This window comes from Bacillus rossius, chromosome 11 (assembly GCF_032445375.1).
Source record: "Bacillus rossius redtenbacheri isolate Brsri chromosome 11, Brsri_v3, whole genome shotgun sequence".
Lineage (NCBI taxonomy): Eukaryota > Metazoa > Arthropoda > Insecta > Phasmatodea > Bacillidae > Bacillus > Bacillus rossius.
In genome coordinates, this window is record NC_086338.1 from 39,529,883 (window position 1) to 39,775,847 (window position 245,965).

The following is a 245,965-nucleotide window of genomic DNA, read 5'->3' on the forward strand; positions in this document are numbered from 1 at the left end:
ATGAACAACGACCGACACGCTGGCCGCCATCATTACAAACTGGCCTCTATTTACACTGCAGGCCTACCAACCTAACTACCCCACATTTCCTATATAACACTTCCCCCCTTAAGATTTCTACACATAGTCTTGCAGCTTCCCCGGTACCATCCTCGCCCTGGTGGATCTCCTGGGCGGTTGTGCGCGTATCAGCTCCATCTGCAGTCCCTCCCATGGTTCTGGCCCCTGGTCACGATGATGTGCAAACCCTCTGAAAGGGCTGCTGCTGTGGTCCGGTGTTGATGCTCCCACTGGTGATGTCCCCGGCAGCTGTTGCTGTTTACCCTTCCGCTCCTTCCAATTCTCTGCCGGTTGCTCCTGTACGGTCAATGGTACCTGTGCCGGCTCCATCGGAATAGGGTTCCGCTGTATGGTCGCTGGGACCTGCGTTGGCTCTGTCAGAGCCATCCCGTCAGTCGGCATGAGCTGACGCAGGGTGGTACTGCCACGATTGGTCGCAGCACAGCCATCAGTACATGTAACTGACACCGCCTGGCTTGATGGATGTGCCACTTTGTTGCTCAGCAATTGGTCCACGTGACGTCTATACACGTTGCCGTTCTTATCTTGGGTTGTGTATGTCACGGGCCCTTGTTTGGATACAATGGTTCCTGGTATCCACTTACGAGTCCCTCTATAGTCACGAAGAAGCACCTGCTGCCCAACTAAAAAAAACCTGCCCCTGTGGTGGTTTGTGACCTCTTGGGTCTCCTCGCCTTGAAAACTTGGTTTGGGGCGTATCTGGTCCAGCACCGTTCTTAATGGTCTCCCCATTAGGAGTTCTGCCGGTGTCTTATGAGATTCTCCCAGTGGTGTTGAGCGCAACGCCAACAACATTCGAGCGACTCGTGTGTGCCAGTCTCCCGCTCCCATTTTCCGCAGTTTATACTTCACCGTCTGCACCATGCGCTCCGCTTGACCGTTTGTGGCTGGATGGAATGGTGGTGTGCGCATTAGTACAACTCCATTCTTCGTTAGGAATTCTTCCATCTCTCGGGACACAAAAGCTGTCCCGTTGTCTGAGACCAGGTACCGGGGAATCCCATGGCAACTGAAGATCTCTCGTAGCGCCTGGATAACTGCACCTGATGACATGTTATGCATTGCCTTCACTTCTGGCCATTTTGAGTGCGCATCCACCACAATGAGGAAAACCTTCCCCTGGAAAGGACCCAGGAAATCCATGTGTAGCCTAACCCATGGCTCACTCTCCGGTGCCCATTTCACCTCCTTCACTTTGGGCGGGTTGGCTCGCTGCTGCTGGCAGATTGCGCACTGACCTACCATTTGCTCGATGTCCCTGTCCATTCCGGGCCACCACATATAACTCCGGGCAACCATCTTAGACTTGACAATTCCGTCATGTGCGGCATGAAGGACCATCAACAGTTCCCTGCGACGCCCCTCTGGAATAACCACCCTATTGCCCCACAAGAGACAGCCCTTGTGAAGGGATAACGCCTCTCTCCTGTTCCAATATGGCCGCAACTCCTCAGAGTCTGCCTTCCTGCCCTGCCAACCTTGGCTTGTGTGCTGCTTTACTTGACGGAGGACAGGGTCCCTGTCGGTCAACTGCGCCAGTGTCTCAGCATCGATTGGTGGCTCTGGCATGGCTTCAAGCATGAGCACATCACCAACAGTTGGTACCTGTATGTTTCCAGTGGCCATGGGTAGCCGGCTGAGGGCATCGGCATGGGGTATCTTGGTTCCCGGCAAATACACTATCTGGAAGTCGAACATCGATAGCCATAAGCTCCATCGTAAGAGGCGTGGTGACAGAATATCTGGTGTTTGCCGCTTGGGGTCCAGCAGTCGTAACAGGGGTTTGTGATCTGTCACGATAGTAAAATGCCGGGCTGTCACATACTGTCGAAATTTGGTCACACCAAACATCACAGCCAGTGCCTCTTTATCGAGCTGGGAGTAATTCCTCTCATGCCGGGTCAGAGTGCGCGATCCAAAGGCCAAGGGCACGTCTTTGCCATCATCGGTAACGTGCGCCAACACTGCACCTACTCCATAATCTGATGCATCACATGTCAGTGTTAAAGGCTTATTTAAGTCATAATGAGTGAGCACCTGATCAGACTTTAATAGGTTCTTCGCTTTGCAGAACGCCTCAGTATGCTCCGACCTCCATACCCACTTCGCTCCTTTGTCCAAGAGACGATGTAAAGGCTCCAGGACTGATGCCTTATTCGGCAGGAATCTTTCGTAAAAATTCAGAAAGCCTAAAAATGCCTGCAGTTCCTTCTTACATGTAGGTACTGGTGCCTCACGGATGGCTTCCACTTTCGCATCTGTAGGGCGCACTCCTACCCGATCGATTCTGTACCCCAAGAATATGACAGACTCTGCCGCAAATACACACTTTGCCTTCTTGAGTCGCAATCCTGCTTTGTCTATTCTCGCCAACACTCCCTGAACTCTGTCCCAGTGTTCCTCCATGTCCTTCCCAGTGACCAAAATGTCATCCAACATGACCACCACACCTGGAATACCTGCTAGCAGGGTTTCCATAAGCCGCTGAAAGATCGCTGGGCACCCGCTTACTCCAAAAGGTAAGCGCCTAACCCGAAACAACCCTTTCATCGTATTAACTGTTAAAATTGCAGCTGTCGCGTCATCCACCGCCACCTGCAGGTATGCATCTGCTAAATCTAGCTTCGTAAAAACTGTCCCTCCCGCCAAACTTGCAAAAGCCTCATTAATGGTTGGTAATGGATAGACATTTGCTCTGCATACTTTATTCACGGTAATTTTATAGTCACCGCAAAGCCTGACCATCCCATTCGCCTTCCGAATGGGTACAATAGGCGTCGCCCAATCTGAAAATTCCACTGGCTCGTATACACCCTGATCAACCAGTCTGTCAATCTCTGCACTCACCATGTCCCGCAATGCGAATGGTACTCCCCGGCTCCTCCGGAAGATTGGCGTTGCTCCAGGTTCCAGCTCCATTGTCACTGGGGGCCCTACGTATTTGCCCAGCTCTACACTGTCGAACACCCGTGCATGGTGTTGCACTGCAGGGGGTACTTCCTGATGTGATATTTGGTAAATGCCTGCTACTTGTATACCCAGTGGTTCTAACCAATTCCTGCCCACCAGACTAGGCCCCTTCCCTTCCGCCACCAACACTGGTAGTCTACATTCACTAGTCTTTGTCTGTACCAATACTTCTAGAGTCCCCCTAACCCCCAACTTTTCCTGCGACCACGTGTGTAGAACCAGGTTTGCATCTGTTAGGGCTGGTCGATCGGGCCACAGTTTCTTGTATGTCTCAAAACTGATGATCGAGAAACTTGCGCCAGTGTCAATTTCCATAGGAAGTCTCTGACCATTCAGCCACACATCTAAAACAATTGGTGGTTCACTCGTACAATTGCTCGCCGACGTCTGAAATACCTTGTAAACTGCTCCATCCTCTTCGTCACTGTCTGGTTGGTTTGTAAGGTTGTAGGTACCGGCAGTGTCACTGGCACTCTTACTAGGCCTGCCCATCTCCTTTCGGTCTCGGGACCCCCCATTCACTCCTGTATTACCTTTCCTCCTCTTGGTGATACACGCCCTTTCCAGGTGCCCTCTTTTAGCGCAAAAATTGCACACTGTCTGGATGTGTCGGCATTGGGTTGGGCTGTGGTCTCCATTGCACCTCCAACACGCACGCCTGTCAGCTGCAAGTTGTTGGTCCACCTGGACTTGACTCCGCTTCTGGTCGTTCTTAACCACCTTTTTGTCGTACCGTAAAACGGGGTGAATTGCAACAGGAGTGTGAATTGCAACAAAACATCGGAGTGTAATAATATCCTTCATGACGAAAAAACATATATCTTATGTGGTTTCTCGAATTCATTTTCATAATATACATAAAACAGGGTACCTAAAAAAATAATTTCCAATATGGCACCCGAATATTCCTTGGCGTGGCATTAACAGAATAAATAAGTAAAAATATATTACTTTTCAAAGAGGAAATAACTTTATCTAGAAAAATATTTTCCTCGTGTTAAGTTATATATTCAATGGTAAAAAATTATTCTTAGTGGTATCTTGTCATGATATTTAACTTAGGGAAACAACGTTGGAGGCTATTTAAATAGTTGAGAATTTTTTTCTGTAAAGTTAATCAAGCTGTCTAAAAGTGGGGTGAATTGCAACAGCTGTTTGTTGTGTGTGTTTGGCTAGAGGTTATGTCACAGGGTATACAATGTTAGTAATTTGATGTGTATTGACATCATAACAATAGTAAATCAGTGTAACTCGTTTCTCTAGTGTAATTATTGTTAAAATGCCGCGCGTTTATATTCGTGATTCATGCAGCAGACAATATAGAAAACATTCACAGGAAGTGTTGCAATGTGCAATGAGTGACATTGAAAAAGGCCTAGTATGCAGTGTCAGGAAAGCTGCTTTGAAATACAACCTTGACCATACAGTGCTTTCGCGATTCATAAAAAAGAAGAAAAAAGGTGAGACTACGACAGATTGGAGGACAACAGGTTTTACCTCCTGAAGTGGAGACCCTTATTGTCGACAGGTTAGTACAGGTGAGCGAGTGGGGTTATCCAATGGATGGCTATGATTTACGAATGATAGTAAAACATTATTTAGACAAAAGTGGTCGTCGTGTGAGCAAGTTTGCAAACAACATGCCTGGGAAAGAATTTGCTAGGTTATTTTTGAAACGACATAAGGGTAGACTTTCAGAGCGCATGTGTCAGAACATCAAACGCAGCAGGGCAGGCGTTTCCTATGATGAATTGAAGCTGTATTTTTCCCATCTTGATATATCACTATGTGATGTTCCACCATCCCACATCATAAATTATGATGAATCTAACCTACAAGATGACCCTGGTAGAAAGAAAATCATCGCAAAACGAGGAATTAAATATCCAGAACGTGTTGTCAATCACAGCAAATCTGCAACATCTGTCATGTTTGCAGCAGCAGGTAATGGTGATGGCCTACCACCCTATGTTGTTTACAAGGCACAACATTTATATGAGTCTTGGACAGTAGGTGGACCAAAAGGAGCACGTTACAACAGAACCATCTCTGGCTGGTTTGATGCCTCTTGCTTTGAGGATTGGGTGTCGGAAATTGCAATAAAATATTGTAACAAATTAGGACCTGGGAAAAAAGTCCTAATAGGGGACAATTTGTCATCACATCTCTCTCTTGACACCATTCAGAAATGTACCGAACATGATATTTCATTTGTCTTTCTTCCAGCCAATTCAACTCACTTGACACAACCTTTAGATGTGGCATGTTTTAGACCACTGAAGATGGCTTGGCGTACAATACTAACAGAATGGAAAAAAGGTCCAGGTAGGAAGGAATCATCAGTTCCAAAAACCACTTTTCCACATCTGTTGAAAACACTGATGTCCAAGATCGAACCTAACCAGAAGAAGAATGTAGTATCAGGCTTCAGGAAATGTGGAATTATTCCGATAGATGCTGAGGCAGTTCTTTCTCGTTTGCCTAACCACAGTCTACATTCTAGAGAAACCAATGGTGCTGTTGTTGATGACGTTGTAGTAAACATATTGCAGTCAATGCGGTACAATGACCTACCAAAACAACGTCAACAAAGGAAAAAAGTTCAAGTCGTGCCAGGTCGAAGTGTCAAAGGAATGGATTTTTGTGGTGATTCGGAAGAAACTGATGATCCCGAGGAGTGTGTTGTGCGTGATATATCAGAACCAATCACTGATAGAATAGAAGAGTTGATATCGGAGTCACCATCCACATCCCTAGAGACATTGGCACAACCTCACGTGATGCGAAATGGCAAGACATTTAAAAATGTTTCTAGTGTACAGATTGATTGTGTGAAAGAAGGAGACTGGTTGCTAGTACAATTTCTTAGCCAGTTTTATATTGGTGTGGTGCAAAAATCACCAGAACAAAAAGATGGCATGTTTCAGGGGAGTTTTTTGAGAGAGAAAAAAGTTCATTCTAAAGATCTCATTGGTGGTGGTCTTTTTGTGTACCCTCTAGTCTTAGATATTTGTGCATTTTCTTTTTCTCAAATTATAGGCAGAGTGAAACCTCCTTCTGTCTTAAGAAGAGGAGTGTTGAAATTTTCAACATCATCAGAAAAGTGGAATCAATAAGATGTGGCTTGAAATCTGTGTTAATTTAGATCACAAAATTTGCAGCTATATATAAATGTAAACAAGTGCAATGCGCATTTATTTTGAAATAATATGTTAACTTGTGTAAATTAGGCCCTAATGTTTTGCTTTTTTTTTTTAATTCTCTTAAGTTTTAATGATGGTAATGACTTGAAAATAATTTAATAAAAATCTATTCATGAATGTACTGTTGCATTTCACCCTTCCAGATGTCTTACTAGCAACATTCATAACAAAAACACTGTTGTTGCAATTCACCCCATTCGGGAGGTGAATTGCAACAGCAAAAAATTTATTAATTTATAATACTAATAATTTTAATTGCCGCATATACATTATAGATTTAGAAACTACCACCCAAGATAAGACTATAAAAATATATATGTTGGCAACATCATTATATACGAATGAACTTTGAGATTACAAAGTTTAAAATTGTTGCTATTCACCCCGTTTTACGGTACCTGATGCGTCCCACTTTCAGCACTGCCCCAGCGTCTGTGCCCTGCTGCACCTGTAGATCGTGGACATTGCGGCCTGTGGCTTCAGCCGCTGTGGCCAACTCAACCGCTTCCTTAAATGTTAAGTTGTCTTTTGTCAAAAGTGTGTGTTGCACCTTTGTGTCCCGCGCACCACACACCACCCGATCCCGCAACATACGATCCAAATCCGCAAAATTGCAGTGTATGCTGAGCCGTCGTAAGTCCGCCACGAATTCCGCCACCGATTCACCGTCGCGCTGGTTCCTATTATGGAATTTGAACGATTCCACGATCTCACTCGGTTTGGGTTCACAGTGTTGCGTGAGTACCGCCAAAATATCCGGAAATGCCACCTCGGATGTTGACTTTGGGGCCACTAATGAGGTCACAAGGTTATAAAGCTCTGCCCCACAAATGGTGAAAAATATAGCCCGTTTTTCATCACTGTCTTTTATTTTGTTCGCCACAAAGTAGTATTCCAATCGTTCCGAATATGTGTGCCACGTGTCACGCCCTGGAACAAATTCACCGAACGCGGGAAACATCGCCATCGCGGTAGTTGTTTACGTTTCCCACACGCACGCCCGGGAAAGAATAATTTTCCTCGTCGCCACTGTTATGTCCCTCAACACATATTTAGGTTGCAGTCCTCACTCCCGTATACAATCACCATGAACAACGACCGACACGCTGGCCGCCATCATTACAAACTGGCCTCTATTTACACTGCAGGCCTACCAACCTAACTACCCCACATTTCCTATATAACAATTATAATTTAATTAAATATAATATAATTATAATATTATTATAATGTAAAATATTGTGATAAATGTACAACGTGGAATTTTTATAACATTCTGGCTGATACTGTAATCTTGCAGACAAATTGTTGAGTGTGGAAGTTGCCACTGATGTAGGCCTGATTATTAAATGATATTTTTTATTTATTTTGAATATTTTTATCTTTGCACTTCTTTCCTTCCTTTTAGAAAATGCTAATTATATATGCATGAATAAAAAATTATTCTGTTATATAGATATAGTTCTGGATTCTGTTTTCTCTGCTCTACTTTGCTTTTTGGTTGAAATGTGCTAAAAATTATTATTGTTATTTGGCTTTGAATGCAACAAACTGAAACACAATTCTCTTAGTCAATTGGTAATACCACGTACTGCCTTAAAATTTGTAGTGTTGCATCCATGCGACGAAAAGGTTTTCAGAATGTCCTTGTCTGATGTGATTAACAGTGTTGCCATTTTAAAGCTGAAACAATGCTTCCTGTCCTTGCCAGGTAATCTGAACAGTTGATTCCAGAATTTACAGATTATTTGGAATGCACTCTATGCGTTATGCTAACATGTAAGACTAAATTGAATAGCCAATTCCTAGACTGACTTTTTTCAGTGGGTGGACCCAGCTTCAAATTTTGTGGAGAGCAGATGACGAGAATTTGGGTGTGGGGGGAGGGGGTTGTAGTATTCACTTGTTAAATGGTGAATCCAAAATTTTGAGTTGCAATATTATGTCTATATTAACAAATTTATGTCTTGAAAAACTTATCAAAATTGGTTTTATCTGATATTTTAAGAGTACCAAGGCTTTGATGTGTAACATCTTAGCTCTCGGTATACTTCATTTGGTAGGAGTAAATTTGTGAATGGAACAGAAGTCGCATGAAACGAAAATGTGTGACCACGTTGCCGCCATCTGTGGTGGATGGCTTGAACCAAAGTTCACGATGCCAAAGGCAAACTTTGTAGCATTAACTGTTTCGTGAATTTTAACTAGATAGGCAATGTTTTAATAAAATGACATGTCAAAAATCAGGTCCAGAACTGGGGTTTAGTATTTTTTCAAGTCTTTTTCGCTTTTATTAGAGTTTTTTTTTCATTATAAAGTTAACCATTTCTGTCTGCTAATCAAATAATTCAATAGTCAATGTAGCTGCTCCGGCAGCGAATTCTAGCGGCGTTTGCGGAAACCTACTTATTTGCATCATTGAATGACTTTTAAAACACAAATTGTGTATATTGATCACACACTGTATTATTTTAAAGGATTCTACATTTTAATTTTTTGTCGGAGTTTAATATTGTTACGAACGCGAGAGACAGGACCGCAATGCGCGCCAGGTTCGGAGCGGGCTGGCGGCCACGCACGGCCACTGACGTCACGCGCCGTCCATTGACGTGAGACGTGCCACGCGTGGCTGGCTGGATTACAAGGGTCCTCGCTATCCACCCCCTCCGCTCCCCGCGCTCAGTCTATTGTCACCTTTTAGCGGTCTGGGAATTCCGGGCTTACAGAGGCCGCCGCGAGGAGTGGCGTGAATAAGCGTCGCTGTTCTGGGGGTTTCGGGCGCCCGACACGTCACAGCTGCTCTCGTCCCTTCCAGGAGGTTGCCACGGGTATATAAGCGACGACGCCGGCCTCCGCGGAAGTTCGGAGAGTTCTGAGTGTAGAGGAGAGAGATTTTCCCCCCTTACGGGACTGATACTGACGATACCTGTGCGATCAGCGAGAGGTGAAGAGCGATAAGTGGCCCTTGCTGGGCGAACTGGACCTATCGGGAGGCGATACCTGCTATTGAAGGCCTGGCGAGCGATAGTTGAGGACTGTACTGTGGCGCGGTGTGGGTGAGTGTGCGAAGGAAGCGGACAGAGGTGGATAGAAGAGCGAGCCACTGTCGAGCCAAACTTCAGTGGAAAGTGTCAGTGTTTCAATGACCAGTGTAAGACTTATTGTTGTGGACAGAAATCTTGGTTGCAGTAATTAAATTTATAGTGTAGATATTAGTAATAATTAAAACTACTAACAAATTGGGCTATCCCTTACGAACCCATTAGTTCTCCCCACAAATCGTAACAATATTAAAAGTGTATTTGCAATATGAAGAATCATGAATTTGCTTGTTACTAAGGTTAGATGTTAGACATTTCTGGCGAGTACGGAAATACTGTTTTTTTTTTTTTTTAATTAATAAGATACAGTAGTACCAATGAACTTAAAATTTTACCGTAATGTAAAAAAATCGAACCAACTTCAAAGGTCAGCTGGTCTGAAGACTTTTTTTTTCCTTCAGAGATCCAAATTTTTAAGTATTTCTAGGGGGGATATAGGCGGTTGGGGCCAGTGCTCTTTCCTCCCCTCCCATGTGACCGTCAAAGCATGTTAAACATTATGTTAGCTCAGAATAGTGAATCTGGCCATTCAAAGTGCCAGTCAGATTGAACTTAGATTTTTCTTTGTACTTATCTACCTATGTTTATAAAGAAACCTGTACCTATATCTCTTGTGAAGTGCTTGTAATACGTCACTTTCTACTGGGATATTTAATAATGATTATTGTTACAGTAGAAACCTTGATATACGCAGTACTTCTGAAGGACCAATGATTCCGCTGGTCAGGGATGGAAACTTTATGACGGTATAGCGTCCCAATTAACATGAGTTTTTTTTTTTGACGTGACGTCTAATAAATCGATGAACGCTGGCTGCACGCACGAAAAATTGTCCCACTACGGATGATTCAATTTTATTCATAAAAGTATGCAGAGGTAGATTTTATCATACAAAATATAGAAAAATTTTAAAAAAACTTCTTCCTCAAAGAATATAATATTTTTAATGCCTAAAAGGTTTGGTTGCAAAAACCTATTACGGCTCAGTCTCAGGCCGAATATGATATTTAATTTTCTTCTGGATCAATCATTTCATCAATGTTTTGTTATGACGTCGCGTTAAACTATCGTCCGTAAACCGACTTTACAGACAACCATTTTTTTTTTTTTTATCTAGTGAACATTTTAAAGCGTTCCCCCCCCCCCCCCCCCTCCCCTCTTCGCCTCATCTCCGCCAGGCCAGGCGACGCGTTGACGAGCAAAACAAGATGCAGAGACAGACCTTGGGCGAACGCGTCAACATCCCGGACGTTCCATTAAACTGCTCTCCACAACATGGCTGCCTGCCAAGTGTGTGTACCTAGTCGCCCGCCGGCTCCTGTGATAGTCCGGCTCTATAGCAGCCAGCGCCGCGCGTTAGGAAGCAAGCACACATTGCCAGGATTTCATTTCGCGGAGGAAATACTTCTTGGCGTCGTCAGTTGCACTTAACTGTCGCTTCCCGACAATTTTTTTTGTTTATGGCATAAAAACCACTATTTACATAAAAAACTAAATATAGTAGGATAAATCTTGTGAAAATGGAACGGGAGTTGGATGGAAATGTGGGACAAAGATGGTGGATCCATGAGTAGCAACATAAACCTGCATGTAGTCAGTTTCGTAAAAAAAAAAAAAAAAAATTAAGGTACATATCAAACGTATTGGTGTGCCAAATTAAACTAATTGAATTGCAGATGTAAAAATGAACGTAGCACTCCCACAATACCAAAGGGAGAGAGCTACATTGTTGTCATCTTCCTCTTCACTCCCACCCCTTTTTTGTTCCTCTGTGATTAGGCCCCTCCACGTGTTCAGGCCTTCGCCTTGGAAGTAACTTTCACTTAAAATAGAACATTTTAGATAAACTTCAACAGCAGTGATTTAAAAATTGAATATACGGGTACAAAACACGAAAAAACAATTGTACTGTAATTACGTTTGGTGGGCTTTGGATAATTTCAGTAATGCGAAGTAATATAAGAGAAATTATTACAGATAGAGCTAAACCAATGGCAAACACAGAAGTCATAACCCTGGTTTATAGAATCATTAACTGTTTGAACTGATTTTAAAACTTGTGCAATCATTAATATTGTGTTCAACCTAAAAACTGCTGTAGTGCATTTAGTTCTTCGAAATCTCTCTTATTGGAAAGGAACTATACATATTTTAGTAACACATAAAGTTTAATCTCCACAATTTTATGTACTAATGCTAGTGTTTCGTTGATAACACATATTAACGAAAATTTAGTGTCGTGTTTGTTTCCGATTTCTATTCAATATGATCAATAGCAATAAATCCAGTAATAGTGTGCTGATAGTGAATTTCGTTCCAAGTAGGATCAGGCACTCCTGTTGTTCAACAGAATTATAGATTTTTTTTTAAAAAAAAAGAGGGAAGACAATTTTACCGTTTTTTTTTTTTTTTTTTTTTTTTTTTTTTTTTTTTTTTTTTTTATTTATTAAGCGCTGTGTTATTTTTGAATAGTTCTACGTTAAATTTTTGTGTCCCGAGTTTCGTGTTGTAAGTGTATTCGCAACATGAGAAACACGAATTTGCTCGTTACCGAGAAATCTTTGGCAAATACTGAAAGATTCATTCAATTTTTTTTTACCCTTCAAATCTCCTCTTTCCCCTTAAAAAAAAAATCCGCTTTTCACAATAATTTATTACGAGGAAGAAACCGCGGGCGCGGACTAACGAACGTTTTAAATTTTTATTTCGCGGGCAGGGCCGGCGCGTCCATACAGGCGAACTAGGCAACCGCCTAGGGCGCCAAGTAGCTGGGGGCGGCGCAGCACGACACATAACAGCTCATATAGGTAATATGTTTGACGATTATTGGAACTAGAAGAAAATTCACTTTTGTAACAGTTTGGAATGTTTATATTGATATAAGTAATTATTTAAAGTCCACGGTGACCTGCTTATGATTTGTAATAAGTAAAAAAGTAAAAAAACAAAAAAACAAGCCTGTTTACATTTGATTGTTGACAAAATCTTAGGCTTACGTGATGTATTTTGAGACAAGGAATTTTTTTTTTTTTTTGGGTGTCCGGCGGGGAGGCATCAAGGTTTTTCGCCTAGGGCGCCAATTTACCTTGCACCGGCCCTGTTCGCGGGGAAGCTAATAAAAAATTAGGTGCCCCTGATTCGTGGGTTGGGGACCGCCCCCGCGCCCTGTCGGCGGGGCACCCTGTGGCCTGAGGAGTGAGGAGTGAGGAGGATGTTCCCACGGTGGTTGGTTGGCGGGTTATTGGAGCATCCGCCCCGCCGCGGACCCCGCTTGGGGGGGGGGGGGGGAGAGACGGGAGATGAGCTGACGTGACGTACCCTTGCGTGCCGGTGTTCCGTGCTCGTGACGCCCGAAAACAACTCCTCCCCCCCCCCCCCCTCCCACCGGGTCAACGGCGGCCCTGACGCGTTGAAGACTGGCTTTGCCCGGTATCACGAGCGAAATACATCTGGAAACAAGCATTCCTGGCGAGGACGGGGCGGAAGTGGAATGGTTGAGAGAGGAACGAAGGATTAACGGAGAAGACTCAAGGGCGTCGCCAGCCGATGGCCTGGGGGGGGGGGGGGGGGGAGGGGGGAACGTTGTGGGAAAAGTATGTATTTTTTTTTGCATTTGGCTACATTTTTTTGAATCTCTAGAGCTCTAGGGGGGCAACTGCCCCCCCCCCCCTCCCTCCCAGGAGACGCCCTTGGAAGACTTCGGGAATTGGCATGGACGAAGAGTTGGGGGCAGAGTAGCAGAGAGTCTACCATGCGGATGGGGTTTGGGAACTTGGATGCACAAGTCCCCTTTCACATTGTGTATCCATTGCTGGATTTATGACCAAGGGGGCGCTCGCACCCCTGGCAGTGAGTGGCTTAACACTTGACACTCACTCCGCGGCCAGTCGGCGCCTGAACCAGAGAAGACAAACTTTACAAACCAGATGTTGCAACGTCAAAAAATCCTAAGATGCGCGCGGACGTGTGTGTTATCCTTCGGGCGCGTGACTCAGGGGTTGGTGGATCTTATCCTTCCCGCGTAAATACGGCTCGTGCGTAGCGGAGTGCGACTATCGATCTCACCCGGGCGCGGTCGACGTGGCAATTCATCACGGACGCTGCGCGCGCGCGCGTCGATTGTGGTTGATGTTGAGGAGGGGAGACAGCCTTTAGCTTGGCACCGGCCGACGCGTCGTCAGGCGCAACAATGGAAACCACCCGCCCGCGGCGGCGGCTCCGCTATTTGACTGACGATGAGGCAGGCCGTGCGGTTAACGGAAAGAGCCCACAAAAGCATTCAACATCGAACTGTTTTTTTTTTATTATTTTTACGTCGTAAACGCCTTAACAAATATTGTGTTGCGAACTACGCAATCTGGCGATTTCGTTGGTATTAAATGACGGAGTTCAACCATAAAATATATACGAGGAAATGGTTAGAAATACATGGGACAAAGCGATGCCAGCGAACCTGGTGGTGTGAAAAGTACACACGTTTTTTAAGTGCATTTCCCACATTGCCCTATTACGATATTTAATTTAACGTGACAAATCAAGACATTGCTGTTTCTGTTTTTTTTTTTTTTTTTTTTTGCGTTATAACGTCTTATAAATCGATGAACGCCGGCTGCACGCACGAAAAAGCATGACTCATTGTCACGTTCCGTCTGAGCCGAGCGTGCAAGAACCGGCCAACCACCGTGCGAGAAAAATCTTCTATAATATCAAACAGGTTAAGGCGGGCTTTTTAACTAATTGTTCGTGATTGTATTTAAACAAATTATTTAAATTAAATTTGCAAAAACTGTAAATAATATTTGATAATTAAAAAGTATGCAATTTTTCATCAATGTTTTCTTATGACGTTATCACGTAAAGTTATCGTCCGTAAACCGACTTTACAGACAACTACCCTTTTTTTTTTATCAATGCACGTGTCCGTTAGAAATCAAATTTCAAACAAACACACTTGTGATAAGGCATAAGCTGATTTGGTTATAAGCTACTTGGTCTGTTATGCTCAGGGCCGCCCACAGGGGAATGGGGTTGGGGGGTGATTTTAAAGCTCGGAAAAGAAGTATTTATTTTTGCATAGTATTATCAGGCTAAAACTGATATTATTTCAGATAACTTACCATAGTACTTTAATATATTATAAAAATAAACATTTACAATCTAAATTGTAATTCTCATTGTATTTTTGAAACACACATTGCATTCAAGATCATTTTATTTTTATACTTAACTTCGGCATAACTACTGGTTTTCGTTTATATAAAAAAAAACCACTTCGCATTCGAAATTGACGTTGGAACTTGTGTTAATGCATCAATACAGTGTTGTAATTGTGTTCAATGAATCCAACTGAAAATAGAATGCTGTACACTGATCTAATACATAATCCTGGAATGAAGGCAGCAAGCGATCCTTCAACACATTACTCCCTACGTGTCGGACATGAAGGAATGTTAGATGACGACGCATTACAAAATGCTGGAATTGCAACAAAAAAAAAAACGTGGCAGGCGCGACACGAATAAAATAATTTTCTAACTAATCGCGTTAGACAAATCTGTGGCGTCAGTGCGACAAAATTCATGGACGTGACAGATTTTCCGATTAGGAGGTTTTTCTATTTCTATCGAGTCGCGAGCGCGTTTTAGATAACGGAAATGAACATCATAATTTATTTTTTTACCGAATGATAGTTGAATTGGTGCATTGGTAGTTAGTTAATTTTTATTTTATAAACAGTCCCTTATAACTAATTTTAATCCCGTTTCATTTTCCACAAAAGTTTGTAACCGTAAGTTAACGTTTAAAAGAGTGTTTGAAAGAATTGTTTTGGGTTGTTACGGAGTGTTAGTTCGTACTAATGTATTATATGTGCATGTTAACTCAGGATGTCCACATTCTGGAAAGTCAGGGAAAAGTCAAGGAAGTTGTAATTGGTCAGGGAAAGTTGGGAAATTTACTTTAAATCATGGAAATTGTGTGAAAAATATCATGCTCCAGTCTGCGATCACCCAGGCTGAAAGCATTTATGTTCCAGATGGCAGTTCAGTGCATAGACATAGGTACAGTACACACTATAAAATTGCATAAGCAAGGTTCTTTGAAATAAATAAAGTGGAGAGAGAACTGAGCCAGTTGTGAAAGGTGGTGGAAGATGGTTGGTCTCTTTTGATTCTTTCAGAAAGGTACAAAAATAGGTTCTTCAAATGATTCATGCAATGAGGAATTTTGATTTAATCCAATTTCTTGCACATGTTCCATTGCAGTTTTTCACTGTTTGTCATGGAAAAAAAATTCAAGGACGCAAATGAAAATAATTGAAAATGAAAACAAGCAGAGAACAAGAGAACAGAGAACAAGCCTAAATCAGCTTATTGTCAAGCAGATAAACCCATTGATGAAACCTAATCAGGTTAGTGTTGTCATTGTATTGATCATAATATCTATTTATCTGCATCGTTGTGTTCGTATATTTGCTGCGTTTTCCAGGGTTTGTTGTCCAGTGAGGAGTGCGAACTGCGGAACTCGACAGACATCGAGTGACTTGAAAATGAACATTTTTAAGTGCCAGTGATTTGTGAGCGGACATTTTTAAGTTAAATTATTTATTATTAATGTAAATTATAGTAATTGATAAAACTGTAATAAAACTTAATTGGGTTATCCCTAACGAACTCAGTTCTCACCACATAGGTCGTAACATTATGTAACGAATATTGCTCGATGCTGCGATTTTTTTTCAAATGTTCCGAATTGAAAACTTTTTATAGACAGTTACAGATGGCAGCAGCAGTAATTTCTATCAATGCAAAAACCAAAATATATGCACACTGAATTTTACGAAACCAAAATTTCACACAGGTGCGCAACCGAGGTTTCTTGAAATTTGTAATACTTATGATTTCAAGAAACATAGTTTCGTCAGTTTTGTATGGAAATTTCAAGTACTGGTTGGAATAATGGACATTGTTTTCATAAATATTAATATAATTGTTGTGTTTTTAGTTCTTTCTTTATTTGATGACGATGCCGAAAGGAGATGGTGATTTTGGATTGGATAGTAAAAACTTTGTAATTTCTCCTCATTGTCACATCTTACTTTGAATCTGCATAACTACTATGCTATCAGGAATAAATGTATGAACCCAGTATTGTTTTATTTTTTTGTTTCGCAGCCACCAACACATCATGAACACTTCCTCTTTTTTGTAGAACACAATGTGTTCTACACAATGTCATTGTTGAAACCTTTTTTTTAGTTTAATTGGTGTGCGATAAACATGAAACAAATTTCATTAAATTAATTTCATTAAAATTGTTTAATGGAATCAGGTTGTTCTGTGTACTGCCCGCCTAACTGAACAGCGTACGTAGTTTCGCTATAGCAACGGTGGTGCCATCTATGGACTGTAATCTTAATCGTGTTCTCTTTCTTGTTCGTCTCGCGTGCTCGAGGTACCGGTTGTGTCGCGAGTGGTTGTAAAAGAACCCGCCTGTACACAGCGATAGCGGAGACACTTGTAGGTCGCGAAATTTACGATTTGGTGACAAACCGACGTACTAAAACAATCCCCGATGACTAGTTGTGTCACCATCAGCCCATCAAACACTGTTAACTGCAATTTAGCGGTCGATTACCCACGAGCGAAACTTAATTTCACCCAGATTTTCGTAAATCGACAGTGTCTCGAAATTGCTCGAAATTGGTTAGTTATTATGTGTTTTGTAACAGTTTTAGACTGATTGAAGTGATGTTCTACCAGTTTATTCCGGTTTGTACCCCTACTAAAAAAAAAAAAAAATCTAATTAGCGTGTAATAATATAGTCATTTAATGAATGGCTTAAAAGTAGATTTTCATTGCAATGTTAATATACAATGTTAGATAAAGGAAATCACAGAGTCCTGAATGATATTTTACTATATTTGTTAGTACTAAATACTTCTCAGAACTACTAAGCACACCTTTTTTTTTAAAATAAATACATAGATAACGGTAGCACAGGTAAATATAATTCGTTCAAAAACTTTAAAGGCATAATAACGTTATTGCAATTTTTAATAATAATGTGATAATGCATAACGTAAAATTAATATTAAATTTATTTACTCTCCAGCTTTAATTAATTTTCGTTTTTTTTATCCAGAAGGATGTTATGATGTTAAGCTACGTTTATTATAATTGCAAATTCTGATATATTAATAATTTGTGTATTAACTTAATTTCACAGTCACTCACACAGTTTTACATGGCATGTCTTTGTCCTTGCCAACTTGACCATTCAGTTTATTAGCTTAACATTAAATTAATACAATTATTTTAATTGATCGAATGATCAATTAGCTTGTCACGCTCACGAACTTCACCAACAGACTTTAGCTTGTGATTACGAAAAAAAAATTCTTAAAGTATTACATAACTCATTACTAGAGACCTGCAAAATTCGCGGATTCAATGACCTTCAGGATAGACTCTACTACACTCTACACACTCGAGCAAATGCCACCTGTTCATTGGCTGCTGACTTGTGAGTCGTCTCGACTGAGTGTCTGTGATTCGACACTTCTTTGAGCGAGGGTCTCTAATTGGCCCTCAGTCCTCCAGATTAACATTGAACCAATTGCAGAAGCAGCGCTAAGGTATAATTATTTGAATTGTAGCATATCACGAAATGAATCCGCGAATTTTGCAGGTCTCTACTCATTACATAACGTGATTTTCTGTAGATGTTATTCATCCATGAAGGATAATACAAACACATATATTTCAAAACGAAATAACGAAAAATAGTCAGGACTTTGTTGGTTCATGAATGTAATAAGTGTCAACGATCTGTTTTTATTACATGTTATGACAAACGATCTCAATTGATTTTTCCATAACGAATTACTAACCTGCATCTAAAAAAAACTCCGAAAACCGTCTTGTCTTAAGGGGATTATGCCCCGTCATCTTGGTTTTTTTTATATATTTGCTATAATTCTAATTTTAAACTATTTATCCCAATTTTTTTCTTGTCAAGGTATATATATCCCAGACCTTACATATCAGCACGGTAGTTTTATTGCAAGCGGTGTCAACATATTTTACATTGCAAGATGGCGATAACCTAATCACCCTTACTTAACATAATGAACCACGCTGTCGTTAAGGACTGCATGAGTAATTGGAAACACCTAGTTACTCTCTGCCTTAAAAGTAGGCAAGTTGCAATACGCGCGAAATCGTATCTGTCAGGCGAAGAAAACTAAGGGTTTTAAAAACTTACACATGAATTAATATAGTATTATTCAAAAGTGGTCAGTCGAACTTTACCGTAAACAGATTAACAATCAGACACTCAGAAATATAGAGATTAATTACCACGATACCTGTGGTGAATTATTGCTAGAGACCGGAAAAATTCGCGAATTCATTTCGCGATAGGCTAAAATACAAATAGTTATACCTCAGTGCTGCCTCTGCTATTGGCTCACAACTCACCTGGATGACTCTGGGCCAATGAGAAACACCCAACCAACGCTTTATCGAATCACAGGCTGCTACGTTGGGGCGTCTCACAAGACAGCAGCCGATGGGTGGGTGACAATTGACCGAGAGTACGTATAACTATGGAGTTCATCCTACAGGTCATTGAACCCGCAGCTGGTAGCTAACTGGTCACAGTCCAAACAGTAAATTGCAATCCAATCATTAGAGACAGGAAAAAAATCGCGGATTAATGTCGCGAAAGTCTGGAAATATAAACTCGTCCGCCTAAATGCTGATTCAGTGATTGGACCACCGCTTACCTGAAGGACTCTTAAATAATAAGGCCATGTCTTTTTCGCGAAAAGATTTCGAGACAAGCTGAGAGTCAAAACACTGTAGCATCGTCTGTGTTTCGTGATTGGGCGAGTTTCTTTCAGATAAAGGTCTACTGTGAGAACACCAATCACAGTAATTCGGTGCGGAAGCCAAAAGTATCCTGATTGGCCCAGTCAAGTAAGGAAGGGTATATCTTCGTTTGCAGACGGCCGCCAATTGCAAGGAAAAAACTGATGGCGCAGGCATACTGTATTGCAGTCTAATGGGCGTTCAGATCTTTTCGCGGAAATTGCCTGCCCCTACTCTTAACCGACGTAAAATCCTCAATAAAAGAAGTATCGAATCGCAAGTTAAACAGGTGTCACAAGCCAGTAGCCAACGAGAAGAGTTAATTCTCCCGAGTACATAGAGGATCGTGGAATCTATCCAAGAGGTCATTGAAACAGCGAATTTTTCTAGTCTCATCAAAGCAATACTAATGTAACTAATAGGTTTGCATTCTTATTGCGGTGACCTAAAGAATCCGCGAAATTTCCATGTCTTTACTGATAAACCATAAGAAGGGGCATGCAAATTTCGCGAAAATATTCCGAGACTAGCTGAAAGTTAAAACACTGTAGCATCATCTGTGTTTCTTAATTGGGTGAGTTTCTTTCAGGTCAATGTAGATTTCTACAACACCAATCACCGTGAGTCAGTGCGGAAGCAAACAAGTCCTAATTGGCCCGGTCAAATAAGGCATTGACTTACCTCGCAGACGGCCGCCAATCACAAGGAAGAAACCACTGGTACGGGTATGCTTTGTTGAAGTCTAATAGGCGCTCATATTTATTCGCGAAAAATGCCTGCCCCTAACCATAAGCTTAAAGGAAAGGGAAAGGGAGGGTTGGGGGAAATAAAATTCACTTCACCTTGGTACCACCACCTTTTTTTGGCTGCTTTATTTGTAACTGCTTCCCCCCCCCCCCCTCCCTGAACCCTCGGGGGAATCAGCAGGTAGTGTTTGTTGGCCAGTGCTACTAGTTGTAATTGCCAGCGAGGTGTGGAGCGGGGCGGTGCGCTATGGAGGGAGCGAGATGGAGGGAGGGGTCGTTATAGCCGGCACGTGTGCCCCCTACCACCCCCCCCCTCCCCCACTCCTTCGCGCCACGCCAACCCCTGCACGCGGCTGGATCGATCCGGACACGCCCTGTGGTCCGCGGGCTGGCGTCCCCAGCATCCAGCATCCAGCATCCAGCATCCAGCATGCGGACACGCGCACACACGCACTGACGGAATTGTTGTCTTGTTTACGTGCAATACATCCACGTCAACGGCACACACACACACACTGCCTTTTTTTTTTTGAAAATGGAACCTTTATATTCACGTAGAATCACAGATATTTTTTAACTTGTACATTTACATAGAAACAACTTCATCACTGTTCGCAGAAATACAGGGTTCGGATTCTTACCGGGGCATTTGTACTTTGTGCTGCCCCAGTACCTCCAATAGTTGAAGTTATTTTTAAACCGTTCCCTGAATAGCTTTCCAGTATTTGCAGCGAACATTAATAAGCACAATAAAACAAAATAAAGTCTAATTGTGGAATATTCAATTATATTATTAAATTGTTTAATAAATAATTTGTTTGAATGAAGTTGTCAATTAAATTATTAAATTATACTCAGTATTAATTTGAAGAACGTATTTTATGTATGTGAAAATAACCATAGCCATGTGTTGTGCAAAGTTACTTGTAGAATTACAAACTATTTCTTGGCAACTGGTTTCCAAAGGAAACTTTTGCAAAAGCGCAGACATTTTTTTTGTGCACTGGCACGACATGTTGGTAGCCGGATTGGGAAATAATTCGTGGGTTCATTGACCTCTTGGACAGACGCCTGTTCATTGGCTACTGACTAGTGATAGGGATCATCTGGGTAGCACGTGATTCGATACGTCTTCGGTCGGGGATTCCCCATCGGTCCAGAGTCTGTTATCCAAAGTATTTGAATTTCAGCCTACCGCGAAGTGATTAAAACGCGAATTTTTCAGGTTTCTACATATTGGTAGAGGCACGTGAATTAATTTGGTAGCAAAGTTGAACTGAAGCCAAAATATACATTTGCTTCGCTTTGATGATAGTTTTCACGGTTTGCTTCATATGCACACAACTAACCTGGGACAGTAACACATAATGAGAAGAATGGTTGAAACAAACATAAGCACGGTTGAAATATCTTTCTCTTGGTATGGGCCGGTGAGCACTTTCGAGTGGCTGATTACGTGTAGTGCACCTGAGTCTAGCCTGGAGAGAAAATAATTCGCTAAACCATTGTGGCTGTACGTATTGGAACATTTATGACATATCTTTCTATTTATCCTTTTTAATTTCACTATACATATATTCCCCCTCAAAAAAAAGTGAGCTATTCATTCAGTATTCACCAGAGATATGTAACAACTAACCTTATAATTATAAAACGGAACTCGGACGCCAAATTCTTAGAATTCTTTAAAATAATGCGAAATATACCAACTGTGTTTTCAACTACATTTCTGAACGCTAATCACACGTAGTTTCCGCGCCCGCCGCTAGAATTCGCTGCCGGAGCAGCTACGTCGACTATCGAATCATTCATTCTACTTGCAGGCCGAAATTTTAAACTATATAAAGGAACGGCGCTGATAAAAGACTTGAAAACATACTAAACCCTGATTTTGGACCTGATTTTCGACAAGGAATTTTATTAAAACATTGCCAATATCGTTAAAATTCATTGAACAGTTAAAACTACGAAGTTTCCCTATGGCTTTGTAAACTTTGGATCGCGTCATCCGCCACAGATGGCAGCATCGTGGTAACACATTTCGTTCCACGCAACTTCCGTTCCATCCACGATATTACTCCTACTAAATGCCGACTAACTAGAGCTAAGATTTTACACATCAAAAAAAATGGGTTACAATTCACCACAAATTATTTAAATGCTATACTTAATGTTAAAAACAATAAAAAATTGTGCCTTGTTCATGATTGCAGTGTATAAATAATTGCGAAAAGATAGCCTACCATCAACTGCATTTTACTCTTACGCTTAAATAAGTTAGAAACACTTGTATAAGTGTCGTAGTTGTTTTTAGGGTTAATCACGAAGTACTATATTGGCTTATTGTAGTATTTGTTTCCTCACTGGCTGATTTAAGTGTGCCAAGACCAACTTTCACCAATTGAGCCAATAAGAAAATAATCAAATTTTCCTCGCGATGAGTCATCACCTCCAATCATGTCTTGTGAAAGTTTTGAAAAGTAATTTCATGCTCATGGGCAGAACCATAGAGGTAAGAAGTAAGCGGGTTGGTGTGTGCAAAGTCAAAATTAAAACGACCACGCCCGCTCTGAATGGCCTAATATGTCAGGTTATAATGGAGTTTGATGTTAATTCATGGCTCATTTGTTATCATGTTTGTTTAACAATACTCATTACACGACGTTAAACACGCTTCCAGAGTTAGTCATCATGCAGCTAATGGCCCGCCTTGTTTTGTAAGCCAATCGATAACCAGAGTGACCTCGCTAATTACGTCAGACGCCCATTACATACGTTCATGGACTAAACGAATTAAAAAAAATACTGACAACTGTATTCAGAAAACTACTTCTAAACTTTTCATAAACATGCCTGTTTTGCTGTGTATTTACATTGCAGTTGAAAATGGTACTTTAGCGTACCATGGCAACTTCATCATGGTAGATTGTGCATGGTATATGGTAAAAGTGCATGGTATACGGTACATGGTACATAGTACACAAGACTCGATTATAGTACGTCTAACAACCCGGGCCCAGCCCGGAGACAGCCACGCAGCTCTTCGTGCGCAGATGACGAGGAGGGGAAGGGGGGGGAGAAAGAAGTATGGAGGGGGCAACACGCGGCGTGTTTAGCAAATAAAAAGCCTTTTGAAAATAAAAAAATTGCTGCCGCCCTTTAACTTCGCACGACAGCAGAACCCGGGGGTAAAAAATTCTGTATTCAAACATCCTCGTGAGTGCGCTTGTTCTCATCCGAACACTTTTTTATGCCAACCTCTGAAAATAAAAACCTAATACTGGTCGTTACCGTGAATGAAAGGTAGGTATACGTTGCTTGGTACTCATAGAGTCAAGCTCGGGGTGAGGTAATAGAGTTAGTCCTCTGTGTTAAATGGCCTGCTCAAAAGCGAGATTTTAAGAGGTTAACTAACTTAACGTAAATAAGTTCTAAAATCCTGTTTGGCATTCATGCCAGAAACGAGTTTCGGTCCCCAGCTTCTGAGTCAGTTAATTTATTGTGGTCCTTTTTTTTTTAAAAAAATTCAGTCTAGCTTGACTTTATTTTGGCCTTCGACGTCTGATAAAGTTATTTTTATTTTTTTTAACTTATAGCTCCTTTTGCATTACTTGTGGCTAACCGCAACAATGCAAGTAGATATATATATATATATATATATATATATATATATATGTACACAGTATTTTATTGTTCGCTTATATATTTGGCTGCAGGCTTTATAAAATCACAGTAGGATTATTTAAAGGAAATCTGTCAGTACTGAGCTAAGAACCTCATCATAACCAACCAAACACCGCTGAGAATTCAAGAATAATTGTTCGAATAAAACTGTTCACCAAATATCTGCATCAGTGTTTCCAGCTCTTTTTTTTTTTTTTTGCAAGTGCTTTAAACCATACTTCTGATCGAGTGAGATGACGCAGTTACCGATCACATTTATTCGCGCGGGCATTACCAAAATGCCATCTGACTGACTGAAAATTCAACCACGTTGCAACCTTCCCCAGAAAAACTGCTAGCGAACTACAAAATTATATTATGTATAGAACAATAGCAACCCACTCCGGCTTCGCACGGATGCAATCTACTCATGTGGCGTCATTTAGCTATAATAAGTAAGTATTTACAGTGAATGGTACTATAATTATCAAGTTATCGTGAGTGTCCGATGTTTACAAAAATTATACCTACACATACTAACACGTACTGCCCATAGCACCAGGTGTGCTGAAAGCAGAAAACTTAACCTAAAACCTACTTATTTAATTTACAGATGAATAAAAAAGATCGTAGGTGCGCTGACAGAACTAAATTCTACCTCTCTACCTGTTTCAATAAAATATAAACAGACAAAAGGTACCCATTAAATAATATCGCGCTAAATCACGGTTTGATGGATCGCATGTGATATGGTGTAAAGGTAAATTTTGATTTAAATTAACTGCCTAAGGTAACTAACATATTTAATTGAATAAGTGTTAATACTATGTTGGTCTAAATGACTTTGCAAATATCTCATTATTGTTTTTAACCAATTTGAAAGATAAAAATGCTTACTGTGAGTCATCCTTTGAAGATAGAAATATGCTATCATGGACTTTTCTGTAGGTATTTTTAAGACCTACAATTCTGTAGCACATTAATATGATATATGAGTCACATAAAGTCACCGTAAGCTATGAAAGCGCCGAACCCAAATCGCTCTACCGGTGAGCAGGAGTGTGTTAAAGATGGCTACGTCACGGGGTCCGATCTACTCGATATTTAATATATAATTTATTCTTATTCACGTATTCGTTCTTGTGATGATGATGATATTATAATGATGTGATTATGACGATTATGATTTGATCAACTAGAATGATGTTTTGTACTCCCAACAATCGCCATGCCTTTATGACCACGGTGTGACTATACGAGATGATACTGCGGAGGTCGAACATTGCCTTCCACAGTATGGCCATGGCTGGCCAATCCCCACTGAGCACATGATGCATGCTACCGTTTCAGCATGGCTGAAACCCAGCGTGAATAGGGGTCTCAGGCTTCAGCCTGAGACACACTTAGTTTTCCCTAACCAAACCAAGACTCCTCCCAACAAAAAAAAGCATCTACTTTTAGTCATGTGGGGTGCAAAGGGGCATGCATTAGCAGGCAGGTTAATTACACTGTTTTTTTTTTGTAAATAGAACACTGTCATATTGTTGAATGTTAGATTATCTTTTCCACGTTAAAAAAAATTATGCTTGACTGAAAAATCAATTAAAAAAAAAAATAATATGCGCTATTTTTTGGGAGTAATAAATATTTTAGTATTATCTCGAAAAAACGTATTTAATGTATTTAAAAAAATAACCATAGTCATGAGTTGAACAAAGTTACAATATCTTTCTTGTAGTATTACAAACTATTTCTTGACAACTGGTTTCAAAAGGAAAATAAAATGGCGTTTTTTTTTGTTCAGTGTTCGGGGCAAAAGAAGTGCTAACAGCTCGAGGTTTGACATTTGTGGAGTTGGTGTGTGTGTGTGTGTGTGTGTGTTAGGGTCGAAGGAGGAAGAGGTGCGTGGGGGGGGGGGGGGGTTCCCTCTTGGGGATCGTTGAGTGCAACAGCAAGAAGGACCGCGCGGTTAAAAGGGAAATTCGCGGCCCGCCGACGACCCGAGTACTACTTCCTCCGAGTGCCAGTTAGCACCGCGCACACACTCGAGGGGCCTTCTCACACTCACTCTCACACTCGCTCTCACACTATCTCTCTCTCTCGCTCCTCCTTCGTCCGGGACCCGCTGAACCTTCCGACCCCCAGGCACCAGTCGCAGCACCCGTCTCGCAGCCGGCTGCGCTCTGGTGTCTTGAAGCAGAGTTAACTCCTACAGGGGCATGCATTGGGTTAGGCATAATAAAGACCTCAGTGGGGCAGAAACCAATATTAAAAATAATAATAATAATAATAATGGATGCGTGTACTTATATGTACGCGCATTAGAAGTTACACTCACTTGGCGTAATAAAAAAAACTAAGTTTTATTTAGCATGCAAAGAATTAATAGAAATTAAATAATAAAATTACTAGAGTGATATTATAAATACGGTTGGTATTTACACAGCACAAGCTTCTTTGTTTCAACATAACTTTAGCACGCGCGCTTAACAATTGTTTTGGGTTATGGCAGTATGGTTTACCAGGGCACATAGCACCGAAAAGAAGTATAACCTAACCTCACTTATATAAATACACTTGAAAAGTTCTATAAACACAATTTATAACACTAATTGTTCACTATAAATGAATATTTTTAATGATATGGACCAGTATTCAATATCAATCACTATAGTATAAGAATTAAAGGCACATATATAATATTTATTTGTATATAACCTTTTTTTTTTTTTTTCATCTTTTGAAAACTTCGTTGCATGGTGCGCGCGCAACGTAAAAATTCACTCTCATTCTTTCATAACGCGCCTAAAGAAGTATAACTACAAATATAGTTTCTCGGAGTTATAATGAAACTATATTGTTATTATATAACTACACTTCTGGTCATATCCTAAAATTTTACGTAAACAGTGATGAGAAAAGGGGTCAAAATGTGGTCTTTTAACAAACCACCGACCCACTAATATTGCATGCAAAATTAAAGTTAGTGTTTTATTACGCCAAGTAAGTATTACTTCTAACGCACCCAATTGTTTTCTCGGCTACAGTCTATAATGCAAATGATTGTACATTTGTAATTGTATCGTGTTTGTTTGACTCCCGCTGAAGGCCTAAACGCCAATGACTAGAGGCTGGAAAAATTCGCGCCTTCAGTGAGCTCCAGGATGGACTCCATAATCCCCTACATACTCAGGGAAATGCCCCCAACTCATTGGCTTTTTTTTTTGTGGATTGACTCTTGGTTATTTTGTGTAGGTTTGAGATCTCTGTAACTGAATTACTGAATATTTTAAGGAGAAATAAGCTAATAGTCTTAGGGGTTTCCCAGGGCTAGTTTACGTCTTTGAAATTCAGGCTGAGCAACAATTTTACTGTAAACAATAGTGAAAGTATTAAAGATGTAACACTGAGCGTCTGGATTATGTCTAATTGAATGAAGATTTACAACCACCGTGAATTTGGTCGCTGTAGCAAAATTATTTCACTGAAATAATTTTTGGGCAGTAACACGCCACAAAAATATGTGGAAAATAAATTTGCTACTCCCAATCATTACAGCGAAATAATTTTTCTATAGTGACAAAATTCGCGAAGGTTATACAACATCATCTAGTTAGATATTCGTGGATTAAGGCAAAGTGGCTGACATCTGGTGGTTTGATTTTGAATCACCGAAGACGGTATAAACAAAGGGAGCGTATGCTTGGTTTCAAGGAGCGTTAAAGGATGGCAAGAGGGCGCATGTTTTAAGAATAGGCAAACCAGTAACCAACTATATGTATGTATGTCAACATCATTTTACGAAAGAGGATATCTTTTATAGAGGTAGGTAATTGTTGTTTTTCTTCTTACTTACTAGGCTCTTATCAATAGTGGGTACTATAAACAGCAATTTCACCAAAATGGTAAGGAATTCCTTATCTCCGCCTTTTGCAATAAATTCAGAAAGGTTTATATTAATAACTAAAATTTTTACAGAATTTTTTACTTTTGTTTTAAAGAAGAGGGGCAAAACTAAATAATTACCATACTACAGCTCGTAACCTATAATTCATACTCAAATCATAAAAATGAGATATTTAACTTGAATATAGGTACATATATAAAATAGAAAGTAGTTTTTAAATGATAATATCATCTAATCCAGGCCACCATAAAATGGCTATACATTTAAAAACTGTAAGCATTCATGACATTTTAAATATATTTTTTTAAAGACTCGTATAAAAGCGAACTTAAAACACTTAAGAATAATCTATATAGGAAATTTAATACTAAAGATGTTTATTTATTTTTAATTATTTTAATTTTTTGTAGGAACATGTTTTATTCTCAAGTATCTTCTCATTTCTCACAGGATACTAATAATTCTGTATTTTGAACTCCTTTTGCACTACATTGTAACCTGTTTTCCCAGCAAATCATTTTTCACACCAACACCACCTTCTACTGTGCTCTATTAGCACTTATCATAAGTCTTAAGGAAAAATATAAAATATAACCATTTCTGTTAAATCTTAAGTCATCATGTGGTTTGCACACGACCCGTCAAAATTCCTACACAAAAATCATACAACCCCACATTCCATCAAATGTTTTGCTTTTAATATTGCCGAACCTTCAATAAATGGGCGCTTGAAATCCCCCACATAGTTCATGATTTCGTGCATTTCAACTACGGGTTCAAACATTTTATAATTATCACCTACAGACACACGATAACACAAATATCCATTACAAATCAACAATCTCAATGCCGTCTTTGCCCTCCATTTTGTTATATGCAGTGCTGCGCTCTAGAAGTGCTAAATCCGCGAATACAACAGATTCTCAGCGTTCTTTCTTAAATACTTTATTATTTACAATAAAATTGTGGTTGATATCTAAGTTCGAAAGACGTGCACCATCCTTGGGAAGCACTGCAGACCATGGGTCGTGTGTCGTGTGTGGGCTGCCGTTGAAACTATGTACGATCTGGTCGCAGCCGGACCACGCGGGTATTCGAGCACCGAGCGGACGTGTTCCGTTTCCAAGTTTAAGGGATTGGCACGCCAGAGAAGTAGCTGCCGTACTCAACCTCCTGAAGACTCTCATTTATTCATTTTAATTCACTGACTACACTATGGTTGCAGGACGTCTACATGACACGTCTGCCTCTTCAGTCGGACCCAGAACCCGAGTGTGTTCCCCTAGCCTCACCCAGCCTCCTCTCGGCGGCCACTCGCATATATATATATATATATATATATATATATATATATAATACGAGACGGTCGCCTCCAGTCACGAGGCTAACGTCTTCTCGAAGCCCTCACGGTTCCATTGACTCACACGCAGATTAGATTCATGCGTCCATTTGCACAGGGCATCGAGCAAGTACACGTGTTTATTGACACGGCTGCTGATGCGTGGTTCCTTGACGTCAGCACATCAGCACGCTCTGAGCAAAGTTTGTGCAAACATCTTCTGCGCACCAGCCCACCGACTGCGTGTGTTCTTGTCCACGCGAATCACTACAAACTACGTTTTATATCTTAATTTTTTTCGAAATAATAACGTATATGATTTTACGATAAAAAAATATAATAAAATGGTTTCCTGTTCACTAGTACCCGCGCCGGGGATTCGGGCAGCTACTCCCAGATCACAACAATCTTTTTCAACTTTTTTTTTTTCGTGGTGTAGGCTACCTACAGCTGCAGTTTGTCAGTCGAATTCAAACTCAATATCATGGTCGTCCTTCCAGCGAGAATGCTGAATAAATGTATCCATTTAAAAATATGATTTTCGTTCCAGAGAGAAAGCCCCATTAACAATGTAAAAACGCCCTTCAAAATGTTAGGTGGAGCTTACCAATCGACTGTGAGTGAAAGAACATGTTTTGCTCTAAAGGTGCGTCCCCTCTATGATAACCTGAAATTCAAAACATTTTTTATTCGTACTGCTTCTACTATTTGTCGAAAGCTTATTGGTAGGGGCATGTATTTTTAGCGAAAAAAAAAAAATCTGATCGCTCATTGGACTACAATAAGGTATGCTTTCACTAGCGTCAGAGGCCGTGTGAGACGGGAAGCCTTCTTTTCACAGACGAGAGAGCCAAACTCCCGATCGTGCATTTTCGGTTGTTTTTTTTTTGGTTCATTGTAACTCATGATAACTAATGGTCAATTAGCTACAAAATAAATACTTTAAAACATTGTGGACGGTTGATTTGGTTAGGATAGCTACATCAAAGATACTGTGAAATCATGTAAACGGTTTCCTAGCCCAGAGATAGCTACATATTAAAAAGTTATTTGCTAAGGAACCATAAAATGATTTTACAGTATTTTTAATGTAGCTATACTTACCTAATATAACCAACCATCCACAATGTTTTGAAGTATTTATAAAGTAGCTAACCTATCCTAATCGACCGCAAAATTTAATGCCACACCGGTTTATACAATGAGATAGAACGGGAAAAAAAGCGAGCACGAACTTCGGGGAACTTCGGGTGTGGCTCCCTCGTCTGTGAAATGAAGGCTTCCCGTGCGAAACGCACCGGGCGAGACTAACGCTGGAGGCCCGCTCAGGTGTGTGGCGCGCGTCACTGCTCTGCTTCCCAGTTCGTGACACTGTTATATCTGAGTGAAATACCAATACCAGACCTTCTGTTAGGTTCTGTTGTTTCTTATCACATCGTTACTGACATCCTTTGGTTTGCATTGGTGCTGCCATTGCTTTCTTTTTGGCACAAAACTTATAATTTTTTTTTAATTGCTGTACTTATTGAGGTTTCTTGCTGGAAGTAGGGTAATTTTGGTTGTGTTTTTGCAATGACATAATTTGAAACTTAGTATTTCAAATGTTATCATATTGGTTTCTGACTAGTGAAATAGAAATAAAATAATGAAAGGAATGTGGTGATGTTATAAAAAAAACGTTATTAAAGTATAAATTCAAGTAAATAAAAAAAATAAAAAATACTCACTTAATTTAGTAAAATGATCAAGATAATTTTAAACTAACAAAGAAAATAAAAAGAAATATGCTCAATGTTTACTCTAATTAATAGTTTATTAAATAATAATCTAATAATTTATGATGCAAATAAATATAATAGCGAACATAACCTCACTTATATAAATACACTTTGAAAACGTTAATAAACACGATGTGTATTCGCAAAAAAAAAGTTTTTTTTAATGATATGGACGAGTATTTAATATCAATCACTAACTATAAGTTTTAAAAGCACTTACTTACCTAATAGTTATTTTTATGTAGCATTTTTTTTTTCCGTCCTGTGAAAAATTCCGTTGCACGCTGCAACGCGCGCGACGTAAAAAACAAAATCACTTCCATCATATATATTTTTTTCCATGACGCTCTAGTTTGGCAGGCCTGTATGAATGACTCGGGCGGACCCGGGCGCCCGTCACGCCGTCGGGACGGCGAGAGACGCCTCTTTGGAGACGCTTTCTAACCCCGCTTTCCAGCGGTCCGCGGAGAGGCGACGCGACGCTTTCCCGGCCGGGTGTCGCAACTTCGACTCCCGGGACGCTGCCCCCCCCCCCCCCCCCCCCCCTGCACGGCCGGGACACTCGGGCTGCCGCGCAGTTTCGAGAACAACGTATTTCAATCTTCAGCTTATCGCTAGGGACCGGAAAAATTCGCGGGTTCAATGTCCTGTAGTATGAACTCCATAGTTATACGTACACTCGGTCAAATGTCACCCACTCATTGGCTACTGTCTTGTGAGACGTCCCAACGTAGCAGCATGTGATTCGATAAAGCTTTGGTTTGGTGTTTCTAATTGGCCCAGAGTCATCCAAGTGAGTTGCGAGCCAATAGCAGAGGCAGCACTGAGGTATAACTATTTGTATTTTAGCCTATCGCGAAATGAATTCGCGAATTTTTCCGGTCTCTACTTATCGCTAGAGACAGGAAAAATTCGCGGGTTCAATGACCTCCAGGATAAGACTCCAATATACTCTACACACTCGGGAAAATGCCAAATGTTCATTGGCTGCTGACTTGTGAGTCGTCTCGACTGAGTGTCTGTGATTCGACACTTCTATGAGTGAGGGTCTCTAATTGTCCCTCATTGCTCCAGATTAACAGTGAACCAATGACAGAAGCAGCACTAAGGTATAATTATTTGAATTTTAGCATAACACGAAATGAACCTGCGTTTTTTTCAGGTCTCTACTTATCGCGAAATGCATCCGCGAATTTTTTTTTCCAGTCTCTACCCATTTGACCTGATCCACTGATCCAACAGCTTGGGCCAACCATGGGTTAGTTAGGGGCGTGAATTTTTCCAGAAAAATATTTCGACGCTAGCTGTGGGTTAAAACACTGTAGCATCATCTGTGTTTCGTAAGTAGTTGATTTTTTTTTTTTTTTTTCAAAATACATGTCTGCTGTCGTTATTGGAATCACAGCAATTTTGTGCGGAAGGAAAAAAAAAAGGCGTACTGGATGACCCGGCCAAATAAGGCAATGGCTTCGCTTGCAAATGGCTGCTAACTACAAAGAAAAATCCCCTTGCGTGAGAATACCTTATTGCAGTCTAAGGAGAGTAGCCTATAAATTTTTCCTCCGGAAAAACACCGGATATAGATAGGGGATCTGTCGAATTCGCGTTAATGTTTGTCGTGTGTCAAATGTAGGTACATCCTTACAGAATGGTTTTCGAATTGCTCTCAGAATATCGCGGATTCGTGCGATCCCGTATATATTTATTCATTTCAGCACACAAAAATAGACACCTTGAAATTTCGCAGATTATTTTAGTCACCAGCTAGAATACAAAATATACACCTTAGCACTGTTTGAATATTGGATCACAATAGCTTGGACACTCTCCTATAAGGCTGTGGACCAGTCAGCTACCAGTCAGCAGTAGTGAGACCAAATCACTCCGACCCACTCAGAAGAAGGGGAGGTTCTAAGTAAGAAATCAGCCAATAGGGAAGCATATGAGTGTAAAGTATGTACGCATAGGACTGTAAAGTTTGGCCTGACACCAAATGGATCCGCAAAATTTTCATGTCTCTGACAATAAACCACCTAAACTTCTTTATCATTACCATAGTCAGTCTATAATTCCTGCATGTAATAGGCCTACATATAGGTAGTGGGTGGCGATCGTCACCGCTGGCCTACGGTTCGATGCCCGGAACTGGCAGTCTGACCATGAGGTTCACAACTTCACACATAGTTTTAACTTAGGTTAGGAAATAAAAAAACTGCTGTAATCACAATACAATTTGTTGGATGTCAGTTCATATATGCATTGTAGGGGCAGGCATTTTTCGCGAAAAGATATGAACACTTATTAGACTGCAACAAGGTATACCCGCACCTGTGGTTTCTTCCTTGTGATTGGCGGCCGTCTGCGAGAGAAGTCGTTGCCTTATTTGGCAGAGCCACTCAGGACGCGTTTACTTCCGCACTGAATTACTGTGATTGGTGTTGTTACAATCGATATGTACCTGGGAGAAAGTCACCCAATCACGAAATACAGACGATGCTATAGTGTTTTAACTCTCATCTAGTCTCGAAATCTTTTCGCGAAATCTGCATGCCCCTATGCATTGGTATTAGTGGTGGGGGTGAGTTTGCCGGCAGCACTGTGGTGAAAAGATCTGTCACCGTTTTTTTTTGCCCTCACCGGGTTCTAACTGTGGACTTCAAGCTCCGTGACGTAAAATGCTTTTTTTTTCTAAATTTAAATTGTAATTAAATAATTTCTATAAATTTAAAAAATAATAAATTCCGATTTTTTTAAAATATTAATTACGGGTTTTCAATATGGTAGACGTGACGCCCTATTTCAAAAAGGCGGAATGTTCTAGCATCAAAGATGGCGGAAAGTTCTAGAAAACAAAATATGGTTGTGACGTCATAATTAAATATGGCGTGATTAAATATGGCGGCCGTGATCAATACTTTATTAAGAATAATCAAGAATATGTTCTGAGACACTTGGCCGCCGACTAGTTGCTCATGTCAGTCATGCAGGGGAGTGTTTGGGATCGAACTCACGACCCTCAACCGCATTAGCCCTAGCGACCGTGGCCAACGAGGACTCAGCCCTTGACGTCGGGAGATGCGATCTCCAGAGACGCCTGGCTTATCTCTCCGCGGAAGGAAGTGTGGGTTGGAGCGCATCTGCGCCCGACCAGAAGTAACCACAGCGGGCGCCGACCTCTGAAGCGGCTTCAAACCATAGAGCGATGATGATGATAGACCTATTCTTGTCGCCTGCGCACGGGCGCAGAATACTCAAGGCATTCGGCGGCACTAGGGCGCGGTTACACGGGATTGTGAACTGCTTCAGGTAAACATGTTACACGTTTGAGTGCGTTTTACACACGGTATGAACATTTTTTTCGTTCCAGGTCACATCTCATTCAACCCAAAGTAGTTCAGGACGACATCTCTTCTGCAAGCCTCTGATTGGCTGTTGCTTGTCGAGAGTATAAACAGTCCTATGCGAAAAACTCAAGATGGAGAATGTTCCTGGCCCAAATTCGTGTAATATTATTTCCGACTACAAAAAAAAAATCTTAGAAACAACTATAAACGCCATGAATTACGAATTAATGGCCCCAAAACTGTAACTGGAAATGTTATTAACCAATATTTTCTGTTGTTGCAAATTATGCCTGACAAGAAATAATTTTGTTTCGTAGCCTATTTTGTTGACGTCAGCTGTTTCTGTAAAGTGAATAATAATAATTAATAATTTCTGTAAAGTGAATAATAATAATTAAATAGAAACAATGCAGATTCATTGTCCACATTTGCTTATATTACGGTACATCCAATATATACAAAAAAAAATATGATCCACAACACATTCATTCCACTACAGTAGACAATCGGTTTTGGAGTTGAACACAATACCAACTGCCGTGTAACCGTACACTTTCACGTTCGTAAACATATTTACTTAAACCCGTTCACCGGAAGTAGTTCAGCGTTCAGTGTAACCGTGCTCTAAATGAAGTTGCTGCTCTTTTGATGCAGCAGTTCTGGGTCGTCCATTGGCCGCGTTGGTCCAATGATAAGTCGCTCCATGCTCCAAGATCTCGCATTTCCCCCCTTACCCTCACCTAGGGCAATGATTGGTGGATTGTACCTCCCACACATTAACATCCAGTTGAGCCTTTTCGGTGCTGTGCAATATTGGCGTACGCGATAAACAGGGTAGTTTCACTTAGGAACGCAAGTTTACGGACAGATTGTTTTAGAAGAAATAATGTAATCCTTTGTGGGCTAAAATAATGTTTTTCCTTTTCATTATAGCCTGATATGCCTCAAACACAGAAGAGGCAGGAATTGTTTTTCCAAGTAATCTATATTTAATGCTGCTTTACGTATATACTTATGACTTGCTTTTAGCGAAATTATCAAATAATTGACATAAGAACAAAGTATGTAAGACAATTAAATAGAAAACATATATATTAATGCACAGTTTTCTTTTATCAAGCAAAATCATTACTTAATTTTCTATGCATGAACGTTGGAGTACTATTAGTAGGGGCAGGAAATTTTCGCGAAAAAATCTGAACGACTACTAGACTGCAACAAGGTATACACACACCAGCGGTTTCTTCCTTGTGATTGGTGGCCGTCTGCGAGAGAAGTCATTGCCTTGTTTGCACGAGCCACTAAGTACGAGTTTGCTTTCACACTGAATTAGTATGATTGGTTTTTGTTATAATCGACATGCACCTCAAAGTAACTCACCCAATCACGAAACACAGACGATGCTACAGTGTTTTAACTTCCAGCTACTCTCGGGATCTTTTCGCGAAATTTCCATGGCCTTAACTATTAGTCTTCTATTCCCTGAGATATTAGTGAAACAATATTTATTTTGAAATCCAACTCTAGAGGAAACTTGCTCGTAAAGATGATATACAATGCTTATACAAAATCCTGGCTACGGGCTCGCGTGAATGTGATGTAAGCAAGCGGTGAACGGCAGCATCGTCGCTCTCCCTTCCTCCACCTCCGCGCCGGGTCCGCGATACGCGCCCCTCCCCCTCCGTTAAACCCTCCGCGCCGGCTCGGGAGGGGTGGCGAGCCCCGGCCGTGTGGGCGCGGCGGGGACGCTCCACTCCCGCGACAATCTCTGTGGCGGCCGGCGAGCACTTTGCAACGGTCGCCCCCACTCTCGGTTGGTTACGTGCGCGCTCTTGTTTACAATCGACCCCGGCCGGGCGTTTGAAAGGTGTTCGTTCCGCTGCGTTGCGCTCGGTGACGCGTGTTTTCGTGTTTCGTCTACACCCCCCCCCGCACACCCCTTTTTTTTCTCCAACTATTGCTTTCGTTGACAACTGACAGTGGTGCGTGTTCTTTTGGCGGGATTTTAACCGGCGTGGGGTGTCGGGCTGCTGCTGTGAGCCGGAAGTCGCGCTGCCGGTGATGACAGCTGAGACGCGGCCGGCATTCCGCCTGTAGACGCGTAGCAAAGGAGAAGTATTAATAAGAGTTTCTTTTTTTTTTTTTTCCTCTCTCGAGTTCCGGTGTTGTTTTTGTTACTACGCCGTGTGAAACCATGGACAGCAACTCGGTGTCGCCGATGCCGGAGATGGCGCCCATGGCGGAGTTCGACAAGTCGCCGCCCAGCCCGCCCGAGACGCCGCCCATGGGGGGCGGGGCGGACGACCTGCCGCCGCCGCCCGCCCCCGCCTCCACCGCCGCCCCCGGGGACGGCGGCGTCAAGGTCGCCTTCGGGGAGCCCGTGTCGGAGAAGTAAGTGCCTCCTCTTGTCGCCCACTCTTCATTGTTACCAGTGCGATTCGTATTTGTGTGTGTGCGTACTGTAACAATGGCCACACTGGAACCACGAGTTCAATAACCCGCTGGCTAGTCACAGCTCTAGAACAAGGAGCGTAAACAGAATTAAAATCTTTCACGTTCCCACCAACAAATGGAAAGAATTTAGAAGCAAACAGAAAAAGGCAGTGGTTCTATCAATCCTCTCCTCCCCCCTCCAGAAACGAAATCTCGTATACGTTCTTGATTTGGGGGGGGGGGGGGGGGGGGATATTAACCACGTTGTTAGCTATTTGCTTTAAAATTTACTTTGTTGGGGGGGAGGATGATAAATGTTTTAGATTTTCAGCGGGTTAGGGTATATAACCCCCCCCCCCTCCCCAGCGTACGCCACTTGTCTAGAACATTGTTTTAGTTTTCCGTTTAATATCGTTACGTTCAGAGTCCGACTAAAATGATTTTTTTGTAGTTGATTTATTTGTCGACTGCGGAACGAAATGTTTTTATGAAAAAGGACACGAACCTCAGTTCTGTGAGTACGAGCAGTCTTTCCGACTGCCGCGCTTTTTACCCCTACCAACATTGCGTCTGACGTCACATGGAAGGTTATAATCTAGCTTCTCGCTTACTTCGTCGTGAAACCGTACACATCGGTAAAATAAAATCGTCACTGTCAACCAACAAACCAAACTTCACAAAACTTTTAGGTTCTATTTATCAAGGTACACAATCGTAAATGGTTCGGCAGCACAAAAAAAAAATCGCAAAGTTTTTAAGGTCTATGAAAAGTTTTAGTACAATTTTCGTTATCGAATGATTTTGTTTTCCTGATTAGCCAATGTAGGTGATATAATATTACGAAATGTGCATTAATGGTCTATTATAAAATCCAAGTGCACTAAATAGTGATACACAGTTAACTATTTCCTCACAATCGTCTTGCATGTTTTTGGGTTCCGCGCGCTCTCGCATACGCTAAATAGAAACAGCTATCGAAACGATTTGTCTTTAAAAAATGCCCGTTAGTTGTTTCAATTATGAAATTTATCATAATCGGGCATTTATGATTCACTGTTCCAAACACTATGTTTATTTTCAAGCAAACAAGCATTTACAATGTGGTCAGGTGTCAGGAACGTTTGGCAAAGTAGGCGTAGTTAACATAATTGTTACAAAGAATTTGTAAATGCAGGTTAGGATCAAAGATAACTTTTTTTTAATTTCTTTAAAATAATATTGAGAAGTTTATTATTTCTTTGTAAAAAAAATGAACGAAGATTTAAAAACATTGCTATCTCATTGTGTCATTGTTGTTTTCGCATACTATATCAACTAAGCCATTGCACTTAAATGCAGTATGTTATAGCTACAATATTTATTTTTAAACGTTGTAAATTCGAGAATATTATGTATAAATTAATTTACTAACTATGTTACACTACATTTATAGGTTTTGTTTCTGAACATTCAAATCTTTTATAGTGTGAGTGTTATAGGTAACATTACAGTCAGCATTAGCGGTGGAAAAATTATAAAATCATAAAGTTAAGAGTTCTGTCAGATGTTTCAGTATATTTTTGAACAAATAACGAATTTATATGAGTATAATTTCCAATTAAATGTGGTAAAATATTAAAATTACCTAGATTCACTTAAAATTGGCTTGGTGAATTGTGTTACTATGCTAATTAAAAAGAATCAATCCTTAGAATGGATGGTACTGTAAAGAATGAAAAAAAGCATGGGATTTGTTTGTATCATTCTATGCACATTATTGTACTCTTGTACTATTATAATGATTTATTGTGCGCATCAAATTCGTGAATAAATTATATGGGTGCGTGTTTATGCTTGCTTATATTTCTAGTTGACGGAGAAATAGTTCTGTTTGGCTGCAAATATTGACTTTATAAATTATAGTTTAAATCTATAGTTGGATTTAAAAATTCTTCAAATGGTGGTGCGTGGACTTAATGTATCTAAGTAGAGTACATTCAGACCTAACTAAACTCCCTCGTAATCAACCGTTAAAAAAAATATTCCTTCCTTCAAACAAGAAATAAAAGAACGTATTCACACACTGATGTACTCCCAATAGGTTGGCAGCATACCAATACAAGTAGTTCATCGATTTAAAGTCTATAAAAGAGTTCTTTGAAATGGATGGATACTAAAATCAATTATGTACATAAGTATTGGGCGGGTTTAGATTCTCACTCAATTTTCGAACCATGTTAGAGCCACGGTATAGTTACTGTCCATTTAGACTTATCTGGACTCTTTCAAAATCATCCATTAGAAAAAAATAGTTTCCCGCAAACCTGCGATGAAAGAAAAGAACGTGTTCACACTCTGGCATGCATCCTGTCATTATGGCAGCGTGTCAAGAATATAGTTCCTCAAATTAACAATTTGTAAAATCATGTTTGGTTTAAAAATTTTTTTTTAGATGCATTAGAATAAGCGTTGTAGAAATGGAAAATTTAAATACAAAAATAATCTCAAAGTTTCTCCTTGATGAACGCAAGCTTAAAGATCACTAGGCTCGACGATATTTAATGAGTGGTGTGGCGGAATGATTCTGAAAGAACGTTTTAAGCAAGGAAATGAAAATATTCATTTGCACAATGAGCCATTACCTTGATTCCATTAACGCTTTTCGCTCGTCGAAGGCATTGTGGGGAAAAATACATGGGACTAGGTTTCGGCAAAAATGCAAAGGATGATATCCAAGTAATTTTTCCCCGGAGGATTTCAGTGCCTACGTACTTCAGTTCTCCGACAGTAAATTTTGATAGCATCTTCGATATGGCGACAAAGCATTTCGATTAATTCAACTTGACTCCTGTTAAACTCTCCTACTTGTACAAGTCCATTATGCGGATTCAGTCCCGAGTTGATGGTGCTGCTGATAGCACAGCATTTGGTTTGTTCAGAAAATTGTTCGTTACGTTCTTCGTTGCAGACTAATTTGTTTCCCAGGGCTTAGAAACTTTCAGTTATAAAAACCTCTTATGCGAAGACTAGGAGTGCTGCACAGTTAAATCATTTTCTGCTTATTAGCACATTCCCTGCTTCGTCCAAGGCGCTTGAATTCATAGCATACCAGCACTTTTCTAGGTTTTTACACGATAATATTCTTCTCAATAGCTATCAATATGGTTTTTCGTAATTAACACAGCACATGAACTGCACTGATTAATATCAAAGATGATATAAATCTAGTCATGGATGATCTAGTAACAATTATAGTGCTGTTACATTTCAGCAAAGCATTTAACGGTTAATCAAAAACATTCTTTGGATGAAATTAGGCGTTCTTTTATTTTTTTCTGAAAGTTCAACTAAGTGGCTGCGAATCATATCTTAGTGGTCGCCAGCAGTGCGTTGCAATAGACGGCAGTTGTTCCTGGTGGGAACACCACATAACTTAGAAAGTCACAACTTAGAACAGTCATAACTTAGCAAACTTGGAAATGCCCACGTAACTTAGAAACACACAACTTAGAAAGATCATAACTTATAGAAACACGCAACGCAGAACCACACAACTTAGAAACGTCGTAACGTAGAAAGTCACAACTTAGAACTATCACAACTTAGAACTATCATAACTTAGAACTGTCATAACTTAGAAACACGTAACTTAGAAACACTTAACTTAGAAACACGCAGCGTAGAAAGTCATAACTTAGAACTGTCATAACTTAGAAAATTCTAAGTTATGTATTTCTAAGTTGTGTGTTTCTAAGTTGTGTGTTTATAAGTTGTGTGTTTATAAGTTGTGTGTTTCTAAGTTATGACAGCACCCCGTTCCTGGTGGCGGTCCGAGGGCTCTGGAGCGCCGAAGGGCTCTGTCCTGGGGACTCTGCTCTTCGCCTTGTTCATCAGTGACTTGCCCCCACAGTGCTGACCAAGTGCAGACACCACCTATGCGCTGGGCGACCTGCAGACGCAGTTTATCAGTCCCCGCGAACCTGCTCCATGTCGCTGTCGAGGACATAAACTCCGGATATAGAATATTTACATCGATGGTCATCCGGGAACATTTTTGGCTGTTAATCCAGACAGATTTCAAACAACGTATATTCTGGGTAGACTGGATTATGCCTTACTACAAGAAATCGCTTTAACAGGCATTCCTGTAATATTACAAAGACAAGTAAAGAATTTAGGAGTTTTCCTCAACAATGATATGTGTTGGTCTGGTCATGTGAGTTATGTATGCAAAACAAATCATTCTTTGTCACCGATGGAATAGCGATTGATTTTTATAAACGTATTTTAAGTTATACGTAATTTTCCAAATTATTTACTTTACAATGATAATCCAGTTGAAAATATGATACCTACTTAGGCTATGCAGCATTAATCTTTTATAAACAAAATCATGAATAAAATACTTTTTAAAACTTTTTTTTTTTTTAGTTCTCAAATGTTTGAAGCTAAGGCTAACAAAAATTTATACACAATGAAATAGCGACTGTTATAATTTAGTATCTACATGTTATTTTTTTTTCCTCCCGTTAGTTTTGCTGGCCGGAAAACATGAAATACTAAACATAAACATGTGGTTTCCAGTTTTGGTACACGCAGTAGCATCATCACCTGCCTCTCTTGTCAGCGGACTCTACCGATCTGAACACCGCTTCGATTTGAACGGTGAAGGCGTGAGGTTCACCAGTCCGCTCCTGTTCAGTGCAGAGTGTACACACATATATATCGAATCCATGGGTATCGATAGTCGGAGGGCATTGTCATTCTGCGCAAGCTCGGCTCCCCGATATTAATCGAGATATTGGTGTACGGGTCCCTAGGGTATTGGGAAGGGGAGAGACCCGTTCTGTCGGACGCGCGAATAAATAAATCAATAAAGGTCAGATTATTTTAAGCTGCTGATTTATATTCAACCCCTTCCTTCCCAATCGTCGGCATTCTAACCTGACTTTTTTTTTTTTTTTACCATATCATAACTTACTTCCTGCAGAGTTTTCCATTATACGGCTTTCGGGCCCGTGTGCTTTTATTTATGTATTTTTTTTATTATGACTTAATTGAAGGCAGCTTCTCACACTTTATTTTGACGCTTTCATTATATTCTCGCTAAACTACTGTCATGGAACACCGGGAGATTTTTTTTTCTCCCCGTCTGAAATGAAGATTTTTCATTCCTTTGTTTAAGGGGGACTAGTCATCCATTTTGTAATTTCAAATATTTTGATACCTCTTGGAATGAAGTTTCCGTGCTTAATTTTTTTTTTGGTTCGACATGGCATATGACTTAGCTTTGCCTACTAATTGAAGCACAACACTTGTGAACTGGAGTGATTATGATAACAGTTACAGTCGCCCGCGTGAAGAATAATATGTTATTTAATTGTGGCGCTTACAGACTAGAGCCTGTTGTTAGTAAATATGTGGTCGCAACCAAGTGTACATAAGGTCTGGGAGACATGATATATGCCTTGACATGCCAAATTATTGGGATGAGTAACTAACTAAAAATTAGAATTATGGCAAAAAAGAGGAAATATCCAAGATGGCGGGACATAATTCCCTTCAAAGCCTTTTGCGCGCTCAGTTTCAGCTAGAGGGTGTACCAGCCGGGACAAGAGACTTGGGTCGAATGCCTTGCAATTGGAAAAGTTTTCTTGGCTTATGAGGGTAAACTTTTTCCCCTGCCAGGGAAACAAACTTCTCTCTCCCGAATATTAATGCATAAGGATTAAGTGGAATAAAATTTAGATGTTTACGTAAATGTAGGCCTAATATTATTTTTCTCTTTGATTTTTAATTATTCTTTTTTTTTGTTTTCTCGTATATTATTTTAGAGATTTAACAGTGTATTAAAAATAATTAAAAAAAATTAAGATTTATTTATAAAGGATAGTTTTGTATTTTATGTGTTAGTTGCCTTTGTTTAAGCAATTTGAATTGCAAAACTGGTAAGAGTGTGTAGCTTTATTTGATTGTTCATTAGAAATTTTTTATTAGATATTAATTTATGTGTAAGTGACCGCTAGATGGATTTTTGTTTTAAATTTTATATTCAGTTAATTCAAGCCTGTGACCCAGGTTCGTGTTACTTCGTGTTACTTCGTGTTACCCACCATAATCACAAGCGCAAATATTGGAGGATGTCCAGTGTGATTGCGCCGTAGTTTTGTAACACCCGCAAGAGCGAGCGGAATTTTTTTTACTCACGCTGTATCGGTGGTCGGGTGGTCAAGTCACTAGCCTCCAAACAGGGCTATACGGTTTCTATTCCCGACGTTTTTGTACACTGCCCGGGACTCGAACTCTGAACCACTCGCATCGCAGTTGAGGCTGTGAACAATTGCGCAACGGAGGTTGGCTGAGAGAGGAAAGGGGTTTTTCGAATAATTTATTATAGCCTGTCGACCCCATTTGTCGCTTCAGGACGCAATTATTTACAACTTCTTAATCACTGGTTAAAAAAAAATTGGTTGTCTGTAAAGTCTGTTTACGGACGATAGTTTAACGTGACAACGTCATAACAAAACATTGATGAAATGATTGCATACTTTTATGAATAAAATTGAATCATTTTTATTTTAATAATAAAAGAATAAATACTTGAAATTATTCTAGTAATCAGATTTTTAAAATGCAAGAATAATTAACCTTTATTGCCGAAATTGTTGTTGTAATAAGCAATGAAAACCACATTAACTTTTCACTTCACTTTATAAACAGTCGACGAAACAGTTCACGTGTAGATGACTTGTAATTAATTTTAAAAAATGGCGTTTAGCTATAAAGTTTAAATATAATTATGAACAAGTTTTCATATAAATAAACTGTAATCAAATATCTATCATCAATTATATGAATCACCATAATATTTTAGTCAATTGTAACATAACCTATTATTACTGCACTCGCCGACAGCGTAACGGAACAATGAGCGTAACGGGACACAGCGTAACGTAACAATGAGCGTATCGGGACACGTAACGGAACAATGTGCGTAACGGGACACTTTTTCGTGCTTGCAGCCGGCGTTCATCGATTTATTAGACGTTGTCACGTCAATAATAATAATTCTCATAGTTATCATTCGTGAAGCCGAATCTGTTATAATTCTTTCTTATTCCTCCGCACTGGTTGGGGACAGCCCGAAGAGGAACTCTGTTTCGGAACGCAGCCCATGCGCGCGGGCGGGCCTTGCAACCGCAGGGCAGCGCGCGTGGCGGTTTGCGTCACGTGGCGTCGCTCGTCTGGGGTTGGTGGATGGTGGGGGGGGGGGGGGGGGGGGGTGAATTAGCGGAGCAGCAGTCACGCGCGGCGCAAACGCGAGACTGCGACTAGAGCCGCCACGCACCCGGGATCAACCTGCTTCTAGAATCCTGTCTCCGCATGAGCCTTCAAGCCCCCGTACTTTAACAGTGACACGAAAGCGGAGACGGATCTCACGTAACGCATGCGGACACGGACCCCTTTGTGCATTAACCCGTCTCTTCCGATTACCGCGACTCCTTTGCGACCAATCAACGGAAGCCAAGTACATATTACGCCGAGGCAGGTGGCTACGTTTTGTTTACGCGTTAATTATTTTAATCGTTGTTTCAACTACAAGGCCATCTTGTGCGTTATATCATTATTTTGATGTGTAACATCTGAACAATTGGTATGCGGCATTTGGTAGGAGTACTTTCCGTGGGTGGAACTGAAGTTAGAACGAACGGGAATGTGTAATCACAATCACGGTGCTGCCATCTATGAATCTCTAAAAGATGGCGGACACACGTGATTCATCCGTATTATATCGCTTTCGTGGTCATCGCATAATTGACACCGCTCATTGGTATTAAAAAATAAAACTTCATAATTTATAGTCATAAAAATTAATAATGACATCTTAAAAAATACGTTAGTGTCCTGGAATTACATCCCTTAGTTAACATTGAAATGTAGAGATAGCGCAAGTTATACTGTGGAGACACGACAAATTGTTGGCCTAGATATATTCGACGCCATGTTGAATAATAAATTTCATGGTGAAATTTTTACTGTTATATTTAAAATGTTGAATCAGCTCAATAAGGTTAAGGTTTGTTTGAAGGAAGTATTTACAGACTGATTTCGGTCGTTTGAGCAAAACAAATTACAAACATGTACTTCGTGTTATAATACGTGTTTTAAAATTATTCAGGTTAATATTTTACTATTAAGAATTCTATGTGGTCAAAGAAAAACAAAGGGGGATGCTCTTCCAACTGTCACGTCTTCTTTAAGGGACGACACTTTTCCACATTAAGCGGTGCTATTAACTACTTGGCCTAATATGGGTGGGCAATTTAGGTTCCTGTAGGTCAAACTGTGACTACGCAACAGCGAAAGTTTTACTGCGCATGCATTGCAAATAATGTTAGTTTAAGAGCTAAAGCTTGGAAAGTCAAGTTAACTCTTGTAATTCCACTTTACACTGAAAGTAAAAATCTGTTTGTGTGTCACAAACCCGCTGTCAGTTTACTGTACTGCAAAATTCAGGAGTGGGAAGCTGGCGTGTTTGCATTAGTTCATTTGAATAATTGCGCATTTGCGTGCTCGCATGTTACGTGCGAACCAAAAAAAAATATAAACCTGGTTAAATTTAGATAAAGTTTCTTAAATTCACATAACTATTTCCAGGTTCGCAACTACTAACCCAGTTTGATGTGAATATCGACGGAGAATTTTACAAACAATCTCTTTGATTGATTTTTTTTTTGTGGTGTGTGCAGCAACCCTACGAGCAGTGGCAGAGACAGGATATATTTTTTTTTTGTGGAGTGGAATCACAAAAAAAAAAAAATAAAAAAAATGTTTTGTGTGTTCAAAAAAATAATCTTATGGTAACAACAGAGGGTTTGGACAGTTGCCTCATCATTCTCAACATGCATCACTTCCTGTGTGGTTTTGTACAGGTGTTGTAATAAATATCTCACATTGCTTCACCCGAAATAATAATATGTTGCCTTCGCCGAGATCTAGAGTATTTTTTTTAAAAATCATAACTCTAGGAGGAGAAGGAGGTAAAGGGCGATATAAACACCCCCTACGCCCTCCCCTTGCGACTGCGATTGCCGCCCTGTGACGTTGCTTCCTGGTCCGTGCATTTTCAACCGTGTCTGGTTCGGGCGAACGTCTCACTTCTTGTAGCCCCCCCGCATGTGAAAACAACGACGCGACGCTTACTTCCAGGTTGGCTCTTTAAGTCGGCGCGAAGGCGTCAGGGAACTGACGGCAGGCAGCCCCCACCCCCGAGAGCCGGACTGACGCGACTGACTGAGCTGAGCTGAATGTTTCCGCTCCGACGGCCAGGGGGGCGCGCGCCCCAGTAGGTATAGTCGTCGCCGGCAAGCTCCAGCGAGCCGCGGGGCCTAGCGCCGGCCAATTACCACGCCCCGACGTGCTTTGCTGCATGTGCTCGCAAGGCGACCACCGAGGCGTAACACGACTGTTCATATATTTTTTTATTTTGAAGTCATACTTCTTTAGGCGCGTCATGAAAAAAATTGGTTGTCCGTAAAGTCGGTTTACGGACGATTGTTTAACGCGACAACGTCATAACAAAACACTGATGAAATGATTGCATATATTTAGGAATAAAATTGAATCATTTTTATTGAATTATCACTATTTTGTATGGAGACAAAGAAGGAGTGAAATGAAATCTACAATTCAATTTGATAAATTTACTTTTATTTGCACTCATTAATTCAAATGTGTTTATTACTTTAACGAAGAGATTATTTTAACTATAACTTTTATACATGTTTGCTATTTAACTTCTTCCAATCTGTGTTGTTCTGTTAAGGATAGGACGATGATAGGAAAAGTAGGAAACGAATGGGAGTGTTTAAAGTTTAATGTGCCTCGAAAAAGTCAAATCGATGGTTGTTCCAATCGAGTGGAAGAGAGATAGATGCGGCGCAAGCGTACAATGTGCGTAACGGGACACTTTTTCGTGCGTGCCGCCGGCGTTCATCGATTTATTAGACGTTGTCACGTCAAAAATAAATGACGAGAGAGAATTTTTACGACGCGCGCGCACCGTGCAACGAAATTTTCACGGGATGAAAAAAACGCTACGTACAAATAAAAATTATATATGTGCTTTTAAATCGCATAGTTTTAGTGAGTGACATTGCATACTGGTCCACATAATGAAAAAAAAAAACAAAAAAAAACATTTATTCATTGCCAATATTAGTGAAGGAAATTGAGTTAATAAATTTTTTCAAGTGTATTTTTGTAAGTGAGGTTATATCCCGCATGCATAATTTATTCGCTTTAAAAATTATAAAGTCTTAATAAAAATTAATAAACATTTGGCATATTTATTGGTTTTAATTATGTACTAATTAAAATTGATCTCGATTATTGTAAGTAAATTAAATTAATTTTAAACACGTTTTTATATTTAAATTGAATAATAATGATTTATTTCAATTTTTTTTTAAATTTCGTTGAATTTATACTTTACCAACCGTACTTATAATATCACTTCAGTCATTTTGTTATTTTATTTCTATTAATTATTTGCATTCAGATTTAAAGTTAGTTTTTTATTTCTCCAAGTAAGTATAAATTCTAGTGCGCGTGCATAAGTGCATGCACCAATTTTTTTCTACAAATGGAACATAATTATTGAAGTAAAACTACAGATATTTTTATATTTGTAAGTTTATGTCATAATATCTGTATCACTACAAAATAGTGTTCTCATTAATACTGGGTTTTTATTCTTACTCTGGCATTTATGCTTTGTGTGGTCCCAGTAGGTACCTACAATAGCTAAAGTTATTTGTAAACCGTGCCCTGAATAGCTTCCCAGTAATTATTACTTTGCGCACATATTGAGCATAATAAAACCCAACAAAGTAGAATTGTTAATTATTCGATTATTTTTCCCATTGTTTGAAAACAATATGCTTGAATGAAATAACAATTAAAAAATTAAATTATGCGCCAATTTTCGTAAGAAATACTCAGTATTATCTTCCAAAAACGTATGACATATATGCAAAAATAACCATAGCCATATATTGTACAAATTTTCAATTTGTTTTCAAATTATATCTTGGAAATTGGTTTCCAAAAGAATCTTTTGTAATACTACAGAATTTTGGTTGTTTTTTTTTCTGTGCACGAGACGCTCACCATGTTTGGCAACGCTGCACAATAGCGCGCGACGTTGCCAGATAATGCAGAACATGACGCGCGTCATGTTGATTGTCTCCGTTTTCCTGTAGTTGCGCATCAAATGTTGGCCATGTGTAGACAATCCGTAGACGATCCTATGACAATGTTAATAGTGTAGTATAACGAACGTGCACTTCAACTTATTGAATTGTTTCAAAATTGTGAGTTATTGTGGGATAGTGCATACAATAATTATTTTTGAAAAAATGGGTCCGTATACTTATGTACGTGCGCTAGAATTTGTACTTACTTGGCGTAATAAAAAACCAACTTTAATTTCGATTGCAAATAATTAATAGAAATAAAATAATAAAATGACAGAAGTGATATTTGAAGTAGGCCTACGGTTGGTACAGTATAAATTCAATTTTTTTTAAAAAATAAATCATCAGTATTTAATATTAATATAAACATGTGTATAAATTTAATTACTTAATTTTGTTAAATAATTGAAATATTTTAATTGGAAATGAAATCAACACATATGATAAATGTTTATTCTAACTCTTTTTTTAATAATGATTTAAATAGTAATGTAATAATTTATATTGCTAATAAATTATACATACGGGAACATAACCTCACTTAAATAAATACACTTGATTTTTATTTTTATTGTCTTGATGCAGCAATATGCTGTCACTTTTATTCTACTTGTAGTGGTGTTGCGAAACACAATTATCAATGAGGTGTCAAGAAAAATGTATGTAGAGGTACAAATTTTATTTTTACAGCGTGTTCTAAAAGAGGTAAGGGAGAATCTATGCCTGCTTTGTGATTTTATGTTTTGTTTTTGTAAATGGGACAGATATATTCAGGTAAAGTTACAGATATTTTTATACTTGTAAATTTATATAATAACATCTATCACTATAAAATAGTGTTCGCAGTGATACTGGGTTTGTATTCTTACCCAGGAATTTATACTTTGTGTGGTTCCAGTACCTCCAATAGTTAAAATAGTTATTTGTAAACCGTGCTTTGAATAGCTTTTCAGTACTACTTTGCGCATATAATGAGCACAATAAAACCCAAAAAAAGTCAAATTGTTGAATATTCGATTATTTTCCCATTGTAGTATGATTAAATGAAACATCAATTAAAATATAACATTATGTGCTAATTTTCGTAAGAAATACTCAGCATAATCTCTGAAAACGTATTTTATATATGCAAAAATAACTATAGCCATGTGTTGTACAAACGTACAATATATTTCTGTAGTATAACAAACTATTACTCGGTAATTTGTTTTCAAAACAATATTTTGTGAAATTACAGAAAAAACATTTTCAGTGTACTCACAGCGCTGGGCTGGTCACTTTTTTTTTGTCATCTGTGGCATAACAGACTGCTCGTGACATTTATAGCGCGAAAGAACGACTCTTCTCCTCTACACTGTAATTTTTTTTGTACTTTTACAATGATAGTCCTGGTAAACTCAATTGTCAACAAAATCACTTGTAAAATTGCAAGGCAGAGTTTTTACATTTGCAATTTTTATAAAGCTCTGTCTTGCAGTTTTATAGGTGTTATCGTCGGGAACTGAGTTTCCAAAGAAACTTCTTGCAAAAAGTACAAACAAATTTTACAGTGTATTCTGGCCGCGCGCGCAAAAGCTTTTCTGGGATGGCACAAAAAAATTACCATAATCGCACATCTGCTGCGAATATTCCATGTGCGGAAGCACAACATAAATAATTAACCGACCAAGAGAGAGAGAGATAGAGAGAGAAAAAATTCGTTTTATGTGTTTGGAGATCCACTTCTGTGTTTGTGTTCCGTATTCGTGTGCGAGACAGTGTGCCTGGTCAAAAAGGGCAGATAAGCCTACCTACGAAAAGTCGAGTAATGGTCTGGCAACAGAGCACAGAAAATAATTTAGTCAGCAAATATATTTGACAGGACCTAAAAATATTTGAATAAATATACTCTGTCTAGCAATAAACTATTTTTTTTTTAACGTGGATGAGGATTTGAACATTAATCCTCCAAACTGCTATAATGGTTGAAAAAACAGTTCGGGATATATATATATATATAAATAATTATTTATTAGAAGTAGCCTTCAAAGTACCCAGTTTAACGCGAACACAACTATACTGGCGCTGTTTGAAACATTTAAATTCCCGTGAAATAACAGAGAGGTTTTGGTGTAAAAAATATATATATTTATATATTCTTCAAATTTTCCAACAAAACTTTCTTGTTATTATTTGACTTTTTTTTTGTGGTTCAAGAAGTGGATTGCGAGAAAAAATATAATCCTTGTGTTTGGATGGCTTGGTTAGTGCAGTAATGCATCTACATAAAAACATTCATTTAAAACTTTTTTGGAAATGGTTTGGAACTCGGAACGAAAAGCTAGTAGTCCTTCACTGGTGCTAGCATCCTGCGAGTTTGGTGTTGCAAGTTTTTAAGGCTCGATGCCACACACCATGTTGATTTTTTTGACGTGACAACGTCTAATAAATCGATGAACGCCGGCTGCACGCACGAAAAAATGTCCCGTTACGCTGTGTCCCATTACGCTCATTGTACGCTTGCGCCGCATCTATATCTCTTCCACTCGATTGGAACAACCATCGATTTGACTTTTTCAAGGCACATTAAACTTGAAACACTCCCATTCGTTTCCTACTTTTCCTATCATCGTCCTATCCTTAACAGAATAACACAGATTGGAAGAAGTTAAATAGCAAACACGTATAAAAGTTATAGTTAAAATAATCTCTTCGTTAAAGTAATGAACATATTTGAATTAATGAGTGCAAATAAAAGTAAATTTATCAATTAAATTGTAGATTTCATTTCACTCCTTCTTTGTATCCATACAAAATAGTGATAATTCAATAAAAATGATTCAATTTTATTCATAAAAGTATGCAATCATTTCATCAATGTTTTGTTATGACGTTGTCACGTTAAACTATCGTCCGTAAACCGACTTTACAGACAACCAATTTTTTCGTTTGTTTATTCATTACTTTTATTTAAAGGTAATTTCTAAAATTTTAAATAGATTCATCCCTTGGATTTGTTGTGAGGAACATCACAATTAAGGGCGGCATAGAGTTAAAATTTTAGAAATAACCCTTAACTAAAAGTAATTACGAAAAAAAAAAAACATGGTTTGTGAGACCTAGCCTTAACATTAGAAATGACCGTGTGATTTAGTTAGTATTAGCAATTCCGTGTCTTCTGAGAGCTTATAATTAAAGTGTGTCTGTCTATTTATGTTGGTTGGTGCCAAAATGTTCACTCTTAAGAAGTTACGCATTCAAGTCGTGTGAACTTCTCAAATACACAAGCTTCAGTTGTGCACAGTAATAATGCTTTCCGAGTATTTCACGTTATGATTTCTGTAGGACGAATAGCTGATGGCTGGGTCACCGTGGTAATGGTCAGAGGGGCGCAACTGTATAGGCGGAATATGGTCACTAAAAAAAAAATTGTGCGGTTGAGAAATGCCAACATCAAAAATTAAATTTTCGATATGAGGTAAACGTAGAAATTTCTTTAAACATGATAACATAAATAAAGAAGGATATCTACGAACATTCTTAGTTCAGAATTTATGGAATTGTGTATTAAGGGAGTGGCGTGTTGATTATAGGCAAAATATTATACTTAAGAATATTTTTTGGCAATGTTAAAATTATTTTGGTAGAAATGAAATAAGCATGGCTGCAAATCAAAATATTGTGTGAGCTTTGCTTGTGCTCTTTTTTTATTTTGTTTTTGTATTATAAACTGAGTTTGTGATTTTCAGCAATCAAACTGTGCGGCGATCCATTTTTTTTTTAAATTTGAAACCAAATATAAAGCATTTTAACATAGTGTTTTGGGTGTTCTGTATTTAAAAAATTAAATAGTCTTAAACGTAATATGGTAAATATTCCCAACAAAATCAAAATCATCGGTGTCAACATTTTACTTTCGAAACGTTAACCTAACGACTTTCAGGTTGTTAAAGTTGCCACTAAATCCCACACAGTTCTCGGATTTCCAAAGAAAATACAAGCTTTCAGTTGGCAATATTTATCTTCCCTTGCTTCGTGGTACTGGCCAGGGTCGAGACGAAATACGTACCTACGTCACCGGTGATTAAAGATGGTCGCGAGAGAAGGGGGGTAAAAAGCGGCCCGGGGGGGGGGGGGGGTACTTCGGGCCAGGTCGTACCAGGAGAGGAATCCGCGCCACACATGCGACGCTTGCCGGGTGGCCGCCGGCACGAGATTCGCGACCAGCCACACGGAAACACCCGAGATCTCACGACGATACCCTCGACAATTTATGTGTACTATAATTCCAGGGTACCCAATTTATTCAGGAAAATCAGCGGAAATCAGGGAAAAGTCAGGGTATTTGGAATTTGCCAGGGAACAGCCAGGAAAGTTACTGAAATTCCCAAGAGACAGTAATTATTTTTAGGATAAAATACCACGCTACAGTCAGAAGTCACCCAGACCGTGTAAGCATTTTTTCGTTTTCCCAGATCGTGTTTTGGTGCATAGTGCAATACTCACAATAAAATGGCGCACATGCAAGGTTCTGTTTGAAATAGATAAAACGGAGAGAGAACCGGGCCAACATAATATTCATGTAAAATTACAAACATTGTACATTTGAACAAACAACTGTATGGCTACAAAATAGTGTTCACATTAATACTGGGTTCGAATTCTTACCCAGGCATTATGCTTTGTGTTGTCCTAGTACATCCAGAAGTTAAAGATATTTGCGAACCATTTCATGAACAGCTTCGCAGTATTTACTGCGCACATTAATGAGCATTATAAAGAAAAAATAAAGTCCAATTATTAGCTCTAAAAACGCAATAACCATAACCATGTGTTGTACATTATTCACAATACCTTTCTCGTAGTGTTGCATTCTTTTTTCCTTGGCAACTGGTTTCCGAAGAAATCTTTTGTTGGAAGTCCAGATATTTTTTTTTGTGTACCGGTTATCGATTTTCAGATCTCCCCGCTAAGCTCTCGCGGCGGGGCAAAACAGCGTCGAAGGTTTTTGTGGCGCTTCAGTACTCCAGCCATGCGCGCGCACACCACAGCTGGAGGCGTATAAGGCGTAACGCACGCACGTTCCCCACGCTCTATTCCCTTCCCTTACCCCCCCCCCCCCCTCTTTCCTCTTCCCCGGGCGCGCCTCCACGCACGTGCGAGAGACGAGCACAATCGATTCCTCGATGCAGGCAGCAAGGGGGAAGGCCCCCGGGCCGCGGCGAAGGGTCGATCACTCGCCGGCGCCGCCGAATATTAAACAGCGCGCTCGACCCTGAGGCCCGTTCCGCAACCACGCGGAAACAGACACGGTTCTCACGGAACACTGTTTCTCCAACGGCACGCAGACGAGACGGACCCGTACGATTAGCAGAAAGTACATCTACGGCCTGAAACGTATCGTTAATTTTTTAAAGAGCTCTGACTTCGAGATACTTGCACAGAACATAATTTTCTGTTTACGAAAGATTCCTTCGGAAACCAGTTGCCGAGAAATAGTTGGTATAATACTACAAGAAATATATTGTAACTTTTCACAACATATGGCTAAGATTATTTTTGTAAAAATGAAATTACGTTTCTCTTGATAATACTGAGCATTTATTACGAAAATTGGTGAATACTTTTATATTTTAATATATGTTTCATTTAAGCTTTTTTTTCCTTTAAAAAAATGGGAAATTTAATTCAATATTAAATAATTTTACCTTATATTGTAGTATCATGCCTATTAGCATGCGCAATCAATACCAGAAAGCTATTCAGGAAATGGTTTAGCTACTGGAGGCACTGGGACAACACATAGCGTACATTTCCGGGGCAAGAATCCGAACCCAGTATTACTGCGAGCACAATTTTGCAGTGATACAGTTGTTTTCAAGGAAAATGTGCAAAATTTACAAATATCTGTAATTTTGACATGGATATTTCCGTTCCATTTACAATTCCAGTGTTTTAGTTGTAGGCGTCGAGGCAACTGAAGGTCCTTGCCTACAATGCAGCTATCAAGTTTGAAGCCTGGAGTGGCGCCTAACAGGTCCGTGGGGGAATGTGAGATGGTGTGGAGGTACATTATTGAAGGAGTGGGGAGGTTTTGGAGGTAGGGGATGTTGGGAAAAAAAAGGGGGGGGGAGAAGGACGGGCGTAAAAAATAAATGGGAAAGTCCCTCCCCACGACTACCCCTGCTCCAATGCTCATAAATTATGTTAGTGAGTCACAAATCTCCTTTATCGCCCGCTGAGGGTGAGAGAGTGGTAAGATGTGGGCGTAAAGTGCATTAATATCGGGAAGAGTCTCCCTCTTCCTCACCCCTTTTACTACCCTTTTTTTCCAGTTACAAACCCCTGGATAACCCGGTGGCGGGTTCTTTCCATCCATCCATCCATCCATCCATCCATCCATCCATCCATCCATCCATCCATCTATCTATAATTATAAAAGAGAAAGTTTGTCTGGATGTGGATCGCGTAGTTCGAAGACGGTAAGACCTAGAGCCGTGAAAATTAGACACGCGGATTCTCCAGGAGTGTCCGTTTGCACCTTGAAGCAATGTTTTTCAAAATACAAATTTTTTAAGCGTTTATCGACTGCGCTTTCCCGATAATCTCCACGACAAACGGCTATTGCATTATTGATGCTTTATTCATCTCCTGGCATCGGCTATTACACTGTTTACACTGTATTCACTCTCGGATCTTAATTCAGTTGTTGCGATATTTCCCCCCCCCCTCCCCCGCCGCTACGTCTCAACGTTGCGGTGATGAAAACGTAAGCCGCGCATGTCTGAAGCGCCTGAACTAGCCATGAAGCCTGGGAGGTAGACAATCAGCGAAGCGCCTAAAAATGAAGAGAGAAAAAAGTTTTACGGACGGGACTTCCGGTCAGCTTCGGCCAGCGAAGTTTAGAATGTTTTCGACCACGTCAACCGTTGCTGCCGGTGACTATTAAAAAAAAAAAATTGGTTTTCTGTAAAGTCAGTTTACGGACGATAGTTTAACGCGACAACGTCATAACAAAACATTGATGAAATGATTGCATACTTTTATGAATAAAATTGAATCATTTTTATTGAACTATCACTATTTTGTATGGATACAAAGAAGGAGTGAAATTAAATCTACAATTTAATTAACGAATTTACTTTTATTTGCACTCATTATTTCAAATATGTTTATTACTTTAACGAACAGATTATTTTAACTATAACTTTTATACATGTTTGCTTTTTAACTTCTTCCAATCTGTGTTATTCTGTTAAGGATAGGACGATGATAGGAAAAGTAGGAAACGAGTGGGAGTGTTTCAAGTTTAATGTGCCTCGAAAAATTCATACGATGGTTGTTCCAATCGAGTGGAAAAGAGATAGATGCGGCGCAAGCGTACAATGAGCGTAACGGGACACAGCGTAACGGGACAATGTGCATAATGGGTAGAGACCGGAAAAATTTGCGAATTCATTTCGCGAGAGGCTAAAATACAAATAGTTATACCTCAGTGCTGCCTCTGCTATTGGCTCACAACTCACCTGGATGTCTCTGGGCCAATGAGAAACACCCAACCAAATCTTTATCAAATCACAGGCTGCTACGCTGGGACGTCTCACAATGCAGCAGCCAATGAGTGGGTGGCATTTGACCGAGTGTACGCAGAACTATGGAGTTCATCCTGCAGGTAATTGAACCCGCGAATTTTTCCGGTCCCTAATAATGGGACACTTTTTCGTGTGAGCAGCCGGCGTTCATCGATTTATTAGACGTTGTCACGTCAAAAAAACCTTATCTTGAAGCCGAGGGCAAGCAGTCGGTGAGCCGCCTCACCCGCCGCGGGGGACCGTCGCACGACTCCCAGTAGAAGGAAAAACTCGATTCTGCCGCAGCCCATCACCTCCGATGTCGCCACGCTGCTCACGCCACTTAAGTCCTGTAACATACACAGGTATGCTACTGCCTTGCATTTATATATCTGGAATACAGACCCTGGACGGTACGTCGGAACACGTGAGCGGAAATCAAACGTAACTTACGCAAAGGATTACGCGTAACGGCGATAAAATATTTCTGGCATTGATGAGAACGAGTGGTTGTTTCGCTCCAAGTACTGGGAAAAAGGATAGCCGACGTCACGAAGTAGGCTGATGGGGGCAAAGTGTTTGAAGAAATTTGGAACAGACCAGGGCTGTGGTGAAGGTGTACGGGGTTGTCTATGGACGAATATTATATTTCCGGATGAGAAACCTAAACACCGATGTTGACGAACGGCGTAGTTCACAGTCAATACTGGAAATCAATTCATGGAACTTTAACTATCGAAGGTACTGGGAAAACACAAAGCATAAATGCCTGTGTGAGAATCTGAACCCAGTATTACTGCGAACACTATCTTGTAGTGATACTGTTGTTTTCTTATAAATAACTATATATATATATATATATATATATATATATATATATATATATATATATATAGAGAGAGAGAGAGAGAGAGAGAGAGACCTGAACAATTCGCGGGTTCATTTCGTGTTATGCTAAAATTGAAATAATTATACCTTAGTGCTGCTTCTGCCATTGGTCCACTGTTAATATGGAGGACTGAGGGCCAATTAGAGACCCTCATTAATTGAAGTGTCGAATCACAGGCCAACCAGTCGAGATGACTCACAAGTCAGCAGCCAATGAACAGTTGGCATTTACCCGAGTGTTTAAAGGATATTGGAGTCTATCCTGGAGGTCATTGAACCCGCGAATTTTTCCGGTCTCTATATGTATATTTACAATCGTGAAAGCATCTGCCTTGCAGCAGGTGGCGTGGCTGCAGTACTCACCGATCATAGCTGCGGAATGTGCATGTCGGTGGATCACGGAAGTTCGGCGAAGCGGGACCTTTCGGGAGTTACGTCAGCGGACCGGCAGACACGCGAGGTTGCTATTCCGAGACCAGCGAGCTTTGTACTATATTTAGAAACAATATTAATGGCTTCATAGATTTACGGTTATGGTAATATGGTTACTATACACTAAAAAATTTCAGGGTTTCTTATTCAATAAAACTAGAAGAAAAAAAAACACACAAACAGGGACGTTTGATTTTAAAGGGAATTCTTTCAGGTGCCGTCAAATAGATACATCATAATTCTTCGTGTATTCTTGGTGTAATCCAGTCATCACTCATAACTAGGGAGCGGAAAAATTCGCGGGTTCAATGACCTCTAGGATGAACTTTATAGTTCTACGTATACTCGGTGAAATGTCACCCTCTCATTGGCTGCTGTCTTGTGAAGGTGTCCCAATGTAGCGGCCTGTGATTCGACACAGCTTCGGTTGAGTGTTTCTCACTGGCCCAGAGTCATCCAGGTGAGTTGTGAGCTAATAGCAGAGGCAGCAAAGCGTTATAACTATATGAATTTTAGGCTGTCGTGAAATGAATCCGCGAATTTTTCCGGTCTCTACTCATAACTTGATTGTGAAGGATCTCCTGAAATTTCAGTGTCTTATTGTGCTTTGGATGTGCCAATTTCCCTGGAAGCGCCGTAGTTTATACTTACTGTTAAGTATTACATATTCAAAGAAATAAATACCTATACCCATCTTGAATATTAAGGCCCTGTGAACAAAACAAATTTTTAATGTGGAAATACATCTGTGTGTTGTATCAATCAATTTTGTAACTCTTGCATGATGTTTTTTTTTATGAAAGATCACATATAAAAACGGAGCAAATCTTACAAATCTATATATTATTTTGAAATATATACAAGCGCGTTATTAAAAAAATGCTGACAATTTGCGATTGCTTGTTCTTAAAACGAAGTTCAAAATTCAGTACGACTTGTAGGTTTACCTAGCAGTGGTTCCTCAGGGTGTGACTGTTTTCGAAGGTGGAAAGGAAACAAAAGTTAACACAGTAAATAAATTAAAATGAATTCAAAACTAATACAAAACCATTTGGCTATTTCCAAATCATTCACTGAGATTAATATAATTTGTCGGCTTTTTGCCGTATTGAATAAACTCCGTGACGGGAAGCATAATATATTTAACTGACAATGATTATGAAAATGATTATGAATGTCTTGTGGTTTTCTACGTCATGACTGCGAATTTTCTTGGCCTCTATTTCAGTAGCCTTGTCCGAACGCAGGCTGGGATGAATATTAAAACCCATTTTAGAATTTTGTGACCTTGAAATGTTAAATCACGATATCTTGACTGAAATTTGACTCCTCGGGTGAAATATGACACCTCAATTACGTTATTACGTAAAAGAAAATTTAAAATATTTGTAAGAAAACATTAAAAAAAAAAAAAAAAAAAAAAAATTGAAACCACAGATAGGGCCTTGACAAGAGTAAAAATTTGAATTATCTTTAAAAAAAATTATTGATAAAAAGTAATTTAATTAAAAATCATTTACGACATTGATTTAGAATATCCCCGGTTCGATTCCTGGTTTATACACTTATGAATAGGGGCAGGCATTTTTCGTGGAAAAAAATTCTGAATGCCTATTAGACTGCAACAATGTATACCCGCACCAGCGTTTTCTTCCTTGTGATTGGCGACCGTCCGCGATAGAAGTCTGCTTTATATTTGACCGAGCCACTCAGGACGCGTTTGTTTCCGCGCTGGATGGCTGTGATTGGTGTGCTGACTTGTGCTTTAAGTAAACCCGGTCAACCACGAAACACAGACAATGATGCAAAGTTTCAACACTACACTGTAATTGTTTTTGTAAATGGAACGGAAATATTCATCCAAAATTACAGATATTAGTAAACGTGCACATTTACATAAAATACAACTGAATCACTGCAATAATACTGGGTTCGGATTCTCACCCGGTAATTTATGGTTTGTGTTGTCCCAGTCCCTCCAATCGTTAGATTTATTTGTAAACCGTTCCCTGAATATATTTTCAGTATTAACAGCACATATTAACAAGCACAATAAAACTAAATAAAGTTAAATTATTGAATATTCGTTTATCTTTTCCATAGTTTAAAAAATTATGCTTGAATGAAACATCAATAAAAATAAAAATTATGCGCCAATTTTCGTAAGAAATACTTTGTATTCTCTCAACAAAAAAAAAACGTATTCCATATATGCAAAAATTACCTTTAGCCACGTGTTTGACAAAGTTTCAATATTTTTCTTGTAGTGTTACAAACTATTTCTTGGCAACTGGTTTCCAAAGGAATCTTTTGTAAAAGTACTTTTTTTTTTCTGTGCACCTGACCTGGAAAGCTTCTCGTGAAAAATGAATAAAGGACAATAGGCACCAAAAAAAAATAATTAAAGTGAATCTAGCAGGTCTCTTAACTGTGGACAAGTGCTTGTTCTGAAACGATGTAATGCTGGTGTCGCATTGCAGGCACACGTTTCAAACGCGTCCACGGGGGAATCATGCACCTGGAATGCATAATTAATTATTACTCGCGGGTGGTGGGTATTTGTCATCGTGGTTTCCATGCATAAATTGACGGCGACCACAAAAAATTGATCACTAATGCCACTGCCTGAATGCTGGGTATAAAACGTACACGTAAGTAGTAGTATGTGCATATTAATTTGAAAAAAAAGTTAACTAAAGCATAAATTTAACTTCAGCGCAGCGTCGGTCATTTTAAAAATAACAAAACAAAATTTAGTAAATATCGACGTCATGTATGCTCTAACCCAATTTTATTGGCTAATCAATTAGGGACTGCATAAATTCGCGGTCTTACTGAACTCTAGGATATACTCCACAGTAATCCACATACCTGGGAAAATATTCCCTGCTCATTGGCTGCTGACTTGTGAGACGTCTCAACTGGGAAGCGTGTAATTTGATGTACTTTGGCTGAGGGCCTTACGTTGACCCAGAGTACCCTCTCCCCTCCCTGCCAGATAAGCCGTGAACCAATAGCATTAACATCGCAAAGATGTATAAGGGTTTGAATCTTAACCTGTCACGAAATGATGCTGTGAATTTTTTTTTCGGTCTCTAATAAAAAAAAAAGTTGTAAGTAAACCTTCAGAAAACCAATTTGCGGTACTATCTGATTTAGATAGTTGTAAAATATTATATATATGAGCTTAAGCTTTTCAATTTCTTTACAAGGGCAATTTTTTATTCGTTTTGCAACCAAACCACGTGCTACGTTGTATTTATAACTTGCGTTTGAACACAGTTGGACGAAACGCCATGCGCATGGACTTAATCCTCTTGAATTGATTGTGCGCGTTTCGTTTCATAATAAAAATGTCATACCTAAACGCGCCTACACAGAAAAAATAATAATTTCTATACTTTTTTACAATATTCTTTTGGAAAATAGTTTCTAAGATATAGTTTGTAATACAACAAGAAAGATTTGGTAACTTTATAAAACACATGGCTATGGCTGTTTTTGCACATATGAAATACGTTTTTTTAAAAATAATTCTAAGTATTTCATACAAAAATGTTATATATTAATTAATGTTTCATCAAGCATACATTTTTTCAACCATGGGAAAGAAAATCGAGAATTCTATAATTGTCTTTATTTAGTTTTATTATGCTTATTAATGTGCACTGTTAATATTGGAAACGAATTCACGGAACGGTTTACAGATAAATTTAATTATTGGAGGTACTGGGACAACACAAAGCATAAATTCCCGGGTAAGAATCCGAACGCAGTATTGCAGCGAACATTATTTTGTAGTGATGTTGTGTTCATGTAAATGTACACATTTACAAATATCTATAATTTTTATCTATAAAGAAGAACTAAAAAATATATAAAGTGGAAAAGTTAGCTTCTGATTTGATATTAATAGATACCTGCAAAAGTCGTGTCTATATTCGGAGAGCAACTAGAATATTAGAAAGTTTTAAAATAAGTTCTCAATGGACCACAAGTAGTTTATATATAATTCCCGTAGGACAAGAAACCAACAAGAACAGTACAAGATTCGAATGACCCAGTAGCACGCTAGTCGTCCCGAAAGTAAAATGCGGCAGCTGCCAGTGTATAGTAAGTAGATCCACGGTTATTTCGCGGATTAATTCGGTAGCAAAGTATACCTAAAGCACGTATGCTTTTGCTTCAATTTGGTGATTGGTAGAGACCTGCAAAATTCACGGATTCATTCGGCGATAGGCTAGAATTCAAACACATATACCTCTTAGATAATTTTGCTATTGGCTTACTGTTCATCTGGACGAATCTCAACCAGTTATAAACCCTCAACCAAAGAAGGATTGGATCACAGACAAACCAGCTGTGACGACTTACAAGTCGGCAGCCAATGAACTTGCGTTATTTGCCTGAGTGTACAGGGGTATGTGCAGTCTATCCTGAAGGCCATCGAAACCGCGAATTTTACAGGTCTCTACAAATTAATGGTAACGACAAGAAAACGGAACAACCCAACAAGGCTTGTTAAGACCTGCTTGCCCGGCAACACGTACAACGTGCAGAGAGCTTCGGAAGAAACAACGCGATTTGATATAACTGCTCGAGATATCCGAGTGAAGTCTGTTTAAGTAAAAACATCTGAGAACACGCTGAGTAGTGATATCTCTGTATTTCGTTTTTTTAGGAGAGCAAAAATGGGGGGGAAAAAGCGCGTGTTTTCAGTGTAATATTTAGGCATGAAACACCTGGCGCAGATTCTTGAAACTTCTAAGGAGACTTGAAATACACGTAGGGGAGACCGGGGCAAGTTGACGATGTTAAGCTTTGAAATGGCCTTTAACAGATAAATAAGCATATATAATATCTAATTTGGTACCAATACGAAGTACATACTAATTTCTACCTAAATATGTAAAAAGGTTGTATTACTTTGCGTAGTTCCGAAGTTATTGACAAGAAACCAATTAGTTAGCACATTCGTCATCTTGCCCCAGGAGTGGGGTAAGTTGACGAACCTATTGGGGTAAGATGACGAAACCAAAATATATATATTTATGGACAAAGTAAACAATAGTTTTATAGATATCCAACACTAAACAACGTGCAGGATGTAAAGAAGATATATTGTAACATATTTGAACGACTTTGATATAATTCCTTGACTTCATAATTGGAAAAGTTTTCGTGCCACCACTCATAACATGTGGAACACTGAATCCAGTCTTCATTTGGAGGTTCCACGTAAACTTCTTCACATGCAGGGCAAGAAACGCTATTTAGGCTTTATGGTTTTGCTACAGAATGATCAGAGCTTTGTTTTTCAGTTTTCTTAGTTTTTCTTTCATTTTTCTTCTCTTCATTCTGCTTCTTCTATCTATCTATTCGTCACTCCAACGCCTCCTTTCCGTTTTCCGCTTATAATATGCCTAGGCATCTACAATAAAATCAAACAAAATTGTTACGACTATTAACACAGGAACTATTTATAATATTTTATAATTTCATTATTATTTTTATTTTACTTAAATGTTCGTCATATCTGTACATCATTGGTTTAAATAACACATATAATACAAAATAATGCTCACACTGTCATTACCTATGGCAAGTTGACGATTGCAGGGGCAAGATGACGAATTCGTCATCTTGCCCCCGTCAACTTGCCCCAGCAGCCGTATTTTTGCTTTACCAAAATCACGAACAACATTAACAAATTTTCTTCAACAATCTATACACTAAAATACTCCCAAAAGTCAGCATTTCATTTTACATATATAAATATTTAAAACAAATGGACTTTTTTCTCGTAATAGCTTAACATACGTACCTTCAATATTACAACAATGGCTCACGAAACAGACTGCCTCTCAAAACTGCCACATTCAAACTGACTGGAAAATTCCGCTGCACCTGCCTAGTAGGTGCAGATGGTGACACACAAGGTCACAGGTGCGCCAACCGTCTATCTGTGTTTCTGGATTAGTTACATACGATTCGTAATCTTACCCCGTTCGCCAACTTACCCCGGTCTCCCCTATATCTTAAGTCCCCGCCATAAAATGTTATGGTTACTTTTCAAATCACACAGTTGGCCCCATGGCCCCCACAAGGGTGGGCTGGATGGACCCCTGGGTCCCAGCCCTGATTATTTTTAAATGTTTATCTATTATAATTTTTTACAAACTAGAAAAAACATATTGAATATTTTATGAATAAAGCTTAGTTTGGACTTATAAAATAATAACCGTAATTATAGCCTTATTTTCAGGTTAAATAACATTCTAAAAAGAGTGTAGGTAAGAAATAACCATGCAATTATAATGTAGCACGTGACTGTAAAATTTTAGGGGGGGGGGGGAGGGACCTGTCTCTGATCCTGGGTCCAGGACTCGTAGTCGAATGTGGAGCTATGGTTGGCCCTACGCATGACGAGAAGACTGCGCGCCAGTTCGGAGAAGAGACACCGCGCTAGAAGCACCAGCGAGCGTCTCGCTTATCATCCCTCCCATGGGGGAGGAATTATAATTTCCAAGACTTGAGACCTAATTTTTTTTTAGGTAGTTTTGCACCCGCCCGCTAGGTAGCAGCTTTCATATTTTTTTTTTTTTAAACTTAGCTACATTGATTGTGAGAAGTATGTAATGCGTAAGCTATTATCAGGCAAACAAACCAGTGAAAATTAATTCACTCTATTTTTTTGTAAGCCACATATTTTGTTAAATTTTTTCATCTCCTACTCATTTATATTTATAACATGACTTTTCTTATGACAAAACATCATTGTTTTTTTTTCGCAAGTCGAAATCAATTTTTTACTAAACAATTAGTCGTCAAGTAGATATATTAACATTATTAACCTAAAACGTTGTATTACAACCAGGGGCGCAACAACAGGGGGGGGAGGGTATTTTGCCCCCCTCTGAAACCTTGAAGTGGGGGCAAACGGGGGCAAAGAAAGTGCTGTGTAATCAATTTTTGGATAATAAAACTGCTTAAATAGCACCATTTTCCACCTTGAAATACAAATTTTCCCGCTTCAATAGGGGGGATCGGTGATTCTTTATAAAAAGGTATATTGCCCCCCCTTTGGAAATTTAGTTGTTGCGCCCCTGATTACAACCTATATCCCTAGGTTTTTTTTTGCTAGTAGTTATGGGACCACCCAACAGATAGCGTCACATGTCGCGCGAAACATGGCGTCTGTTTCCAATGTAAGAATCGCACTTCTATACCTGCCTCCTTGTTCTGTGATGCCGCCTCACTGACACAGATACACCCCACGACGGCTGGCAAATGGAAGCGGTGGGAGGGGTGTGGATGAGGAAAGGGGGAAAGGTAGAAGGAGAGGGGAAGGAACTTTATCGCGCGACGATCCCCAACGAGCGACCGCAAATCCGCTAACGATCGGCTCGCACGAGAGTGTTCGGCCCCACACTTGGGGAACGGCTTTGCCGCGCGCCGTATACTTTCCCACACGCGAGCATTCTCGATCAGGGAGAACTTGAACGAGGCGGAAACAGGGACGTTTATCGGACCCTGGGGGAAGGGATGAGAGGAAATCTGCCTCCTCAGGCGCTGTGTTAGAGAGGGTGCAGAATGGGCCGGAAAAATTTCTTGTTGACTACAAATGTGTAGAGACCGGAAAAATTCGCGTATTCATTCGCCGATAAGCTAGAAGTCAAATACATATACTTTTTAAATGATTTTGCTATTGGCTTACTGTTCATCTGGACGAATCTCAACCAATATATAAAACTCCAACCAAAGAAGGATCGAATCACAGACAAACCAGCTGAGACGACGACTTACAAGTCAGCAGCCAATGAACTGGCGTTATTTGGCCGAGTGTACAGGGAAATGTGCAGTCTATCCTGAAGGCCATTGAAACCGCGAATTTTTCGGGTCTCTACAAATGTGTGAAATAAAAGGCGAATAGAAAAAAAATTACACAGAAAATAAATTAGCGTGCTCTTAAGAAAGATTCCATTGGGCACCAGTTGCCAAGAGATAGCTTGTTATACTTAAAGAAAAAAAATGTAACTTTGTGTTATTTTTTTGCGTATATGAAATCTTTTTTTCTTTCTTTTCGAGATAATACTGAGGATGTCTTAGAAAAATTGGCGCATATTTTTGTTTTTAAATTGATGTTTTATTCAAGCATAAATGTTTTTAACCATGGTATAGATAAACGAATATTCAAGAATTAATTTTTTTTATCGTGTTTATCAATGTGCGCAGTTAATACTGGAAAGCTAATCAGAAGAAATTGGTTTACGAATTACTTTACCGTACTTTAACTATTGAAGGTACTGGGACAACACAAAGCAAAAATTTCCCGCGTAAGAATCCGAACCCAGTTTTACTGCAAACACTGTTTTGTAGTGATAAAGTTGTTTTCATGTATGTCAATGTACAAATTTCCCTGTTCCATTTACAAAAAAAAAAGAAACTGACACTGAATTAAATATCGACTTATATTTATATTCAACTCATTATCAACAGACATGCTTTCAATGGAGATAATTTTTACTCAGTGTGTAGTTAGTTTGGAATGCATGTTGCGAAGAAGGAAGCAGCTTCCTACGAGATAGGATATGTAGATGCTGGCTCAGGATGGACAGTGTAGTGCTAAAGTTTGCAAAAAAAAAATCATGCCTCGTACGTTTTAGGATTGTGTTGAACCGGGAATGTGGATAGATAAGGGGGGGGGGGGGGGGGCTGTTCCGGGCGAAAGAATACATAGATCTGTCTTGGGCGGAAGTCATCTCTATTGCCACGATAGTAAAAAATAAATAAAGTTATTTTATTTAACAATAGTGTGGCTTTTTGACTGATTTCATTGACGGTGAATGCTTAATGTGGCTGACTCATTTAACACGGATTCAGCAAAAGTGAAAACTTACTTTTTAGAAATGTGGTGTTTATAATTTTTCCGTTCTATTTTTTTTTTCTCTTCGTTAGGGGTGGCAACTACTTCCCACCCTCCAATGTGCCACCCTTCCCCCCCCCCCCCCCAATTGATACGCCTTTTGACTCTGCCATGTAACCTGTAACGATTCCGACGCGTTGCAGTATATGTTGGGATATTTCATGTTTTAGCGCTGCTGTTTCCGTCCGTGTTTTCGGGCAAGTAATCCGATAGCTAAATTATGATGCATACACAGTAATTATTATTTTTTTTTGTATTTTTAAAAGGATAGTCCTTGGAACTTCTGTTGCCAACGATTATCACTTGTAAAATTGCAATTCAGAGCTTTGTACCATTTATAATTTTACAGAGCTCTTCCTTGTAGTTTAACAAGTGTAATCGTTGTCAACTGAGTTTCGCAATGATTTTCCTAAAGAAGTGCAAAATCATTTTACAGTGTATTGCACTTATCGCTACCGTCTGAGCATTGCAATTTTTTTTTCCTTTTTCGTCAAGCTCTGATGACGTCATAACCTCGACTGACCCTACCCTGATGGGAAAGAAGTTTCATTAACAAATTGGTTGTCTGTAAAGTCGGTTTACGGACGATAGTTTAACGTGACAACGTCATAACAAAACATTGATGAAATGATTGCATACTTTTATGAATAAAATTGAATCATTTTATTTTAATAATAAAAGAATAAATACTTGAAATTATACTAGTAATCAGATTTTTAAAATGCAAGAATAATTAACCTTTATTGCCGAAATTGTTGTTGTAATAAGCAATGAAAATCACATTAACTTTTCACTTCACTTTATAAACAGTCGACGGAACAGTTCACGTGTAGATGACTTATAATTAATTTTTAAAAAAAACTGGCGTTTAGCTATAAAGTTTAAATATAATTATGAACAATTTTTCATATAAATAACTGTAATCAAATATCTATCATCAATTATATGAATCACCATAATTTTTTAGTCAATTGTAACATAACCTATTATTACTGCACTCGCCGACAGCGTAACGGAACACAGCGTAACGGAACAATGAGTGTAACGGGACACAGCGTAACGGAACAATGTGCGTAACGGGACACTTTTTCGTGCGTGCAGCCGGCGTTCATCGATTTATTAGAAGTTGTCACGTCAAAAAAAAAAAATTGTAAGAAAACAGCGAGGTAGCAACAAGTAGTGCCGGGGAGTGTACATCAGGGGATTTCCTCGTGTTTGTACATTCCCCCAACCTTCTTCCGGCGACACAGGAAGCTCGAGGTCACCGGACCACCGGGGAGAGTAGAGGGAGAGATAGAGAGAGAGAGAGAGAGAGAGAGAGAGTTCTCAGGAATGAATCTCGTGTCTGTGCTTCTCTTCCCCCCCCCCCCCCCCCCGCATAACACTGAGAGAAAGAGGGTTGAATCAACAAACCGAACCATTCCGACCGCGGAACCTCGGCCGCCGTGATCTGTAATGTCGTCGCGTTCTTGTAGTGAGGGTGTCGTGAACGAAGCTAATACAAGCACCCAAACGATGCATTGTACAAACACTTTTTTTTTTTGCCCAGCCCAGCCCATGTCTCCTCCCGGGTCTTCATTTTATTTTTTTTACGTTTAACACGGTTGCGCTTGTAGACTTTTTTTTAGTGGACGAAATTCAACAAATTGAAAAAAAAAAATATGTATTCCATCCTATTTTTTTTTGCATAATCAGCTGGCAAAGTGCAGTATGGATAAGGATAGCCAATTGGAGTAAAAAAAACACTGCATTTTTAAATTTTATTTTTAAAGGCAATACTGCTTCTGCGTGGTGTTTTTTTTCAAATTCCTTTCAGAAAAATTTATTTAATTTTATTTAACATTTCGAAATTATAAAAAATTCAGAGGATTTGAAAAGGCTAGTTAAAATTAAATATTTTTATCTGCAAGAAATTGAACCACATCACATAGTAGTCAGTGAAAGTGACTTTAAACCTCCTCATTCATACTGCACAAAAACGTTTAAAATGCAATTTCGCCAGATAATTATGCAAAAATTATTATATACATTTCATTTTGTGAAAGTTCAGCCACTCAAAAAGTCGGCAAGTTTAACCGCGTGGAAGATGAATATGAAACAAAGACCTGGAGCGGAACATACACCCTTAACCTGCACTCTTAACGCATGGATTACTGCACTACGCATGGCTGAGCCCAGGGGGGTTTCCCTGTGTATATGCAGATTTTACATGGGCCACCCCCCTTAATCAGTTATAGCCCAGAGTTAAGACTGTGGCATGAATCGCTGTCATGGATTGCCAATCCCCGATCAAAGCAAGGCTGTCCCTCCTGCGTGGTTGAAACCCCGTATGATCAAGGCCTGAGACACTCTAAGTCTTCTCAACCCAGCACACTTAGGATAAGTTAGGTTGGGCTAAAAAAAATAATCATGAAGGTAAACGTAATATTGTGAATCGGGGATTGATAAAAAATTTAACGACCACTCCAAAACTATGTTCTAAGGGCAACTTTTTCGACCGTTGTGAAGTTCCCCGCTTATCACACACCACGTGTATAAGGCCCAGATGGCTCGTTTCGCAAGATTCTGCATCCCTTCCCGCCCTGTGAATCGTACTGGTCTTACGCCCCTTGGTCGCTGGTTCGAGTCTCGGCACGCCGGGGCAGGCCTGCTTCCTGGACCAGGGGTCGGCGAAACCGCGGCTCTGCAACTCACTGCGCTGCCATAGCACATAAAAAAAAATTTCCGAACAAAACCAAACGGCCCAATCACAAGGCATGTCCTCAACCTACGCTCGCACCTACCATCACACGCATCCACCCGGGGTTTCTTGTTTTAATAGTTTTTTTTTTGACGTGACAACGTCTAATAAATCGATGAACGCCGGCTGCACGCACGAAAAAGTGTCCCGTTACGCACATTGTACGCTTGCGCCGCATCTATCTCTCTTCCACTCGATTGGAACAACCATCGATTTGACTTTTTCGAGGCACATTAAACTTGAAACACTCCCATTCGTTTCCTACTTTTCCTATCATCGTCCTATCCTTAACAGAATAACACAGATTGGAAGAAGTTTAATAGCAAACATGTATAAAAGTTATAGTTAAAATAATCTCTTCGTTAAAGTAATAAACATATTTGAATTAAATGAGTGCAAATAAAAGTAAATTTATCAATTAAATTGTAGATTTCATTTCACTCCTTCTTTGCATGCATACAAAATAGTGATAATTCAATAAAAATGATTAATTTTATTCATAAAAGTATGCAATCATTTCATCAATGTTTTGTTATGACGTCGCGTTAAACTATCGTCCGTAAACCGACTTTACAGACAACCATTTTTTTTTTAATTTACGTGTTTTTCCCCCCTAAGTAGTCTTTATTTTTAGACTTTTATGTTGAATTCGTAAATAAAATATTATGATTTTATATAACCCTTTTTTATCTTCTTTAAATTAAGCGTATAGATCCGGGGAAAATACAAGTTGCGTCTCTCTAAAGAACTGGAGAATCTGTTTGCTCTGTATTCGTCTCATCTCAACTCGAAAGTTCTGCCGACCTTTGTCCCGGACGTCATCATGTCGTAACACTCCAGACCTCCGGCTAGCCTAACACGTGAAGAAATTAGTTGGGCGTTAAAAAAAAAAGAAGTTCGGAAAGGTTTTTTTACTGCCGACGAATGACTTCTTAAATAAGGACTCTCGGACATGAACTGAATTTAAAAGTTTTTTTTTTAATTTATCCTTTATGAAAATTCACAAGTCACAGTGACCGCCATCTTCCGACCACACAAATACATGTCGGATATACGAACAGGTCGCACAAAACATCTTCACTGACTCCAAAACACAATTTTACTGCTCGTAGGTACCGAAAATTCAATTTTAAATCATGTACGCAAGTAAATCCTGTGGTTGCTTGCGACTCGTGGTACTAGCCGAAGGACTCAGTCCTCGGAACAAAGACGGAGTTACTCGTTTTTTTTTTTTTTTTTTTTTTTTTGGCTGTGGTCTAACGACCGTGGTCTAACGAATTCTAATTTGAAAGTCCCGAAAAGTTTTTTAAGTTCGGCGTAGCCTGGACCATAACCGAAAAATTCTCACTTCGCCACATTATTATTTTAATCTGAGCCACCGCCCGACACGCAACCTATCGGTACCTCTTACAGACGCTGACTGACGCCTTGGCCACGCCTTTGTCCTCCAAGAGAGAAAAAAAAAAGTGCTCACGTGACGTAATGTCTGACCAATCACAAAATTACACAGAAAAATATCAGCCAATCATGGCACCCACAATTATGAATCTAATAAACACTATCAACTATTTTTTTTATTGTCTTACATTTTACCCCTACGAGGGTGAATTATATAATGGATATGTTTTTTTTTAAAAAAGAAAGTAAAATTTATTACGTGTGGTACAATGTTTTAGATAGAAATTACAAATAATCAAATACCACCAACTTTTATTTATCATTTCATGAAATTCACCCCTACCATTAGTGAAGTTTTTTACCCTTGAGGAATTTAAAATGGGTGAGTGCGGTGTAGAAAGTAATTAGTACCTCACAATTTACTAGATTATTAGGTAACAGATAAGGCATTAATAATATACTTTCAGAGTTACCTATGGAGAGTAGCGTTATTATATCTGGTGCAAGTAATCTTTATTGAAATTAAATAGGCTTGTATTATCACTTTCAAATATAAACTCTGATTTTAAATGTAACCTTGTAAAAACCTCACATTTTATTAAGTATATCACTTAAGTTACGAATGTTTGAAATCTAAAAAAATAACCCGTGTTATTTAAAGTACACTTTAATAAACCATTGAGTAAGGTGACAATTCATCAACAAATATGCGGAAAGGCGAAAGAAGATTTTCATGATGTCACATAGTTAATAAGTTACATGGTTATAAAACCACATTTCCTTTCACTGTCTCTAAAAGCAACCACGCCTTTTTTCATGATTCTTAACTAAGTCGCCAGGCGTTTTTTTAATCTTAAAAAGACTAGTTTCAAAACTTTTTGAAGTAGAATTTTTTTTTAAGATGCATCCGCTTTTATGATAAGATTTTTAAACTATTTCAGATAAGATAAGATTATGTGTGTTGAGAAATCACTGCATTTGTCATCCAGGCGTTAAAAGAAATCACTTCACTAAACTAGCTAAATTATAATTGACGAACTGCTGCAATGTAATATTCTTGTGTTGCCTGTGTAGTGAGACAGGAGTTTGATAAGCTAATTATATATCATTAATATTTTAAAAGAAAAGAAAATAAAAAAATTCAAAATTTTAATTTAGGTTTATTCATTTTTTAAATATTTATTATTTTCTCAATTTAATATTCACTTTTCATTTTCATTAAATTTGTTTATTTATTTTTATAAATATTAATTATTTTTTATATTTAATAATAAATATTAAAATTAATATTTTAATTTGATGTTCGATTTTAATTTTTATCAAATTTTTTTATTAAATGTTTTATTATATTTATTTCTTTATTTTGTAAGTATTAAATAACCAATAATATTATTTTACATTAATAATTTAATAATATTTAGTATTAACTATATTAAATAATAATATTTTAATTTATATATATAAATAATACATACGGATAGTTAACATCAATTATTTTATATTGGAGCACTTGAAAAAGTATAAAGGCACAAAAAAAAAGGGACGAAAAAGATACCGCAACGCACTGCTAAACGGAGCCGACTATACTCTTCATGACATCACGCGCTTGAAAGCAGGTCTGGGCTGCATCCGAATACTAGCCTAATGGAGCCCTTAGCTAAGAGATCCGCTAGAAGTGCATCGTAGTGGACGCGACCATCGCTATGTTGCTTCCGAATTATCACAAGGGATGCAACGGCATTCCTACCTGTGTCCACTAAAATCGAGACTTCTAGGGATGCGATACTTGCATCTACTGATGGGCCCCTACATCATCCATTACCTTAGATTGTTGGCACAAGATTTGTTTAAAACGTTATAAGACATAAGTGAGAACTCAAATAATGAAAATCACAGAAAGGCAAACTTAAACTTACAGAGGTATTTAATTCTCACAAAAAGTATTTTTTTAATATTTTGAGATTCGTAACAAACAATTTTATTTTGATCGCTAACATTTATAACATCCACGATGCATTAATGTTTTTTTTTTAAATTGGTCTTTATTTTTTTTACGTTTTGCTGAATATTCGTAGACATCACGGCTAAAAATTGCTTCGTGCACATTAGTACGACCAACTGTCAACAGGCGGTGCTAGCAGTAAAAGTATTCGGATATCATCCATCCATTAGAAATGCGTCCTCTACATTGTGGCTGCATTCGGTAATGGATGTAGGGATGTGTGTGCTGTGGACACATGCCTATGTTTTAGGATACAGCTCAGGTCTGCAGGAGGTACGCCCTAGCTGTGATTTTGGAGTTGCGCGTAATGACTGGTACCGTTCAGCGGATTACTTATTTCCTACGAAAAACTGTTTCATAAATTACCTTTGAATCATCTTTTTTCCTCCATAATTGGCTTTGAAAGCTAAATTTCTACCATTTCGTAGAATTGCCCATAAATGTAACTAAATTGACACAGTGATGAAATTTAGAGATAATAAAACGACGCAACTGGCTTCCTATTCACACTATTATATCACCACCTATTTTGTCATTTATTTTGAAGAACTGAGACATATTTATTTGTCAAATAATATTGAAGTGAAACTTCTTTGGTAAGGGGACTAAAATTTTCGAGCGTTACGAAAATTTCCATCGCGTGAGGGGAATAGTTGGATACGTGGTGGGAGAACCGGGAAAGGAGTGTAAAAGTTAAGTGCGTGAAGGGGGGGGGGGACCGGTGGAGGAGGTGATGGCAAGAGAGAGGAAGAAATGAAGCAGCATGCTTGCACACTTGCATACGTGTGCAATAGTATAATTTAGCGCTTGTATACATATTTTTGATCTGTGACCTCAGCCAAAGAGAATTATGTTTTCTATACCTAGGGGCAGGCATATTTCGCGAAAAGATCAGAGCACTTATTAGACTGCAACAAGGTACACCCGCAACTGTGGTTCCTTCCTTGCGATTGGCGGCCGTCTGCGAGAGAAGTAGTTGCCTTATTTGACCGGGCCACTCAGGATGCGTTTACTTCCGCACTGAATCACTGTGAGTAGTGTTGTTACAATCGACATAAATAGGAAATAAACTACCCAATCACGAAACACAGATGATGCTACAGTGTTTTAACTTTCAACTGGTCTCGGAATCTTTTCGCGAAATATGCATGCCCCTACCTATACCTAATAATATAATAAGCAAGAAGTTTCACTTCTGTAGCACGTAGACTCCACTCACACATTTTTTATATATATGTCAATAAGATTTATAATAGCGTAAGCGTTTCACATAATTAATTTTGAAAAATTGCAGACGGTAATCGTGCCTAACTGTGTGAAGATATATCTTGTTTGTATTTAATTTAAGTTGTAGATTTTAGGATCGGTAGCGACAGGAAAAATTCGCGAATTCATTTCGCAACATCACTAGACTCCAAATACGGTTACGTCTTTGCTGTTTGGGTGATTTGAGCCGCAGTTTACCTGAATGACTCAGAGCCAACGAAAAAAAAAAAAAAAAAAAAAAAACTCAACAAAATATTTGATCGAATCACAAGCATCTCAGGTAACACGTGTCACTATCCAATGAGCATGCGTAGTTTTCCCGATTTACACAGATGATCGTGGAGTCTATCCTGGAGGTCATTGAAACCGTGATTTTTTTTTCAGTCCCTCAGAATTGCAACTTACATGGGACCGTGGTACTGGTACTGCTTTGTAAAAACTTTATGATACCGAAAGGAAGTTCTTTTTTTTATTATTGGCCCTTTGGCGAATAAACGTCGTGAAGTGTGCATCTGGTGATGGTGCTCGCCCTCCGAATGCGTCCAAAAAAAAAAAAAAAAAGTCCCTCATCTCCTCGCGTGGACGTAAACGCTAGCAGACAGTCGTCGGCAGTTCCTCTCCTTCCCCCGTCTCTCTCTCTCTCTCTCTCTATCTTCTTTCGACGCGCTTCTCTCCTCGCTTTCTTCGGGCCACGTGCGTGACCTCTCCGAGGTCAGCTCCGCCCTTATCACCCCCTGCCCCCCCTCCCCATGTAGCTTTCGCGCCTCTGGGGCCCCGCGGAACCCTTCCGTGCAGCGCGAGACAACCTCCTCCCCCCCCCCCCTCCCCTTCCTAACACCAGCCCCTTCTTATTCGCTGTCGCGGAGATGAACGGCGATCCTGACCATAGAGAAAGGCGAAATCCGCGTTTATTCCCCTGGCACCGCCGGATGGGACACCACGCGATCAAGGCCGTCGGGTAGTTTCTTTCTGTTGGAGGAGGGGGGGGGGGGAGGAAAATAAAAATGCTTACATTTTTTTATGTTCAAGGGCTCCGCCTATCTGGGCACACACACGGTGCGCAGAGTTTCAGGGAAAAAAAACAGCGCGATTTGCAAAACTACTCAAGATATCCGAGTGGGGTCTGTCCACAAAAAAGGCATTTAAGAGTTCGCTGAGGGCCGAAAAGTACTTTTGATTTCGGATTAAGTTCTTAAACTGTATTTTTTAGAAGAGTTAAAATTGCTAAAACGCGTGTTTTTTTAGAGTCATTTTTAGGCGTAAAACAACCAGCACACATTCTTGAAAGCACTTAAGGGACTTGCATTACACCTTTGTCTTCATTTCTCTGCTGTATAATGTAACGGTCGCCGCTCAAATTCCACAGTTATCCTGTGACGAGAAGACTGCGCGCCAGTTCAGAGCCTTGAGCTTAGAGGCTATACCGCGCTAGAAATACCAGCAAGCGTCGCGCTTATCATTCCGTCTCACTAACACACATACATCACTGACGAAGCGGGTCCCTTAACATCTTAGCTCCTAGTATATGTACTGCATTTGTTGGGAGTAATTACCTGAACGGAAGTCGCATGGACGGAAATGTGTAACCACCACGGTGCTGCCATCTGTAACGAATTGCGTGAACCAAAGCTCACAAAGACAAATGTAAACCTTGTATTAACAGTTTAGTGATTTTTTTTTAACCCGATGGGCAGTTTTTAAATAAAGTTCCTTATCGAAAATTAGGCCCAAGCCGGGGTTTGGTTTTTTTTTTTTTCAATTTTTTTTCTCACTTTTATCGGCGTGGTTTAATGATTAAATACTAGTCGACGTAGCTGCTCCTGCAGCGAATTCTAGCGGTGGGTGCGTAAACTACGTGTGATTCGCGTCCAGAAGTGTTTGTGAAAAAGAAAAAAAACAATTTGCGTATATATTTATCACGCTCGGCGTTATTTCAAAGAATTCTACGTTAAATTCCGTTCTCGAGTTTCGTATGTAACTGCAACATGAGAACACACGAATTCGCTCGTTCCCGACATTAAATGTTACACATCCCTGGCGAGTACTGAAAGTCTCGCTCACATTTTTTTTTTACGTCCACCGCCCATCCCGTATTAGGTACTTCGCTCCTCACATAAGAGCTAATTATTACGAGTCTAGTTCGGGGAGCTCATCCATGGCACGTTCCCTCTGGCGGGTGCTTCCGGCCGCCATTTTGTTCCCACGACCGCGAGCGGTAGCTTCGCTCTGCGCTCCCCCTTTTCAACTTCCCGCTTTTTCCTCTTCTTCGCAGAGTACGGGCACACTGTTAGAAATTGCAGTAAATTTACGGACTTTTCAACGAAGTATTCACCTATTTTGAAAGAACAGTTCGTAATTTCTTCGAAGAGATCTTTGGAGAAATTAACACCGTATTTCGACTTCCGTGTTCTGATTTGTTTCTGTATGAACAGGATAAACACATACCTGGAAGGACTAACTGTTAGAGACCGGAAAAATTCGCGGATTCATTTCACGACAGCCTGAAATTCAAATAGTTATACCTAAGTGCTGCCTCTGCTATTGGCTCACAACTCACCTGGACGACTCTGGGCCAGTGAGAAACACTCAACCGAAGCTGTATCGAATCACAGGCCGCTACGTTGGGACACCTCCACAAGACAGCAGCCAATGAGAGGGTGAGATTTGACCGAGTGTAAGTAGAACTATAAAGTTCATCCTAGAGGTCATTGAACCCGCGAATTTTTCCGGTCCCTACTAATTGTTAGAGACCTGCAAAATTCGCGGATTCATTTCGTGATATGCTACAATTCAAATAATTATACCTTAGCGCTGCTTCTGCAATTGGTTCAATGTTAATCTGGAGGACTGAGGGCCAATTAGAGACCCTCGCTCAAAAAAGTGTCGAATCACAGACACTCAGTCGAGACGACTCACAAGTCAGCAGCCAATGAACAGGTGGCATTTGCCCGAGTGTGTAGAGTGTAGTAGAGTCTATCCTGGAGGTCATTGAATCCGCGAATTTTGCAGGTCTCTACTAATTGTGTATTTTGCAATTTTTGAATGTTTTGCTTATACATCAGTATTATTCTTGAGGATTTATGTTTAAAGGGAGTGAACCTAGAACTCGTAAATTTACTAATATGACGGCCAATCCAGCACGAGGATAATTTGTAACTCGCGTACTTCGTAACTTTAACGTGAACATTTTTAACAATGTACGATAAGCCACTGATAGCCAGCAGCGCCACATGTCCAAGAACTGTGATGATATCATTTCGTGCGGCCCGTATGAAGAAATATTATTTTAAACAAAGAAACAATAAGGTTTACTGTCGTGTATTAGCTGTCTTTTGTTTGCATACATGTAGAATAATGTCAGCTGATCGTGTCAACTATTCACACATACTCACACAAACATTGAAAATTATTTTTATATTTTTGTAATAAGTATGTTGTTTCATGGCAGTTCTTTGATTTTTTTTTGTAAATAATATTCAAGAGAATTATTTTTAGTTTTTTTTTCACGACATTTTGCATTTATTGGTTATTCTAAAGTGTAATAGGGCAAACAAAAATTATTGCAAGAAATTAAATGTTAATTCATATATGTTTGTCTCTCGTAATTTCAAATATGACATCTTCCCCTAAAAGCTTGTGTCTTTAAACAATCCACGAATGAAAATCATTGTAACTTTACTTCCTTCACGATATACGTGCAGAGTAGACAAAAAAAAAGACTAATGAAAAAACATTTCGTGTAATGTAGTCATTTAAGACGGCGGCCCAACAGATAAAAACAAGATAGCGGACATGGTGTCAAAATGGGGGGGAAAAAAGTGGCTGAGATATTCAGGGATTGGGGCGCTCGATGACAATGTTGCAGAGTCCGAGATGGCGACTGAGGTCAATATCCATTTCTGAGTTCAAGGTCAAAGTCAAAGGTCAAGGGCATCCTATATGTCAGAGTTAAATATGGCGACAGTAACTAAAAGTGCAACGGCGACGTGAAAAATCCAAGATGGCCGCCGTGACATCATCGGAGATGAAGGTTCCAAGGCAGCAGAAGCCACCGCCGCCGCCACGCACTGGCACCCGTCCCAGTATCCCCTTTACTATATACTTATATACTACTTACGAGCTTCAGAACACGCCCTCTGCAAAGATGAGATAGAGTGAGAGAGAGAGGAGAGAGAGGAGAGAGAGGGAGAGAGAGAGAGAGAGCACTTCCTGTGCGCGCAGCTGTTGTCGATATGTCACATGCGCCGCGCCGCGGGCCCCATTAGACCTCGTTAATCCGAGCCGGTCGGAACAGTCCCACGAGGACAGAGCAGCGAACACCCACGGGTTGACCCCTCCTCCCTTCCCCCCCTCCCCCCCCCCCCGTCACGCCCCATTGGCCCATTAAGTCATCTGCCATGTGTTTGCTGTGCGAATAGCCGGCTCGTCCCGCTTTGCGGGGCGATGGTTTTTACAGCCGTTCCCTTTTCTTCGGGAGCGCTGCTTGCTTGCTTGCTTTTTTTTTTTTTTTTTTAATATTCGTGTCGCACGTACTGTAAACACAGACGATGCTACAGTGTTCCAACTCTCCTCAGCTATCAGATAGTCTTGAAATCTTTTCGCGAGTAATACATATTTGCCGCTACTTACTGCACATTGTTACAAGTACTTTTTTTTTTATTATAACCTTCCTTGACTGAAACAAAACACTTAAAAAAAAAAATTCAAAAGTTTTTTTTAGAATACATGGAATTAGATACTGTAATAATTAGAGACCTGAAAAATTCGCGGGTTCATTTCGTGTTATGCTAAAATTCAAATAATTATACCTTAGTGCTGCTTCTGTCATTGGTTCACTGTTAATTTGGAGGACTGAGGGCCAATTAGAGACCCTCACTTATATAAGTGTCAAATCACAGGCCACCCAGTCGAGACGACTCACAAGTCAACAGCCAATGAACAGTTGGCATTTTCAGAGTGTGTAGAGGATATTGGAGTCTATCCTGGAGGTCATTGAACCCGCGAATTTTTCCGGTCTCTAGTAATAATGGGAAAAAAAGTGGCAGAGATATTCAGGGATTGGGGCGCTCGATGACAATGTTGCAGAGTCCAAGATGGCGACTGAGGTCAATATCCATTTCTAAGTTCAAGGTCAAGGTCAAAGGTCAAGGGCATCCTATATATCAGAGTTAAATATGGCGACAGTAACTAAAAGTGCAACGGTGACGTCAAAATCCAAGATTGCCGCCATGACATCATCGGAGATGTTGGTTCCAAGGCTAAAATTCAAATAATTATACCTTAGATCATCTTCTGTCATTGTCTCACAGATTAACGGTAAGGACCCTGGGAAACGAGTAGCAAACCGGAAACTTCACTGAATCATTTGATGTCAGTATAAAATCCACAGTTATATGTATACGCTATCCACATATGCTTTCCTATTGGCTGATTCATTACTGTATTCCTCCACTTATTTTAAATAGGTCGATGTGATTCAGTCTCTACTAATAGATGTTGGTTGAATGGCTTGAAATAGTACGTAGAGGGGAGTGCCTAAACAAACGTGATACACTTATCAAATGTTTAGAGAGTTCTACAAGTTTGCAATTCACCTTGCTAAAAAAATAATCCAAGAAACTTAAGTGTCTCTAGAAATTAAAAGAGTAACCTCAACCAAATAAGTAGTTACCGAATCCCAAGAAACTCAGTTAAGACGTCTCACAAGTCAGCAGCCAATGAAGAGGTGACATTGAGCCCGAGTATAAATAGGACTGTGGAGTCTATCCTAGAGATACTTGAACAAAACAAAATTTCCAGTCCTTTAGCTGGAATGCACTACCAGCATATACTCTGTGCTATACGTAGGTACTAGTCCCCAATCTGGAAGCGGTGCGTGTTGAGAATGATAGTGAAACTGTTGTCCAAACCCCTTGTTGACGTAGTTTTTTTTAAATAAACAATTATAATTTCTTTTAATACCTCCTGAAAAATTTCCACTTTTCAGGTTTGAACAAAGCATGCCAGCCTAACTAAATCCCCCGCTCCCCCTAGTCTTTCTGAGTTTTTTTTTTTTTTCGTATATGCAGAACTAAGATCATTTAGCGAATTCTTCTAGTTAACAACTGTCCTGTACAGAGTTTTAGAAAATTATTGTTGGACATAAGTTAAAATGGCTGCCAGGAATACAAAAAAAAATCTAATTTTCTTACAGGAATCTATGTCTGGTAGCAACGTAACCCTGAAGATTGGAATTTTGCGGGCATCGGCGCGCCACTGCGCTGGCCGAAAAGACGCGCGATCACACAGCCGTGACGTTTCAACGTTTCAACGTTTCAACGTTTCAACGATCCGCGCGGAACAGGGTTACAGGTCGGGCTCGTATGTCCCGGAATGGCATTTGACCGTTTATTTTATGTTGGCTTTTTTTAAAACTTGATTTTAGAAGTGTAGAAGGCGGTGGTTGAGTTGAAGATGTCGCACACAACATATTCGAGTATTCAGGGTTTAGCTGGTTAATTGAATCCGCGAACTCATGTGGCCAGAGTAGTACTGGAAGAGGTGTCGTTTTAATGCGGTTCATTTGCAAACGTAACAAAAACATATAATAAAAAAAATTACTTATATTTGGAGTTCATCCTGACATCGAATAAATCCCAGATCTTTGTTTGGCATCCAATCACGATTTTGGAGCAGCGAATCGATACCTGAGTGGTCAGTAGTTACTGTAATCTTGAAGGTGACACTTTGATTTTTAAGAAAAATTGCAACATATTCACTGGACGTTTTGCAGACACGGTAGATTAGATAGTGTCTTCGAAATCAGTAATTTATCTTGTTCCCTGATGTTTGGTTGAGTAAGATATCTACTGAAGAGAGGCGATTTTCCCCTCCGCGGAAGATATCATAAGTACACATCCGTAATTGACAGATCAAGAGCTCACTGCATATTCCCATTTCAAAACTGTTAAGATAAGATAGTGTTGTAAAAAAATTAAGTCACAAGTACTTAATAAAGCTATGATTATATCGCGGATTCATCGGGTAGCAAAGTAGATTTTAAGCACATATGCATCTGCTTCACGCTGGTTATTGGAATACAGTGCTCGCGACACGCCCCCTTGACAACAATGAGCCAGTTGTAAACAAGGAGGAGAAGTGGTTACCCAATCACGTGTGACGCGCCGAAGGATGTGACCTTATCGACCAATGTGCATCCTTAAAAGTCTTGATATTTCAAATGCAAGTTGAGTCTAGCCTGGAGTGAAATTAATCCGCTAAATAATCGTGGCCCTAGCAAGTAATCCGTTGACTTTCATTTAATGGATAAAGGCCACGTAGAAAAAAAAAGATCTCTAGCCGAGGTTTTTGAATTTTTGGGGCTCATATCGTCTATCCACCCAAAATAAGGAGTGGTCCTGCAGTTAAGAAAACAGCCGATAGAAAGGCGGAAGTGGGGAGAGAATATATATGAATGCTAATTTTAGCCCGAAACCAAATGAATCAGTGAAATTTCCGGGTCTCTACACATCACATCCGAATTATATCCAATGATTTTGATTCCACCCTGGTGAGAAAATAACATGAATTGCGTAAGCTTTCCAGTCACAGTACCGATAGTGGATAAGCTCCGCTTTTTCGAAACATTGCCTAAAGTCTTACCAGTATTAATTTGATGGTTTGACAGAATCAAAGTTTATGTGCTGCGCATTATTGTTATCTCATACCCATATTTTCAATAAAAATTAAATTGTGCATTTATTTTTTAAAAAAATTGGGGTCATTTTACGAATGGAGCAATGCCTGTTGAGGAAATGTGAATGTTAATGATAATATTTTTTGCAGGATTCCAGATTAAGTGGTTTACGAATTATTGCAACATATCTCCATTTTTTTCTGCTCCATTTAATTGCTTATCTAGTAGTGGGCTTAGATTTTTAATTGTGTGCGTTTTTGGTTCGAAATTCGCAACACTGCACCGTGTTACAACGTTCTCTTCAGAAACACGAGAAGTCGGTGAACAAATTCTGTGTATTCTATGCTACTATGAATAACATATTTGTTCGGAGATTATTTAAAAAGAAATGTTTTTGATGTGACGTGTATTTTTCTCGTCTGCTATGTGATGATCTTTATCGAAGCGGAACATCCGTGGATCGAGAGACGTGCCAACATCCACAAATCCTCGAGTATCTGGGCGGCATCCGGCCTCCGACCTCCTGCGACGCGGTACTCAGTCATGGATACACCGACGAGAAGAGCTCGGAATTCGATTTCCTCCAATTCCAGTCCTCTCCCTTTCCGTCCTCAGATCCCATTCACCCTCCGTCCTTTCTTCCGCTTCCTCGGTTCTCCTCTTTTCTACGCGCACAGCCCGCGCGGTCGCTGCGAGAGATTGGAAGAATGAATCATGGTTAGAGATGGTGATTTATTTGCCGGAGTACCCATTTTTTTCCCCCTGCGGATTCATCCCACTCTTAGCTAGACTTTACTTGCATACGTGCACAGAAAAATTCGCGGATTAATTTCGCGATAGGTAGAGAGACCCGGAAATTTTTCGCGAATTCGCCTGGCCTCAGGGGTCATATAGGTAGGGGCAGGCAATTTTCGCGAAAAAGATCTGAACGCCCATTAGACTGCAATACAGCATGCCTGCGCCATCAGTACTTTCCCTCGCGATTGGAGGCCGTCTGCAAACGAAGATATGCCCTTATTTGACCGGGCCAATCAGGATGCGTGTGCTTCCGCACCGAATTACTGTGATTGGTAGGGGCAGGAATTTTTCGCGAAGAGATCTGAACACTTATTAGACTGCAACAAGGTATACCCGCACCAGCGTTTTCTTCCTTGTGATTGGCGGCCGTCTGCGAGAGAAGTCGTTGTTGCCTTGTTTGACCGAGCCGCTCAGGGCGCGTTTGTTCCGCACTGAATCACTGTGATTGGTGTTGTTACAATCGATATGTACCTGGGAGAAACTCACCCAATCACGAAACACAGACGGTGCTACAGTGTTTTAACTTTCATATAGTCTCGAAATCTTTTCGCGAAATCTGCATGCCCCTAGTGATTGGTGTTCTAACAGTAGACCTGTATCTGAAATAAACTCGCCCGATCACGAAACACGGGCGATGCTACAGTGTTTTGGCTCTCAGCTTGTCTCGAAATCTTTCCGCGAAAATGACATGACTCTAGTCATAGGTGTGCTCAACCCATTTTGTTTTGCTTTCCCGTCGGTTAGTATCTTAGCGGGAACATTTTTATCCTTATGATTGGCACTACCTGATTTGCTTACTTATCTCCTAGCTGGTATTCGTTGGCTCACGGTCGTTGATGGGGCGTGTCAAAATAACTGCCGTCCAATCATGGACAAAATGCGAGAGTATGAAGGGTTTGAATTCTAGCTTGCGACTAAACTAATCCGTAAAGATCTGTAAAATTCGCGATTTCAAATCCCTAAAGGATAGACTCCATGATCCTTTATGCACTCGTGCAAATTACATCTGCTGATTGGTTAACACCTGTTGACTGGAATGATCGTGATTCACTAATTCTTCTGTTAAATATTTTTCATTGGCCCAGAGTCCTTCAGATAAACTGTGGCCCAATCACTGAAGCAAAATAATGTCAAAAGTATTTGGACTCCTATCGCGAAATGAATCCACGAATTTTACAGGTCTCTACTAATACGCGAATTGTTCCGTATCTCTAGCTATAGGCTAGAATCCAAACTCGTTTTACCTTCACACTGCTTCAGTGGTTGGGCCACAGTTTACTTGTAAGACTCTGGTCCAATGAGAAACCCTCAAGAAAAGCAGTGTCGAATCACAAGCATCCCAGTTAACAGGAGCCACGGGTCAGTAGCCAATGAGCAGGTGTAGTTTGCCCGAGTACTCAGAGGATCGTGTAGTCGACCTTAGGGGTCATTGAAACGCGAGTTCTTCCAGTCGCTAACTATATATATATATACACACACACACACACACACACACACACACACACACATATATATATATATATATATATATATATATATATATATATATATATATCTACACACACAATTCTACCGACGCGTTCAAAATTATTTAATTTTTGAATTTTTGACATCTAATCAAAATAAAATATTTTCTTTTACAAAAGAATTTACAATCCTTTTATCTATCTTTATTGTTACTCCCCATTAAAATGTAACTTTGACAGCTATTTGTGCAAAAATGATGTAATATATATAGGCCTAAATCAAAAAGTCTACAAGTTTCACAGTGTTTAACGCAAATATGAGCTAAAGACACGGGAACGGCACGCACCCCCCTTACAGCAGCTCTCAATCACCCGGGTGAGAAGGGGGGGGGGGAAATGTTTGCATAATTGACGAACAGGCAGGTTGTTACGTCACTGTGTGACTCACCCCGGAGCATTGTCCTCGCTACGCCATGGGGAGGGGATATGACGCAGCGGAGGGGGTGTACTGTCATTAGATAGAGTAGATGTGCATTTTTTTTCCTTTCCCCTGACAACAATGATTTATCGTTCTGATTTTACGTCTTTATGTGCTACGTGCGGAATGAGCTATATGTCACTTTAGTTAAACAAATAATTTATTGCTTATTAAAAAAATGTATCATACTCTGGCGCTATCCTTTTCATCGGATGATGTTTTTAAAGTTAAAATTTTCCCTACTTTAGCTGGGTCACCAAACAGCGTGAATAACTCAGTTTGGTTACGCACCATTTACAAACGGCTCAAGATTTATTAATAGGGACAGAAAAAATTCGCGGGTTCAATGACCTCTAGGATGAACTCCATAGTTCTACGTACACTCGGTCAAATGCCACCCACTCATTGGCTGCTGTCTTGTGAGACGTCCCAACGTAGCAGCCTGTGATTCGATAAAGCTTTTGGTCGGGCGTTTCTCATTGGCCCAGAGTCATCCAGGTGAGTTGTGAGTCAATATCAGAGGCAGCACTGAGGTATAACTATTTGTATTTTAGCCTATCGCGAAATGAATTCGCGAATTTTTCCGGTCTCTATTTATTAATAGTGCCTGATCACGAATATCTAGAGACCGGAAAAGAAAATTCTCGGATAGGCTAGAAGCCAAACACGTTTACCTATTTCTGCTTCTTTGAGTGGACCACAATTTGTCAGGAGGGCTTCTGGGCCAATTAAAAACCTTCAATGAAAGAAATAATCAAATCACGAACAACCCTAATTTCAAGTTTCACAAGTCAGCAGCCAATGAGCAGGTCAGAATTGTGGACTCAATCCTGGAGGTCAATGAAACAGCGAAAAATTTCTATGTTTGAATATTCAATTATCTTTTCCACGGTTTAAAAAAAAAATTTGAATAAATATCAATTAAAAGTTAAATTATGCTTCAATTTTCGTAATTCATACTCAGTATTATCTCAAAAAATTGTATTTGATCTATGAAAAAAATAGCCATACCCATGTGTTGTACAAATTTACTATATATTTCGTGTGGTGTATTACAAACTATTTCTTGGCAACTGATTTCCAAAGGAATCTTCTGTAAAGTACAGCATTATTTTCCCTGTCTAGCGCCGTTAGTTTGCCAGTTGCCGCGAGCTTCGCTAAGCCGACGTCGAATGAAGGCAAATTGACAGACCTATCTACATGGCCTTTAGCCAGGGAGCATGGTGGGGAAGGATCCTCTTCCCCTCCATCACCCTCCTCCTTTCCCCTCTTCCACACATTGTTATTACGCACGCAAATAGCAATCGTGGGTTAGCTTGGCGAAGGGGAGGGGTGTAGAGTGTAGCCAGCTCGGCGTACAAGCCCGCAATGCTCGTGTAAAGTCTGTGTCACGTTAACTAGTTTCAGATTCGACGGTTCTCGGTCTCACAAGCAATGTTGATTTTTTTTCCGTTTTTTTTTAAATTTTAATTAAAGACCATTAATTACAAACTTTCAACTCTTAAATCTCAACTGCATTTGTTCCGCCACGAATGGTTTGTTAAAGAGGTCACGCAAGTGATGATAATTTACGAATACTTGCGCGCCCGTTTTTTTTTATACCCGTTATATTCCACTAAGTGAACTATCCGTTGAAAATATTTATGACAGAAACAAAATATAAAAAAAATGCAAGGGAAATATCGTGTTGAATTTGTACAAATATCCCTTTGATAAAAATGATGGTGATAAAACGAAACAACAAAAAAAAATTATCAACATGGTGCTTGAGGACGAGCCTATAAGAACTTTTCAAATCTTAGACAAGTTCCACTTTATACAGACTATACCGCGTGCGTACAACAATGTGTACAACAGCTATGTGTACAACGTAGGTGATAATTTAGATACAATAACGTTAAGCAGTTTTATAACCACAAATATTTAAAAAATGAAAAATAATTATTTGTGGGTTGTCGTAAAACATATATTTTTGCTGGAACACAAAGCGTACATTTAAATCATATGATTTGGTGCATTATTCCGAGGTTGGTAACAGCACAGAGACTAACTTCAGATAAATGTGTCGTAGTCCCTGTATATAGAGCGTCCCACTCTCATATTGCAGCGTGGAAGTAAATGGGCGCATTGTCTCTCTTTCTAACACTCGTCGACTGCCGTTAACTCTGTCCTGATTTCTGCGTGTGTTGTTTCCATATATTATAATAATTTTAAAATGAAGTTTAGGACCAAGCGGTTTTGCCAATTGTATAGCATTGAAATATGCACCAGGCGTTATATATTTTGCACGTTTAATGTGATTTTAAGAAGACCGAAATAATAAAAAAAAAAATTAACTTCTTCACTGGGAACTGTTTTGAAGTATTTTAAAATGCACCACATAAAAAAAATTAATCTACAGGTGTATTAAATTCAGATTATTAATTTTGTTATCAAGTTCATCTTACAATTATCGTATGAATTCGTATCAATGAATGTGTGTGAACGATTTATTTTAAGTTAAAGTTAAACAATTCGATATTTATTAGAAATTTTTAAGCGTGATTATATAAAATATTATTAATTACTATATTAATCCTTAAATTCTTCTTGTGCAATCAGAATTTTAAAGAAAAGCTTCTTCTAAAATTCGTAACGTGTCAGAGATTTGGCAACAGCGCGTGCCATAAGCAGCGAACTGCAATCTAAGAGCGAGGAGGTCTTATAGTAGCGCGAGCCGTCTACCACACAACCTTAGTCAGGCCCGTGCAAGGTAAATTGGCGCCCTAGGTGAAAAACCTTAATGCACCCCGCCCCCCCGCCACCCGAAAAAAAAAATTTCCTTGCCTCAAAATACATCACGTAAGCCTAAGATTTTGTCAACAATCAAATGTAAGCAGGCTTGTGTTTTTTTTTTTTACTTTTTTACTTATTACAAATCATAAACAGGTCACCGTGGACTTTAAATAATTACTTGTATCAATATAAATATTCCAAACTGTTACAAAAATCCATTTTCATCTAGTTTCAATAATCGTTAAACATATTATATGAGCTGTTATGTGTCGTGCTGCGCCGCCCCCAGCTACTTGGCGCCCTAGGCGGTTGCCTGGTTCGCCTGTATGGACGCGCCGGCCCTGCCTTAGTCTATGGAGAGGGCCGGTTGACGATTGTCCTTGGAGCTGCAGTTCGACCGACGCGACGCGTCAGCACGACGCTCGGTTATCGCGCGACGGCGAGGCAGTTATCCATCCGCCCACGGCGGCAGTGCCGCCAACTACAGGAGTTTTTCCATTCCCTTCCTCCCTTCTGCAACCCAGCTCCTGCAGGGTTGCCAACTTACCCGATTTCCCCTCTAGGATTTATTTTTAGCGGATTCAAACTTACTTTACAAGTGAAGGGATATTTCTGTTTAGCAAGCGGGAGGATTGTTCAACTTCATATTTTGCGGCACTTCAGTATAAAAGAAACTAGTACATGAAAGTAGTACCTATTTTTTAATTCGTGGTTATCTGATAAATTACTCTGGAAGAATAACCCTGCCGGCAAGTTGTCTAAACAAAAATGCTTCACAGTGCATCTTTTTTTCTTTCCTATGCTTGGTATGTTTTCGCTAAAGAAAAAAGATTTGATTGGATGCTCAAGTAAACGAGCCCTTCAATTTCGCGAGCACCTATTCGCTTGTGCGCATCTAGGTTGCGCACTCCGTCCTATAACGATTCTCTCTCGCCGCCAGCTGTTCACGTGAGCTGTCGCTGCTGCTGAACCCGGCTACAGCGGCCCTCGCTTCCTCATTAACCGCCACGCTAGGCCGCGCCATAGAGATGTGAATAGCGAAGGAGAAACAAAGAGGATACCCTGGAGCAAGCAATGAGCTAGGGACTAGGAAAATTACCATATATTTTCTGCGTTATAAGAAAATTATAAGAATGACTTTTTACGATGTGCGCGCAGCATGCAACAAACACTGACACACCGAAAAAAGGCTACATAAAAATAACTATGTAAGTGCTTTTAAATAATATATTTTAGTCATTTATATTGAACATTGGTACATACCTATAATTTAAAAAAAAACATTTATTTATTGTGAATATTAGTGATAGAAATCGTATGGAAGCGCGGATGACTACAATATCGGAAGACTACCATAATGAAAGAATTCCGCCTGGCCTCTTCGAAAAAGGCGGAAAAGTACCATAACGGAAATCTGCCATATGTTCAAAGGACGAGGTGGAATTCTACCCTATTTCCTTATACACTCCATGGAATGAGTACAGCTGCTTTGCTCTCGAAGTAGTGTATAGAATACGTTGCTAGGTAGCACTGTTAACCCCCTAGCTGTTTCTTAGGTTAACTTAAAAGGCTACAGATAGCGCTTCTGACGGTTACTTTCTGTAGTTCCAGACATAAATCAACTCAACAGATCGCGCACTAATAGAAACAAATGTTTCAAAAAATGGGTTATAGGAAGCAGCACTGTATACTTATAACCGCGATCTGTAAAAATAAAAATATGGTATTTTTCAATTATGACACTTTTCCTCCTGTTTTGAAGGGGGGCGACGGAAGACTGTCATACTGGAGACTACCATAATGGAATAATTCCGCCTGGGGGCAACGGAAAACTACCATAATACTCGAACGACATGAGTAAATTATGTCTAATATCTTAGAAAGAATTTGTATAAACAAGCAGCATACAAAGTCTTGTGATTCTAATTAATGTTTTAACTCCAGGCTACTAGTTGAAATGAAATGCAATCTAGTGACCGAAAATCACAATTACCTGACAACCGACGGTTAAGTAAGTAAAATATTGCATTATTTATATCATATGTTTAAAATGCCACGACATATTATCACCACCAGGTGTATAGTCATCTATACTACTGAGGTGGCAATTCAATTGAGTTTATTTTATGTAATGTCTATCAAAAGAACTATAAAATAAACTTAAGCATTAATGATTTCACAAAAAAAAATATATTTTTACGTTACTACATCATTAATAATACCCACATTATGTTTCTGATGGGCTAATGGGGTTCACTTTTCGTGGGCTGATTTACTACTACCGTACTTTTTAATGGCTGTGTTGGTGTTTTTGTCATGTTGGGGATGTTATAAGGTATTATGATTCCAGCATTATGTTTTTAGCATGTGATGTGAAAACCATTATAAGAGTATTTTAACATATATGTACAGAAAAAAACAATTGCAATTAAGAATAGATAAAAACAATCACAGGATTTCCAACCTGTGAACTGCGAATACGGAATATTTGTAATACGTTACTTGAGAACGATTTACGTTTGCTGTTTAAGTTTTACTGATTAAGTAGTTGTGAAATTAGACCTATATTTTAACTATCGCAATGACTAAGAAATAATATAGAAATACTATGTAATGAGCTGGTTAAGTGAAAACATTTCAAAATATTAATTTATGAAAGCCTTGAAATCATTTTTATGTATGTTTACCAGGGGAATAGCCTATTTATTCGATATTATTGTTGTTCTTATTCTGAAATACTTGCTTGTCCGTAAACATATTAATAGCGAGGTCAATGCAGACGGCAAAACACAACGCCACAGTAGAGTGACAATGTGAAAGGAATTAGCCATGTCCTACAGTACGGAACCATCCCACCAATTTTCTAGAAAAATCGGTGGGGCTGTATCGAAACTCACGGCTGTTGGTTTCACGTGAAACTTTCATGTCAGCGAGTCACTTTTAGTGTAATGGTTTAAAATTAAAATAATAAAAACGAGAAATTGACTACGTACTAAAATTTTTTAATTAAAACAGACTCTAAATGGTAGCTTACTATTCATTTCAATTAATAATCGACGAAAATTCTGTTTAACATTGGCCTGTGATATGATAAATGAGATACCGAAGGCATGATATAAAAATTAATGTTTTTTGGTGAACGTGCAATCTGTATTGCCCAGTGTTGTCAGTTCTCTAAACACAATCACACTGATCACCGCGCTATCACGTCTGAGTCGTGAGCTACACTGAACATAATTTTTTCCTAATCTAAATTAAAACTAAGTGTACCTATTTGGGAGGTCTAGGTAGGGAAGACTCTTAAAGCGTCTCAGGCCAAGGCCTATATAGTTAGGAAAATGTTAAAGAAAGATGATAAAGACCTTTACGTCTGTTCTGTTACCCATATGTTTCGCTGTGATTTTTAAGACGCTTCACGTCAACACGATATGACTATGGCCAGTCGGGATTTGATCCAGTGTTCTCTGGGATACTAATCTAGTGTCTTACGACTCTGTCCATAAACTTCGATAATGTATCTTTTCTCATCTTCAGATTGCCTTGTAGTGATGCCTCATGCTACAGGCGTGATTGTACGAGCATTGCATAACATTACAAATACATAGTTTCAGACTATAGTACTCCATGTAGGCTATCATCACATGTCTTGAAAAATTATTGACATCTAATATTATAAGTACAACTATCAAAAATTACAGTCACGAAAATTTTAAGTCAAGTCTCTTGACTATATCGTGTAGTAGTGCGTGTAACTACATGTGATTTTGTTTACACATTTACCATGGGTGTAAACAGTATTTGTGGAAGGGGAGGACAGATGTCAGTCACTCCTCCGGAAACTCTTTTACAAAGACAATGCTTGAAAATACATTTTATGGCTATTTGACGATCCCTTAAGTGCTTTTGAAACTCCTGCCACTGTAATTTTTGTAAAATATAATTTTTTGTCTAAACAAATCTGGTCCCCATACTCCCCGCCCCCCTCTTTTTTACTACGTTTTTGACACTTATTGTTACAGAAACAGGTACCTCTTTAGTAAGCTTCTCTGCACTTATACCTGTGCCTTGTTAATAGAAGTGTAAACAAATATACACATAAAACCAAATAAAATACAAATCTGTTTAAAGAAAGTCAGTCTCTAAGTGAATTAAAAACAGTGTATAATTGTGAATAAAATTTCAACCGAGAAACAACATTTTAAATAATAGGTAAAGTAATTCAAGTTGTAGTTTCGGACATACACTATTACTCATTAAACTGTATGTCATGAGAAACCTGTCTGTTTGTGTTATTGATCTCTTTCCCGAAACGCCGCAATTGTTCTCTTAGGAATCATATACTGTGTTATAGTCTGCGCTATCATCGTTGTGGTTTTCAAAATATCTGTTTTGTTGCTCAACTGTTGCTTGCGGTGTTCGTCTGTGCTGTCGACTCTGTTTTGTCACATCGCTGTGCCTATTTAGTCGTTATTTTTTCAATTTAAATCTGTTAAGTTTTATCGTTGGGTTATTCTGTTTGCCGCTGTGCACAGTAATTTGTCTTTGTGAATGGAACAGAAACATTCATGTACACTTACATATTTGTTAATTTGTACATTTACACGAAAATAACTCTATCACTACAAAATAGTGTTACCATTTATGCTTCGTGTTGCCCCAGTACCTCCAATATTTAGTTATTTGCAAACAGTTGTTTGAATAGCTGTCCAGTATTAGCTGCGCAAGTTAAGCACGGTAAAACAAAAGAAAGCCAAAAGTAATATACAAGTTAACTATTCTGTGGCTTTAGAACCGAATAAATTAAATGTTATACTATAACTTCATGCTTGAAAGAACACACATATTTTAACTAAACACACTCTTTTAATATCTAACATTTATTTCAAAATAACTTTACCATCGACAGTGCAAGCTCTTACATATGTTTTTACTAGTCTATATTTCTATATAATTATTGTACAGCGGGACTGTAAGTTTGTTTGCAGGAAATCAACTAAAAATTGCCAGACTAGTTATACAAATTATATTTCACTGTTATGAAATTACATAATTCATGCTGAACGAAGAACATAAGAATACATAAATTTGTTCATTACCGAGGTTAGATGTTACTGCACGTACTGCACGTGTTAATGACACACTCGTGGAATAACATCATTTCAGTGTTAAGAAGACTGCAAGTATTCGCTCTACCACTCTGGTTCTGGGGTAGAGCGCCTGCCTTGTGACTTGTAGAACCCGGGTTCGCGCCCCCGCTCCTCCAAGGCGGATTGACCAGACAAAATGGTGGCATTTTCTCTGGTAGGAATACAATCCCTTGTAACAAGTCAGGCTACCAAAGAAACGGTGGGTGGAACAGAAAAAAACCTTGGCTTCCAAATGGGGAGCCAGTTTCTTTTCTTGGGCTCCCCATGCGGTGGCCATTCCGGGGGTTTCTCCGGGGGAACGGAGTTTTGCAGATATATATTATAAATAAATAAATATATATATATATATATATATATATTAGCGTTTTAGTTTTTAGTAACTGTATCATTATCATTCCATGTTATCAATAAAGCTAAAACAAAAATTTAAAAAAAATTAAAATTTTTTTGCTTTTGTACATTAAATATTTTAATGTGAGTGGTTGTATACCGATGTTATGTGTTAATCGGGATATATTTTCTTGAAGTATTATAGACGGTTAAAATTTATTCAGAAACCTTTGTTTTGTAGTATTTTAGAATTTTATCGGCACATGAATTTCTGTAAAACCACATAGTTTTCAATCAGGAATATCGTCTTTAACACAGGTTTTTTTTAATATATATATGTGAGTGAGTGTAGCTACCAGTATTAGATGTAAATAAAATATTCTATTTATTCCAACATGAGCAAAGCCTTTGATACTTTTCAACATAATCTTATGATTAAAAAATTATCAATGTTAGGCCTTGTCAAACAATGCGTGTTATATATGTTTTAATTATCTTACAAATAGACTCTTTTCAAGTCAAATTTGCAAATGAATTTTCATGTTATTAGGTGTTCCGCAAAGTAGTAGTTTATCTCAACTACAATTAATATTAAATAAATTATATTCCAACTGTAACCAGAATTAATCAACAGAACATGCTGATGAAAAAAAAAATTGGGAAATATGTTTGTGAAACTATTCGGCAAGATATTTCAGCTGTCCGGATATGATTTTCAAGTTAACAAACGTCTCTGAATTTCGATAGCATTTATTGTCTAACTTTAGTCAAAAAAATAATTTAATTAATCAGAATTATCACATAGTAAGTAATGACATTAAATGTGGTGTCATCTTTTAAGACCTTCGAGTACTATTAATGCCAAGCTTTCTTTTCCACCAACATGTAGATAATACTATTAGCAACACATGAAGATCTTTAGGTCTTATTAAATTTTTTCTGTATCAAATGATTTTAATTAGACAAGTATTTTGAATATGCTACATTTGCATTTTCTATTGGTATTGCATGGTATTGGTCGTTGATAACAGTATTTGGTATTACTCTAACGAGATATATTAACTTCACAAGATTGCGATTTGTGACATTTTAAGGTACTATAGCGTTTTTTTCTGATCTTTTGTTAATCTAATTTTGCCCATTAACGAACTCGACTGAGATTTTTCATAGCTGTAATATTTTGAAAGTGATTTGTGAAAATTTATGGCCGTTATCGTGTCTATAAAATTGCTATATAAATAATTATATAATCTTTTGAGTTGGGATGGTTTTGGGGTCTATGAATCATTAAACAAAACCTACGTTAACATTTTCCGGGAAGTCGCACCATGGTTACAGCAACCTGGACACCCGACTCGACGTTCGTATTACATTGTAATTTTTTTTTTGTAATGAGAACTGAAATAATCATGTAAAATTATAAATATATATATATATATATATATATATATATAAATTTGTACATTTACACGAAAGAAACTGGACCGCTAAAAAAATAAAAAAACAAAAGTTCGCAGTATTAACTCGTTCCGGAGAGTCTGGGCTTTGAATTGTCCCAGCGTCTACATTAGTTAAGTTATTTGTAAACCGTTATCTGAATAGCTTTCCAGTATTAACTGCGCACATAAATAGGCACAATAAAACAAAAAAAAATCAACAGTTGAATATTATATTATCCTTTCTATGGTTTAAATAATTTATGCTTGTATTAAAAAAAAAAATCTATATTTAAAATTAGGTATGCATCGGTTTACGTAAGCGCGACAAAAAATATTCAGTATTGTTTCCAAATAACGTTTTTCATTTATGCAACAAGCTAAATGTATCAAGGGCGTATTATTAAATGCATTTTCGCCGTTTCACGTTAAGCAATAAACTTTCGTGGCATGATCCGTCTCCGTTTACACATTGTGCGTGTGTGTTATATATATAAAACACGTTTTTCCCTGCATAAATTTAGCCGTTGTTTCGTTTTAACAAATATTGTAATATTGTAGTAGGACTACTACAATAGTTGGTATTAATATAGCTAAAAATGATCAAAATAATGTTTTTGAATAAAAAAAATAGCGTTTAACAATACATAGGTATTAGCGAAGATTTTACAAAAAATAATTTTTTAATAATTACGTATTATCGTAGAGTTTACAAAAGAGAATTGTTGATAATAACTTTAATTTTTACTACAAGGTAAAAATAACATGGCGGTATTCGGTAATTTGCATTTGGTTTATATGTAAGCTTCGGTGTTGATAAAACGCAAAACTTGAAATACGGAATATGTTATTTAAAAAAAAATATTAGGCCCCGTGACTATTTTATATAAATAAAATAAAATAAGTTAAATCATTTAAAAAACGCGAGTGTAAACCGTTTCAAAAAAAATCAGTCACTACGTAGTGCGATCTGTTGGAAGCTTTCAAACTGATTTCCTACATAGTTCTACGCCTCGCCGCTAGATGGCAGAGCAGTCTGCGGAGCGCCCTTGGGGTACAAAAAAGTGCGCGGTTCCATCAGCATCAACAATCAACTGGTCCCCCACTGTTGCCACTCCCGCTTCGAGAATCAAATAGATCAGAAGTGATTCGGTGGCTGCAGTGTCCAGTGCGTCGTCGTGGCTGTGCAGTTTCCGCGGTTTGGTTCTGAACGAACCGAAGCGGTTCTTTTAGTTTTATTAACGTACACGTCTCGATCGCTGTGAAAAATGGCAAAGGCTAAAATCCACACAACGTGAGTACAATTTCTTCATTTTCTTGCACATGTTAACACTTTCAAACAATCCGGTGTACGTTAACGAATATACATCATTCTCATTTGAATTGAACGGGTCTCTTCGTTCACGTAAGGTAGTTTTTATTTTATTTTAGCGTCTCATTGTTGACAATTGTAGCGGTATGTTTCACTGCAACCGGCACGCAGTTGTGGTGTGACGCGGGCAAGCAACCTTTTTACGTCTTTCTTTTAACTTTGTTTTTGTTGAGCTAGGAAAATATTTATGTGAAATTCACTCGCAGTTGATTTGCTGCTCATGTTTCCGAACATATGCGATGCAGGTGACACCGCATTTGCATGCTAGCCCGCAAGCCTGGGAACCTGTTGATGTGCGCCCGTGTTACAAGAGTGGTGTGCTGACTACAAAGGGGGAGGCTTCAGCCCAAACAGGTCTAGCAGGTAGCAGGTTGCAGATGTGCTAGTCCCCCCCTCTTGGGTCGTCTCTTTTATGTATTTTTTTTTATTCTCGCCGCTTCTCCCTGGAGGGTTCAAAATTCACAACGGGTCAAGCGTATATCCTGCTTCCTTGTGAGCAAGGGCCAGAGAATAACAGTGCCTAAATCTTTTCTTGTATATCATGTTCATTCATTAATTATTTCATTCATTCATCCGTTCAACAATCAAACGAAATTCCTTATTTTTTGCTTTTAGTATTTCCTCTCTTTTCTAGCGAGACTTGTTGGAATAAAGCAACAGTTTTATTGTTTTACTAGCTGACCCGGCAAACGTTGTTTTGCCATATAAATTATTTCTAGTGTAGAAAAAAAAACTAACTTATTGTAAGTGTGTAAGGATGTGGTATATGAGGATGTGGTGAAAGAGGCATGGAGGTATTGACTGTGAAACGGCGTGATTGTCGTTCTAATCTTCTTACTTCATTGCGTTCAGCTCGAGTATCTTCTGATTGTTCTTGACGCAATTGCGCCATGCTCACTCGCGCATCAGTATTTTGTTGCTGGATTTCTTCTTCGGTTCTTTGATCTCTTCTATTTCGCATGCTTCTAGATCTACTTGTATTACGGCTCAAATTAGCCCCTTTGCGTTTTGTTGGCACTGTTCACTGTACAATACACACATAAATAAAACTAACTGAATTACTTAATGATAAACACACATACATATATATATATATATATATATATATATAATTTCAAGTCATTGTTGGTTAATCTTTTTCTTCAAATTTCATAGAAAGTATTACATACAGTATTAAATATGTGAAAACTTAAGGTTTATCCATTTATTCAAATATTAAATGTGACCTATTTGGTCATAATATCATTACGTATTCTTAGTTTTTAACTTTAAATTATTTTCTTCAAAAAAATTGTGGATTTTACGATTTTTATAAGTAAAGTTTGGTGTAAATTATGATTTTGATAGGTTGTTTAAAAAACGTTGGTAGATTATGAAAATGCTGGAAATATCAGTACGAATAGGCGTAGTTTTTCTTTTTTCGTTGGACAGTGGACGTTATAATTAAAATATTGCTCGAACTTAGTTCGTTAGTCAACTAACAGAAACCTAACGTATATACTTTAACATTCAGGAAATATAACCATTTTATATAGCTAATTAACTCTTTGATAAATGAATCTGAGGTCTACCGCAGTCCCAGACAGCAAAACTGGTCAGAAACGATCGTCAGAAGTCAGTTCCAAATGTTCAGATTGGCTGAAGTGGCACTTTTATGAGAAACAACTGATCTTCGAATTGTAACAGGGCCTCATATCTGAAATTTTCTGTTTAGGAACTGTGTATTGCATTACGGCGTTCCACAGGTTTCCCTCGCCTGTCGACATAGAAAATACCTGTCTATAATCAGAAATTACAAAATTTGTGTTCTCAGTGCGCTGAACCCAAGGGCGAATCTAGCTCAAAACGGAAGGGTGATTTTTTTTGGGGGGAAAGGGGGGGGGGGGGCTTTTCATGATGGAGGAGGGTCCGTAGTGCCATGTACTCTTTTAAACAATAACAAAATAAAGAACATTATCAATTGGTAAAATAACAAAAGGAAGAACACGACAAAAGGTTCTCACCTCTCCCCCCTGAATTGCCACTCCACCAGTGGAGTAGCGTAGAGCCGGATGAAACAGGTGAGTTGGTTTTGCGTTGAATGGAACGGGAAAAGGGGGGGGGGGGGCGTCAAGAGAGAAGGGAGTTATGTAGCTATATAGCTGTTGCACCGAATAGAAAAAATTCCCTGCCCATATGAGACGTCTAGATTTCAGTTTTGAGTATAGGGAACAAGAGATTGAATAAATACGATATTCATTTCTAAAATAGGTCAGCCTCTTCTATAATCCAACAAAAGAAAAAAAACTTTCGTTTAATATATATTTGACAAGTTAAGAGTACAAGTATACATCTCTGATACGGAACCATCGGTTTTACGAGTTAATCTCGACCTCGGCCTATGTTGATTTATTACGGCTCTGCAGATTCGTAAAATTCGCCAAACATGACATCGCGTGTCTAGGAATTTTTGCAGTGACTCTATAAAGTACGCGCATAATATATTTGAAAGATTGGCGAATTTCAACTTTTAATTTACAAATATTTATCTTTTTCAATGCTCGGAATTTTGAAAATTTTACGTAGAAAGTACTAACATTGACAAGTATATTTGCTGTCCTTGTTCAAGAATAAATTTTTGCTTTCCGATATATTACATCTAACGTAGTTGAAATGATTAGTACAAGTCTTGCCAGAACTGATTGCAAAATTTTTCCTTAGCGACGCTGCTCCTCTGCGAATATACGTATAAACGTCCAATATTAACAGAAATACATATAATTTTACATAAAATCTTTAAATTAGGTATTGTTACAATTTTTATTTGAGGTTTCACAATACACTAGTACTTGTATGCGTTTAAAGTAGAGCAGTGATATATATATTTTTCTTTTTTGTTTGTGCAGCAATGGCGTGTTGAAGTACTGTTGGCAGTGAATATGTGCTACTCCAGAATCAAAATAGCGCGGCAGACGCGATACGAAAGTCGTGATACGACAGAAAAAATATAGCATTATCGTAAGCATACGATTTTTTTTACTGGGTGACAAACAGAAATAAATAAGTAAAAATAAAATGTTTCGTGCCGTTGCATCGACACTACATATTCATGACAGTCATCGATGTTTACAAGTTTTTTGTTTTAATGTACCTGCTTGAGATAAAATTATTTTATAAAAATATTGTAAATAAACATATTACAATATGTTTCTACGAATGAAGTAAATATCCGCCCTCCCCCCCCCCCCCCCCCCCACACACACACACTAGTACGTACAACCATTTAGCTCCCGCGACGCGATAAAAATAAACCAACCTTTTCTTATGGGAAAGTCTGTCGCGTGTGTAAATTTTGTCGCGCTGACGTCATATATGTGTCTTAACGTTATTGGTTTAGAAAATTATTTTATTTGCGTCGTGTCCATTGAGGTACTGAGATGCCAGCATGACAAAGGTAAATGGAGAGATTATTCCAGTTGAAATGACCTCTTTTTTTTTTTTTTTGAAAGGATCCCAGTGGTAAAGGAATGCATGAATACATGAATGAATGAATTGGGGTCAGACGCCTCGTCCACTTCGAGGTCACGAGAGGCGGAAGGTACGATCTTTGAATATATATATATATATATATATATATATATATATATATATATATATATATATATATACTGTATAGAAGTCGCCAGCCCAGGTCAAAATTTCTAATACGGTTTTGAGGTAGTTGGTTAATTCACCGCCGCAATCGCCACCATCTCTAGGGCATCGACTTGTGGTGGTCCCTAGCGGACAAGTGTCGAACTCTTCAAACACCCCTTCCCTCTCCCGTTGAACGACCTTGAGCTTCAGTGAATGATTGATGGGGGGTGCGGGGAATGACAGCGGGCGACAGTTCTGCGCTCTAACGTGTAAATAACAACTAAGACGATACAGGGCGTTACGGCAGCGCACTGCAGCGGTGAAGTTCCCAAGCTGCTCATCATACGCTCCTGAAAAACGTAGAGTAAATCCTATCCACTCGCGACTTCTATACAGTATATATATTCAAAGGTACGATGGAGAGGTGACGGAAAATGCGTGGGCGAGGACAAACGGGAGCACTAGGAGAAAACCCACCCCGGCCACTTGCGAAACGTCTTGCCGGGAATCGAACTTGGTTCGTCGTGACAGTGGAATACGAGCGATCCGGCCCTTCAATCGCCCCAGCTCTATTATTCCCGATGGACACCTTAGAACTTAGAACCTTAGAATTCATTTTGCTAACTCACATTCGAGTACAGTAAAACCTTTTTCAACCGGCCCTTTTTGATCCGGATCTCCGGATAATCCGTGTCAGATTTGTAGACATTTTATTTATTTAATGTCCACATAACAATTTTTCAACTACGTTAGGAAGAAAGTAACAAATAAGTAGTTTTTAGTTTGATTCAATGTACAGTTCCTGCATAGATGATAGAATCATGGCAATAAAATGCTTTTCGCTGATTTTAAGAAAGCACCAGCTGACAAACTTGGAGCGTCAGAAATGCGCCAAACTCACAGCTTAACTATTAATGATAAAGAGATTGCGTGACCATACGTCATTCAAACGCCATACATGTTTGAAACAGAAGAATGGTAGGGTTTGAATACATAGCAATAGCTTGTAACTTTGCCGCAATTGTCAGTTATTTAAAGTTTTAATTCAACAAAGATACTACTTAACTGATATTTTTTCTTCACTTGTTAGGTCAGTGGCGTGGTGAAATGGTAACATACATGAGCTGATAATCTGCGGGCTCGGATTCGTTATACCTGCTAGGGACTTTTTTTTTCTTTTACATTTTCATTGTAATGTTTCTCGCAAAATTAAACTTTTAATTGCATAAATTAGATTTGTTTAAACAGTTAAATAACGTTATCACGTGAGATTCTGAATAAAATAAACATTTACGAAAATTCTAGCAAGTGATTATCTACTCTGCTTTTTATTTATTATTAGAAGAAAAATTACATGTTTCCATTTTCCAATAAAATAATACGTTTTTAACTTTAATAATACGTTTTTAAATTTAAAATAATACGTTTTTAAATTGGACCCAGATAAAAACTGGCATGGAAGACAGCTTATTTCGCGCACCTGTTCGCTCTCGCTTCACACATGGTATCATGCGATCTCTCCCTTTCCTCCTCTTCGTTGGCGAATGTAATACGTCAACGGCGCTTTTTCGTTGTGATTGTGTGCCACGCCTTCGATCTCTGTGCTCGCAGTTCACCCGTGCAATGGCAGCCTAGTTTATTGCGCGCTGACTATTGGGACGGTTGATTGGTTGGGGTGGGGGGAGGGGGAGAGAACTGCTTGTTGACTTTTCTGGGTTGTTTTGGCCGGGTACGATCAGCGCCAGTAATTATTGCTGTTACCACGACCCCTTCCTACTCTACTCCCCCCTCCCTTTTCTCTTCTACGCCTTCCAGGGATCAGCGAATGCATGTACATTGCCATAAACTTCCCCCCCTCCCCCCGTTTCCGTTCTGTATTTCACACCCGATCAATACCGCCCATAGATATTCGCACATGTTTAACCGACCTCAACACGGCCGAGTTCGTCATTAAACGACCCACGGTATCAATTCAGGACCCTACATATCCTGTCAATCTGCACTGCAATTGTTTTTTTTTTTTGTATACTGAACAGAAATATTCACGTAAAATTGCAGAATTTTGTAAATTTTTGCATTTACATCAAATCAACTGCATCAATACAAAATGGCGTTCGCTGTGCTGTAATACTGGGTTTGGATTCTTACCCGGGCATTTATCTTTTGTGTTCTTACAATTCTTCCAGTAATTTAAAGTTATTTTCGTAAAGCGCTTTCCAGTATTTACTGCACACATTAACTAGCATAATAAAACAAAATAAAGTTCAATTATTGGATATGCTATTATCATTTCCGTGGTTTTAAAAAAAACTATGCGTGAATGAAACATCAATTAAAATATCAAATGTTACGCCGAATTTCATAAGAAGTAGGTACTCAGTATTTCATATGTGCAAAAATAACCAAATTCATGTGTTGTACAAAGTTGCAATATATTTCTTGTAATATTACAAACTATTTCTTGGCAAATGGTTTCCAAAGGAATCTTTTGTAAACGTACAGAATTTTTTTTCTGTATATGGAAAGAATTTACGAAGCCCGAGAAGCCGATTAATAGCTCCGTAAATTTTGTCTGCTGTTGTTTGCTTGGTTTTTTTTAACACGATTTATAGATTTGGATGAAATATTTCAGATATTGCTTAAAACGAGTCCTAAAACCACTGAATGTTACCACGCTAATAAAAAAAACACACATACAAAACAAACGTATTTTTAGAGCGAGTCTGAAGTCGACCGACTAACTTCGTGTGTGGGTACAACACAAGTTGAAAAAATCTTGTGCATTATAAGGAAAACAAAATGGAATAAATAACTGAAATTTTTTTTAGTTAAAAGGAAATGCTAGTGGCTTCTGGATGGCATGGTTTAAAATTCTTTCAGAAAAATTTATTTTGTTTTATTTAGCCTTTTGAAATCATAAAAAATTCGGATGATTTTAAAAGGCCTGGTAAAATAAAATACATGCATGTTTTTTGTGAAATAAATTAAACCACGTCACATAGCTTCCCGTAAAAATTGACTTCAAAACCTAAAAAGTTCCAGTTTTATATTCCATATGATTCTCCTTATCCACACCGCACAAAAACGTGAAAAATCCAATTCATCCAGAAATTTGTGCAAAAGTTATGATATATATATATATAAAAAACTTATAATAAAATCGTCAAGTTTAACCGGGTGGAATGTAAATATAAAACTATGATGAACGTGACACCCTTAAGGGGTCCGCCTCGTCAGGTGTGTATGTGTGTTAGTGAGGCGGGATGATAAGCGCGACGCTCACTGGTATTTTTAGCGTCGAATAGCCTCTAAGCGCAAGGCTCTGAACTGGCGCGCAGTCTTCTCGTCGTCACAGGAAAACTGTGAAATGGAGCGGTGACCGTTCAATTATATGGTGAAGAAATGAAGATAAATGTGTAATGCATGTCCCTTAAGTGCTTTCAAGAATCTGTACCGGTTCATTTACGTCTAAAAATTACTCTGAAAACACACGTTTTTCCCATTTTCACTCTTCTAAAAATACAGTTTAAAAACTTAATCCGAAATCAAAAGTACTTTTCGGCCCTCAGCGAACTCTTAAATGCCTTTTTTGTGGACAGACCCCACTCGGATATCTTGAGTAGTTTTGAAATCGCGTTGTTTTTCCTAAAGTTCTGCGCACCGTCTGTGTGCCCGGGTAGGCGGGGCCCTTAATATGAACTCTTTCGAGGCTCCTGCGAGGAGAGGTTCGGAAACAGCCCCGGAGTCGCTCGTGAAAGCGGGCCCTGCGCGTTGCGTTGTTGGGCTTTGTTTTGAGGCCCACACGGCCCGGCGCGTGTTTTCTGGCGTGGGTCGCGCGTGCAGCGGTGGCCTCCCGTTACCTTCTGCGCCGTGAATGAAAAAACAGGCCTTCGCCGAGGACATTCCGCGCGTCGCTGACCCGGTCGGAGACGACAAGCGTAACTAATCGCACGCTTGGCTTGTTGCAAGGTTTACCATCCAGGAGTTCGCCTGGAGTCATTCATGCACACGGTAAAAAAAATTGGTTGTCTGTAAAGTCGGTTTACGGACGATAGTTTAACGTGACAACGTCATAACAAAACACTGATGAAATGATTGCATACTTTTATGAATAAAATTGAATAATTTTTATTGAATTATCACTATTTTGTAAGGATACAAAGAATGAGTGAAATGAAATCCACAATTTAATTGATAAATTTACTTTTATTTGCACTCATTAATTCGAATATGTTTATTACTTTAACGAAGAGATTATTTTAACTATAACATTTATACATGTTTGCTATTTAACTTCTTCCAATCTGTGTTATTCTGTTAAGGATAGGACGATGATAGGAAAAGTAGGAAACGAATGGGAGTGTTTCAAGTTTAATGTGCCTCGAAAAAGTCAAATCGATGGTTGTTCCAATCGAGTGGTAGAGAGATAGATGCGGCGCAAGTGTACAATGAGCGTAACGGGACAAAGCGTAACGGGACAATGAGTCATCCTTTTTCGTGTTTGCAGCCGGCGTTCATCGATTTATTAGACGTCACGTCAAAAATAAAAAATAAGAAATAACTGGATCGAAATTTGAACTCAATTCCTCTCGAATGAAAGCCTTACCAGTAGAGACTTACTATTTTCTCTCAAATGTTTGGGGATCGTTTCAATGTTTGACAACCATATTGATCTGACGTAATTTTTTTTGATGAATTTAAACGACACAAATTATACCCATGACTACATGACTAGAGACCTGCAAAATTCGCGGATTCATTCGGTGATAGGCTAGAATTCAAACACATATACCTCTTAGATAATTTTGCTATTGGCTTAATGTTCATCTGGACGAATCTCAACCAGATATGAACCCTCAACCAAAGAAGGATCGAATCACAGACAGACCAGCTGAGACGACTTACAAGTCGGCAGCCAATGAACTTGCGTTATTTGCCCAAGTGTACAGGGGTAGGATGTGTAGTCTATCCTGAAGGCCATCGAAACCGCGAATTTTGCAGGTCTCTACCCATGACTTTTCCGTGTCCATTACAGTACATTTACATGTTACGTGTAAGTCAATGTGTTTCCAAATTTTTCATAAACCTGAAAAATGAAGTTTTCTGGTGGTGTGTAATGTGCAATTGGCGTGTCTGCAGCCACGAGGCCTCGTCACACCCACTTGCTCGACTCCGTAGAAGTGCAAGTGGAACAAACATGGCGTCAAATAGCAATGCAGTTAAACCACTCTCCTCCTGATAGTTACACATTCCGTAGCGCTCTGAGCGTCACACTTTTTTTTTCTTCTTCATTACGATACTTTTCGTTACGTACCGTACATGCTCAAAAAAAAAAAAAAAAAAAAAAAAAAAACTATGTTTGTCGCACGTTGGAACTGTTATGGCTGCACGTTGCGAAGCTTCCCGTGGAAGGCGTTTTGTTTCAGTTATGCCCTCTTTAGGGGTCCGCGAGTACTCGAATTTTTTTTCTCGATATTCTTGGATATTTTGATAATCGATATTCGCAAATAGTTTTATATTCGATAGTCGCGAGTCATTTGATATTCTATATTATTGAATAATTTTATATTCGATTCAATATTTCGAATTTTTTTTCCCTTAAAATTATTTGTAACCAATATATAGATAAGCCTACACCATTTCGGATACATTAAAAAAAAAATTAAAAACGTATAATGTATGAGGCCAAGATGATTTATTCAGTAATTTAGATTTGTACTGCAACATTATTCTCACATTGCTTTATATTTAGCAAATAATGATATAATAAATTTCTAATTTATGTATTGTAACTAGATCAACAAAGCAACTTTCAAACTTAAAATTTACTAGTATAAATAAATGCAATGCTAGTTTTTTAATTTTCCTTTATTTTACATCTGTCTTAAATTGTTGAATTTTCAACGTATCTCTCTCTTTTTTTTTTTTTACTTTATTTTGCTATAGTTTTCCTTGAACTCCTGTGAAGCGTGAAAAAAAAATTGAGTAGAAAATTATTCGATATTCGTGAATATAGTGATATTCGATTCTAAATTCAATTCGAAAGAAGAAAGAAAACAGTATTCGTTAGGAACGGAGGAGGGAGAGGGCGAGAAACAATAACCGGAACGAGTACACGGCGTGGGAGGTGAGACAGAAGCCTCGGCTTTCTCAGCGATGACGTAAGATTGAGGAGTGTGCGTGTGTTTGCACGCACCTGGTCCATAAAAGAGAAAAGATTAAAGTAGACTCGAGTCGTTTTGTCTTCCCCGAGCGCGTCCGATTCACCAGACGTAGAGGTGCGAGGATTTCGGGGTTCGTAGCAAAGTAGACTTCAAACACGTTTACATCTTCACTACTTCAGCGATTGGACTATAATCAATAATGCTTTTTGACCAGCCCTGGTTGACTTCGTGCCAGGAATGAAAGAGGAGAAGACGTAGTTTACCCAGTTGCCACTGAACACTTCAGGGAAAAAAAATTCCTGTTTATGAATAGGACAGTTGAGTCTATCCTGGAACGAAATGATCGTGGCTCTAACCAATACAACTCCCAAAATAATTTTACGTGAACTGCGTCATGTGCGTTCGTTTACAGCTTGTACTCTAACAGACTTTTTTTTTCCTTACGCGGTATTTAAACTAATTATGGTACTCGGACAAAATGCTTAACATTATTATTTGCATTAAGAACGGTTATATAATCGCATGATTGCGTTATCGCGTGGCGCGTTAGAAGTAAAATTTAACAGATGGAGGTATAAGGATGTGAGCAAATAAGTGTGATATTATCTTTGAAAGATTTGTGCAATGGGAGTGCATGACTTGATGTAAGCTTTTGGACATACGCCATTGCTAAGCACATGTATGTCTGTAGAAGAAAACTACAAAAAACCAAAAGACAAAAAACACAAATTAAGCAAAAATTGCTGTTGTCAACAGGATATATACACCACATAATATTCCATAACAGGAATATGGTCAACAAACAAAGAAAAACGAAGAAAAATGGACTAAGAGAACGAAAAAACCCCCACAAATGATGATTTGAACCCCAAAAAATTCAGCACGACAGTTGAAACGAGACAAAAACACAATAAAACGAAAAGACGAAACAAACACAATATTTTTCTAAAACAGAAACAAGCGTCGTTTCGGGAACTGTTATCTGCTCCCGTCCTCAGGCAGAGACGCACATGGTACGAAAACACAGGTGCGACTCTAAGTGTGATATAATCCAAAAATGACATCGAGCACACTCGTTCCCCCCACCAACCCCTGACCGTTGCCCATTTAATTGCCCTCCGAGCGTAACACTTTTGCCACGCTCTAATGATGTCACCGCCCCGGCTTACACTACCGACGTTCTCACTTCAGAAATGTCACGCGGTTAATCGATATTGATCGATAGGTCACGACGAACGACTGCGAGTAGTTTTGGGAGACAAGCCGAGCCCTGGGCACCAAACCACAGCGTCACACAACAAGCAGCGAGTTCGAGTCCACTACTGCAGCACCTGCATGGAACTGCCAGAACGCTCGCGGTATTTGGAAATTACTCCTTCGCAAAGTGCCGCGAGATGTTGCAACTTCAACCTTATGTTCCAGCTGCTTCTGACGCGACGCTGGTTCTCTGCAGCTCTGCTGGAAAACGGGCAGTACGGGTACTACTTCGCTGCGAGACTTGACTTCTCCCATAAAGTCGACTCTCTGGCCCCATCATTCGCAAAGCTTACCGTTCGTTCACTGACCCCCGAGCGGTCCCCGAACATACAAGTATGTTCGCTGCACTCTCGTGCAACTTCGCGTTCAGAATAATAATAATAGTAATAATATGTGATCAAGTCGTTCAGTACTCGCCAGTGATGTGTAACAAACATCCAACCTCTGTAGCGAGAAAATTAATGTATTCTCATGTACAAGTACACTTATAATACGAAACTCGGACACGGAATTTAACGTAGAATTCTTTAAAATAATGGCCGAGCGCAAGAAATATAAGCAAACTATTGTGTTTTTTTTAACTACATTTCTGTACACGAATCACACGTATTTTTCCGCACTCGCCGCCGGAATTAATTGCCGGAGCAGCTACTTCGACAGTTGAATCATTTGATTAGCAGACAGAAATTATAAACTATATTCTTGAAACGGCTCCGATAAAAGCGAAAAAAAAAAAGCTTGAAAAAAAAAACCTAACCCCGTGTATGGTCCTGATTTTCGACGAGGAATTTTTATGGAAATACTACCTATCTTGTTAAAATTCATTGAACAGTTAATACTATAAAGTTTCCCTTCGTCTTTGTGAACTTTAGTTCTCGTCATCCGCCACAGATTGCAGCGCTGTTGTTGTTTCACATTTCCGTTCCTTCACTTCCGTCGCCTTCGCAAAATTACTCCCACCAAATTTCGCATACCGAGAACTAAGACGTTACACATAAAAAAAAAATAGTAGAAAATGCATGAACGCGTGATATTCGGGAGTCTGACTCGAGGTCGATGAATCTTGAAGGTTTCTATTGGTCTGCGCTGTCCGGAGTAGAGCCGCATTCCAGCGTGATTGGCGGAGGTCTCAAGCCCCTCCCAGCTCCGCCCCTGCGCCTCGGTGGGGATGTCAGATCCGTGGGGGAGTTGAGCTGCATACAAACTGCCCTGATGTATCGTGTTATCATGTCTTAATATTACTTGTTCTGGAATGTTAAATTGATCTGTAAGCCGACTCCTAATCTACCCTTAAAGGGCGCACATTTGGGAGGACAGGTGGAGGGGTGCCGACCGTATAGGCTGGAACACAGATGTTCCTATGCTCCCTTGTGTCGTCAGACAGTGTGTGGATACTTTGCAAGGGTGCGTCTTTTTTGTGAAACGGTTTGAAATGGCTGAAAGTGTTGTGCTCCTAGAAGAACTTGAAGAGGAAGAATGTTCTGTTAGCTCTTTAGAGAGTTGGGTACATCACACAAATGTAAAACATGCCTTTCTTTCTAATTTCTCTATCGATTTCTTCCCAATCTACGCCCCTCGCCTGCTGGTTCCTGCAGTCTTTGCTTGAAATGTAAGTACGCACTGGCTAAAGTCACTTCATCCCCCGTTGCTAGTAGCGTGTGATGCTCGCCACGTCTGACGAAAACAAGAAAGTCCGGAACTCCGCCTGCGACATAGGCGTGCGCACGTTAGGTGCCACAGGTGCCTTGGCACCACCATTAGGGTTAACGTTATTTTGTTTTTTACAAGCATAAATAATACATACTTACAAAAATCCGTATTATTTCCAAAAAAAATATGTTTTTCAATCGTGTCGAGTTACAGATATGTGCTCATAACACTATCAGTATATCAATTATCAATCTAACCAACTATACACACGAAAACAAGCCATTTGCAATTACTTGTGTTGTACACGCGGGCCGCGGCTACAAAACTTCTGAAATGTAAATACTTCTCATAGTTCTCCTCGAATTACATAGAATGCGCGCTCGGTGTCCACTGTTCACTCCACTCGGCAGGCGCACGGAATAATAGCCGCCGTCCGCCAGGGTTTATTTAAAAAAAGAGAGAGAGTTTAGTTAGTTAAAAGGATAGGCTTACTCGATGACTTATATGCAGTCGCCGACAAAACATTTTTGTTGTATTCCAAAAGTTAAAACTTTTGCCCACTCTTATTTGTGTGTTTTTATTATTTTAATATTTTACATATTTAAGGTATGTTACAAAAACTCCCTTGATTTGTTGATTTTAAAACTTAACATTTGAGAATGTTTTTTTTTTCTAGCATTTATTTGGCATCTTCAGAAAACATTTAAGTACGGTTTTTCAAAGCCACCAGCATGAATTCCGTGCAAACAATTTGTGCAATTTACTTTATGGCTCAACAAAGCTTAAAACTGTAAATAGTTTAGTAGTTTTCCTGGTGATTATAACGTTCAAAGCCATAATTTGTCATACAAAATGTTAATATTTTTACATCTGTGTATTTAATGTTTTTGTTCGGAAACACCTTAAATAGCACCATTTTGCTCTTTCAAATCCAAATTTTTCCGGGGGAGGACCCCTCGACCCCCCGCTTTAGGCTCGGGTCCGTGAATAATAGGGCTGTTGTGTAATCTGGCACCACCAATACTGAAGTCCTGCGCACGCCTATGGCCTGCGACGCGTGATACTTCGCTCTCGGCATCAGTTGACGCAATAACACGCGTTAACACTGCAAGTCGTAACAACGTGAGCACACCCCGCACACAAGCATTGATGTATTTTATCATGTAACACTTGGGCTAACAACGACAAGGCAGTTTCACCGTGTACGTCTGTGATGTTATTTTCTTTCATAACGGAATTCTTGAGCTGTTTATATTTAAAGTTTGACTGTCTTCATCTGTGCTGGCGTCGGTGTGTTGTCCACAATACCTGTTTAGTTTCATCGTTTAGTCCATTTGTTCGCTCTGTTGTCCAAGGTTTCTTATTTTGCATTCTTGAAATTTTTCCATGGCGAACAGTGCGAAACTACAATGGTGTATGTTCAAAGAATTGTTTTAATCCAAACTCGTACCGAAATGATTAAACAGATTCTGCAAGGCAAAAAAATCTGGAATATGCCCTAAAGTAACTAACCGCATGTAAAAGGAAATATTGACTCTAGTATACTTTACGATACTGGAATATAAAAATCATAGTTGAAAAATAAACAACATTTATTAGATCGGCATCGTCAAATATGCTGAACGGGGTGGGGTTGCAGTATATAATACGATTGCGTAGGTAAAATACGGTATTGTGTTCTACGCTAGATACCGGCTGTAGATTATAAACACGATACCCGAAAGTTGGTTTCACAAAGGAAACGTATTTTGCGCAAAACAAGCGCGTGAAGGTTCTCCGCTCATATTCCCGCACTTGTTCCGTCCGACCGTGGGGATGTTAATGACGTCAGCGCCGCCACGCCGGGGTGACGTCATCGATATTGTTGTGGTATTGGGATCTGGACTACTGAGGTTGTTAGTTATGCAGGTTGCGAACACGACAGGGGAGAATAATTGTCCCGTACTCTCAATGGCCACCTTTGTGCGCCGGCCTGTGCCAGTCACAAAGCAAGGAAGATTAAAGAGCCGCATCTCAATGCTATAACTAACGCTCTTATTTTCTCTGGGAATCAGCGAACTGTGCGGTATTTATGTGCAACCTAACAACCTAAAAGTCGTTAACGTTTCGAAAGTAAATGTTGGCAACCTGTATTATTATTATTTTTATTTTTGTGATCGTTCATTGCTGGAAATATTCACCATAAATTTTCAAGATTGTTTTTTTTTTTCAATACAGAACCAACCAAAACACTAATGATTTATCTTTTGTTTCAAAAATTAAAAAAAAAAAAAAAAACCTGGATAGCCGAAAAGTATGAGTGTTGAAAGCCATTACCTCAGTTCAAATTGCAAAACTAAATACACACGGGCTCACATCTGCACACGTGCATGTGACAGCTTTGCTTATTTCATTGCTACCAACCGTAAAAAAAAATATTCCGAAGTATAATATTCTGCCCTTGTACTCAAATACTTCACTCTGTTAATACACCAATCCATATTTTGAACTAAGAATGATTTGTAAAATTACTGTTTTTTTTTTTTAATCTAATTTATTATGTTTAAGAGATTTCTATGTTGTCTTTATATTTGAAACTGAATTTTTGATGTTGGTATTTCGCAACTGCGCGAATTCTTTGGCGGCCATGTTTCGTCTGTTCAGTTGCGCCACTGTGGTGCCCGCGCCACAGCTGTCGGTAGTCTGCCTGACGTGGAATCGCCAGCTCTCGTTGCACGCCTTGCCACGCCGCACGACTGCAGGCTATTTATAGCCAGGAACCTGCTATCCATCGACCCACAGTCGCACGCAGGTTTCAATAATCCACGTCCGTGCATCTTGGGATCCTTTTTTTTTTTTTTTTTGCTGTTATTAAAATTAAATGTATATTAGGAACTGTCTGAAAATTATCGCAAATATTTTTTTTTTTGGAGGTTGATCATAACTATGTTAAGGAACATTTGAAATTCTATAAAATCTTAACAATGAACGATTCTTTCAATATATATATTTTTTTAAATTCCGACCACGAAATTGCACGAGCGAGCTGCGAACTCCCGTATAGGCGTTCGCAACTGTTCGGGTGTCTGTGAATCTATGAGGCTTCCTTCCCCCGTCTCCAGTCGCGATGCAAAAACCGTGTTACCCGCCAAGTCTGGGTCGCTTATCTGGTAGTCTCTATCTATTCTTCACCGGCCCACAGTTCTATCACGCCAGTCTGGACCACGGGGCGTCTGCAGTTCACGAAAGTCCCGAAAGTCCTAAAAGTACGGAAACTGAAGGAATGGTTACGAAGGTCACGGAAAAGTCCCTAAATAAACAGCAACTGGAGCTGGAAGGCACGCAACTTTAATTTGCAGCAGTATTTTGCTATCATGCTTTTTTTTTTTGATGCCTCACCTCAGTTTATAGTTGTATTTGGAAACTATCTCTGAAAATGTTTTAGCTTTTTAAAATTAAAAATAACTGTATGTTCCTGCCAATTGTACACAGAAAAAAATCTGCACTTTCACAAAAGATTCTTTGAAAACCAGTTGCCAAGAAATAGTTTGTGATATTCGAAGAAACTTTTTTCAACACATGGCTATGTTTTAATTTTGCATTTATGAAACACATTTTTCTAGATATCTAATACCAAATATTTTTTTTAAGAAAATTGGGGGGCATAATTTTATATTTCAATTTGCTATTTTATTCCAGTATAATTTTTTAAACTGGAAAATATAGTAGAATATTCAAAATTGGACATGAATGAATGGCATTGAATGACAAATGAATCCGCGAAAAACGCGTCATCAATAAGTTGTGTTTGAGAAACAGAGACCAAAAAAAAAAATTGTTTGTGCTAAAATGAAAAAAAAAAAAAAATAGTCGACTCCATTCCCTACATTTAGAGGTCCGAGACGGAACAGATGAAGGCCCTTCCAGAAATGCTTCCACTCATGGAATCAACATTGGGATAGGTGTGCATCGCTAGCCGAGGAGAGTATCCTTGACGGGAATCAGATCAAAATTTGACGTAAGCTTATCAATTTTGTTCGTTATTCATCGGAATGTTTTTTTTTTTGTTCGCGTCCCGTTATCCATCCCGCTGAAACCGGCATGGTGACGCCATGCGTTCAGAGTGCATGCAGAGCCGGGGTGTGTGTTGCCCGGCGGCGCGCGAAGAAAATTCCTTCGGCCCGACTCGTCGTCGGCACTCGAGTCAATTGTCGGGGATTGGCGTCTTCCGCCCGTGGGCTCCCGCGGGTTCCCGAGCGGCGCGGAACTGTCGTCTGGACGAGCGACGCGCGAGGAACCGACGAGTTCTTGGACCTCGGCGCGCGACCTTTTACCTGCCGCAGCACCTAGAGGGTAGGTTAGTTTAGCGCCAGCGAAATCATGCAGGAGAGCAATGGCGTCGCCAGGGGGGGGGGGGTAGGGGGGGGGGCAGTTGTCCCTCCCTAGAGCCTTAGAGATATAAAATAATGTAGCCAAATGCAAAAAAAAAATTACATACTTTTCCCACAACTTCCTCCTCCCCCCCCCCCCCCTCCAGGCCATCGGCTGGCGACGCCCTTGCAGGAGTGTAGGTACGCAGAATTTCATTTGTTAGGGGAGAGAGGAGGATAGAACCACTTTGTCCGCTGTTCGCTTTCAAATTTTTTAAAAATTTTTTTTGGTTGGGAATAATATATTTTATAGGACTTCGGAAAAGAAGGGGAGGGGGAAAGGGGGGGGGGTGTTCCACATCCCCTACCAATACCCCCGCGTACGCCCCTGGGTGTGTGCAAGCTCTACTATGTTAATTATTTAACGACCTCCCAAAATTCTTTCTCATCTGGATAGAAAAAACTTTTTTTGTTGTTGTAATAACCAAGTTCAATGTTAATTCCTTGTTGATATATCACTTTGTTTTTTACAGCAAAACTTACTTCATTACGGAATTCCATAGCTCCTAGCGAGCTATTAAACATACTTTTAGCTTTAGCCTTTATTATACAGCTACGGATTTTTTGGTTAAACAGTTGGTAACCGGACAGACTCACTCACCACAGAATAAAACCTCCACGGCCAAAATGTTTATTTGAATTGTGTGAAATAAACATTTAGCGTAGATCAAAACAAACATTTACAGTAGAAAAACATTTAGTTGTCCCTGCAAAGTGCGATCTAGTCAACTCAGCTGTATAATAGTTAGGATATAAATATCAATGTTTTTTTGCAAGAATTTATAGTTCCAGTCAGCAAAATAGTTGAAGCAGGTAGATTTTTTGCATCAAAGTAGCCTAGATATTTTTGTATGGAATAAATATTTTATTCCGTGAAGCCTCTTATAGGTATTTTGTAACTTCAGTGAAGTTTATAGAGTTACTTTTTTATTTTTGTAGGAGAAAGTAGTGAAAGTGTGCATAATATATGTAAGAGTATACGTAAATTTTTACGGACCCGATGATTTTGCATTAATTACTTCCAGGCCTGATAGATGCAAGGTACCACTAGGACAACACCAAGCATAAAATTCCGGGCAGGAATCCAAACAGGCGAACACTGTTTTGTAGTGGCTCAGTCGTTTTCATGTATATTTAGACATATACAAATACCTGTAATTTTAACGTGAGTATTTCTGTTCCATTAAAAAAATTGGTTGTCTGTAAAGTCTGTTTACGGACGATAGTTTAACGTGACGTCATGATAAAACATTGATAAAATAATTGCATACTTTTATGAATAAATTTGAATCATTTTTATTGAATTATCACTATTTTGTATGGATACAAAGAAGGAGTGAAATGAAATCTACAATTTAATTGATAAATTTACTTTTATTTGCACTCATTAATTCAAATACTTTAACGAAGAAATTATTTTAACTATAAGTTTTATACATGTTTGCTATTTAACTTCTTCGAATCTATGCTATTCTGTTAAGGATAGGACGATGATAGGAAAAGTAGGAAACGAATGGGAGTGTTTCAAGTTTAATGTGCCTCGAAAAAGTCAAATCGATGGTTGTTCCAATCGAGTGGAAGAGAGATAGACGCGGCGCAAGCGTACAATGAGCGTAACGGGACACAGCGTAAGGGGACAATGTGCGTAACTGGACACTTTTTTCGTGCGTGCAGCCGGCGTTCATCGATTTATTAGACGTTGTCACGTCAAAAAAAAAAAAAAAAAGCAGTTTAGTTTATAAGCCGGGCTACGGTGAACTGCATTTTCGCCGTGCAAATCACCGTCCATGACGATGTCTTACTCGCTCTGGCGGTCCGCTCGGAGGGAACGCCGGAAGGCCAGGCGATAAACGAGCCAGGTTCGCCCGTCGACAGTAGGAAGTGTCACGGGCCGGTGGGCTTTAAGCCCGCCGCTCTACGTCACAGAGTGAACCAGGCATTTGAAAGTTAGACTCCTTCCCCCCTCCCTTCCCCAACCCTCTCACCACTACCACCTTCTCCGCCTCCTCCTGATTACGTCAGTCAGATCATTGTTCGAACCAGCATCGACATGGCAACAGTTTCTCTCTTTGGTGAATTGGGCTCTGCATTATTAGCCGTAGCATAAAGGTTTTTTACAGGCGGCTTCAAAATTCTATCCGAAAAATAACTTCGGCTGCAGATTCATCATGAAAAGAAATTAAGTTAAGAACGTTTCATTACGGCTTGTGGTCTTAAGTTATTTACTAAGCTGGTATAGGCTACGCTTTTGCAGTTAGAGTGGAATTATTTTTTGTTGCAAATAATAGAGAAAGTAAAATAATTACATTTAAATTATTGGGTCCACAATGCATATTCCATATTTTTTTCTGATATGTTGTTAGTTCCATCATTAATTTTTTTTCCGTGAACTTATGTACATCCTTTGGAAGTTATACTTGCTTAGCGTAGTAAAAAAAAACTAACATTAATTTTACATCCAAATTATTAATAGAAATACTTGAGTGGTATTATAAATACGGTAGGTAAAGTATTAATTCAATAACATTTAAAAAATCCAAAAATACTCAGTATTCAATAGTAATATAAACACGCGTATAAAATTAACTATTTAATTTAGTAAAATACTCGAGATTAATTTTATTTAATGATGAAAATGTTTATTCAAATGTATTAAATTTAATTATTTATAATTTATAATGCAAATAATTTATACATACGGGAACATAACCTCACTTTAATAAAAACACTTGAAATTACACTTAAAAAAGTTTATAAACATAACTTATATCACTAATATTCTCAATAAATAAACATTTTTAGATAACTAAAGTATATGTTTTAAAAGCACGTATATAATTTTTATTTGTATTGAACATTTTATCATTGTGCCAATTTTGATTGCTAGTTCCGCACGCGTCGTAAAAATTAATTCTCGTCATTTTCTCATAACGGGCCTAAAGAAGTATAAACTAACCTCACATATAAATACACTAGAAAACGATTATAAACACAGTTTCTTTTACAATTATTAACAATAAATAAATGTTTTTAATTATTTGAACCAATATTCAATATCAGTCACTAAAGTATAAGATTTAAAAGCCCATATATAATTTTTTTTCAAGCTGTGAACATTTTGTTGCATGGTATGCGCGCATCGTAAAGTTCCACTCATAATTTTTTTTTCCTAACGTGCTTTAAAGAAGTATACATTCAAAAATAATAATGATTTTACGACAGCGAAATGTTTTGCGGTGGTTGTAGAACTTGTTTTAATTAATCATAATCAAGTCGCTTAGTGCCCCATATTAAATAATGTAGTCTATTATTTTCAGTAGGTAATGAAAGTGTTCAGCTCCAACTTCAAAGGCATATCCCAGCTTTGGGAAGCTCTTTGGACCATAAGTTGATTATTTTTTTCCACTTTTTTTCGTGATGAAATTGTAGCCGAAGTTTTTCGGTCGCATTCCGACTCATCTAGTATAATAACGTTGTTGTCTTCTGCTCACAGGGTCATCTTTAGCTTAAGATTTACCACCAAACCTGTCTTAAGGAGGTGATATGATATAGTGTAGTTTTCGGTGATGTCGCAACCCTCTAACTTTGTTTGGCACAAACACTTTGGAAGGTGTTGGAAGGGAAGCCTATGATGTACATTCTATATTTCACAGACCCGAATACTCACGTTGGCAAGCCTTCTTTTCACAGACGAGAGAACCAAACCCGAAGTTCCCCGAAGTTCATGCTAGATTTTTTTTTCCGTTCTATCTCGTATAAACCGGTGTGGCATTAAATTTTGCGGTCGATTAGGATAGGTTAGCTACATTATAAATACTTTAAAACATTGTGGAAGGTTGGTTATATTAGGTAAGTATAGCTACATTAAAAATACTGTAAAATCATTTTATGGTTGCTTAGCAAATAACTTTTTAACATGTAGCTATCCAGGGCTAGGAAACCGTTTACACGATTTCACAGTATCTTTAATGTAGCTATCCTAACCAAATCAACCGTCCACAATGTTTTAAAGTATTTATAATGTAGCTAACCTAACCTAAATTGACCATTAGTTATCGCGAGTCGTATATTGATTTACAATGAACAAAAAAAAAAAAAAAAAACCGAAGATGCACGATCGGGCGTTTGGCTCTCTCGTTTGTGAAAAGATGGCTTGCCAACGTGAGTATTCGGGTCTGTGCAATATAGAATGTACATCGTAGGCTTCCCGTGTTGGAAGCGAAGATATGACAGTGTGACAGGGTTTAACCCTGCTTGACTTCAACATGGGCGTCGCAACCGGGGGGGACGGGGGGGACACGCCCCCCCCCCCCAATAATATGTCTTCAATTTCGTCCCCTCCAATAATATATTTAGTTTCGTAGTTATATTAAAAATATGATTTCTGTGATATAACCCATATGTTGCGCATGATGGTTTTAGTACAATCGTGGTATTGTGAGCACTTTTTAATTCGATCTTCGTGTATAATCAAAATCAGGTCTCATACCGAATACAGATAATATGTTAACTGTGTTTTTACAAATTTGTTCTCTGAAAATATTTTTTATAAAAAATAAATTATATATTGCAACCCACTATAATTAGAATATTTAGGAAAGAAAAATGCCTAAAAACCACCTTTTTGCACCTTCATACCCCAAATTTTCCCGGGGGAGGACCCCCAGACCCCCGCTTTTTTCCAGGGGATGGATATTCTTCAACAACTAAATCAATTGAAGTCTCCCCCCCCCCCCCCCCCCCAAAAAAAAAATATATATATATATATCCTTGCGACGCCCATGACTTCAAGACCAGAGATACGCCCACTCCACGGACTGTTGCCGCCATGGTTGCAGTGCGGTGACGTCAGCGCGGGAAACAGACGGGCGCCGGCGGACGGGCCAGCGGCGCCAGACGCTGCTTGCTCGCGGCTCTCCAAGGCCGGGCCCCTCGCAAAATGGAGGCGACCGTTTATTAATCTCCGCCGACTCCCGTTTGATCCCCGGGGATGGAATGGGGGCGACGTTAATTACCTCGTGGACCGAGGCGCGTTCCTCCCGAGCCGGCGCCGGCTGGTTCCAGTTGCGCACGCGGGGTTTCAGTCGCGGAGTCGGGAACTGTCGGGAGACGTCGTGCAGTGACGTGGTTGGAAACCCCCGCCATCTCCACATCGCCACGGCCCGAAACATCGTGTGTGAAATTGGTGTTGATTTGTCAGCGATTTCAAACTCTTGTTCATAACAATGCTTGATGCTTCCACTGTTCCGCAGTGCGTCGCAACTCGGAGGACGCTAAGACGTCATTTCCCCCTTTCATCACCCAGTTCGTCGTTTGTCCTAAAGTCGTTTCTCCTAATTTTTAGGACAAACGAAATTAGGATAAACGCTTTAGGACAAACGATTTTAGGACAAACGACGTGTACCCGTGGATTTTAACCGTCACAAGTCATATCTGGATACGGTGCCCGAATGTTGTACACTACCCATAATTTTGGTCCTATATGCATACAATAAGCAGAAAACTTAAAAATACACAAAAAGTTTAGTATGAAACATAGTTTTTAACGTTTTAACGTTTACGTTTATCAACCCCGTGTCATAGTCACGATCTTGAAAGCGCAAGCAGGTTCCTAAGTGAGAGGCTTCATAATTCCAGGTCCCCTACCCCCTCATCCCCCTGGATGCTTTCGAGTCATTTTTTTCCTCCACTATTAACATAAAAAATACAAATTGGCTGGTTAGATTTTTTTTATATATAAAACCCTTATTATTTGAACGTTGGGCTGTAGACGATACCGTTCTTACGTTGTTAGGTTTTAACAGTCAGTTTCACTTTAAAATTTTCTTTTCCGCACAAGCCCTTCATTACAGTAGTTAGTGTAGTAGTTCTCCCCTCCTCGTTTCTCTCGCCGGCAATTACGGCTATCTCGTCGGAGAACAACAAGCGACCGGGACAATGCAGCGGGGAACGCGGCACACACGTAACGACCGGCGGGTGCAATTAGTCATCACGGAAGCCGTTGGCGCGACGGGCTGTTAGCTGTCCCTTCCCCCCTTGACCCCCTTGCCACCCTTCCCCACAGGGGATCCCCCACATAACAGGAAGTCACAACTTAACACATTCATAGCTTAGAATTCTAAAAAAAAAACACCTCCTCATAACCTTTGAATATATATACTGTATAGAAGTCGCCAGCCCAGGTTAAAATTTCTAATACGGTTTTGAGGTAGTTGGTTAATTCACCGCCGCAATCGCCACCATCTCTAGGGCATCGACTTGTGGTGGTCCCTAGCGGACAAGTGTCGAACTCTTCAAACACCCCTTCCCTCTCCTGTTGAACGACCCTGAGCTGCAGTGAATGATTGATGGGGGGTGCGGGGAATGACAGCGGGCGACAGTTCTGCGCTCTAACGTGTAAATAACAACTAAGATGATACAGGGCGTTACGGCAGCGCACTGCAGCGGTCAAGTTCCCAAGCTGCTCATCATACGCTTCTGAAAAACGTAGAGTAAATCCTATCCACTCGCGACTTCTATACAGTATATATATATTCAAAGTCATAACTTAGAACGGTCGTAAGCAGGGGCGCAACAACAAGGGGGGGGGGGGCAAGGGTATTTTCCCCTCCTCAGAAAGCTTGAAGTGGGGGCAAACAGGGGCAAAGAAAGTGCTGTGTAATCAATTTTTAGATAATAAAACTGCTTAAATAGCACCATTATCCACCTTGAAATACAAATTTTCCCCGGGGGAGGACCCCCGGACCCCCCCCCCCCCCCCCGCTTCAATAGAGGGGATCGATGATTCTTTATAAAAAGTTATATGTGCCCCCCCCCCCCCCTTTGGAAATTTAGTTGTTACACTCCTGGTCGTAAGTTAGAACGATGATAACTTAGAAACACATCGTTGAACCACACGACTTAGGCAATCATAAACTTAGAACTATCGCAAATTAAAAAAAAAGAACATAATATCTCACAACGCCGAGAAAATCGTAACACAGACGCACAGAAGTTGAATGCAAACCAACATTTAGAAGTGGCTCTATTGGAAGATAGCGCACGCACAGCAAAAACAGAACGCGCACGGCGGCGCAAGGAGTGTCGACTAACTTACAACTTCTTATTCTCTGTGCTGGACGCCATATTGACCACCCAGCTTACACTACGTCAGCGGGATAGAGAACTGACGGTTGTTATGTTTGATATGTGTATTCTAAAGGTAAATAGTGACACATATATTGAAATCATTTATTGCCTTTAAATACATACTTGCAAGATTACGCCTGTTTACTGCTATCTTACAACGCCACGGCTAGATAAACGTCAAGGTGTTACCACGCCGAAGAACTGGGGAGAAAATAAACAAGAGTAAAAAACAAATCGGAAACAAGCTGCGGTCAACAATATATAGTCATAGTTTAGAGGAATAGACACACCACACTTTTTTTTGTCTGTGGGTACGTGAATTAAGTTCCTAAACTCTTCAATAGTCCTTTGGGTGTAAAGTCTGTGAAAATGACTTCATGCGAGTAGCACGATAGTCAGACCTGTATTCGGGCGAAAGGTTTTACCCTCGCGAAAAATCCTCTACCAGGCTGAGAACCGAATCCTAAAACCTTCCTTTGTCGCACCGTCAAGGAGTTCAATAGAACTTAATCAGCTTTTAGAAATCAGTGAATATTTTACCCTCCATTGGAACCCGTGAAATTATTAGGCAGGAAGTCGTCTCTTCCCCTACGAGCAGGATGTCCAAAATTAGACTCTTTGTATACATTATGTTTTTGTGGTTCTGGAGGAACTTGCAGCGTGGATTGTTTGTTTTACGGTGCGCGCGCACACACACACGCACCGTGTTAAACATGCGTGCGCGCGCTTTGATGGCGGCGGGCCCGCCCGTTGGATGCACTTTTGAACTCACAACTATGCCCATCCGACGGCTTGGTGAAGAGTCGGTTCAAATCCGTCTTCAGTAGGGCCATGCATATTTCGCGAATAAATCTAAACGCCTATTAGACTTCAACAAAGTGTACCCGCACCACCGGTTTCTTCCTTGTGATTGGCGGCCGTCTGCGAGAGAAGTCGTTGCCTTATTTGACGGAGCCACTCAGGACGCGTTTGCTTCCGCGCTTAATTACTGTGATTGGTGTTTGACAGTCGACACGAACCTGAAAGAAATTCACCTAATCACGAAACACAGACGATGCTACAGTGTTTTAACTTTTAACTAATCTCGGAATCTTTTCGCGTAACATGCATGGCCCTAGTCTTCAGCCATCCAAGGCTTTGATGGAGAGCTCTTTTAGATATGTCTTCAGCCATCCGAGGCTTGGTAGAGAGCTGGTTCAGGAAAGTCCTCAGCCATCCAACGGGTTGCTAGGCGGGTAGACAATGGCTTCTCTTGCAAACAGTGCAAATTACACGGTAGAACATATCTTGATACAGCCTAGTCCGCGGTCAGATTTTTTTTGTTGCGAAATATGGTTGCCCCCAGTAAGACGTCCTGATAAAAGTTTGTTAAATCGCTTAAAAAAAGTTTTATAAGCTTTAAAGTTTAGGCTACTTTCCTAGCTTATTCTCTACTGTCTTTCAGAAATATCTTCCTATTTTATTTGTAAATAAATAATATTTAATCAGATTGTTTAATATTTGCAATTTGCAAAGTTGTTTTTTGTTTAGAATAAGGATTTTCCCTAGTTCCTGGTTACAAAGAGTTTTATTTATTGCTAAAAATTGTCCTCTGGTTATCATGCTGAAATGTTTATTGGTGTTAGTAAATAATTTAATGCGTTATTTGTGATCTTTCTTACGATTTTGGTGGTGCTTTCGGATTTAAGTAATTAGTTAAATATTGTTCGTAATGGTCCTTAACTTGATTCCCGACCTTGCAAAAAGTTGTTTAGTATTATTAACTCTCCATCTGTTGGCCACCGCCTAAGGTGAGGCGATGGCAGTGAAACAATAACAACATTCCAATGCATCTGGCAACACCGCGTCCATGCAGCTGGTTGCTTTCACTTCACTGCTGCAGTGTCCTTCAGGAGACTGCGTCTGCGTCATGTGAAACACGCAGCAGCCTTTGTTCACCTTTCACGGCCTCGACTTCCGCCTTTGCAACTCGCTGCTTGTTGTGTGTGTAACATCTGAGCCCTCGGTGTACGACATTTGGCGGTAGTAGTTTCCTGGATGCGATGGAAGTCGCATGGGACGGAAATGTGTAACCAAGGTGCTGCCATCTGTGGCGGATTGCGCGAACCAGATTTCACTAAGACAAAAGGAAACTTTGTAGTATTAATTGTTTGATGAAATTCAACAAGATTACTTGTCGAACAACAGGTCCAAAGCAGGTTTTTGGTATTTTTTTCTTTCAAGTATTTTTAACTTTTATCGGAGCCGTTTTATTATATTGTTGAAAAATGTCAGCCTGCTAAAAAAAAAATAATAATTCAATAGTCGACGTAACTGCTCTGGCAGCGAATTCTAGCGGCGTGTGCGGAAACTACGTGTGGTTCGCGTCAAGAAATGTAGTTGAAAACACAATTTGAGCATATTTATCATGATCGGCATTATTTTAAAGAATTCGACGTTAATTTTTGTGTCCGAGTTTCGTATAAGATATAACTGTATTTTCAACATGAGAACACGTGAATTGTTTCGTTATCAAGGTTGGATGTTAGGGCCTACTTATCTCTGGCGAGTACTGGAAGATTCGCTCACAGGTATTTTTTTTTACTAAAACTAGTTTCAAGGGAGCCATGCTTAGCGAGCAATAGGCAGGGTCGGTAAAAATTTGCGTTTTCAATCAATTTCAGGATAGAATGCACGATCCTCTATGTACTCGGGCAAATTAAACCTGCCTATTGGCTACTGACTCGTGACGCGCACCTGTTAACTGAAATGCTTGTGATTCATACTTATTTTGTCGAGTGTTTTTCATTGGCTTTGAGTCCTTCAGGTCAAACTCTTAAATAAGCCATCGGTGGAGACTAACCTGTACTGCACTGTTGGAAATTACAGTAAATTTGCGGACTTTTTAAACGAAGAATTTAACTAAGATAAACGAAGAAGTCTTCGTAATTTCAAATAACGCCGTATTTCGACTTCCGAGTTGCGTGTTTCGTTCTGAACCAAGGAAAAACACATGCGTGGACAAAAAAAGAATGTTCTTGCTGTAGACTTGACCAGTTTTTTTTTAATGTTAAGAATGTTCTTTTGGATTCGTGTCCAAATGAGATGACTCGGTGTCCGTAATAAATTTACGAAGATAGTGTAAACATACGAAGATCCCGGGATGATTTGTCACCAGCGTTCTGCGTAAATTGAAGGTGAGAATTTTTATAAGTGCAGGAATCTACGCGAAGTGTGCAGGTCTCTCTGGATGAATGAGAGAAATCCTCGTTGCCTCTAAGGCAGGGTCCTGTTCTTTGGCAAGGGCGTGTTCTTAAACCAGGACCTGTTCTTTGGCAAGGACGTGTTCTTTGAACAGGGGCGGCTCAGTGGCCCCGCGCTGGCAATTTTTATAGTCCCTTTTGCCTAGTTTTTTTCTGTGAAAAATAAGCACGTTATTGGGAACAGGAAAAAAAAATCGTCATGTAGTAACAACCTTCAAAGATTTTATCACCTCATTATTTAACCGGAATTTGATTGTCAGAATTATTAAAGCTAATCCAAGTATAGATGTACATACTAGATAGAACTTCAAAATTTCTTAGTTTCGAAGAGATTATTTTTAAAATTTTCCTGCCTTTTTTTTTTATTCTTTACCTCATAGGCCCTTGGTCATAATATGATTACCTCCCTGAAAACTTAAGTTGCCCAGGGTTTCATAGAGTCCAGTGCCCACCGCTGTCTTTGACCCTAGGTTCGCCTGAACGGCGCCAGACCATGCGTGTTCCTTCCTGTTTCTCGCGAGCTTGTCGTTCGCGCGACCTTTGTTTACTCGGGCGTGGTCGCGACCGCGACTGTGCTGCCCCCCCCGGCGGCGCGCGGCGGAATGTCGCCCCTACCTTTGAATATATATACTGTATAGAAGTCGCCAGCACGGTTATGAGGTAGCTTTGAATATATATACTGTATAGAAGTCGCCAGCCCAGGTTAAAATTTCTAATACGGTTTTGAGGTAGTTGGTTAATTCACCGCCGCAATCGCCACCATCTCTAGGGCATCGACTTGTGGTGGTCCCTAGCGGACAAGTGTCGAACTCTTCAAACACCCCTTCCCCCTCCCGTTGAACGACCTTGAGCTGCAGTGAATGAAAGGTGGGGTTGGTGCGGGTAATGACTAGCGGGCGACAGTGCTGCGCTCTAACGTGTAAATAACAACCTAAGACGATACAGGGCGTTACGGCAGCGCACTGCAGCGGTGAAGTTCCCAAGCTGCTCATCATACGCTTTTGAAAAACGTAGAGTAAATCCTATCCACTCGCGACTTCTATAAAGTATATAATATATTATATTCAAAGCCCCTACGGAGAGGCAGCGTTCCCGTGCTTTCAGACAACCAACACTCACCGCCGATACAGCTACAAGGGTGATTTTTTTTCCTAACCTAACTAAAAACTAAGTGTGTTTGGGAAGGGTCCGGGTTAGGGAGGGACCTAAGTGCGTCTCAGGCCGAAGCCTATCACGCCTTAGTCATGCCGGGATTAGCCATGCAGGGAGAGGGTCGCATGCATCATGTGCTAGGAGGGGATTGGCCAGCCATGGCAGCGATTGGCGCCATGACCAACTCCCCTCACTCTTATCTCTAGTCTAAAACTACTTGTTAAGTTGGGCCCAGGTAAAACCTGCATAGACCCAGGGAAAACCCTGGGCACTTTCATGCGGGATGCAAGTTGGCATGCATTAAATGTAGGAAAGTACAGGAGACAGAGGATGGTCTGGATGAAGATTTGGTCTGAGTAGAAAGAGTCTACCATGCGGGGGTTGGCCACTTGGACTCAAGGTCCGCTTTGTTGTCTTCTCCGGGACTGGAATTTGATGGCCAGGGACGTAAGCGCCCCTGGCGGTACAAGGATGTGTCCACGTTCTGGTAAGTCACAGCAGTGTTCGCGTAAAATTACAGACGTGTACAATCACACGAAAAACAACCAGCTTTATCACTACAAAAAATACTGGGTTCGGATTCTTACCCGGGCATTTGTGCCTTGAGTTGCTCCAGTACCCTACAGTAGTTTTAAGTTGTTTGTAAACCGTTCCCTGAATAGCTTCCCAGTTTTAACTGCGCACATTATAATCACGACACAACAACATACAAAAAAAATACCCCTTTGATTCAAACGTAAATATAAAATTATGCGCTAATTTTCGTAAGAAATACACAGTATTATCTCAGATAAAAGTGTTTCATGTGAGCGAAAAATAACAATAGCCATGTGTGTGTGTTGTAAAAGGTTACAAACTATTTCTTGGCAACTGGTTTCCAAAGGAATTTTCGGTATAAAGTACAGAGAAAATCAAGGACAAGTCGGGTAAGTTGGAATTGGGTCCGGGAAAGTCAGGGAATTAACTTAAAATCCTGGAAAAGTCATGGAAAATCCTCAGTGATAGTAATTTGAGTAGGGTAAATGTTATGCTTCAGTCTACCATCATCCAGACTGTAATATCATTTTTTTTCTGATTATTTTTCCTGTTCGTAGTCACACACCTACTATAAAGTGACGTATGGAAGGTTCTGTGTGATCCGGGCCGGCTATGGGGTTGGTGGAGACTGGAATTTCTTTATTTCTTTCAGAAAATTAATTTTAAATTGAAATAAATGTCCAAAAGAATTAATTCAGTGACAAGACGTGATTTTGGTAATGAAAAGTCGTGAAAAAGTCAGGAAAATTTTAATTACGGACGTCCTGAAAGAACACATACATACATTTTCAAACGGAATCACAGTATGCCTCATATACCTACCTATATTTGAATAGTTCGGATATGGAGCTTGGTGCTAGTGAGGTAACTATCAAACGATTTCTCTTTACCAATATGGCGGGCATTTTTTTAAATTTTAAATTTCTCGTCATTAGCAATAGTTAAGGGTTATTTCTGTAAATTTAAAATGATACCTTTCTTGTATTTGTTTTTCTATCGCAAATATGTCAGTAAAAATATTTCGCGCAAACCAACGTGCTTGGCCTTCTTTCACCCATTACATAACACTAAGTAAATATTTATTGAAAATATTTGTGTGAAAAAAAAATGGCAAGAGAGGTATGAAGTTAATTTTACGGAAATAGTAGTGACGAGAAAATGAAAAGAGGGGGGGGGGGGAATCAACCGCCTTAACGGCTATAAGTAATGACAGGGTCTACGATGAAAACGTCATTGCTTTTCGCGTAGGTCGACGACTAGATTGTCGGACCTTGGAGAAGGTTTTTTTTGAGAAGGGGAAGGGGGGGGGGGGGGGCTAGAAGGAACTAATTGGACGTGACCTCCGACACCGCGCGCGCGCAGCTCCGCGGAATGTTTTGCAATTATTTTAGCGGTGATTCGCACGTGCGTCGCTGGAGGCCGTGTCAGCCAAGCGTCGGTGTGTGCGCTTTGTGGAGAGACTTTTTCTTTTGTCGCAGTGCCGTGTGGGATGGTTCCTGACACAACAGACCATTGGTTGATTCATCTTCATGACATCGTAGATGTTGCAAATAAATATCTCGTCGTTGTCAGTGTTTGTCTTTGCTGTGATATTTTTATTTTTTTCCGGCTTGTTTCTTCCACGGGAATTTCTCTTTGCTGTCTGTGCATTTGATTTCACGTCGGCCGATTTTGCCTTGTTCTCTGTATGTAGTTTTATTAGGTGAAGTTAAGGCGTGCCGCCTTATATTCAACTTAACCAAGTTTCTGTTTTACAAAGTTCAAGGCTCCTCTATGACATTCAGTGCAAACGAGCAATGGCGTATGTACAAAAAAAATTAAATTCAAAATTGCCCATCGCAAAAATAATAATCATAGAACGCATCGCTGATAAGAGTTGTGTGTTTCACTCTCTGAAGATTTTTTTTTCGTGGTGTAGAAAAAAAAATGTGAGCGAGTCTTTAAGTACACGCCAGTGATGTGTGAACATCTAACTTTGATAACGAGCAAATTAATGTGTTCTCATGTTGAAAATTTTTTATAATACGAAACTCGGACACTAACTTTAACGTACGTAGATTTCGTTAAAATAATGCCGAATATGATAAATATACGTGAATTGTGTTTGCAACTACATTTCTGGACGCGAATCTCACTTAGTTTCCGCACCCGCCGCTAGAACCCGCCGCGGGAGCAGCTACGTCGACTATCTAATCATTCGATATGCAGACCGAAATTTTCAACTATAATAATAAAACGGCGCCGATAAAAGCGAAATTACTTTAAAAAAAAATACAGAACCCCTATTTGCTGATTTTCGACAATAAATTTTATTAAAATACTGCCCATCTTGTTGAAATTAATCAAACAGTTAATATCATGAATTTTTTTTTTTGGCTTTGCGAACTTTGGTTCATGCCATCCGCCACAGATGGCAGCACTTTGGTTATACATTTCCATTCCATGTGACGTATCCTTTCACGAGATTACTCCCGCCAAATGCCGTAGGTATACCGAGAGCTAAGATTGTTACGCTTAAAAAATTACCTATAATTATTACAACACCCACATCGATGCATATATTCCGCTTGCCTTAACATCGTTGCCTGGCCAACACCGCACTTCTTTGACAAGGCATGTTTAACATTTTACAACGACTTGTGAATCAGGTACCTACCTACCTTCAGAGTTTTGGGTCAAGTTATTTCCGTATTTCATGAACATGCGCACGTCTCAGCTGTTAAGGGGTCCACACCCAGCCAACGATGCACTTGTTTTTAGCGAAGGCGTTAGTGCGACGCTCGCTGGTGCATCTAGCGCGGTATCGCCTCTGAGCGCAAGGCTGTGTGTGGACTGCCGCGCAGTCTTCTCGTCGTGCATGAAGCAACTGTGGGATTTGAACGGTAACGGTGACATTATTTGCGGAGAAATGAAGACTCATATTTGTAGTGCAAGTTCCTTGAGTGCTTTCTTAAATCTCCACCGGGATTTTCTTGCCTAAAAAAATTGTTGTGTAAACATGCGTTTACTCAATTTTCACTCTCCTAAAAAACAATAGTACAGTTCAAAAACGGAAATCCGGAAATATAACCACGAATATGAGACGTCAGCGTATTCTTCAGTGCTTTTCGTAGACACAACTTGCATATCGTGATAAGTTTTTTAAAATGCCCCCCCCCCCCCCCCCCCGCCCCCCCCCCGAAGCTCTGCACACCGTGTGTGTGCCAAATGGACGAAGGTGCAGTGTTCTTTTCAGTTCTGGTGACTCGTCGCTTCTGATGCGCGCGCATGCTCGCTTGGACGTACTTGGCGCAGTCGTATTCATCACGTGTGGTTGACTTCGATCTGCTTTACCGGACTTCCATGATTAAAGTCACGGAAAAAAAAAAAAAAACATGTTTTTGCAAGACTGCTTGGTTTGTATGAAACAGCGGAAAGTGTATTTTCAACGGTGAAAGTACAGTTTTAAATTTACATCCCATCAAATACACTAACATCCAAAACACAAAATGACTAGACCGTTAAGTAACCGTAAACCGAAATAATTCCATAGTCGATTTTGTCTTAGTTTTCACTTAGAAATAGTCGTGGCAAGGAAATTAGTTCAGTTCCATGTATACAAAATATTCAAAAATACAAACGTCATGATTATTAGAAGAGATTAAAAAAAAGTCTAGACATCAGACAACAAAAATAATACAAAACAAACAGCCGAAGGAAAACAAGGAAAAAGTGGTATTATTTTTAGTCTATGAAATATTAGCTGTTTTCAGTAGACCAGATAGAAGTTAATTGTCTATTGATTATCCCTTTGTGGTTATAGAGCTTCACTTTTGAAATTGATTATAAGTTGAATTTTTTTGGTGGCCTTACGGAAGAATCATTAATTTAAAAACAACAGATCAGTGTCTGTCATGTCATTTCCGAAAGACTTCACAGATGCAGAAGTAAATATGTAGGTACATTGTATATGTTTGTTGTGGTTGCAATGTTTTATATCTTCATGTGTACGCATGCCCTTTGCTACAGGCGTGACTACATAATCATTATTAACACACTTGCTGAAAATCCCAGCTTATGACAGACAACAGACAATTTGTTCCGCGTACTTTGGAAACAGTTTGAAAAAATCGCAAGTAATTTTTTTAATCGCTAGATCTTTTATTATCGCGGAAATTCATATGACATGTTAGACGCTTGTAACTTAAATGCCTGCCAGTCAAGCACAACACCGTGCTTATTTGAACTTTATAAAATGGTTGCCGCCCAGAGATTAGCCTGTTTTCCTTGATTCCGTTCCCGTTACGCCAGTCCTCGTTCTACAGGTTGTCCAACAATCGGGAAATACATGGAAAACTTAAATTGTCAATGAATTTTGATTTCATGGAAACATCAGTAAATATTCAGGTACATTCATGTTAGGTCAGGTAATTTAAATGAAAGGCCCATCTTTTATCGCTACACTGAAAAGCATTTTCTGTACTTTTAACAGATTACTTTGGAGACAAGTTGCCAATAAATAGTTTGTAATACAACAATGTAATTTATACAACATATGACTGGTTGTTTTTGCATATATGAAATACTTTTTTTTTTTTTTTTTTTTTTTTAGATAATACCGAGCATTTCTTACGAAAATTGGTGAATAATTTTATATTTTAATTGATGTTTTATTCAAGCCTATTTTTTTTAAACCATGGAAAAGATAATTCAATATTCAACAATTTGACTTTATTTAGTTGAATCGTGCTTATGTGCGCAGTCAATGCTGGAAAACTATCCAGGGAACGGTTTACAAATAACTTCAACTATTGGAGATAATACACAAAGCATAAATGCCCGGGCAAGAATATGAACCCAGTATTACTGCGAACACTTTTTTGTAGTGGTATGGTTGTTTGCATGTAAATAAAGAAATTTACAAATATATTTAATTTTAGGCCTACATTAATATTTCTGTTCCGTTTACACACACAAAAAAATATTAACAGGGTGACCCATCACTCGTGTCATGCATATTTGTATTTAGCGTGCCAAGTATTTTGTAGCAGAGATTTGAATACCGTCTGTCGCAATGCCTCGTATTGTTATGTAATAAACGTTATCTTGTGTTCACGGTTTACAGGCTTTTGTTACTCTACAAACGGGTCTCATCACGAAATTGAATAATCCGTAAGTAGCGTTGTGACTGCGGCAATGATTAGAAGTGTCGCAAACATTTTTATTGATTGTTTTCTATGGAAATATTGAACGTTTTTGGGTCAGTGAAAAATATTTTAAAGACCGGGAGTAGTCAGGGAAAAGTCAGGGTATTTTTGTTTGTGGGTTTTGCTGAACAACCTTTTCTATACGTTCTTTGAATGATTCTATCGATGGTAAAGATTGATTAATTTTTTTTTTAAATTCATAAACCAATGCTGGTTTCACTGTATGCCATAAGAAATCTCAATAAAGATTTTTGCTTGTTTTCTGTGTGGTTGCTAGTTCACCTTTTTTGTACGTAATTGAGGTTTATTATGACATACAAGTTATTAGGCTCACACCTCATATATACATCAAAACTCCCGCAGACAACTGAACCCGTTAGGGTGTAATCCTGGTTAGGAGAAAAGATGGGTCTTTTACATGCCAGACACTGTTGCCAGTGTCCAACATGGGTTCCAAGAACCGGGAAATAGATTCGCCATTTCGCGGCATGTTACTGGAGAACGCCCGGCTAGGTCGAGAGGTTGAGGAGACCCATCCCAACTTCGGCCCCACCGACCCGCCCCCAGCTCCGCCGTGAACCCCCAGACCTCCTACAGAGCCAGCCCCCTCTGTGGGATCTGAGTAGCACCGTCACGGAACCATACCTCTCACATTTCTGGGTATTATGACATACAGTGTAACCAGCATTGGCGTATATAAAAATAAACATTTTAAATTACCCTTTTCTATATTCCCAACTATTAGAATATGCAAGTTATAGCCTACGTTGGTGTGATAGTTAGGGGCATGCAGATTTCGCGAAAAGATTTCGAGACTAGATGCAAGTTAAAACACTGTAGCACAGTCTGTGTTTCGTGACCGGGTGAGTTTCTCCGAGGTACATATCGATTGTAACATTCCCAATCACAGTGATTCAGTGCGGAAGCAAAGGCGTCCCGTGTGGCTCGGTCAAACAATGGCAACGACATCTCTCGCAGACGGCCGCCAATCACAAGGAAGAAACCCCCCAGGTGCGGGTGTACCTTGTTGCAGTCCAATAAGTGTTCAGATCTTTTCGCGAAAAATGCCTGCCCCTAGTGATAGTTTGACGTATCCGTGCCTCACGTGGTGTTCCCGAAGCTCTTGCCGCGAAGCTTCGTAGATAAGAGACGACGACGGGTGCACACGACCCTGTTTGGACTTCACCACCCGCGCGTGGCGACGGGCTGGTGCCGGTTTATCGAAGTGGAGCACCAAGTGTGCTCTCGTGGCGAAATGGTGACGTGTATTGCGCTGGAAGGAAAAACCTAGACCTTAACTTCCAGACTAGTTCAGTTCAGACTGGCCGGCACTGATGCGTCCCGAGACTAACGAACTTTACCCGTGGTTAAAATTCCAGATCATAAACGGATCATTCGGTCATCCGCCACAAGCTTTATCTCGATGCTCCCAGCTTTTCGAAATAAAATTTAGTATATTAAAAAAAATTGGTTGTCTGTAAAGTCGGTTTACGGACGATAGTTTAACGTGACGTCTTAGCAAAACATTGATGAAATTATTGCATACTTTTATGAATAAAATTGAATCATTACTATTTTGTATGGATACAAAGAAGGAGCGTAATGAAATCTACAATTTAATTGATAAAATTACTTTTATTTGCATTCATTAATTCAAATATGTTTATTACTTTAACGAACAGATTATTTTAACTATAACTATACATGTTTGCTATTTAACTTCTTCCAATCTGTGTTATTCTGTTAAGGATAGGACGATGATAGGAAAAGTAGGAAACGAATGGGAGTGTTTCAAGTTTAATGTGCCTCGAAAAAGTCAAATCGATGGTTGTTCCAATCGAGTGGAAGAGAGATAGATGCGGCGCAAGCGTACAATGAGCTTAACGGGACACAGTGTAACGGGACAATGTGCGTGACGGGACACTTATTCGTGCGTGCAGCCGGCGTTCATCGATTTATTAGCCGTTGTCACGTCAAAAAAAAACGTGAGCGAGTATTTCAGTACTCGCCAGTGATGTGTTAACATCTAACCTCGGTAACGAGACAAATTCATGTGATCTCATTTTGCAAATGCACTTATAATACGAAAATTCTTACACGAAATTTAACGTACAATTCTTTAAAATTATTCCGAGCTTGATTAATGCACACAAATTGTGTTTTCAACTGCATTTCTGGACGCGAATCGCACCTAGTTTTCGCACCCGCCGCTAGAATTCGCTGCCGGAGCAGCTATCGAATCATTCGATCTGCAGAGAGAAATTTCAAGCTATATAATGAAACGGCTCCGATGATGGCCCAACTCTGGGCCTGATTTTTGACAAGGAATTTTATTAAATTACCGCCCATCTAATTAAAATTCACTAAACAGTTAATGCTACACTTCTTTCAGAACTATCTCACCTAATAAGCAATAAGTTTTAACTCTTACCACGTGGACTCCACGCTTATACTTTTTTTTGCTGTCATTTGAATAACTGCAAGGAAGCGCTCAAGGGCGCCCATATGAAAGTTTGTAAGGGGGGGCAGTATTTGTAGGGGGGAGGGGGGCAAACCATCACAAATGACAAAAAAATGGCTAAAAATGGTCTTAAAGGACTCAAAATTTGGCCAAAATGCTCAAGAACACCTTTGCCTGGAAGCTAGGGGGACCCACGGACCCACCCTGCCCATAGGTATGGGCGCCCTTGGAAGCTCTAAGGGCGACTCCAGCACGCGCCAGCAAGCGCCCGGTCACCTCTGTGCTCGAGGGTCTGTTCGCCTCCGGCCGCCGGGGATCTGTGCGAGAGCGTGTGTTTGCGGGCGACCTTGGCCGTCAGCCAGACTCCGTCATCGCCGTCGCCGTGTGCTGGGTGCGTGCGAGGTGGGTCAGGCGGCGCACGACACCGCCGCCGCCCCCCCCCCCCCCTACACCGGACACGTGACATTCCAGCGGCCATCCGGGGCCCCGGACGAGGCGAAGGCCTAGGCCAAAAACATTTACTTCTCACGACTTGCGAAATATTGCTCCTTCGGGTTGTTTCAAATACACGCGCTGTCATCACGAAGAAAACTACCCGCAACGTATTCACAATCCGTTTGCAAAGAAACAATTAAATTTAATAATTAAAACAAGCTTTTATTAAAAAATATACTGAAAGTAAAATAGTGTTATTTAAAATATGTTTGTGTGTGACATGTTAGTGTTGATTTAAGTTTAATTTAGCGGGTGAACGTTGAGTTTTAACATGGTGGTAGTGGAGGCAGGATAGAATTAAAGCCGTGTTATATTGAGAGTAGCCGTTTCCAAATGGTTTGCCATACTGGCCGGTATAGCGACGTGAGTGGGAAAATTTGCCGTGCGAATTTTTTAAAATAATAACAAACGTATACTCACATAATTTAGGATAGGTTGTTAAACATCATAGAATAATTTATTTTCTGCAGATTGGTAGGTACTGATTAAATAAAAAAAATTGTTCTTATCAGTTGGTAGAGGGTAGCATGGTTCCTACCCTACTCTCAAATGTTTAGTGGTAAATAAAACTGGAATGAATGTTTTATTTGTGTCTGTTTGTATAAAAACGTTGATATTTTTTTCTTGTGTCTGTGAAAGTGTAACTAGTGGAAAAATTTCACGGTAAATTAAAGGAAAATTTCCCCAAAAATACCTTTTCCGTAAAACTAACATCTCTACTGGCCAGTAACTTCAGCGCTGTTAGCATAAAAAACGAGTGAGCCTATACAACACGCAATCGGCCGGTCCCAGAAGGATCGATACCTGCCAACTTTGAATATTAAATATTTTGATCCATAACTCCCAGTACAGATGGCCTGACCTGAACTAAACGGCGCAGCTGAAAACGTTTCCAGAAATGAACCTTGTTCGTCTACTGGTGTTAATATTTACCCTTGATGTTCACGGGATGAAGAAATCAGTTTAAACCTCGCTGTTGCAAATCAAAAGCGTTTGGACATGCGTATTTAAACTGAAAAAGCTAGCTTTTACTACGGGTTTAAAACCACGAAAAGAAAGTCCACACAAGGGGGGAAAAAAACGAACATCATAAAGGACAGCAGAACAGAACTCTTAACTGGTTTACGAGGCATGAAATTACGATACATGTACTTAAAGTTCAACGAAGAAGGCACATCAAATAAACGAAGCATTTGTCGTAGTTAAAGATAACTGGCTATTCGTATAAAGTGCTTTTATTGTGTTCCACTTCAAACAGGACGAACAGGTAGTTGCAAGGAAATATATGTATTTTTTGCTGTATATTTAGTAAATTTTGAAGGATTTAGTTATCCTCCTATCTGACGCTTGTGAGACCACCTACAAATTAAGAATCCTTCAGTACTTGAAAACGAATACATACGTACGTTTACGAAGACCAGTTGGATTATTTTTGTGACCAGCGTGCTTCGTAAATTTAAGGTGAAAATTTGTAACAGTGTAACGTTGATGATGACTAGAGACCGGAAAAATTCGCGAATTCATTTCGCGATAGGCTAAAATACAAATAGTTATACCTCATGCTGCCTCTGCTATTGGCTCACAACTCACCTGGATGAATCTGGGCCAATGAGAAACACCTAATCAAAGCTTTATCGAATCACAGGCTGCTACGTTGGGACGTCTCACAAGACAGCAGCCAATGAGTGGGTGGCATTTGACCGAGTGTACGTAGAACTATGGAGTTCATCCTGGAGGTCATTGAACCCGCGAATTTTTCCGGTCCCTAATGACTCGTTTCACCGATTACTGGGTGTGGTTAGCGCAGGCAGTGCTACGATGATCATAGCTGTGACTTCTCCATTATGCTCGTCAGTGTGGTTTGCCATCGCCTTCCGCGGGATGAAAGGTTGAATGGGATGGGGGTTTGACAATTTTTTCAATCAAATAATATTATTTGTGTTTGGCGGGCCGTTAGTGTCTTTGGATGGCCCTGCGAAGATCCGTGTGCAATTCACTTATAATAAGCGTTCTTCGTGAATTTCAAAGTGAAAATTTTTTTTAACAGGGTTGTAGCAGGGCAGGTATCCCCCCTCCCCAAACCCCCGAGAGCGAGTAAGTCTGCTGACCTGGCGATCTGCCCGATTGCAACTCGCCCGCGCTAGTATCTTATCAGTCGTCGCCTCGGCTGCAGATACGCCCTCCCGCACACTGCTGCTTCAACACCCGCTCTCTCTCGTGCCTGTTGCCGGCGCGCGGGGCTGGAGCCACATCAGCGCGATGCGCATTTCTTTGGACCATGCCACTTAAAAAAAAAAAAAACTAGTGACAAACAGACTAAACTACTGGTCATAAAATGTTTATTTTCCATTCCTAAACGGTGGGTGGGGGAGAGAGAGAGAGATAGAGAGAGAGAGAGAGAGAGAGAGAGAGAGAGAGAACCATAATCGATTGTTGACAAGTTAACTGTTTTGAGAAAATATTTTTTTTATTAAAATTATATTTATATTCCGAAATATTGTACACAGAAAAAGAATTTATGTACTTTTAAAAATAAAAACAAAAACATTCCTTTGGCAACCAGTTGCCAATAGTACAGGAAAGCTATTGTAAAATTTTAAAATACGTACGTGGTTCGAGATAATGCTGAGTATTTCTTGCGAAAATTTGCACATAATTTTATATTTTAATATTTAACTATTTGGCTTTATTGTGTTTTATTACGCTTGTGTATGTGCGCAGTTGGTACTGGAAAGCTATTCAGGGAACGGTTTACAATTAGCTTTAACTAGTGGAGGTACTGGGACAACACAGAGCATAAAAGCCTTGGCGAAGAATCCGATCCCAGTATTACTGCGAACAATATTTTGTTGAGATACAGTTACTTATTATATTCATGTAAATGTACAGATTTACAAATATCGTATTTATTTCTGTTCCATTTACAAAAATAATTGGAGTGTAGTGCGTAAATGTATTAAATTTATTTTCCTAGCTATACTTGTAATACTGTTATACACTATGTGTACCAGTTTAAAAAAAAATAAACATTCTACAACCAAATTCTCACGCTGCGTTTAGTAACATCGCAGCCGTGACGCGATGGAAATAATAATAATAATTAAAAAAACTTTCTAATCGCGAAGACAGTCGCGTTTGTCAATATTTTTTGTCGCACTGACGTCACATATGTATTGTACGTTGAATTGTTAGAAAAATATTCGTACCCGTCGCACGGCGCCCGTCGTGATGTAGCGATTTCGGTATGTGTTCCTTTCCCCCCCTCCCCCCCCCCCCCGTATTCCCACACGAGCGCTCTATTAATTACTGCTGTTTTAATTACTCGTTCCTCCGCCCGAGATCCGCAGAGAATTTCACAATGAGCCGGTGGCTGGGAGGGGTGAGGGGTGCAGGCGGGCGTACGGAGTGACGTAACGAGAATGAGTTGAGCTAATTGTCCCGCGACGCAGCGGTTACGTTCGACGGCGCAGACACAGCTCCCAGCGACACCAACACAGGAAAACTTTTGACGTGACAACGTCTAATAAATCGATGAACGTCGGCTGCACGCACGAAAAAGTGTCTTGTTACGCTGTGTCCCGTTACGCTAATTGTACGCTTGCGCCGCATCTATCTCTCTTCCACTCGACTGTTCATAAAGTGAAGTGAAAAGTTAATGTGGTTTTCATTGCTTATTACAACAACAATTTCGGCAATAAAGGTTAATTATTCTTGCATTTTAAAAATCTGATTACTAGTATAATTTCAAGTATTTATTCTTTTATTATTAAAATAAAAAGGATTCAATTTTATTCATAAAGTATGCAATCATTTCATCAATGTTTTGTTATGACGTTGTCACGTTAAACTATCGTCCGTAAACTGACTTTATAGACAACCAATTTTTTTTTCTGTACGTCTACACTTCTACAGTTCTACAAGATTCCTTTGATAACCAATTGCCATATATATATAATATAGTTTGTAATGCTACAAGAAATACATTCAAACGTGTAGAACACATGGCTATGGTTATTTTTGCATATACGAAATCCGTTATTCGAAATAATACTAAGTAGTTCTTACGAAAATAGGGGCATAATTTTATATTGTAAGTGATTTTTCATTCAAACACATATTTTTTTTTTGTAAACCATGAAAAAGATAATCTAATAGGCTATCAATAATTAGACTTTATTTGGTTTTATTATGTTCATTAATGTGCGCAGTTAATACTGGAAAGCTATTCAGGGAACGGTTCACAAATAACTTTAACTATTGTATAGGTACTGGGACAACACACAGCATAAATGCCCGGGTAAGAATCCGGACCCAGTATTACTGCGAACACTATTTCATTCTGATACAGTTGTTTTAGTGTTAATGTACAAATTTACAAATATCTGTAATTTTACATGATTATTTCTGTTCAATTTACACACACACACACATATATATATTTATATATATATATACACACACACACACACACACACACTATCGTAGAGTGTTTGTAAGCCCGGGTGGGTAGGAAGCCTTAACAGTTTGTTCGTTGGCTCGACATTAGACAATTCTTTATGGTCGTGTCACGGCCTGAACGTTGTTCGACTGTTCAGTTGCTGTTTATTTGTTATTGGTTTATAACTACCGTGGGGGCGTGTCGAAATAACTGTGGTCCAATTGAAACGCTGCAAAAAGACGCAAATTTTTCGGAGTTAATCGAGTCGTCGCTTGAATGAATACGAACAGTTCCGGGTCTCTACGCTTTGCATAAAATTTTTAGCGTAGTTTTTTTTTAAATTAAAAATTAGTTTAAATAATACATTTAGAGATCTGCGAATGTAGCGCTGTAACGACACTCGAGTTGGTGGTCCAACTCGAATCTGTAGGATTTGAAAAAAAAAAAAAAGGGGGGGGGGTGAGAATCTGTGTCCCGAGGGTTTTTAGCGTGGAGGTAACTGACAAGCCATCTCACTAGGGGGCGTAGTCCTACATTCGTTTAATGGACAGAACATTTTTGTAATTATAATGGCGATATTATTACGTTTATCATCCCCGTTTCACAGTTACGTTTGCCTCCATGATGAGGGACCTTTTAATTACTTATTTTGATGGGGAGGGGGAAGGTAGGCTGGATCTACGCCCGTGGTTGGGACAATAACTTTCCACGACGTATCAAACCCGGCTGCAACTGTCGCGGCTTCTGGGAAATTTCCCCTGGGAGCGAGCTTTTGTTGGCGACTCCTAAAGTCTGCTTCGACGGATGGCGCTAAAAAAAAATATATCGTGTGAAAACCAGGCGTTAATTAGACCGTATCGCGGAAGAAGTCGGCAAAGCAGTCCCCCTCCCCTCCTCGCTCCTTCTTCATCAGCAGCATGAAACTACGCGACACTGCTCTGGGAGGGGAGAATTACGAAAAGAAAAACTCCCGTCTTGATCGCTGTTGTTTTTGTCTGTTGCGTGCTGTTCTTGTTTTCGCCGGGGCGAGAGAGTCGGTGGAGGTTGAGTGACTATAACGCCGACATCTGGGGTCAAAGGGGACGGAGACACGAGAACAGAGCAATGAAAGAATGAGCGGATAAAGGGCGTATTGTAGTACCCCGTAAAAAAAAAATACACCGTCTAGGAAAACATCTTATTCATTTTCCCACCTAATAGAACTCGTATCGCCTTTTTGTAGGACGCGAATAATATGTCCACTCAACGACCGAAATCTTTCTCTGGAAGGTCTTATCTCGCGCACGTTACACTCGTTACAAGTCTTTCTGAACAGGTAGGAACTAAGAAAAATTCGCTGTTTCAATAACCTGTAGGATAGACTCCAATATCCTCCATTTTCTCGGGAACACATTGGCTACTGACTCGTGACACCTGTTAACAGAGATGCTTGTGATTCGATACTTCTTTTGTTGAGTGTTTTTCATTGGCTCTGTGTCCTTCGGGTAAACTGTGGCCCAATCACTGAAGCAGCAATAAGGTTAACCATATTTAGGTTCTAGTCTGCACCGAAATTGATTTGCGAATTGTTTATGTCCCTCCAATAAGAGGGCAGAAGAAAAAAACATTTTTTTTCTAGATTGGTATTCAAACTCAAAATATTTTTGAAGTGTCTGTAAAATAAATTCAAACTTTTTCTACGTGTTCTGAAATAACGTAATCTTATCCTGCTCCGTCGCGCAGGGAGGTGCCCCGGCACTCGGGGTCTACTCTCGGGGCGGCCAGCCCGCTCCGGGTACTTCGTGATTTTCCGGAACCACCCGAATGCAAACCACTCACCACCAGGGGCGCTTGCGTCCCTGGTCAAATATTCCAGATACAAATAAAATTCAAAAAGGACCACGAGTCCAAGTGCCCAACCCCCGCATGGTAGACTCTTTTCTACTCTGTCCAACACTTCATCCAGACCATCCTCTGTCTCCTGTAAATTCCTACACGTAATGCATGCCAATTTGAATCCCGCATGAATGTGCCCCAGGGTTTTCGCTGTGTCTATGCAGGTTTTACCTGGGCCCAACCTATCTCTAGTTATAGTCTAGATTTAAGAATGAGGGGAGTTAGTTATGGCGCCAATCGTTGCCATGGCTGGCCAATCCCCTCCTAGCACATGATGCATGCGACCCTCTCCCTGAATGGCTAATCCCAGCATGACTAGGCGTATAGGCTTCGGCCTGAGACGCACCTAGGTCCCTCCCTAACCCGGAACCCTCCAAAATACACTTAGTTTTAGTTAGGTTAGGAAAAAAAAATCACGCTCCGGGTGATTCCTTGCCGAAAGGCCTCGGCAGTTTTCTCCAGTTTCTTCTATTTGTATTCCGACTCTCCCAGGAGCGTTCGCAGAATTTCATGCCCGGAGCTGGTGTTGGTGGGGGGGGGGGGGGGGGACCACTTTTCCAGGCGTTTGCTTGCAAACTTTCCTTTTTTTTTTAATGGAGATGATTAGGTACAGATATAAAAGTTCGCGTTTTAGATGACCTCCGGGATAGACGACACAGTCGTCTGTACTCTGAAGCAATTTAACACCGTTTCATTGGGTGCTAACTTGTGAGTCACTTCACCCGGTTTTTCCTACGAGCAGGTGTAGTTTGCCCGAGAACACAGAGGATCGCGGAGTATATCCTGAAGGTTATTGAGATCGCGAATTGTTCCAGTCCCTATCCATAAGTATAGAGACCTGGAAAATTCGCGTATCCATAGGAACCTAGGAAAAATTTAGCAGTTTTGTGTATTCTCTAACCTCATCTGCATTCCATTTGGTTGATTTCTCATCTGCATGACTTCGCTTTATTTTTTTATGGGTCGAAATGTGATTCAATCACTCTTCTGCTAGCTGAGGCTTGCCCGGCACGTAGTGTTTGAGGGTAGTGAAGAAACAACCGTGACCCTTGGAAATCAAAACAACTCAAAAAAGGTAAACATTTTCGCATTCTGCTTTGCGACCAAAAAAATATCCCGTGAATTTTTTTAGGATCTCTACCCGTAAGTAGAAACCGGAAAAAATTCGGGGATTCATTTCGTGGTAGGCTAAAATTCAAATAATTGGGTATACCTTTATGTTGCTTCTTGTATCGGTTCTTTGTTAATCTTGGAGGACTGTGGGCCAATTAGGGACCTTTCAGTCAAAGAAGTATCAAATCACAAGCTATCCAGTTGAGACGCCTCCCAAAATCAGCAGCCAGTGGACAGGGGACGATTGCTCGAGTGTGCAGAGGTTCGGGGAGTCCATCCCGGAGGTCTTTGAACCTACCCATGATTAGAGACCGGAAAAATTCGCAGATACATTTGGCGATAGTCTGAAATTCATACACGCATACCTTTAAGCTGCTCTTGCTATTGGCTCACTGTTCGTCTGGGCGACTCTGGGCCAATGAGAAACCCTCAACCAAAGAAGTAACGAATCTCGGGCAAACCAGTTGAGACGACTCACAAGTCAGCAGCCAACGAACTGGCGTTATTTGCCCGAGTGTACAGAGGACTGTGTAGACTATCCTGAAGGTCATCGAAACCGCGAATTTTTCAGGTCCCTACCCATGATCCACCTTGTCTCGCCGAGTCGCGACGGACAAACCTCACCTCCGGGTGCAAGGAGCAGATAGGGCTCAGCGACAGTCATGATCAGCTTCATCTCGGGGAGAGGGTGGTTCAGGCACGTCAGCAACCGGAGGCAGCTTGCCAGTCCGACGCGGGTTGCCTGGTAGCTACAGCGGCAAGCCCTAGACAAAGCTAGATAACACTTAATGCCTGATGCAGCGAGATTGGAACATAAAGACGCCGTCTTGATTGCAAATACGCGATAAAACACTTCCATCGTTTAATTTTTTAATACTTGATTTCTTTGAAGCATAGTATGTAGTTCAATGGAATCATTGAAGTTAATACTGACACTGACACTATTATTATTTTTTTTTTGTAAACGTAACATAAGTATTCATGTAAACTTATAGATGTTTGTAAACGTGAGGGCTGTGGAGTCTATCCTAGGGGTCACTGAAAGCGCGAATTTCGTCCGGTCCCTGATGATTGGATCACAATTACTTTAGACACGCCCTCTACGGCTGAGGACCAGTCAGCTACCAGCTGGCAATAGAGAGAGACCACGTCACATTGACCCTCTGAGAAGGAAGAGGAGGGTTCTAAATAAGAAATCAGCCAATAGGTAGGGACCGGAAAAATTCGCGGATTCAAAGACCTCTAGGATAGCCTCCATTATCCTCTGCATTTCTCAAGTAAACACGCGTGTTCATTGGGTACTAAATTGTGAGGCGTCTCCACTGGGTAGCTTGTGATTCGACGCTTCTTTGGTCAATAGTCTCTCATTGGCCCAGAGAGCTCCAGTTAAACTGCGAGCCAATAGCAGAACCAGCAGAATTGTACACATGTTTGAATTTCAGCCTATCACGAAATGAATCCGTGAATATTTCCGGTCTCTACCAGTAGGGAATCATATGAAGGTACAGAAATGTGGATTTCATCGTGACACCAAATGAATCCGGGAAATTCCTGGGACTCTTAGTGATAATATGTACGTAATTGCTTAGGCTTACAGCGCAGTCCCGGAGCAACACAGATAGCGAGAGAGAGAGAGAGAGAGAGAGAGAGAGTACTAGACTGTAACAGTCTCCGTGGATGTCGGTGACCCCATTGTGGTAGAGCTGGCTTTGTGCGTGCCTTTCAACCGGCAAACAGGAGGTATTATTACCTGCAACGGTCGGGTAGAAAAGCTGCTGTTTGCTCTAGTCCACAGGCAGCTTGGCTGAATTAGCACCTCGTCGTGCTGTTCGCTCTTTTCGCAGATGAAACTGGCGAATCAATTTCAGTACTCAGCCCCCTGCCAACTTCGGGCTTGACGCCTTTTTAAAAGGGGGGGGGGGGATTGTGGAGATAAGTTTACTTCAAGCAAATTTATATTTGTGATGCTTACACAGATCAGATACCCAACTATTTTGTGACGTATTTTTTCCACCAGCCTGAACTCGAAATTCCTATACACAGTCTAATGGAGAAACAGAAGCGATTGAGGCCTATTAGGGAAGGGCCATGTAATTTTTCGAAAATATTTCCAGGCCACAGCTGTATGCAAAAAAAAAAACAAAATACTGTAGCATCATTAGTGTTTATTTTTTAAAAAAAAAATTTAGGTACACGTCTACTGACAGTACACAGGTCAACCGCAATTTAGTTCGGAAGCAAACGTCCTGAATGGCCCTGCTAAACCAGTGGCCAATAAGTAGTTTGTAATACTACAAGAAAGATATCTGAACTTTGTACAACACATGGCTATGGTTATTTTTGCAAGTATTAAATACATTTTTTTTCGAGATATACTGAGAATTATTTCTTACTAAAATTAGCGCATTATTTTATATTTTAATTGATGTTTCATTCGAGAATATAAATATATTTTAAACCCTGGGAAATATAATCGGATATTCAATAATTGGGCTTTACTTTGTTTTATTATGCTTATTAGTTTGCTCAGTTACGAGAATACTGGAAAGCTAGCGAGGAAACGGTCTACAAATAATTTTAACTATTGGAGGTACTGGGACAACTCAAAGCATACCATTCCCGGGTAAGAATCGGAACCCAGTATTGCTGCGAAAACTTAAGTATTTTGTAGCGATACGGGTTTTTTTTTTTCGTGTAAGTGAACACATTTATAAATATCTGTAATTCTACATAAGTATTTGTGTTCCATTTCCAAACAAAAAAAAAAAAGTTAAAAACCCCGCGTGGACTGTTCGAGATGCGCTTTTCGAAAAATAAAGTTTCCGTAGGGGCTCGGGTGGTTATTATAATCCGTAAATTCTGCCGCGAGCGTTATTCATGCGTTTACATTGCTCGCACCTCCGCAGTTCACTCGGGTCGATGTGCTCTTCCTCCCCCCCCCCCCTTTTTTTTTTTTTTTTTTTTTCATATAAACACATATATGGGGGCAGGTCAGCGGCAACTTGAATTTTTCCAGTGACAGTTTTAGAGCTCGTAAAATTTTACTGCGTTTGCTTTTTTGCTCTACTTCTTCTGGCCCGGAACTGCGTTCCAACTTGATCGAAACACACGTTTAAAAAAAACGAATCTGTGGAACTTATGACTCTTATGTTACGGTTTCCGCGCAAGAAATGTACTTCGGACCATTCTGGAAGACATAAAATTCAGGGCTATATTGGCGACATTGTTTTGGAACACAAAAAAAAAAGTCCGAAACGGCATGTTCATTCTCCTAGATGCTGCGATTTTTTATGGTTATTTATTTTTTACTGTAGGCTACTTTTAACTTAGAGAAAACGAGACCTCCACGATTATAGTGGATTACGAACCACCACTCTAGCCCGGAAATATTCCGCGGTTTCAGTGACCTGTACGATAGACTCTGCAGTCCTCTGCATACTCAGGCAAACGTCGCCTGTTGATTGGTCGCTGACTTGTAATATGCCGGTACTAGGCAGCTTTGTGAGACGATACTTCTTGGTTGATGGTCCCTCGTTGGTTCACAGTCCTCCAGATAAATCTCGAGCCAACAGCAGAAACATTGCAAACCTATTCTGAATTATTTTTTTGGTTGTAAACGGAACAGAAATATTCATGTAAAAATCACATATATTTATATATTTGTACATTTATATGAAGAACAACTGCATCACTGCATGGCTGTAGGTAATATTGTTGTCTAGGGCGAAAATATTTCGAGAACAGCTGGAAATCAAAACACTGTAGCGCCCGTCTGTGTTTCGTGAGTGGGTTAGCTCATTCCAGGAGCACGTCTACCGTCGGCACGCCAATGAAAGTAGTTCATTGCTAGGGACCGGAAAAAATTTCTAGGATTCATTCGGCGATAGGCTAGAATTCATAAAACACATATACCTTTATAATGATTTTGCTATTGGCTTACTGTTCAACAGGACGAATCTCAACCAATTATAAAACCTCAACCAAATAAGGATCGAATCACAGACAAACCAGCTGAGACGACTCACAAGTCGGCAGCCAATGAACTTGCGTTATTTGTCCGAGTGTACAGGGGAATGTGCAGTCTATCCTGAAGGCCATCGAAACCGCGAATTTTTCCGGCCCCTATTCATTGCGGAAGCAAATGCGTCAACAGACGGCCGCCTGTTACAAGGAAGTAACAGGTGGTCTTGTTGGAGTCTTCAATGGGCGTTCCAGAGTTCCTCGCGGAAAAAACTCCTGCCCCCCCTGGTAAACGACCAGAGAATGGAATAAATTGCGTGGCGTGTGAGGCCAGGCTACCCTGCGTGCGTGAAGCTCGTGTGTCTCGCGGTGTTTCAGGCGAGGATGGGAGGGTGTTGACCCCGCTCTCGACTGATGTGTTCAGCAAACGCCCCGTACCCCAGTTTAACCCGCCCAGCCGGGAAGGTGGGCCTGCGCTGTGGACACAGAGAGAGAGAGAGAGAGAGAGAGAGAGAGAGAGAGGTGGAGGGGTGTTTACACACGTGCGTACAGCCGGACCCGCAAGCTGCTGCTAGGGACGATACTTCCTGAACTCGAAGCCACGCCCCCGTTTCCCCCCTCCCCGTCCTTTTTTTTTTTTTTTTTTTTACTGATGAGGTGACATAATTACCTCTCGGTTTTCGGCGTTTGGTAGGAGTAATATTGTTTTCTCACGTCAGCCAGTCGAATATATGTCTATTTAAAATATGTCAATGATATATCAGCATTTAAAAAAAAAAAACTCCAAAAATCATTATGGGCCCAGTACTCGTTTTATTAAACCCCAATCTCGTATTAGATTAAAAAAAAAGATTGCCTCAAATTGAAATTATGACCAGGAATAAAATAATGTCTGAGAAAAACAACATAAATTTAATATTATTTTCAAGAAAAATTCAACTTGTTAATTATTTTTTTAAAATATAAAAGCATATTTACATGTTTAGTACAAAAACAATTATTTTGTGTAAAAAAATTATGGAACGGGAATGTGCCTGGTGCTGCCATCTGTGGTAGTCGGCGCGAGCCAAAGTTCACAAAGCCAAAGGGAAACATTTTAGTATTAACTGTTTAAATAATTTTAAATATATGGGCAGTATCTTAATAAAAATTCCTTGTCGAAGATCAGTTTAAAATCTGGGGTTTAATTTTTTTCCCCCGATTCTTTTTCGCTTTTATTGGAGCCGTTTCATTATATAGTTTAAAATTTTTGTCTGCTAATCAAATGATTAGATAGTTGACGTAGATACTTCGGCAGCGAATTCTAGCGGCTGGTGCCGAAACTACGTGTGATTTGCGTCCATAAATGTTGTTGATAACAGAATTTGCGTTATTTATCACGCTCGGGATTATTAAAAAAAAAAAAAAAAAAAAATTCTACGTTAAATTTCGTGATTGAGTTTAGTATTATAAGAGTATTTTGCAACATGAGAACACATGCATTTTATCCTTACGAAGGTTAGATTTTACACATTCTGGCGAGTACTGAAAGATGCGCTCATATTTTTTCCCCCCCGTAACCCAGGGGTCGGCAGACTTACGAGCGAGATGAGCCAAGTATTAAGTAAACCGATTCTCCAGTTTTTTTTAGAGAGCCACAATATGTATGTTCTATGGATCTACGTGGAATTTTAAGACAAAAAAAAGAGATAAAATCAAAATATTTTATTCACAAATTCAATATAAAGTCTTAAAAGTAAAGCCTTTTTAGGATGAAAACCCGTAAATGTAAAAAATAAATATGGTACTGACTAGTTTTTCACAAAATACTGTAGCTTTTCTCCCGTGGTTATTGGCTGAGGTCGGTGAGAGGTGTCGTCCCGCTCTTGACGGGGCCAATGAGAATGTGGTCACCGTACTGCCGCACACTCACAATTTGCCACGACTTTTAGAAAAAGCTACAGTGATTTGTGAAATACCTTGACATGAAATGAAATCGCCAAATACAGGTGTCCCTACTGATAATACAATAAAACCTAAATTATTTTATTTAATTATTCAAATAAATAAAGCACCTGTGCTTTGTAATATTTATTAATATGTTGGAACGGTGACCTTGCACAGCTTTCGAAATCTCAGCTGTCTGGCAAGTAACTACTTTTTTTTCCTTCTCAATTTTAGGCACGATTGCTAGTTGTCGTCGGTTAATTTACTTCTTAATTTATTTGATTCACGATGAAAATGTTTGTTCGCATGAAAAGGTAGAGCCAAAGACTGATAGAGTAGCCAAATGCTAGTTTTTTTTTTTTTTTTTTTTGTTTTTTTGCTGCGTCATGGGTTTCAGAAAGACTGTTCCATGTATCAAATATGATTAGCTCTATTTTTGGCATTTGTTTTGCATTGCAGCTGTCCACTTATTGTGATATATCAAATTTGATTTCTCTCTTTCGTAGCTACTCTTCCAAGTGGCTGATGAGACTGTTTTATTATTATTATTTTTTACTGTGGCAGCGCAGTGAGTTGTAAAGCCGTAAAACCCTGCCCTAACCTAACGTGACTATAACCAAGTGTATTTTTTTTTTGTCGGAGGGGCCCGGTTTTAGGGAGAGACCTAGGTGCGTCTCAGGCCGAAGCCCATACGTCTGGTCATGACTGACTTCCCCCTATATTAACTCTAGATTAAAGCTATTTTGAGGTTGTGCCCGGTTAAAACTTGCATTGACACAGTATAAAAAAAAATGGGTTCAAACATGCGGGATGCTTTGAGTGTAGAAGAATACGTGATACAGAGGATGGTCTGGATGAAGAGCTAGTCAGAGTATAAAGAGTCTATCTACCCTGCGGTAGTTGGGGGGAGGCACTTGCTTTCATCTTTTAATTGACATCTGGACCCCTCCCTTCCTGCAGACCCTTTCGACCAGGGTACCAGGGTGGGAGTGACCGGGATAGGGGGGGGGGGGGGGGGTTAAGCTTGCCCCGAGAGCTTGGTTAGGGAGAGTGCAGGATGGATTGCGTATTAGAAATAAAATATTTCAAAAATTTAATTCCCTCATTTAATGACGCGATTTCAGCGATGTTTGATCGGTGGCATTTATAAAAAAAATACTAACCCGAGCATAATTTATCGGGAAAGAATATTTAAATTTCTTAAGATAAATTAGCAAAAACCATAATTGAAATGTAAGTTCCGGCTTAGTTTAAAATGGTTGTTTCAAAGAGTTTAATTTTCAAATTTTCCAGGATGGAGCCTCCAAACGTTCTTTTCCTGGGGGGGGGGGGGGGGGAAGAAATTCCTTCTCTGTCACGGGTAAGGCCCCTCCTGGTAAGATAGTATGGCCCCTCAAGGCAGGGCCGTAGCCAGGATTTTGTGAAGGAGTTCCAGTATAAATATTATATAATTTTTTTATAAGAAACTTTTCTTTATAATTTAATTTTAAAAGAAAATTATTACATTAAAATCTCAGGAAGTATAATAGACTTTTAGATCTCCAACGTTTACACATATAAATTTAAATAACGAGTTTGCTTGGGAATGTTAAAATGAACATTTTATGTATAGGTTTTTATTGAATTCCTTTTTAATGCATTGTTCGTAAGTCAATTGTTTGATTAATTTGTTAACACTAGTCATAAGTACATATTTATAATGCTATTAAATACATGAAAGACACATATCAATTTTTTTTTAAAGACATGCCTACAATAACTCGTGTAAAACGCTTCTGTGTATGAGGCATGTAGGATTATAAGTAAGGAGGGTGGGGGGAAAATTACATTGTAGCTAACTAAATATTACAATAATCCCTCTGTAGACGTATTTAGCTAAGTTGTTATTTTCTCTTTCTGTCTTCGCTTGTTTTTTTATTGTTTAAAACCTGAACGGGAGGGGTCGGACCTCCCGAATCCTTCCCTTCCAGGATTTAAAACAGTAAAAAAGGCTAAGCAGAATAACTATGGACCGGAAAAAAATATCACGGTTTCAGTGACCGCTAGGATAGACTCCACAGCCCTCTACATGCTTGAGGAAATATCTCCTGCTCATTGGCTGCTAACTCGAGAGTTGTCTGGACTGGGTTGCCCGTATTTCGACACTTCTTTGTCTGAGGGTATCTCACTGCCCCACAGGGTGCGTCAGATAAAAAACCGCGAGTCAATAGCAGAAAGGATTCAATTTCAGCCTATCGCGAAACATAACCACTAATTAATTATTGTCTCTTAAGAACAACACAACCTTGCTACATAAGGTTACAGCGATATTATTTCGGAAGGATTTCTATCGTAAACACTTGACATGAGTGTTTCATATAATTAGTTACATTAATATATATATATATATATATATATATATATATATATATATATGGGAGACCGGGGCAAGTTGACGATGTTAAGCTTTGAAATGGCCTTTAACAGATAAATAAGCATATATAATATCTAATTTGGTACCAATACGAAGTACATACTAATTTCTACCTAAATATGTAAAAAGGTTGTATTACTTTGCGTAGTTCTGAAGTTATTGACAAGAAACCAATTAGTTAGCACATTCGTCATCTTGCCCCAGGAGTGGGGTAAGTTGACGAACCTATTGGGGTAAGATGACGAAACCAAAAAATATATATTTATGGACAAAGTAAACAATAGTTTTATAGATATCCTACACTAAACAACGTGCAGGATGTAAAGAAGATATATTGTAACATATTTGAACGACTTTGATATAATTCCTTGACTTCATAATTGGAAAAGTTTTCGTGCCACCACTCAGAACATGTGGAACACTGAATCCAGTCTTCATTTGGAGGTTCCACGTAAACTTCTTCACATGCAGGGCAAGAAACGCTATTTAGGCTTTATGGTTTTGCTACAGAATGATCAGAGCTTTGTTTTTCAGTTTTCTTAGTTTTTCTTTCATTTTTCTTCTCTTCATTCTGCTTCTTCTATCTATCTCTTCGTCACTCCAACGCCTCCTTTCCGTTTTCCGCTTATAATATGCCTAGGCATCTACAAAAAAATCAAACAAAATTGTTACGACTATTAACACAGGAACTATTTATAATATTTTATAATTTCATCATTATTTTTATTTTACTTAAATGTTCGTCATATCTGTACATCATTGGTTTAAATAACACATATAATACAAAATAATGCTCACACTGTCATTACCTATGGCAAGTTGACGATTGCAGGGGCAAGATGACGAATTCGTCATCTTGCCCCCGTCAACTTGCCCCAGCAGCCGTATTTTTGCTTTACCAAAATCACGAACAACATTAACAAATGTTCTTCAACAATCTATACACTAAAATACTCCCAAAAGTCAGCATTTCATTTTACATATATAAATATTTAAAACAAATGGACTTTTTTCTCGTAATAGCTTAACATACGTACCTTCAATATTACAACAATGGCTCACGAAACAGACTGCCTCTCAAAACTGCCACATTCAAACTGACTGGAAAATTCCGCTGCACCTGCCTAGTAGGTGCAGATGGTGACACACAAGGTCACAGGTGCGCCAACCGTCTATCTGTGTTTCTGGATTAGTTACATACGATTCGTCATCTTACCCCGTTCGCCAACTTACCCCGGTCTCCCCTATATATTAGTTACATTAATATATATAGGCCTATATATATATATATATGACTTGTTTTGACGAATTTTTCAAATAATCGACTTATGTAGAAAGTATTAAAAAGTTTGAATAGGAACTAATATTATATATATTTAAAAAAAAAAAATCAGTTTTTCTTTAGTCAAGCCGGATCATTGGTTAAATTGCTGTGTGTAAAACGTTGTAGTTCTGAAAGACCACGTTTGTACTCGTAAAGGAAATGACGTAGTGGTTGAACCTTGACAAAAGCCTGGCCACTGCAGGCGAGCGGAGGAGCAGAGCGCTCCGCCCTGGCCTCGGATGCGGCTCGGATGTGTGTCGGCGGGTTGGGCTCCTCTGTCCGCCGGAGGCTGTGCTGGACCGTTAACGGCAGCGAGATCCGAGATACCGTCCTCTCCTCTTTCCTCTCCTCTCCTCTGCATCGCGACACGCAGATGCTCCGTCCACACCGACGACAGAACGCTGAAGATTTATTAAAAAGTAGGTATTTGATACCCCATTCCGCAGGTCATTATTTTTATATCCAAGTAACCACACCGTTAATTAAACTTGCCGACTTTTTGAGGAACTGGAGTTTCACAAAATTATATACTTTTTTTGACATTATTAGCTGGCAAAGTCGCATATTTAATTTATTTTTCCGTGCAGTATGGGTAATAAGTAGAGAACTGCAAAATTCGCGGTTTCGAAGGCCTTCAGGATATACTGCACATACCCCTGTACACTCGGACAAATAACGCAAGTTCATTGGCTGCCGACTTGTAAGTCGGCTCAGCTGGTTTGTCTGTGATTCGATCCTTCTTTGGTTGAGGGTTTTTTAACTGGTTGAGATTCGTCCAGATGAACAGTAAGCCAATAGCAAAATTATCTAAGAGGTATATGTGTTTGAATTCTAGCCTATCACCGAATGAATCCGCGAATTTTGCAGGTCTCTAGTAATAAGTATGAAGTGGAATATGCAACTGGAACTTTTTAAGTTTAAAGTAAATTTCAGTAACTGCTACGTGATATGGTTTAATATCTTTCGAAAAAAAAAATATTTATTTTATACCTAGCCTTTTAAATTGCTCGGAAATGTTATTTTAATATAATATTAATGTGAAATTCAGTGCGGAAGCTAACGCGACCTGAGTGGCTCGGGTCAAACAAGGTAACGACCACCCCACTCAGACGGCGGCCGATCACAAACAAGAACCCGCTTGTGCGGGTTTTACCTTGTTGCATTCTAATAGGCGTTTAGATTTTTTTTTTTTCGCGAAAAAAAAAAAAAGCCTGTCCCGGTTTATTCATGACGCGCGACAGACGCGGTAAACACGACCTCACTCTTCCGGCCTTGGAAGCCGGCAGACAAGTCACAACTTGTCCAAACTTGACACTGACTATCTTACTCCGAATAGATGTAGCGTCAGCAGTAGATGCTGTAAAAATTCATTCGCCGGTACTGTTTGACCACGCCTCGTATATTTCCAGTTAGTTAGCGGGAGTGAGATGCGAGATACGGTTGTATGTCGCCCCTCTCGTCTCGTGTATCTCTCCTCCGTAGCTCTCCCGTCGCCCCGTACAGACCGCCGCAGCATCCTCGCTCTGGAGACGGGTCCAGAGCCCACGCCGACTCCCGGTCTCTCTCGTACGCTCTGCAGGGCACTTCATCTTAATGCACACTAAATAGTAAATAACATCAAGATGGGGAGACAACTAGCGTGTCAGCCAACTCGCCACTGCGTGTAAATAAAAAAAAAAGGTGTGTGGCTATGTCATGGACACGGCCGTGTGTTGTACGTGAATACGTGTACGTAACAGGTAATATTTTCTACACAAAATATAAAATACGGTATTTTTTATTTTAACACAACATATACATATATTCACGGTAACTATTTTACACTAATTTTTTATACATGCAATCGATAGATTTTGACGATAGCTGACGATTGAAACTCAAACGAACGTCGTAGCTTCTCCGAGTCAAAAGTTATACTAAATGGAAATCTCGAATCGCAGCCAAAATGACCTCAAAATGGTGGCGCTTAACCCCTCCACCGCGTTGTGATGCGTCACGGTCACTCACTTAGGTTAACGAATTCTTTGATCCTTTATAGCTATCCAGTGGTGTAATTAAATTTTTTGGGTGGAGATCATAAATATGTTAGCTGCAACACCAAACTGTAGCCCCACGATTTTGTCATCATTCTTTTTGACGTGACAACGTCTAATAAATCGATGAACGCCGGCTGCACGCACGAAAACATGTCCCGTTACGCACATTGACCCGTTACGCCGTGTCCCGTTACGCTCATTGAACGCTTGCGCCGCATCTATCTCTCTTCCACTCGATTGGAACAGCCATCGATTTGACTTTTTCGAGGCACATTGAACTTGAAACACTCCCATTCGTTTCCTACTTTTCCTATCATCGTCATATCCTTAACAGAATAACACAGATTGGAATAAGTTAAATAGCAAACGCATGTATAAAAGTTATAGTTAAAATAATCTGTTCGTTAAAGTAATAAACATATTTGAATTAATGAGTGCAAATAAAAGTAAATTTATCAATAAAATTGTAGATTTAATTTCACTCTTTCTCTGTATCCATACAAAATAGTGATAATTCAATAAGAATGATTCAATTTTATTCATAAAAGTATGCAATCATTTCATCAATGTTTTGTTATGACGTTGTCACGTTAAACTATCGTCCGTTAATCGACTTTACAGACGAGCAGTTTTAAAGACGTGTTCACGCGAGAAGACGACGGAGTGGCGACCGGGCGGCGAAGAAGGCTACCCGCCGGTAGAAAGCCGGCCCCGCCAGCCCCTCAGAGCACGATCGGGTGAAAGGAAGCCCCGCTGCCAGCCCGGCTCGGTCAGTCATGCTCCAGCTGTTCCGTTCCAGCGCGTTCCGGCGCGGAAGGGGTTCGGGAGGAAAGGCAGTACGCTGTTAGAAGTCACAGTGAAAAATTTACGGACTTCTAACAACTAAGTACAATTTTTTCCAGAAAAAAAAAAAGTCGGTGTTCCTTGAGATAAATTAGCAAAACAATAGTTGCAATTTAAGTTACAGGTTGGTTTTAAAAATGTTTTTTTTTTTTCGAAGAAATTACGTTAACATATTTTTTTTTTTTTTCGAAAAGGGCCTCTCAAAACACCAATTTCCTCTGGAAGCTAAATCTAGGCGCCCTCAGACCCTCAGGAAAGACGCTTCTCCGAACAAAAAGGGGGCCCGCAAAGTCTTGGGGCCCATATATGTATCCCCATTGTATCAATCATTTAAAGAATGCTTTTATCTATGTTTTTAAACTAACTTCTTGGCTTTTTTTTCTGGGTTAGGACCACGTCCAATGAGTAGAGTCCGGAAAAATTCGCGAATTCATTTCGCGATAGGCTAAAATACAAATAGTTATACCTCAGTGCTTCCTCTACTTATGGCTCACAACTCACCTGGATGACTATGGGCCAATGAGAAACACCCAACCAAAGCTTTATCGAATCACAGGCTGCTACGTTGGGACGTCTCACAAGACAGCAGTCAATGAGTGGGTGACATTTGACCGAGTGTACGTAGAACTAGGGAGTTGAGTTCATCCTGCAGGTTATTGAACCCACGAATTTTTCCGGTCCCTACCAATGAGGGCACATTTTTTTTTTGTCCACCGGACGTGGTCTTAACAAGAAGCCGAGAAGTAGTTAAAAGGCGTGCGATGAAGGTGGTTGTGCTTGCACGGTCGAGTCTGCTCTGCAGGTCCCAAGAGCGACTCGCATCTGGAGCGGGGCGAGCGCTCTTAAGGGGCCCGCCTCGTGGCCGATTTTTTCACCGCTCGAGCTCAAGAGTTGTAGTTTTTCCTCCAAGCAGGGTGGCGAGTCGGAGAAACACTGAGCAGGGAGGAGGGCAGCTGGGGAGTGGGGGGGACACAGCTCCGGCCACCTTCCTCTTCTCTTCTTCCTTGACGCGACCTTGAACGCAACGCGGGAGGAGGGGAAAAGACAGACGCAGAGAATGAGAGAATGATAGCAGGCCGTGGTGATAAGGAACGTGTAGCTGGCGACCGCTCGCTTCCCTGTCCACAGCAATGCATATTTGTGTCCTGAATAATCCACACGCTAGGCTATCCCGTACAAGACGCACAGTATAAGCCTATATTACGCCAACAGTTTCCCAAATTATAATGCTCTATCTGCTTATTATAGAAACACAAGTCTTGCAATTTTTAAGATCGATATAACATTACCTAAAAGTACAGACCTATTAAATTACTGGTAACTGAATGATAACATTTTCTAGCTCTGCTTGAACCAATAAACATGCCCAGTTTAATACATTTTCCTGTCATTAAACTTTAGCGTAGATTTAACTTATATCGGTTTAAAAAAAACCTTGTTCTAAAGGGGAGTATGTGCAAGTAAAAAAGGTAAACATAATTTCTGATGAAAAAGAATTTTTGGAATTGGTTTTTAAATGACTTTGAAGAAAGCATATTATTTTTTTTTTAATTTAGTTGATAACCTAATCTGGAACATATGTTTCGTACGTTGGCGTTTCAACTTCTTACACTTCAGAATTTAATCCTCCAGTTATTGTTTGTGAAGGTTAGGACCGCATATTCTTCATTTAAATTAAGCCCATTACACAGCTGCCAAATTTATGCTATACCTTCAATTATATCCATGGGGATAAAAATGAGCAAAAGTTTATCTAGCAGAAGAGAAGAAATAATTAGTTACTCCATTCACACGATACCTAGAATACTAACAGAAAACCTAACAACGCATTTGCCGACAAATCATGCTTTTTGGGCTAGGATAGACATGTTATTGTCCATTCAACCAATTACTGAAAATATATAAAAAATCTCACGGTGTATTTAAAAATAATGTAACCTGGTGGATGAACTTGGTATTTAATCTTCCTGACTTCACTTGCAAAAAATAAAACAAATTTGTGCGGTATTAAAAAAAACCGAGCAATTGTAAAATTAATGAAGTTTGCTCAAATGTAGTTTATTTATTATATATTCATAAGATAACATAAATAAGACAGCTCATTCAACTAATTCACAATATTAAATGTGCTATTTGTATTGTACTAATTCCAAATGGTCCCGATTCACATATTTTATACGTACGTACATACTGATTGGTTACTAACTTATTCTACTACTTAAAAGAAATTGTAATTAACAATTTTCGTTAACAAGTGAGACAAATAAACACGCTCAGTTTAATGTAGTAGTTCGCATAGTAAACTGAAATCTGAAGTGAAGGAAAACCATCGCATTTTCGTTTAGACTAACAGGTGTGGGGTTTCTATGATTTGCTAAGTTTATTCAGTAATAATATATGGAGAATAATTTCCTAATAAATTTAGATAATTAATTATTTGTTAAAACTACTTGTATTAAACAATCAAACCAAATGACTAAGCTATAAATTTAATGTTATTATAACAATAGGATAAACAAATAAAATGTTTTAGTAGGTATTTGCTGTAAGCATATTTTTTGAATCAGTAATATTTTATCGAAAAAAAATTATATTCCATTACCTAAGTTGAAAAATAGCGCGCTTTATAGACGCACAACAAAGTCAATGGGAACTTTTGTAGGAGATTATGTATTATCAGTAGAGCAATGCTGTAACTATTTTAGTTTACCAAATATATTTCAGAATACTCCAATACCATAAAATTTAATTTGGGAAACTAATACGTTTCCTAATGTTTGCATAAGTTAATATATACAGGTTTATGTTCTTACACGCGGGTCAATCATCTTGGCAACATTGGCTCGTGGGTAAAGCAGAAAAAATCGAACACGTTCTAGTACGGTTTTAGCTAATATTTTCGGTATGAAAACCTTTATTCCCAGTTACAAACCCCTTGAAAGGTTGCTGAAATGCTACCCACACGGGAGCAGGCGCGCTAACAGAAAATTTTTATGGAAACTGCTAAGGGAATGGGCATCGTAGTGGTCGCAATCATAAATGTATATATATACATTTGATATGTAAATATGTGTATGCATTTACATATATACATATAAAGTGTGTGTGCATATAAAACTAGATTTCTTATTGTTAATTTTTTTTTCACATGTATTGTACAACTGTGGAGTTGGTTAAAAACCAGTGATTTTAAACAAGGGACCTTACAGTACAATAAGTTCAAATTAAATTTAAATCTACCAAATTTAGACCAAAGTATCACTCACTTAGATTTACTACACCTCTAATTTACGTCATAAACAGTAGGAAATCAGTCATGGCATATCTCATTTTTATGATTCATGCTTTGCCCAAATTTATGTTTCATAATGTATGTGGCAGTATTGTTTTGTTGTTTACTACATATTTGACACTCTACAGGTCCCATTTCTGTATGGTTCTAACTGCTACAACGACAAATATAATATGTGGTTACGCTAGATAAATTGTAATTATTTCGTATGCTTTAGCCCGAATCAAAAGGAAAGGAACTTGTGTGTCACTGTCATATTAAAACTTACTTAAGCTTTTCCTATTCAGAATTAAAGTAGTTCAATATTGCTGTATGCAAAGTTACTTGCTTACGCAATCCTCCAACATACACTGACTGAATTTCTTCATGGTACTTACAGGCATAGTTTTTTACTGTAACAATATGTAAAGCAATTTCGGTTGCGGACAATCCATTTATACAGAGAGCCAAGATGTTAAACATCAAAAATTACAACTCGATCACAAAACATACCACTCAGTCACACACTTCTTGATAGAGGTGCCTCACGACAGAGGTGTAAGATAGCATAGTTCGAGATTCTCAGCCTGTACCTAATTATTAAGAGCACATCAAACTCGGCATATAGACAGATTTACTTGGAAACAATAAAATAATAATTCAGAATCTAAATTACAAAACATTTCACAGTATTAACTTACGTGACATAGCGTTAGCCTAATAAACACTCTCCCCGAGCGACTGGCTCGGCTCGCCGGGCGCAGAGATGCACGACACAGGGCAAAGCACTCAAAGTCAAAATATCTAACGCGCATTATCTGTTTTGTAAAATGGCTGGCAGAAGATAAAAACAAAAATAATATACAGAATGAAGCACCCAGTGAAATACATTTTTTTAAATATAAACATTAATGTTTATTTTCTTATGAATAAAGTACGATTTTTACGATTTTTAGAAGTTGAATAAATGCTCTTAAGTTAGATGAAGTCATTATATTATTTTCAGCGAGAGCATTTTGAAACATTAGGCAGCGCAAGGAGCCCCGATATATTTGTATGCAACTTCGTCATATTTTTTGAATAGCCTACTATGTCACAATAAGTGAAAAAAATAATGGAAATAAGAATGCAATTCGACGATATTATAAGGGTTATATATTTACTAGCTGCAGTACCCGGCTTTGCCCGGGCTGAACACCGGGTGATATATTGTCCGCGAGTTACAGCAAAATGGATAGCGATATGTCCAGTGTGTTGGACATTAAGAAATGATACATAATTACTGTTTGTGTATCTGTGACCTATGATTTTCTGTTTACCCATGGCGATCGGTTGAAAGGTTTAGAAGTTGATGCGCTACAGCGCCATCTAGCGGCGAGTTACAAAAAAAATGGATAGCATAAAAACCTTCTTCATGATAAAAACACTTCGATGTGCCAAATTTCATGGCGATCGGTCAAACGGTGTAAGAGTTTATCGACGTCATACATGCCAACATCCAATTATATATATTCTTATATTTCGAAATTTTAGGGCTTTCACTTTTGCGGAAAGTGGATGTTCAGGACCTCGAATGGTTTGGAACACTCCATCTCGAAAGAAATGATATTTGAAATTCCTGCAATTTTCGAAATTTTGGGGCTTTGTCCCCAGAGGGGGAGTGGTGATTTTGAGGACCCTGAATGGCTGAGAAACAATAAAAATCGAAAGAGAATGATATTTGAATTTTTTTAAATTTTGGGGTTTTGACCCCTGAGGGGGGTGGGTGTGTTGTTGAGGACCACGAATGGCTCGTAAACACTCCAAATCGAAAGAGAATAGGCTTTTGGAAATTTTCCGAAATTTTTTAATTATTGGGTCTTTGACTCCTTGTGGGGGGAGGGTAGTTTGAGGACCCCGAATGGCTTGGAAACACTCCAAATAGTAAAAAAGTATTCTTAAATTTAAGAAATATTTCGAAATTTTGGGGTTTTGCATCCCCCCCCCCTCCCTCAAAATTGGGGGGAAGTCGACTTTGGGTAAAAGTTCCACCATGCCCCGGACACTTTAGTTCGTAATGACTTAATTTTAATACAATTTCCTCCAATTTTTCGAAATTTTGTGGCTTTCACTTTTGTGGAAGGGAGAGAGAGGGGGGGGGGGGGGGTGGAGGTTCAAGACCTCGAATGTTTCGAAGCACTCCATCTCGAAAGAATAGATATTTGAAATTCCTAAAATTATCGAAATTTTGGGGCTTTTTCCTAGAGGGGGGGGGGGGGGTGTTCGAGGACCCTGAATGACTCGAAAACACTTAAAATCTAAAAAAAAAAAAAGATTTTTTAAAAAATTTAAACTTTCGAAATTTTGGGGCTTTAACCACCTGGGGGGGGGGGGGGGGGGGGGGTGATGTTGAGGACCCCGAATGGCTCGGGAACACTCCAAAACGAAAGAGATATAAAGGAATATAAGAATGTAGGCATTTACTGTACTCCTATCTACCATAATAACAATATTGACAAATAGAAAAACTTATTACCTACCTATTAATAATTTTCTAAATAAATTAATAAATAACTCTATGTTTAAGAATTTACGTACATACATAATATTAAACTTCAAACTATACAAATATAAATATTAGTAGGCCCTACCAACCTATGAATAAATTTCGAAGAAATTTATAAGTTTACGAATTTATATACCTACTTAATATTAAACTTCAACCTATCCACACAATAAAAACCTAAGAATATTAGTGTAATTATTTTTTTTTATTTGTCATAATACCTAAAATACGTATGTTTCCAAAATAAAACAAAGTATAAATAATGACCAATTTGACAAAAAAAATTGTACAACTCGAATGACATTGAAAACATACACGTGAAATTTAAAAGAATTATGAGTGCCCTAGGTAGGGAGAAAAAATATAGAAGAAATTAAATTTAATAAATGGGTGCGTGTACTTAGGTACGCGCATGAGAAGTTATACTTCTTTGGCATCATTAAAAAATAGTTTTTAATTGCATGCAAAAATATTGCGTGGAGTCCCTCCGCGCGGAAGAAGTGAAACTTCGTAATGTGGAAATGAAAATAGGAAGGGGTAGAAATAGATTTTTAGTGAAATCATATTGTATCAAATCAAAATAAAAAAAATTAAGGAAATAAATGTGTAACGATTCATAGATTGATCTTCAGAGAGAGAGAGAGAGAGAGAGAGAGAGAGAGAGAGAGAGAGAGAGAGAGAGAGAGAGAGAGAGAAAGAGATACATATTGAATGACTATAAAACTTACTTTTTTATGAGAGCAGATTTTCATGAAATAAATCATGAAATCATTCAACGATAAAAGCTGTTTATTTAACTAAGCGGACGGGTTCGCCCGAAGGAGAAAATTGACGCGGCAAGACCTCGTGGACATAGAGAAATGACACACACTCACTATTTATGTGTTTATGAAACATGATTTTTTTCTGCAATTTAAATTGTAATATACAAAAACGGTATTGAAAATTGAAACAAATATGGTGACACTACAAACTGTCAAGATCTTTATTTTTTTCTTACTCTCTACTTAGTTCCTTACAATAGAAAAACGTAACGTAATGGCTTGAAAGCTATTGCACGGCAGGCATAGAGGAATGACACTAACAGTTTGTATATCTATGACACACATTACATAAAATTAAGATATATTTTTTTAACACGTTTAATTTTTTTTTTTTTTTTTAGACAAAATATAGCCTATGTCCATCCCCAGGATATAATCTATCTCCTTGCCAAATTTCATTACGATCCGTTCAGCCGTTCAGCCGGGAAAAGGTAACAAACAAACAGACAGACAGACAGACAGGCAGACAGAGTTACTTTCGCATTTATAATATTAGTATTGATGAGAATATTTTAAGGAAAAAATATTAACTAAATATTTTTGACAAAAATATTTTTTTTTTGTGAAGACGCGTCGTTGTAGATGGAAAAGAAAGGTCCATTTACAGTTCAAAAATTTTCATTACAAAATTTTAAGTTTTCCGTACCATGAAACAACTAGGGTCGGCGTTACATTCTACATCAGCATACAGTGTGTGCGAAAGATTCATCCTTGGATCGTCTTTCATCAGATACACATTCCTAAAATAATTTCATTTCTAATGATGCATTATTTTTTAATTGCACGTTTCTTTTGAATAAGCACAGCAAGTTTAAAAGGAATGTTGCCTCAAATTTACATATATACGTATTACAAAAATTTAACGAACGATTGTTTCGTCAATAGGCCCTACACGTGTTATTATTACATTATAGGAAAGTTTCACAACAAATGCTGATAATCCTTCGATTGTTTAATATTAGTTATATAGAATACGTTATACATAAAACATGTAAAAACGACAGTGTTCATGAATTTCGTAAATAGAAAAAACCTGATATACGACAACGGGCCGGTTTTATTAAAGCTTTAAAATTGTTATTATCATTAATATCGATATTAAAGAAGGTAACATAAAAAAATCAATTTTAAAATTTGAGATATTTGCTAAATATTTTCATTGCAGGGTTTTAGGTGGTAAATGTTTTTTTGTATAATTCCAAAGCAAAATTTAGGATTGCAGTTAGCGTAGCATCGGTAGGCAACACGTAGTTCATAGTCAGCAGTCCGGAGTCGCCAGTCAAAATTACATATCATGACCAAGGGAGTATTTGATTAAACCACATCATCGCGAAAGATTTTCTGATAGGTGAAAATATTTTGGCAGCTGGCGGTCTGGCAAGTTGTTTCGGGCCGAAGCCCGGCCGAGCCTCACCACCTCCACCTCCTAGGACTGAACCCGTGAGGGTATTCCAGGAGCACTAACTTTTCTTCTTTCATCCTGATGTCACCTGGTCTTAATGGCATCAGGATGTTTGGCCTCGGATGTTCATATGCCATGTTTTTGAATGGTTAAACACCATTCGTTTGCCTCAACCAGAAACAACTTATCCATTCTGTTTGAGCCGCCGTGCCTGCAGCCAGAATATAGCTTTGTCAATTTTATAAAATACTTTGTCAGTTGCATCCATGCAGATTTTAAACACGACGGCTGATGTTAAAACTCTTCAGTCATTCCGCGTGGGATCTCTTGTATGCCATTGCTCCGGGACGGTCTGGCAGTCCGAAATGAAGTTAGATGATATCCCACTGCTCGACTGGCGACTGCTGGACTGCTGTCTGTGGAACAGTTTATCTCCGACTGCCGCCTGCCGGTTGCAAGTTGTCAAACTGCGGACTGCGCATTGTGAATAAGGTCCTAGATGCCGAAACGTCCGGCGTCGCCTCTTCGTAAGCAAAAGAAACTAAAAATTGAACATTTATATCCAAATGGTTTTATTCTGCGGGCTATAATGTCAGGCATGCAGTCCGACTGCCGGGCTCGGGTGCTTGATGAGAATGTGACGTGAGACGAGTGGAACGGTATGTGCACAGACGATAACTTTTTTCCGCAATGCGTAACACGCCAGCGCACAGAGAGGTTTAAGTGACACGAGATATTAGTATAAACACAGCGTCGTTTTTTTCTTATTTTAGCGGCGGCTACACATTACACGTCTCTTAGTAACCTGTGGAATTCGTCAAGGTTTTACAATTAGCAGCGGCGATAATGCAATATGATACTTTTTTTGAACCGCTCTCACGGAGTTCCGTTTGTCAACTGTGAGTCTGAGCTTAGCGAGATTGACACGTGTACGTCTCCGAACGCATACACTTCCAACTTCCAGAACCGCACGTATGTTGCTAGACTCCGACGTTTATGGTTTGAATCACCGGGAAAAAACATAGAAGTGTGTACTAATCGTACGGCCATTAATAACATGCAACAAATGCTATTTATGACTTATTATTCTTGTTTTCTGTATAAAAATTTTCAAATGTGTAGAGGTGTTCCCACTACAAACTATCACAGTCAGCCATGGACAGCCGGCAAAATACTATTTGTTTTAATTGTGACTATAATGACAAGCTTCTATGTCCAAATTAAACTTACACTGTCTGAAATACTGCAATATTTATGCATGTTTGCACACACCGAACAGTTTGTAGCTAATTGCTTTGGGCACCAAATTCTGCTTACCAAATAAGAACCCCCACCCCCCTCCAAAAAAAAAGGCTCTTCTTATTCTTACGTTCATTCACAATTGAAGTTAAAAAAAATACTTTTTTAAATGTTACGTGAAATTCTTTATTTCAACTTGGCGTTTTTAAAATGGTTAAATGCATATTTTGGTTAAAAGTGTTGATTGCATATAAATTTATACCATTAAAAATATTAATGGCCACATATAAAATAAAATTAATAAATACGTAACTAACAAAGCCATATAAAATCGATTTGAATATATCACTTGTATAATGAAATATTACTTATGCCCAACGATTTGGCGTTTACTTCCTTTAATGGGTTTGTTCTTCTTCCGAGGTGCATTCTGTCGTAACCTTGCCTTATGACCCCGCCTGCAGTCACGCTGAATTCTAATGTCGTTCGGCCTCAACACAACTAACTGTGGAATACGCGTGTACTCAGCCCGGTCTGGTGTCCACAGGCCCGCCCTAGCCGGGGTGAGTATTCAGTCCGGGCAAGCGAAGCACAACTGAAAGAGGACAGGAAGAAAGGCAGCGCGGAGACCCCCCTTCATCCTGCCTCGTCATCCAAGGTCAAGCGGCCGTGGCGGCGCCACATACCGGGAAGAACATTCGCGCAGCACACGTCGTAGAAATCACGGTTTTTCTCAAAATTTTCCGTTGTGACCTAGTGCAAATTATATACGCAGCGAAAGAGAAAGGATTGGTGCACGATCCAAAAGTGGTTTTACGCAATAGTAATGAAAACTGTGAGCTTGGCGTGCCTCTGAAAATACGCTAATTAGGCTTATTCAGCATGCATTTACTAATCGACTATATGTCTGAGACATCTTAAACAACTTTAGGATCATGCCCGGTACCTTAATCTCTTTTATATCCGAAATCGGTAATCGCATGTCAAATAGTTTCGATAAAAACAACTGATTGTTAAACCTCTGCAGCTCACTTTGCACTGCATGTAGGCGGGCCCCTTAACTCGGCTCGAAGGTCGCGCTGCGCAGGCGGCGGTAATCGCGGCTAAACGGAGGCCGGTGCGCCCTGCGGACTCACCAAGGCGAAGAGGGGAGCGTGTAGGTCCTATATGCGATTGGCATGCAGGGCACCGCAGAGCAGGGTTCCCCCCCCCCCCTTACCATCCCCTCCTAACCCCATCCTCATTACCCGCGGCAATCAGCCAATCAGCGCACCGCGGCCCACGTATCCGTCGCTAATCGCGCGACCACAGAAGCCCGCCGAGGAGAAGGGCGCGCATGGAACAGACATGGTTAAGAGAATGCAGATTTCGCGAAAAGATTTCGAGATTCGATGAAAGTTAAAACACTGTAGCACCTATCTGTGTTTCGTGATTGGGTGAGTTTCTCCCAGGTACACATATCGATTGTAACCAACACCGATCACAGTGATTCAGTGCGGAAGTAAACGCGTCCCGAGTGGCTCGGTCAAACAATGGCAACGACTTCTCTCTGCAGACGGCCGCCAATCACAAGTAAGAAAACCACAGGTGTGGGTATACCTTGTTGCAGTCTAGTAAGTGTTCAGATCTTTTCGCGAAAAGTGCCTGCCCCTAGACATGGTCCTTCGATGAAGTCCGTGTCTTGTTACCGGTAGCATCCCTACATTTTGCTATCTATGCTTGTGGGATCCTAATATTTTTGAGAGGTCTGGGGGTGGGGTGGGGATGAAGATATAGGATAACCACCCAGAGACCCTCATTAGGAAAATTTGAAAAGGGAAGAAAGATCTTTAAAACTGCAATTTTTAAGCAACCTGAAACGTAAATTTCGACGATGATTTCATAATTTATCTTAAAAAAAGTTCGATATCCTTTTCCTGTTTAGTTACACTTGGGTTGATTTAATGGGCGTATATCCCCCCTCCCTTGGGGGGGGGGGGCAGGGCCTCCCTGGAATTAAGCCATTTTTTATGCTTTCCTAGACATCCCGTACGGGATGACGGACCCATTCGTTTCGATCCTAGAATGAAAACTATTTTATTAAGTGAAGTGGTATTGTAAGAATAAACCACTTGTTAGCCTAAGCGAGTATGTCCTCTGAGTTACAGGCGGCCCCCCTCCCCCTCAAATTATGTTAAAGAAAAGTCATTATAGTTTTCAATTTATTGATTTCTAATTGCTTTCTTTTATTCCACTTATTTATTGTATTTGAAATTTTAACCACCACATTACACTGTTAAAACTTTTCACCTTCAATTTACGAATAACGTTGGTTACAAATTATCCAGAGCCCTTCGTAAATTTACGTACCTATATTAAGCACCCTTAACTTAGAACATGAATCCAAAAGAATTTTCTTGGTATGTTAACAAAACACTCAAATATTGGTTAATTCTACAGCAAGACACTCGTCTTTTTTTCACGTGTGTGTTAACCTTTCTTAAGAACGTAACTCGGAAGTCGAAACACAGCGTAGTTTCTATGAAGATTCAGTTATTGGAAATTACGAAGAACTCTTAGTTTATTTCAGTTAAATTTTTTGTTAAAAAGTCAATAAATTTACTGTAAGTTCTAACAAAGTAGCATGTCTGCATGAGTACACAATAACCGGGCGAGGCCCCCTTTTTTTTTTTCAGCTTAAGGTCTGCGCCATGTTGGTTAGACACCCAAAACATTTCACTGAAGTCTAGAGTTCGCATTGTGGAAACAGTTTTAAAATTGTTGTATTTTGTGGAAGATACAGTGTTTGATGACGGATATTCTAATTCAAACATACCAATAATTAGGGAATGGAAAAAAAAAATAGCGAAAAATTCCAAACTTTGCCAGTTCATTGGCCACTGACTCGCGAGGCGTTTCAATTGGGAAACTTGTGGTTCGAGACTTCTTAGATCGAGGGTCTTCAATTGGCCACGAGTCCTCCAGATCAACAGTGAACCAACATCAGAAACAAACAAAGATATAATTATTATTTTCCGGTCTCCGCTAATCGTCTGACGTGGTCAAGCCACCATTATTTACGCAGTGTTTCTGGCGTGACAATACGTGTGAGGTCTTGAGGCAGAGAGAGTTCATCAGTGAAGGAGTTCGGCGACAGAGTTCCGCGAGGAGTGCCAACTGTGTAACTTGACAGGCACCGAGTGACTCGGGAGGGGGGGGGGATAAACATTTTAAAGTGCAAGTAATTGGCGATCAGGCAATTTTTCAAGTAAGATTATTTACCGGCTGCAGTACGGCGAGGTAAGAATGCGACTTGAAAAGTAGGTACGTCACGGCATGCCGTCTCCTGGAAAATTCTTAACTCGGGCGGTTGTTAGCTCGCGCACGCGGTGCTCCGCAGTTAGCGGGCCGACCTAAATGAGTGTAAAGTGGAGCAGCCGGGGGATGACGTCGGCTGGCGATGGATGCCCCACTGCGTCGTCGTCGTCGTCGGCGGCGGCGGCGGCGCGGGGTTTCCGCGCGGCCGCTCGACCCTCGACCTCCCCGCGCCGACCCACTCCGCCCCGGCAGATAAGGGCAGGTCGAGGTCGCAAGGAGGGTCATCACCGACTGCCCTCCCCCACAGACGTGTCCCCCCGAAGCGCGGTTCACATCGCGGCCAGCTGGGCGTACCACGACCTGACCTCGCCTGTGTTGGTGAGGCGAGATGATTAGTTCTGACCCTCGCTGCACTCTTAGGCCGGGTTTATAGAAAACGCAAGAACGCAGAAACTCAAGAAACGCAACTACGGTAAAAGTCCAACCTTAACTCTTCTACCAGCAAGTTTATAAAAAAAACGCAAGACACGCAATAACGCAAGAACGCAACGCAGAAGTTGTTCAACTTTCTACTTCTTGCGTTTTCTCCTTGCGTTTCGGCCTTCTATACTGGTTGCTTTAGTATGTGAAAAACTGAAACTGTCATGTAATGCATATAGAAGGCTCTGCGATTGTAATCGTTACGCTTGTGTTTCTTTATTTATGTTTTGGGCTGGCATTCTTCTAGTGAATAGAGCGCAATGGAGGAAGCTGATGAATTTCTGGTTCAGCTTATCCAAAATTTTCCCTGCCTGTACGATAAGTACAACAAATATTTTAAAAGTAATCATGACTTATTCCTGAAATTTTATTTTTTGACGTTGGCGATGGGCGGCGACCTTGCGTTTTTTATAAACGACTGTGAATATCTTGCGGTTATCGCGTCCTGCGTTCTTACGTTTCTGCTTTCTTGCGTTTTCTATAAACCCGGCCTTAGGGCGCGGGTCACGCGGAACTACTTCCGGCGAACAGGTTCAAGCAGACACGTTTACAGACGGCGAACTTGAACGGTTACACGGGCAGTTTGGAATAAAGTGTGTTCAACTCCAAAATCGATTTTCTACCGTCATCGAATGAATGTATTTGTGGATCCTCTGTTGAAGAATTTCCGTCAGCATCAATTTTTTAAACAATATTTTTTTTTTTTTTGTTGTATTTAGTAAAATATTACACTAACTTGCACCAGAAACATTTTCCATTTTGCAGTTTTTTTCCCCGCAAAGGACTCTTTATACTCTTCAACACTCAACTGCCAATCAGAGGCTTATGTAGAAGAGATGTCGTTCTGAACTACTTTGCCAACCTGTTTAGGTTGAATGATAAATGACCTCGAACGAAGTATGTTCAGACTGTGCGTAACCGCACACAAAAGTTAAACGTATTATACGAAGTAGTTTCAAAATTGACTGAATTCATTACAGTGATGTCTCTTGAAAAAAGCAGGTATACGCCGGTTTCCACCCGAACAATGGAGAGTCGCAGGCAGATGTTTCTCAAGGCCAACCGACTAATGGAATTAGTATAGAGGCGGGTAGTTGACTCATTCAAAATTGTATATTTCCCCCGTATTTGAGTGCGTGAGTCACAAAAACCAATACTCCAATATTTTTTTTTTTCAACGCACAAGCGGGATCGATGGGGATTTTTGACGACACATCATTTGTAATGACGTATTCAAGACCTGTGCAAAAATCTAGCTTGTTGGGAATCAATGCAAACTTAGCATCTTTTTTCGTCTATTTTGTCTGGACCACATCCCTTTTGGAGATTATTTCAGCAAAATACGTTTTAAGTGGATGTTTATATGACATTATGAGCTTACCTGCAGAATTTCAAGTTTTTAGGTCTTATAATTCCGGAAAAATTCGTGATGATTAAAATCATTGAGTGGTTTTTGGCATTTATATCTATACATATATACATACAAGCAGGGGCGCAACAGGGGGGGGGGGGGAAGGGTATTTTGCCCCCCTCTGAAACCTTGAAGTGGGGGCAAACGGGGGCAAAGGAAGTGCTGTGTAATCAATTTTTAGATAATAAAACTGCTTAAATAGCACCATTTTCCAACTTGAAATACAAATTTTCCCGGGGGAGGATCCCCGGACCACCCGCTTCAATAGGGGGGGGGGGGGAACGATGACTCTTTATAAAAAGGTATATTGCCCCCCCCCCCCCCCTCTTGGAAATTTAGTTGTTGCGCCCCTGCATACAAGACTTGTTATTATCCCACGGGAGCAAACTAGAACTAAACAATCGCGCGGCTGGGCCGTGAACGAGCGCACGTCGCAGTTCGCGCGGCGCCTGGACCTTGACGGTGATTGGGGTAAGACGACACCCCCAGTCCGTCATCTCCCCGGGGTCGCGGGTCAACCGCCGGCGATGTTTCCAGGACCTTAACGAGGCACGCACGTGGACACTTGCTCGTGTGGTTTGGAGGGGGCCCGTTGGGGACGGCTCCAAGGCAGGGCAAGTTGGGCATTTTTTAAAATAGTTTTTTCTGTGAAAAAAAAAAAACTATGCTAGTTGGAAAAGAAATAATTTCAGTTTTATTCACATCTTATTTAAAGATTTCAAGGTTTAAATAAACATGTTTACAAACGCGAAATTTAACGGTTAGGTACACGGGCAGTTGGAATAAAGTGTGTTCAACTCCAAAATCGATTTTCTACTGTCATCGAATGGTTGTATTATGGATCCTCTGTTAGAGAATGTCCGTGAGCATTAATTTTAAAACAATAAAATATTTACGTGTTGATTTTTTTTTTTTTTTGCTGCATTCGGTAAAATATTACACTAACTTGTGCCAGAAACATTCTCCGTCTTACGGTTTTTCGCAAAGGATGGTTTTATACACTCCACACTCAACAACCAAACAACAGAAGCTTGTGTAGAATAATGATCATCTTCAAAGAATTTATTGCCTCAAATAAGGACGTGATTCCACTGGAATTTCATGGTTAGCATTGATGAAACTAACCCGAGTATTATGTTTATAGAAACAACATCTACATTTCGTAAGGTAAAACATTGTTTTCAAGAGTTAATTTTTTTTTTTTCGTCTAAACCATCCAGGCCCGCCACTGCTTTCCGTCCTCACGCAAAGAGGGCAGCGCAGTGGTAACACGCTGCACTCGCGATCTGGACGGGCCCGCGCGCAAAGCCCAGGTCGTGGCGTCCCGATATGCGCTTATTGCACTTTGTCCCGGAACTCAAGGCAAACGAAGGGATGGTTCCTTATTCGAGGTTCATACAGGTTACAGTTATTAAATTACCTTCATTAAAAAAAATCACAAATTACAAATATCCATACATAATTATAATTTACACGAACAGTCCTAAATAATAGTATTGGCAAACAATTAAATAACTAGCATAGCGTGCCTTAAATTCTAGGCTTGTTGATTGGCCATCATAAATCGATTTACACGAGGAAAAAAATCACATGCCTCGTTCACGGGGGAAAGAGGTCATTCCTACTGGAATACCAGTTTAAAAAATACAGTGTTAAAATTCTGTGTTTATGTATAATGTTATGTTGATGTTTTGATGTGTGTTGGATTAGTGTGTAATCAAACTAATATTTAAATATTTGTTTTTTCATAGGTATATATTCATAGTCCCATTTATTTTGTCACGAATCAAATGAAAACCAGAAAAAAGGCTTAGATTACCGTCAAAAAATTAATTAATAAGTAAATAACAGGCACAGAAGGGTAGTGGGCGATGCCGGGTAGCAGCCAGTACATCAAAAGTCATTTGCCTGAAAGGTAGAAGAAATGACTCCCGCTCCAATGACATTTCGGTTAAATGACTTTTGTCAGAACGACTTTCCCTCTACTGCCTTTCGGTCAACAGCATTTTCAAAAGTGGGTTTTTTGTTCTTCAGCGAGATATATTTTTTTGATTTTCGGCTAAACGACAATCGGTCACTTTTTTTCTTTTTCCAATGACTTTTGTCAAAATGACTTTCGTGTGACTGCCTTTTTTACAGGAGATGACACAGATTTCCCAGCGACATAAATTATTCTAATTTTCGGTCAAATGACTTTTGTGTTCAATTACTTTCTTCAACGACTTTCCGTCAGTATGCCTGTCAGTCAACTGCCTTTTTACATGTGTCAACACAATTTTTTTTTTCCCCTAGCGAGTTAAATTATTCGGGTATTCGGTCAAATGACTTTTGTGTTCAATTACTTTCGTCAACGACTTTCCGTCAGTATGCCTGTCAGTCAACTGCCTTTTTACATGTGTCAACACAATTTTTTTTTTCCCCCCAGCGAGTTAAATTATTCGGGTATTCGGTCAAATGACTTTTGTGTTCAATTACTTTCGTCAACGACTTTCCTTCAGTATGCCTGTTAGTAAACTGCCATGTTACATGTGTCAAAACAATTTTTTTTTTCCCAGCGAGTTAAATTATTTTGGTTTTCGGTCAAATGACTTTCCTGTTCAGAGAATTTCGTCAGCGACTGTCGGTCTGCGCGCCAGCCTCTGACCGCCGCCTCGCCGCCTGCAGCCGTACCAGAGGAACGCGCGCCTCGGGCGGCGGGGGTTAACGGAACCGCGCACCGCCCCCTGGCGATAAGCCCCGCGAGAGTGGGCCGGGGGAGGGGGCGCGACCGGAAACCCCCGGTAGTCGTGTATGGCCAGCGCTGCCCCTACACTCCCGGCAGACCGAAGGCTAAAGGGACTTTAAAAATTCAGCACACACATATATATATATATATATACATTAAATATTTTTACTAATAAATAATTATTTTAATTTTAAATTACACATAATATACAATCAATTTTTAATAATTAATTTTGTACGTGTATTTTTATTAATATTGAATACTGAGTATTTATTTTAATTTTTAATTTGATTGCGTTCATTCTTTACCAAACTTATTTATAATATCACTCCAGGCATTTCTATATTTTATTTCTAATACTTATTTGCTATTTAAAGTTACTTTTTCAAGTAAGTAAACTCCCTATTATCCGCGCATGCTACGAAAAAAATACAGCAAATATGTAAATCTGCATTTTACTACAAGTGAGCCAATTTGAACTCTACTGACGAGTGCATTGTGTGCAGTATACAGTAAAACGCCACAGGCCTTCTCGGAACTCACACAGTAGGCTGGCATGCGTAATTATTCAGTAAATTACAAAAAAAATATGCATTATTAAAATATTTTTTTACTGTTAATTGTAACGTTTACTGTACATAAATGTTTTAGATTTTTAAGTTGAAATTAATGTTTCCTTTTTTTTTGTTTCCCATTTTCGGCTCTTATGCGGATTATCCGCGATTTTCACTATCCGCGGTGGCCCTGCCACTTAATTTCGCGGATAATCGGGAGTGTACTGTAAATGTAAACTTGTAGCGCGCGCACGTGAGTAGGCTTCTTAAGGGGATTGGTGCAGGACAAAAAACAGTCATTCGTCAGAATTTGTTGGAAATGAGCTTAAGTGTTTTATAAATGCTTGTTTATTACTACTGTACGGCCAGCCAGCACGTATATAAGCTAGCGGGTGAGATTTGGCAAGTTAGTGGCGAGAAAGCTTCTGTGAGGGGAGGTTGTCGAATGTTGCAGCTCTGAGGCCTGCCATCTAGCGGGAATCTTTCGAAGGTCTTCCACAATATCGCCTTTCTCTCTCTCTCTCTCTCTCCAACACGGACACCCAACCAGCTCTTATCTTCGCTTCCCATCTCGCACTATCCTTCTTTCTCGGATCAGGTAGCCGCCCTTCCCCGCGTAGACTTTCGTGTTACTCCAGGAAACCAAGACAACCTGTGAAAAATTTGTCCAAAGCTGAATTTTTGTACTGTGGTAGAGTTGACTATGCTTAATAACATACCGAATGTTTACCGCTGAAGACCTTGTGCGTTATCACCGAAAATTTGCATTTAAGTCCTAGGTGACAGCAACTTGCATCAGTCCATTAAAATGCTACCCATTTATACAGTTTTTAATTTTGACTGTCCGTAAACTTACCAAAATAATCTAGAAACTGTAATACGCCCATTAATGTTAGAAAAATTTAAATTTTTAATATTTAAGATATGTTATAAAGCGATTAATTCACGACATATATTTATTTTATCTTTGCCACCCAGATAAAAATACGATTTACACCGATTTGAAGAGCCCAATAAGAAAAAATGTCTAAATAAATGTTTTTAATTATACTTTTAGCTTTAAGATAGTATATTTATAAAGAGTCTAGCATAATTAGTTGCCTCATTAAAGCTGCCCGAGCGTTGCAGTGTACTGCGGCCGTACTGATCTTTCACGGCCGGCGGGCTTTGAAACACGCTGCGTACTGCGACACTCAATAAACTTGGTCTTATTTAGGAATTACTTAAAATATATTTAATGCATATGATAGGGTGTATTCATGTTACATCTATTGAGATATACATATTCTTTTTTCTTATATGAATGATTTTTGATACAATAAAATTAACAATAAACAATTTCTGCTTGGAACTTGTAAATCAAAATTCTAGAGGACCTCTGGTTTTATATATGTGTGTTCGTATTTTGTTACAAAAATTTTATTATTAAAAAATATTTTAATACCAAAAAATATAATTATTTTTTATTTCTAATACATTATATTATTTTAAATCAGAACTGTGCAAAATTTTAATGTAGCCTATATTATAAAATATATATATTTAATTATATGAAATTAGTTTACTACATAACAATTGAAGAAAACGATACACCGTAAATGTGCTTATTGAGTTTTGTCACTTTTATAACATAATTCGTATGATAATATTTTTTTTTTTCCAGAAAATAAATAAAACATAAGTTGTGTTGTAAAATGTATTGATAGAATTACATATTTAGTATTTTTTTTCTAAGTTAATTCATTGGAGTGCTGCGCCTAGCTTACTTCGTTGAATTGCTAGTGGCAAAGAGCGGTGGTGGATGTTTTTGCAAGAGTTTGACCGTATTTTATGACCCCAGCTGTGAGAGGGTGTTCGTCCCAGAAATCCTAACGGTCAAGGAAAATAGCCTTTCTCTGGCTGTAGTCACGTACGGGTCTGCTACTCGCGTAATATCGTCAGTTTATCACAACTTTCCGGGAAGTTCTATTGTTGTTATTTATTTATAATTTAGAAATTAAAGAGTCGATCATACTAACATTTTTAACTAAGCAAATCGCATCCTGGAAGATTTTTATCTACGTAAGCAGCAAAAATCACTTGCAGTTAGGAAACTTTTATTCTTTCAGAGTAAAATTCAGTCTGGAATTACCATACATTAAAAACCTTAGTTTTCTGGAGCAAAAAACGTCCCAGCACGAGTGACTAACACTGCTGCACACACACTACGCATCTTGAAATACATCAGTGGTCAGACTATTGTACCAGACACTCAAAATATACACATTTAAACCTTTAAAAAAAAACACACAGACAATATTTATGAAGTGATTTTGACGCTACACTCAACATATTTATGTAACATGTAGTCAAATTTCTATAAAAAATATATTTTTCTTACCTTTTATGATTAAAATTACCAATTTAATAATAGGACGTTTAAACATTGAGGTGTTTATCACAGTTTCCATGTAGGACATTATTTTATATTACTTTGGTGCCATAATGAGAACCGGCTTAAAAAAGTATTAAAGTTATTAAATTTACGAAACATTTTTGTGGATCATTGTAGAAATTATCATTAAGGACTCAACTGCTCATTATTGGTGTGATCACCAATGTTACTAAGAAATGTTCATTCTACTACTGTACAAAATTTTTGCTTTGGGATAATTTTCCATGTATTAAAAATTTTTGTTTCTTAACAGCGAAATTCGTCCCGACCCGAGCCTACTTCGACAACCTCGCAGTAGTATACACTACGCCGCTCGGATCGCTTTAATGGTCAAACTAATTGTATGAGACACTTAAAAAATATACCAATTTAAAGATGAATAAATATGCAACAACGTTTAATTCAAGCGATTTCCACGTTGGGCTCTTTAAGTTTATGTAAGATGTATTTATATTTCCTTAAAATTGAATGAAAGTGAATTCGTTAACTTTCATGATTTAAAAGGTATATTCTATAGAAACATGTTAAAACTTTGTGCTTTTTATCACTATCCTCAGATAGGGCAATGTTTCTAGATTATTTTGGGTTCCATACTGACGGTCTACTCCATAAAGTGCATTTGCAATATCCATTATTGTGGATCGTTGCAAAAAATTGTCATTTTGGACTTAACTGCCCGTTTTTGGTGTGACGCACAAGGTTTGCGGCAGTACTTAAACTTTTGACGTGTTACTAAGAAATTTTCATTCTACTACTGTACAAATTTTCGGCTTTGGGATAATTTTTCATGTATTAAAAACCTTTGTTTCTTCACAGCGAAATTTGTCCCGACCCGAGCCTACTTCGGCAACCTCGCAGTAGTATACACTACGCGGCTCGGATCGCTTTAGTGGTCAGACACATTGTACCAGGCTCTCAACAAATAAACTAATTTAAAATTTAAGAACTAAATCGTGATCGTAAAATGGCCGCCATGGTGATTTGCGAATGTATGGAGAAATAAAAATAGTTAAAATCTTATGTAGTTTCCAAGAGACATTATTACATCACCAATCATCTAAAGTAACAGGTTTACAAAATTTCAACATATTCAGTAACTAGTCAGTTTTTTTTTTCAAATGTGTTAGTATTAACAATCTGGACCATATCTAGTCTGTGAGGTCTGTATTGTTACAGACTATCTGTATTCCGGTATTTGGATTTTGAAGCTACTTAATGATTCGCTTTCAATGTCTATTAAAATATACCTAATGCTAATTGCAGGAATATTTCTACTCGATTTCAAAGTTATAATTCCTGAACATTTGTAGCAGACACATTTCAATGTAACACTTACTGATTTTCGAGTTGTGTTGAGGTTTCACATGCGTGGCCCCTGCTCTGGTAACAATGAGTCATCACAACCGGTGCCGTCTGTACGAGCGTCTTCACAAGTTATCCTGAAATATGTTCTTAAATATTAATTCAAGTGAATTCTTAAAATCCTACACACCTTATCTTAAGTGTCGTAAATGAATCGTTATATTTTATAAATCCATATAATATAGGAGCCATAATGGCGCGAAGCAATGGACGCGATACAAATAATATTTTTTTTTTTTTTTACCAACCACTACATCAGTAAATATTTTTGGTTTCCATTCGCTATGAATTCAAGCATGTAACATGTGTACTGCTTCTTCAATTCGGCCACAGTTAAATGGGAGGCTCTGAATCACTGAAAATTCCTCAACAAAATCAACGATGAATCACAGGCATTACAACAAACAGTTGTCACAAGTCAAGTAGCCAATGAGCAGGTGACATTTTTCGAGTTCGTAGAGGATTGTTGAGACTATCCTACAGGTCAATGGCAACGCGCCCTTACGCGCATGGTTAATACCCCGCATGAGTAGAGTGTAAAGGCGTAAGCCTGAGACACATCTAGGTCCTCATCTAACCGCGCACACTTAGATTTAACTCAGGATAGGGTGAAAAATATTTACTAATTTTGCAGTCCTAACAGTCACCAACGAATAGCCAGCATAATAAATAAATAAGCTCACGAATATTGTTCGTGAATGAAGGCGAAGCTGATACTTTGGAAACGTTACCAGCAGATATTAAATAATTTTTAACTATTATTTACGTAGCTTACTTCTTAAAACTGCATTCATGTAAACTGATTTTGTGTGATACTATGTTGAGTGTTTTCTGCTACACGTAGTTTTCTGAAAAAAGTCTATTGTGGCTTAATAAACTTGTTAACATTGGTGCCTGTCATAAAAAAAAACTCAAACGTAATTATACGGATACATGTTGAGTATAGTTAATGAATGGTTCACGCATTGCTGAAAAAACAAAAAAAAAACATGTTTAAAATTTTACACATCTTTTTGTTGTCGCATCGCGTCCATCGCGTTGTACATACGCAACTCTGAAAAATAAATATATGGTAAAAAAAGCTATAATAAAATAATCTCGTATCTTTCTTTATTCTTTTTTCTAAGCGCTCTAATGGCTTTCGATAGCTTTGTTCTTTTGTGTACGCTGCTTGGTGGAGGTTTCTTCTGCATTTTATTCCTGAATAAATCTCACGCTTACAACAAAAAACATCTAGCTAAATCACTGTGCTAAATAATAACAGAGAATAACCATTCAATTATACGCCGAGCTATACCAAACACGTTATCTTATCTACTGAAAATGAGTACGTTGACCTTCATATCAGTTTCCCGCGAAATCCCGTCTCCCCTTCGTAAACAGCAGACAGCTGTGGCTGGGTGGGAACGAGCTGCAAAAAGTTTGGAAAACTGTCGCAAGGTGTCACTACTGTCCAGCGCGCTCCATAATTCCTCGTATCCGAGCTTGCACGCTGCTCAAATTTCTACAGCTACATTTTTACTTTAGGTCCGACTGCAATAAGCTAAAGACTAAAATAAAGTCAATCATTCAGCCGACATATATGTAGGCGTTTGAATTACAAATGAAAACGCGAATGTTATTAAATTCGCAAATGAATATCACGTAATTTCGTAGCAGCTTATTTATTAAAATTCAAATTATAGATACGTTAAATTAATAATGATTACAGATAAAATAATGGTCACAGTCATATCTCCCGTGTCTGAAAATTTATCTGCGAATGTTTTACCACTGAATTCTTTATAGTTTTTTAATAAAGCTCGAATTTAAAACAATTCCCGAAAATCAGCAATAACTTAATTAAAATAAAAAAATAAAAAAATAAATTTTACACCAGAATGGTTCAAATCTTCTCTAGCAGCTGAATCATTAACAAATATATTGTTTTTTTTAATACGATGCTGGTGCACCAATCCCCTTAAAGTCGCGAGGGGAGAGGGGTAATGTTCACATAGCTGCGAGCTGGAGTAGCGGAGTGGGAGAGACGTCCCGGGGCGCGTGAAGAGCGGGGCGACAGGAAGCGCTGCGCCCGCGTGCGTGCGTAGGGGCGACCCACGCCTCGCATTGTGCCGTCAAGTGGCTCCAATTAGCGGCCTGCCCCGTCCCTTTACCCTCCATCCTCCTCCTCCCGCGTCACCGGCACGTCCCTCGCTCAATGTCAGAACCATCGTCGGCCCCCTGGGTCCGGCGGGGAGAGTGGCCGGACCTTCTGCGGTGCGCGGAGCTGCGAGTTGGCGGGCTGTGACGTATGGGCTTCTCTCCCCGCCCCTTTCCCTCTTACACTATTCCCTGCTCGTGCTTGCAAAATAGTGCCTCTGTAAATACAGATCGTCAAAACTGTTTTTTTTGACGTGACAACATCTAATAAATCGATGAACGCCGGCTGCACGCACGCACGAAAAAAGTGTCCCGTTACGCACATCGTCCCGTTACGCTGTGTCCCGTTACGCTCATTGTACGCTTGCGCCGCATCTATTCTCTCTTCCACTCGATTGGAACAACAATCGATTTGACTTTTTCGAGGCACATTCAACATGAAACACTCCCATTCGTTTCTTCCTACTTTTCCTATCATCGTCCTATCCTCAACAGAATAACACAGATTGGAAGAAGTTAAATAGCAAACATGTATAAAAGTTATAGTTAAAATAATCTGTTCGTTAAAGTAATAAACATATTTGAATTAATGAGTGCAAATAAAAGTAAATTTATCAATTAAATTGTAGATTTCATTTCACTCCTTCTTTGTGTCCATACAAAATAGTGATAATTCAATAAAAATGATTCAATTTTATTCATAAAAGTATGCAATCATTTCACCAATGTTTTGTTATGACGTTGTCACGTTAAACTATCGTCCGTAAACCGACTTTACAGACAACCAATTTTTTTTTAATGGAAGACTTTCTGTATATTTTTAATATGTTTCTGCATATAAGCCGGAATATGGACGGTATACAACGTATAAGCACACATCCAGTAATGACTTGCGTCTGTTAAAACCCACGTTGCAAAACTCTTGGCCCTCCCCCACTCCTCCTTCCAGAAAATTTCCACGGGGTCTCCTTGAGAATCCTAAAGATTTGCGCCCCTGCCGTGACGTATGCAGTTCCGCCCAAAAATAGAGGTTTTTTTTTTTTCAGGAACCAATACACGTCCAGATACGTAACTACGGAGTGTTACGTGTTTATTAAGATAGCAGAGAAAAAAAATCAGCGTTTCTTACTATAAGATATCTGCCATGAAGCTCTTGTGATAAAATGTACTCAACATAAATATGGAAACTCTTTGAAGCTTTTTTTAATTATTAAAAAAGTAATTTTTTTAATTACTTGGAAGATGGGTTATCTCGTTACTGTATGGAAGCAGTGTTAATTATTTTTATGTAGAATATAGTTATCTCGCGTAAAACGTTCGTAGTGATTGTTTTTTCGGGTGTTGAATTGCATGCGCGAATTTGATTACTGACAGGTGCCTCTGGGAAGTTGGCAGTGCTGCGTTCGGTTCAAGCCACTTCCTACCTAACCGTCGCCCTATCGCATCGCCCAAGACGGTACGGCAATGGTGCTTGTACCGCTACTGACGCCTACCCGGGCACACACACACACACGCGGTGTGCAGAGCTTCCAGAAGAAACCACTCGATTTGAAAGAGCGCTCTAGATATCCGAGTGGCGTCTGTTCCCGTGTTTCTTTTCCAAGCTGTGTTTCTACAGGAGTGAAACAACTGGCACAGATTCTTCAAAGCACTCAAGGGACTTGCATTACACCTTAAATCTTCATTTCTCCGCCGCATAATGTTACAGTCACCGCTCATACGCACGAAGAGAGAAGACTGCGCGCCAGTTCAGAGGCGACACCAGCGCTAGAAGCACCAGCGAGCGTCGCGCTTATCACTCCGCTTCACTGATAAAAATACACCTCTAATTTCGAACTAGGCGGACCCCTTGATAAGCGACCACGGTCATAGCGGAAGTATTGATTTTGCCGGACTTTCGAACGTCGATGTAATATCAACGGGAATACCAAATAAATTTTTTTACATTGGAATGGTATTTCAAACAGGTTATGTGCATAGTAAACTGGTCAGTATAAGAGCGTTGGTCTTCTTAAAAATAATAATAAAAACTAAAAAATTGGTTGTCTGTAAAGTCGGTTTACGGACGATAGTATAACGTTACAACGTCATAACAAAACATTGATGAAATGATTGATCCAGAAGAAAATGAAATATCATATTCGGTCTGAGACTGAGCCGTAATAGTTTTTTGCAACCAAATCATTTAGGCATTAAAAATATTATATTCTTTGAGGAAGAATTTTTTTTAATTTTTATATATTTTTTATGAAAAAATCTACCTCTGCATACTTTTATGAATAAAATTGAATCATTTTGATTGAATTATCACTATTTTGTATGGATACAAAGAAGGAGTGAAATTAAATCTACAATTTAATTAATAAATTTACTTTTATTTGCATTCATTAATTCAAATATATTTATTACTTTTGAAGTGTCGCGCGCGTCGTATTTATTTTTACAAGTACAAAAAAAAATATTGCAGCAGCCAGGATTCGATGGTAATTAGCGATGCTAACCGCACGGCCACGAGGCCATATTGGAAATAATTGTTTCAGATGTTATATATATATATAAATTTTGTTTTGTGTTGTGGAAGTTTTAAAACGTATTTGAATATTCAACATTACTTTTAAATAACCGTACCGATTGTGCTGAAAATCGGTGGAAGATCGTTAAATTACATATTATTAATAATTCAAACGACGAAAATATGATTGAAAAGTCAAATCGATGGTTGTTCCAATTGAGTGGAAGAGAGATGCCACGCATGCGTACAATGGGCATGAAGAGAAATGCCACGCATGCGTACAATAAGCATAACAGGACACATCCTTAGTGGGACAATGTGCGTTACGGGACACTTTTCCGTGCGTGCAGCCGACGTTCATCGATTTATTAGATGTCACGTCAAAAATAAAAATAAAATAAAATCTCGGAAATGTATATCCCGTGAAATGTGATCCCATAGAAAACAGGAATCACACTGTTAAATATGTACCTACACTTTAAATTTACGAAGAACTCTGGTTACGGCTATTTTCGTAAATTCACGGGTAATTTTTTCACCTGCATTGAGCAAGAATTCATAATAATTAATCTCGGTACACAACAAACAAAAACATTCAAAAACTTGTTAAGCAAAAAAATGAACGCCTTTCTTTGTTACACTTGCCTGTTTACCTTGTTCACAGTAGATCACGGGATTCGTAACTTGGAATACGACGTAGTTTTTTTGACGTGACAACGTCTATTAAATCGATGAACGCCGGCTGCACGCACGAAAAAGGATGACTCATTGTACCGTTACGCACATTTTTCCGTTACGCTTTGTCCCGTTACGCTCATTGTACGCTTGCGCTGCATCTATCTCTCTTCCACTCGATTGGAACAACCATCGATTTGACTTTTTCGAGGCATATTAAACTTGAAACACTCCCATTCGTTTGCTACTTTTCCTATCATCGTCCTATCCTTAACAGAATAACACAGATTGGAAGAAGTTAAATACCAAATATGTATAAAAGTTATAGTTAAAATAATCTCTTCGTTAAAGTAATAAACATATTTGAATTAATGAGTGCAAATAAAAGTAAATTTCTCAATTAAATTGTAGATTTCATTTCACTCCTTCTTTGTATCCATACGAAATAGTGATAATTTAATAAAAATGATTCAATTTTATTCATAAAAGTATGCAATCATTTCATAAATGTTTTGTTATCACGTTGTCACGTTAAACTATCGTCCGTAAACCGACTTTACAGACAACCAATTTTTTTTACGAAGATCACTTCGTTTATTTCAGGCGATTTCTCCGTTAAATAAAATCCGTAAATTTACTGTATTTATCAACAGTGCACTACTGAAATTAAAACCAACAGTAACAATAAACGCTGAGGGAACACAAAATAATTCTAGCAGTGCAGTAACGTGATATGACGGCCAAGGTAAAACAGCTGGAATCCACAAAAAAAAATTATCTGAATGCGAGCGGCTCTATTTGATGCCGAATCACAGAATGCACAGAATAATAGTATGCCGGATTGAATACCTCTAACTTTACTAGAAATTCGTTGCTAAACGCAGTCACTGCCACGAAACACAGTCCTCTAAACTTGTTCCTCAATGCAAAAACCACTCTTCGTCCAGTGTTTCAGGGGTCTGCATGCTGTCCGTTAGACATACAGCGGCTTCACGCAATGGCCGTCTAGTAATGCGGGTATGCCCACCTGCTAACTAAATTAATTTCGTTTATCGTTTATCAATTTTTTAATTAACATTTTTTATTTAACGAAATAAGTTTAAAAAATAAGCCACATTGGTTTTTTACCTTTGTAACTTAAAATATATATATATATATATCTCGCCTGAAAGGGAAGTGTTTTCTGATTGGCTGCAGCTGCGGACCAAAAAAAAAAAAGAACCTCAGACATTAACTGCTACTCTGAAGGATGCCAGGTAACTGGAAAGTCGTTGTAATGTTTGACTTGGGACGCGGCTAGAACCCAGTAGCCCAGCAAATACATACAGACAATGGCCGCGATAAAGCCTGCGATTTTTTATTAACTGAATGAAGAACCGTATACTTATCAAAGAATTTGTTTATAAAATCACGAACGGAAATACGGCATTGCAGAAGGAAAATAGCTTTTCGGGTACTACTGTCTCGCGACCGGAAATAATCCGCGATACTCCTGGGCAGCGGTGTAGCCAGGATTTGTGTATGGGGGGGTGTTAAGAAGCATGGCTTCCCCCCCCCCCCGTATCAAAGCGAGGGGTCCGGGGGTCCTCCCCCGGGGAAAATTTGGATTTTAAGGTGTAAAATAGTGCTATTTTTAGCAGTTTTCGGTACTTAAATTTAAATATTGTAATGGTAAATTTTTTTATTAATTTTAATATGAAATTTGTTTGAGTGATGAATAGGAAATTAATTAAAGATTCGGTGCTAATGGGGGGGGGGGGTTGAACCCCTAAACCCCCCCCCCCCCCCCCCCTGGCTATGCCCCTGCTAGCAACTACAGACAATGGCCGCGATAAAGCCTGCGATCTTTTATTAACTGAATAAAGAACCGTACTTATCAAATAATTTGTTTTAAAATCACGAACAGAAATACGGAAATTGCAGAAGGTAAATAGCTTCGGGTACGTACTACTGTCTCGCGACCGGAAATAATCCGCGATACTCCTGGGTCCGCGGAGGTGAGATCTCCTCAGGACTCGCGCAGTAGGGAGAACAGAGAGGTTGTTGGGGACGTACAGACGATCAGAAGTAGCGGGCAGCGAAGATGACGACGGAGCTTTTCGGCGGGCCACAAACATCGCGGCGCTGGCGGGCCCGCCGTGCGACCTCTCTAGGGGCGAGGGTCAATGACCCCGTGGCCCTGCGGCCTCCTTCCCTCTCTCTCTCTCTCTCTCTTTCTCCCAAGCCTCTTCCTTCTACTCCACCCCTTCCTCGTCTTACCACCTGCCTGGGCCGTGACGGGGGGGCTACGCGGAGACACGTAGTACGTCTTTTACCGCCACGCCCGTTCATACAATGTTTTTTTTTTGTAGTTATCCGTTGTTGCTTCGTCGCCGCAAGCCCGTTACTCGCTTGATGGTAAGAGTGCTTCTACTCCCCCTCTCTGTGTAGCCGCGCGGTTATGCGCCTTCGAGACTACGGCGGGTGCCGAAGAACCACTCGGGGAGACGTGGAGTCGGGGATCTTCAGACGACGGCACGGTGTGACGTAGTTTGGAGTCACTTTTTATGTGTAAGCAACCACGGCGCTGCCATCTGCGGCGGAAGGCGCGAGTCAAATTTGACGGAAAAAAAAGAAGAAAAAAGGAAACTTTTAAAGTATTATCTGATTAGTGAAGTTCAACAAGATGGGAGCATTCGAGTAAAATGCCTCGTTGAAAATCAGTTCCAAAGCCGGGCTTTAGTATTTCATCAATTTTTTGACGTGACAACGTCTAATAAATCGATGAACGCCGGCTGCACGCACGAAAAAGGATGACTCATTTTTGCCGTTACGAACATTTTTCCGTTACGCTTTGTCCCGTTACGCTCATTGTACGCTTGCGCCGCATCTATCTCTCTTCCACTCGATTGGAACAACCATCGATTTGACGTTTCGAGGCACATTAAACTTGAAACACTCCCATTCGTTTGCTACTTTTCCTATCATCGTCATATCCGTAACAGAATAACACAGATTGGAAGAAGTTAAATACCAAATATGTATAAAAGTTATAGTTAAAATAAAAGTAAATTTCTCAATTAAATTGTAGATTTCATTTCACTCCTTCTTTGTATCCATACAAAATAGTGATAATTCAATAAAAATAATTAAATTTATCCATAAAAGTATGCAATCATTTCATCAATGTTTTGTTATGACGTTGTCACGTTAAACTATCGTCCGTAAACCGACTTTACAGACAACCAATTTTTTTTTTGCTTTTATATTTATATATACCGGTGATATTCAGCAGGAACGCCGAATCCAGCAGTTTTATTTGGGAACCCGTGAGTTTTTCGCCGCACACTCTAAATTTTGAAATACTCCAAATAAAATGATTCTGACAGTTCAATGAGTAAAATCATGCTAAATAATGTAATGACTAGATTGTTGACTCTACTAATTTTACTGTTCATACCTACGATTACGCATTACGTTTTGCAGCCTCAACCGACGATTCTCCGATAATTCAACTGTCTTTACAGTCAGCATTAATGTTTTAGCTTAAGGTTTAGTTTAGTTAACGCCTCCCAACATGGCGTTCTGGCAAAGTGGGAAACGAAAGTGACGTCATCCTTCAGCCGACGGGTGTTTTTCTCGGGGTGCTCCCGTTTCCCACGCCCAAACATTCCACCGGTGTTCCATCCACATCACTTCATGCATGGTCGTTGAGGGGGACGCACCACAACGCCGAACGTACAATAACGCCGAATGCCAAATTGACTACAACGCCGCGACAGCCATAAAACTGCTGTGTACTTACCAACAACGCCGAAATACATTAACGCCGAAAAATGTCATTGCAGGACCGCCACAAAGGTTAGGTTAGGTAAGGTAAGGTTAGGTTAGGTTGTGGTATTTCGGCGTTTAGATACATTTAAGAAACACACACAGATTCATTCAAGTTGTTTTTCATTTTGCTCCGGTGCTTCCCACCCCCCCTCCCCCCCCCCTCCCCCGGCAGCAACATTTTTCGGCGTTACTGTATTTCGGCGTTGTGGTACATAGCAGTTTTCTAGCTGTCGGCGTTGCGGTCAATTTGGCATTCGGCGTTATTGTAGGTTCGGCGTTGTGCGGTAACGACCCGTCGTCGAGCACTATAACGGCAGCGCGCGTGACCCTGTCCCCAGGCACCGGCAGTACGACGACGACAGCGAGTGGGCGTGCTCCAACTGGTTCGAGTACATGCTCGTGGTGGTGCTCGCGAGCCTGCTGCTGCTGGGCTCGCTCACGCTCACGCTCTTCTGGGTGCTGTACTACCGCAAGGGCTTCGCGTGGACCGAGAAGCCGGAGCTGCAGTTCAACCTGCACCCGGTGCTCATGGTCGCCGGCTTCGTCACCTTCAGCGGCTTCTGTGAGTGCTGCACCCGCCCCCGGTCCTCCCGCGTGCGCTCTGACCAGTCGGATTTAGGCAGTGGCGTAGCCGGGATGGGGGTGTTGAGAAGCAATTTTCCCCCACCCCCACCCCCCGTATTGAAGCGTGGGGGGTCCGGGGATCGTCCTCCCCCGGGAAAAATTAGGATTTTAAGGTGTAAAATAGTGCTATTTTAGCTAAAATAGTGCTATTTTAGCAGTTTTCGGTACCTACATAAATTTAAATATTGTAATGGTAAAATATTTTTTTATTAATTTTAATATGAAAATTTGTTTGAGTGATGAATAAGTAAATTAATTAAAGATTTGGTGCTAAAGGGGGGGTGGGGGGAGTTTGAACCCTTACCCCCCCCCCTCCCCCTGGTTACGCCTCTGGATTTAGGGAGCACACGCAAGGCAAATCTTAAAATACTTTTAAGACATTAAGAAAGAACGCTTTTTGAGAAAATAATAATATATATATATATATATATATATATATATATATATTAGACAGGAATTACTGGCTCAAATAAATACACTTGTAATTGTGTGTAATTTGTCTTCAATGCATGCGGATACGTCAGCGCCAATTACAAACCAAAGGTTTTCCGTTATTATAGGCGTTACGTAATGGAAAGAGTAGGTAGCTGAAATGAATCAGGGAAGTGCCCAGTAACTATGCAACGTGTACACCGTAGGAGCCTTCCAAGGCTGCTTGCCTCACGTTGTCATATCAACGACATTCACCCAGCTAAACGACATGATTAGAAACCTAAGCTTCACTGACCCCGAGTCAGACGCTCGATATCAGCTTATGTTGGCTTTTTATCCGCTTGTTTATTTGTTAATTTTTGTTGTCGATTATTAATTAAACTTCGTTTCTCCCTACTGATCTCACGAATGAAAAAATAATGTGCGTGTGTCTTTCACTACTCGCCTCAGATGTGTAACATCTAGCCACGGTAACGAGCAAACTCACGTGTTTTCATGTTGCAAGGCTCCATCCCAGCATATGCTTGGAGTGATTTGGAAGAGAAAAAAAATATAGTAAAACCAAATCAGTATCTGGGACTCGAACCCGGGTCCTCTATGAGAGTCCATTGTGCTGGTACGCCGCTAGTAGTGTATTTCAGAGAGCTCCTGGCAATGTGTTTGCCGGATGTGCTGGATCGAAGATTCTCGGGTTCCTCCACCTTGAATGATGGCGAAGCCTTAGTACTGGGTCAGGGTCAAGGTCAAAGGTCACCTGCTACGGCGGTAACGACGTCGGTATGGACCCCCGACCATCTTCAACCCACACTCCGTCGAGCCCATTGCCAGGGACCCCCCAAAAATATAAACACTTATCACCGTATACTGATTTTGTGTCGTGAATGTGCTGACATTTGAATGAATATAAGCCGTGGATTGCTCTTTGAAGCAGTTGTTTCTCTTGGAGCCCCCACGACATGTTTATTTTTATTTTTATTTATTCGTCTTATTTTTTACATGTGGTGAAGTTAAGAGGCGGACACAGCATTGCCTTAACACTTAACCTCAGATTTAAAAAAATAAAAAATAAAAAACTTTTAGAAATAAAAATTAAACATTCAATTTTAAAAAAAAACAACAAAGAAGTGATCACTTAAAAAATGTCTAAACCAATAAAATAGCTCACACTTAAACTACGGAAAAAAAGTATAATTTATCTTTTTTTATCAATATGTGGTCTTACATGTTGTTCTGGCAAGGTTAAACACGATACTTGTATGGGAGTGTATATAAATAATTTATACATTTATTTTATTTATTGCCTTATTTTTAAGTGGCGAAGTCTTACACCTAACCACATACATCTTTACTAAGTAGGTACATGCAAAGTAAACCTGATAAATATTATATAGCTTAGACATACCAAAAATTGTCGCATTACTAGGGGCAGGCATTTTTCGCGAGAAGATCTGAACACTTATTAGAATGCAACAAGGTATACCCGCACCTGTGGTTTCTTCCTTGTGATTGGCGGTCGTCTGCGAGAGAAGTCGTTGCCATTGTTTGACCGAGCCACTCGGGACGCGTTTGCTTACGCATTGAATTACTGTTATTGGTGTTGTTTGCAATCGATATGTACCTGGGAGAAAGTCACCCAATCACGACACACGGACGATGCTGTAGTGTTTTAACTTTAATCTAGTCTCGAAATCTTTTCGCGAAATCTGCATGCCCCTACGACATTACTAGAGACCTGCAAAATTCGCGGATTCAATGACCTCCAGGATAGACTCTACTACACTCTACACACTCGGGAAAACGCCACCTGTTCATTGGCTGCTGACTTGTGATTCGACACTTCTTTGAGCGAGGGTCTCTAATTGGCCGTCATTACTCTATATTTAACAGTGAACCAATTGCAGAAGCAGCGCTAAGGTATGATTATTTGAATTGTAGCATATCACGAAATGAATCCGCGAATTTTGCAGGTCTATGGACATTACTAAAGAAACAAAACAATAAGAACGTACACAGCGGACGGAGGCCCTGAGAGGTGCGGCGGGGGTGACGGGAAGGGGGGTGTGCGTGTCGTCCCGCAGCGCTGCTGCTGTACCGCATCTGCCGCTGCTGCCGGCGGATCTACGTGAAGCTGTTCCACACCATCTTCCACGCGCTGGCCATCCCGTGCGTGGTGGTGGGCTTCATCGCCGTGCTGGACTCGCACAACCTCGCCAACCCGCCCATCGCCAACTTCTACTCGCTGCACAGCTGGATGGGGCTCGTCACCATGGGCCTGTTCGCGCTGCAGGTGAACCAGACCATCTGCTTTGCGATTGCACGAGGGGAAGCCTTCATTTCACTGACGAGAGAGGGAGCCACGCCCGAAGTTCCCCGAAGTTCACGCTCGCTTCCCCCCCCCCCCCCCCCCATCCCCCGGTTCTATCTCATTGGTAATAATTGTTAGGGACCGGAAAAATTCGCGGGTTCAATGACCTCCAGGATGAACTCCATAGTTCTACTTACACTCGGTCGAATCTCACCCTCTCATTGGCTGCTGTCTTGTGAAGGTGTCCCAACGTATCGGCCTGTGATTCGATACAGCCTTCGGTCGGGTGTTTCTCACTGACCCAGAGTCATCCAGGTGAGTTGTGAGCCAATAGCAGAGGCAGCACTGAGGTATAACTATTTGAATTTCAGGCTGTCGTGAAATGAATCCGCGAATTTTTCCGGTCTCTAGTAATTGTATAAACCGGTGTGGCATTAAATTTTGCGGTCGATTAGGATAGGTTAGCTACATTATAAATACATAATTTAAAACCTCGTGGATGGTTGGTTATATTAAGTAAGTATAGCTACGTTAAAAATACTGTACAATCACTTTATGGTTGCTTAGCAAATAACCTTTTAATATGTAGCTATCCAGGGCTAGGAAACCGTTTACATGATTTCACAGTATCTTTAATGTAGCTATCCTAACCAATTCAACCGTCCACAGTGTTCTAAAGTATTTATAATGTAGCTAACCTAACCTAATTGACCATTAGTTATCATGAGTTACAATGAACAAAAAAGAAAAACCCGAAGATGCGCGATCGGACGTTTGGCTTTCTCGTCTGTGAAATAAGGCTTCCCTTACATGAGGGTAGTAACAATAAGTAGTCAGGTGCGTGGTGGGGGAACCGGTAGAGGAGGAGAGTGCGTCAACGGCGACGCCGCTACAACGCATGCGCCAGCGGTCGTATGGGATAGGTACGTAGCGCAGCATGCTATATGCTAGTCAGGGTCGCAACAACTAAATTTCCAAAGGGGGGCAATATACCTTTTTATAAAGAATCATCGATCCCCCCTATTGAAGCAGGGGGTCCTCCCCCGGGAAAATGTGTATTTAAAGGTGGAAAATTGTGCTATTTAAGCAGTTTTATTATCTAAAAATTGATTACACAGCACTTTCATTGCCCCAGTTTGCCCCCACTTCAAGGTTTCAGAGGAGGGGCAAAATTCCCTTGCCCCTCCATCCCTGTTGTTACGCCCCTGATGCTAGTTGTAACGATCAAAAGGGGATACGGCAGAGGAGAGGTAGAAATGACGCTACGGAATTCTCGTAACGCTGCTCGTGTTTGTCTACTCCTCAGTTTTTTTTTTGTTCATTTTAAATCATACTTGCATCCCCACCAATCACAAATTAATATCTGTTGTTGAATATAAAATACTAATAACATTCAAAAACTGGTTCAGTCTAAGAAAAGAACACTTCTTTCTTCCGCGTGTTTACCTTTGTTTAGAACGAAACATACAACTCGGAAGTCGAAATAAGGCGTAGTTTCTATGAAGATTTAGGTAATAAAAAATTACAAAGAACTATTTGTTTATTTGAGTTCAATTCCTCGTTGAAAATTCAGTAAATTGACTGTAAATTTCTAACAGTGCTCAAAGGCGGAAGTTGGTGGAAGTTTGTTCAATAGCTTGAGAGGAATAATCGTAAAAATTCCGTCATAAAGTGAGTGTTTTTAGACGAACATTATAACACATCAGCATCAAATTAGCGTTAAAATCTTGATTCACCCACACAATTTTGTTTTATTCAGAGAAGATGTAATCCTCATTTGTACCTCAAATTGTTAACATGACAGAGATCTCTCCCTTACTCCTTAACTTCACGGAGTAAAGTACAAGAGTCACCAGGACTATACCTGTCCACGGTACAGCTCAGCCTACATTCGTGATAGCACGCTAACAGAATTTAAACAACACAGGTTAACACCCACAGCAAAGGAGCCTACATCCAGGCTACATTAGGGCAACCTTGTCATCAAGATGCACGATGCCAATATTTAATTTTAAAAAAAAATCTGAATTTCGGACTAATTTTTGACTAACTAAACATAATTTACCAACGTGAACTCAAAATAAAGCGCCTGATTTGTAATGATAATTTTTCTGTTATTAAGCACCTAAAATTAAGTACTTGTACAATATTAAAAGTAAAACAATGTTACTTGTATATTTTGAGTGTAATTTTTTTATTTTTTAAACTTTTTTTTGTTTCTTTTTCAATTTTAAGGCCATTTCCACGAACTGAAGAACCTAACATTTGGTTTTTTGTTTGTTATTTTTTTGTTGATAAGCATGACAATGCACATATTTTGGGCCTTATTATAATTGGATACTCAAAAAATTGTTGTTTATTTTTGTCCCACCTTTATGCACAGACAAGAGAATTCATATGAAAGCTAATTGAATTAATGAGAACTCATCTGAGTTATTAATTACATTTAAAATTTTCCCCATTTTTTCTTTAGCTATGCCAGCTTTAACTTTTTTTATTTTAATATTTTTTATTACATAGTGTAATTTGATGGAGTCAAATGTTTTTTGAGACACTGATAATAAGTTAATAAAATGTGTTAACAACCAAACCAGACGACGTATATCATGCCGAATATTCTTAGCCAAGCGCGTATCCAGGGCCCCATTTCATCCTCCTTTCGAAGTGGAGTGTGGTTTTGGGGGGAGGGGAGGGGAAAGAAATTTTTTTAAAAATAAATACTGAAAAAAAAAGTAGTACGTTTGTCTCAACTTTTCGAAAGAAACTAATAACGAAACAGAGACACCAAGTCATCTGCGAGAAGTGTTAAAGTCATTAGCTGAAGAGGGTAATGTAGTCAACATATTGAAAGAGGTTCAGTTGTAAAAAAAAAAATTCTCTACTTGTAGCTAGATACGCCCTTGTTCTCAGCTGCCGAAATGTTCACCCATTTGATATGTAAATTATTGTTTTAGAAAATGAAATAGGTACAATTCCACAATATGGATTTCAAAATGTACAATTTTTTAAATATCTTTAACTTCTAAAACAATTTTATATCAGCTCCATCAAAATACTAGCTGTTTGACGTATTGCTGGTGGTCATTAGACATTAGTTCAATCGAACCTGGTTGCTTTCAACGCCGAAAAACATTGTCTTTACTTTTACAAAAGATGCCTTTGGAAAAGAAATAGTTTGTAATACTACAAGAAATATATAGTAACTTAGTACAACACACAGCTATTGTTATTTCTTGCTAATATGAAATACGTTTTTCGAGATAATGCTGCATATTTCTTAAATAATATTTAATTGATGTTTCATTCAAATGTTTTTTTTTAACTATGGACATGATAATCGAAAATTCAATAATTTGGACTTTATTTTGTTTTATTATGCTTATTAATGTACGCAGTCAATACTGGAAAGCTAAACAGGGAACGGTTTACAAATAAGTTTAACCATCGGAGGTACTGGGACAACATATTATAGCATAAATGCCCCGGTGGGGATCCGAACCCAGTATTACAGCGAACACTTATTTTGTAGTGATGTAGTTGTTATTGTGTACAAATTTACAAATATCTGTAATTTTACATGAATATATCTGTTCCATTTACAAGGCTGCTTGCCTCACGTTGTCGGACATCAAAGACATTCATTCACCAGCCGAATGTTAAGGCCTGCGACATTGTTATAGAAACCTAGGATTCACTGACCCCGAGTCAGACGCTCCATATCAGCTGATGTTGGCTTTTTATCCGCGTGTTTGTGTGTTCATTTCTGTTGTCCATTGTTGATAAAAAAAAAGAAACGACAAGTGTAGGTTCTTGCAGCGCTGCTCGTGGTCGTGGGTGTCGCTCGCCCGAATTCCGGCTCTGGATGGGACGGGGTCCGTGCTCCTTGTTTGCAGTTATCTTTGAAAGATTTGTGCAATGGGAGTGCATGACTTGATGAGTCGCACCTGTGTTTCCGTACCATGTGCATCTCTGCCTGAGGACGGGAGTAGATAGCAGTTCCCGAAACGTCGCTTATTTCTGTTTTGGTAATTTACAACAGCAATTTTTTGCTTACTTTTGTGTTTTTTGTCTTTTTTGGGTTTTATTTATTTATTTCTTTATATTTTCTTTATTTTTTAGTTTTTCTTCAACAGAAAAAGTTCTTAGCAATGGAGTATGTCCAAAAACTTACATCAAGTCCTTGTTCGCAGTTCGTGGTGGGCTTCTTCAGCTTCCTGATCCTGCTGTGCTGCGAGAGCGCCACCGCCGCCTTCAGGGCCGCGCTGGTGCCCATCCACGCGACCTTCGGCATCACCACCTTCATGATGGCCATCGCCACCTGCCTCACGGGCCTCACCGAGAAGGTGTTCTTCACTCTCGGGTGAGCGGGGTGCCGCAGTCCCCGGACGGACTTGCCGTGACGGTGGACTGATCATTAGAGACCCGTGAATTTCGCGGATTCAATGACCTCCAGGATAGACTCCAATATCCTCTACACACTCGGGCAAATGCCAACTGTTCATTGGCGCTTGACTTGTGAGTCGTCTCGACTGGGTGTCTGTGATTCGACACTTCTATGAGTGAGGGTCTCTAATTGGCCCTCAGTCCTCCAGATTAACAGTGAACCAATGACAGAAGCAGCACTAAGGTATAATTATTTGAATTTTAGCATAACACGAAATGAATCCGCGATATTCACTGGTCTCTACTGATCATTCATTAAACTCGTGGATTGTGGCTTCCCATCAGATCGACCTGCGGGCTCGAGAGCCCTCGGTCCGAACAGCTTCTTGCCAGTCAAAAAAAAAAAAGTATCAGTCCATCAGCTGGGTGTCTTAGTTTATACTGTTTGTTTACTGTGCTGCCATTATTCTCCCTTTTCTAACCTAAAGTGCAACTGCAAATCTGCAACATCCAAAGTTTCTACAACATTCTGCAATCAAACGATACACCCAACGGCAACAGCAAACACAAGACTGATAGTGTGTGAGGAGGGCCTCAGTTCAATTCAAACAAAACTGTCAGTTCAGGCTGAGCCTGGTCCGAATTGTGAGCGGGACTGATCGTGTGTGTAGGAGGGTTGGGGGGGGGGGGGGGGCTTTAAGGGCCCCCATCACGCACAGTTCGGCCTCTTCCGATCGGCCTGACAGGCGGAACTGGCGTGTTTGGTAAAGGAGGGGGGGGGGGGGGGTATTGCATTACCTAGGGCTGGGTCTTCATTCAGTTCACGTATACCTACACACGTGCAAAGGAAAAACATTGTCGCAATCTGCTAACTTGTCGCATGCTTCTCGCGGAGCGATTCAAATTTGTAACTTTGCAGGTTTTTTCGTTTCCGGACATAATGTTCCTCAACAAAATTTGCATGTTGTGGCATTTCCTGCCACTTTTTTGTAATATATGCCCCGCGATTTGCAAACACCCTGTTAAAGTGTTCCCATGTGGAATAAGTATTAGCAGGGATGTGTTAAAGATTAATATTGTGTTCTTGTGGCCGTAATTATGGAAAGCGTTCAGAAGTTATTTTGAAACGTTAAGATTAGCTGGGACATACTATAAAAGCTGTGGCCAACATATATTCCAGGTCCAAGTCGTGTGCTACCGTCTAAAATGACTTAGCTGTCGATGAAAAGTCTATGCCTAAATAAAAAAAAAAATATATGTGTCACCCATTGCCAATCCAATGAGAAGTGTTATGCCCGAAGGCATAGTCCCTGGTTCCCATGAAAGGTTATTTTTACATTGGTTTCAAGTTGACTTCCATGGTATAAGGCTGGAAGGACTACAAAATCTCCTATTCTGGATCATGAAATACAATTAAAAGAAAAATATACTCAAAATTCTGTGCACGAAAGAACAAAACCAGGCATTACAAGGGGAAATGGGATGGGTAACCCAAGTTTATGATACACCATTATTTCTTATCTTTTAATAAATATTCTCTTTTCTTTGGCACGCTTCATCATGGTCACTGACCTTTGATTGAGTGATTAGGATTGAAGTCCGACATAATTCCATCACCAACTCTTGAGAGTATCATCATACCATCACACATCTCTCACTATCACTATTTTGATTCGGTTGTAGTGGAAGTTTTAACACTGCATTCATAAACCACCTTCAGAAGTTTTAAATTTAAAATTATTTCTGGAACACTCAAAGAATATATCTTGTGTAGATAGATTTTTGAATTTAAATTGCATTCCTGTGCACGAAATACTAAAGTAAAATGTAAATACCATTCTTAAGTTTAGGTATAGTAATTTTTTGAGTTTAAAAAAATGAGTGTCTCGTATTCATGCACTAATGCAACAAGTTCTTCACTACAGCAACATTGTTATACCTTATTAAAAATTTAGCTTAACATGAAGCATGAATGGTATATGTTGATTCTCGCTTTAGATAGTTGCGGCCAACGTCAGTCGACGGGCCCAGAATCTAATTGTGAAATTAATCTGAGAGTTCCTGCTATTGGAAAACACCTGTGCATGTGATTCTCTGTAGTTGTATGTCAGATAGCACCATGTTTTTTTTTTATGCATACACACAGGTGGGGCTGAAAGTTGGCGAGTCATGTAGCTTATTTTTAATGCTTGGATGTGACAGTGACTGCTTTTAATTGCAAGTTGGTGTTTTTTTTTTACAGCCTGCTTGTTTATGTCTTTGATTTTTAGTGTCAGCAGGCTTAACCTTTCAGTCTGTGTCCACTGAAGTGGACAATTGTATGTCTCAATGATACGTGGAGCTTGTCAAGCCTTGAATTTTTGAGTTAAGGTGCACCTAAATTCCAGTGGACATCATTCTTCATGTCTATGAAATAAGTAAAGTTTTATTTTACTTTAATTTAATAAACTAATTATATGTTAATATTATAACTATAGCATAAGATTATTACCACACAAAAAAAACGGAGTGAGTTGTATCGCTACATTATCTTTTTTTTTTTGCGTGAAAACATTTCTCGTGAACCATCAGGTATAATTTAAGAGTAATGAAATGAAACTAGCCTTTTTTATGAATGTATTTATTTATATATTTTCGGTTAATCTTAAAATTATATATTTACATTTATAAATTGGAAATAAATATATACTTTACTTTTAGATTTAATACATTTAAAACGGGGTAGTGAAGTGAGAAGTACGACACGTATGGTTAGCGAACCAAATGCAAGACAAGCGCGTAGGTAAGATCCAAGACAGGTCCCGGCGAGGGAAGTCTGTTCACGTGGGTCGTTCTTTAAGCTCAGGCCTGAATTGTTTATCAAAATTCTAGAAAATGTTTTGTAAACTGTCACCCGGCACAACTTTCCACTCGACAACTATTTTTTCTTCTGCTTAGCTAACTTTTTTTTTTAGAGCACCTCAACATCCACACGACGACACACAAATAACTGTCGTGTAGCCTTTTTCCATTACGGAGTTATGACCAAGTCTTTGGTCGCGCAGAGTGAATCTTGAGGCTCTTTTTCAATTTTTTCCACCACATTTTTTTTCCCCCTTCTCGATGATGTAGGTGCACAATGGCGTAAGTAAGAGCACTAACAGGTAACGTACAGTGGACTACATTCATGTAATCTATATTTGTCATTTAATCACATCCAACGTGTTTTATTTATTAGTTACTGTAGAAAAAATGACATATTTTTAATTTTTGTAAAAAATAAATTCTGTATTCATTTGTGTGTGTCTGGTCCCTCAGATTATTTGCCAAAATGTTGGACTTGACTCTCAGAAAGAGTCAAGTCGGCCTCACTGCCTTAAGTGAAGCAGTATTCCCCCAATGCGATGATCGTTCGAAGAACTGGGTCCTTGAGTGTTTTGTCGGGCTCCCTTCCCCGGGGCGCGGATTCCAGCAAGGGCTACTCCGCGCTGCCCGACGAGGCGTTCCTGGTGAACTCGCTGGCGATGCTGCTGACGGGCTGCGCCATCGTGGTGGGCTACATCGTGATGCGCGAGGACCTGCGCTACCGCGGCCACGCGCTGGTGCCCGCGCACGGCGACTGACGCGGCTATCCGTGCCGTGCCGTGCCGTGCCGAGTGTGCGAGGAGGGACTGGGAGGCTCGCGCCAGAGAGCGTCCAGTGCTGTTAAGGTCGGGCCCCAATCAACGTGGCATCAACACACACGTGGTGGACAGTTTCACAGCATTTAGGCACTTCCGCAACGCACGTCTGGCACGGCTGGCTACGACGAACGTGAACTCGAACCCCCGTCCCCTTTGGTTCTTTCCTTTGTTCGGTTGTTAATGTTGCTGTAGTCGGCAGCACGTTTTCATAAGGAAAAATAAAAATATATATATTATTAACAGAATATATGGACGGTCCCCGGGTAGAAGGTAACTAGTTGCATTTTGGCGATTTTAGTTGATTTGAGCAATAAACTCTTTAAGTATACTTAGAATATTTAATGCATTTTTAATCATTGGCAACCATGTCGGTAAATAAAAGAATAATGCAAGACAAATTTAAGTTTTTTAAATTCAATTTTTATCTAAGAGTTTTTTTTTGTTTCTCCTGCAAAAAAGTGAATTCTTGACTTGTTACCTATTACCCGGAGACCGTCCATATATTTTAGCACCCAAATTGAAAAAAATTAAAAACAGAAGTAAATTTATCCTCCTAAGGAAATTTGACCGCTGTGTTCGTAGTTTTATCACGTTGGCACGGCAGATTCAAACAATCTAATCAATACACACATTTTCTTATTTATTACTCAATTTTTTTTCAAAATGACAGCGAAGTAGGAACATTCGGAGATCCTAATTGGCCAAAATCATATCACAGTTTCAGTAATAACGTGGTACTAAGCAAGTGTTATAAAACGTTTAGTAAACTCTACTTAGTACTAACACCGGGCTTGTGTAAAGCTTATCGCAATGTACAATTGTAGCCAGTCGGGTTGAATTACATGGAGTTCAACTATTATGTGGAAAGCTTATGTTGATTGTGGCCGGGCCTTTAGCATTTGAATGCGAGTGGCCGCAGTGTGAATATTTTTTTATGGCAGGAAAAATTGTGTGTTTACTTATGAACACATGTCAGAAGTTATACTTCTTTGGCATGATTAAATAAAGATAACATCAAAAGGAACAGTTTGCACAACATTTGTCATATTAAGGAGAACCAACAAAGGGATAAATAGCATTGATGCCATGATGGTTTTAACACTATTTTCTCAAATAATTATAAGTAAACTTGAAAAAAAAACAGTTTTTGCTTGTTTCATCATTTTAAAAAATTATTTGCTAGTTATTGTAGCTATTAGTTAATTATAAAAATGTATATGAGCATGTGCAGTTCAGTTTTTACATAATCTATTTTTTATTCGTTTGAAAATAAAACGCATACCACATTGTACATCTTATGTTTGAATACAGCTGTACAAAATGTACATGTGCATTAGACTTCATCCTGTTACATTTTAATTTAATTTTGCACACACATTTCATTACGCACCAAAATTTCACCTTCAACATGCCTAAAGGAGTTAACTTCGAAAAAACAAGATTTTATGGCTTTTGACATTAATTTTTTAAAAACTGTTTGTTGATATTAGCCTAATATTTAATGGTTTGCAATATGTACACTGATAGGGATCACAAGATGTACAAATTACTAGTTATTGTTATGAAAACATTTATAATACATCTCATCATAAAGAATATATTCGGCCATGTTCCAGTTGGTCTATTTGTATACAAAATGGTCATGTGACCCAGTTTTGTCGCCAAAATCTGTGATACATTTTCATGATTTGAATTTTGCATTCTGTCTACTTCAAAGCTTACAAATTACCAAATAATAAAATACGAATTACTATATCACAGCTATATTAGTTTAAAAACTTACAGTGCTAAATACATAAATAAATAAAGTTAACAGTGTAAAAAAGAATTGTCATCTATCAGCTATTTTATACCTAAGGTATAATAATAATAATAATAATAATAATAATAATAATAATTAAATAATGTAATATTGTTATAAAATTAATTATTGATTTAAATTTAACATTGTTACCTATTTTATTTATTATTAGGGACAAATTATGTGGTGAATTGTGATCAAACCAAAATAACACATAAAAGCAAACACTGCATAACACCAAAATGCAACTTAATCCTCCATATAGCACCGAAATTCATGTGATATCATGGAATTAAATAGCATTGAACTAAAACTTAATTCAAACCATAAAAAAGTAATATTTTAATGTTTGAAATTCAAGTATTGTCCTTTTTTCCAGACAAAAAAAAATACTAAAGTGCATGGCTTAGAAAAATTAATTTAATTTGTTTTACTGTGCATTTCGTCATGAATCACTTTTAAAACACAAATGTTCACTTATTTATTTATTTTTGTTATGAATGTATATGTGTTAGACCAATTAATTACAAATTATTTTATCTTAAAAATGCAGCATATAAATATTACCTCTGTTTTGGTTGAGTAAGTATTACAAAACGGTTATAGTAAAAAATAAAAACATTAACATCGAAATCCTGTGTTTTAAAAACGAATTTGGACTTAAAATAAAAACCATAAAATCTTGCTCTATTTATCAGTAATTATTAGTTTACATTTGTATGGAACATAGGTTGTGCTTTCTGACCACCAATGCCAAATGCAAACAAGTCACAATTACAGTGGTGTACACAATGAAAATTACCATTTAAAATTGCCAAACCAGTCGGAACATGGCCTGTCTTTCGTCGGAACAAAATGAGAGGCTGTTGATGTGATGGTCATGTTTCATATGCAGTTTCTTGAATGATTTTTCTTGGATGTAAGTGTGTACGTGATTGGTGGAAAACCTTTGGGCACGTACCACTGCCGAGTGATCTTTTGTACTAAATATCGCACAAAACTCATCAGGTTGGACTTTGACGTAAAATAACACGGAAACAAAAAAAAAATCCTTGGGTCATAAGATATAGTTTGTAAAAAAATTAACCAAGAGAACTGAACTGAAGGACTCGAGTATGTAAGCATGAAAAAACAACAGAATAAGAGAATATAGCTGACGAACAAGGACAATTTATTGAAAAATCACCAAATATAGCATACAAGGTTTTGCATCTGCAATGACAAAACCGAAATTTGCTCTATATTTTTTGTATGGTTGTTTCTCATTCTATTTTTAATTTGTTTTGTATGTGAAGGTTTTTTTTAAATGTTGTTTGCTCATATCTTTTGATAACAGTGAATCTTTAATTGCTTCCTGTGTTTTGCTATTTTATGTAAAATATTAAATTATTGTGCAGTGACATCTTCCTAGAAATTTTCATCTTGCCCACATTACGAAGCCAAGAGAAATGGGTAGTAGATACTGTACTCATTATGGTGGTAATGAAAAACCCAGCAATGGGTGTGTATAATGAATGCATTGTTTTTAAAGGTGCAACAAGTTTTTGCATGAGTGAATACAGTAGGTAACTTATGTAGCTATAGGTACATACATATCTTAATTGCATATATATATTTTGTTATAAGGTTTTAATATTTATGAAAGTAGCTCGTTCAAACAGTGCTAAATGAACAATGTAATTTTTAAACATGTTTTAAATTATAACTGATTAAATTTTTTTGGTCAGTACAAATGTTATCAGTGAAGTTGGACTAAATGTATTGTTCTAAAGCTATAGATTATACAATATTTTAATATTTTAATCATTAAAGTATGATTTGTATTTTTTGATGATTTTTTTATAAGTTTGGTTTGATACTGGATCATAGTTTATTTTCAGCAATAAAAATTTGTGTGCTACGGATCAGTTTTTTTTTTTTTCCATTATTTATCATTTTATTTTTGTTTTCATGTAGTAACATAATCAATTGATTATTGGACTTAAAAAAATTATGCAACTTGGTTTTAGAACTGAATGAATGAGTGAGCTTAGCACAATTTCTAAATCAAGGTCATTAGAGACAATGAGGGGTGATTAAATGAGAATGAATCATTAGCAGAAGAAACAGACTACCCCAAGAAAATCCACTAGCCCACGATTATGTTAAACTCGTTTCACACTTGTGAAAATTTCGGAGTTGGTCCCCACCTGAAATCAAACCCAGACCACGTTTATCTGAACTCAGAGTAAAAGTAACTTTGTGTGAAATGTGCACTGTATTAATACTGTTTCTGCATAATGCTGCCAACTATAACATAGCTCCAAACCAGGGTGTCTACAAATAGTATGTCTTGAAGCAATTTCAGGACTTTTTCAGGACCTTTTAATAAAATTTTCTTACAACTGTTAGGTATAACAGCAAATAAAGCAAATAAAATGTAGTACAAAATAGATCTAGGCTACTATTTGCAGGAAACGTGCTGATTTTTATGTCATAAAACTAAAACATTTTTAGGGATCATTGCCACATAATTGGATGTTCTCTATCTATTTATACTTAATGTGTAACTATGAAGTAGAACCAAACGTCAAATAATATGTACAAATTATCGAAAGGCTGCTGGAAATTAAAGTTTTGTGGCTTCCAGCACCATTAACATTTATTTCGGCACATTATGTGACTACTCCTTCAGTTTCGTTACTTTTAGTGACTTTTGTGACCTTTAGGCAACCTCCAAGTAGCTTGTTGAGGATAAGATACTTTATATCCACACCTGGACAGACCCATGACAATGCAAGAAGTAATGAATGATTCCAGGAGTGCTGAGAATGAGTGAAAGAAGAAAGAAGCCTGTATTTTTGGAAAGAAGCAAATAATTTTATAACTTATGTCACAGGAGTCGAACTTTTGTAACTTTCCGAATTAATGAATCTTTGACAAAGTTTATTTTTTCAGATTTTGTATCCGAATTGCAGGCTGCCAAAAGCTTAAATGATAGCTTTTCAAGCTTTTTTTTTTTAATCTGCTATATTTATTGTTTTTTATTGTTCATGACTTAAGACAGCCAAGAGAATAATTTACTGACTATTTTATTTAGGTGACTTAAAATCTATTACAGTAGAGTCTCTACTAACCAAGTTAATGTGGACCGAAAAGAGCCTTGGATATGATAAATCTCGGATAGCACGAATGGAATAAGAAAATGGTTGTGGTTTTAAGCTGGCCTAGTGGTATCATTTTTCGGGGTGATGTTTTTTCCCAGCTTTTATCCAGTGTGGATTCTTGCACGTCACACCATGATTCGCCCAACCAGTAAATGGCATCTTTGAGTTAAATTTTCTTTAGGCTTTCAACAGCAGTTGGATCATTTTCTAGGTCAGAGGTTCGCAAAGTGTGCTGCGGCACCCTGGGGCGCTGTGGAGGGTAAACAGAGGTGCCGCGAGGCGCTCCTGTTTTCTCTTCTCCGGAAACTTTACTTATATTCGCAATAAACCATTTAAATCGCGCGCACTGCATGCACCACTTGCTGCGTTTGCCAGTACTCACACTCGAGGTGTATTCGGAAATGAGATCACCAAGCTCACACGTCACATTGATTAACTTTCCATTGAAGTTTTTAGTATTTTCTTTAATAATATATTCTTGTGTGTCAGTTATAATATATGGACCTGTGTGAACCTCAGTTTGTGGTATGTGAGCCTCAGATTGTAGTTGTTTTCAATTCTGTGCTAATGTGTCATAAAAAATAACTTTATTATCTTTTTTTGTCATTGTACACATATTTTGACTAGGTAGGGCGCCGCGACAAAATACTAAACCTGTAAGTGCGTCACAAACTGAAAAAGTTTGGGAACCCCTAGGTACTCAAGCAAACGTTTCTACAGTCTTTGCTGGTAATTGCGTTTCAAATCAGCTAGATAACATGGAACCTCGGTTAATCGAGAGTCTACTGTATTTTATTTCAGTTACACTATAGCCCCTACAGGGTGGCATTCAAGATATGAGTGCTTAAAATGTTTTTATTTTTTAATGTATTGAAAGTGAAGATTTAAGTGGCATGGTTGTTTGCAGGATAGCTTAAGTTGACGGGACCTTCCAATTACCCTGGAGATCCCAAACAACTTGCTTCCCAACTTAGCGATTTTCAAATGTGTAGAAAAGTGTAACTGCGTCTGATTACAACACAGCAGATGCTCCTGAGAATGCAGAGACTTCATCCACAGGCAGGAGGTTAAACATGAGCTGAGCATCCACTGGAAAAAACCAAGATAATGCAAAATTTTGGTTTACTGCTTTTTGAATTACTAAATCAAACATGCATGCTACAGCTCACACAGATAACTCAATATTAACTGAATAATATTCTCTTTTATTTATTTCTATTTTTTTTCACAAACTATAACTTATTATTTTGTGTTATCTATAGGTTTATCATCCAAGCATTCATTTCGTCTTGCTAAACATATTATTTTGAGAGAAACAAAGATAAAGATGCTTTATCTTAGACTACTATTTTACTAAAACCTGCCTGTGTACTTCTGCATTAGTCTGTAGAATGAGGATTAGTGATGCATTGCATGTGATGTACATAGTGCATGTGTTTTAATTTCTTATAGCTGATTTTCATTTCTAATAGTACTGTGTAAATACTTATTACATAATCACTAATCAGTTTGAAATGTTTTCAACCATTAGAAAAGTGAAACCTTCTGTTATCGTTGCTTGTTTCTTTTTTTTTTACCCTTACAGCAAATGTTGTTTTATCTTGAAGTCAAGGAAACCATTAGATTCATTTATTTAAAAAAAAACAAATGTCATTCTTACATAAGCTACCTGTGATATGACGTTTGACTGGAACCTCCAGCTATCCATACTGGAATGCTTATGAATACATAACCCTACACTCATTAGCATACGGAGATTTTCATTTTAGTTTTTTTTTGTTGGAAGGGGGCAGGGGGGATGATACACCCCTGCCTGTATGTACTTGCCTGCTGTAAGGGAAATGTCTGAAGTGATGACCGTACCATCGGGTGGGCAGCAGTAACTCCTGGTTTCACAACAGCACGGTGACCCAAGCGTCCTGACTTCTGGAGAGGTGTGTGACTGTGTGTGGCGAGGGGCGCATCTCAGGCGCGCCACTAACCTTGTCCCCCTGTGTCTTGGTGTGCTTGCAGTGACTACGCCACCATGCCCGAGGAGGGGATAGTTGTGAATGCTCTGGCGATGGTGTTGGTTGCTTTGGGGATTCTGCTCTCGTACGCCGTCAGGCGGGATGCTTTCCGCACGCACGTTAAGAGCTTCGTCACGGAGAGGCTGTAAGCCGGGGCCACCCCTCTCCCCTCCCACCCGCCCCGCACCGTTCACTGGGGTCCAAAAACAAAACATAAAAAAGATTGAGAAAAAAAAAATTAACTTTCATCATATAGCGTAGCTGTTACTATGAAAATCTTCACTGTTCATGCTGCACCTGTCTTCTTGTGCGTGATTGATTCATGATGACCTGCACCACAAAGAAGAAGAAGGAAGGAAGGAAAACGGGAACATCTTTCGATACCTCTCTCGTGAGCAGCAGTTCTGAAGAGGAATAGAGAGATCCCTGTGCTTACGTCTGCAATCTCTATGGGCTGTGCTTGGGGAAAACAGCCGTCATCTTGCTGCCATCACACGCTGATCTCGCCTCGCCCGACAGTGTAAACTTTCGCCTCCTGCCCGGCGCGAGCTCTTGACGCCCGACACAAGGCCCAGCGCTCAAGCGGGTTTGATCCCTGCCACCCGGCACGACTCAACTGTATGTGCATCACGTCGGTGTCCCTGGTGGTTCGAAGCGGCGGTCTTGGGAGGTCCTGTCGCCTTAATCCTCCGTGCATGATGGGCTAATGTTAAACCCTATAAATATTAAACCAATTTTTAAGTGGGCCATAACACTTATGTGTTATGAACATCGTGTATAAATATTTGTTGTGTAAAAAAAAAAATCCCTTGAAGTGAGCATAGCTGTTTCTTCATTAATTTGCAGTTTTTGCTCGTGATGAGCACTATCAGAATTATTAATTTCACTTGGTTCAACACTTATAGTACCCACAAATAGTGCAAACAATCATAAGTTTTATTTGTCTGCATTTTTTTAGAGTTGTTTTTCACTTTCTATAATTTTAAATGCTGTTGTGAACAAGGGAACAAGACTCACGATTGTAGAGGAATGAGGTAGTAATATGTTTTTTTTTTGTTCGAAAATCAAATATTGTTTACACTGTCTGCTCAGGCAAGGAAGCAATTGCAGTCCGTTCTAACCGATCTGGTCTCCAGACTTCCCAAACCAGTGCAATACGTTGTCCTTGTGGAGACTTTCAACGTGCCGTTTGAAAGACACTTGCATATTACTTTACGGTGACTTTTAGACCTTGGTGTTTTGTGGTTGACGTCTGCGGCATGATCACTGGAAATATGGATGTCAATGTGGAGTTTTGCGTTGGGCTTTGGTTGTGTAAATATGTTAGGTGTTATTATATAAATTGCATGATGTTATATATCTTGTTAAGAGGTCAAGCCTTTCACCACACAGTTCGTTTGCACTTGCGTGAACGTGCCGTGTCACGCATCGCCAAACCGGGAAGTCTGAGAGTCCGTGTTCGCTGCGTGTTTCATTCAATCCTAAAAGTGTGTAGTAACTGAATGTGTTCACTTTTGTAAGTGTTTTTTGGCTAGCATAGCTGCTCTCGTGATTCAAAGAATGCAGTTGGTGGACCAATAGCATCTTTGTGTTTCGATGCTACGACTTTTTCCGTCACCGTGGCACCATGATGTGCAGGTGACAAGTACGGTGAGCTTGGAGACTGGTTTGTGGTGACGGAGTTGTTTGCTGCTGTAAATAGTTTACAAATGTGTTTCTAGCATGAAAGCTTCATATACAATGTATGTGCCATGATATTTATTACCAGTTTTTCTATTTTACAAATCTGACTGCGGTGAAGGTCTTCACTCAATAGCAGCGTTGAAAGAAATATGTATGTATGAATATTTAGCAGTGGAAAATATTTGGGGGAGGTTTGAATGGGATTTGCAGCAGAAGCAATTTTCATGGGGTTGGTTTACCCCTCAACATATGAACAGTTTTAATTATCAATACGTATACTTTTCTCACATAACAGTTTCAATTCTTTTGAAGTTCACGGACGCTTACCACCAAGAGAAACAAAATATATTGAAATAAAGTATATAATGTGAAAACAGAAACTATCAGGAAATAATAATTTTGATGAGGCAGAACTCATAAAAAAAATGCTAAGGAACCGTCACAGTTATTATGTTAGACTTGCCATTCAGTTTGCTCAATTTTCTTGCTAGGAACTCATAGTCAATAATGTTGTCACAAAGATGATTCTGTCATACAATAATATCATTGTGAATCTGAAACTGTCTTGTGATAAAAATAAATTAAAAAAAACATCAAATTTGGCATTGAAGTAATTAAATTCGAAAGAAAAAAGTCTGAAAATACAGATCATCCACTGTTGAATTTGGTTGTGTTATAAAAACGTGTACATACATGAAAGTCTGCTTTTGAAAATGTGCATATTGTAAACCAATACAATTTATTAATTTTCTTAATCAAAATGTATGAAGCATGCCTGTTAAATGTGATTTTAAAAAATATATTATGCTTATATAAAGAACTTTTTTGAGAAAAAACAATTTTTGATGGCAAAACATTTTTACAAATCATTCCATGTTTCTGTAGAAGTAATGTAGATGTTGCATATAAACTACATATTGTTTAAACAGTGTTTCTGGTGGACGGAACAGCTGTTTTTGAAGGTTCAATTAGTAGTTAAGTGTTGGAAGAGGAAAAATGTAGCAGTTACTTGGGTAAATTATATGTATCTATTTATTCTTCCCGATAACTGAGATATTGGTCTTTACTTTTGTTTAGTTTCTGTCATCACAAGGAACATTGCGCTTATTTTTATTCACTCGCACTGTATTGTCTATTTTATGTATTACTTGTTTAGCAAAATTTCTTGTATTTAAATATTCCTACTGTTCTAATGATATGTTTAAAAGATATTTTTATATTTTGTCTAATGGTGGTGCGACATGTCAACAATCTGAACAATTTTTTTTCCCCAGTGTAGCTAGCGGATCTTATTGGGTCCAGCAGTCCATTTTCAAACTGTTGCATCCGTGCCGTACCTTCAGAAATGATGGAGACATTGCATTGTTTACTTTTTCAGTTTTTAATGTAAATTTTTTTTTTTTTTTTTTTTCTGGTTTGTGTCTCCATCAACAAGTTGCTCAATTGTAATACAGAGGAAAACATTGTAGGTTATTCAGTTTAGCTGTTTGAAGAAATGTTTGGAAAAAAAATAAAGGTACCTAGTTCAATTTATGAATTTATGGGTGTGATTAACATTTTTTTTGCTATGGGTCAGGAAATATCTTCTTTGCAGAAAATTCAAAGGCTGCTTACACGAAGCAAAATTTGTGACATAATGGTTCAGCTGCTGATTTTCTGAAAAACACTTTGATTTATTGTTTCTATATTTTTTTTAAAGCATATTTTTAATTTAACATAATTCTGTGAAATAGCTGATCTCTGAATCAACTACAAGTGTGTTAATACTTGCAACATTTTGAGTTCTGCGATATTGTTGCAATACATCTTCAGTTACTTTAAGAGAAATATTTAGACTTTTATCATTTCCAAATTATTAATAAAAAATGTTTTATTAGTGCCTACAATCTATTTTACTTAGTGCAGTAAATGTTTAAATTACTTTTTTAATTTGATTTCAAAGCAGCCACCTACTTCAGAAAAACAAATTCTTGTAAAAGTACTTGCTAAAAGATTTTATGGATGCAATATCTGATGCCCGATACCAAGTGTATCTTTGCATTTTGTGGAAGGTGACGAAACAACTTTTATTTTGTGTATGTGAAACATACTTGCAGCTGAATCTAAGCAGAACATTTTTTGCCTCAAATGTGTGATCCCGTGTTTAATTTTAATTTCTGAAAAGCTCAAATGAGACATAAGTTGTTATTGCACGAGAAGATGTCATCCCTTTGGGACCACTCGTGCAAAAAATTGCAAATATTGGATGCCGTGCCACAAGGATCGCGGTGACATCTTGAATACACTAATTAAATGTAATTGATTTTAAAATTAAAGTATTTTATACATCTTGAGAGTCTTTGATTCTGTTTTTTGCCCCCGTGGTACCAATATTGCTGTAGATGACATGAAGTGTCAAGTGTTAATGACCCAGACTTTTGAAGGAGGAAAACGTTAATTGATAATAAGTCACACACACATATATGTCAATCTTAATTTTGTGAAAATGTCATTTAATCACAATAATTTTGGAAAGCAGGCTCCAGGCCTGTAGTTTGAATGTCTACATGGTACAGGATAGAAACCCCTCCCCTTCATCACCCATTCTTCCAGAAACAATATGGAAATACATACTGAAAAGCTCTTTAAAGACATAGCTGGGTGATTACATAATTCTTGCTGTGTATGTTTTAAAGACTCTGCAAATGTTTTGTTTTTGAATTCAAAATTCAAACGTAACAGAAGTTATTTTGCGACAGGCAGTGGTGTAACATGTAGCATGTTTTGTTTTTGAATTCAAAATTCAAACGTAACAGAAGTTATTTTGCGACAGGCAGTGGTGTAACATGTAGCACTATCATCATGGAACCACCTGCCCTGTCTTATTCTCATCCACGACCTTCTCCCCCCAAATAAAATCGTAGTTTCAGCACTGATGATCAGTCATCTAGATCTATTCCAATGGAAACTGTCTCTCTTTATAAACTTTTTTGATAAAAGTTCCATATCATGTAGGTATCCAATCTCTTCATCCTGACGGCATGATACTGAATGCATTGAGCCTATGTCGCCCAGTGTAACTGAGCCTTGGGTAAACTCGTTAAACTTGAACACGTCCAGTGAGCTTGTGTTAGGAATAAACTGCCTAGTTTGCCCCCTTACGAAGTAGTATAATGTGCACAGAAACTATACCACTAGTGGGACTAATGTAAAATAGGTATAGAATAGCATTAGTTTTTACCATATTTATTCTTTGGCATTTGTATGAGTAAATTCTAAGCTCAATTTAAATTTTTTTTCTTGAGTGCAAAAATGATGTAGACAGTTGAGAAACTGCCTCACTTTTAAATATTGTATTTTTTATCAAGCTTTTTGTTCCCGTAACAATAGTACGATTCATATTTAGTGTCTTTAGTAAAGTATTTGTTTTTTGTTCGGTTTAATAAATGATTATATGTAGGGTATTTGGCACGCATGTAATTTGTAACAAAAATTAATTTTTCATAAATGATTTTCGATGTTGGGCTGAGGTATGACATAAGCTCACTGTTATTGTACAGCGATTGTGATGATTTGGCTTAACGATTTCTTTTGGGAGCATAATAAAATGCTTTATAATTTTATGCCTGTATTTATATTTATGGCTGCGATCACCTACTCGCGACATAAAAAAATTTGGAACATAATTTTTCCTTGAGGATTGTTTATATTGTGTATTGCTCACACACTAAGACTCGAAAGTCAGGAGTGGTTAATGTACCCATTTCTTTGTGCATTTTTGACAATCTGTGGCAGTTATATAGGAGAGACGCAACCCTGGCAGTGTGTGGGAACGTGCCCCACGACCCAGTGTAGTGGGTTGTGAGCCACAACATACAGTTAGCTAAATGTAAGGCAAAATGGTATAATCATTTTTATTGTACACATCTGTACATTTTTATGATACATCAAATGTTACACTGTAACAAGACTACAAATGTCTTGCATTTACATTGTACATTGCAGCAGCTGCAGATAGTGGCCATCCAGTTTCAGGTAGTTGAACTAAGGTAGTGTGTGCCCTCCAGTGGCGTAGCCAGGATTTGTGTATGGGGGGTGTTAAGAAGCATGGCCCCCCCGAATTAAAGCGGGGGGTCCTCCCCGGGAAAATTTGGATTTTAAGGTGTAAAATAGTGCTTTTTTTAGCAGTTTTCGGTACTTAAATTTAAATATTGTAATGGTAAAAATTTTATTAATTTTAATATGAAAATTGTTTGAGTGATGAATAAGAAATTAATTAAAGATTTGGTGCTAAGGGGGGGGGGGGGGGTTGAACCCCTGAACCCTCCCCCCCCTGGCTACGCCCCTGGTGCCCTCGAAACGGCAGGGAATGCATTTTAGAAGATTTGAACTTTTTTTTTTTTACGGGTAAGGAGAGAGAGTCCACAATAATAAACAATAACAAAAGGAAATACATCGTTTAACAGAAAAAAAAATTTTTTTGAACAATAGGATGCTAGGATTTGTCACACATTTTCTATCTACAGGTCCAACAGGAGACTCAGTTTGTGTTGTGATATGTTAAACGGAAATTTGTTGCCACAGTGCAACGGAAGTGGCAACTTTTGCACCCGCGAGAAAAAATAATCTCCAGAAGACAAAGCTGTGAATCTGTGGTTGTAAACATTTTTGAGGAATTTTTAAAACAAATAATATTCTGGCCGACGAACGAACACTTATGTCAATCCTGCCCAAACAAATCAACTGTTTGCGAAAGTTAAGCATTAGGAATTCCAAAAATCCAACATGTTTGCAAAAAAAAATCTTGAAGACTTGTGCTTACAAAATTCCGCTGCTGCATTAAAATTAAACCGAACGAGAGACAAAAAGCTGCGTGATTATTTTATGAACTCATACAGTCACTCATTTATAGCTTTGCGTTCTGGATGGTTTTCTTGTGGATCGAAACGTTGCCACTTTCATTGCACTGCGACCACCAATTTCAGTTCAGCCTACTGCAATATAAACTGTTGAGCTTTTTGTGGAATGAACCACGTGTTGCCACGGGCCACCCCACACTAGTCTCACAGCCCATATATGTGTTTTAAACCTCACGGTTACACAAGGTCACTGTCTGTGGCGATACATGAAAAACATTACAGATACTGAGAACATAAATAACATCCAGCACCGTAAAGATAGGGCTGCAACAATTAACACTTTCAACTGTGGACATGATTCAGAATACATGGCAGGCGACTGAATATCATCTAGACTTTTACCATAGCCAAAATTGTGTTGATAACAATGTGTACTCAGCTAATTGTAATACTTTATTCTTTTCTGAACATTTTAACACTGGAATCCCGGCAATCATTCTCGATAACCTGTATATCGAAATTTAAGTTTTTTGAGTGTATTAGCACTGGCCTGTATTGTATGTTAAGGCAGGGCCGGAACTAAGGGGGGGCATGGGGGGCATGTGCCCCGGGCGGCAAATATCAGGGGGCGGCAAAATATTAAAAGTGGTTCACTAAAACAACTTGATTCTAGTCATTAAAAAAAGTTTTGAAAGTGTACATATCGCAACCAATATGTTAGCCAAGGAATTAAGAAATTCTATTTAACTTGATTATGCATAATTTGTAAATATATTCGTACTCCAAATGCGTTACTTCACTCTAAGAAACAAGTATTACCATAATTCGTGGTCTGGAGTGAGTAAAACCACTGCGATGAGAGCTGGTATCTCAAGGACCCGTTTCGCGGGTGATCACTTGGCTGAGCAAGATGTAGCCCTTTCTCTGATAAATACCCTCATTTTACCATCCCCTACTCAGTCGCTACTGTGTTTTCGTACCATGTGCGTCTCTGCCTGAGGACGGGAGCAGATAGCAGTTCCCGAAACGTCGCTTGTTTCTGTTTTGGAAAAACTATTGTGTTTGTTTCGTCTTTTCGTTTTGTCGTGTTTTTGTCTCGTTTCAACCATTGTGCTGAATTTTTTTTGGGTTCAATATTTTTGTGTCATGATGATTTGTGGTTATTTTTTTCGTTCTCTTAGTACATTTTTCTTTGTTTTTCTTTGTTTGTTGACCATATTCCTGTTACGGAATATTTTGTGGTGTTTATATTCTGTTGACAACAGCAATTTTTTTGCTTAATTTGTGCTTTTTGTCTTTTGGTTATTTTTACTTATTTATTTATTTATTTTATTTTTTAGTTTTCTTACAGAAAAAGTGCTTAGCAATGGCGTATGTCCAAATGTAATGTTGAAAGTCATTGACAGATTAATTATGGAACTGAGTAACAGGTTTAAGGCTTTGGAGAACATTAACAATAAGTTTGGATTTTTTAGTGGTGTTCAAATTCATAAAATGGAAGTAGAAGATTTAAAAGTCAAAGCAGCAGAATTAGGAAACACAGGGCCGATCTTAACAAAGAAGAATTCGTATTTGAAATTGAAAGTATTAAGCACCATGCATTAACAGTAGACTATGAATTAAAAGATGCTACAGCATCAACAATGTTGAGCCTTATCTACAAAATTAAATTGGAGGAGGCACATCCTAACATTACTACTGCTCTGAGAATGTTTTTCACCCTTCCAGTTACAATTGCGTCAGGTGAAAGAAGATTTAGTAAACTTAAACTTATTAAAAGCTATTTGAGAAGCACGATGGGCCAGCAGAGATTAACAAATCTAAGTATTATTTATATCTATTGAACACAAACGAGCTGCTTTGATCAATTTTGATGATATTATTAACACTTTTGCAGCTAATCATGCTCGAAAAATTAAATTTTGAACTGAATTTCTTTGTATGGTTATCAATACAATATTATACTTAATTCAGAAGCACATGTTCCTTATGTAATTTGAGTACTTAATAAACTTATTGGTAAGACATTAATTTTCACTGTTGTGCAAACAATAAACAATAGTTTGATAACAGTCTACTTCATTATAATAAAAATGTAATTGTATTAGTTTTCCAATTAGTATACTTGATAAATAAAAGTTCTCAATTATGTATAAGTGAATGGTATCATTTCAACCACCGCTTCTAACGAAAAAGGGTATTTTATAATGTTGGTAAGAAGGGGGCGGCAAATTAAGCTTTGCCCCCCCCTAACGAATCTCCTAGTTACGGCCCTGTGACAGTCTACTATTTTCACTGTTTTACTATGTACACATCATATTATCAGGCAAATCAGACGCTAAAATTCATCCAGCCGACAGTGTCAACGGTAACGTTTACAAATCGGTCCGTTGGACAAGGTCATTTCTCCTCCAAACAATATTTCTCCGGAGAACAAAAAGAAAAGAATTTCTCGGGAGATGTCACAGTCTCAAATGAAAGAAATTTAATGTGGCTAATGCATGTTTGAAGGGGGTAGAAGTGATATATAAATGACCTTATCACAGGGAACATATTAGTCTTCATCACCATTCATACAATAAAGCGAGACAGTAAAGTAAAATGGAGATGTGGTGTTTTCCAACAGGCCTATTCAAATGGCGTGGTAGGTACTGCCCAGAAGCTACGACCCCATCAGTACATTGTTGAAAATTATCACCTCAGTTTGACGAATAATGCTTTGGTTGCAAATTATCCAGGGTTCTTCCGTCAACCTAACTGTCATTTTCTTAAATTAACGGCTAACGATTTCACTCACATTGAACACGAATCCACAAAGAGTGGTCTTGGTATGTCTACCTTCTTCCTTGCGCTTCCTTGTTTACAGTAGTGGAGCGCGGAACTCGGAAGTTTGGAGCACGGGTTGTTCGTTTATCTCAGGGAAGGTCTTGGTTACAAAGTCCGTAAATGTACTGTATTTTCTAACAGTGTGGAGATGAGACAGAGCCTAGTGGGGAAAGGGGGGAGAAGGACCCGTGAACAGCACCGCGGGAAGCACGCCTTCAGAAGGCCCAGCCCTCTCGAGGCGGTCCCGTGCAGGACGCGACGGTGCCGTCGCCCCAGCTCCACTGGTTCCAGCCGCGGCCGCCGGCTGGTTGGCAGCACTGCTGCTGCTGCTGCTGTTGCTGCTGGTAGACCGGCTGGCCGCGGGGGGTCCCAACTGCTCGGCAGTGCGCGCAGACTGTCGCCCTGCAAGTTACGGGACCGACGACCACATTATTGGTACGTTAAGTGAGGAACGTGACGCATCGCGCGCGGTGGAGGGGGAAGCGCCGCCATTTTGAGGTCATTTTGCTGCGTTTCGAGATTTCCATTTAGTATATCTTTTGACTCGGAGAAGCTACGACGTTCTTTTGAGTTTCAATCGTCAACTCTCGTCAAAATCTATCGATTGCAGATATAAAACACTAGTGTAAAATAGTTAAAGTTTGTAAATTATAACTTTGTAAAACATTATGTAAGTTGTCTTAAGTTATTTTTATTTGTCAATTGTTACACATTTTAAAAATAGTCAAAATACCACATGTGGGTTAAAGTGACTAGACGCACTCACACAAAAGCTTTGCTTTTGTGAGTGCTAAATATTCCTGTTTAATTTAGTGAAATGAGGTAATTATTACTATTAAGAGGCACGAGCCTTCAAATAGTATGAATGGCGGGAGAAGAAGGTAAGTGACCCGGGAAACAGCGTCGCTTCACCGCCTGACCTGGCCGCTGGCGAGGAGGTTGGCCGTGGCCTGGCTGAGGCCACGCGATAGCAGCGCCGCCAGGCGGCCGCCGTCCAAGGGCCGGCCCTCCGACAGAGTGAGCGACAGCGCTGCGATGTAGTTGCACGCCAGCCGTAGCGTCTCGATCTTGGAGAGCTTCTGCTGGCCGACGCTGCTGGCGCTGCCGGCGGCGCGTCCCGGCTGCAGCGGGATGCACCTACGGCGACCACAGATATCATCACCAGGGGGGGGGGGGGGGTTATGTATCCAGAGGGGAAGCCTACAACTCACGTAGTTTCGGTTCCCTGCAAGAATTTCCGAAGATTTCCGAAGTTTTGCGTTTTGGTATTAACGACACTTCAGCCGCTAGATCAGAAGTTCAAGCATGTTGTGACTGACCTAACCTAACCTAAGCCTTCGATTTTTTTTTAATTTCAATTTTTGAGAGAAATCCGAAGTTGCACGAACATGGTAAGAACCGAAACTACGTGAGTTGTAGGCTACCGGTATCCAGTGATTAGGAGAGGATACAGATGGAGCATTAGCCGTGAAGCCTATTTTTTTTAATTTTCCCATACAAATATGGCGGACGTTTGTTTATATTTGTATCAGCTTTTCAAGCCTGCTTTTATTAATGACTGTATTTGAGCTGTTCGGGAAAAAAATATTACTGGTTAAAAGTCCAAAACGAATCTTCATAACACAAATATGAGTTGACATTTTTCTCCAATTTAACCTCCAATAAACTAACGGCCGCCATATTGGTATGTGTAGTACACCTAAATCCTCCTCCCCTTTTGGCTTCACACCCCCTCGTTTAGGATCGAACCTTGTGCTCCATCTGTGTGTTTCACGTCTGCATGAGTACACAGTAACCGGGCGAGGCAGTTCATATTCTGCGCCATGTTGGTTATACGTCCAAACCATGGGTTGAAGTGTAGTATTCGCATTGTGGAAATAGTTTTAAAGTGACTTTACTTCATGGATGTGACTGGCTTTAACCACGGAGATTTTAATTCATACTTACTAACCATCACCAGAGGTGGTCAAGCACCAATTCCGCAATGTGTTGTGGAAAATGATATGGCTGTGCCGTTGTTAAAAATAAAAGTGATTTCAATAACGTCACAGCACGCCATCGCCTTACGATTCCTAACTCCAAGTGTGAATTCACAATCAGAAAAACACTGCCAAGTACCCACCTGATACACTGTCAAACTGTCGAAGCGAAACTTACGTACAGCGATAAGTAACTTACTTACAGGATAATGCGAAGCGGTGACTGATCAGACATGACAATAAATAATGCAACGCTTATTTGTGGTGCTCTCGATGGCATAGAGGAGAAAGGGTAAAAAACGAATAAAGTAGAGTCAGGAAACTGTCTGCACAATGTGTGTCCTTTTTTTTTTTTTTGACGAATTTCCTTTATTGTCCCTACTACAGCATTTGGTTACAGTCGCAAATTTGAATTTGGCGGGCTTCAGGGGCCTCGCTCCACTCCGGGGGAAGCAGGGGGGAAGCTGGAAGAAAGATGCTCTGAGTTAGTAACCACTAACCAGCAGTGCACAGCCGCAGTGGGTAGTTGGTAGTGTTACGCTTACACGTATGGCCTTGGGCGATTAGCGCAGTGTTGAAATGTTAGTGGGTAAGATGCAGCGGTTACAGATTTGACAAACACCAACATCACGGCAGACTTACTTGCAAAAATGGTCGATACGTAATGGTGTATGGTCAGGCGAAAACAAATATGTATATATATATATATATATATATAAATGTGTTTAATTATATGCACCAGTATTCAATATCAAACACTCAATTATATACTCAAGTAGTATGATTAAAAAGCACAAATATAATTGTCATTTGTGTGTAGCCTTTTTTTTTTTTGCATCCGGTAAATTTTTGTTGCATGTTGCGCGCGTATCATAAAAATTAATTCTCATTACTTTTTCATAACACGCCTAAAAAAAAGTATAACTTAACCTCACTTATAAAAATATACTTGAAAAAGTTTATAAACACAATATCTATCACTAATATTCATAATAAATAAATGTTTTTTTTAATGATATGAACTAATATGTCAATATCAATCACTAAAGTATAATATTTAAAAGCACATATAATTTTTATTTTTATGTAATCTTTTTTTCATCCTGTGAAAATTTCGCTGCATGCTGCGTGTGCATCGCAAAAACAAAATTCACTCTCGTCATTTTTTTTCGAACCTGCCTATTTAGAAACTTTCCGGAAGTCACACGCGACCGTAGTAAAACAGGTTTTTCTTCGAAATTCACCCAACGACACAGCTGTGACCACCGAAAAGTCAATGCCGGGAAGTCACGTGACCAAAATGGCCCGTCTACAATAGCAATGTCCTAAACTGTGTCCGAAGGACACTCGTCGCTGATTGGTCCACGTGACCCTCTGACGTCATGCGTCAAGTGGGCGAAGGTCCGAACCTACCTGGTCCGAAGACATTCGTCGTCAATTTGAACTTTTTGTCCCAACCTGTGTACTTCGGACACAGAAAAAGAACAGAACACTCACGATATTTGAAATTCCGGTTCCCGTTTGAAAACGTGGTGTTTGTTTTTGTTATTGAAGGAAATTGAAGATGTTGTAAGTCACTTATAACTTACATAACTTTCATAAGTTCAATCTCAAACTACAAAGCATCAAAACAATAAACAAAAACATTTGGTTTGGCACATTTATTGCGCTCTGGTGATAACTTTAGAAATCAATACAATCGGACATCGCAATTGTGGACAGGGCAGTTTTCGGTGAGACGATGTGACGTCACTCGCATTCGGTTAAGGACACGGACCACGCACAGGTTCGGACTATTGTAGACGGGCTCAAAGTTTTGAATCGCGCGGAAGGCTTCTTCCAGCCCCCAGGGACGTCGGAACGTTTTCATGAGTGGGGCGGGGGGGGGGGGGGGGGGGGCGAATGATGTATCACACTTACCTCAGTCCTAGAGCGGGTGGTCCGGGGGCCCTCCCCCGGGAAAAATTTGGAATTTTAGATGCAAAATTGTGCTATTTAATGAGTTTCCGAACCAAAATATTAAATATACCATTCCAAGAATCTGATGACGTAGTATGTACCTATTAAATACTACTCTGACAGTAGATGCAGTACAATTTAAATAATATACCATCTAGGAATTTGCAATCATTTTACAGTATATTGACAATCATAAATTTGATTTTCTAATCAATGTGATCACCAATGCAAAGTTTGTAACTACATGGTTGAGAAAAAATACTACTAGGACCAAACAATTTATTCTGGGAAAAGGAGGGGGGGGGGGCGAAATGCTACTTTCGCCCGCCCCCCCCCCCCCCCCTGTTCCGAAGTCCCTGCCAGCCCCACACTCGTGCCTTACTTCCTGAGTCTGTCCAGCGCTGCGTTGAGCCCGTGCATCCGGTGTCGCTCCCTCGCGTTGGCCTTGTGTCTGCGGTGCCGGCCGTCCTGCGCGCGACTCGCCCTGGACTTCATCTGCGCAGCCGAGCAGAACACAGCCGGTGCAACTGTGCCGGCGGAACAGAACTGCTGGGAAACAGCGCTTTCACGCCAACGAAGGAAAAATACAAATGAGCGCGTGTAACTCAATACACGTGATAGAAGCAAGGGCGAAGCCAGGGGGGGGGGGGGGGGGTTTAAGAGTTTAACCCCCCCCGCCCCTTCCTTAGCACCAAATCTTTTATTAATTTCTTATTCATCACTCAAAGAAATTTCATATTCGAATTAATAAAATTTTTACCATTACAATATTTAAATTTAAGTACAGAAAACTGCTAAAATAGCACTATTATACACCTTAAAATCCAAATTTTCCCGGGGGAGGACCCCCGGACCCCCCCGCTTTAATCCGGGGGGGGGGGGGGGGCATGCTTCTTAACACCCCCCATACACAGATCCTGGCTACGCCACTGGATAGAAGTGAAACTTTTTCGACAATTCGAAACTTGACTCGTAAGTACATATATTGTATAAGGGGTAAAATGGCAGAGAGAGAGAGAGAGAGTGAGAGAGAAAGTGAGGGGGGGGGGGGAGGAGAGAAAGATAAAGAGAGAAGATAAATTTTCTAAAAATAACACATCGTAGAGATTTTTGGCTTTCATTTTTTTTTCTCTCAAGTATTTAAGAATCTTAACTTTTTTTTTGTATTTATTAGAAATTCGATTAAAATTAGAATATAAAACAATTAATATTCCACGCACGGGATTTGTTTAAACTTTTATTTTTAACTAGCATATTCTTAGTTCGACTATTTACACGCTCGTGGGCTTATAATTAAAATACGATGTGAGTTTTTTTTTTAAAATCAAATAATAATTCGTGAAAAATAATTACCCTGTCTGAAGCGTGAAAAATTTTTTTATCAGAAAAAGGAGATAACAAATTAAAAAAAAATATCTCACGAAAAAGTTGCGTCGAAATCCGGCCATGAAATTTTACTCGTGCCTTGTAAAGAACGATCACTATAATAGGCTACGCTATTTCGGATAAGCCTATGATTGCTGATACATCATAATTTTTTTTTTGTAGTTTTCTTCCTGTATTTCAAAGATTTTTGGTCTACATGTCAGCAAAATATCTTAAAGTAATGGTAAAGCATGTCAGTTATTGCCTGTACTACAGGCCTGACAGAAATGTGTAACAGGTATTTTTCGTATGCGTAAAACATGAAGGTAACTTCACACAGCAGGGCCTTCTGCTTTGGGGACTCTCAAACTGTAGGCTTGCCATTGGCTTTTATTTTTGCTTGGGCATATTGCACACTAAGTATTTACAAAGAATACCTCGTGGTTGGGAGACATATGTTTTATAAATATATGGTTTTTGTCGTATATGGTCCTGCAGTATACATAAATATTTGTATTCTTATAACTTCGTTATTGCCCTTTTAGTATGTCATATTGTGTGTAATGCATGCTTTATATTTCTGTAAAGTACGCGCAAAATATATATCGAGCACTGTATCAGTAGATTAGTGAGTACCACAATGAAATAATTTCGCTGAATCCATTCATAGTCTTTTAAAAAGTATATATTGCGTAATTTAGTTGGTAAGAATGTGCGATGTATTTTTTTTATTAGTGACCTCATCTGAAAATGAAGCCAGGATTTTAATCATTTTTTTTGGCTACTTTTGTAAATAATTATTTTATAAAAAATTGATTTAATTTAATTTTCGTTAATATGTATTATGATAACTAAATGCACTCATAAGAAATTTAAAACGAGGACTTAACTCGATCTTGGACGGATTTCAGACAGTTATTTATATACAAAAAAATTAATGCACATTTTAATATAAACAATAGACATTAAATTTTTTTAATAATTCCAACAAAAAAAGGTTAAGATATCATACAATATGGTAGAATTAGAATTTCTAATGCACTTTTGGAATTACGAGTGCCGAAAGATTATTACGTTATACATGTAGCTCTTCAAAGACATAACAATGGATCAGTGAATCTTGGTTACATAAAATTATTCATCGAGTATGAACACTATATATCGAATATCATTAGTGAATATTCATTTTATTGCCCGTAGTTTTGGTGTTGTAATTAGTAGAACTTTTACAGCGTGATTGTGTACATCTTATAGTATTCGCTAAGCTCGTCAGGTTATAACCATACTGCAAACCTAACAGTCCGGAGACACTCGTCCTGAATTCTTGTAGTAAGTTATTTATTTTAGCATCGTAAAACACGTTGAGTAATTTCGAACAGGAAACCTCGTGGTTCGGAGACGCTTGGGCTATCTCGTGTCATTGTATTTTACTTGGACGTATTGCTAAGTATTTACAACGCAGGCCTCGTTGTTCGGAGACGTTTAGCCTAAATACTTGACGTACTATTGAAAAAGAAAGCCGCAATTGCTTGATCTAAAATCTTGTCGTTGGTATTGTATGTAGTTGTCTTTAACTTAAAGCTATGTTATACCTATTCAAAGGTTATACTGCCTCCATGATAGGCGTAATGACACTGAGTAACAAATTTGTTTAGCTGGACAGCTTTTCTGTATAGAGTCCTTGCCCGTATTGCATTTTATTAATACTGTATACTTGTCAAAAACGGAAATATAACGTTTTTATCGTTGTTAGATTTCTACCTCTAGGACTCCGACTTCTTATGCAGGAATTGAAACGAGTACTACGAAGACATATGAAATTAGCACTAGTATACGAGGCAGAATCCAACAGGGTCCCGGAAAGGGTGCATGGATGCGAATATATAGCCTCTCCGCACCAAAGACACTCACCACGTCCACGTGGTACGAAGGGTGTTCACCAGAGTGAGCTCTGCCGGGGATTCCTCGTCCCTCAACATCCTCAATTGTTGGAAAAATTTAACTTTTGAGGAGTAAAATCCTTCTCTGCTGGCAACGGCAGAAGGTTTGGAAACTTTACCTGGGAGATCAGCACTGCTGGGTCCCAAAGACTTGAGTGACTCCTCGTGAAGAACTGATGTCTTAACGGCAAAGGACCAGAAACATGTTATCAGGCAATTTTTGGATGCATGACATATCAGTCCTGTTTCCCAGCACGAGTGCCTTTCGATGGACCTGGGTACCAACCACTCATTCTGACAGACCAGATATTGTTAGAGAGACCGTGAAACGGCATTACTGGTTAGGCACTCGGGTTATCTTCCATAGGCGTCAAAGAGTACCCCCGACGGGGCGTTCTCGTGTGAGAAGGAGCGATCCTTTGGGGAGGAACCTCCAGGCCACGCCCACTCACTGTACTGCAGCCCTTGCACCCTACTCGGGTCGGCTGCACCTTTCCGGACCCCTGTTTCAAGTCTCACGCAGAGTCCTAGATCGGACGTGGGAACTGCAACCAGCAGGTACATTCCTTCCGATCACAGTCGGGGAAAGCCGATAGAACCTCAACTGCGGCGAGAGGCTGAGGCCACCCATCCTAGCATAGTCACCACCGGGCATCCCCTGGCTCGCTCGGCTAGTCAGACAGTTGACTGCGACCTGAACCCCCACAGTCACAGAACTGCTACCACTGCTTACCACCGCCCGGACGCCCAGTTTCGACCTCCTGGTGCCGGCAGCCACGCGGGTCCCACCATGACATCCCCGACCGCCTCCGGACACTGGGGGGCGGAAATAACCGCAGTTGGAGGCCGCGCGACGTTATCTCCGCCCCCTCTGTTTGCCGCCCCACTCTGGGCCCATTTCGCGCTGTTTGCGCCGCGGTTCCTCGGCTATTAATCCGCATTATCGTTGGTGGCGAGCTCGCGGGCCGTGTCACACGATGCGAAACCCCGGGCGTCCCTCCCGTGGCCCGTCCACAACGGTCCGAACACGCGGGCGGTCCGTGTCCTTGTAAAAATGTGTTGTCACGCGGGAAACTGCCCTGTCCACAATTGCGATGTCCGATGTCCGAATCCACTGATTTATAAAGTAGTCGCGGAGCGCAGTATATATAAAACCCCAAAATAAATGTTTTTTTCTTCGGTAGTCTTTGTTTATCGTTTTCATGCACGCAGCCAAGTTTTCAATATCTATTTAACTGTAATCAAAAAGTAAATACTTATAAATGATTTCGTGTGTTCAGCCCATGAAAACGCCGGTTGCAAACAGAGACCACTGATCCATACTTTGTCTCGGTCTTCTTGTTTTCCCACCACAACGTCCGTTATTTTGCGTTTCATCTTTTTTAAAAAGGGAACCAGAAACCGTAAATCTCAAGAGTGTTCTTCTATTCTACCAAAGGGCACATATTGGGACAAAATGTTAAGTTGATCAATGTTTTTGGACCAGAGGAATTCGGACCCTCGCCCGCACCCTCCATGACGTCAAGGTCACGTGGACCAATCAGCGATCAGTGTCTGTCGGACCTGAGCTTTAATGGTGCAGCTCACCATTAGTAAAGGGCGAGTTGGGTAAGGTGTTATTTATTCATAATTAACTTCTCACAAAACTAAATTATTTATATTATTCAGTGAAGGTAGGTTTTCGCACATCTAGGTGGAAGTAACTAAAATTAAAGTTCATAGAAACTAATTGGTTACTTTGGTTTTCACAAAAATCTTAAACAGAAACTAAAATGGTGTACACAAAATAAAAATGTAGATGATGAAAGTTTTAAATAACTTTTTGCTTAAATTTTTGACCAATGGATGTTTCTAGATTATTCAAAAAGAGTTATAATTTTTTACAAATTCCATAATTGCAAGTTGAAATTCTTAATCCAAACCGAAATATTATGTCTGAAGCATCAAAAATGGTAATAAAACGTATATAATAAAATTTGTATCACTGATTGAACGTCTAGTAAATAGAAAATGCAAATTAAATCTACATAGGAATGTAGCATATTTAAAAGGAATTTAAAAGCCTGAAATTATAAAATATTAATTAAAGAATTTTTTTCTGCATACAATTCTAGTACAATCGAAATTAGTTATTTAATTCCAAATAATGACACAATATTCTACTTCATAGCTAATCAAATTGAAGAACAAAGTATACAATCAGGTATTATGCAGAGAAAGTTATAAATTTAATAATACCTAAGATCTTCAAGTGCAACTAATAATATTATCTACATGTTGGTGAAAAATAAAAACTCGAAGGTATTAAAAGTGGACACTACGTTTAATGTCATTTCTTACTAAATTTTATACAATAAATTCTATCGTAATTCAGAGACGTTTGTTAAATTGAAAACCAGATTTGGACAGCTGAAATAACTTGCTGAATAGTTTTACAAACATATTTCACTATTTTCATCAGTATATTTTTTTGATCAATTCTGATAACAGTTGTAATATCGTGTATTAAATATTAAAGAGTAATTTAGATAAACTACTACTTTGCGGAACACCTAATAGGTACCATGAAATTGCATTTGCAAATTTGACTGCAACCGTCTACTGTATTTGTAAGATAATTAAAACAAATATATAACACGCATTGTTTGACAAGGCCTACAATTCATAATTTTTTATAATAAAATTGGGTTGGAAAGTATCCAAGGCTTTGCTCATGTTGAAATAAATATCTGGATGTTATACTGGCGCGCTAGCGCGCACACACAAACACACATATACACATAATACTGTGTGCGTTAAAGACGATCTTCCTGATTGAAAACTATGTGGTTTTTCAGAAATAATAGTTTTAGGAATAAAATTCATGTGCCTATAAATATTTTTTTTCGTCAAAAACGTCTACTACATAACATCACAAATTCCTGACTAAAATTTAATTGTCAATAATACTTCAAGAAAATGTATACCGATAAATGATTGAACACCTCACATATTCAAAGGTGAAGGTCGCCGTCGTCAGCTGCCGGGCCCACCGACCACTGGGACGCCTTCGTCTTCGTCGTCCCGATCGTCACGCGAGTGGTCAGAGCTGAACAGCGGTCGCTCGCGATGTGGGGGGGGGCGTCGGGATCGGTGGGTTGTCACCGCGGCGACACCGTCGGAGAAAATTATTTTATCATTCATTTTATTGTTTGCATTTTCTTGGCTTCTGGGCGTAGGCCGCGTCGGGTAATCATCTCGCGACGATTCGGCAGTCATTGCAGCAGCCATCATCAGGTAGACCAAGGCTGCATCCGAATACTGGCCTAATGGATCCCTTAGCTAAGGGATCCACTGAAAGTGCATCGTAGTGGACGCGGCCATCTTTGTGTTGAATCCGAATCATCACAAGGGATGCCGATGCATCCCTTCATGCATCCACTAATTCGAGATTTCTAGGGATGCGACACTCGCATCCACTAACGCGTCCCTACATCCGTTAGCTTCGGAATCGGGTTTTATTTTGTTTGTGTATAGTATTACTTCAGATTTTCAGCATAAGATTTGTTTAAAACATTATAAGCGAAAGTGATAACTTAAACAGAGACAAATGAAGACGTTAATAAATATAATCAAAATACGAATTTAAACTTAAAGGATAATTCAAAACTCATAAGTATTTTTTAAGTTTACAATTTATAAAATGTATTTTATTTGGATCGCTAACATGAATAACATACACGTTACATTATTTTTTAATTGGTAGGTATTTATTATTTACGTTTTGCTGAATATTCGTAGATATCCCTACACAAAATGACTGCGTGAGCATTAGTACGACTGACAGTCAACAGGTGGTGCTAGCAGTAAAAGTATTCGGATACTATCCATCCATTAGAAATGCGTCCTCTACATTGTGGCTGCATTTGCTAAGGGATGTAGGGATGTGTGTGCTAAGGACGCATCCCTATGTATTCGGATACAGCCTAAGTCTGACTGACTGGTGCAGAGAGGATGCAGGTCCTTTTATACCCTGGTGTCTGGGTGGCTGTTAACTGACACTGCCTACACCCAGAAGCCAAGAAAATGCAGACAATGGCTGTGAAAGCCTGCTATCTTTAACATTTTATTTATTTATTTTATTCTGGTGCGAGCGCGCCTACTCGGCGCCGCTCGTTGGCAGCATTGATTATAAATGGCAGTCAATTTTTTTTCCTAACCTAACTAAAACTAAGTGTGTTTGGGAGGGGTCTGGGTTAGGGAGGGACCTAAGTGCGTCTCAGGCCGAAGCCTATCACGCCTTAGTCATGCTGGGTTTAGCCATGCAGGGAGAGGGTCGCATGCATCATGTGCTAGGAGGGGATTGGCCAGCCATGGCAGCGATTGTTGCCATGACTAACTCCCCTCACTCTTATCTCTAGTCTAAACTACTAGTTAAGTTGGGCCCAGGTAAAACCTGCATAGACACAGGGAAAACCCTGGGCACTTTCATGCGGGATGCAAGTTGGCATGCATTAAGTGTAGGAAAGTACAGGAGACAGAGGATGGTCTGGATGAAGTGTTGGACAGAGTAGAAAAGAGTCTACCATGCGGGGGTTGGGCACTTGGACTCTCAAGGTCCGCTTTGTTGTCTTCTCCGGGACTGGAATTTGATGGCCAGGGATGCAAGTGCCCCTGTCGATGAGTGTAAACACGAACCACTCACATCCGCTCCAGACAGCAGCACCTATAACTAGAAGGAAGAAAATTAAACATCCTACAAACTAAGCTTATTACAATAAATGCATGTTGCGCGGGCGAGGCCGTGCTAACATGCCTTAGAGGTACTTTAAATAATCATAATTAAAACTATGTTTTTTTATTATTTTTTAATATTATTTATTTATTTTTACTATATTATATAGGTTAATGTTAAGGTATTAAGATCTACTCGCTTAATTATAGTGGAAGAACTGTCGGTGTATAGGTTGACAGGCGAATGAAGGAGCATTCGTATTTTATTATTTTTATTAATTGGGGTTTATAGTAGTGCCACTTCCGGAGGACGCCGCTTATTAGCAACAGCATGCCACTCGTATCGTTACTCGATCGGTGTTTATTTGCACTGTATGGCAGTCCAGCTGGCTTGTAACCCAAAAGTGTCCATAGTCAATCTCTCCTGCGATCTCGCGGTTGCTACCCAAACTTACACTGGTTAACAAGGTTTCTTTTTTGGTCGTTAGATAGCAGATTCACAAATACAAGTAAGTGAATATACATGGTTTTTTTAATTTAAGTGTTTGTTTTAAAGTCATTGAGTTAAAATATCTTTGAAATTTTTTTGCATTTTTATAACGTAGTTTAAATTGAACAAGTGCACTAACCAAACAATGACACTATCTATATTGAAATATTATTTGCGGAAGAAAATATTGTGAGATTATATATACATTCGTAGATGATTTAATCTCGTGAGGTATTTATGGAATTGCATCATATTATTTAAACAGGACAATAACCTCTGATAATGAAATAAGTTCAAATAAGAAAAACCGTAGAGAATTTCGTTTCAGGGATTTCACGTGGAGAACTAAACGGTTTATTGATGGAATACTACGCTTTCGCTCGGCTGCCTGTCAGCCTCAATTACACGAACGTTCTACGCAATTTCTTTTACGTCGGGATTTAAATTGGGTTTTAAATCTAGCACGCTATTGCGGGGACAAGCTAGGGAGATATTCTATAATGTAGCAACACATTTCAGTGAACAAAAAAAAAACTTGTTTAAAATGACGTACAATTTCTCAAACCATATTTATTTCAGCAGTTGGACAAATTATAGCAGAGGGTAAGAGGCAATACAAAGTAAGAGTAAGGCCAATTTGAATTTTTTGACACCGACGGGTAAGAAAACAAGAGCAACGGAAAATAATTGAAGTAGACGATTTTACATGTGGTGCTATGCAGCGAAAATTCACGATTGCAAGAAAATCGGTTCCCTCATTAAATAAGTTTGATCACGCTTTGCAAGGAGACGGAGTTTTGAAGTGTAGCAGGGAATACTTGCGAAACTCGTTGAAGAAGCTAGAATTCCGCTGGAAAACTGTCAATCAAAAAGAAAGATTTTGATTGAAAAGCCAGAAATACCTGCTTGGAGAGGGCGCTATCGTGAACAAATACGCGAGTTTCGTAAAGCTGGCAGAACCGTTGTTTGTGTACATGCTACTCACAGTAAGTTGTTGTTACCAGTCAGATACGGAAACGGGCGATATAGAATCTATTGGGAAGGGTCCACGATTAATTAATGTGCATGCGAATGGATAATAAGGCTTTGTTCCTAATGCTTTACTTATTTTAAATTGAAAACAGATATCGGGAGATTACCACGATATTAATTCTGAAAACTTTTCAATGTGGGTGAAAAGTAAATTACTGCAAAATTTACCGGAAAAAATGTGTTGTAATACTGGACAATGCCAGTTTTCATAATGTTACGAACGTGAGCAAGGCCGCGACACGTGCAGGTGCAGAGCTGGCTTGCGATCGCCGCAACATGAGACGCGCCACGCGCACCTGGAAGATTACAAGGATTGTCGCTTCCCCCCCCCCCCCCCCCAATCCCACCGCTCATCCCGCGGCGCTGTTAGCTAAGACACATGACACCTCACAGCTGCGGAGTTACGCGAGCCACCGACACGTGTTTCGAGAGATTTCTGCCGTCGGGTCGGCGCGGAATGACGCGACTGGCCCCGGCCACGCTGGTGAATTCGAGAAGCGGCGCCTGTGATACATAAGCCCGGGACGCCGGCCTCCGAGAGCAATGGAGAGTTCAGGAGAGAGAGAGTTCAGCCGAGAGTTTTCCCGCGGCGGAGTTTCCGGGGCGATAGTGCTGCGGGTGCGGCAGAGTGGCGAAGTCCTTGGACGAAGGTTCCAGGGCCGAGAGTGAGTCAGTTCAGTGGAGTCGGGAGTTTTCCCGCGGCGGACTTTCCGGGCGATAAAGCGACGAAGTCCCTGGACGAAGGTTCCAGGGCAGAGAGTTCAGTTCCGGGCGATAGTGTCGCGGGCGCGGCGGAGTCCTGAGCTAAGTTCCAAGCGAGGCGTCGAGCGGATCCGGTGAAGGCGGCGGAGTGCGGCGGCGGCGGCGGAGTGCGGCGACGGAGTCCCGCGGCGGAGACCCCCGAGTGGTGCTGCGGCGAGAGTTGCGTCATAGGTGCGGCCCAGCGTGGTGTGTGGAACGAGTGACTTGGGAAGCAACATTATTTTTAAGTGCAATTCATTATTTGCCATTATAGAAGATTATTTGTAAGTGACATAAGTAGTGGCCATCAATAAAACTGTGTGTGTTAAAAATCTATAAAAGGGCTATCCTTTACGAACCTGGTAAATCGCAACAATAATATACAGCTAAACAAAAAAAAACCTAGAGCATTAGTCCTGAAACAAGACATCCTTAACTGGGTGACAGACAACTATTTCATTCTCTTCAACAATGACGAAAGCAAGTCTTTTGCTTTTAGTAAAAATGGGCCAGTAACAAAACAGTTTAAAATAGACGCGTCAATCACAGAATTTCTTCATGATGTCATTCACCTGCCTCCATACCATGCTGATTTGAACCCTATTGAGCTGGTATGGGCAGAAATCAAAAACAAAATCCGGGAAGGAATCGCTTCATCGCTAGATGAGAAAAGAAAATCGCGCGAGGCGTTGTTCAGCAGCTATTCTGTGAACAAATGGAAAGGGTGTTGCAAGTACATGAAAAATATTGAAGGGTACAATGTAAAACGTGATGGGATAATTGGCATTGTAGTGATTAAATAATAACAACTTTCGTATGTTCAAGTGACAGGGATACTACAAGTGATACAGACAGTGGGGAAATCAGTCTTTGTGAATCGGAATACGGTGAGTATTTTAATTGTTTGTTACCTCCCCCCCCCCCCCCCCTTTTCCAACTCATCTTGTTTACACAAAGTGGTAATTTTCTATGCCTGTTTCAATGTTTTGAAGCGGGACATTCATGTACAATGGATTCTAAATCACTTCGGTATAATCTCGGCGCAAATATAATTTCTTAGCTATTTAAGCCGTAAATTAGACTCGGGTGCATCCAAGTTTCTTCAGCCATGCATTTGAACGAGCCTTAAAATTAAGATATATATTAAAAACTTAGAATACTTGTGGTTCAAACAACGAATCGATACATAGATTTTCAATCAAAAGACCATCATAATATTAAACAAAATAATTAAAACTAGTCGACCCGTGCGGAATACCGCAGTGCGCACCAAATCGTTTTGTGTGGCATTCCATTCTTTAATTATTATTTTTTGGTTAAGTCGAAGTATACTGAAACCATCTTAAACTGCTAAACAATAACAATAATATTGTAACAGAGATGTTGTTCTCAGTGCAGTAGTATGGACAGGAAGATGTCTACCAACAGACCATACTGAATTATGAATTACGTTTGTAGGTTATATAAAATGGCGAAATTTTGTCAAATAATAAAATTCTGTCAGTAGTATGTAAATGACGGTCCGAGATCAGGCTTCAGGCTGTGGTGCCGGTGCCGGTGTCCGCCATCTTGGATTGTGACGTCACGGCGGCCATCTTGGATGGTTGTGACCTTGACCTTTGACCTTGACCTTGAATTTGATCCTCAAAAATCGCCAAAATCCGCCAAAATTGGGCAAAATTTGCCCAAAATTCCTCAAAAATCGCCATAATTTCCATTTCTGTGGAAAAAAGTTCCGCCAAAAAATCTCAAAAAATTCCACAAATTAAAAATTTCTCATTTCGAGGGAAAAATTTCCCGTTTCGAGGGAAAAATTCCCGTTTTTAGCCCTTAAAAATCCCAGCGGCTGAAAATTCCTAAAACTGGCTTAAGCATCCTTAACTCAAGCCTCAGTTAAGCCATTTCTAGGAATAAGGATACCATGACCGCCATCTTGAATTATGACGTCATCGTTGCAATTTCCGTTACGGCCGCCATCTTTAAATTTATTTTCCGATTTTAATGAAAAAAAATTTAAAATTCATAAAACAAATTAAATAATAAAATTTTTAATAAAATATTTAAAAAACAAACATTTACGACACGGAGCTCGGAGTCCTCGGTTCGAACCCGACGAGTGCAAAAAAAATAAAAATGGCGACCGATCCTTCCCCCGAGGTGGCTGCAGGCATACTGACTCCCACCACTTTTTATCATCATCTAGTATGACGTCATGGCCGCCATCTTGTCTTCGATGCTGGAAGCCATCATCATTGTATCGTCGGCTAGAGTGCGCCGATGACATGTTAGTTTAATTCGTATCCGCAAGAGTGCAGTAATCATTTATTACTGTGACATCCGCCATCTTGTCATTTGGCCGCCATCTTGAAAATCCGTAATTATTTAGCTAGAAATTCGGGAAAAGTTCCAAAATTCATTAAATAAATCACTCATTAATTTACATATTGATTCGATCGATTCCCGTCCTCGGTTCGATACCCGATCGTTGCAATAATGTTTAATCTTATGTAAAAAAAATAATTTAAATAAACCATGTTCAACATTCTTAAAGAGACTTTAAATCCTCTACTACCACCATCCTATCAGACATCAAGACCACCATATTGGAAATGTGTAATTTTAATGCTAGAGATCCGGGAAAAAGTTCAGAAATCATTAAATAAATTTCCGATCAATATACTGATTAATTAGATCGACTAAGATCCTTGGTACGATCTAGGATGATGCAAAAAAAATTAAATATATCATCAATTTAACATAATAGTAACAGGTTCGAGGAATTAAACACCGCAAGTTCTTTTACAAACATAATATTTATTACATAATTTCTATTCTACTACAGGATCACTAACGAAAGCCAACAATCTTATAATCATTTAGTTCCGCAGCGGTGTGAAATGACTAATTCTTAGCTCCAATCAGTTTATACTAGACAGAGTCCAGCCAGAACCTTTACAGACATAGTCCACCTCTTCTTGACAGAGTTTCTGGATACCGTTTTTAACAGTTTGCTTCACATCGTTAGAACTGTAAATTACTGCAGCAGATGTCTTGAATGCACACTTCTTCACTTCGTCATCGAACGGATATGGCTTTCCATATATACAGTCCAACCACAAGTTATATTTCAAAGGTCCGTTTGTTGCTACATCATCAGTAAGCTGATTGATTATCTTCTGTCTGATATCGTCAAGAAAATTACAAATGTCCTTCGACTCACCGAACGTATTTAGATAATAGTAGTCTTTCAAAGTTCCACGAAATGCAGACTGCGCCAAGTAGAAGCCATTATCGTTCACTTGTAATGCTACGAACACAGTCTTAGGTTTAGTTCCATGTTCAGACGTCATAACAATCGGTTGCTGGGCATCTGTTTTTTTGGTTGTACGCTTTCGTGTCTCCAATCTAAAGCGAGGAGTCGAAATGTCGGCAGGTAGTTCAGCAGTAGGAGCACAGACTCCACCTTTACATTTTTTCGCATGATGTCGCAAACTGTCAATTCGAGTAAACCATTTAAGGCACTCATCACATCGAAACTTCATGCGAGAAGGATTCTTCGCGCATTTGCTCCGCTCATGTCTTCGTGCATCATGGTAAAATGCGAACGACGTATCACAGTAGCTGCAAGGATACCGTGGTGATGAAGACGATCCTTTCAGACCCGATCCAGATACAGGCGTTGCAACAGTAGTACCATTTCCAGGCATTCTCTTATGCACATCGATGCATCGTTGTTGCGCCGAAACCTTTACTTTCTGCCGCACAGCAGGACCTTTGCATGCCTTCATGTGCGTTTTCATATTATCTTTTCTGGCAAACTGCTTATGACATTTCTCACAAACAAACATTTTACGATATAGGTTCTTGGCACATTCGCTCCTCTCGTGTCGCCAAGCATTGCTGTTGTTTGAGAAAATCTTGTCACAGTAACAGCACCGATGTTCGCTAGTTGTCAAATCAGCATCCATTGAAGTCTCCATCGAGGTCGTATCGTCGATCGTCGTGGTTTCCTGCACATCCAGCTCAGTAGTCATTAAGCTATCTTCTGCTGGTGGTATCACATCTGTTGAAATCTCCTCCAATGTTGACATCGTCGTCGTTGCCAACGGGATCTGCTCCACCATTGTCGTCGCTGTCGTCAAGGTTCCCGTAGACGATGATACAACGTCCATCGAGTTCGGCGTTAAAGTCGGTAAATATGCCATCGAGTTCTCAAGAACAGGTAATTACGCGACTTATTCACCAGATGAAATAATCTAGGTGATCCTTACACCGTCGACGACAGTAACAAACTGAGCGACCTGCTGTCTAGGACTCGCTTATATACATGCACCGGATGGAATAATACGCAAGTCAAATCAAGAACCACTTACTATAATACCAGAGTCAAAACAACATTAAAAATAGAAGGACCATCAACGAAAAGGCAGCACATTTGGAAGCACCGACAACGAAAAGGCAGCACCGACAACGAAAAGGCAGCACATTTGGAAGCACCGACAACGAAAAGGCAGCACCGACAACGAAAAGGCAGCACCGACAACGAAAAGGCAGCACCGACAACGAAAAGGCAGCACATTTGGAAGCACCGACAACGAAAAGGCAGCACCGACAACGAAAAGGCAGCACATTTGGAAGCACCGACAACGAAAAGGCAGCACATTTGGAAGCACCGACAAAGAAAAGGCAGCACCGCCAACGAAAAGGAAGCACATTTGGAAGCACCGACAAAGAAAAGACAGCACCGCCAACGAAAAGGAAGCACATTTGGAAGCACCGACAACGAAAAGGCAGCACCGCCAAAAGAAAAGACAGCACATTTGGAAGCACCGACAACGAAAAGGAAGCACCATCAACGAAAAGGCCGCACCGCCAACGAAAAGGAAGCACATTTGGAAGCACCGGCAAAGAAAAGGCAGCACCGCCCACGAAAAGGAAGCACATTTGGAAGCACCGACAAAGAAAAGGCAGCACCGCCAACGAAAAGGAAGCACATTTGGAAGCACCGACAACGAAAAGGCAGCACCATCGACGAAAAGGAAGCACATTAATTTGTCATTGACTGCAATATTCATTGGTTCCAATATTCATTGGCTCCAATATTCATTGGCTCCAATATTCAATGGCTCCAATATTCATTGACTCCAATATTCATTGGCTCCATCAGTCATTGACACCTACAGTCTTTTGGTTCCAAAAGTCTTTTGGCCCCAAATATATTAGGCTAGAATTCTTCGAGTCTAAGAGACTATGAGACCACATGGCTACGAGTCTAAAATGATCTAGCTGGTTACGAGTTATACATGGCTTGCGAGGCTACAGAGCTACGAAGTTTCTAGTACACAGGTTTACATGACTGCGAGGATACAGGACTACAAGTCTGCAAGAGTACTTGACTACGAAGGTACTCGTCTACATGACTCCAGTTACCGCATCTGTCTTCGACAGAATTTTCTCTTTTGCTCCAACTGCTCCATCAGCATTATGTTATAAGATTACAAGGCCTCTTGCTTACGTAGCTTCAAGTCTACGAGCCTCCAATGCATCATGACTACGAGACTACGAGCCATGAGGTTACGAGTCTATGCGATTGCGAGTCTTCTAGGTTACGTGATCGCGAGGCTATAGGACTACGAAGCTTCCAGAACGCATGGTTACGAGACTGCGAGGCTACAATTCTACGAGGTCCCAAGACATCCTGGCTACGCTACTACGAGCCATGAGGTTACGAGACTACGTGACTACGAATCTTCAAGTTTACAAGACTGCGAGGCTACAGAGCTACGAAGCCTCTAGAAAACGAGTTTACGTGACTGCGTGGATACAGGAATACAAGTTTGCATGAGTTCTTGACTACGAAGCTACTCGTCTACAAGGCTCCAATTGACACATCTGTCTTCGATGGAATTTTCTCTTTTGCTACATCTACGCCATCAGCATTATGTTATAAGATTACAAAGCTACTTGCTTACGTAGCTTCAAGTCTACGAGGCTCCAATACATCATGACTAAGAGACTACGAGCCATGAGGTTACGAGACTATGCGATTGCAAGTCTTCAAGGTTACGTCATCGCGAGGCTATAGGACTACGAAGCTTCCAGAACGCATGGTTACGAGAATGCATGACTAATTGGCCGCATGGCTACGAAACTTTATGTCTCTAACTGACTACAATAGCACTATTCAGTGGTGAGAGTTAATTTATTTCATGCAAAGGTACTTGCTGCAAGCAGTTCCGCTTTTCAACATCAGATGACGTCACGTTTTGCTTGCAGGTAAAATAATAGTTATTTATTTTATGCGGGATGCGGGTTGTTCACTATCGATCGCATAAGAAGAATGGCATCGATAGTCTTCAAGGAGAAGGAAGTTCGTCCTTCCTGCTAGTGCTTCTCAGATTTATCACGGTCCGCCATATTGGATTGCGACGTCACGGCTGCCATCTTAGATGGGTGTGACTTTGACCTTTGACCGAAACCGCAGGAATGATCGCAAGCACTCGGATTAATCATCAAAATATTGATAAGAATAATCAGGAGCACACGGAAGAAAACCATCATAATATTGGCAAGAATAATCAGGAGCACACAGAGAAAAACGACACACGTTTTCTTTGATATCATAAAATTACAGAAAAAAATATTTAAAAATAAAAATAAATTAATAAAAAATTTAAAATAAAAACAAAAAATACATAAACAGATTCTGCTAGCTTGTAAACTTATCATTGTTGAGCAAAGATAGAGTTCTAGTACAAGCCAGAATTTTATGTATTTTTTGTTTTTATTTTAAATTTTTTATTAATTTATTTTTATTTTTAAATATTTTTTTCTGTAATTTTATGATATCAAAGAAAACGTGTGTCGTTTTTCTCTGTGTGCTCCTGATTATTCTTGCCAATATTATGATGGTTTTCTTCCGTGTGCTCCTGATTATTCTTATCAATATTTTGATGATTAATCCGAGTGCTTGCGATCATTCCTGCGGTTTCGGTCAAAGGTCAAAGTCACACCCATCTAAGATGGCAGCCGTGACGTCGCAATCCAATATGGCGGACCGTGATAAATCTGAGAAGCACTAGCAGGAAGGACGAACTTCCTTCTCCTTGAAGACTATCGATGCCATTCTTCTTATGCGATCGATAGTGAACAACCCGCATCCCGCATAAAATAAATAAATATTATTTTACCTGCAAGCAAAACGTGACGTCATCTGATGTTGAAAAGCGGAACTGCTTGCAGCAAGTACCTTTGCATGAAATAAATTAACTCTTACCACTGAATAGTGCTATTGTAGTCAGTTAGAGACATAAAGTTTCGTAGCCATGCGGCCAATTAGTCATGCATTCTCGTAACCATGCGTTCTGGAAGCTTCGTAGTCCTATAGCCTCGCGATGACGTAACCTTGAAGACTTGCAATCGCATAGTCTCGTAACCTCATGGCTCGTAGTCTCTTAGTCATGATGTATTGGAGCCTCGTAGACTTGAAGCTACGTAAGCAAGTAGCTTTGTAATCTTATAACATAATGCTGATGGCGTAGATGTAGCAAAAGAGAAAATTCCATCGAAGACAGATGTGTCAATTGGAGCCTTGTAGACGAGTAGCTTCGTAGTCAAGAACTCATGCAAACTTGTATTCCTGTATCCACGCAGTCACGTAAACTCGTTTTCTAGAGGCTTCGTAGCTCTGTAGCCTCGCAGTCTTGTAAACTTGAAGATTCGTAGTCACGTAGTCTCGTAACCTCATGGCTCGTAGTCGCGTAGCCAGGATGTCTTGGGACCTCGTAGAATTGTAGCCTCGCAGTCTCGTAACCATGCGTTCTGGAAGCTTCGTAGTCCTATAGCCTCGCGATCACGTAACCTAGAAGACTCGCAATCGCATAGACTCGTAACCTCATGGCTCGTAGTCTCGTAGTCATGATGCATTGGAGGCTCGTAGACTTGAAGCTACGTAAGCAAGAGGCCTTGTAATCTTATAACATAATGCTGATGGAGCAGTTGGAGCAAAAGAGAAAATTCTGTCGAAGACAGATGCGGTAACTGGAGTCATGTAGACGAGTACCTTCGTAGTCAAGTACTCTTGCAGACTTGTAGTCCTGTATCCTCGCAGTCATGTAAACCTGTGTACTAGAAACTTCGTAGCTCTGTAGCCTCGCAAGCCATGTATAACTCGTAACCAGCTAGATCATTTTAGACTCGTAGCCATGTGGTCTCATAGTCTCTTAGACTCGAAGAATTCTAGCCTAATATATTTGGGGCCAAAATACTTTTGGAACCAAAAGACTGTAGGTGTCAATGACTGATGGAGCCAATGAATATTGGAGTCAATGAATATTGGAGCCATTGAATATTGGAGCCAATGAATATTGGAGCCAATGAATATTGGAACCAATGAATATTGCAGTCAATGACAAATTAATGTGCTTCCTTTTCGTCGATGGTGCTGCCTTTTCGTTGTCGGTGCTTCCAAATGTGCTTCCTTTTCGTTGGCGGTGCTGCCTTTTCTTTGTCGGTGCTTCCAAATGTGCTTCCTTTTCGTGGGCGGTGCTGCCTTTTCTTTGCCGGTGCTTCCAAATGTGCTTCCTTTTCGTTGGCGGTGCGGCCTTTTCGTTGATGGTGCTTCCTTTTCGTTGTCGGTGCTTCCAAATGTGCTGTCTTTTCTTTTGGCGGTGCTGCCTTTTCGTTGTCGGTGCTTCCAAATGTGCTTCCTTTTCGTTGGCGGTGCTGCCTTTTCTTTGTCGGTGCTTCCAAATGTGCTTCCTTTTCGTTTGCGGTGCTGCCTTTTCTTTGTCGGTGCTTCCAAATGTGCTGCCTTTTCGTTGTCGGTGCTGCCTTTTCGTTGTCGGTGCTTCCAAATGTGCTGCCTTTTCGTTGTCGGTGCTGCCTTTTCGTTGTCGGTGCTTCCAAATGTGCTGCCTTTTCGTTGTCGCTGCTGCCTTTTCGTTGTCGGTGCTTCCAAATGTGCTGCCTTTTCGTTGTCGGTGCTTCCAAATGTGCTGCCTTTTCGTTGATGGTCCTTCTATTTTTAATGTTGTTTTGACTCTGGTATTATAGTAAGTGGTTCTTGATTTGACTTGCGTATTATTCCATCCGGTGCATGTATATAAGCGAGTCCTAGACAGCAGGTCGCTCAGTTTGTTACTGTCGTCGACGGTGTAAGGATCACCTAGATTATTTCATCTGGTGAATAAGTCGCGTAATTACCTGTTCTTGAGAACTCGATGGCATATTTACCGACTTTAACGCCGAACTCGATGGATGTTGTATCATCGTCTACGGGAACATTGACGACAGCGACGACAATGGTGGAGCAGATCCCGTTGGCAACGACGACGATGTCAACATTGGAGGAGATTTCAACAGATGTGATACCACCAGCAGAAGATAGCTTAATGACTACTGAGCTGGATGTGCAGGAAACCACGACGATCGACGATACGACCTCGATGGAGACTTCAATGGATGCTGATTTGACAACTAGCGAACATCGGTGCTGTTACTGTGACAAGATTTTCTCAAACAACAGCAATGCTTGGCGACACGAGAGGAGCGAATGTGCCAAGAACCTATATCGTAAAATGTTTGTTTGTGAGAAATGTCATAAGCAGTTTGCCAGAAAAGATAATATGAAAACGCACATGAAGGCATGCAAAGGTCCTGCTGTGCGGCAGAAAGTAAAGGTTTCGGCGCAACAACGATGCATCGATGTGCATAAGAGAATGCCTGGAAATGGTACTACTGTTGCAACGCCTGTATCTGGATCGGGTCTGAAAGGATCGTCTTCATCACCACGGTATCCTTGCAGCTACTGTGATACGTCGTTCGCATTTTACCATGATGCACGAAGACATGAGCGGAGCAAATGCGCGAAGAATCCTTCTCGCATGAAGTTTCGATGTGATGAGTGCCTTAAATGGTTTACTCGAATTGACAGTTTGCGACATCATGCGAAAAAATGTAAAGGTGGAGTCTGTGCTCCTACTGCTGAACTACCTGCCGACATTTCGACTCCTCGCTTTAGATTGGAGACACGAAAGCGTACAACCAAAAAAACAGATGCCCAGCAACCGATTGTTATGACGTCTGAACATGGAACTAAACCTAAGACTGTGTTCGTAGCATTACAAGTGAACGATAATGGCTTCTACTTGGCGCAGTCTGCATTTCGTGGAACTTTGAAAGACTACTATTATCTAAATACGTTCGGTGAGTCGAAGGACATTTGTAATTTTCTTGACGATATCAGACAGAAGATAATCAATCAGCTTACTGATGATGTAGCAACAAACGGACCTTTGAAATATAACTTGTGGTTGGACTGTATATATGGAAAGCCATATCCGTTCGATGACGAAGTGAAGAAGTGTGCATTCAAGACATCTGCTGCAGTAATTTACAGTTCTAACGATGTGAAGCAAACTGTTAAAAACGGTATCCAGAAACTCTGTCAAGAAGAGGTGGACTATGTCTGTAAAGGTTCTGGCTGGACTCTGTCTAGTATAAACTGATTGGAGCTAAGAATTAGTCATTTCACACCGCTGCGGAACTAAATGATTATAAGATTGTTGGCTTTCGTTAGTGATCCTGTAGTAGAATAGAAATTATGTAATAAATATTATGTTTGTAAAAGAACTTGCGGTGTTTAATTCCTCGAACCTGTTACTATTATGTTAAATTGATGATATATTTAATTTTTTTTGCATCATCCTAGATCGTACCAAGGATCTTAGTCGATCTAATTAATCAGTATATTGATCGGAAATTTATTTAATGATTTCTGAACTTTTTCCCGGATCTCTAGCATTAAAATTACACATTTCCAATATGGTGGTCTTGATGTCTGATAGGATGGTGGTAGTAGAGTATTTAAAGTCTCTTTAAGAATGTTGAACATGGTTTATTTAAATTATTTTTTTTACATAAGATTAAACATTATTGCAACGATCGGGTATCGAACCGAGGACGGGAATCGATCGAATCAATATGTAAATTAATGAGTGATTTATTTAATGAATTTTGGAACTTTTCCCGAATTTCTAGCTAAATAATTACGGATTTTCAAGATGGCGGCCAAATGACAAGATGGCGGATGTCACAGTAATAAATGATTACTGCACTCTTGCGGATACGAATTAAACTAACATGTCATCGGCGCACTCTAGCCGACGATACAATGATGATGGCTTCCAGCATCGAAGACAAGATGGCGGCCATGACGTCATACTAGATGATGATAAAAAGTGGTGGGAGTCAGTATGCCTGCAGCCACCTCGGGGGAAGGATCGGTCGCCATTTTTATTTTTTTTGCACTCGTCGGGTTCGAACCGAGGACTCCGAGCTCCGTGTCGTAAATGTTTGTTTTTTAAATATTTTATTAAAAATTTTATTATTTAATTTGTTTTATGAATTTTAAATTTTTTTTCTTTAAAATCGGAAAATAAATTTAAAGATGGCGGCCGTAACGGAAATTGCAACGATGACGTCATAATTCAAGATGGCGGTCATGGTATCCTTATTCCTAGAAATGGCTTAACTGAGGCTTGAGTTAAGGATGCTTAAGCCAGTTTTAGGAATTTTCAGCCGCTGGGATTTTTAAGGGCTAAAAACGGGAATTTTTCCCTCGAAACGGGAAATTTTTCCCTCGAAATGAGAAATTTTTAATTTGTGGAATTTTTTGAGATTTTTTGGCGGAACTTTTTTCCACAGAAATTGAAATTTTGGCGATTTTTGAGGAATTTTGGGCAAATTTTGCCCAATTTTGGCGGATTTTGGCGATTTTTGAGGATCAAATTCAAGGTCAAAGGTCAAGGTCACAACCATCCAAGATGGCCGCCGTGTTGTCACAATCCAAGATGGCGGACACCGGCACCGGCACCACAGCCTGAAGCCTGATCTCGGACCGTCATTTACATACTACTTCTGTCTTAACGTTTTGTTTTACCGAAATCTCACCTAGCCAGTGACCTTCCCCGTGTTTCGAAGGCAACTCAATCGGATGAACTACGCGCGAACGCATGGAAGACGGGAAAAGCACTTCCACTCCCCCCACCCCCACCACCAACACACACACACGCACACACACAAACATTAATTTTCATATATAAGAAGATACATATTTTTTTTAAGGGTGATAGTCATGAAATAAACATTTAAAACACAAATATTGTTCACACCATGCACTGCATAGAAAAGGTGTGTTAGAGCAAAGAGAGAGAAATTTATATATAGTTTTTATATATATGGTTCTTCTTTATATATATATATATATATATATATATATATATATATATATATATATATAGAGAGAGAGAGAGAGAAGAACCATTTAACTCATCACAATGATTTTGTTCGTCAGGTTCGGTGTATAATATAAAATATTCATCATTTACTATGAAATAATTAGTCATGATTCCTGCCCTGCATTTGCTTCACCCATAGCTATTGCTACAGGAGCCACAGACGCAGGAGGATCGTCGGTGATCATGATCACGTCTTATTTTTATTCTTAAATTGAAAAAAAGTGTAACTAAGAACACTGGTGATTTTTTTAAATCTTCATCAGAAGTTGTAGTACCCAGTTTTTCACTAATTACTTCACTAGTAGAAATTTTTTTTTTTTTTTTTTGGCTTTCTATGTATTGCGTTTCTATTTTCCAATAAAATAATACGTTTTTATGACGTCACTACAGACACGTGGAAAAACGCTGTTCACAACCGTAGAAACTGTTACAAACTCTAGGAAATAAAAGTTAAGTAATGGCTTACTATAGGGGATTTGAAACAGCCTCCAGAGCAATGTGCTCTGAACGCACGAAAGAATAAAGAAAAATGATCAAACGACGACCAACGTCGCTAAACGTTTGCTAAACGTTGCTATTGAACGACAAAAGTTAAAATCACAAACCACGCTCTACAGTAAATACAATATAAAAATGTATCATTTAAAACAAAACCTCTTCAAATATATTGACTCAATTACAGTAAACTTTACTAAATTAAATATCTTCATTTTAAATATACACATTTAACTGTTTAAATATATTTAAATTCTGTAATCAGTAGTTTAATATTCCGAGAAACAAAAAAAAATGAAAAACAGAAAATTGTAGTGGTGGGTATCGAATCAGAGCTGGTGGACTGCAAATTCAATTCAATTCAATAGTTTTTATTTTATTTTTACATTTTACAAGATTCGTTTGATATCCCTGCACGGTGCACTCCTTTACCAAAATACATATTTGATTTCATTACAGTATTTACTTGCGGTTTCAATATTAACAGGATTAACATTAAAGGAAATAAAAGAGAAAAAAAAAATACGACGTGATCGACGTCTGCGCCACGCCGCTGACTTGAAACTCTACTAACACTATCCTACAAACTCTACTTTAAAGAGCTTTATCTCGCTCCTTAGGGCCCACTCAGACGAGGTATTTCAGGACGTCGAAAGGGGCACCTGCCTGCTTCTACTCACACAGTCAAATAGGTCAGACCCGACTCGGACCCTTCCCTTGTTAGCGTAGCATGAATTTGATCAAGTGTCTAGTTCGTAAGTTTGAAGGTTTTTTTTCCCTTCCTTAATTAGTGTTTTAGGTGCTGCTGGAAGCCGGGAAAGTGGCTAGTGTAACCACCCACCACCTGGGGCGCTTGCGTCCACGGTTACACAAATCAGACGTAAATTAAAGCCTGTAAGCGGACGAAGCGTCCAAGCGCCCGACCCTCGCTTGATAGACGCTTTTCCATGGTGACAAACTCTTCGTCCATACCATCCTCTGTATCTTGTATTTTCCTATTAACGCATGCAATTTGACACCCTGCATGTCTGTGCCCACGTGTCTATGCAGGTTTCACCTGGGCCCAACATATCTGGTAGTTGTAGACTAGAATGTATTAAGTGTGAGAGGGAGTTAGCCACGGCATCAATCGCTGCCATGGCTGGCCAATCCCCTCCTATCACACGATGTATGCGACCCTCTACCTGCATGGCTAATCCCTAGCATGACTAGGCGTATAGGCTTCGGCCTGAGACGCACCTAGATCCCTTCCTAACCTGGACCCCTCCTACAAAAACACTTAGTTTCAGTTAGGATAGAAAACCAAAAAAATAAATAATCGTGAATCGTAGCTTTACATATGCGAGAGCTAGATTTCTGCCATTACTTGCAGAGTGTATTTATTTCATATGATGTGCATCGTATCCGTCACTGGAATACTACCAACGAAACAAATTGAAAATGCTATGAAGTGGAGAATTATGTTATAATGGTGACTTACTATGGCACTAAGCCAGGGGCGAAGCCAGGGAGGGGGTTAGGGGTTCAAACCCCCCCCCCCCCCCCCATTAGCACCAAATCTTTAATTAATTTCTTATTCATCACTCAAACAAATTTCATATTAAAATTAATTAAATTTTTACCATTACAATAATTTAATTTAAGTACCTAAAACTGCTAAAATAACACTATTTTACACCTTAAAATCCAATTTTTCCCGGGGGAAAACCTCCGGACCCCCCGCTTTAATATGGGGGGGGGGGGGGCGCATGCTTCTTAACACCCCCATACACAAATCCTGGCTACGCCACTGCACTAAGCTCCCGTAAAGAGGAATTAAAACTGTTGATGTTCTCAGCACAACTTTCAGCTACTAAAGATTTCAGGTTTCGTTTCGTTAGCATTCTTGTTCATTTAGTCTGTCCACGTTATGTAACTTTTCTTAAAAGAAGTTCCAATGACCTACGTAACTTTCTGCCACCGTTGCTCAGTCAACAGTGTTTGTAAAACAACTCCAAGTGGTTGTCGGTGCTAGTAAAAAAAACAAAAAAATACTTTTTGCTTTGCAATTTACAGTCTAGAAATGGTACCACTGGCGATACTTTAAAGAACTGCCCAATTTGAGTCAAGTTAAATGACACAGACCTTATCCCCGTTCTACTTAAGACGAGAACCTTTTTTTAATTTTTAGGTTGTAATAAACAAATAATTTAACTGTCGTATAAGAGTTAATGCTTCATTTACACCGTTCAATGATCGTCTTCACGTGCAATATTGAATTTTTGGTTTTCGGGTGATTTCAGATGTTCATGAATAAGTATTTCGAGAATGATATCACAAAAGCAATTTGTGTGTGTCATCCAACTGGGAAAAACAGGCAATGAATTTCCAGCTAGTGAGCAGGCCATCATTAGGCAAAGATTTTAATTATAAATATTTTAATGTCGATTTACAAATAACAGATAAAAAACTAGATGTCGGGACAAAATTTACCAACAAAAAAATGCAGTGCTTATATTGTGGGACATCAATATGAACGGCCCTAGATAATAAATAATGACATAAAAATGCAGTAAACAAAGATGGCTGGCGAAGGCTAGTGTAAATATATAACTAAAGGTATAAAATCTCCCACGAGTTATAAAAGCCAAGTGTTTATTTAAAAAAAAAAAAAAACTGTAAAATCTTTAATTTGTCCTAGTTTCCTAATTAGAGCAGAATTAAATCTTAGAGAAATAAATGTTTATATCGTACCACAATTAAGAACTAAAAGTCTATGACGACAAATCGGCAGCTAAATGGTCCCGTATTTATAAATACGGAACTATATCGGAAAAGAAAAAAAAAAACGCCATCAGTTTAGCCCACAGGCGCATATTTGATATTTTTATTTGAACATTTTGGAAAATAATAGAACATTATAGAAACTTCTGGAACATTCTGAAAACTTTGGAAACGTTTAGGAAACTTCGGGAACGTTCTGGAAGATTCTGAAACATTGTATAAACTATTTCAGTACATTGGAAACTTCGTGTTCTTTAATATTCCAAAAAAAGGATCAATCAAACATTTTCGTATATATAATACAGCCAAAATGTTTCGAATATTTTCTATTCACTCCATCAAGCAATATTTTGCACTTAGGAGGTACATAAAGTTTAAATGGATGCCAATTTTTTTTTTAAGTTAACAGAGTTAAGGGAAATTTTCAGTTCTTCCGAAAATTCTTTCTTCATTTCTAACCACTTTGTCCGATTTTGCTCATTAAACCATTCGACCGAGTATTTCAATATTTATATTTTATGTACCAGTCCGGAAGTAATTTCTGCAATATTATGGCAGTTATGTTGATAGAAATATGTGATATAATATTTTTTACTTTCAAGCTGTTTTTTTTTTTCCTTTAGGGACAATGGATCGAAAATCCAGGAAGAAATTTTTGGGAAGTCGTACCACCATAGCGATTGCAATAGGCGGTATTTCTTCGATATCTAAATAAATAAAATAAAAAAGACAGGAGACGGTTTTCATCGCGTAACATCACCCACCAAGTGCCACTCAGCCCCACTCTTCCTGCCTCGGGTACCATATGTCACCCCTCGTCCTTATCAGAAATCAATGTAGGGAGGCACCGTACAGATAACAACCTTCCTCGCTCCATGCGACCCAAACCTTCCATCAGTATTGCCACTTGTTCCGTCAAACTTGCCATCAGGTGGACGAAAACACAATGAAAACACACTGCAGCCATGCGCGTCACGTAACAATTGAAGCATTGCCTAAAATGCCAAGGCGCAGGAGACGTCATGGGTAGTTAACGGTGTCGTATAATGGTTCGCAGATTTTTAGAATGATATTCGTATAACTTGGACAAAATCCCAAACCTATACAACTACTTGACTGTCACGTCTAGCCAATCAGCGTCTAGTAAAGACTACGATTATCAAAAGAGTGTGGAAACACTTTATTCCAATAAATCATACCTCCCAGATCTCCAAGATCTTTATACCGTGTGGCAATTACATATTTACTAACAGGCTCTAGTCTGTAAGCACAGCATGGAATTAACTAAAACTGTTCACAAGAGTTGGCTTCAACTAATAGCCAAAACTAAGTCCAATTCCATGTTAAACAAAAAAAAAAAAAAAAATTGGACCGAGCATTTATTGGAAGTGGTGTCAAAATATTTGAAATTAAAATATGGTGAGGCCTAATCTCCTTTAAGGTCTCGGGTGTACGAGAATAAGGGACTATGGTGATTAAATTTTTTTTATATTCGTAGCGCAATTGGTTGCACATCTACTTTCTAGATGTGAGACCCGGGCAAAGCACGAGTGTGAATGGTTCTAACATTAGCCTCAAAAGAAGTCAAGGTAAAATAAATTATCAATCAAACTGGAAAATCTCTGGAAAATAACAAATTAATAAAGAGGAAGATTTAAATAAAAAAAAGCGATCAAGGCTTTCAGTACTCGCCAGAGATGTGTAACATCTCCTTCCATAACACGCAAATTAATGTGCTCTTATGTTGCAAATACACTTATAATATGAAACCCGGACACGAAATTTAACATATAATTCTTTTAAATAATGCCGAACGTGATAATATACAAAAATTGTGTTTTCGACTACATTTCTTGAAGCGAATCACACGTAGTTTTCGTAACCACCGTTAGAGTCCACTGCCGGGATAGCTATGTTGACTAAGGAATCTTTTGATTTGCAGAACAAAAGGTTAAACTATACAATGAAACTGCTCCGATAAAAGCGAAAAAGAATTGAAAAAAATACTAAACCCCGGCTTTGAAACTGTTTTTTTGACAAGTAATTTTATTAAGATACTGCTCCATCTTGTTAAAATGCATTCAAAAGTAAATACTATTAAGTTTCCTTTTGTGTTTGTGAATTTTGGTTGTTGCCATCCGCCACAAATAGCAGCATCGTGGCTACACATATCCGTTCAAACCCGCATCAGCGAACCATGCCGACCGACAGACTGCCATGACCCTACAAGTCTCACTCCCACCCAGTGGCGTAGCCAGAATTTGTGTATGAGGGGTGTTAGGAAGCATGGCCCCCCTGTATTAAAGCGTGGGGTCCGGAAAAATTTTGATTTTAAGGTGAAAATAGTGCTATTTTAGCAGTTTTCGGTTCTTAAATTTAAATATTGTAATGGTAAAATTTTTATTAATTTTAATATGAAATTTGTTTGTGTGATGAATAAGAAATTAATTAAAGATTTGGTGCTAAGGGGGGGGGGGGGGGGGTGAACCCCTAACCCCCCCCCCCCCTGGCTACGCCGAGGTGCTCCTACCCCAACCCAACGAGTAGCTAAGCTACCCAGGACGGTATCGTCGGAGGAGCTTCGAGTTCACCATAGCACCATTTGTCACCCTCTCGCCCCTTGTGGGCCTTGTACAGTGTTTACGTTCCTTTGTTTTTATTGTGTATTGTGTTCCGTGTTTTTATTTATTAAATGATGCTTTTTGGTTGTGCCACCAAAATCAGGAGGCCCCTGTTAAAAAAAAAAAAAAAAAAAAAAAAAAAATGCTCTTACTCTTACCAAATGCTGTATACTGAGAGCTAAGATGTTACACTCAATAAAAATAATTTTAGATTTTAATTTAAAAGAGTAGTCGAGCACTTTCGTCTTAACAAGACGATCCTGGTTCGAACCCGGCAGTTTTGAACCAGGATGTTGACATGAGCCAGTGGGTTTTATCGAGAGAGAGAGAGAGACAGAGGGGGGGGGGGGGGGGGGGGGGGTTTGAAACTCTGATTTACACCACACATTCATTCCATCAATGATCGGTTTTCTTCTCACCGCCCCACATTGTCTCTAATCACCTCAGTTTCGGAAAGCCATTAACCCCTAATTCAATCATGTTAAAGATGTAGTGTTGCCATCAAACCGCCGGTGGTGGCGTTCCTTCGCAACAATGCACTGCACTTCACTGCACCGTACTGCACTTGTTAGAGTCGCTGTCTCCCTCACTCACCCCTGAAGGAACTGCAATGTGACATAACAGCATGTGCGAGCCGAAGAAGTAACGACGGATGTTGACAAAACATTTTCTGATTTAATTTTTTGACGTGACAACGTCTAATAAATCGATGAACGCCGGCTGCACGCACAAAAATGAGTCCCGTTACGCACATTGTCCCGTTACGCTGTGTCCCGTTACGCTCATTGTACGCTTGCGCCGCATCTATCTCTCTTCCACTCGATTGGAACAACCATCGATTTTACTTTTTCGAGGCACATTAAACTTGAAACACTCCCATTCGTTTCCTACTTTTCCTATCATCGTCCTATCCTTAACAGAATAATACAGATTGGAAGAAGTTAATTAGAAAACATGTATAAAAGTTATAGTTAAAATAATCTGTTCGTTAAAGTAATAAACATATTTGTATTAATGAGTGCAAATAAAAGTAAAATTATCAATTAAATTGTAGATTTCATTTCACTCCTTCTTTGTATCCATATAAAATAGTGATAATTCAATAAAAATGATTCAATTTTATTCATAAAAGTATGCAATAATTTCATCAATGTTTGTTATGACCTGTCACGTTAAACTATCGTCCGTAAACCGACTTTACAGACATACATTTTTTTTGTTAAGGTATTTTTATATAACATAAATTGACTTATTCAATGTAAGAATATGTGCAAGCATTTGGTGAAAATGCGCCTCAAAATGAACATAAGTTCCAAATCAAATCTTTTAATGTTGGTTCTAGATAAAGAAACATTTAAATCATAATACTTCTGTCTGGGCCATTTAACACCAAAGCAATAAAACAAATGTAAATTTTAATATCATAACCTGTATAAACAATGGCAAGTACAATAATAACTGTTGTCCCCCTTAATACTAACATAATTATTTGTACTTAACGAAACTGGATATTTTAAATTATAATAATATTGATAGCGAAAATTAATAAAAAAAATCGTGCAAAGTTTTATAAATAATTATGATACAATTGTTTTGTTTGATTTAAAGTTGCTCTTCAGAAATAAAATCATCAGTGGTTTTTATTGGTCGAAATTAATATAAAATCCTCAAAACCTTGTAAAACCCTCAAGGAGTTAAAATTTTTCATAATATTTATACTAAAAAATGTAAAATAACTTATTTACCTTCCAAAATGTTTTCTAATTATTATCTAAGAGGGTGGTGTGATACTTCAAGTATGTATTCTAACAGTATAATTGACAATTTTAAAAGTGGTATGTTAAGGAAAATACCATTTAAAGTGTGTAAGATCATGAAAATGGTTGGTTAGGTTAGTGATATTAAAAATACTTTAAAATTGTGTGAACGGTTTGTTTAGTTACCTTGTCCTTACCTACATTAGTCATACTTTTTAATTGTGTGAAAAGTTCTGTACTGCAACTATGGGTACATTTCCAGCCCAGATTAAGTGAATAATTTATTTTAATTTATATTTCTTCATCCTGTATATATTTTTATTATTTGGAAACTCTTTGGATTTGATACGTATATCTATGTAATTGAAACTCTATGACTGAAATGAACGTTTGAGGACTAGCAATTGCAAGGACCCCTCTTAGAACAATTGAACTTGTAGCGGTAGAATGCTAATTTGACAACTTGTATATTAATGTAAAATTTTATAACTAAATGTCGTTATTTTAAATGTAACGTAAGATTTTGTGTTCCGCGCTATTGTTGCGCGCGGAATTGATGTACTTCATTTAAAAGATTTGTAACTATCATTAGTTCTCAGCCTATCAGGAGCCGTATTTTAAATGTGGCACGCATTGTTAAACTACTTAAATATTGAAGTTTTTTTTTAAAAAAGAAGGGAATCAATGAATGGACACGTATCTGAATTCGTTGAAAACTATCTTGAAGAATAGCTATTTAGAAATAGGCATCCGCACAAAAGGATGAAAGAAACGGATTGTTTAAGTGTAATTGTATATTAATAGGGCTTTATATAAAAGGATAAATGATTCTAGGAGTGCATAAATACGTGAGTAATACATGACTGTGTTTGTTACTCCATCTCGTTAATACGAAACACGTATCACGTAGATAACGAATGTATTATATGGCCTAACTTCAAGAAAGACATTGAGAAACTTAAATTTTGTAATATTAATTACGTGAATTTAATTTGACACTCGTATAACACACAACTTTAATTTCCCAGTTTTCTGGGAGAGATAGCATCAAAGCTCTACAGACTTAAACTATTTTTATCTAGCCGAGGTAAAAAAACATATGTAAATCATAATTTTAGACTGAATCTGTGTATACGATATTGGACCGGGACAAAAGAGACATTTGATTGTTAAGTAAATATGCGCATCGTCATTCCAGACATTTTTCCATATATATATTACAAAACACAATGGTAATTTTAATCATTTATTAATAAAAAGTCAGAATTATCTCAGGTTTTTAGCAAAAGGAAAAATATTATTGCTTTCAAAATTTTAATAATTGTTGGCACTGCAGAAAACACACACACATACACACACACACACATACATACATACATACACACACACATATATATATATATATATATATATATATATATATATATATATATATATATATATTTGTGTCCATCCATTTCTGCAGTGCCAACAATTATTAAAATTTTGAAAGCAATAATATTTTTCCTTTTGCTAAAAACCTGAGATAATTCTGACTTTCATTAATAAATTATTAAAATTACCATTGTGTTTTGTAATATTATAATATACCTATTATCAACTGTATTCCTACACACAAGCATATGTGCATATATATATATATATATATATATATATATATGTGTATGTGTGTGTGTGTGTGTGTGTGTGTCAATACAAGACAAGTATAATAAATAGCAACACCATTTAAGCTAGTAGCTGCACATATTAATCTGGCGCCACAAGTATTGAGGCCTTTAGTAGTTGTACATAGTTCGTTAGTTACGTACATTAAAAAATTTACAAAATTGTATAAGGATTAT

At 39.3% G+C, this 245,965-nt stretch overlaps 1 protein-coding gene across 4 annotated transcripts; it reads left to right on the forward strand.

The window, feature by feature from the left end:
* Window positions 1-35,744: 35,744 nt before the first annotated feature.
* On the forward strand, window positions 35,745-204,636 carry LOC134536844 (plasma membrane ascorbate-dependent reductase CYBRD1). Of its 4 annotated transcripts, none has more exons than XM_063376855.1 (5): window positions 35,745-36,396; window positions 182,600-182,823; window positions 185,396-185,604; window positions 189,813-189,982; window positions 200,628-204,636. In XM_063376855.1, exons 1-5 carry the CDS (start codon window positions 36,200-36,202, stop codon window positions 200,770-200,772), a joined length of 945 nt encoding a protein of 314 aa, XP_063232925.1. In that variant the 5' UTR covers window positions 35,745-36,199; the 3' UTR covers window positions 200,773-204,636. The 4 variants fall into 4 exon arrangements, with proteins under 4 accessions (XP_063232925.1, XP_063232924.1, XP_063232927.1 ...); XM_063376854.1 differs by lacking the exon at window positions 200,628-204,636 and adding an exon at window positions 193,457-197,372 and having other exon boundaries at window positions 35,747-36,396; XM_063376857.1 differs by lacking the exon at window positions 35,745-36,396 and adding an exon at window positions 94,051-94,276.
* The last annotated feature ends 41,329 nt before the right edge of the window (window positions 204,637-245,965 follow it).

Coding starts and splice junctions, on each gene's coding strand:
- LOC134536844 (XM_063376854.1), top strand. CDS start 36,200: ATGGACAGCAACTCGGTGTCGCCGATGCCGGAGATGGCGCCCATGGCG. Junction 36,397..182,599: donor GGGGAGCCCGTGTCGGAGAA/GTAAGTGCCTCC, acceptor CCCTGTCCCCAG/GCACCGGCAGTACGACGACG. Junction 189,983..193,456: donor AAGGTGTTCTTCACTCTCGG/GTGAGCGGGGTG, acceptor CGCGGATTCCAG/CAAGGGCTACTCCGCGCTGC.